The sequence below is a fragment of the Primulina eburnea genome, chromosome 11, assembly GCF_022965805.1.
Source record: "Primulina eburnea isolate SZY01 chromosome 11, ASM2296580v1, whole genome shotgun sequence".
NCBI classification, from domain to species: Eukaryota; Viridiplantae; Streptophyta; class Magnoliopsida; order Lamiales; family Gesneriaceae; genus Primulina; species Primulina eburnea.
In genome coordinates this window covers 14968878-15257235 of record NC_133111.1, presented here as the reverse complement: position 1 = coordinate 15257235, position 288358 = coordinate 14968878, and the positions used below count along the sequence as shown (strand labels likewise).

The window sequence follows — 288358 nt, the reverse complement described above, 5'->3', positions numbered from 1 at the left end:
CAGTTCAGTTCAGGGGCCACTTGCGTAGACCATAATCTCAACAGAAAATTTATGACATGCTATTTTATTACATGGCTCCAAGGAGCAAACATTTTCACTATGATTTTCAGTTCAGTTATGCAGGTATTATAATTGCTCATGACAAGTGATTTTCACATTATGCCTCATGACATGATATTTTTACCCCATGAAAATTTTACTATACTATTTACTCGTTATTTACGATATATGCATGCTGAGTCTTTAGGCTCACTAGACTTGATTGTTGTAGGTACTGATGATATCGGGGACGAGGGCGGGGACCAGTGAGCTAGCTTGGGTCGGCAGTAGTGGAACCCGAGGACCTCATTTACAGCACTTGCCATTTTTATGCTCAAACATTTTTATCAGTTGTTGGATACTTTAACTTGTTATTTTGGGGAGTAATAATTTCTTCCGCTGTTATTTTTAAACATTAAACTAGATTTATCAGTTTATTTTGTAAATGAGGCACTTTATTTATTTTAAAAAGAAAATTTTTAATTTTTCCGCAAATTTTCAAACACGAATTTTCGGGACGTTATAGCTGGTATCAGAGCAATGATTCTGTAAAGGGTTGTACTACTACTGACCACGAGAAACTCATGAAGTCACGTCTTCGGTCTGTAAGTTTTACATTTATGCATTTTATTTAAAGCATGAATTATTTTACCAGCATGTTTTCATGAAATGTTTTTTCATTCAGATTTTAATTTTTCAGTGTTTATTTTAAAAAATTAAATAATAATAAATAAATAAATAAATTATGGAATTATGGATGTTGGGTACGTTTGGAATTGAACATGTCTAAGAATTCGAATATTGGGCTTTAAGAGAGATTGAAAATGATTTGACTATATTAATTTTTAGATCAGTAGTGTTGATGTCCTCCTTTTGGGTTATAAGTTAATCTTGAAAATTATGAATGCTTTTGAGACTTGTAGAATTTCTAAGAAATCATTGATGGTTCTTGGTTGCTAGTCGAGTAAATTTTTGTGGATTTCATATAAGTAATAGCGATTCGAAAACTACGACAATCTTTAGGATTATAAATGTACAATTTGAGGATTTTAAGTATATATGGAAATGTAAGATTAATTATGAGAATTTATTTAGGATGCATGCTCTACATAGTTTGATTTAAGAATTGAATTGCAGGAATTGAGAATTTTAAGAACCTAATTGTAATAACCAATGATTTGAGGACCTAGGTTCAAAAATAAAATTCTAAGGGACTATTTTCAAATTTACCAAATTTTGGGATTTAAAATTTTGAGTTCAAGAATTTAAAAGTTTAATGAGGTAAAGATGAAAATTTTATGGGGACAATGATGAAAATTTCGAAGAGTTGTAGGGCCAAAATGTAAATTGGGAAAACTGTAAGGGTCAGATTGCAATTTTCAAAATTTTAAGGATTAAATGCGAACTTTTGAGGAATTAAAATTTTAAGTATTTATAGAAATGTAAGACGTGTTATGGGAATTAATTTTGGGTTTAATAAACTTAAGGCTATTGAACCTTATGATGCGGGAAATCTATAAAATGAAATTGGGAATACTGAGGACTAATGGGTAATTGTGGAATTTCGAGATATAGGGAAAATTTGGATGATATTCGAGGATTTAATTTTACAATTTTAAGAAATTTGAGAACCTATTTAGTAGTAAGTGAGAATTGAACGGTTCAAATGATAGGAATTTTCGGTTATTTAATTTAAGCTCGAAGGAGATATAGAATATTTAGATATTTGGGTTATAATATTATAATGAAGGGTAACCAAGGACATTGTAGGATGAATCAATCTTAGGCGTGAAAATTTAAGTGTTAGTGAAATAATGTTGTGACAAATTAAGAATTTGAAGTGATGACAATTTAAGGTAAAGTTGATCAGTTAGTTAAGTTATAAGAGTAGACATTGAGCTAACAAAATTTTTGGAACTTAATTTTGGTGTATCATAAGTTTTAATCATGATCTTAAGAGTTAAACTTATACCTTTGTTGGAATTTGATTTTCTAGAAAGTTGGGTATGATTGATGGCTATGTTATTTGATAGACGCATGTAAGAATTGAGGTAGACATCTTGTCTTGAGGATTTTTGTAAGTCATGAAGAAACTTGAGAATAAGTGAATATGTGTGTTGGAATTATGTTATCCAACACTATTTGGGTTGCGTAAGTTTGAATTTCAAATTTAGGGGATATGCGTTCATACAAAAATTTTGGGTGAAATAAAAACAAAAGGGAATTATTAGTTGTGTTCAACATAAGTTACCAATGGTCGAATGTTAAGATTTTTATCGAGTAAGAAATCTAAAACCTTGATATGGGGATTCTAGAACTCTACGGGTTATAACTGAAGTTGATTTATTAAAATTATTCTAAGGCTACCATGGGTTGACTTAATAAGTTTTATACGCTAGCATGTATTAAGCATTGAGGATACGTAAGAATGTGACTTTCGTTTCAATGAGGAAAGTCCAAGGGCCTTAGGCCTCAACTAGATTGTAATTGGGAAGAGGATAGTTTGAGCAGGTAATTGATGCTAGAAGTGTTATTATTAAGGTAGAAGGTCGATGTTGTATAATTGAGTTTTATGGATTAACTTTATTCGAGGTTTAAGATTTACAACAATTTCACATCCGGGATGCACTTGTAAATAATAAGTTACGTAAGTTTGGTGCCGTAAGATAAAGATTCGATTCAAGGATCTTAGGCTAATACTACTATGAGGGTGAAATAAGGTCTAACCTTTAAGCGTTCTACTGAGAATAGAAGTCGATCAGTAAATTTTGGTACAAAGGTTTCTTAAGTCGAACTGCCTAAATGCTAATATAATAGGTCGATAAATATTACGAGTATAGTATAAGAAAAGTAAGGTGCGATAAGTTTGTACATCCATTTTTAGAAGGCGGAATTGTGAGATAAGTCAAAATTCGAGGTTATAGAAAAATAGAACTAAGTCACCACGGATCGTTTTAAGTTGCGATCCGCAAACGAGAATTTTGGTAGGCAAATTTAATTAGGATTGGGGAGACGTAAGGACGAGTTAACACTTATTTTATCAGAGTAGCGCAACAGAAGCGTGGATTATTGGGATACTAGAATTAAGAGTCTGAACTTTTGTTTATCAAGGATGAGCGAATTTCGGGGACGAAATTCAATTTAAGGGGGAGAGTTGTAGGACCCGTTAAATCATACTACACATAAGCCATGTATAATTTCTAGGATTTTAAATTAAAATGATTTTTATTGCATGAGTATTTAAATTCTTTTCTTTAAATTTATTTATTTTACGCAGTAGTTTAATTGTTATCTTTTCTGTTAAATAAGTGAGGCCGGACTGGAGATAGAGTATTGAGATAAGTTAATAAAGACTTATTTAAGAAGTGATAATTTAGCATGTTAGTAAATATAATTTAAAAAGTTGGCATGCATGCAAGTTATTAAACTTCTTTGGTATTTTATTTTAATATTTTAAAGCATTAAATGCATGTTTATTTCATTAATTTATGTTTAGTTACTTTTATGCATTTTAGGCATAATTCATGCTTGAAAGGATTTTATTCATGAAATTTTAAAAGTTCACGCATTAGAGTTTCTAGGTGTATTTCACGTTCAAACGAGGACCGGAGACCGGAGAATTTTCAGGAAAATTATTTTTATTTCTTGAATTATTTTTATAAATTAAGTTAAAGCATTTTTAACGGTATTTTTTAAAAATGGGAATTTTTGGATATTTCTACCCGCAGATTTTATTTTTATCGGTACGCAAATTTTATCGAATCGATGGACTTTTAAGGGTTCGGCTATTATTTTCAAAACCTTTTTAACACGAAATATTTTTTCGAGAATGTGATTGCGTTTAATGGGCCTGCTTTTAAGCCCGTTGGGCTTAATATCATTTTTACTTTAATTATCAAATTTAGACCCATTAATTGATTATTAACCATTTAAATATTATATACTAAGCCCCTAACCTAACCCTAATCATTTCACAACCAGCCGACACTCCCATTAGAATTTCAAAGCCATCGGTTTCATAACCCAACAGCTGAAAGCTTCGGCGTTGGCTTGGGTTGGCAAGAAAAGTTCATCCGGGTTCCATTGTCTTGATCTTGCTCTTCAAATCACAAAGGCACGCATTGTACCATTGTTTTCGCATCATACATGTCATATATAATGTTGTATGTGTTTTTGCAAGCTATAACCCTCGATCCAAACGAGTGTGGGTAAGAATTTTCGGTTACATGTGATTATTGCATTCGTTGCTCACGTTCTTCTAATTTGTTGCAAGGGGCTACTGTAGTTTCGTTGCTAGGGGACCTAGACTTGTCATAAGATAAGGTTTCTGGTGCTGGAGCGGAGACTTAAGGGGTTTGCGTTGTAGATCGGGAGTTGTGGCGAGGAAGGGCTCGGTTGGTGCAGATCGAGAGACAAGGGTGGAGCCGATGGCTTGAGGGACAATCCGAGGCCTGAACCAAACCGTATTGAGTCTGAGTCGTGGCTGAGGAAAGGCTCGAGAGCTGCTGGTACCACCCTTGGTACAGATCGGCCGCGTGAGAGAGAGTTTAAACCGTGAGTGGCTCATCTTGGGGTTTAGCATTCGGGAAAGAAGGGAGTAATGCATGGAAGTGTAGGCGTGGGTTCATTGGGACCAGGGGAGCCTAGAGTAGCCGAAGTGTGATTGGTTGAGGGCTGATTTCAGTGGAGGAAGGCTAGCACAAATTTAGAGGGGGTGAGGAAGGGTGGACGTGTCTTGTTAAGGAGGGCCGAGAATTGGGTGCTTGCTGGAAAATTCAGCCATGAGCTTAAGGGGCTGGAATTTTTGGGTTCAGGAATATTATAGTGTTTTTACGTTATGGTAAAAAGTTGGGAAAAATTTGGTTGAGTTTCGGTTTGATTTGGGTTAAAACCGGGACACCGGTCCAAGTTTTAAAACAAATGGGTTAAGTTTTGAATTTGGCTTGAGTTTAAGTCTAGTAATACTTTTAATAATGTTTTGGGACATTTTAAGAAGTGTGATAAGCTTCGGGTCAATTTTAGAGGTCCAAGGATGAAACGATAATTTTTGGGTTTCTAGGGGCAAAATGGTCATTTTGCGGTCGGGGTGAGATTTTGTTCCTGGCAGCGCCCTGAGCACAAGTCATGATATTTTTAAATGTTCCTGCATCACGTTTATGATTTTTACGCTATTATAACAATTATGGTGCATGCTTGGTTTAAAGGATTTAAGAGAGAAAAAGTGAGAAAGTGAAGAGCACTCCGTCTCCGCCGCGCCGCGTCGTTATTTCGATTGTTTTCTGTCAAAACAAACCAAGGCATGTTTAAATCTTCTTTCACTCTTCAATCAAGACATATAGGTATTTTAAATATCGCAAGTACATGATGCAAGAAGATCGAAATTGTTCATATTTAATGATATTATTTAATTATATGACGTGCAAAATATTCATTTTGAGATTTATGCGATATTGCTTGTGGCCACTTTACTATCATGGGATTATTACTTCACCCGGTCGCCAGTTACCGATCATGGGAGCATTACTAAATCCAGTCGCCAGTTAGCAGTCAGTTCAGTTCAGTTTCACCTAGTATACTGTGGCATTATTCTGATCAGACAAACATTACTAAACCCGGTCGCCAGTTACCGGTCAGTTCAGTTCAGTTCAGAGGCCACTTGCGTAGACCATAATCTCAACAAAAAATTTATGACATGTTATTTTATTACAGGGCTCCAAGGAGCAAACATTTTCACTATGATTTTCAGTTCAGTTATGCACGTATTATAATTGCTCATGACAAGTAATTTTCACATTATGCCTCAGGACATGATATTTTTACCCCATGCAAATTTTACTATACTATTTACTCGTTATTTACGATATATGCATGCCGAGTCTTTAGGCTCACTAGACTTGATTGTTGTAGGTACTGATGATATCGGGGCCGAAGGCGGGGACCAGTGAGCTAGCTTGGGTCGGTAGTAGTGGAACCCGAGGATCTCATTTACAGCACTTGTCATTTTTATGCTCAAACATTTTTATCAGTTGTTGGATACTTTAACTTGTTATTTTGGCGAGTAATAATTTCTTCCGCTGCTATTTTTAAATATTAAACTTGATTTATAAGTTTATTTTGTGAATGAGGCACCTTAATTATTTTAAAAAGAAAATTTTAAATTTTTCCGCAAATTTTCAAACACGAATTTTCAGGACGTTATATTCTTCAAAGGATTTACAAATTCTTTAAGAAAATAAAGCTTGAAGATGAGAACACTTTCAATGAGAGTGGAGAAAGTAGGAAAAGTAAGAAAGAGAAGAGAGAAGGAGAAAGAAAGAGAGAGAGAATAAAAACTATGTATCAAAAAACTTGCATTTCCTTGGGGAACTTGTCTCCTTTTTATAGGTATCTTCAAGGGCATTTTCGGAGTTTTTAATAGTATTTTTCGTTGTCATACTTGCATCATTTTGTCGTCATTTTTAATTTTTGTTGTTATTTTTAATACACGAATATTACAATCAATATACAAAAATTAAAATTTACAATCATGTGTCTAAATTTTGCATTCCTTCTTCATCTAGTATATCTTCAAGGATAACAGCTTCCTCTGAGGAGTAGAAGATTTCTTCTATCTTCTGGTCTTCTAATTCTTCAGAGAATCTAGTGTACATTCTAGTATAAAAATAAAAAAATTTGGGGGCATCTGTATAAAAATCTGGAAAATGATCAACACATGAAGATGAGCTCATTATGTAGATTTTGTAAATCTGGTTCATAAAATATAATTTGTAGTCTTCATTTCTCTTTTCGATGAATTTATGCTTGAAGGCTAATGTCTGTAATCTCTGATGTTTTATTTGTTTTCGGATTGTAGCTCTACAATTACAATGGTTGGATGATGGACTTCAGGTTCTGCTTTTTGTTTTTGCCATTTATAAAAAGGCTTGACCCAAATTCTGTGAACTGATGGTTCTAAATCTGTTCTAATCCATTCAGGGCATGTTGATCTTATTTCTAATTTTACTTCATTATTGCCGGTATCAAAAAGATATTGGATTGCACTTTTAAGGGCAACACTATTGAGACTGTCTATGTCATCTTTATCTGTAATGATGATTTCTGAAACTAATCCTAAATCTAAAAAGGAATTTATATTTATTTGTAAGGATCGGTTTATTGGATGCAAAGTGTTTAGAAAGGGGGTTGAATAAACACTTCAAGATTATGAAATCTTTTCATAATAAAGTATCAGTTTAGTGACAAACTGATATAGGATTCTTGTCGATCAATAACAATCAATTTAACTGATAACAGTTGCGAAAAAATAAACTGATTGAAAGACAGAATAACTAACTGAAATGATAACACACAAAGAATTATGGATGTTCGGAGAATTAAATACTCCTACGTCACCCCTTCTATCACAAGGATATGATATGTACTAAAAGACTTTGATCGATACTAAAATAGTACAAATCCACTTCAGTTTGGACTTATCACTGTCAAAACTGAAACTCTTAGTTAACAACAATTTTCACAGTTCTACGACTGATCTTAGCACAACTGATCTAATTAAAGATCGAATGTAATACAAAATAGCTTGTGCTAGTTAGCTCGAAAGGTAGCCTCAATTGTTACAAATAAATCTTATAAGCGTGAGCTATTTATGCTTTGAGTATGAATAAATCTCAGCAGAGTAACAGCAAGGTTTTGAGAGTAGCTCGCGTCGTATCTTTCTCGACTTATCTTATCTCCTATTTATAGGCTTCTCTTTCAACGGTAACATTAAATAATATTTAATCTTTATATCCGTTGATTGCCACATCACTATTCTTCTAAAATTCGTACAATGTAGGCTCTGATATGAGGCGTTCTACTCCGAGTTGCAGTCTGGTTTTGTACTACTGTCAGTTGAACGGTTGAATGTCCATTTCAACAACTGAAGACGTGTACAGCTTTGCTGTGAGCTCGTAACCGATTGATTTCCAACTGATCAGTTATTTCTCTACGTTAGTTCAGTTCAGCTGGATTCAGTTTCCTTTGATGATGCATGTGATACTTTTCAGTTTAGGCAAACTGTGCAGTTCGATTTCTTGATCAGTTAAACCAATAAATATATAGTTTGTCAAATAGCCGAAATTATGTTTCCAACAATTTCCCCTTTTTTGGTTTTTGACAAAACTTGTAAGGTTTGAACTGATCAACTGAATTAAAAAGTTCCTCAAATTCATTTGTAGATAAAATAACTTTCTAATGTATAGATTCGTACAATGAAATAAAAATAAACGATCTTCAACCAGCAATCTGAATATAGTTGATCTTCAGTTTATCTTCTTCCCTTGTCTTTTTTTTTACTATTCTTTCATTAATCTATCTGCTTCCTTTTTTTGTGAATCAACTCAATTTTTCGAGATAAGATGCGAACATCAGCTGCAATATCTTTGATTGAATTGAGCATAAATTCTTGCAGTAATTCAATTTTTTGGTGACAGTACTTTGTAGAGAGTCAAAGTGTTTGCCGACTAACGTTTGATTCTGGAAATGAGATTCAGTCGACAGTCTGTCTTTCTTGATTTTGTTCATCTGAGCATAGGGAGCATCGACATGCCGAGCGAGCTGATCTAATCTATGTGTTGTGACTTCATGATTGGAATTTAGCTTTAAGGAATGTGCCAGTTGAATTGATTGAATTGCAGAGATGACATTCATCATATCGTTGAGATTGTGCTGAACAGTGTGAATTTTGTCAAACAAAGCTTCTGTATCAGAAATTTGAGGAGACATAACTTTGGAGGAATCTGGACTATGTACCCTTGGTTGTTGAGTAAACACGACCATGGTGCCTTCAGTTATGTTCATCTGTAATTCCGAAATAGTTTCAGTTGCTTGCGCTTGTCGAAGCTGGGGAGGAGAAGAGACAAGATGAGGATCCAAGGTAGATGATGATTCTTTAGTTTGATGGGCAACTGGTTCTTCAGTTGGTTGAATACTTATTTCTTCAGTTGTTTGATAAACTAGCTGTGTCATCGGCACTTTTTAAACTATTATTGACTGCAGTTGAGCTTCTCTAGTTGATTCAAAAACGACATGCTCAGTCACTAGTTCGACATAATCTCCAAAAGTAGCTATTTCAGCTGGTTCTTCAGTAATTTCAGCTTGAGCAGCTGATTCTTCAGCAATTTCAGCTTCTGTTGATACTTCAGTAACAAATGTATCGGCAAGTTTCTCAGTCAACACTGCATCCTCAACTGACTTGATGGAATCTAACTGAATGTCAGATGTAACTGAATCGATGACCTCATAAAGATTGACCAATGACAATTCAGCTTCAGAATAAAGTTTTGGATCATCAGTAAGAGGTGCTGTCATGAATAAAGTTTGAACAACTGAAGATGAGGGGATAGTTTCTTTTAGAGAAGAAGTAGCAGCAATGTCCTTAGAAGATTCTTCAGTTGGCTGTTCAACTGGATCTTCAGCTGAGAAATTTTGAGATGCTACTGAGATGATCAGTTCTTGATCTATTTCCCAATGTTTGATTTCTGCTTGTAATCCAATAAGATCTATTTCCAATTGAGCATATACTGCTTTATCATTGAATGCAGTTGGACTGGTAGGATTAAAGTTTCACCGCAGCTCGGCAACTATTTTTTGTAACTTCTTCTCTCTGATAAGATCGAAGAAATATTTCTTCCTTTCCAGAGCTTGAGTAATTGTTGAAGCCTTGACCGTCTTCAACACCACTTTTTCCAACTCAATAAATTTTTTCAGTTTAGATTTTTTCTGTAGCTCCTTGGCAAAAACATTTTGACCCATTCCTGATAACCTTTTAGCTTCTCTGCTGAAAATGCATTGACTTCTTGCCAGATGAGATCAATGTGAGTTTGAATGGCATTTGTTGATCTGGGCTCTTCTTGTATTTTTCCTTTGCCCTTTGGATCAGTCAGAGTATGAGGAATGTTCAATCCGGAGGTAGTTGCATCAATGCCCTCTCTGAGTACTACACCTTTGGGTCTGGCAATGGTAGAGGAGTGAAGTGATAGATAGTGAACAATGGAGCTTTTACTCCAGCAAGTTTCGTCTTGTCACTGGATTCAGTGATTGTCTTCTTTGTTAGAATAAGAGATAGAGGCAACTGATCCTCATTTGAGGATTCAGCTCTAACTGCCTTCAGAGAAACAGCCTGGATTGTCTTCTGAGCTGCTGATTCCATCAATCTTTTAGTTTGTATTGCTTCAACTATAGCAGCAGGCTTGGTCTTCAACGTCCTTGGTTTCTTGAAGACTTTTGGAGATGGGGTCCTCTCATAATCAGATTCACTAGCAATCAGTTTCCGCTTGGTAGTTTAATGGCCTTCTTTTTCTAAACTAATTTAGGAACCTCTTGCGTCCCAATCTCTTCTTGATTTTCAGAAATTTTTCAGGAGAATTGTCCAATTTTTCTTTGGGAGGCTGGACATTTTTGGCATTGAATATCTTCAGTTTGATGATCTCTTAGAATAATCAGCCACTGGCCCCTTGACTTTCATCAAATAGCTTAACTGCACTGCGAAACCCTTGGACTGCTTGGTAGACTCAAACATATTTCTCAAGATGTTGAAGATGATGTTTGTCCAGTTCACCTTCCGACCAACCATAATAGCTGTCATTGCTTGAAATTTTTCCAAAGTTAGTGCAGCAAAGGATCCGGCCTTTGCCAAAAGCCACTTTGCTACTATATTGGCCAACAGTTGTACTTCTGGCTTGATTTCCTTCTTCGTATTGGAAACCTTGATTTTTTCGACCATCAGCAGATAGTAAGGTCTGCATTTCTTCAATATCAGATGGTTTGACTTCCGTGAGTTTAGTTAGCCCATCAGTAGGCAGCTGAAAAGGATTGCAAAAGAATTCTTCCTCGATGACCAGTAGCTGACCATTCACAGTAGTCTTGACGTTTCCATTCTGATCGACGAACCCATTTGCATAGATATCTTGAATCTCTTTGGGATAGATTTCTTGGGAAGATAATCCCAAGAATGATTTTAATCTAGCTGCTTCCAACTTCAGAAAGATATTCTTGACTCCTTCGTATTTCATAGTGAATATAGAGTCAAAGTCAATAGACATCGCGTTCATTATGTGAGCACGAATCTGGTTTGCTATTTGATTGCTTGAAATCTGCGAGAAAGAAGATCTGCTTTGGATAGATTTTTGCTCGGGAAATGCTGAAAGTGCATTGTAAGGAAGAACTGAATTGAAGCGAGGAAGATGATATATGTTGGTGACTGTTAAATTTTTTGGACACGTGTCAGTCCAGAAAAAAATTATTTGAAAAGGTGTGTTCGTGTGGTAAAATCATGTGTAACAAATTGAAGGTTTACGTGAGTCCACGTTTCAATGTACTAGTCATTGAAATACATCTTTAAATGTTAATATAAGCAGTCACAATATTTGATTTGGAATAAAATATGATTAATTAGTTAACTTACATGAGAAGATTAGATAAATTATCAACTGAACGATCAGTTGTGAAACTGAATCATTTCAAATGAAAATTTACTAAATATTGTCTTCTCAGTTAACTTCTTAAAATCGATATTCCCCCTAAATAAGTGCAGGTAACAAGACGAAGATTTAAATGATAGAAACAACGCAATAAATCTTGTGCTTCAGAAGACGAAGCGCTGAGGGTAATGATTACGTCTCTTCATATGCTTTGAACCTGGGCTTATAAATTAAAGCAGCAAAGTTAGTTTAAACACATTAGCAAACAAATATATCACGACATATAATGGCATGTCCAAGTAGTTCAAAGGTTCTCGACTTGGTTGAAGAGTTCAATGAATCAGCTTTCGAAACACAAAAGGTTGCTATGGAAGATGAAGTCTTCCACAAAGTTATCCAATTTTGGCAAAAACTCCAAGATCTCCAGCTCAGTCTGCAGGGAGTAGCAGGTGCCACCTGTTCGGAATATCGGCGGCGCCTGTGCGTTGCTGATGAGGTGGATATCTTCACTGATGAAGGTATCTACCTATTAATGCTGAAGAAGGAGAAATGGACTCTGAAATGCATAGTGATTTCAGAGGGTTTTTTGAAGACTTCCACGGCGGCCATATCTGGTTGGTTGACCTCGTGGAGGCCTGATGTTAAAAAGGAAGTTAAACTTGTACGCTCAGTTTATAATCAATGAAATGTTTATCTGTTTTATCGTTGTCTCTTTACATTATGCAAACAAACTAATATTAGTTGATAAATATATATAACAAACTGAATACGACAAAAGGTAAAATACTATCTGACACTGGTTTAAAAACAGTTAATGAGCTGAGTATTTTAACTGATAAATTTTCAACTGACATCAGTAATAAGCTTAAAGTGATTGAATAGCAGTTGACAAAGAAATAACAAAACTGATTAAGATAAATCAATTAAACCAAGTATATTGCGAAAGTGAGAAAACTTCGTATCTGGCAATGATTGGTGAAGATGTCAGATGTTTGTTGTTCAGTTGACACATACTCTAGTCTGATGGCTTTCTTCAAGGCATGATCTCTGATGAAGTGATGCCTGACATCTATATACTTGGTCCTTGAGTGAAGAACTGGGTTGTATGTTATTGCAATTTCACTTGTATTGTCACAAAATAAAGGAGATTCTTTAGCATCAACTCCATAATCTTTTAGTTGTTGTTGAATCAAGAGCAGTTGGGCACAACAGCTTCCAACAGCAAGATATTCTGCTTCAGTTGTGGAAGTAGCTATGGATGTTTGCTTCTTGCTGAACCATTAGATCAGTCGGTCTCCTAGAAACTGACAAGATCCACTGGTGCTTTTTCGATCTAGCTTACATCCTGCATAACCTACATCTGAATATCCAACTAAATTGAAAGTAGAATCTTTAGTATACCATAATCCCACATTTTGTGTGCCTTTGAGATTTTTTAAAAACCTTTTGGCAGCTGAGAAATGCGATTGCTTAGGATTTGCTTGAAATCGAGCACACATTCAAACCGCAAATACAATATCAGGACAACTAGCAGTTAGGTACAATAATGAACCTATTAAACCTCAGTATAGTGTCGCCTCAACTGATATTCCCCCTTGATCATTGTCCAATTTGACTGATGAACTCATAGGAGTGCTTGCAGCTAAGCATGTTTCCATGCCAAATTTCTTTAGCAATTCCTTCGTGTATTTAGTCTGACTGATGAAAATACCAGTTTCCAATTGCTTCACTTGCAGTCCAAGGAAAAATGTCAGTTCACCCATCATGCTCATCTCAAATTTGTCCTGCATCAACTTAGAAAATTTCTCGCATAATTTGGGGTTTATTGACCCAAATATAATGTCATCAGCATAAATTTGAACAAGTAAAATATGATCATTCTTAGAGAAATTGAGCAAGGTCTTTTCAACTGATCCAACTGAAAAGTCATGATCAATTAGAAATTTTTAAAGAGTTTCATACCAAGCTCTTGGAGCTTGTTTTAGACCATATAAGGCTTTGTTCAAATGGTAGACATGATCAGGAAAAAGATGATTGATAAAACCTTGAGGTTGTTCAGCATAGACTTCTTCCTGCAACTGACCGTTCAGAAATGCAATTTTTGCATCCATTTGATATACTTAAGGTTTTTGTATGATGCATAGGCCAGGAACATTCTGATGGCTTCCAGTCTTGCAACTGGTGCATATGTTTCATCATAGTCAATTCCTTATTCCTGCCTACGAGTCTGGCTTTGTTGCGAGCAACTGAACCATCTTCATTGAGTTTATTTCTGAATACCCACTTTGTACCTATAATTGTTTTACAAGCTGGTCTTGGAACTAAGTTCCAGACATGGTTATGGGTAAACTGATTAAGCTCCTCTTGATTGCATTTATCCAGTTAGGATTAGCAAGAGCTTCATCAGTTTTCTTTGGTTAGAGTTGAGAAACAAAAGCAGAATGAATGAACAAATTTAGCATTTGATTTCTTGTTCTTACCAGGTCAGATGGATTAACTATTACCAATTCTAGAGGATGTGATTTTTTCCATCTGAGCTCAGTATTTGCTGTCTCCATATCAGCTACTACTTGTGCTGGCAACTGAACGTTTTCAGTTTCAGTTGGAGTTGTGTCAGTTTTTAATTGAATATCATCTGTTTTCTCTATCAATTGATTGTTAAGAACAAGTTCCTGTTGTACTGATTGATCTAGCATTTTAGGTTCATGTATTTGAAGATTATCTCTTCTGATATGATTACTTTCTTCAGTGTATTCTTCCAAACTGATCTCTGTGAAATGATCAACTAGCTCAACTGGATCAGTTGGCTTGACAATTAGCACAGTTTCATCGAAAACAATATGAATAGATTTTCAACATTTAAGGAGTTCTTATTAAAAATTTTATATGCTTTGCTAACTGAAGAATATCCAAGAAATATTCCCTCTGTAGATTTAGCATCAAAGGTTTTCACCTGGTTTTTACCAATATCAAGGATAAAGCATCTGTAGCTGAATATCTTGAAATAAGAAACCACACTTTTTCTACCATGCCAGATCTCATAAGGTGTTTTCATATGATTCTTATTAATCATCGATCTGTTCTGAGTGTAACACGCAGTGTTTACTGCTTTAGGCCAAATTTTTTGAGAAATACCAGAATCAGCAAGCATTGTTCTAGCAGCTTCTTTTAGTGTCCGATTTTTTCTCTCAGCTTCAACATTTTGCTGAGGTGTTCTAGTTGCAAAGAGCTCATGCTTGACTTCAGTATCTTCTAAAAAATTTGAAAGATTTTGATTGATGAATTCAGTCCCTCTGTCAGACCTTATTCGATCAATCCCAACTGATTTTTCATTGAATATTCTTTTGAAAAGCTTAATCAGTTGTGCAGCAATTTGTTCTTTGGATTTGAGAAAAATAACCCAAGTAAATATTGAAAAATCATCTACAACCACTAAGATGTATTTCATTCCCCCTAAACTTGTAATGCCTGAAGTAAATATCACAAATTGTTGATTTAGTAATATTAGATTACTAAATAATTAACGATTTTTAAAGAATGAAATATGACATATTATGGTCATATGAAGCCCAAATGAGTTGAAATTTGGATATAACGTAGAAAACGCAAAGATATAGAAGTTTCATATTTTGAGTTTTGGAAAATTTGGTCGTTTAACTGGTCCAAAAGGATATACCGGTGTTAAAATGTTAAATATTATATATTATATTCTAATATAATATAATATAATATTTTAAAAAAAAGAAATTTAAAAGTTGAGGTGGTGGAATTGAATTGAATCAATTCCACCACAGCAGCACATTTCGACAGAGTGGGATAGGAGAGGGAAACAAAAAAAAAAAAGAAATAGCATTTTGATTTTCTTTTCGATCGTGTGACTTAACGGTTTATCCAATCGACGAACCGACTTCAGTTCTGGAATCGTTGACATGAGGTCTTCGATTGAGATATAAATTTTATAGTTTTGGTGATGTTTGAAATTCGTCGATTTCTGGAATAAATCTGATAAATTGTTAAATCATACTGAAATTGAAGATTGTTGAATAATGCATGATTTTAACGAAGTAGAGAAGATTATAGTGGTGTTATTTTGAATTATTCCCAATTTATTATAATAGAGATTTTTAATCGTTGTATTCAGATTGGAGAATTGTTTGTCATTTGTTATTAATTCTGATTATATATTCAGAGTCTACGAAGTATAGGCTACACACTGATATAAAGTTTTCGTAATTTGACAGATGTTGTAAAATAGCCTATTATTTGAAGGTAATTAATTAGGGTGTATTTGATGGTAGTATTGTGAATTAATTACACCAGAATATTAAATTGTTGAACGATAAGAATTTTTAATAGAGTTTTATATTTCGTTGAATTAATTGTTGTTGGGCTATTTGATGTTATATATTGAGGCTGTTATGATTGTGTTGATACGGTGACAACGGTCTGATAATTGTTATTGAATTATTTACATACATCACAAGCCTCGGGATCAAAGAAATAACCAGATTTTATATATAATCGATTATCAGGTACGTGTTGACGTACGAGCATATGTTGGTATTGTTTAATATTGATGAATACTATTGTGTTGAACGATGGTAAATCACTGGTATTGGGTGATTTGATATTATATATGTTGCTGTTTATTATGGTTGATGTTGTTGGCTGTCGTTGTTCGGAGACGTCACGTTGATGTTGTTCGTTCAACGATATTGTTGTAGCCGGAGTTGGGGTGGGACGTATCGTTTATGTTATTCGTTCGACGATAATGTTGTCGCCGGTGTTGGGGTGCGACATATCGTCGATGTTGTTCATTCGACGATACTGCTGTCGCCAGAGTTGGGGTGTGAGGTATCGTCGATGTTGTCGTTGCAGTAGTATGAGAGTGATGTTATTTATGTCGTGGATGGTTGGTGACTTGGTTGTCCAGAGACAGCAAAGGGAGTATTTCTGTTATCATTCCTGTTATATTTTTTGTTGTTAATATAACTGTTATGTACTACGGTGATGATTGTTGTGTATGCTCACCCTTTGGGGATGTTTCTGTTTGACATGTTACAGGATTATGCCGTGAGACGCCATAGTGGTGAAAGACTAGGTGTGTCTAGTCAAACAGTCTTGTAGTTGATCGTAGATAGAGACAGTATAGTTTATTGTCTTATTTGAGTTGTGTGTATGTATTTATTATACTATTTCTGGCACTGATGTAGATAGTGTGATGATTGCACTATTTTGTCGTATATGCATTTTATTATTACGTTGTTGAAAAGAAATTTTTTTTTATGCATATGACGTCACATGTTGTATGAATACGTGACGAGGTTTGGAGTGCCACATTGGTGGTATCAGAGCATATGTTAGATGTGTGGGATGGTTAGGAGTTGGGTTTGTGATGAGAGAGTTGGATGACGATATTATCTGCGGGTGTCTATGCATTTGACTTGTTATTGATGATTTCCCGATATTATAGATTGTTCTTTAGTTGCGTGTGCTTTCGTGCGAAAGGTGTGATGATGATTACTAGATGTAATTGTTAAATGTTATTTTTAACAATTTGATTTCCAGTGATGGCAGCTAGAGAACAGGTACATCCACATGAGGAAACGGAAGAGGTTGACAGTGGGTTTGGGTAGATGTATCCATTGCCACCTCATCCTATGGGACAGGCACCTGCAGATCAGCTTTTATTGCCTGGTGAGTTGACTTTGGCATATTTTAGCAGTTATCTTACGCAGAGATTTGATAGTTCTGAGACTGGTGAGCTAGCAGAGGAGTTGATTGAGAGGATAGACCAGATATTTTTGACCGCTCCGTGTGCTAGGTCTGCTTGGTTATGATTGGCTACATTTCAGCTTTCGAGGAATGTACTATTGTGGTGGCAGACTACTGAGGCCGAATTGAGAGCTCAGGGCCGTACTGTTGATTGGTATGTGTTTCACTCTCATTTTCTTGATAAGTATTTTTCTATAGCAGCAAGACAAAAGAAAGAGAGAGAATTCGAGGATTTGAGACAGGGCAGTATGTCTGTTGCTGAGTATGAGTCTCGGTATTCTGCATTAATGAAATATATGCCACATGTTGCTACGAATGTTCATGCTAAGATGAGGCATTTCTTGAGAGGGTTGAAGTTAGAGTTATTTGATCGTGTGCAATCAAATAACCCGGTATCATTTGAGGATGCAGTGACGAGGGCTGAGATGGCTGAGTTGGTTATGCAGGAGTATGGGGCTCAAGGACGATTATCAGAGCTGACTAGGGAGTTATTACGACCACGAGGACAATCTTTTAAATATCAGAAGGGTTCATCTTCTTTTTCAGTATCATCTGGGAAGCATCTATTTGATTCACGACGTGTTCAGATTCGTGGGAGCAGTTCTCAGTCTGTTCAGGAGCAGAGAAAGGATCAAGAGCAGTGAGATGTTTTCATTGTGGGGGGGCCTCATCTGATCAGAGAGTATACACAGACCGCGATCACCTGTTTTGAGTGTGGCGGTGTTGGTCATCTGGCGAAACAGTGTCCTAGTCGTGAGGGACATCGAGAGCCTAGGAGTGCTAGAGGTAGATCCTCAGAGAGAGGAGGACGACAGCCTCAGCAGTTTACACCACGACCTTCTGGAGGACAGCTACGTATGCAGGGATCTGGTCCGCCTCAGGCACAGGTGTATGCTTTGACACGAGAGCAGGCAGAGGAGGCACGAGAGGAGATGATAGCGGGTAAGTGTTATTTATGTTCTTATCCTGCTTATATTCTTATTGATACTGGTGCCTAGCATACTTTTATATCGAAGAGGTTTGTGGTTGAGCATCATATACGCCCGTCTCCATTGTCTATGCCTCGTTCTGTTTCAACACCTTCTGGAGTTGATATACCAGTTGTATCTATGATATCAGATGGTATTATTCCTTATGAGGGCTATGAGCTAAGATATGATATGATTATTTTAGAGATGACTGATTTTGATTGTATTGTGGGAATTAATGTGCTGAGGAGATATTGTGCGACAATTGATTGTTATCAGCGGGTGGTATTTTATACATGAGGGTTACTCATCCCCGTGTTCCGTTGGTATCTGCTATCCGAATGTCTCGGTATTGGAGAATGGACATGAGGATTATCTTATTTATGTTGTAGATGTGACAGAAATGAAGAAGGAGGTGGGAATAGAGGAGATACCTGTAGTTACTGAGTTTTCCGATGTATTTCCTGATGAGATTCTAGACTTCCCACCAGTCCGTGAGGTAGAGTTTGGGATTGAGTTGATGCCAGATACTTCCTCTATTTCTCGTACTCCTTACAGAATGGCACCAGCAGATTTGAGAGAGTTGAAAGCCCAGTTGCAGGACTTGCTGGACAAGGGATACATTCGTCCTATTGCATGTATAACCTTGGGCTGCACCAATATTATTTGTGAGAAAGAAAGATGGAATGATGCGGCTTTGTATTGACTATCGACAGCTGAATAAGGTAACGATTAAGAATAAATATCCCTCCCTCGTATTGATGATTTGTTTGATCAGTTGTAGGGAACCTCAATGTATTCGAAGATTGATTTGAGGTCAGGATATCATCAGATACAAGTTAGAGAGGAGGATATCCGGAAAATTGCATTTAGGACTAGATATGGACATTACGAGTTTTTAGTTATGCCGTTTGGGTTGACGAATGCTCCAGCTGTGTTCATGAGTTTGATGAATAGGGTATTTCAGCCTTATCTCGATCGGTTTGTTATTGTGTTAATTGATGATATATTGATATTTTCCAGGAGTGAGGCTGAGCATGCAAGGCACTAGCTTTCAGTATTACAGGTGCTGCGAGATAGACAGTTGAATGCCAAACTCAGTAAATGCGAGTTTTGGTTGGATCGGGTGGTTATCTTGGGTCATGTTATATCGAGAGATGGGATTTCTGATGATCCAACGAAGGTTGAAGCCGTATTGCAGTGGTCTGCACCTACATCTGCACCAGAGATCCGTAGTTTCTTGGGTTTAGCAGGTTATTATCGTCGATTTATCGAGGGATTTTCAATGATTTCTAGACCTTTGACACAGTTGAATCATAAAAGTGTGATGTTTCAGTGGTCTGAAGCATGTGAGAGGTGTTTTCAGGAGTTGAGGCACCGACTGACGACCGCACCGATGTTATCAATCCCTAAAGAATACGAGAGGCTTGTTGTTTATATTGATGCATCATTACATGGTTTGGATGTGTATTGATGCAGGATCGACATGTTGTGCCATATGCCTCGAGACAGCTGAAACCACACGAAACAAGGTACCATGTACATGACTTGGAGTTAGCAGTCATTATCTTTTGCTTGAAGATATGGCGAGACTATTTATATGATACCTCGTTTACAATTAATACTTATCATAAGAGCTTGGGATTTCTGTTTACATAGACAGAGTTGAATATGAGACAGAGACGATGGTTAGATTTGTTGAAAGATTATGACTGTGAAATTGTCATCCTGGTCGAGCTAATCTTACAGCTGATGCATTGAGTCGTAAAGTGAGCTGTATTGCAGATGATGTGAGTCGTTTATCAGCAATGATGATGTCTTGTTGTTCCTTGGGATATGATTTTGATATCTCGACGACTCCTATCCAGGTATCTACCTTACTAGCTGAACCGGATATATATGGTTGTATTCGTGATGCATAGATGACAGACGAGAAAGTCCAGCAATGGAAGGAGTTAGTTTCTCAGAAACAAGAGACTCATTTTAGAGTGGCTGATGATGGCAGTTTGAGGATGAATGATAGATGGGTAGTTCCTGATATATCTGAGTTGCGCCAGGGCCTATTGCGACGTGCACATTGTAGTCGATATTTTATCCACCCTGGTGGCAAGAAGATGTATAAGTATCTACGCTCTCAGTTTTGGTGGAAGGGAATGAAACGTGATGTGATTGATTTTGTACGTCTAGATCAAAGCTGAGAGGAGAAGGCCAGGAGGTGAGTTGAGGAGTTTAGAAGTACCGACTTGGAAATGGGAGCACATATCGATGGATTTTGTGACTCATTTGCCAAGAAGCACTGGAACTATTGATGCTATTTGGGTGATTGTTGATCGATTGACGAAAGTTGCACATTTTATACCCTATAGCATGAGTAGTACGTACTTGACGATGGAACAGTTGTATATACGAAAGATTGTACGATTGCATGGGGTTCCAGTGTCTATTATATCTGATAGAGATCCTCGATTCACTTCTCATTTTCGGGAAGGATTGCAGACTGCGATGGGGACAGAGTTGAGATTGAGTACGGCTTATCATCCCCAGACAGATGGTCAGACTGAGCGTACTATTCAGATGCTGGAGGATATGTTGCGTGCTTATGTTATGGATTTTAAATCTGTTCGGCAATCATCTATTCCATTGGTAGAGTTTGCGTATAACAATAGGTATCAGAGTAGTATTCAAATGGAATATATGACTGCCCAAACTGGAATATCTGTTTGGAATAGATCTCCGTTATACCGAGATGATGTTGATCGAGCTGCAGTTACCGGTCCTGATATGATTCATGAGATGGAACATAAAGTAAAATTGATACAACAGGGATTGAAAGCAGATCAATATAGACAGGCCGCCTATGCAAATAAAAGACGAAGACCCTTCGAGTTTCAGCAGGGAGATCGAGTATTTTTGAAAATTTTCTCCTTTTCGTGGAACAATGCGATTCGGTATGCAAAGAAAGTTATCACCGAGGTATGTTGGCCCGTATGATATTGCATCGGATAGGTACTTTGACTTATCGATTGGCTCTACCTCCATCTTTATCTGGTATTCATGATGTGTTTCATGTGTCAATGTTGCGGAAGTATGATCCAGACCATTCAAATGTGTTGGATATTTCTGAAGTTCAGTTAGATCCTGATGTGTCTTATGTTGAGAGTCCAGTTTTTATTTTGGATCGATCTGAACGGAAGCTTCATATTAAGCTTATACTGATGGTGAAGGTTCAGTAGGAGCATAGAGGTGTCGAAGAGGCCACTTGGGAGACAGAGCGGCATATGAGGGAGCTCTACCCCTACTAATTCTGATGGTATGACGTATCTTTATTATTGCATGTTATTACTGTTGTTGACTGATTTCGGGGTCGAAATTCATTTAAGGGGGGGTAGGAATGTAATGCCTGAAGTAAATATCACAAATTGTTGATTTACTAATATGAGAGTACTAAATGATTAACGATTTTTAAAGAATGAAATATGACATATTCTGGTCATATAAAACCCAAATTTGGATATAACGCAGAAAACTCAAAGATATAGAAGTTTCATGTTTTGAGTTTTGGAAAATTTGATCGTTTAACTGGTCCAAAAGGATATGCCGGTGTTAAAATGTTAAATATTATATATTATATTATATTATTAATATAATATAATATAATATTAAAAAAAAGGAAATTTAAAAATTGAGGCGGTGGGATTGACAATGCCACCGCATCAGCACATTTCCACAGAGTGAGATAGGAGAGCGACACAAAAAAAAAAAGAAATAGCATTTTGATTTTCTTTTCGATCGTGCGACTTATCGGTTTATCCAATCGACGAACCGAATTCAGTTTTGGAATTGTTGACATGAGGTCTTCAATTTGAGATATAAATTTTATAGTTTTGGTGATGTTTGAAATTCGTCGATTTCTGGAATAAATCTGATAAATTGTTAAATAATACTGAAATTGAAGATTGTTGAATAATGCATTATTTTAACGAAGTAGAGAAGATTATAGTGATGTTATTTTGAATTATTTTCAATTTATTATAATTAGGGATTTTAATCGTTGGATTGAGATTGTAGAGTTGTTTGTCATTTGTTTTTAATTCTGATTATATATTCGGAGTCTACGAAGTATAGGCTACACATTGATTAAAGATTTCGTAATTTGATGAATGTTGTAAAATAGCCTATTATTTGAAGTTAATTAATTAGGGTGTATTTGATGGTAGTATTGTGAATTAAATACACCAGAATATTAAATTGTTGAACGATAAGAATTTATAATGGAGTTTTATATTTTGTTGAATTAATTTTTGTTGGGCTATTTGATGTTATATATTGAGGCTGTTATGATTGTGTTAATACGGTGACAATGGTCTGATAATTGTTGTTGAATTATTTAAATACATCACAAGCCTCGAGATCAAAGAAATAGCCAGATTTTATATATACTCGATTATCAGGTATGTGTTGACGTACGAGCATATGTTGTTATTGTTTAATATTGATGAATACTATTGCGTTTAACGATGATAAATCACCGGTATTGGGTGATTTGATATTATATCTGTTCATGTTCATCATTGTTGATGTTGTTGGTTGTCGTTGTTGGGAGACGTCACGTTGATGTTGTTCGTTCAACGATATTGTCGTCGCCGGAGTTGGGTTGCGACGTATCGTTGATGTTATTCGTTCGACGATATTGTTGTCGCCGGTGGTGGGGTGTGACGTATCGTCGATGTTGTTGTTCGTTCGACGATATTGCTCTCGCTAGGGTTGGGGTGCGACGTATCGTCGATGTTGTCGTTGCAGTAGTATGAGAGTGATGTTATTGATGTCATGGATGGTTGGTGACTTGTTTATGTCCAGAGACAGCAAAGGGAGTATTTCTGTTATTATTCCTATTATATTTTATGTTGTTAATATAACTATTATGTATTACGATATTGATTGTTGTGTATGCTCATCCTTTGGGGGCTGTTTCTGTTGGACAGGTTACAAGATTATGCCGTGAGACAGGATAGTGGTGAAACACTAGGTGTGTCTAGTCAAACAGTCTTGTAGATGATAGTAGATAGAGACAATATAGTTTATTGTCTTATTTGAGTTGTGTGTATGTATTTATTATGCTGTTTCTGCTGCACTGATATAGATATTGTGATGATTGCACTATTTTGTCGTATATGCATTATAATATTACGTTGTTGAAAAGAAAATTTTTTTATGCATATGTAGTCACATGTTGTATGATTATGTGGCGATGTTTGGGGTGCCACAAAACTCATGACTGGTATTAGACCAAAAAGATCCATATGTAACAGCTCTAAGCATCGGGAAGATGATTTACAACCTCTGTTTTTAAATGTAGATCTTACTTGTTTTCCAAACTGACATACTGAACAAACTTTTTCTTTTGAAAAGTCTTTTTTGGGCAGACCAGTTACAAGATCTTGTTTGCTCAGATAGGCAATAAATTAAAACTTAAGTGGTTTAACCTCTTATACCATAACCAGTTTTTAGAAGATTTTGGAGCAATGAAACAGACTGGTGTATAAGATTGTTCAGTCCAACTTACTTTGTAAGTGTTTCCACAACGATTTCCAGTTAGAATGACTTCATCAGTTGAGTCTATAACTGAACAAGTGTGTTTGTCAAACTGAACTCAGAAGTTGTTGTCGCATAACTGACTGATACTTATCAAGTTATACTTCAAATTCTCAACTAGAAAAACATCTTTAATTGTAAACTGACTATGGATAAGCTTACCCTTACCCATAGTTTTACCTTTGGAGTTGTCTCCAAAACTAATGTTTGGTCCAGTATATTTGATCAGTTGAGATAGTAGACATGCATCTCCTGTCATATGCTGTGAACAACCACTATCTAGGTACCTAGTTGGTTCTTTAATTGTACCTGTTACCTGCAATCACACACAGTATATGATTTTGGTACCCATATTTACTTGGGGTCCTAAACTGATTAGTCTTTTAGGAACCCAGACTTGAATCAGTTTAACTGACTTCCCAGTTGTTGTGTTCCAAATAGTTTTTCTCGAATTTTCGGCAATTTGTGTGTGATCCAAGGATGAAACAATATGCTTAGTATCCTTTTAAAACTTGCAATTCTTTTGATATTTTTTCTGAACTAGCTTACAGTTGTTGTAGTTGTAATAGCCATTCCTAAAGTACTGATTACTCCGACTGAACACTTTAGGTGACCAGTTTGTTTTATCAGTAGTACTCTCAGAGCTATATCCGATACCATACCATTGGCCCTTGTTTTTTCTTTCATTCAATTGAACAACATGGTTTACTAGGTTGTGAGAATTCATTTACCACGGTTTATTTAACAAAGGTAATATATTTTCCTTTGTTATTATTCAACTTTGGCATAGTTTCATTTGCAGAATTCTAAACATAATCGTTTAAACCTAAATCAGTTTTGTCAGCAACTGATTTTTGAGCATTCTGCATATCAGTTAACTTAACTGATGACTTGTCCCAAGCTTGAATCGGTTATGTATTTTGTCAAATTTCAGTTTTTAACTGACCTATCAAGACTTGGTTCTCACTCAGTTTGGCTTTTTGCTGTGCAATTTCCTCTTTAGAATAAACAGTTCAACTGAGTTATCATCTTCTGTTTTGTTGTCATTGGGATCATTTTTCATGGTTTTATCCTTCTGAAGTGGTCTAGCAAGTTTATGATACTCATCTACCATGTCATGCAAAGTTGCGATGAGTTCCTCACGTGTAAAATTAGTAGAACTGAAATCAAATACCTGTTCGCTTGTTGATTCCAGGTCCTTCATTTTCAGCCATTAAGCATTTGACTTCCTCTTCATCACTTGAACTGTTTGGGCTTTCTAGTTATGACTCATCACTGTCAGTTTCAGTCCACTTGCATTTGCTCTCTTCAGCCAAAAGTACTTCATGCTTATTTTTGGATGATTTCTTTTCATCCCTGGTTCTTCTTCTGGGCTCATAGGTATTTTCTTTTTTCAGTTGATCCTCGACTGTCCTTCTTTGGCTTAGGACAGTCTGCTATGAAATTACCAAATTTGCCACAGTTGTAGCAAACATAGGACTCATCTTTGGGTTGTATTTTTTGATACTGTTTTGAAAGTTTCCTTGATTATTTCTCATAAATTTTTAAAATTTCTTGACAAACAGTGCCATAGCATCATTGCTCAGTTGATCAGTAGATTTATCAACTGAACATGTTGGTTCCAGTCTGACCGTAGTTAAGGCAGTTGTGGTAGTTGGTGTTGAAGGTTCACCGTCTCTAGTTCGTAGTTCAAACTCGTAAGCTTCAAGTCAGTAAACAAGTCATGAAGTTCGATCTTGTTAAGATCCTTTGACTCTCTCATATCCATGGTCTTTACATCCCATTTTTTGGGAAGACCTCTAATTACCTTCAGCAACACTTCTTTGTTTGAGTACACTTTTCCAAGTGCATTCAGTTCATTTATAATACTACTGATTCTCTCATCATATTCAAGCATAGATTCTCCAGCCTTCATTTTGATGTTGTCATATTTTGAAGAGCAACAGATAACTTGTTCGCTTTTGTTTGTTCATTTCCTTCACACAGCTGGATCACCTTTTCCCATATTTCCTTAGCTGTTCTGCACATCTTGATTTTGCTGAATGTGACTTTATCCAACATCTAACATAAGATATTTTTTTCCACGTTGTCTAGGTTGGCTTTCTTTATATACTCAATTGTCCATTCCTCTCTGGGCTTTTCTATGCGTTGAGGTGCCCCATCAGTCATGGCAACTGCTGTATTTTCTTTTAGGATCTTCATGGGACCATCAGTGATGACGTACCACATGTCGTCATCTTGTGCAGCTAAGTGAGCATGCATTCTTATTTTCCATTCATCAAAATCTTCCCTAGAAAACATCGGTATCTTGTTGAATGAAGACATTTTTGTGAATAAGATTATTCTGAGACAAGATTAAACAAGCTCTGATACCACTTGTAAGGATCGGTTTATTGGATGTAAAGTGTTTAGAAGGAGAGGTTGAATAAACACTTGAAGATTATGAAATCTTTTCGTAATAACTACAAAAAAAGTGTTTTTAGAAGCGATTTTTGAGGAGCACTTCTAAAAACGCTCGTGCAAACTGAACAACAAAATCGGTTTTACTTAAACCGTTTCTATTTCCTTACTTTTAGGAGTGGTCGCATAACCGCTTTAGTTGCGCAATTTTTAGTGCCGATTTGTATCAACTGCTGCTATAAATTGCTCCTATTAATTTAACTATTAGAACAATTCTGGAAACTACTCTAATTGAATATTTTTGACCTTGGTTATGTGGCGCCCGGTTTAGGAATTCATAATTATTCCCTTACTAGGTGCCACATTTACCTTCAATCTTTCTTTATTGAACTTCTATTTTTATTTTTAGCATTATTATTATTAGAAAGATATTGTAGATAAAAATTTGAATATTTTTTATAATAATTTAATGATTATCTACAAATATTTACATTTTTATTTCAAATATAGTACAATTATTTTACAGCGGAAGTCTAACATTCATATGTACAATTATGTTACAGCGGTAGTTTGGCATTCATTTATAAACAGATCATCTCAACATTCAAATGCTCTTATTTTAGCTTCAGTTATTTTCCTCTTGTTCCAATTCGGGGGTTCCTGTGTCTGGAAATTACAATAGACGAAAAGAAACAGAGGGTTAAGTCTTTGAGGACTTAGTGAGTTTAAATCAATATATGGTTTTTAAATAACACTTCATCATAATTATACATGAAATAATAGGCATAAAAATTTAGATATTATGAATGATATGCAATGAAATAATAGATAAATGAAAATTCCATAATTAACATTGGTGGCTCTAATTGAGCACTTTTTACGAGCCGGGTGAACCATTCTCCGGACCGAAATATTCGGTGCGCGTTGTTCAGATGAACCATATACCCGGGACTTTTGACCCGTTGTTCATTGGACTCATTTTCCGGGCCGAAGCCACGTTGTTCAGTGGACTCAATTTCCGGACCGAAATCCGTTGTCCATGACTCCATTCATTCATTCATTCATGATATATCAATCCATTCATAAATATGCAAGAAAATATATCAGTAATTGAAATGAATAGTGGATGATATTTGAACATTAAATAAATGCTATTGAAATTTCCAGGCCAAATGCCAAGGGCTTTAATAGAAGAATGAATAGTAATTTCCTCACCTGGTAGCTTACAGTTTAGGCTTGATTAATACTCCGAGTTCCTGGAGCAAGTCCTAAAAATATATTATGAATGATATTTACATGTTAGAGTTTTTAAGTAACTAACTGATCATTTCCAGATTATTTTTTGTTCAAAATTTAATCCGATTGATTTTAATTAAGTTTCAAAACTTCATATTAATTAGAAGGTATATTCAAACATTACGAAAGTTGGCCAAAAAGTCGGAAATAATACCAGAACAGTTCGGCCGCCGGAAATTCGCCGTTCCGGCGGCGCGTGTGATACACGCGCCTACTGTGTCGGCGCGTGGCTGGCCGTCCGGCGGCCACGCGCGGCCGGCTTTTTTCCAGGATATGTAACTTTTCATGATCTTTAATTCTTTAGTTGAAAGTTTTGTCAAATTCCTAACCGATCGATACCAGATTTAAATATCGTCATATGGTTAACTGAGGTACTCCGGCATTCCGGAAATCTCAATTCCTGCAATATTTTGGGACGACGGACGATATGTACTTCATCTATGCAACAAGAGGTACAACTTTGTTATTAAAGTCGACCTCTAGTTTGGTGTGTAACTATAAGAAAAATAAGCGAAAATTACCTAGCTTGAATACGGTATACCGTTGCCGATTTGCGGAATATCTTTGTTTGATTTTCTGGATTTTGAGCGATCCTTTTGCGTCACCTCCATCGTTATATTGTTTTATGATATGTGGTGAATAGTTGGTGCTTTATCGGGATTTTTCGGGAAAGATATAGCTTTTCCTTCTATTTTTTTCTTCCTTTTTCTCTCCCTTTTCTTTCCTCCTCTCTCTTTCTTCCTTCCTTTCCTTTCTTTTCTCTCGGCTGGTCTTGTGGAAAGGGAGGAAATGGTTCAGCTATTTATAGCTGAATTTCAAGATTATTTTATTATTATTTTACTATTTTAATTATTTATTTATTTATTAAATAGAAAAAATCTCATGTTTATCCAAACTTAATATTATTATATTCGTGTATCTAATTATTGAACCTAATTATCTTATATTGAACTTAATAATTATTATAATTAATTACTTAACATATATGTTGAGTTTAGTTCTAATATTTTATTATATTTTATTATATTTTGGTTATTGGATTCTGGAATAAGCACCTCATAGTGCTTGATGAATTTTTGAGTGTATTGTGATGTATTTTAATGTATTTCTAGACACTTTGGACAAATAAAATTTGTACCGAAAAATAATGTGATAAAATTTTAAAAGTGAAAATAATAAAATTTATACTAATAAAAATGCATTTATGCACCTTTGTTTTTAGGGTGTCACAATATCTCCTCCTTTTATAAATCTGGTCCCCAGATTTAAGAGTTATTGGAATAAATGAGGATATTGACATCTCATATCTTTCTCTGTTTCCCACGTTGCTTCTTCAATGTTGTAGTTTTTCCACAAGACTTTTATCAACCGAATTGGTCGACCACGAAGTTCCTTTATTCTTTGGTCCAAAATCTTCACAGGTTGTTCTTCATATGTTAGATTTTCTTCCAGATCTATCTGTTGGTGGTCAACTAATTGGGCTGAGTCTACTTTGCATTTCCTTAATTGTGATACGTGGAATACGTTATGTATACCAGAGATATTTTCTGGTAAAGATAGACGATAAGCCACAGTGCCTATTCGTTCTATCACTTCAAAGGGTCCTACAAATCGAGGATGCAACTTTCTCTTCTTTCCAGTACGCTTGATTCCTTTTCTTGGTGATACTTTTAGTAATACGTAATCTCCGACTTCAAATTTCAAATCTTTCCGCCACTTATCTGCATAACTCTTCTGTCGACTTTGAGCTGTTTGTATTCGTTGCCTGATAAGTTCTATTTTGTCGATAGCTTCTTGTATAATGTCAGGCCTGATTGCTCGTTCTTGTCCATTCTTTGTGCCTCTCCATTCATCCATATCCCAGTTAAGAGGAGAGCGACATTTTCTTCCATATAATGCTTCATATGGCGCCATTTTTATTGAGGATTGATAACTATTGTTGTATGAAAATTCAAGTAGAGGCAAATGTTTTTCCCAATTTGCCCCAAAATCCAGCACACATGCGCGAAGCATGTCTTCCAATATTTGAATGGTTCGTTCAGACTGACCATCAGTTTGTGGATGTGCTGCTGTGCTAAAATTTAATTTGGTACCAAGGCATTTCTGAAGTTGTTTGTAAACTTCGGATCTATATCATATACTATGGTAGTGGGAATACCATGTAACCGTATAATTTCCTTCTGATAGAGTTCAGCCAGTTTTTCTACCCCATATTTGTGACTTATGGGTATGAAATGTGCTGACTTGGTCAAGCGATCAACGATTACCCATATGCTATTAAAACCTCCTTGGAGCTGGGGTAATCCGATCATAAAGTCCAAAGTTATTTGATCCCATTTCTATTCTGGTATAGGAAGTGGTTGCAAAAGACCTGCTGGTCTTTGATGTTCAGCCTTTATCATTTGGCAAGATAGGCATTGTGAAATGAAATCTGCAATATCTCGTTTCATTCCTTTCCACCAGAAGTGTTTTTTAATCTCTTGGTACATCTTAGATCCTCCTGGATGAATGCTGATCCGAGACTGATGTGATTTTTCCATTATTTCTTTTTCATTGAGCTAGGCACACAAATACGGTCATGATAGCATAGTATTCCTTGTGAATTGGTGACGAAATTGGTATCAGTACGGAGTTTAGAAACTTCTTGGTCTAATTCTTGATTTTGCTTAATTCTGGTATGAAATTCAGGTTCGATTCTCAATCCGGCCAAGTGCCCACAAGAATGGATGTGTACGCATTCTCTTTCTTCTTTCATTCCCAAACAAGCCATGCTAATCTTTCTACTTAAAGCATCAGCCACTACATTAGCTTTACCTGATTGATAAAGAATGGAACAATCGTAGTCTTCCAAAAATTCAATCCATCTTCTTTGCCTCATAAATACTTTAGGCTTTTGTGGTCTGTATAAATATCAAATTTGGAACCGTACAAATAGTGTCTCCATTTTGCTAATGCAAACACTATTGCTCCTAATTCCAGATCATGAGTGGGATAATTTAACTCGTGATTCTTTAATTTTCTAGACGCATATGCAATAACTTTATCGTTTTGCATCAGTACATATCCAAAGCCTTCTTTTGAGGCATCTGTGTAAACCACAAATCCTTCTGTTCCTTCTGGTAAAGCTAATACAGGTGCACTGGTAAGCATTTCTTTTAATTTGCAAACACTTTTCTCACACTCATCATTCCACAAGAAAGGGTTGTCTTTGCGAGTTAGCTGTGTCAGGGGAACAGCAATTTTCGCAAAATCTTTAATAAATCTTCGGTAATATCCTGCTAAGCCGAGAAAACTTCTAATTTCTGTGATGTTGATTGGTTGTTTCCAACGAGATATGGCTTCTATTTTTGCAGGATCTACTTCCAGTCCTTTCTTAGAGATAAAGTGGCCAAGAAATGACACTTTTTCTAGCCAAAATTCACACTTACTGAATTTGGCATACAATTGATGCTCTTTCAAAGTTTTGAGAATCAATCGTAGATGTTGTGCATGTTCCTCATGACTTCTTGAAAATATCAAAATGTCATCTATGAATATGACAACGAATTTGTCCAAGAATGGTTGAAATATTCGATGCATCATATCCATGAAAGCTGCAGGGGCGTTGGTTAATCCGAATGGCATTACCACAAACTCGTAGTGTCCATAACGAGTATTAAAAGCCGTTTTGGATATGTCATCCTCCTTAATCCTCAATTGGTAATATCCTTGCCGCAAATCAAGTTTTGAATATACTTGAGATCCTTGTAAAACATCAAACAATTCTTCGATATGGGGGAAAGGATATTTGTTTTTGATGGTAACGTTGTTAAGTTCTCGATAATCAATGCACATCCTTAGAGTTCCATCTTTCTTTTTGACAAATAATACAGGAGCACCCCATGGTGATGTACTAGGCCGGACGTACTTCTTGTCCATGAGCTTTTGTAATTGAAGTTTTAATTCTTTTAACTCTGAAGGTGCCATTCTGTATGGAGTTTTAGATCTGGGTTGTGCTCCAGGTATTAGATCAATGGAAAACTCTACGTCTCTCTGAGGAGGTAAAGTATTGATCTCTTCAGGAAAAACCTCTGGGAATTCTTGTACAACTGAGATTTCTGAGATCTTGAGTTGATCTTTTGGCTTATTTATCAAATAAGCTAGAAATCCTTGTCCATTGTCTTTTAGTATAGCCCTAGCTTCTGCTGTTGATACTATTCCCATGGTATGGTTAGGTTTCGAAATGATTGGATGAGAAGTTTGAAGATAAACTTCTTTTGTGTAGCAATTGAGCTGGGCTTGGTGTCTAAATAACCAGTCCATTCCAAGAATAATATCATAGTTCTTGATTGGTAATTCAATCAAATCTGCTAGATATTCTTTTTTCTTGGAAGTTTAAGGGACAGTTTTTGTAAATGATGTCAGTAATCATTGTTGTCCCTAAAGGTGAGTTAATTTCGAAGCTATATGGTAGCTGCTCTGGTAACAGTGGTAATTTATGCACAAAAACTTTTGAGATAAAAGAATGAGTAGCTCCTGGATCAAATAAAGTTTTTGCAGAACTGGATAATATGGTAACAGTACCTTCTACGACTGCAGTTGGGTCAACTTCCTCCTCTTGGTTTCCTAGGAGGGCATAGGCTCGAGCAGGTATCTTTGGCTTTGTTGTGGGTTGAGTCTTTTGCGTTCTTTTTGGACAATCTTGAATACGGTGTTGCTCACTTCCACAAATAAGACATTTCCCACCTTTTCTCCAGCATTTTTCTTCTTCATGATTTGGTAATCCACAATATCCACATTTTTTATTGTTGTTTCTTGGAACTTTTCTTTTGACAGCTTCTCCTTGCCTGACTGATTGTGTTCTCTTTTCCAATTTTCTTTTCCGGTTATCCTCAAAAAGGTTGGGCTTCCCGATTTTCTTTTCTTCTTCCTCTTTTTTAAGAAGTGTCTTGATGTCTTCTTCCACTCGTAGGGCTTGATTAACAGCAGAAACATAACTGGTAACTTCTGTGGACAGTGTTGCCCAACGAATATCGAGCTTTAACCCTTGAACAATTTTTTTCATTTTTCTTACCTTATCTTCCATGTAGTGTGGTGTATAATGTATAAGACGGTGGAATTCCGCCTCATATTGAGCTACAGTCATGTCACCTTGGACTAAATCCATAAATTCACGTTCTCGGGTATTTAATATAACTTGAGTTATATATTTACCTTTGAACTCTTGCAGAAAATTTTCCCACGTCTTTGGGGTGTGATTCTTTGTCCACCTATGTTCCACTGTACGCCACCAGTTATGAGCTGCTTCTTCAAATAAGTAAGTGGAAAAATTCACCTTTTGTTCTTTAGGATATTTGAGAATAGAGAATATTTTGTTGATTTTGCTTAGCCAAGATTCTGCTTGACAAGAATCTGGTTTTCCTTCAAACTTTGGCGGTTTGAATCTCAAAAATCTCTCAAGAGCTCTATCATTCGCCTCAAGATGATGTTCTTGAGCTTGATCATGAGGTCGTTGTTGATTTTGTTGACAAAACTGCACAAATTGATGCATTATTTCAAACATATTTTGTATGTTTTGTTCTTGGGGGGGCTCGTGTTGAGCGTTTCTGGAATTTCCACCAGTTGCCGAGTTGTAGTCATCTTGAGGGGGGATGTCTTGTCCGATTCTGGCTTGAGTACTATTTTGTGAAGACGTCACTCTAAAAATATAAAATATGAACATATCTTGTAATGAATGTACATAGTTCTGTCAGAGGGTAAACAGTCAGTTTTATTGATAAACAAGACATGTTTCAAATATTTACAATATCCAAGCCAACTGAGTCATAATGCCTACAAAAAATGATGACTATGATAATCATCATGCCTACAAAAGATGATGATTATTAACATTTCAATTATGAAGACAACATAAAGTATGACAATATAATAAACCTTAAGGCTCCTGTCTCTAGACTTTAGGCTCTAAGAAACCTAGGCTCTGATACCACCTCTGTGGCGCCCGGTTTAGGAATTCATAATTATTCCCTTACTAGGTGCCACATTTACCTTCAATATTTCTTTATTGAACTTCTATTTTTATTTTTACCATTATTATTATTAGAAAGATATTGTAGATAAAAATTTGAATATTTTTTATAATAATTTAAGGATTATCTACAAATATTTACATTTTTATTTCAAATATGTACAATTATTTTACAGCGGAAGTCTAACATTCATATGTACAATTATGTTACAGCGGTAGTTTGACATTCATTTATAAACAGATCATCTCAACATTCAAATGCTCTTATTTCAGCTTCAGTTATTTTCCTCTTGTTCCAATTCGGGGGTTCCTGTGTCTGGAAATTACAATAGACGAAAAGAAACAGAGGGTTAAGTCTTTGAGGACTTAGTGAGTTTAAATCAATATACGGTTTTTAAATAACACTTCATCATAATTATACATGAAATAATAGGCATAAAAATTTAGATATTATGAATGATATGCAATGAAATAATAGATAAATGAAAATTCCATAAATTAACATTGGTGGCTCTAATTGAGTACTTTTTACGAGCCGGGTGAACCATTCTCCGGACCGAAATATTCGGTGCGCGTTGTTCAGATGAACCATATACCCGAGACTTTTGACCCGTTGTTCATTGGACTCATTTTCCGGGCCGAAGCCACGTTGTCCAGTGGACTCAATTTCCGGACCGAAATCCGTTGTCCATGACTCCATTCATTCATTCATGATATATCAATCCATTCATAAATATGCAAGAAAATATATCAGTAATTGAAATGAACAGTGGATGATATTTGAACATTAAATAAATGCTATTGAAATTTCCAGGCCAAATGCCAAGGGCTTTAATAGAAGAATGAATAGTAATTTCCTCACCTGGTAACTTACAGTTTAGGCTTGATTAATACTCCGAGTTCCTGGAGCAAGTCCTAAAAATATATTATGAATGATATTTACATGTTAGAGTTTTTAAGTAACTAACTGATCATTTCCAGATTATTTTTTGTTCAAAATTTAATCCGGTTGATTTTAATTAAGTTTCAAAAATTCATATTAATTAGAAGGTATATCCAAACATTACGAAAGTTGGCCAAAAAGTCGGAAATAATACCAGAACAGTTCGGCCGCCGGAAATTCGCCGTTCCGGCGGCGCGTGTGATACACGCGCCTACTGTGCCGGCGCGTGGCTGGCCGTCCGGCGGCCACGTGCGGCCGGATTTTTTCCAGGATATGTAACTTTTCATGATCTTTAATTCTTTAGTTGAAAGTTTTGTCAAATTCCTAACCGATCGATACCAGATTTAAATATCGTCGTATGGTTAACTGAGGTACTCCGGCATTCCGGAAATGTCAGTTCCGGCAATATTTTGGGACGACGGACGATATGTACTGCATCTATGCAACAAGAGGTACAACTCTGTTATTAAAGTCGACCTCTAGTTTGGTGTGTAACTATAAGAAAAATAAGCGAAAAGTACCTAGCTTGAATACGGTATACCGTTGCCGATTTGCGGAATATCTTTGTTTGATTTTCTGGATTTTGAGCGATCCTTTTGCGTCACCTCCAGCGTTATATTGTTTTATGATATGAGGTGAATAGTTGGTGCTTTATCGGGATTTTTCTGGAAGGGTATAGCTTTTCCTTCTATTTTTTTCTTCCTTTTTCTCTCCCTTTTCTTTCCTCCTCTCTCTTTCTTCCTTCCTTTCCTTTCTTTTCTCTCGGCTGGTCTTGTGGAAAGGGAGGAAATGGTTCAGCTATTTATAGCTGAATTTCAAGATTATTTTATTATTATTTTACTATTTTTAATTATTTATTTATTTATTAAATAGAAAAAATCTCATGTTTATCCAAACTTAATATTATTATATTCGTGTATCTAATTATTGAACCTAATTATCTTATATTGAACTTAATAATTATTATAATTAATTACTTAACATATATGTTGAGTTTAGTTATAATATTTTATTATATTTTATTATATTTTGGTTATTGGATTCTGGAATAAGCACCTCATAGTGCTTGATGAATTTTTAAGTGTATTGTGATGTATTTTAATGTATTTCTAGACACTTTCGACAAATAAAATTTGTACCGAAAAATAATGTGATAAAATTTTAAAAGTGAAAATAATAAAATTTATACTAATAAAAATGCATTTATGCACCTTTGTTTTTAGGGTGTCACAGGTTACACAAAACCGGTGTTTTGGACCGCCCTTATAACTCTGTTTTTTTAGGATTGATTTTAAAATTGCACCTATTAAATACATTTATAAACCGTTTTCATACATTGTTCTTATTGATATAACTATTAAGAGCATTCCGGAAATTGCTTGGGTAGTTGGTGTCATATTTAGCGATTTTTTTTGCAAAAACCGTCGCTAATATTGGCGGCGGTTTAATGCAAACCATCACTTTTTCAAAATTGCGACGGTTTTAACTGACATCCGTCGCTATGTTTAGCGATAGTGTTATCAAACTTTTGCTACATTTAGCGACAGTGTTACCAAACCGTGGCTACATTTAGCGACGGGTAAAGTCAAACCGTCAGCGACTGTTTTAATAGACTCGTCGCTAATATTAGCGACGGTTATACCTTTACCGTTGCTAAATATAGCGACGGTCACGAGAAAAACCGTCGCCTAATTTAAATTTTTAAAAAACCTCCATAAATAGCGACGGTTTATTCGGTAACCGTCGTTAATAGCGACTGTTGTTTCATTAACCGTCGTCGAATTTTCTATAAATACCTCCACTTCGGATCCATTTTCGTACACCACTTCACAACACTTGAAATTTTTCTCTCTTACACAATTTTACCACTTCACAACAATAAAATTTTTTTACATGCTTTTAGTTTTGATTTAATGTAAATTTTTTCCCTTTAATTTTTAATAAATTTTTAAGTGTTAATTAAGATCAGGAATTATGTTATCATAGTAATATTGTAATTTTTTTTGGATGCAAAGTGTTTAGAAGGGGGGTTGAATAAAGGCTTGAAGATTATGAAATATTTTCGTAATAAAGTTTCAGTTTAGTGACAAACTGATATAGGATTCTTGCCGATCAATAACAATCAATTTAACTGATAACAGTTGCGAAAAAATAAACTGATTGAAAGATAGAATAACTAACTGAAATGATAACACACAAAGATTTATGAATGTTCGGAGAATTAAATACTTCTACGTCACCCCTTCTACCACAAGGATAGGATATGTACAAAAAACTTTGATCGATACTAAAATAGTAAAGACTCGCTTCAGTTTGGACTTATCACTGTCAAAACTGAAACTCTTAGTTAACAACAATTTTCACAGTTCTACGACTGATCTTAGCACAATTGATCTAATTAAAGATCGAATGTAATACAAAATAGCTTGTGCTAGTTAGCTTGAAAGATAGCCTCAATTGCTACAAATAAATCTTATAAGCGTGAGCTATTTATGCTTTGAGTATGAATAAATCTCAGCAGAGTAACAACAAGTTTTTGAGAGTAGTTCGCGTCATATCTTTCTCGACTATTCTTATCGCCTATTTATAGGCTACTCTTTCCACGGTAACATTAAATAATATTTGAATCTTTATCCGTCGATTGCCACGTCACTATTCTTCTGACATTCGTACACTATAGACTCTGATAAGAGGCGTTCCACTCCGAGTTGCAGTCTGCTTTTGTACTTCTGTCAGTTGAACGGTTGAATGAACTTTTCAACAACTGAAGACGTGTGCAGCTTCGCTGTGAGCTCGTAACCAATTGATTTCCAACTGATCAGTTATTTCTGTACGTTAGTTCAGTTCAGCTGGATTCTGTTTCCTTTGATGATTCATGCGATACTTTTCAGTTTAGGAAAACTGTGCAGTTCGATTTCTTGATCAGTTAATCCAATAAATATATAGTTTGTCAAACAGCCGAAATTATGTTTCCAACATTATTCTTTCTTCCTTATTATTAAACTAAAAGAAAAAATCTCTGACGGACGAAAAATATATTTGGGTAGAAAGGATGTAGAATTGAAGTTGACAAGAACAATTGTCTATATCTAAAATTTCTTTTTGGCAATCAATTTTATTTTTGGCATATTCATTTATTCCTATTAAAGAAATAATTTTTATGCCATCGGGTTTTAAGAAAAGAATTTCTTGTATCATTTGGAATTTTTGGTAGAAATTTTTTTTGGCTTTTGAGAAAATAATTTCATTTATTTGGGTAGGTAATATGCTTAATTTTGTAAGTGGTCTAAAGAAAAATCTTGTTGGGCTCAGTTTTTTGCTAGAATTAAATAGACTAGGTCTGTCTAATAAACTGGGTTTGCCTATTTCAAAATCTTGAATTTTTTTTAACAAGGTCCAAGTTTATAAGATTTGCCTTAGAGGCTGCTTCTGTTTCTTGAAATTTTTCCGTCAATTCCTTTATCTTATCACACATTAATGATTTCGAATCATTTAGTATTTTAAAAATTTTTACCATCGTCTCGCGATGGTTACAAAAATTAAAAATCTGTTTTTAAATCTTTTTTAGGAATTTCATAAAAACTCTTTTTTGGAAAACTATTTTCATTGGCTATTTTTTTTTTACCATAACTCTTTTGGGTATTTATATCTTTTCTGATTGGATAATGAATAAAGTAATTTAGACCAATAAAACGATTGGCTGATTCTAGAGTTTCAGGAAGGGTTTTAAAACTTTTATAAAAAAAAATTGTTCATTTTTAATAACTTCAACCACTCGGGTCCACTGGTTGTAGATTCATGTCACCTTTCCTTGGTAAACAACATAATATAATACGGTTTTTGAATCGGCTTCATGTGCTGATTGGGAAGAAAGATTTATTGATTGAAATAATAGGCCAAGACATTTAAGACTATGAATTTTTTATTGGAATCGTTTGGTTGGACGTTCCATATTGAATTTAATAAAGTTTTTTGGGATTTTTCTAGATGAAAAAGTCTTGAAGTCCTGAAACATTTTTGTCAGTTATGAGGATAAACATGGATTTTAATATCTCCAAAAGGAATTAATTCTCTAGGGGATTTCTGTGAGAATAATTAACTTTGCTTGATGATGCCATTTTCCTACATGAATCAAATAAATTTGTTAGAATTCTTTCATAATCCCCATAATTTTCTATTCTTTTTAGAGAAATATCAATTTGAAAATTTTTTCCTTGAATTAGTGCATTAATACTATTTTCATATATAGAACATGTTTTTATTAAATTGAGATTTTTTGTACGAGGTTTTTTTAAGAATTCAAAATCTAATTTTTTATAATTAAATTTAAAAGAGATAGAATTATTATTTACTTTATATGGAGTAATTAATCCTATAAAAGAAGTTTCTAGAATTGCAATATGATGTATATCATTAACTAGAGTAAATGTAGTTTTAATAAAAACTTCGTTGTTTAATATTGATACTTCTGTTTTTGAATTAACATTTAATTTAGAATTGTGAGCGGCCGAAATTTTTTCATTAGTTTTTTCTTGAAATTTTTTAGGTACTATCCCTGATTTTATACAATTTAAATCAGCAGCAGTATCAAAAAGGACAATTGTATTGATTTTAAAATTTTCTGAAAATATTAGATTTATTTTTAGTATGTATTTCTAGAGGTTATTTCTCTTAATACAAAAAGAAAGTCTTCTGAAATTTTCTCAAGGTTTTGAATGTTTTTAATATTCCTTTGATTATTTTAGAATCTTGTTTTTGTTTTTTTTTATTCTTTTAGTTTTAGTTTTATTTCTTTTATATCTTTTTGTAAATCTTGGATTGGTATCTCTTTATTTTTTGTTTTCTTTTTTTTTTCTAAAATATTGGTTAGGTCGTAAGTATTTTTAGAATTATTTGTTAAAGTAGTATATTTTATTTATGTTTTTTCTTCTCTATTTTCTTTGAGAGATTTCAAAATTTTATCAAGATATTCTGTTTGAATATTGGGATACTTTAAGTTTTTTAGAATATCAAGAAGGAATTGTTGATCTTTAGAAAGCATGTTAATTTGTTTTCCAGATTCGGTACGAGATGTAATTAATTAATCTATTTGTAAAGATTCATTTTCATCTTTAGAAGAAACATTTTCTAATTCTGACTCAGAAGAATCAATTAAAAGATTAGAAATTTCATTTAATATTTTTTCATTTAATTCTAATTCATTTAAATATTTATTTAATCTACAATAATTAGCGGCATGTCCTTTTTTATGACATTTATAACATTCAATATCTTTAAAGGAATTTTTAGGATATTGATTGAATTTTTAAATTTCTTATAAGGTTTCTTATAAAATTCTTCTTTTGATTTAGAATTTTTCTTATTGTATTTAAAAAAATTTCGATATGGTTTTTCATAGGATTCACTTCAATTTTCTTCGCATTTGGAAGGAGAATGTTTATTAGGATTTATAACGAATTGTTGACAGAAAGTTCATAATTCTTGTTTTGTTCTTTTCCTTTCCTATTTTAAATGTTTTTGTAATTTTAGTTCTTAACATATTTTTAAACCTTCTTGTTGAGTTAGACTAATTAATTGACCATAAGTAAATTCATTATAAGGAATTATTTGTTCTCCACATAGTTCCCTAATTTTATTTCTAACATTTTCTCCTAAAAGAGTTGGTAATCCTGCTAGGAATTTTTCTTTCCAAAGTGGTTTATTAGAGTCTTCCCTAAGCATGACTCTGGTTAGAAAAGTATTTTTATACCATTGAAAATCACTTAATTTTTTACTTTAAGATTTGATAATAATTCAGCATTTTTGTCTTTTAAATGTGAAGGATCACCTATAAAGTGTAAAGAGATTGTTAGGAATTACAAGAAGGGTTATATCCGCCTCAAATCAGAATATTATGGAGTCCAGAGTAATAAATGCAAAGGTATGACTCTAAACACCCTATCAATGTTATAAACACACGATTCTCAAGAAAAAAAAAATTAAATTTCCGCTGCATCTTGGGTGCGGGAATACTATGTCCCAACAGTGGTATCAGAGCCAGTTATTCTCAATCGTGTGTTTTAGATTAAATTGTGTTGAGTTTATTATTTCTAACCGCGTAAGTATTTTTAATAAAAACGCCACTCAAAATTATTTTTCAAAAACCAGATTTTTTTAAAAAAAAATTAGTTTGTGGTTTCGGGCAGACGCACGCAGTTCTGCGAGGGCGGACGACACAGGCAGGTGCTCGGGAATGTCTCGGTACACCGCGCTGGGTCGTGAGCTTGAATTTTCGGGCCAAGGGGCGATTTTATGATTTTTCAAAATTTTGGGTTAAATTGATATGTTGTGAAAATACGAACGATTTTACCTCTACAATAATTTTGATAAAATAAATTTATTACAAAATAAATAATTGAAATATGATTTTAATTATTTATGATAAAAGGTGTTTTACAAGAAATTTAATTATTTGAAAACTTTTAATTTGATAATTACGTCGGTTAGTGATAATTTACGAGATACAAGATTTATCGATAATATGTGATATTATCGAATTTATATAATATATGATATTATATGTTAAAAGGATGATCGAGAGTCATGACCAATGTGCTACATGTATGTTAGGATATTTTACATATTTTAATTTTTATTATTCGATAATTAAAAGTGGACCTGGTTTATGGTCCGTTCCCACCCGCTAAATTTGTATCTCAATGTGCCATGGATATTTAATTTAAATATTATAATTAGTGGGAAAATAAGATTTCAAGACGGTGGGCCCGATCCTCGGAAGGAGTTTGAATATCGAAGAGGTAAAATATTGGAAACTTATGTACTATTGCATTTGCATCCCTGTATTTACCTAGGTTATGGACATGGATCCATATGTGACTCGTACGGATCAATTAGCTCTCGGTTATCGATCATCCTTTATTATTTATGATGTATGTGATATATTATAAATAATCAGTATGTGAATTATTATTAATATAATAACAAGAGTTGCATGAATTCGGTAATCATACAAACAATCATGGCACGAGTTTTTAAATTAATGATGAAACAAATTTTTAAAATTAAAATCCCTCATTTTGGATGAGATACAAAATTTAAATCAAGCCCATTAAAAGGATAATTAAAAGAAAGTTTAATAATTCATTTCCTTCCATCAACGGTGCTTGCATGATGAACGCTACCCGCGTTCAGTGTCTGGCTCATATTATTGGGGAGGCCTGGATGTCGGAAAGCTGTGACTTCCACTGACTTATTTGATGTGATTTACGTGGAACTTCCATGACTTCGGCTCATATTATTAGGGGATCTCATGATGACCATCCGTTAAGGTTCAACATTAATGGGCTGGGCTCGACGCGTGAAGAGAAAGGAGATCATATTATTGGAACCTCCTCAAACGTGAGGCAAAATTACGTAAGGGTTGCAAGGAGTTGCGATTGGGCTCTACCTTTTGGAAGTTATGATTGGATGATATTAATCGGGATCATAATTTCGCAATTGGGTCTTGCGTACTCATTAGAAAATTGGATTTTCTGTTTTTCATGAGAGGGTGGTGAGAACGTCAAAATAGTGGGTGGCAATTTAAAAAAAAAACACAAAAGTCCATATTTTACATCTTACAAAATATTTTAAAATAGTCAGTAACTTTTATTTTGTTTCCATATCAATATATTTATGATTCGTCACGTAATCCATTTTAATTATTTAAACAAGCTAACCGAACAATAATTTTCAAGATTGGCTGGGAAAATTGTTCTAAATTCGAATAAAATAGCATACACACTAATGTCAGTCTTTCTGAACTAACAAGCATGCAAGATGGTGGGACCATTGTATGCAAGCTAAAGTTTAATATACTCGTTTCTATGTCAAATGAACTGTAGAGACAGTTTCAGGAAATGTTGAATGATGTTGACACTATAATACACATGCAAAAGTTGCATAATCCATGAAACTCGCATATTGATGCACGCCACTTTCAAGGAACGCATGACTACCCACATGAAAGATGGGTCTCTTGCCTATGAGCATGGTGTAAGTATGATTGGGCCTAATGAGAAGGTGATGGGCCTGGAATTTGACAAGACCCGAGAATTTAGAACATGTATGTTTCACTCATAGTCTGGACATAAGAAATTATCTAGGCAGAAATGTTTTGGCAATGATAAGTGAATGTCCAAGTAAACACGATTTTGACAACAATAAAAAGAAAACAAGATAGTCTAAACCAAGCACATTTGTGACACGTTAGGCTAGGACATATTTTCCAAAGAATGATCCACAAGCTAGTGGGAGAGGGCATGTTTGACTTGTCAGACATAAACTCTCTAAGAAACATATGAGTCATGTCTGAAAGGAAAATTTACCAGGGCCCCTTTCTTAGGGAAAGTGGAACGTGCACATGATCTGTTGGATTTGATCCATACTAATGTGCATGGCGCCCGCTAAGTGTTAGCACGAGATTTGGCCATTCCTACTTCATTACTTTTACCGATGACCATTCGAGGTCTGGGTATGTGTATTTAATGAAATACAAGTATGAAGCCTTTGAAAAATTCAAATATTCAGAACAGAAGCAGAGAAACAGTTAGGAAAGGGTATTAAAACACTACGATCAGATCCAGGTGGAAAATATTTGAGTACTGAGTTTCAAACTATCTTAAAGAGAATGAGATTCTCTCATAGTGGACTCCACCTACCACACCCCAGTTTAATGATGTTTCTGAATGTCGTAATCAGACCTTGTTGGACATGGTCTGATTTATGATGGGATTCTTTGAGTTGCCGCCATCACTTTGGGAATATGCGCTTGAAACAGCGGCGAGGTTGTTGAATCAAGTCCATACAAAGGCAATGGATAAAACTCCATATGAGACATGTATGGGAAAACAATCCAAATTTTCTTATCTAAGAATATGAGGATGTCTTGCTTACGTGAAGTAGGCAGTGGAAGACAAATTGGATTGTAGAGCTAATTTGTGCTACTTTGTGTGATATCCAAAGAGCTCTGTTGGATATTATTATCCTAGTGAAACAAATGTGTTTGTTTCAAGAAATGCCACATTCTTAGAGAATGGGTTTCTATTAGATAGAAAAGGCCGGATGATAGAACTCGATGAGATTCGAGAACCACCCAATACACAAGAAGTAGAATTCACACCCCAACAACCAATCAAAGAAACACAAGCTCCTAGGAGATCCGAATGGATACCAGACCACCTAATAGGTTAAGCCTGCTTCTTGAAGAGGGACAAGATGAGCCCATTCCTGGATGTGATCCAAGAAATTTCAAGGAAGCATTGTTTGATGCTGATTCATCTAAATGACTTGAAGTCATGTAGTCCGATATGGACTCCATGTATTCGAACCAAGTATGGTCCTTAGTCGATCCATCTAAGGGAATTGTTCTCATAGGATGCAAATGGATTTACAAAAGGAAACTTGGAGCGGATGGGAAGGCGGTGAACTTCAAAGCTAGATTGGTAGCAAAAGAATATACTCAAATACAAGGTGTTGACTATGAGGAAATCTTTTCTCCAGTCTCTATGTTCAAGTCCATTAGGATACTGCTAGCCATAGCAACATGATATTACTATGAAATATGGCAGATGGATGTGAAAACAACTTTTCTTAATGAGGATATTAAGGAAGAGATTTACATTTCTCAACCTAAAGGATTCACATCAGTAAGAAGTGAGCATAAAGTATGCAGACTTCAGAAATCCATTTATGGACTCAAAAAGGCATCAAGGAGCTGGAATCTCAGATTTGACAACACTATCAAAAAATTTGATTTTGTCAAAAATCCAGAGAAACCTTGTGTATACAAAAAGCTTAGTGGGAGAGTAGTGACATTCATAGTACTTTATTTTGATGACATACTATTCATTGAAAATGATGTAGGAGTGCTGCAATCAACTAATGTATAGTTAGCTGGCATCGATAATATACTGAGGATAGATATCTATAGGGATAGATCAACGAGGATGTTAGGGCTCACCCAATTCATATATATCGATAGTATACTGAGGAGATTCTCTATAGAGGAATCCAAGAGAGGATATCTCTCAATGTCCATGGTTGTGAATCTATCCAAGTCTATATGCCCTAAGACTGATGAAGAGACGGAAACCATGAGCCGCATTCCATATGTGTCGGCCACAGGCAGTATTATGTATAGTTTGATATCTACTCGACCTGATATTGCATATGCACTGAGTGTTTCAAGCCGATATCAGTTGAATCCCGGTCCACTGCATTGGAAAGCAGTGAAGGACGTTCGTAAGTACTTGAGAAGAACTAAGAATTTGTTCTTGGTATACGGGAGTGGAGAACTAAAGTTGGAAGGCTACACTGATTCTAGCTTCCAATCATATATGGATGATTCAAAATCGACCTCTGGATTTGTATTCAAGCTCAATGGCAGTGTTGTCTCTTGTAAGAGTTCCATGCTGGACACCACAACGGATTCATATAGTGAGGCTGAATACATAGCTACATCGGCTACAGCAAAGGATGGTGTTTGGATGAGGAATTTCATCCAAAAGTTGGGTGTCATTCCTCAAACATTTGATCCAGTCCTGGTCTACTGTGACAACACTGGTGCCGTTGCGCAAGCAAAGGAACCAATGTCTCATCAGCGATCCAAACATATACTGAGGAATTTCCACATAATCTGGGATATTGTGGGAAGAGGAGACATATCGATAGAGAGAGTCTCCTCCGTAGATAACGCTGCTGATCCATTGACAAATCCCCTGCCAGGACCATTGTTTGAGAAGCATCGCGAAGAAATGGATCTAAGATATGTGGGTAGTTGGCTATAGGGCAAGTGGGAGAATTGTATAGTAGGTGCCCGGCAAGCCAACTTGTGGCTATGACTTTTATTGACTCTAATGTAAAACAATCTTTATTTTACTAGTATTTTACGATTTTATTCTATTATGACATTATATTTTATATGCATACCCATGCAAGCTGCATAGATAAAGTCTTGAATATACAATAGGTATCATGAGATCTGCGTCGCAACGTAAGATCATGGAACTCATTAAGAAGTGTACCATATACTCTAAACAGGTTCTTAGTCGAATCATCCCCCTAAAACAAGGATAAAGGTCCCTCGAGCTTGAGACTATCATCTGTGATGTAAACGACATGTTTGATTGGCAAGGGCATGGAGATGTCCATTCACACATATGGATGATCATATGATGATGCACTGAACAACCCTCTCTCGGACTATCTAAGTGGTTCTCACTTATCGAGTGGAATATACTATGGTTATGGTTTACACCATTAGTCCTTTGATCTGGGACAATGTAGGGGCTATACGTATTAGCATGCACTTTGATCCGTTTACCGACTCCATTGAGGGTCATCAGGTGGGGAGATTGGGTGTAGTTTCAAAATACTTATGAGCAAATGCACTGTTGTCTGGAATTCACCGTTCGCCTACGGGTGAAGATATCCTATGTGATCTGATGATTTAATAGTACAAGGAGTCTCTGGCAAGAGCAAGAAGTGTGCTTTAGGGAATGTGTTTTCCTAGTTGCACATACCATGCCACTTTAGTATTCAAAGATAAACTGCATCATTTTCGAATTCATTTGCAACTCTCGATATACCAATAGTTTCAGATTCGATCCGGATATATGTGTTGAAGGAACCATACTGTAAGCTAACCATTACTAAAGGTTCTTGCAGGCACTATCCGTGATACCTAGGGGATCATGGGGCAATGCTAGTTGCTCTTACCATGATCCGATTGGTGCAATCAGAAATGAGTTCTGACATTCTTGATCAAGGTGTTGATGAAAGTAATGGGGCTAACTAGGGTAAGACCGAATAAAAATAAATGTTATTCTGAATCACATGGAGATGTGAACCCACGGCTAGCTGTATCCCATAAACATGGTGGGTCACGCAAGTATCGGTATTTTTTGTTCCCGTTGAGATAGTCAAATTTTAAATAGTTGGAATTTGGCGACTATAGCTTGATGGAGATCAACAAGAAGCTTATAAAGGAGTTTATGAGCTGATTCCATAGGATGGAAGGAATGAAAGTTAGCAGGATTGCTAAATAAGGAAGAAGAGTGGAACTGTCTGTTTTGTGAAGGAGTTCACTAAAACTAGCAGCTGCCCAATATGGTAAATAAAAATTTTGATTTTCGAAATTTTCAATTTTCATTCTATGAAAAAGATTTGTATCCTTGTTAAACCGATGCTTTCGGATCGTAGATCGGGGTTATAATGACTTCAGAATCATTTTTTTGTAAATTTGGAATTTTCTGATTAAATGATTATGCTAGTAGTGGTTACTACTAACATGCACAAATTTCTATAAATATTCTAAAATAGCAGAATTAAATTAACCATGGAGTTGGTTTATAAATTAAATAATGGTTATTTAATTTAATATACATATTCATATTTATATATTTTATACGCTGATATAAAATATGTGTATATGATATTATTATATCATGTATTATTAAATTTTAATAAATACATTATATATTAATTATATGAAATTTAAATATAATGAAATTATAAGGTATTCATTCTATTTAGAAATGGTGTAGCATGATTGCTTGCAGCAAGTATATGGTGTCAAATTTTAGTACGTGATTAGGTACGGATATCATTTACACAGAATTTTTATTTAAAAATAATTAAAGTACCATAATTAAAATAATCGAACTTTATCTATAAATTCAAAACTTGTGTTGAGCAATTTAATTTAACACAAATAATAATCAAGCACATGTAAATAATAAAAATTCGATGAGAGAAAGATTTGGATGTTCAATTTCTCTTGGTTTTCCACTATGTCTAATTATTGTTGATGTTATATTCATGAATTCAACTCGTTTATTAGCGGAGAACACTTAATTATTACTATTCTCCTTTCCCAAGCAATAAAAATAATTTACCATCTAATATAATTTTGATATTCCTATTTAAACTAACTTTAAACGATACATGCCGATGATCTTCTTACTTAGACTTCAATGAGGTCATATGTCTTCAAAACCATATAAATACCCAACGATTTTACTACGATCATAATCTAAATCCCCTATCTCGAGTGATAAATTATGATAATTAAATCAATCAATTTATGACCATTAAATTGAAAACATTAAAAAACAGAAATACATGAATAAACAACTAAGAATTCAATAATATAAATAAAAAAACTGATAAACATAATTTCTAACCATGTTACATTGTTCCTCCAGAATGGAAAATTAGTTCATAATGTAATCGAAAAAAACAAGACATTTTTCAATCTAGACATCAAACTAAGAATCAAGGAAGGGAGAAAGAATGAATTGAAGCCGGATATGCGTCTCTATCCCCAGAATATGTATTCTTCATCTTTGTACCAATGATTGTGTGCCTTCCGTATTATCTCTCAAACCTCAACTCTCTGTAATTTTTTGTGTTTTTACCATCTGGTATCTGATTCCCCATGGAGACTAGGATTGTGGCCTTTTTATAGTCTCGAAATCACTCAAAGTTCATGTTCTGCACGTCGTTGCGCGTAGATGCACCTGGTTTGTTGTTCCTTGTAGAGCGGCCTCTCGTCAGTCTTTGGGACAGCTGCTCTCTGTGGCTATCTCTGTGGTTTCTGTTGTGCTGGCCACCTCGGTGGTCCCGAAAACGGCTTCTTGCTCCACTGCTGTTGTTTTGGTGGAGGGGGGCTATTTCTTTGGAAAATCCTTCGGATCCATCCTCCGAAACTGCATGTAAATAAAATCAGATCATCCCCTAGCAACATTCCCAGCATGTTGCTCCAATAAAGGAGCCATTTCCTCGAGACTCGTGCAGCAGCATCTGGGGGTGGTCGAGGTACCTCTTCATGCCTCTCTTCGTACCTCTCCCCCTCAGTACTCATGGAAATAACATGTCTGGGAGGCATTACTGTTCACGTCGTCCAACCACGTAACCAACATGCATTTAAATTTAAAATTACGTCTATCCTCTTAATTCATATATCATAAATGATTTTAAAACTCAACATATAGATCTTAAAGCAGTAAAACTCACAGACTTGAGGCGTGACTTCTTGAGCTTCTCGGAGTGACAATAACACAAACTTTTCGGAATCCTTCACTTTGATACTAACAAAAACATCCCTTACTTTTAAGCTTAAAATTTAAATAAATACTACGGAATTTTTTTTTTATAAACGTTTTCTTCTAACGTCAAAACCAACCAACATAAAAACTAATTTTTAAAAATCTTAATGCATAAAATCCATAAATCATCAACTACAAAATTGTATGTCAGTTTTAAAATAATCAAACGATTAAACTTCAAAATATGACATAAAATATTTAAGTAAAAAATCCTCAAAATCTTTACTTTAAAATCTTAATCTAATGCAGAAAATAAAAGTCCATCGGGAGTGCTGTCGGACCCGATCCAATCAAGCGTCAGCAGCTTCCTCAAAATCATCATCGCCTTAAACCATTCAAACCTATGAGTCTAATGACTCGGTACGTTATAACCATACGTAACAAATAATACCTATACAGGCACATGCAATTTAAATTAAATTTTTTAGTAAAATAAGCTTGCGTAAAAACTCGTAATCATATGTAAATCATAAAGCCTTTCATTTGGGTGAAGTTTGATCCTTAAAAGTGACTATCATATATCATATCATCATGGTCGATTGATCATTCTAGCTATACCAAGTACCTGGGGGCGGGGTGTCAGCAACTCTCGTCATTAGGCCGTAGCGAAATATGGAAATACGATCGTCGGCCTCTCTCTGAGGCCTTCTCCCATAAACAAGCTCTCTCTGGGCCCTCATCCGTCAAGATATCCCCAATCATATCTTTTGTGTCACAATCAGTTCACATCTTTCAAAATATTTTTTATTTCTTTTTATTTATAAAATATCGTGTCCTTCAAAAGTAGAATTTTTCGAGAAAAATATAGTACAACCTTTGCATATATCATAAAAATATCTTACTTTCATCGTAAAAATTTAAAATATCATTTAGCATGTATTATGATTCTTCGGGACACTGTCAGACCTCTTGAACTACTTGGGACATAAAATGACCATATTACCTCTCGACCTCGAACTTACCAATTTTGACTTTTTATTACTTTTTTCGAACCTATCCCACATCATTATATAAGCTTAAATTTTACTTCTAATATTTTTATTAGACGTAAACCCGAGCTTTTCCATTTATTGACTTAATAACTAAATCGTGAAGTGTTTTAAACCCGAATAAATTCAAAACTTAATATTTTCTTCTCAAATTTTAAACATAATGTTTCCATCCCTAAACTACCTCTGTGAACACCGAACGATCCTCCGTTAACTACGGTTCGAGCCTATTCCCTTTCCCTAGCCAAAACTAAACCCTAACCTCACTAGAACCATTCGCCTCCCCCAAACCACGAGCCACCACCGAGCTACCCTTGACCATACCATTCCTAGAGCCTACCTGACCCAAACCTGACCAGCGCACCAGCCCCAGCCGTCCGCAGCCATGTCCTGTGTACAGTGCACGAGAAAAACTAGTCACGGCTCACTCCCCCATCGAGCCACCCTCGTCTGGGCAATAGCCCATGTGAGGCCCGGGGCCGTAGAGGTCAGGGGGTGATCGCCGGTGCAATCAGTTGCACGGACAATGAGCGGCTCCTGGCAGGCTTCTAGGTGGAAGGAACATGAATGAACCAACCCACACGAGAATGAGAGGGATTCCGAGACTGTTCAATGTAATGGAATGTACAGTTGAAGAGGGCTTAAAAGATTTGATTAATACTACTCATATCACGAAGGTGCATCTTCTTTTCGGTAGCTCATCACATAAGAACTCTAAAGTTAAGTGTGCTTGACTTGGGGCAATTTTGGGATGGTTGACCTCCTGGGAAGTTTCCTAGGATGCGTGTGAGTGAGGACATAAGCACACTGAAAGACTAGTCTTGGTACAGTAAGGACAGTCGTCGAATCTAGGGCGTTACAGTTGGTATCAGAGCTGACCTCTCTTAGTACGGTATGGTTCGGGGACGAACCAAGCGGAAGCTGGTGGGCATGTGATGCCCAGGGCCGAAGAGGGCGGGGTGTGATCGCCGGTGCCATCAGTTGCACGGACAATGAGCGGCTCCTGGCAGGCTTCTAGGTGGAGGGAACATGAATGAACCGACCCACACGGGAATGAGAGGAATTCCGAAACTGTTCAATGTAATGGACTGTACAATTGAATAGGGCTTAAAAGATTTGATTTGTACTACTCATATCACGAAGGTGTATCTTCTTTTCGGTAGCTCATCACATAAGAACTCCAAAATTAAGCGTGCTTGACTTGGGGCAATTTTGGGATGGGTGGCCTCCTGGGAAGTTTCCTAGGGTACGTGTGAGTAAGGACATAAGCACGCTGGAAAGACTCGTCTTGGTACAGTGAGGACATTCGTCGAATCTGAGGCGTTACAGCCCAGCCTTCACAAGACCCCTATCCACCCTCGTAAGACCCTGCCAGACAGCCCTGGCTAGCCCTAGCAACACCGCACACCTTTCCTCTTGACGTCGAGCCGCACGAGAGCCCTAGGTTTTCCTGGGGTTTGAGCGTTGCCTCTCCTTACCAAGCCACAAGTCCAGCCTTCGTTTCTCCCTTAAAAGATCCTTTTTACGACCCCTAATAATCTCCTATTGGCATTATGTCTATCGAATTCATAACATCATTAATATATGCATAGAAACGTCAAAACTTTGAGAAATATACTTCTAAATGTAAATAATTTGAACTTAAACTTTTTTCATGCTAGAAGACATAAATCATTCATATTAGGATTTGAATGGTGAAAAAAAAGTTTAGAAGCATGCCTTTACGTTTAGAATGCTCGAATATTCAATCGTTGGCACGGGTTGCGAAAAATAACGAATGAGCGACGAACAACCTTGGAATTTTGCTTGCAGTTTTCGAAAATCTAGTATGTGTGTGTTGTGTGCGATTTTTGGCCAATACAACTCTTAAAAGCCTAAGATTTTGATAGTATTTTATTTGATTTAGGAGTCTAGAGTATAGATTGTTTAAGACACTTGGTTTAAAAGTAATTAGGCCAATTAATCCTAGGTATGTTAGGCCCATTAAGGCTCAATTAAATATAAAATAGAGTTTACAAAAATTGTTTTAAAAAATAATAACCTTCATATCTTTAAAAGTCCTTCGTATTACTAAAACAAGCTTCCTAGATAAAATAAGATTCGACTCGTCAAATAATTTGGATTCCAGCATATTTACAAAATTTTCATCATATTTAATCATTTTATCGAGCCTTAAAAATATTCATCAAATACAATTTTCATATTCGTCGTCCCTGGTCTCCTTTCCTCGTCCTAATATCGAATATCCGGACAAATTATTTAATTTTCATGAAATCATGCAATTTAAACATTTAATCATGTAAAATATATCATTAATGCCTTTAAAATCAATTAAATAAAATAAATAAGCAACTTAAATAATTTTGCATGAATGCGGTTTACATGGACTGATTTTTGGGCATTACAAAAAGAGAGCGAGAAGAGAATGAAAAAGTAGGAGGAAGTTGAAACGCCAACAGGTAAGCCTCCTCACTCTTCACTTGCCACTGCACAGTCAAAAATTTTTATTCCTTCAACTTTTCCTGCAGCACTAAAAAAGGCAATGATTGATGCACAATTTGGTAATTTCCTTAAAGGTTTTAAAAAATTGGATATTAATATTCTTATTGCTGATGTTTTAATGCAATACCTAGCTATGCGAAATTTTTAAAGGATGTCTTAGCAAATAATAGAAAATTTGTAAGGCCCAAAATTAAGACGACGTAATTCAACTACATGCAAATCTAGGAAATATGAAAAAAAAGAGTAATTAAATGATTTTAATTGCTAAATTATTTATGACACGCATGATTATATGTTAAATAGGATTTTATTGTCATAATGCATTAAAAATGTATTTTTAAGGATTATTTGCGTTGCGATTGAAGAAACGGTGACCGAGGGCCGAAAAACGTAAAATGTTTTTATTAAATAATTTTTTTAATTATTTAAAAAATGGTTGATGGTTTTTAATATTTTGGAATATAAGGGGTTTTGACGTGATTCTATACGCCGGAGCGTAAATTTTATCGGTTTTGATTTTTCAACAAAAATTCGAACTTTTTGACAACCCGTCTAATAAATTCACAAACTTATTTTACTAAAATTATTTTAATATTTTAATTAAATTCTAACCAAGCACTAATGGGCCTAATTTGTGGGCTTAATGGGCCTAAGATTAATTAAGGAAATAAATAACTATTTAATATGTTAATCTCACCTAGGGCTGCAAACGAACCGAACATGTTCGCGAGTTTTTCGAGCCGGCTCGATAAATATTCGATTCGTATTCGAACTTATCGAATTTGAGCCGAACTCGAACACGTTCGAACTTTTTTTCGAGCCGAACTCGAGCCCAAATTATTTTGTTCGATAGCTCGTGAATAGTTCGCGAGCCTTAATATTTTATTAATATAATATAATTATATATATATATATATATATACATTTCGAATATTTCGAGCATTTCGAGCTTTCAAACCTTAATATCCGAGCAATAATTAGAATAGTTCACTAATATATTCGAATATTTCGAGCCGAACTCGAACTCGAACTTCATTTCGAGCCGAGCTCGAGCCCAAATATTTGAAATTATCGAACTTCGAATCGAGCTCGAACTCGAATATACCTATTTCGAGCCGAATTCGAGCCTGACTTTTTTACTATTATTCGGCTCGATTCGGTTCGTTTGCACCCCTAGTTTGGGGTGAGAATCTCACCCCAAACCCTCACAATTTCCTACGCCACTTTTCAGATTTTGCTCACCCCAATTCTCCAATATACACGACTCAGACACACCTAAATATTTTAAGAGAAAATCGTGAGCTTTAAGGAGATTTCAGCCTAGGAGTCCACGCCACCGTTATTCGCAATCGTCAACGAATAATCGTGCCTTAAATACGCAAAGACACACATATTTCTTTCCTTCAAAACATCATCACTTCATAATATTTTTGTATGCATTAAAAGAATGGAAAACAAGTACCACTTTGAATTATTTTCTGATTTATGGCATATGTCAAACCTTTTGCTTGTATTTTCCTTAAAAAATAATGTGTTTGTATTGTTATGATTAAGCATGGTTTTGCACAATTTTTAGAGTCTTAATATCACACAAAAAAGTTGCAAAACAAGTAAAACAACAGCTGGAACCAAATCTAGCAGAAGTGATCATGTGGTTCGATTTTGGGTCTTAGGGGCTCGGCTGGGTCTTGGCTTGGGTCAGAGCTTAGCCAGGGTCCGTGAAGGGTCAAGTGTGGAGTCCTATCCATGCTTGGACTCGGGTCATGGGCTAGGGAAGGGGTCCTAGCTTGCTAGAACTCCCACCCGAGAGACAAGGAAAATTTCGTTGAGGGTTCAGTGCTTGCACAGGGACGAGGGCTCGGTCTGGGGAGCAACATGCTGGGCTAGGGTGACTCCTTGGGGGGTCCTAGTGGGTGCTTGAGAGGCTGGCTGAGGGGCTGAGTCAATGGCTAGGGTCCTAGGCACAAAAACTTAGAGTCCTAGTGCATGTGGGTTCTCGGCCATGGTAAGATTCAGGGTTTGTGTTTTGTTCTAGAGCTGAGGTCGAGTCCTATGGGTTGGCTAGGGTTTCTTTCTTTGACAAATTAATCGAAACAAGGCTCGCGAGGGGTCGAGTTGTGGTTCACGAGGGCTAAAATAATATAAAAAGACTATGTTTTGAATTTATTAATTTTATATTATATTTTGAAATTTTTCGGGATTAAAATGCCTTCAAAACAACTAATTACAAATTAATTAAAAAGTCTGGTATTTAAGCTAAAAAAATTATGGAAATTTTTTAAATTAGGCTGAAATAATTATTTTGGATATGTTAGAGCCAATGAAATTAAGAAAAAATGAAAAACATGAAATTTTACATCTAAGGGTAAAACAGGTCATTTTACACCTAGAAATTAGAAACGTCGTGGCAGTGTCCTAAATGCTGTTTTATATGCTAATATGATTATTTTCAATGGTTATGTATGTTTATGAAATTTTAAATGTTAAAGTACGATTTTTAAATGTCTATGATTTTAATGATTTAAATATGGGCATTTAAAAGACATGTTGCATGCTTGGTTTCATTATAAAATGATATTATTATGCATGTTTTTATTAAGTGATGGAAATACAAAATGTTGAAGGACATGAAGAGATTGTGACTAAATACGATGATATGTTGGAAATATCGTGAGGGTTATGGTCCCGGTGGGAGCCCGACGATCGTGTTTCCTTGGATACGGATACAAATACGAATACAAATACGAATACGAATACAAGTATGTTAACAACTTGTCCAAGGCCCAGTTGACCGGTGACAGTATTGCTGGTGTCCCCGTTTCTCAGTACTGTGGTTTTCTCTAGATGGATCTATCGCCCAATACGATTAAAAATACGAGTCACAATCACGATCTGAATTCAACAAACGCGAACAATAATATGAATATGTTAATGTGAATATGAATATGTTGATATGATTTATGAATTATTATGAAAATGTTATTTTAAATACAAATATTTTTCACTGTTATATGTGATCTGTATATTATTTGTTATCAAGAATATCATGTGTTGAGTCTTCAGACTCACTAGATGTGATTGCTGCATGTGATATTAATAATTATGATATGGGAGGTCTTGATGGATGACCTGACTGGACTGAAGGTGCACATAACCCGAGGACCAGCACTTCTACTTTTCGCCTTTAAGTTTATGATTTACATTAAAGATTTTATGACTATTTCTTTATACTTTTGAGAGATTTTTGAGAGTTTTAGTATGGGCTATACTTTTCATATTTATTGCTTTTTAGGTTGGTAAAACTTTTGACGATTTTACAATTTAAAATATTTTCCTTTGATTTTTATTGTTTATTTTTAAAATTGCTACAAGGTATTTTCAAAGTATATATATATACATATATATATATATATATATATATATATATATATATATATGTAAGAGGGAAAATAATTTCTGGCACATTTTAAGCAAAACGAATAAGCAGACGTTTCAAAATTAGAGGATCATATGACTGTGAACTTAACTGAGAGTTGCTCCACAGTAGTACAGAACAAGATCCCACCTAAGCTAAAAGATCCATATAATTTTTCTATTCTTTTCATGATTGGTGACATTGTGTTTCAAAAAGCTCTATGTAACCTTGGTGCAAGTTTATAATCTGATACCCTTTTCTTTGTTTAGGAAACTTAGGTCTGGGAGAGCCAAAGTCTACAAGAATGTCATTGCAGCTGGCAGACAGATCCATCAAGTATCCACGTGGAGTGATCGAAGATGCCCTAGTCAAAGTATAAGTATATTTTCCGTGCAGACTTTGTGGTTTTTAAAATGGAAGATGACTTGGAGATGCCTCTAATTTTAGGAAGGCCATTTCTGCAACGGAAAATGATCTCGTTGACGTCCAAGAAAAGAAGTTGAGATTAAGAATGAGAGAAGAAGATAATTTCTGTAACGACCCATACTTTTCTTTTTTTTTTTTTCATTTTTGCGGAAGAAATAAAAATTTTCTTATTAATACAAACTCGACGTTACTAAAATTAAAATACACTCATGCAACATAAATAAGTATTTTTGTAATACACAACCCAATTTAATAATATTAGAGTACTGCAAATTCAAGTTTATAAAATACATAAATAAATACAACACTGGTGGCCCTCGGGTTTTCAACTGCCACAGTCCGAGACCACTCACTGATCACCGCCGCTAACTATTAGAGTAGGTGCACGTCGAGCCAAGTGTTGGACGAGTGTTCACAATGAAACTCTATGTACAAACAATCTTTATTTGAATGATATTTGAAATTATTATTTTGGCACATCTTTATCTGTATACCCAAGCTAGTTGCATAGATAAAGTCCTTGAATATATAAATAGTAGAAAGAATATGAGATGCTCATATGATGAGTATCATGAAACTCATATTTGCAATACTGTATATTCTAAACAGTTCCTAGTCGATTCAGCCGCCGCTAAGAAGGATATAGGCTGCTCGAGTTCGAGACTAGTATCTGCGATGTGAGTACCATGTTTAATTGGTAGGGGACATTGTGATGTCCGAACATGCAGATAGTTGCACCTTGTAGAGTGCTCTGAACAACCCTCCACAAAGGACATTCCAAGTGGTTCTCACTTATCGAGTGGAAATGTCCTAGTTTATGGTTGTACACCATTAGTCCTTATGACCCGGGACAACATTGAGACTCTATATTCTAGCATTGCACTTTGACTTCTTTACTGACTCCCATGGGGTCATCAGGTGGCAAGGTTGGGTGTTTTGTCGAAACATATAGGAGTCGATGCATTGTAGTTGGGGATTCACCGCTTACCTTCGGGTATGGATATCCTATGTGATCTCATGTGTATGTAGTTTGAAATCTCTGATCAGAGTATGGTAGTTATGAAAGGGGTTTCATAGATTATACCATCGATGCAACTACGACATGACACATAGTATCGATTCATTGACAACTCTCGATATACCAATGGTTGTCGAATCGGTCGGGATATATGAGTTGAAGGGACCGTACTGTATGCTAACCATAATTGAATGGTTCTTGCAGGAAATATCATTTGATGCCTAGGGAATCATGTAAGCGATGCTGCTAGGCGTTTAACATGATTGGTTGGGTACTATCAGACTTGAGTTCTGACGTTCTTGTTATCAAGGAGTTGATAATTAAGAATGGAGCAATTGGGGTATGCTCGAATAAGGACATGTTTAGTCCGAATCACATGGAGATGTGAACCAACGGCTAGTTGTATCAATGAACCATTGAGGGTCACACAAGTGCTAGCTTTCTAGATCCCGTTGAGAAGTAAAATAGTTCAATGTGTTGAACGGCTTATAAAGGAGTTTATAAGCGTAAATAAAATAGAAGTATGACTTCTATAAGGAGAATGTAACTTTTAATTTGAGGAAGTGTTCCTAAATTAAAAGTTGGCCAAAAAAATAATGTATTTGAAAATTGTGATTTTCATAAACATTATTATGGACTAAATTAAATTAATTCAAGTGTTGAATTAATTAAACACTAGTGGGCCTAGTAGAGTCCAAATAATTAAATTAATTCAAGTTTTGAATTAATTAAATAACATTGGGCCTTGTAGAGCCCAATTAGAAATAATTATTAAACTAGTGGGCTTGAGTCAAATCAAGTAAACTTTAAATGGACTCAAATATTTTTGGGACATTTAAATAAAAGTCCATGGGTCTTGTAATTGTTACAAGCCCAAATAGAATGCGCATGGGGAGGTGAAGAGTTGGGAGACAACTTTTTTTATATCCAAGGCATGGCATGCTTTTGGGATACCACAACAACTTTTTCACATACCAAGAAAAGTCTCCCTTCCCTCCAAAACATGCTTTGGGCGAAATTTGCATGATTTTTCTTCAATTTTTCTCTCATTTTTCTTCTTGAATTGTTGAGGAAAGAAAGAAAACTTCTCAAATAAAATGCCTTAAATTTTATAGTGCAAGTTTGAGCTGGATCTAGCTTGCAAGTGGTGGGCCTAATTTTGAAGGAAAGAAGGAAGCTTGTAGATCAACTCATCCCTTTAAGAGCTTGTTGTTTGACGAATAAGTTGGAGCCAACATCAATCTTTTAAGATTGAAAGGTAATATTTTTCTTAACACCCTATGTACGACATTTTGGTGTTTTTGTATTTGCTACACACTATAGGCTTAGGGTACTCGGTTTTCCTGTTGAAAAACTATTTTGAAACTTCCGTTGCACATTCGAACACCTTAATCGATCCCTTTTCAGTAACCTCCTCATCAACAAAATCTGCATCAATCAAGTATAGTGAGTCTAAAGACTCAACATGCATATACGTGGATAACAAATAATATGTAATAAAAATAATGTGATTTTAACATATCTGATACATGCTAACTTGAACATGAATAAATAAATATGCATAACTTGGCTTCTATACATGAAAATAATTTCATGAGAACAAACTGTAGTCTCAACATAAATCTATACTATTTATTAAGGCTGAGCACCTTATAAAAACTACCAAGGAGGACACCATCTTTTTTTCCAGTTTTACCCTTACAGTTATATTAATATTACAATTTTGTTTTTTTTTATTTATTTCAACACACACTTTTATTTTTATTTCAATCATTCAAATATCAATTTAGTCCCCCCATAATTTGTCAATTTTCACTTTAGTCCATCGATAATGATAAAAAAGATTGTACACACATACAACGCGTGTGCAGAGTAACTAGTATGTCATAATATGAAGAGAACATAAATGGCAAGAAACTGTATGAGGCAGGAATATACTGTTCATAATTTTGAGATCTACTTTTCGAATCGTGGAACACATGAATCGTTTGATCAGACTATACAATAGTACAAGGCCTGCAAGCATCTTTCAAGTTCTGGGTCTGGATGTCCAATCATAACATATATAACTGAACCTGTTGGATAGTTCGCCATATACATGTACTCTGGGTTCCCAACCCGTATTTTGGAGTGTTCACTAGTCACGATACCCGGATTCCAAACCCGTTAAATAAGTGGCCACAAGACAGTTCAATATCTCAAAAATATACTTTTAAGACACGTCATACCTGATACCATACTTACTAACTTCTTAGACTTTGTTGGATTGTTCCCGGGTTCGCTGCAATTGAACTTGACATACAATTCAAAACTAGTCCCAAATCGTATACGTGTAAATCCCAAAATTCATTCGACGACTTGGGATCTACTGAATGACTCGATACTCGAATCAACCTTAAAAAACATGTTAACTTACTTTCTGAAAACCCAAACCATGACCAAAACACTTTCGAACAACCCAAAATAAAATACGAAAGCTTACGACTCTAACCAATCACAAGAAATAACACATTACAGTTACGGAAACAATAAAATTTCTAAGCACAAACCGACTCGAATCAACCTCGAACAAAAACTTAAACTCGACCCTAAGACACTTATTAAGACCATGACATTGCTCAAAACCACTCAGGAAATGATCTCAAACCCGAACACACACAAAAAACATGAACAAAGATATTCTCGCACAATTAAGACAGCTTGAGCGGTTTTACGAGAAAAATCATAACTCTTTCGTTTCTTGTCAAAAATATTACTAATTTGGTATCGAATCGAAGATAACATAATCAACTACAGTTTTTGTGTTGAAAGTATTCTCAGAAAATGGACGGATAGATACCAGAATTTAAAATACAAAAGATCATATTTCAAGAGTTTGTTGTCAAAATATTCTTCGGACAGATTGTGCGGTTTTTCAAGATAAATCATATCTCCCTCATTTCTTATTCAAAAATTACGAATTTTGTATTGAATCGAAGATAACATGACGAACTACAACTTTTATGTTTAAAAGTTTTTCATAAAATAAATTGATTGATACCAGTTTTCGAAATAATGAAAGTAAAATACACACCCAAAAACTTACTGCACAACTAACTCATGCTATCAACTCTTACCACCCAATTGCTATAAATCCTCAACCAACATACCAATATGGGTCTAAAACATATATGAACATGATCATAAGCGGCCATGTTAGCCCGGAACTATCCAACGTTGCCTACAACATGAAAACATGAGAAACAAGTGTATAATCTTGACATGAACATAAATCTTGAACATACTTGCATGAAAATGTTTCTCACAAACATGAATGCTTGAAAATCCATACTATTACTTGATTAATGAGAAAAGAAATGTAATATACATGCCTTTGGTCTTGAAACGTAGAGAATCTCGCAAATCTCGACGATCCAGACACGAGGAAGAAATTTGGAGCTTCTTGCTATTCTCAAATTGTAGAACCGATGGAAATGGAGCTCAAGAACACTTGAGGAGAGAAGGGTATTAATGAGGGGAAATGGAGGAGAATTGATGGGCATGTGAAGTTTCTTCCGGAGAAGACTTGGCCAAAGTCTTGAAATTTGAGGAAAGTGGGGTGGATTTAGGGTATTTTGGGGATAATTTAAATATATTGATTAGGTTTAAACTCATTAATCAATATATAGTGTAGTCCAAATAAAATTTTAGACTACTCGAGGCTTGAAAACTGATGCATAAAATATTCCTAAATTTAAAAAATTGTATAACAATTAAGGGAAAATAAAATACTAATTGTCATGAAATAAAATACTCCATAACTTAAAATAATTTTTTGGGCAGTGAATTTTGCTCAAAAATAAATATCTCAAATATCCTATCCCTGGTCCGATCTCATGTATTTGCCTGAAAAACTGGAACTCAAATAATACAATTAAATATATACATGAATAAAATAATATGTAATTGCATAAATATATCTATAACAATTAAAATATGGTGCATGCATAATTTAAAATAATATAAATTCATCATGTTTGATTTACGTGTACTATTAAATTTTCCGGGCGTTACAATCTATACACCTTAAATTGAATTTCTGCCCCGAAATTATAACTTACCAAATAACTCGGGGGTAACAAGCTATCATCTCGGCTTTTGACTCCCAGGTTGCTTCTTCATCTGAATGATGCAGCCACTTGAATTTGATCAGACTGATAAATTTGTTCCATAATTTCCTTTCCTCTCTGCCTAAGATCTGAATAGGTCTTTCCACATAAGACAGGTTAGGAGTAAGCTTCAATGGTTCAAAGTTCAAAACATGCGAAGGATTCGCCATGTATATCCTTAAAATAGAAACGTGAAACATATTGTGCACTCCAGCCAGATTCGGTAGGTAAAGCTACACGATAAGCTAGTGACCCGACCCGGTTGAGTATCTCAAATGACCATATCAATCTCGGGCTCAACTTGCCTTTCTTTCCAAATCTCAGAACACCTTTCATAGGTGCTATCTTTACAAACAGATGATCTCCTACAGCAAATTCAAGATCTCTCCGTCTTCTATCAGCATAACTCTTCTGTCTACTCTGAGACTTCTTCATCCAATCTCGGATTTGTACTACCATGTCTGCAGTCTGCTAAAAAATATCTGGCCAAATCTCCGACCTCTTGCAAACTTCATCCCAATGAATTGGCGATCTGCATTTTCTTCCATACAAAGCTTCATACGGAGCCATACCTATCGACGAATGGAAACTGTTGTTGTAGATGAACTCCACTAGAGCAACTTCGATTTCCAACTCTCATGGAAATCGATCACACAAGCACGAAGTAAGTCCACCAAATTTGAATCACTCTCTCCGATTTTCCATCTGTCTAAGGGTGGAAAGTTGTACTGAAGAGCAGCTTGGATCCCATGAAGTCTGACTATCTCCCGGATTTATAACTCTGCATATTGTGTCATGGTAAAATTCATCTTAATCAGTATAAAATGAGCAGACTTAGTAAGCCGATCGACTATCACACAAATGGCATCAGATCCCCTCCTTGATCTAGGCAATCCCACTACAAAATCCATGGTAATGTTCTTCCACTTCCACTCGGGAATGGGAAGTGGCTTGAGAGGTCCTGCTGGTCTTTGATGATGTGCTTTAACATGTTGACAAGTTAGACATTCAGATACAAATTGTCAAATGTCTCTTTTCATACATGGCCACCAATAGAGCAATTGCAGATCCATATACATCTTTGTACTACCTGGATGAATAGAGCACGAAGACATGTGTGCCATTAGAAAAAATATCACTCCTGATCGAATCAACACTAGGCACTCACATTCTACCTCTGTATCTAATAATCCCATCAACCATTGTATAGATCATTTTGCCTTTGATTCATCTCTCAGTCTCCATTTTTGCAACTGATCATCAGAAGACTGTCCATTAGGAATTCGATCAGTCAAGGAAAACTGAATTATCAGTGTGGATAATCTAGGAATTGTGTCACTAGAACAAACCTCCAGGTTCAACCTCTGCATCTCCAAATAAAGAGGTCTCTGTACTGTCAACTGTTCTACAACTACTATTTTTCGGCTTAAAGAATCTGCAACTACATTAGCTTTCCCCGGATGGTAGCTAATGTCACAATCGTAGTCTTTTACCAACTCTAGCCACCGTATCTGACACATATTCAATTCCTTTTGAGTGAAGAAAAACTTGAGGCTCTAGTGATCTGTAAATATCTGACATTTCCCACCATACATGTAATGCCTCCAAATTTTTAAAGTAAAGACAACAACGACTAACTCAAGATCATGAGTAGGGTAGTTCTTCACATGTACTTTCAATTGTCGAGAAGCATATGCAATAACCATGTCATGATGCATCAGAACTGCACCCAACCCGAGCTTGGAAGCATCGGTATACAACACAAAATTTCCTTGCCCTGATGGCATGACTAACATTGGTGTTGTAACAAGAGCTTGCTTCAAAGTATCGAAACTCTTCTGGCATTCGGTGCTCCACAATAAACTTGACATTTTTCTTAGTCAAGGAAGTAAGAGGCACTGCAATCGAAGAAAACCCTGAATGAACTTTCTGTAATAACCCGCCAAGCCAAGAAAACTGCGAATCTCTGACGCGTTTTTGGGAACAACCCATTGTTCACTGCTTCAACTTTAGACGGGTCAACTTCAATGCCACTACTTGAGATGATATGACCCAAAAATGCCACCCTTTCCAACCAGAATTCACACTTGCTAAACTTTGTGTACAATTTATGGCTTTGCAAAGTTTGCAACACTGTACGGAAATGCTGACTATGTTCCTCACGACTCTTTGAAAAGATAAGAATGTCATCAATGAACTACTATCACAAAATGATCTAAATACGGATTAAACACGCGATTCATGAAATACATGAAAATCGCTGGAGCATTAGTTACTCCAAATGGCATCACTAAGAACTTGTAATGCCCCTACCGAGTCCTGAAAGCTGTCTTGAAGATATCAGAATCCTTTACCCTCAACTTATGATATCCAGAACAAATATCTATCTTTGAGAACACTGACGCTCCCTGAAGCTGATCAAAAAGATCTTAAATCCTTGGTAATGGATACTTGTTCTTCACGTCACTTTTTTCAACTCTCGGTAATCAATACACAGCCTTAAACTCCCATCTTTCTTCTTTACAAAGAGAACTGGTGCTCCCCATGGTGAGAAAGTAGGGCGAATGAAATCTTTGCTCAACAACTCTTGTATTTGTGGCTTGAGTTCGGACATTTCCTTGGGAGCTAATCGATACGGTGCCTTGGAAATTGACACAATACCTGGAAACAGATCAATAGAAAATCCCACTTCTCTCTCCAGTGGAATACCAGCAACGTCATCTAGAAACACGTGAGTAAAATCCCTGACCACTGGAACATCTGATAAAGACTGGCTGGGTACTTCAAGAGATGAAATAATACTGGCCAAGAAAAATTGACACCCCTTGAGAATTAGTTTCCTCGCTTTAATACATGAAATATTTCGAGGTAAATTCTTGAACCTATCAGGCTCAAACACAAATGGTTCCTTGTCTATAGGTCTTACCAAGACTGTCCTATGTCGAAAATCAATTGAAACTCTATTCTTTGTCAACCAGTCCATCCCTAAAATGACATCGAATTTTGGCATTGGTAGCAAAATCAAATCAGCATAAACTACATGGCCTTGCATTTCAAGATCTATGTCTTTGACCATACTATTAGCCGATATTTCTTCTCCGGATGGAATTAATGCAGAGTAATTCACTTCAATTCTAGTGGACTTAACATTCAGCTGACTTGCAAACACATCTGATATAAAAGAGTGAGTAGCTCTAGAATCTATCAGAATCGTCGAGGCTACCCCAGATATAAATATCTTTCCTGTAATATTAGTAGCATTGCACTAGATATATTTAATATCCTAAAATTCCCATAAATTTAATTTTATATCCAGATAATTACCCAATAAATCAGCATACTAATATCACCAAAAATTCAATCAAGCAAGAAAATCACAATAATGATAAAGTACTTAAATAAACTATTACATGTGAGAAGGGTAGTGTTTGGGTTTGGCTCCTCGGCAACCATAGTAAACACCCTGCCCTGAGTCGGCTGACCTCTCCGTGGGCATTTCTTGAACATGTGGTCGGTAGAACCACATCTGTAACAATTTCCTGATCCCCATCGGCACTCTCCAGTATGCATGTGCTTTCAATTTGGACATTGAGTAATATCATAGGGTTGCTGGTTATTTGTCCTCTGCTGCTGTGGTCTTGGACCCTTAGATGGCCCAAAAATTTGCCTTTTGTTTTGTGGTTGACCCCGAGGCACCTGAAATATCTTCTTGAGTTTATGCTGGGACTGCGTCGCCTGGAACGGTCGCTTCCCATGTCGATCATTCTCAATGTCCCTCAAATCCTTCTCTGTAGATAGAGCTCGGGACACAGCAAATTCATAGGTAGTGGGGCCAGCAACCCTAACATCTCTACGCAAGATAGGTCACAGACCATCCATGTAAGGCCCAAGAATTATGGAATTGATAAACCAAGATTATCAATCTTCATTAACGAGAGACTCGGAAGAAAAGACATGAGAAAATAGGGTTGGCAAGACCGCACCCGCGCCCAGAACAGGAGTGCACCCGCGGTCATTAAAAATGGAATTTTGAAAGGTGAGGCCGAAGCATCACCGCAACCGCGGTACAGAACAGAGCGCACCCGCGGTCGTGCATTTTAGAAAATGATAGGCATGCCGAAGCATGAGCGCACCCGCGGTGCATGACACGACCGCACCCGCGGTCATGCGTGTTGAATGAAAAATGATGCCACGTTTCGGAATTTGCATGCAGTATATATAGAGGTGGATGGCACGTAATACTTCTGAAAATTGACGAAAAAGGGACGAGGAATTGGAGAGAAGTTCTTACATCTTTGGAATCTCGATTGTGAAAGACCCGTCCATCAGAATTCGAATCCGAACGCAGTATCGTATTCCTCGTGACGCGAGCTACACAAGGACGTAAGTTTTATTATGTTTTGAGATGTTTTGAGAAATATGATGTTGCTAGAATTGAATATGATTCAGATATGATGTTTCTACTACCGTAGATATTATAGAATTGAAGTCAGATTAAAGAACAGATTGTTTCTGTAATTGTTATGATTTTCGAAAGATATTAACTGAGATTTTGATATCAGAATTGTATATTATTGATTTTGAATATACCGATATTGAGATTATGAGTTCTGGTATTATATCTGGGATGTTCAGATTGACGGGGTTATTCAGATTGTATTGTTATGCCGTCGAAACATCAGTATTGATTTAGATTGATCAGATATGATATTGATTGAGATTCATTGTTATATTGTTGACTTGGATCAGATTGTATACCGAGTTGAGTATTGATCAGAACAGATTCTGAACTGAGATATATACTGATATCGTATTTATGTGATTTGTCATTATCAGATTGATATGGAAAGATTTGACTTCGATACTTCGTCTTCGTCAGACCGGGACAACAAAGGTATAATTCATGTGATATTTGGGAAGATATAACTCAAATCATATCTCATTTGAGTTTCCCAATAAAATCACATACTTGATTATTGTTTATCTTTTGATATGATTATGATTTGTTTATAGACTTATATTCAAATCTTTTGAAATGAACATGCTTTGTTTATAGATTTTATTCATTGCATTTGAGATAGGAAAGTTTGACAGATATTCAGACTTCTAGACGTTCGGTGTATCGTTACATAGGAGCAGACACCCTCCTATTGTAGATTATTCAATACAGATATGACCGAAGTCTAGGAATAAGACGTACGTCACCCCGATTGGGAGGGTAGGTGACAGACAGTGACGTCTTATTCACCCCGGGATCCCTAGAGTTATAGTTGAGTCGAGTCTAGACATGATTTGACTAGAACTGCATGCGTTTATGGATGTGGTTTCATAGACTATGAAACCCATTGTTATTGCTTTCAGTCATGATAGCATGTTTCATGGTGTAGATTGTTTATACGCATGTTTATTTGATTTGAGTTGCATGTTTAGTCCAGATAGGATTTGATTGAGGGCATGCTTAGAATGATGTAGTTTCATAGATTATGGAACCTATCACTTTTGATTGTGTTCATGACAGCATGTTTCATAAGTTATATGTATACCTACATGCTTACCATGTTTTATACTGGGATTTATTCTCACCGGAGTTATCCGGCTGTTGTCTTGTTTTGTATGTGTGCATGACAACAGGTGGGACAAGATCGGGGTCAGAAGATGATGAGAGAAGATGAGTTTAGCGTGGTGATTCCGGACTTGGATATAGATAGGTTTTATTACTAGAACTTTAGTAGTTGAACCTTAGATTAATTGAAAGACTGTTGTACATTATTGTACTTTTATACAGATATGTATATTATTTAGATGCCATTACCTTCCGCACTTATATTTTAAAAGAAAAATTTTTAGACCCTGTGTTATCTTAATTGATAATTAAATCCCAAAAGAAGATTAAGAAAAAGATTAGCGTCCGGGTCCCCACAACAGGTGGTATCAGAGCGATAGATCCTTTAGATTGAGATAGTCAGAATTGATAGATCCTTTAGAATGAGATAGTAGAGAATGAGCGGGGTAGATTGAATTGTCTTCCTTGCATGTGATTGCTAGCATGAGATTTATGTCAATGTTGACTTGCATGATGTGTGCTAGCATGATTTATTGCTTTCCCTATTACATGTTGTTTGTTATCTGAGTTGATTGCAGCATGTAATTGTTAAGCCTGAATCAGAACTGAGTCTCGATCAGAGGTATATGATCAGAGGAGGGCTGAGACAGATTGTATAGACTGTGTACTAACCTGTTTGATATTCAGATATACCGCCTCGGAGAATTCCAGAAAGGGATAGTACTTCGTCTGAACAGATAGATGCATCAGAAACTCAGCTAGAAGGAAAGATGAAAGAATTTCAGTTATTACAGCCGTCGATTTTGAGTGGTTCCGAGACATCCGAAGATTGTCAGAACTGGTTTGATGATATAGAAATACTGTTCGATTTACTTGATTGTACAGATGAACAGAGAGTTAAGATGGTGCCTTATCAGTTACGAGAAGCCGCCAGGAGTTGGTGGATTACCAGTAGAAGAATGTGGGAACAGAGAGGTACAGTGATTTCGTGGGAAATATTCAGAACTGAATTTTATCGACGATTTTTCTCAGTCTCGTACCGAGAGGACAAGAAAGCAGAGTTTGAGAATTTGAGCCAAGGTCAGTTGAATATTGATGAATATACCGCCAAATTCTCTACTCTACTGCATTTTGCTCCTCAGATAACTGGAAATGATGAAGCTATAATAAATCAGTTCATCAGAGGGTTGAATTCGGAAGTAGTTGCATTTATGAATCTGCAGCGACCTTACCATTTCGCTGACATCCTGAGTAGAGCGAAGAGAGCTGAGGCGAGTCTGATTAGACAGCTAGGGAGGTTGTGTGTGAAGCAACCCCAGATACAGCAATCCCCTCTCAGAATTGATCGCGGCAGTACGAGTGGGAAGCAAGATTTGCTGAAAGCTCGAAAGAAGCCATTCAAGAAGTTAGGGAGTGGTTCCTCGAGTTCAAGTGGTTCTAGTCCGAGCCATACTGGAGTGTATTGCAGGACTTGCGGAGGGAGACATCCCACCAAGCAATGCCAGGGAGTGACTGGTAGATGCAATATTTGTGGACAGCCGGGACACTTTGCTAAAGTTTGTCCCCAGAAGCGTTCCCGAAGATTGTAGGAAACAGAGTTTAATTGCAAAACAGACCCAGAATTCACAACAGGTACTATTCTTTATGATTATATTGCATATGTATTGATATGTACTAATGCATTCTTTACGAGTATCTGTGACTGAGTGCATGGAGATATGCTGTATCTGTTGGGTTTGTTTGTACTGTAGTATTGATGTCCTTGCTTGTGGAGGAAATATTGATATCAGAGATTTCTGCATATATTGTATACTACAGTAAGATGAGAATGAAATAGAGATAGATTGTGAGGTACTTGTGTATTTTAATTTGAACGCATTGTGATATATATATATATGATGAACAAGTATAGACAGATTGTAGAAATTGTTCCAGAAATAGTAAGATTCAGACCAGAGATGATTGATCAGTGGAGATACCACGACAAGGATTCTAGATTTAGAATTCCTTTGATATATGTATTGTATATGACTCGATTAGTACAGAAAGGAGCAGATTGCATCCTTATGTATTCAGTAGATCCACTAAAATCGAGCCTAGCATTGGCAGATTTGCCAGTGATATATGAGTTGGCTGATGTTTGCCTAGATAAGATTTCAAATTTGTGTGATCTCAAAAGATAGATTTCAGAAATTGAATGGAGATTAGGTATGGTTTGTATGTTAGATCCAGTACATAATGATATTGAATATACAGAATAATACATACTGAATTGAAAAAAATTGAATATTTGAAGATTGTAGTGAATATTCTGAGAATTAGGATTATTGTATACAGAAATTATTCAGATAAGAATTCCACTTGAAACAGATTGTATTCAGAGTAAATGATATCTGAAATTAGTATATAGATTGACCTTGACACAGATGAGATTGGGATCAGTGATTGAGAATGATACCGATGTCAGAAGATCAGAAATTTCAGAAATATCAGAAATGTCAGAAATTATTGTGTCTGATTTGACAGATTATCTCATTCAACTGTTGTTTTGTATCTGCTTGTGTATTGTTATTGTTCTAAATCAGTATTTGAGATATCTTATATTGTTTTGGGAAGTATATTTTATTTGCAGATAAGATATAGCAGTTGATCAGAATGACATGAAGATATTTACCAGAAATCATTGTTTTATGAGTTCACCGAACTCACTAGATCTGTATAGGTTACTGATATTTTGTATCTGATTTGATATTATTGTTGTTTTGAATCCATATATGATACAGATTGTTGTGAACCGTTGAGAATATATACAGTTAAATTGTATCAGAGTTGTTTTCGAGAGGTACAGTTATTCAGAAATGCGATCAGAATGTTCAGAGCTTGATTGATAATCAGAATGGAGCATCGATCAGAGTAACAGATATATGATTTTGTGTTTTGTATGAAATTGACTAGCTTGTGATATCAGAATGTTTCAGTATTGTATAACAGAATTGATATTGATAGTCAGAACCGAATACCAGGTAGGTATTTCTTCTTTAATTTTTATTATTAACTAATTGTTACGCCGAATAGTTCGAAGTTGAAATCACAGATAGTGTCAGAAATGCGCTGTAGTGACTTCAGTTGTCATGTTTGTGACTAAGAATGTATGATATTCGAACAGACAGTTTTGATATAGACAGATTAAGTCATTTGTGACAGAATTTATACTGAAATACAAACAGAATTGGTACCCATATGTCTAAACTGCCAAGAGATGAAGACAGAAATCAGAAGATTATTACAGATGTGTATGTTTCTGAATAGAAATGGGAGTGCATTTCTATGGCTTTCGTAATGAAATTGCCGCCAGTTTGTCCAGATTGAAATATGATATGATTGTGATTGACAGATTGTTCAATCTATATCTATCAATTTGTACAAGATGATGTACAAACATGAGCAAATGACACAGATTGATGTCAAAGAAATAGTCAGATTGCACAGAATGTTGCAATAAAATGTATCAGATTGTGACTGTGATTTATTTTGCACATATGGCAGAGTATACCATACGTTATTTCGCAGATTTTTCACCGATTGACGGATAGCCAGAGTGTACTATCCAGATATGGAAGATATCCAGAGAGCGGTAGTGCTGGATGCTAGCACTAGTTGACATGAGGTATTGTTACTTTATGGGTGATTGTGTGGTGATAGCTATCAAAAGAGTACTGAGATAGTTACAGACGACACATTGTACAGTGAGTACTACAGAGTCCTTATAAAGAAGATTCAGAAAGGAATAAAGATAGCTCAGAAATGATAGATTTGAGAAACCAACATCGGATGATGATGCTTGGTATTTGGAGTGGAAGATTGAATATATCCTTGATCGGGATAAACAGAATTAGTAATCGTCAATAGTATTGATTTAATATGAACTGTAGATTGACATATATGGATGTTGTATAGCTAGTACTGCGAGATTGATTCTGTCAAAAGAATTTGGAGAAGTATTATGATGTTATACTTAGTGAATTCTTATTCCAGATTGGAATCAGAGATTTGAGTTTTGATTTAAACTTTATGATACATTCCTTCTAGTATATATGAACTGATTACTTATGAGTTCGAGGACGAACTCAGATCTAAGAGGGGGAGAAATGTAAGGCCCAAGAATTATAGAATTGATAAACCAAGATTATCAATCTTCATTAACGAGAGACTCGGAAGATATGAGAATGCATGACATGCAATGAGGGAAGAAAAGACATGAGAAAATAGGGTTGGCAAGACCGCACCCGCGCCCAGAACAGAAGTGCACCCGCGGTCATTAAAAATGGAATTTTGAAAGGTGAGGCCGAAGAATCACCGCACCCGCGGTACAGAACAGAGCGCACCCGCGGTCGTGCATTTTAGAAAATGATAAGCATGCCGAAGCATGAGCGCACCCACGGTTCATGACACGACCGCACCCGCGGTCATGCGTGTTGCGTGAAAAATGATGCCACGTTTCAGAATTTGCATGCAGTATATATAGAGGTGGATGGCACGTAATCCTTCAGAAAATTTACGAAAAAAGGACGAGGAATTGGAGAGAAGTTCTTACATCTTTGGAATCTCGATTGTGAAAGACCCGTCCATCAAAATTCGAATCCGAACGCAGTATCGTATTCCTCGTGACGCGAGCTACACAAGGACGTAAGTTTTATTACGTTTTGAGATGTTTTGATAAATATGATGTTGCTAGAATTGGATATGATTCAGATATGATGTTTCTGCTACCGTAGATATTATAGAATTGAAGTCAGATTAAAGAACAGATTGTTTCTGTAATTGTTATGATTTTCGAAAGATATTGACTGAGATTTTGATATCAGAATTGTATATTATTGATTTTGAATATACCGATATTGAGATTATGAGTTCTGGTATTATATCTGGGATGTTCAGATTGACGGGGTTATTCAGATTGTATTGTTATGCCGTCGAAATATCAGTATTGATTTAGATTGATCAGATATGATATTGATTGAGATTCATTGTTATATTGTTGACTTGGATCAGATTGTATACCGAGTTGAGTATTGATCAGAACAGATTCTGAACTGAGATATATACTGATATCGTATTTATGTGATTTGTCATTATCAGATTGATATGGAAAGATTTGACTTCGATACTTTGTCTTCGTCAGACCGGGACGACAAAGGTATAATTCATGTGATATTTGGGAAGATATAACTCAAATCATATCTCATTTGAGTTTCCCAATAAAATCACATACTTGATTATTGTTTATCTTTTGATATGATTATGATTTGTTTATAGACTTATATTCACATCTTTTGAAATGAACATGCTTTGTTTATAGATTTTATTCATTGAATTTGAGATAGGAAAGTTTGACAGATATTCAGACTTCTAGACGTTCGGTGTATCGTTACATAGGAGCAGACACCCTCCTATTGTAGATTATTCGATACAGATATGACCGAAGTCTAGGAATAAGACGTACGTCACCCCGATTGGGAGGGTAGGTGACAGACAGTGACGTCTTATTCACCCCGGGATCCCTAGAGTTATAGTTGAGTCGAGTCTAGACATGATTTGACTAGAACTGCATGCGTTTATGGATGTGGTTTCATAGACTATGAAACCCATTGTTATTGCTTTCAGTCATGATAGCATGTTTCATGGTGTAGATTGTTTATACGCATGTTTATTTGATTTGAGTTGCATGTTTAGTCCAGATAGGATTTGATTGAGGGCATGCTTAGAATGATGTAGTTTCATAGATTATGGAACCTATCACTTTTGATTGTGTTCATGACAGCATGTTTCATAAGTTATATGTATACCTACATGCTTACCATGTTTTATACTGGGATTTATTCTCACCGGAGTTATCCGGCTGTTGTCTTGTTTTGTATGTGTGCATGACAACAGGTGGGACAAGATCGGGGTCAGAAGATGATGAGAGAAGATGAGTTTAGCGTGGTGATTCCGGACTTGGATATAGATAGGTTTTATTACTAGAACTTTAGTAGTTGAACCTTAGATTAATTGAACGACTGTTGTACATTATTGTACTTTTATACAGATATGTATATTATTTAGATGCCATTACCTTCCGCACTTATATTTTAAAAGAAAAATTTTTAGACCATGTGTTATCTTAATTGATAATTAAATCCCAAAAGAAGATTAAGAAAAAGATCAGCGTCCGGGTCCCCAACATCCATGAAATGCCTCATATTGGCATTTTCATCGTTAGCAATTAGGGGCACAAAATTACACCCCCGCTCAAATCTTCAAACAAATTCAGCAACTGTAAGGTCTCCCTGCTTCAGAACCATGATGTAGTATCCCGATGCCTAATTTGAGTTAATTATTGGATTAATTATATTTCGGTGGGATCGGAAGGACCGAACCGGGTTCGGATCGTCCGAATAGGGTTCGGATCGTCCGAAGAGGGTTCGGATCGTCCGAAGACAGGTGGCTGGACACGTGGAAGACATGCAGAGTTCGGATCGTCCGATCAGGGTTCGGATCGTCCGAAGACAGGTGTCTGGACACGTGGAAGACATGCAGGGTTCGGATCGTCCGATAAGGGTTCGGAAGGTCCGAAGGGTACAGGGTTCGGATCGTCCGAAGTGGATCGGATCGTCCGAAGGGGATCGGATCGTCCGATCGTTGTCTATAAATAGAGGCGCGAGGCTTCACTTTTTACTCGCCAATTCCGAGTGTTCCAGAGCGTTTTAGTCGTTTCTGATGGGTTTCTAGCCTTTTCCCGAGGTTTAGGCACTAGCGGGGAGCTACTGATTTTGTAGCGGAGCTGTGCTCTAGTTGGGAGCTAGCGGCATCAGTGGGCTGACTACGGACGCAGGCTTGATTCTAGGGCTGATTTCTAGGATCTACTGGTTTGAGGTACGGAAGTACTATCCGAGATAGCAGGATTGAGTATGCTTTACTATGTGTTGCATGTTTATATGTTGCATTATTATCTGTCATATGATGCATGGTTTATTATGCGGCATTTGCATAATCATGTTGAGCCTGATTATCTTTGAGATAGCCTGTTGAGAGGGTGCTCAGCCCTCGTTTGTTGTGGATGGTTGGACCCCGTTGGCCGACGGTGGTCAGGTCACCGGTATATCCACAGGTTTATTTTGGTATGGGAGCCACCTCCTGGTGCGACGGCGCAGAGTGCTACATACCTTGACGTCATTTACCTGAGCAGTATTTCGATATACCCAGATCCTGGTATCCAGTACATTTTGCATACATGCATGTCATAGTCTTTTATACTCATGCTTTCGGTACTGAGCGTTTTATGCTCACGTCCTACGTTTATCTCTGTTTTGGACACCCTATTCGATGGGGCAGGTCTCAGGTTGGACGGTCCAGGAGGGAGTGGACAGGGAGCTGGCAGAGGTTGACTTGTAGTTATTGGTATTTGTTCTTAGAATTTAGTTCGATCTGGTTGTTTAAGTATTTTGTACTTACAGATTCGATTGGGTTGTATTACTGTTTTTCCGCTGTTTTACCTGATTCAGTTTTAATGTTAATTTTGCATGCTTAAGTTCTGATTAGTAGGTGATTCTGGAACGGGTCACTAAATTTATGGTATCAGAGCATGCATTAAGATTTTGGGATTTAGAACTGTTCTTTTGGGTTTAATCTCTGGTAACTTTTGTAGCTAAGAGATGTCTGGTTTTGACGACGATGCTAGTAGTCATGGCAGCGTTGGACGCTGGGGAGACCGCGACGATCGGGAGCGTCGTCGAGAGCATCGAGAACTTCGTCAACACCGTCGTGATGAGCCTCGGAGTTTTAGTATGCATCGGTTCTTGCAGATGGGGCCGAAACCTCTTTCGGGCGGTGAGACTCCGGATGTTGCGGAGAACTGGCTTGAGAGGATGGAGAGCTGCTTCAAGACTTTTCAGTGCTCGGCGGAGCAGCAGATTGATACCCTTGATTTCTTGCTGGAGGGTGGTGCGCGCAAGTGGTGGAGGTCTACCTCTACACCGATAGTTCAGCGACAGGGTCGAGTTCTTTGGGCCGATTTCCGAGCCGCTTTCATGTTGCTTTACTTTCCGCCAGCTCTTCTGCAGACCAAGGCGATTGAGTTGATCAATCTGAAGCAGGGAAGTTTGTCTGTTGATGAGTATCAGCAGAAGTTCTTTGAGTTGCTTCCGTATGTTCCGCATGTCAGTGACAATGCTAGTGCCAAGTATAACCATTTTCTTCAGGGCCTCAATCAGGAGATTTATGATCGGGTTGTTGTCTGCGATGATCCGACATCGTATGAGGGCCTTGTGAATCGTTGTCGCCAGGCTGAGGGCAGTTTGCTGAGAGGTCGAGCCATGCAGTCTGCTCGTCCTACTAGTTCTTTGGGTCCCCACGCCCAAGCATTCAAGAAAGCTGGATCTACTTCTTCTTCCTCTGGATCTGGAGGAGTTCACCATTTTGGGAAGAAGAAGGGCCCGTGTCAGCATTGCGGGAAGGATCATCCGACGGAACGTTGTCGCAAGGTTGCGGGTGCTTGTTACAAGTGCGGTGAGTTGGGCCACATGAAGAGAGATTGTCCACAGACGGGCGGAGGATCAGGATCTGGTTCTCAGGCTTCAGTTCATCAGAGGCCACAGCAGGGACAGTCTACTCAGGGTTCTAACCTCCGACCGCGTACTCAAGGGCAGGTCTTTGCTCTTAACCAGGATCAGGCGGCTGAGGAGAACGAGAGAGTTATCGCAGGTGTGTTTTTATTATGTGGATTACCTGCTTACGTTCTCATTGATACTGGTGCATCGCATTCATTCATATCTGCGAGATTTGCTAAGCGTCATAAGTTACCTTTCACTTCTTTGGACGTTGTGGTATCTGTTTCCACGCCGATGGGTCATTCGGTGCTAGCTAAACGTCTAGTTTTGGGTTGTCCTCTAGAGTTTGAGGGTAATGTTTTAACTGCTAATTTGATGATTCTTGCGATGGAGGAATTTGATTGCATTCTGGGAATAGATGTGCTGACTGTGTTTAGAGCTACTGTGGACTGTTATCAGAAGTTTGTGCAGTTTCGTCCAGTTGAGGGCGACAGTTGGTTTTTCTATGGAAAGGGAGCGCGACCCCCGATGCCCGTGGTTTCTGCTCTGAAAGCCTGTCGTGCTTTAGAGTCGGGCGGGGAAGGCTACCTTATCTATGCTATTGATTCGTCCGCAGTTAGTGTCGGTATCAGTGACATTCCAGTGGTTTGCGATTTTCCGGATGTTTTTCCCGAGGAGATTCCTGGTTTTCCTCCCGTTCGGGATGTGGATTTCGGCATTGATTTAGTGCCAGGCACGGCACCAATCTCTAGAGCTCCTTATCGTTTAGCTCCATCGGAAATGCAAGAATTGAAACAGCAGTTGCAGGATCTTCTTGACAAGGGGTATATTCGACCCAGTGTGTCCCCGTGGGGAGCACCAGTTCTTTTTGTCAAAAAGAAGGATGGTTCTATGCGGCTCTGCATAGATTATCGGCAGTTGAATCGTGCTACGATAAAGAATAAGTATCCGTTGCCACGGATTGATGATTTATTTGATCAACTGCAAGGTACCTCTATGTATTCCAAAATTGATTTAAGGTCTGGTTATCATCAGCTTCGAGTTCATCAGGGAGATATATCGAAGACTGCATTCAGGACCCGGTATGGGCATTATGAGTTTCTGGTTATGCCTTTTGGGGTGACGAATGCACCAGCAGTTTTTATGGACCTGATGAATCGGGTATTTCGGGATTTCTTGGATAAGTTTGTTGTGGTGTTTATAGATGATATCTTAATCTATTCGCATGATCAGCAAGAACACGTACAACACTTAAGGATTATTTTACAGACACTTCGCGAGAATCAGCTTTATGCGAAGTTGAGTAAATGTGAGTTTTGGATTGACAGGGTTGTATTCCTTGGTCATGTCATTTATAGCAAGGGAGTTTCAGTTGACCCAAGCAAGGTGGAAGCGGTATTGAACTGGTCGCGTCCGACGACAGTAGCCGAGATCCGCAGTTTTCTGGGATTGGCTGGGTATTATCGCCGTTTCATTGTCAACTTCTCTCAGATTGCTAAGCCACTCACTCAGCTCACTCGGAAAGATGTTTCATTTGAATGGACATCAGAGTGCGAAGAGAGTTTCTTGGAACTTCGCAGACGTTTGACATCTGCGCCTGTTTTGGCTTTACCGTCTGGATCTGGTGGTTTCAGTGTTTACACCGATGCCTCTTTACAGGGACTAGGGTGTGTTCTGATGCAGAATGAGCATGTGATTGCTTATGCGTCGAGACAGTTAAAGCCTCATGAGGAAAACTATCCTGTTCATGATCTGGAATTAGCAGCGATCGTTTTTGCTTAGAAAATCTGGCGCCATTATCTGTATGGTGAGCGATTTGAGATCTTCACTGATCATAAGAGTTTGAAGTATCTGTTCACTCAGGCTGAGTTGAACATGCGTCAGCGTCGTTGGATGGATCTACTCAAAGATTACGATTGTGAGATCAAGTATCATCCAGGATCTGCGAATCTCACGGCCGATGCTCTTAGTCGCAAGGTGAGGTTATCTGCTCTTCAGACTTGTGCTGTATCTGGAATTATTCAGGATTTCTGTTCGATGGGATTCAATTGTAAGCATCGGAAGGGAACAGAGAGTATCCGTATAGCTACTATTTTGTCCGAGCCAGTTTTGTATTCTCAGATTAGAGATGCTCAGATGTCTGATTCTAAAGTTCAGAAATTAGCTCAGTTGGCTGATGGAGATAATACTTCTGGTTTCCACTATCAGTCCGAGGGTCTTTTGTGCTTATCTGGTCGTGTTGTTGTACCGGAAGATGACACTTTGAGGGAGGAGATTTTGTCCCAGGCTCATCGTAGCAAGTTGAGTGTTCATCCAGGGAGCAACAAGATGTATAAGGATTTGAGGACTCGATTTTGGTGGAAAGGTATGAAACGTAATGTTTATCAGTATGTCTCCAAGTGCCTAGTCTGTCAGCAGGTGAAGGCTGAGTATCGACGACCTGGAGGTTTGTTGCAGAATCTTCCTATTCCGGAGTGGAAGTGGGAGCATATCACGATGGACTTCGTGACTCACTTGCCTATGTCTGTGGGGAATAGAGATGCTATCTGGGTGGTAGTGGATCGACTTACTAAGTCTGCCCATTTTCTTCCGTATAACAGAGATTTCACTTTCGATCGGATGGCACGGTTGTACATTCAGGAGATTGTACGGTTTCATGGTGTGCCCGTGAGTATCGTTAGTGACAGAGATCCTCGATTTACGTCTAGATTTTGGGGCAGCTTTCAGCAAGCTTTGGGCACTACCTTGAGTTTGAGTACTGCATATCACCCAGAGACTGACGGTTAGTCAGAGAGGACTATTCGTACTCTTGAGGATATGTTGAGATCTTGTGTGATGGATTTCGGGCCAGCTTGGCAGGATCATCTGCCACTGATAGAGTTTGCATACAACAACAGTTTTCATAGGAGTATTGGTATGTCTCCGTTTGAAGCATTGTATGGTCGACGTTGTCGTACTCCTCTGTTCTGGGAGGAAGTCGGAGAACGACAGGTCGAGGGTCCAGAATTGATTCAGCAGGCCATGGACAAAGTTCTTGTGATCAAACAGCGGATTAAGACTGCTCAGGATCGACAAGCGAGTTATGCGAACACCAAGCGCAGACCTCTTCATTTTGATGCAGGCGAGAAAGTGTTTCTCAAGGTATCACCTTTTCGGAGGATTCTGAGATTTGGACTCAAGGGTAAGCTATCTCCGAGATTCATTGGTCCTTTTGAGATCTTAGAATGTGTGGGAGACTTGGCCTACAGATTAGCTTTGCCACCGTATCTGTCTAGTGTTAACAATGTGTTTCATGTGTCCTTGTTGAGACGATACGTAGCGGATGAGTCTCATGTTTTGCATCCAACAAAAGTTCGGCTGAATCCGGATTTGTCTTTTGTAGAAAGACCGGTTTCGATCTTAGACCGAAAGGATAAGGTACTGCGGAATAAGACTATTCCTCTTGTCTTAGTGCAGTGGCAGCGCCGAGGTACTGAAGAAGCTACTTGGGAACTAGAGAGTCGCATGCGGTCAGAGCATCCAGAGATGTTCTAGTTGTAGTATTTTCAGTTATGATTGTAATTTCAGTTGTGCTTTCAGTTGTAATTCATTCTTAAGTTGAATGTATTGTTGTTCAGAATTGTCATTCTTCAGACTCGATTTCGCGGACGAAATCCTTTTTAGAGGGGGAGAATGTAGTATCCCGATGCCTAATTTGAGTTAATTATTGGATTAATTATATTTCGGTGGGATCGGAAGGACCGAACCGGGTTCGGATCGTCCGAATAGGGTTCGGATCGTCCGAAGAGGGTTCGGATCGTCCGAAGACAGGTGGCTGGACACGTGGAAGACATGCAGAGTTCGGATCGTCCGATCAGGGTTCGGATCGTCCGAAGACAGGTGTCTGGACACGTGGAAGACATGCAGGGTTCGGATCGTCCGATAAGGGTTCGGAAGGTCCGAAGGGTACAGGGTTCGGATCGTCCGAAGTGGATCGGATCGTCCGAAGGGGATCGGATCGTCCGATCGTTGTCTATAAATAGAGGCGCGAGGCTTCACTTTTTACTCGCCAATTCCGAGTGTTCCAGAGCGTTTTAGTCGTTTCTGATGGGTTTCTAGCCTTTTCCCGAGGTTTAGGCACTAGCGGGGAGCTACTGATTTTGTAGCGGAGCTGTGCTCTAGTTGGGAGCTAGCGGCATCAGTGGGCTGACTACGGACGCAGGCTTGATTCTAGGGCTGATTTCTAGGATCTACTGGTTTGAGGTACAGAAGTACTATCCGAGATAGCAGGATTGAGTATGCTTTACTATGTGTTGCATGTTTATATGTTGCATTATTATCTGTCATATGATGCATTGTTTATTATGCGGCATTTGCATAATCATGTTGAGCCTGATTATCTTTGAGATAGCCTGTTGAGAGGGTGCTCAGCCCTCGTTTGTTGTGGATGGTTGGACCCCGTTGGCCGACGGTGGTCAGGTCACCGGTATATCCACAGGTTTATTTTGGTATGGGAGCCACCTCCTGGTGCGACGGCGCAGAGTGCTACATACCTTGACGTCATTTACCTGAGCAGTATTTCGATATACCCAGATCCTGGTATCCAGTACATTTTGCATACATGCATGTCATAGTCTTGTATACTCATGCTTTCGGTACTGAGCGTTTTATGCTCACGTCCTCGGTTTATCTCTGTTTTGGACACCCTATTCGATGGGGCAGGTCTCAGGTTGGACGGTCCAGGAGGGAGTGGACAGGGAGCTGGCAGAGGTTGACTTGTAGTTATTGGTATTTGTTCTTAGAATTTAGTTCGATCTGGTTGTTTAAGTATTTTGTACTTACAGATTCGATTGGGTTGTATTACTGTTTTTCCGCTGTTTTACCTGATTCAGTTTTAATGTTAATTTTGCATGCTTAAGTTCTGATTAGTAGGTGATTCTGGAACGGGTCACTACACATGAACTCCCTTCTTAACCTGTAATGTACATCCTCCGTGAAGTATTTGGAGAAAAATACTTCCTTGAATCCTTCCCAAGTCAGAGTAGCCAAAACCAAGGCTACAGATGCGCTCTCCTACCAGATAAGGGCATCACCAAAAAATAAGAAAGTTGCACATCGGACTTTATCATCATCCTCCATCATCATAAAAGCAAATATCACCTCGATGGATTTAATCCATCCCTCAGCAATCATGGGATCGGTCATCCCAGAAAATTCTTTTGGTATCATCCTCGTGAACCTCGCATAGACAGCCTCGGGCCTAGCTTGCCTGGTTGTAGCATCATTCCCCACAAAATGTGCGAAGAACCTATTCATCCCAGCTAACATCTCAGTATTCATATCTGGAGGTTGAGGTGGTGGTGGATTTCTTCTCTCAGTAATTTCACGCTCACCATTGCGTCTAGAAGGCATACTGTTCCACAATTATACCACACGTAAATATCATGCATGAAAGAAAATTTAAATAGCATGCTAGTACTAGTTAAAACATGAGCGTGCATGAAATAAATGTCGTAAACTTACAGACTTGAGGCGTGATTTCCCGAGTTTCTCATGACTGGCAGTAGACAAAACCCTAAGAACGACTGCTCTGATACCAACTGTAACGACCCATACTTTTCTTTTTTTCTTTGTTTTTGAAGAAGAAATAAAAAATTTCTTTTTAATACAAACTCGAGTCGTTACTAAAAATAAAATACACTCATGCAACATAAATAAGTATATTTACAATACACAACCCTATTTAATAATATCATAGTACTGGAAATTCAAGTTTATAAAATACATAAATAAATACAACACTGGTGGCCCTCCGGTTTTAAACTGCCACAGTCCGAGACCACTCATTGATCACTGCCCCTAGCCTCCTCATAAACAACATCTGCATCAATCAAGTTTAGTGAGTCTAAAGACTCAACATGCATATACGTAGATAACAGATAATATGGAATAAAAATAATGTGATTTTAAAATATATGATACATGGTAACTTGAACATGAATAAATAAATATGTATGACTTGGCTTCTATACACGAAAATAATTTCCTGAGAACAAACTGTAGTCTCAACATAAATATGTCATAATATGACGAGAACATAACTGGCATAAAACTGCGTGAGGCTGGAATATAATGTTCATAATATTGAGATCTACATTTCGAATTGTGGCACACATGAATCGTTTGATTAAACTATGCCATAGTACTAGGCCTGCAAGGATAATTCAAATTATGGGTCTGGATGTCCAATCATAACATATATAAGAATCTGTTGGATAGTTCGCCAGATACGTGTACTCTGGGTTCCTAACCCGTATTTTGGAGTGTTCACCGGTCACGATACCCAATTCCAAACCCGTAAAATAAGTGGCCACAAAACAACTCAATATCTCAAAAATATATTTTTAATACACGTCATACCTGATATCATACTTACAAACATTGTAGACTTCGTTGGATTGTTCCCGGGTTCACTACAATTGAACTTGACATACAACTCAAAACTAGTCCCAAATCGTATACGTGTAATTCCCAAAATTCATTCGACGACTTAGGATCTACCGATTGACTCGATACTCGAATCAACCTTAAACAACATGTTAACTTACTGTCCAAAACCCAAACCATGACCAAAACACTTTTGAAAAACCCAAAATAAAATAAGAAAGCTTACGACTCTAGCCAATCCCAAGAAATGACACTTTATAGCTTATGGAAACAATAAAATTTATAAACACAAATCGACTCGAATAAACCTCGAAAAAAAGCTTAGGCTCGACCCTAAGACACTTATTAAGAACATGACAATGCTCAAAACCACTCAGGAAATGATCTCAAACCCGAACACACTCCAAAAACGTGAACAGAAATATTCTCGCACAATTAAGACAGCTTGAGCGGTTTCACGAGAAAAATCACAACTCTTTTGTTTCTTGTCGAAAAATTATGAATTTGGTATCGAATCGAAGATAACACAATAAACTACAATTTTGTGTGGAAAGAATTTTCAGAAAATGGATGGATAGATACCAGAATTTAAAATACAAAAGATTAGATTTCAAGAGTTTGCTGTCAAAAATATTCTTCGGACAGATTGTGCGGTTTTGCAAGAAAAATCATATCTCCCTCATTTTTATTCAAAAATTCTGAATCTGGTATTGAATCGAAGATAACATGATGAAATGCAACTTTTATGTTGAAAAGGTCTTCGGGAAATAAACTGATTGATACCAGTTTTCGAAACAATGAAAGTAAAGTACACACCCAGAAACTTACTGAACAATGAACTCATGCGATCAACTCTTACCACCCAAGTGCTATAAATCCTCAACCAACATACAAAACATATATGAACATGATCATAAGCAGTCATGTTAGCCCGGAACCATCCAAACATATATGAACATGATCATAAGCAGTCATGTTAGCCCGGAATCATGTAGAACCGATGGAAATGGAGCTCAAGAACACTTGAGGAGAGAAGGGTATTAATGAGGGGAAATGAAGGAGAATTGATGGGCATGTGAAGTTTCTTCCGGAGAAGACTTGGCCAAAGTCTTGAAATTTGAGGCAAGTAGACTGGATTTAGGGTATTTTAGGGATAATTTAAATATATTGATTAGGTTTAAACTAATTAATCAATATATGGTGTAGTCCAAATAAAATTTTAGACTACTCGAGGCTTTAAAACTGATGCAAAAAATATTCCTAAATTTACAAAATTTGCATAAGAATTAAGGGAAAATAAAATATTAATTGTCATAAAATAAAATACTCCATAACTTAAAATATTTTTTTGGGCAGTGACTTTTGCCCAAAAATAAATATCTCAAATATCCTATCCCCGGTCCGATCTCGTATATTTGCCTGAAAAACTGGAACACAAATAATACAATTAAATATATACATGAATAAAATAATATGTAATTGCACAAATATATTTATAACAATTAAAATATGGTGCATGCATAATATAAAATAATATAAATACATAATGTTTGATTTTACGTGTAGTATTAAATTTTCGGGGCGTTACATTATCTTTATTTTTTTAATGCTTCTAAACACACCCTGCACATTGATGATTGCTTTAGAATTAATGTTTTTGATTTAGTAATTTGCAACTTTTTGCAGGACACTGTGAAGGATCCACTTGAAGCCACACTCACGAGTAAGTTGCATGGAAAGAGCTAGATGAGGCACACTTAAATTCCAACAATCCAGGCTGAGACTAGAAGATTCGGGAGATCGACGAGACTTGGCTCCTTAGAAGTCAAGTTTAGAGGAGCCACCCAGCTTTGAGCTCAAACCCCTACCTCCACATCTGAAGAACATATATGTAGGCGAGAATAATAATTTTCTTGTTATTATTTCTTCTTCATTGACAGATGCAATGGAGGGCATATTGTTCGATGTTCTCAAGGAGCACGAGAGTGCATTTGCTTGAAAGGAGACTTGTGACATTTACTAATTTAAAATGCTGTTATATTATTTTTTTTTTAAAGCTCACATTTTGAAAATAAACACTTAAATATTTTACAAGCATTCAACCCTAATAAATAAAGTACCATTTAAAAATAATCGTAAACATTTGACGATTAAAAGTACTTCAGTTTAAAATGATCGGACTCATCCAAGTGTGTAATCGAAATAATGAACCAATAAAAACACTTGTAATCATCAGTACATCAAAACCAATGTAAAAATTATCTATGTCCTCTCATCTCTTCTAAAATCATGATGTGCGGAAAAGTGTGGGCCTCGTGTCGGCACCTCCAGTCCCCTCAATAATATGCTCACCTGCATAATTCACACCTAGTGAGTTTAAATACTCAACACGCCGTACCGTGATAGAAAATATATATATGTATCAAGCGTGAAAAATATCATAATCAACATATATTTCATGTCTGTAGAAAAACCGTATGCATAATCGTGACCTGGCAAAACATGATAATAACCATAGCACATATCATCGTAAAAACATATATGTGTTTATTTTCTTAATTTGAATTACATTCATCAGCTGTGACTTTCATATTATAATGTCATACGATGGATCCATCTACGTGCAATCGAGGTACCTGACGGCGGAGCCATCAGCGACAGCATTACCCGTCCACTGAGCCCCAATCTTTCGTGTCATCATCTTATCGTGTCATTGTGTCATCGTATTAGTCACAACCAACTCTCATCCTTCAAAAATGTGTCATCATATTCACCACTTAAATAAAAACATGCATATACATGATTTTTCTTTCAAACCAAGCATGAAATGTATTTATCATATTTACGTAAAAATCATAAACATGATGCATAAACAGTTAAAAATTGATAATATTGTGCTCAGGGTACTACCAGGAGTAAAACTCACCCTCGAAACCCAAAATGACAATTTTATCCCTGGAAACCCAAAATGAAAATTTTACCCCCAGACATCAAAATTTTGACCCGAAGCTTACCAAACTCCTTAAAACATCCCAAAACATATTTAAAATTATTTCCTAGATGTAAACTCGAGCCCGTTTCAAAACTTAATCGATTCGTTTTAAAACATGGACCAGATCCCCGGTTTTAACACGAATTGAACCGAAACTTAACCAACTTTTTCCCACGCCTTTACCACACCTTAACCACAATCTAACAGCCCCTAAAACTCACACATCAACCCACTAAGCCACACAAACGGCCCATCGAAGTTGCTGGAAAAGAATTCTGCACTTGTACCCTCAAACCCTAGTCGCCTTAATTCGTAGTTTTCCGAACCTAGACCTAATGCTCGCTTACCAGCCTAAGATCAGACTCACCTAGACCACCCTAGAACCCCTTTAGACCTGCTAGACCCATGGCCCCATCCCCATGCTCACCGAGAAGCGCCCATACTTACTAGCCACCCAACAAAACACACCCGCGGACAACCTCGTTTACCCCGACCCCCAAGCGGTTCCAAGGGCAAGACAAACATGTGGTTGACCTCCCCTATCTCGGTTTGACCCTCTTAGATCGAGCCTTGGCGTGGTTCAGCCCCTGCCCGACCGAACTCACCCCAACCATACACCAAAGTCACCCAAAACCCTAGCCACAAGCATGACCCCATCGGCTTTCACCAAGAGCTGAGTGTTACCTAGACTCCCTTCATCATATCGCCTTAAACACAGCATGTTCGCCCTTAGGCAACAAAAAATCGGCAGGCCCCCTTGCAATCTTTCAACAAAAACGTGAGTTGTACACCAAATATATGAAAGTTCATGTCAAAACTTTTGTAATATGTTCCTATATACAAGACCAACGAAATTTGCATGCAAAAACCAAAAATGACAGCATATAGCATGGTTTAAATGATTAGAAAAGGTGTACATAGCGTGCCTTGATGATAAGATACTTGAATACTAGAAGAACCACGCAAAGGGAAGGCACCGGAGGAGCGTAGGATGACCTAGCTTGAACGAAAATGAAAGGGAGTGTTGGCTGCTGGTTTTTGCTTGTAAATGTGCTGCTGAAGTAGAGGTGAGCGGCTGCTGAACGGTAGGTGTAACGTCCCGAAAATTTAAATGTCCACGTGAACTACATGCATGCAAGTTATTAAATTCCTTGTGTATTTTGAGTGTGGATGTTGACATGTTTAAAATATACTTTTCTGCATGGTTGCATTAAAATGTATTTTTAAAGGTTATTAAAGTTACGATCGAGGAACAGAGACCGATGACTGAAAAATAGAATATGTTTTTTTATTAAATAATCATTTTAAATTTTTAAAAATATGATTGATGCTTTTTCTTATTTTTTAAAATAAGGTGGTTTTGAGATGATTTTATACGTCGGGACGTAATTTTTATCGGTGTTGGATTTTCAACAAAAATACGAACATATTGGCAACCCGGCTAATAAATTCATAAATTTTATTAAAAAAATATTTTAATGAAACACTAATGAGCTAAATAGGCCTAATTAACATTGTTAATGGGCCTAAGCTAGCAATTAGAGTTTGATTAGGATTTTAATATTTAAAGTACAATAAACCTACCCCAACCTATTATGGTACACGCCCCACACCCCTTAAGCATTCAAAACTCCTTTCTCTCCCAAACATACACACTCACAAGGAAAAGCAAGAGAAAAGCATCGAAAATTTGCAAGGTATTCAAGCCAACGTTCCCTCGTCGTCGTTCTTCAAATCGTCAATGATATTCATGCGTTTTAAACGCAAAGGCACGCCATTTTCTTCCTTCACTCATCATCACACCATATTATGTATTTAATTATGTTTTGCTTGCAAACAAGTGAAGCTTTCAAATAATTTCGTTTATGCATCAAAGGTGAATTTTTAAAGCATGTAATTGATCCAAAAATCAATATTTTTATGTGCATAAGGGGCTGTCATCATTAGGAATTGTTATGGGATGTACGTATTTTTAAAGGGTCATAGAACACATGAAAATGCTGCACAACATGAAAATTAAAAGCTGAAACCGAAGGGAAAATTTAGGAAGAAAGAGTCGTGAGTGTGTTGGTTGTCAAAAATTCATGAGGTTTGGTTTTTATGCATGGGGCCATGGGGCTCGACCAAGGCTGGTTCAGGTGAAATTGTAATCATGTTCTATGGCTAGGTTGGGTCCTGGGGTGGCTAGGGTTCGAGCCATGGGCTGGGGAAGAGTCCACGTGAAGTGGGACTCTCCTCCACGTGCGTGTGTGTGCAGGAGAGGCTAGGGTGCTCGCTGTTGGGGCTTGGGTGAGCTAGGTAGGTCCATCAGGCTCCTAGAGTGTTTGGAAAGGGGGCAGGGCTGGAGTGGCTGGGCTGGCCGCTGGTTCTAGAGGGCGTGAAGAAGCACAAGACACGCAGCTTGTTTCTTTTGAATTCAGTGCTTCTCGTGGGATCCAGGGGCTGGGCTAGTCTGGCTCGAGTCTGGGGCTGGTCTAGGGTCCGTAAGGGTCGTGGGTAATCAGGGGTTTGAGGGCTGGAGGTGTCCTTGGGCGAGGAAGCAGCATGTGCTTAGGTTGTGCTTCTGAATTCAGGTGGCTCGCTACTTGGGTTCAGGGTCTTGGGATAGTCTGGTTTGGGTCTGGTCGTGGTCCAGGGTCGGTTAGGGTCATGGTGGTTCGGTGGTGGCTTTGCTGGAAGAGCCCTAGGCTAGCTAGGAGTCTTAGTCCAACTAGAATACCTCACACGCACACATGCTTGCAATTGGGTCGGATTCCAGCAGGGTTTGAGCGAGCTAGGGCTAGGTTCTATGGGTAAGGTTTGTTCAAGAGGTTCCGAGGTGGGTTGGTTTGGGTTTGGCTAGAGGTGGCTCGACCATGGCTCGAGTAAATTGGGAGATGGCTAAGGTGGTTCAATAATGTGTCAATTTCGGGATTTTAAGAAGAAAAATTGGAACCATGTGTCCACGGGTGTGGTTCATGGCTCACAAGGGAAGAATAAATAATAAAAATGTTATGTTTGAATTTTGAGAAGAAAATAATGAGTTTTGGATTTATCTGGGATTTAATCACCGCACGAAATATTAATTAAAGAATTAATTGAAACGTCTATATCTAAACTTAATAAAATAATGGAAAATTACATTTAAGCTCAAATAATTATTAAAAGTTTAAGTTTTAAATTTGGTAATTTTATATTAAGGTTTGGTTTATTTCGGGATTAAAACGCGTTAATATGTTATATTTAAAGATTAATTTAAAAGTCCTCGATTTAAGCTAAATAAAAATTTGAGAAAATTCATGTAAGCTTAAATAATTATCTGAGATATATTATATTCAACAAAATTAATAAAATGTCAAAACTTGGAAATTTTAGGTCTAGGGGTAAAACAGTAATTTTACACCCCAAAAATTAGTAAACGTTATGGCAATGTCCTGAATGTTGTTTTACATACTAATATGATTATGTTAAATTTTTATGATATTAAAATGTTGATTTGAAATGTTTTTGATTTAATATGTCAAAATGTTTATTTTAAATGTTTATGACTTAATATGTCAAAATGTTATTTTAAATGTTTATAATGTTAAAATATTATTCTAAAATGTTTATGGATTTTTAATATGTTAAAATGTTTATTTTAAACGATTATGGATTTTATGATCTATATGTTATGATTTATTATTTTAAATGTTTATGGGTTTATGATTAAACGATAACGTTAAAAGATATGTTGCATGCTTGGTTTAAAAGAAACAAACGTTATATGCATGTTTAAATTTTATAAAGTGATGAGAATATGTCACGTTGAAGGAAGTGAAGTAATTGTGATTAATACGATGATATGTTGGAGATATCGTGAGGACGAATGTCCCAATGGGAGCCCGACGATCGTATTTCTATTTATACGAATACGATGATATGAATGGGGATATCGTGAGGGAAAAAGCTCCAGAGGGAGACCATTTAGGGGAGAAGGCCCCTGAGGGATTCCATTCGTGGGACAAGGCCCTAGAGGGAGCTCGTCTATGGGAAAAATACCAGAGGGAGCCCGTCTATGGGAGAAGGTCCTAGAAGGAGCCCGACGATCGTATTTCCATATGATGATATGATAGTCCAAGGCTCAGTTGACGGGTGAGAGTGTCGCTGATGTCTCTGCCGCCCAGTACTGTGGTTACATGTAGATGGATCCATCACTCAATACGTAGACGAACATGAAAGTCACAATTAACGATCTTAATTCAACGAAAGGAAAAAAAAAGAATACGTATATGTTGATGATAATATGTATATTAATATGTTGAGGATGATATGAAAATGTTTATGAAAATTTTTTTGTTGAAAGTTTATGCATTATGAAAATGTTTGCGAAAATGTTTTTGTTTAAAGTTTATTCATCTCCATGAAAACGATATTTTAAGTAAAAGTATTTTTACGATGCATGTGTTCTGTATATGTATTACTTGTTATCAAGGTTATTGTGTGTTGAGTCTTTAAACTCACTAGGTGTGATTGATGCATGTGATTATGATGATTATGATTATGGAGGTCTTGATGTTTGATCTAACTGGGCTGAAGGTACACATAACCTGATGACTGACGCTAGTTTTCTGCACTAGTTATCATTTATGATTTTAAGTGAGGTTAAAGATATTTTTACGACGATTTATTTATGAGTGGTTTTTTAGAGGTTATATTATGGGCTATACTTTTCAAATAATGTTTTTAGATTTGGTAAAATGTTTGATGATTTTAACAATTTGAACTATTTTCCTTTGGTTTGCAAATGTTAGTTGATTGTTTACTTTTAAAAATGGTGTCAATGTTTTTTTATAGTATATATATGTATATTTTGAATTATGGAGATTAAGAAGAGAAAAAAAATTCTAGCACGTTTTGAGAAAACGAGTATTGGACGTTTCAGTTGGTATCAGAGCAAAGGTCATGTTGTGGAGACCCGGACGCTAATCAGGTTCTTAATCGTCATTGGGACTAAATCAATTATAATAAACAGGGTCTATCATTTTTTTTTAAATGCGGAAGGTAATGGAATCAAGCTCCTATACATATCAGTATAAAAGTATAAATCTGATATCATATACAATCATACACATCTCAGGTTCAACAACTAACTGTCAAGTGTTTAAACCCTATCTCTAGTCCGAGTCCATAGTCTCCACTCTACTCGATCTTTCTTCACCTCTGTGACCCTGAACCAGTCCCACCTGTTGCCATGCAGACATACAAACAAGACAACAGCCAGATAATGGAATCAAGCTCGTCGATATACCACAAGTCTAAAGTCTTAGCAGTTATGTCCAAGACTTGGCGTTTCTGCCCTAACTAGGCTGTTCTGCCCTGGACTCAAACTCTGACTCTGCTCTAAGTCAATAGATTAACATATCAATCTGATAATCTGCAAATATCAATGCAATAAAATAAAGTATGTGATTTAGGGAAACTCAAGTCAAACCTAACTCGAGTTGAGCAATCCCGAATCAACATTTATTTATACATTTCTTGCTTGTCGATCTGATACAATCAAAGTCTTGATTCAAGGTCTGTCACTGTTCAATCTGGCAAGACAATATCAATATTCTGTATCAATATTCTAATCAAATCACGACATCTCTGTTTTATCAAATTCTGACAGTACAACAGTACAATCTTGCGATATCTGTGATACCAAACCAGTATCTACTAATTCTAATAATTTACAATCAACCACCGTACAACTCTGATATCAATTCTAGTCAATTTCATTCTGAAATTCATAACAATTCCATATTCAGTCCGTTTCTTAATCTGACTTCGATTCTACGCTGTATAACATGGCAAGAACATCATATATGAATTACATTCAATTCTGACAATATCATACTTTCAAGACTTGTCAAAACGTAGTAAAACTTACGTCCAGTTGTAGCCTGCGTTGATGGGGACACAGTACCGAAGTAGGATTTCAAATCGAACGGACGGATCAAAATATAAAGGCGTAAGGATTTTACAAGCCTTTCTCGTTCCTTTTTCTTTCTTTCCTTCTGAATTCGAAGGAATGATACATACATACATATATATATATATATATCAATGCATGCATACAGAGAGGTGGCACAATTTTTGCAAAACACGTTGCACCGCGGGTGCGGTAGCTTCGGGACCGCGGGTGTGGTGCCTGACCGCGGGTGCGCTCTCTCCTGGACCGCGGGTGCGGTGATCATTCTGTAAAAATAGCATACCCTACTGCCTCCTCACCGCGGGTGCGGTCTAATCATGAGCGCGGGTGCGGTGTTGCTTCGGCAACCCATTCTGAAATTCAAAATAAATGGTCGCACCTTATCTTAAATCATGTCTCCGTTGGCCCTTTCGTAATCACGTTAAATTATAAGTCAATAATTTTTGATTGACAGTGATTAATTCTCGGGCATTACATTTCTCCCCCCCCCTAAGATACGATTTCGTCCTCGAAATCACAGGCAATTCATTAATATCAATAAGGAGTATATACAAAACTGTATAAGAAATTTACATTATCGAAACAACTCTGGGAATTTTTGTCTGATATCTGATTTAGTCTCCCAAGTTGCTTCTTCAGTACCATGACGAGTCCATTGAACTTTTACAAGTGGAATAGTCTTTGTTCTGAGCTGTTTTTCTTTACGATCAATAATCTGAATCGGTTTTTCCATATAGCTCAACGTCTCATCCAGTTCGGCCTCGTCTGGTTGAATAGCATGTGAAGCATCAGGAAGATATTTCCTTAATAACGATACATGAAAGACATCATGTATCCCAGATAATGAAGGCGGTAAAGCAAGTCGATAGGCGCGATCTCCTATCTTCTCAAGAATCTCATAAGGCCCAATGTATCGTGGAGACAGTTTCCCTTTCTTGCCAAATCTGACAACTCCTCTGAAAGGTGAAATCTTTGGAAATACTCGGTCTCCTGCTTCAAATACCAATGGTCTACGTCGAACATTGGCATATTTGGCATGTCTGTCTTGTGCTGCCTTCATTTTCTTTCGAATTAGCTTGACTTTTTTTGTCATATCTCTGATCATATCAGGTCCAATCTCAGGCACTTTCAGAGATATCATCCCAATAAAGAGGGGATCGACACTTCTTTCCGTACAACGCTTCAAATGTTGCCATCTCAATACTCGTCTGATAGCTGCTGTTGTACGAAAACTCACAAAGCGGCAATGCATCTTGCCAATTAGTGCTAAAATCAAGCACTACTGCTCTCAGCATATCCTCCAGTGTCTAGATAGTCCGCTCTGACTGTCCGTCGGTCTGTGGATGATATGCGGTACTCAGATGTAATTTCGTACCGATAGCCTGCTGCAAACTCTGCCAGAAGTGCGAAGTAAATCGAGGATCACAATCTGATACAATCAACTTCGGCACTCCATGCAATCTGACAACTTCTCTGACATAGATCTCTGCCATCTGGTCAAATCTGTACGTCATCTTGTACGGAATAAAACATGCGGATTTGGTCAATCTGTCTATTACGACCCAAATCGCATCACAACCTTTGGAGGAACGCGGTAGCTACGTCACAAAGTCCATGAAAATATGATCCTATTTCCATTCATGAATGGACAAACTCTATAATAAACCTCCTGGTTTCTTTCTTTCTGCTTTCACTTGCTGGCAATTCAGGCATTTGGAGACAAATTCGGCAATGTCAGTCTTCATTTGTTTCCACTAGAACTGTCTTTTCAAATCGTTATACATCTTTCTGCCACCAGGCTGAATACTGAATCGACTGTTGTGCGCTTCTGACAATATCTGTCGTCTCAAATCTAAAATATTCGGCACAACTAGACGATTGTTCACATACAAGACGTTATCACGTACCTGATATTCTGATCGATGTCCTGTTCTAACCATCGATACTGATTTCTGTACATTCTGATCAATTTTCTGAGCTGCTTTGATTCTCATAATCAGCTCTGGTTCTACTTGCACCGTATAAAGTCTCAACGGTCTATAATCTGTTTCAAATGATAATCCAGACAAACAGCAGTCTTCTACCAAATTTGAAACACCAATCGTCGACAAAGATAAAGAACATACCTTTCGACTTAGTGCGTCTGCTGCTGCATTAGACTTTCCTGGATAATATTTGATTTCACAATCAAAATCTTTAAGCAAATCAAAACATCTTCGCTGTCTCATATTCAATTCAGATTGTGAAAACAGATATTTTAAACTCTTATGATCAGAATATGTCTCAAACTTCTCCCCATAAAGATAGTGTCGCCATATCTTTAATGCAAAGACAATGGCTGCCAATTCTAGATCATGAATTGGATAACGGGTCTCATGTGGTTTAGGCTGTCTTGAGGCATAAGCAATAATATGCCCTCGCTGCATCAGAACACATCCCAACCCTCTGTGAGAAGCGTCGCAATAAACCACAAAATCACCAGTATCGGACGGAATAGTCAACACCGGGGCACTGGTCAACCTATTCTTTAACTCCAGAAAACTGGTCTCGCATTCTTCAGACCAAACAAATGGAGCATTCTTCTGAGTCAGCTGAGTAATTGGTTTAGCTATACTCGAGAAATCTTTAATGAAACGACGGTAATATCCCGCTAAACCCATAAAACTGCGAATTTCGGGCACGGACGTCGGTCTTGGCCAAGAAATCACGGCTTCCACTTTACTGGGATCCACTGATATCCCATCTCCGGATATAATATGACCCAGAAATACTACCTGTCTTAGCCAAAACTCACATTTCGACAGTTTAGCATATAATTTCTCAGCCCTTAAAATTCGTAACACAGTTCTTAAATGCTCAGCATGCTCACTCATATTCTTTGAATAAATCAAAATATCATCGATGAAAATAATCACAAAATCATCGAGATATTTCTGGAATATACGGTTCATCAATCCCATAAACACAGCTGGAGCATTCGTCAAACCAAATGGCATGACAATAAATTCATAATGGCCATACCTGGTTCTGAATGCTGTCTTTGAAATATCAAAATCTCTGACTCTTAGCTGATGATATCTCGATCTTAAATCAATTTTGAATATACTGAAGAACCCTGCAATTGATCGAATAAATCATCAATACGAGACAAAGGATATTTATTCTTTACCGTTGCCTTGTTCAGTTGCCTATAGTCGATGCAGAGTCTCATCGAACCGTCTTTCTTTCTTACAAACAGTACTGGAGCACCCCAAGGAGAAACACTTGGTCTGATGTACCCCTTGGCCAGTAAGTCTTCCAGCTGATCCTTCAATTCTTTCAATTCAACTGGTGCCATTCTGTACGGAGCTCTAGAGATCGGCACTGTACCTGGCATCACTTCAATGCTGAAGTCTATCTCTCTGACTGGAGGTAATCCCGGAATCTCATCTGGGAAGACGTCAGCAAACTCACGTACCATTGACAGATCTGCCAATGCTGGACTCGACTTCAGTAAATCTACTGAATATACAAGGAACCCTTCTGCTCATTTCTGTAACAATCGAGTCATAGATAGTACGGATACTAAAGGAATTCTCGATCTCGAACCCTTACCGTAAAATTTCCACTCTTCAGCCATATCTGGTCTGAATCTCACTATCTTGTAGAAACAATCAACTGTAGCTCTGTACTTGGTCAGCATATCAATACCGATAATACAGTCAAAGTCAGACAACCCAAGTACGATGCAATCTAACTCAATCTCATGCCCGTCATACTGTAGCATACAATGTTTTACCGAGTTTACAGATATCAAACCTGTTCCCAAAGGAGAAGAGACAGACACTACAGTAGCTAAAGACTCTACAGGTAATGCATGACTTAGTGCAAATCGTTCAGAAATAAATGTATGTGAAGCACCGGTATCAATCAGTACATAAGCAGAGTAACCACATAAAGAATAGTTACCTGCCACAACGGCATCTGGTGCTTCTTGGTCCTGCTCTTCTGTCAAAGCGAAGACTCTGGCCTGCTGTCTAGGAGGCTGACCAACTGTCTGGCTTCCTCCTGGCCTCTGCTGTGACTGAGCTGGCGCTGGCTGGAATGTATGAACAGCAGCTGATCGTTTCTCAGTCTGTGCTGCTGATCCCGATGACTCGGCCCCCTGAGATCTTTGGGAACCTCTCTGGGGACACACTTTAGAAAAGTGTCCCGGATTTTTACAGATGTTGCAACTACCAGTCACTCCCTGGAATTGCTCGGTTGCATGTCTTCCTCCGCAAGTCTTGCAGTAAACTCCAGTGTAACTCTGGCTCTGTCTGGAACCACCGGAGCTGGAAGAACTACTGCCAGATTTCTTGAATTGCTTTCCCCAGGCTTTCAAAAATTCTTTCTTTCCTCCACCGCTGCTGCCACTCTCAAATCTGGGAGGTGGTTGCTGTGGTCTCGGTGCTGGAGGCACAAATGAAGCCCTTTTCTGTCTCATCAGACCGGCTTCTGCTCCCTTAGCTCTGTTCAGGGCGTCAGTAAAATTATTCGGTCGCCCTGTGTTCACCAATGTGAAAATGTCGGGGTTCAGGCCATTGATGAACTGGTCAGCAGTAGCCTCTTCGCTGTCAGCTACATGTGGAGCAAATTTCAACAAGGAGGAGAACTTGGACACGTATTCTTCTATGTTCATCTGTCCCTGCCTTAGATTGGAAAACTCCGCCCCCTTGTCCTTTCGATACGACACTGGAAAGAATCGTTGATAAAATTCAGTTCTAAATATATTCTAGGTAATAATCGTACCTCTATGCTCCATGGCTCTCTTCCTCGTAATCCACCAGTCTTTTGCAACATCATGTAACTGGTGTCCAATTAATTTCACTCTCCTCTCGTCTGTATACTCCAAGGATTCGAACAACATTTCTATATCATCAAGCCAACTCTCGCATTCCACAGCGTTCTCTGTTCCTTTCAAAGTCGGCGGATGAAATGACTGAAATCGTTTCAGTAACGTTTCCATTGGAGTCGGGGTGACATCCATTGGAGGATTTGATGTACTTCCCTGTTCTGGGACTCGTCTCGGAGGCATATCTGAGAATCAAATAGATTAGAAACAAATACCACAATTCTGTTGCAATCCTTCTCTGATCATCTTACTGCTGATCTAGAATCAGTACTGATCCAATTTCCATAAAACATATTACTATATCAAATCAGATAAACAAGTAACATGTATTAAAGCAGTAAGACATGCGAGTATTCAAAAGCAGGAAAGAAAACCTCAATCTACCCCGCTCACTAGCCTCTTCTATCTTAATCTAAAGGATCTATCGCTCTGATACCACCTGTTGTGGCGACCCGGACGCTAATCATGTTCTTAATCGTCATTGGGACTAAATCAATTATAATAAACATGGTCTATCATTTTTTTTAAAAATGCGGAAGGTAAAGGAATCAAACTCCTATACATATCAGTATAAAAGTATAAATCTGATACCATATACAATCATACACATCTCAGGTTCAACAACTAACTGTCAAGTGTTTAAACCCTATCTCTAGTCCAAGTCCGTAGTCTCCACTCTACTCAATCTTTCTTCACCTCTGTGACCCTGAACCAGTCCCACCTGTTGCCATGCACACATACAAACAAGACAACAGCCGTATAACTTCGATGAGATACAAATATCCCAGTATAAACAATGTATTAATGCAATCATATAAAACATATATAAAAGCATAAACAGTCAATAAACATGTATCCAATCTGACTACATGAACAAATACAAATCTGTATTTAAATCAAGTATGATGTATCGAGTGTCTACAATAGACGTCGATCTACATCTAAGCTCATCGATACACCGTAAGTCTAGGGTCTGAGCAGTTCTGACAAAGACTTAGACTCGGGCATGCTATATCGAGTGTCTACAATAGAAGTCGATCTACATCTAAGCTCGTCGATATACCACAAGTCTAAAGTCTTAGCAGTTCTGTCCAAGACTTGGCGTTTTTGCCCTAGCTAGGCTGTTCTGCCCTAGACTCAAACTCTGACTCTGCTCTAAGTCAATAGATTAACATATCAATCTGATAATCTGCAAATATCAATGCAATAAAATAAAGTATGTGATTTATGGAAACTCAAGTCAAACCTAACTCGAGTTGTGCAATCCCGAATCAACATTTATTTATACCTTTCTTGCTGTCGATCAGATACAATCAAAGTCTTGATTCAAGGTCTGTCACTGTTCAATCTGGCAAGACAATATCAATATTCTGTATCAATATTCTAATCAAATCACGACATCTCTGTTTTATCAAATTCTGACAGTACAACAGTACAATCTTGCGATATCTGTGATACCAAACCAGTATCTACTAATTCCAATAATTTACAATCAACCACCGTACAACTCTGATATCAATTCTAGTCAATTTCATTCTGAAATTCATAACAATTCCATATTCAGTCCGTTTCTTAATCTGACTTCGATTCTACGCTGTCTAACATGGCAAGAACATCATATATGAATTCCATTCAATTCTGACAATATCATACTTTCAAGACATGACAAAACGTAGTAAAACTTACGTCCAGTTGTAGCCTGCGTTGATGGGGACAGAGTACCGAAGTCGGATTTCAAATCGAACGGACGGATCAAAATATAAAGGCGTAAGGATTTTACAAGCCTTTCTCGTTCCTTTTTCTTTCTTTCCTTCTGAATTCGAAGGAATGATACATATATATATATATATATATATATATATATATATATATCAATGCATGCATACAGCGAGGTGGCACAATTTTTGCAAAACACGTTGCACCGCGGGTGCGGTAGCTTCGGGACCGCGGGTGCGGTGCCTGACCGCGGGTGCACTCTCTCCTGGACCGCGGGTGTGGTGATCATTCTGTAAAAATAGCATACCCTACTGCCTCCTCACCGCGGGTGCGGTCTAATCATGAGCGCTGGTGCGGTGTTGCTTCGGCAACCCATTCTGAAATTCAAAATAAATGGTCGCACCTTATCTTAAATCATGTCTCCGTTGGCCCTTTCGTAATCACGTTAAATTATAAGTCAATAATCTTTGATTGACAGTGATTAATTCTCGGGCATTACACATGTAAAGGGTTGTGCCACCATCAGCGCCGGAAAAATCAGTCGTCAAGCCTCAATCTGTAAGTTTACATGCTTTATATGATTTATATGTTGTTACCTGCATGACTACATGAATTATATGTTTACGCCACATGTTTAATAGCTTTGATAATATATGATTTATATGCTTTAGAATTTTATACGTGATACGATATGAAATAAGAAATTATTTGATTTCAATGCATGTTGGCTTAGTGTTGGAATTGGACTATGTGGATTTTTGGGTTTTAGTATTACATTCCACTGTTTGGGCCATAAGTTAATCGTGGATATTATGAATGCTTTTGTGACACGTAGATTTATCTAAGAAAATACTGATGACTCGTGGGTATTAGTTGATTTAATTTTGGGAATTAGACAGAAGGAATAATGATTCGAAAACTGCGATGATCTTTGAAAGTAAAAAATATATAGATTGGGATTTTAAGTTTTTGATGAAAGGTAAGACTGATTATGTGAATTTATTTGTGGGTAAATAAGTTTAAAACTATCAAAATTTTGTCATGGGAAACCTACATAGGGAAAAAAGAATGCCAAGAACTTATGGGTTAATTGTAAGATTTTCGAAATTAATGACCAATTAGGATAATTTTCGAGCAAATTAAGAATTAATTTTGCAATTGTTATGGAAATTGGGGACTAATTTAACAATAAACGATAATCAAATGGTTTAAACGATGAGAATTTTGACGATTCGGGTTCGAAAGGATATTTAGAACATTGGGATATGTTAGGTTATAACGTTATAATGGATTTTAATCAAGAGAATTATAGGATGAATCAATATTAAACTTGAGAATCTAAGCGTCAGTATGTGAATTTGGGATTTTAAGATTGAAATTTGATAGATTGATGAACATTTTGGATATAAAAATAAGGAAAAGTAACATACAATAAGTGTGATCATCCATTTTGAATATTGGGAATTGTAAGAAAAGTTGAAAGTCAATGTTATAGGAAAATTGAACTAAGTCATCATGGGTCGTTTTAATTTTCAATTCGCAAACGAGGATTTAGAAGGTAAATTTAATTGGGATCAAGGAGACCTAAGGACATTCTAGAACTTAATTTTTATTAGAGTAGCGCAGCGAAAGCGTTGATTATTGGGATACTAGAACTGAATCTAGACTTTGGGTTATCAAGGATAAGCGAATTTTGGGGATGAAATTCAATTTAAGGAGGGAAGATTGTAACACCCCGAAAATTTAAAGGTCCACGCGAACCATATGCATGAAAGTTATGAAATTCCTTGTGTATTTCAATTAATTGTTTTAATTACATAAATTAATTATGTTGTGCATGTTGACATGTTTAAAATATAATTTTCTGCATGGTTGCATTAAAATGTATTTTTAAAGTTTATTCAAGTTGCGATCGAGGAATGGAGACCGGTGACTGAAAAATAGAAAATGTTTTTTTATTAAACAATCGTTTTTAATTTTTAAAAATATGATTGATTTTTTTTCTTATTTTTGAAAATAAGTAGGTTTTTGAGGTGATTTTATCTGCCGGGACGTAATTTTTATCGATGTTGGATTTTCAACGAAAATATGAACGTATTGGCAACCCGGCTAATAAATTCACAAATTTTATTAAACAAAATATTTTAATTAAACACTAATGGGCTAAATGGACCTAAGCTAGTAATTATAGTTTGATTAGGAGTTTAATAGTAAAAGTACAATAAACCTACCCCATCCCATTATGGTACACGCCCCACACCCCTTAAGCATTCAAAAATCCTTTCTCTCACAAACACACGCACCCACAAGGAAAAGCAAGAGAAAAGCATAGAAAATTTTCAAGGTATTCAAGCCAACGTCCCCTCGTCGTCGTTCTTCAAATCGTCAACGATAATTCGTGCGTTTTAAACGCAAAGTTACGCCATATTCTTCTTTCAGAAATCATCAGACCATATTATGTATTTATTTATGTTTTGAATGAAAGCAAGTGAAGCTTTTAAATAATTTCGTTTATGCATCAAAGGTGAATTTTTAAAACCATGTTGTTGATCCGAAAATCATGATTTTATGTGCATAAGGGGCTGCCATGATTAGGAATTATTATGGGATGTACGCATTTTTAAAGGGTCATAGAACACATGAAAATGCTGCACAACATGAAAATTAAAAGCTGGAACCGAAGGGAAAATTCAGAAAGAAAGAGCCGTTAGTGTGTTGGTTGTCCAAAATTCATGAGGTTTGGTTCTTATGCATGGGGCCATGGGGCTCGACCAAGGCTGGTTTAGGGGTAGTGGTGGTCATGGTCTGGGGCTAGGTTAGTGTAAAGGCCTAAAAATCCTTACTTGGAAATTTGCGGAATTTTTTTTTTTTAAATAAATAACAAGCCTCATTCATAAAAATAACTGATAAAAGTATTCCATGTTTAAAAATAGCACAACGGAAATAGTAATGTTTGCAAAATAACAATTTAAAATAATTCAACTATAGATAAAAATCTGAGTTTGAAATAAAATAGTAAATGCTGCAAATGAGGTCCTCGGGTTCCTACTACTGCTGACCCAAGCCAGCTCACTGGTCCCCGCCCTCGGTCCCGACCTCATGAGTACCTACAACAATCAAGTCTAGTGAGTCTAAAGACTCAGTATGCATATATAGTAGATAACAAGTAATAATAATAAAATCGCATGCGAAGTGGAAATATCATGTCATGAGGCATAAAGTGAAAATAACTGATCATGAGTAATTATAATACGTGCATAACTGAACTGAAAATCGTAAGTGAAAATGTTTGCTCCTTGGAGCCCATAATGAAATAGCATGTAATAATTTTCTGTTGAGATTATGGTCTACGCAAGTGGCCCCTGAACTGACCGGTAACTGGCGACCGGATTTAGTAATGTTTGTCTGATCAGACTAATGCCACAGTATACTGGATGAAACAACTGAACTGAGTGGTAACTGGCGACCAGATTTAATAATGCTCCCATAACCGGTAACTGGCGACCGAGTTTAATCATGATAGTAAAGTGATCACAAGCAATATCGCATAAATCTCAAAATGAATATTTTGCACGTAATATAATTAACTAACATAATTAAATATGAACAATTTCGATCTTCTTGCATTAAAATCATGTACTTGCGATATTTAAAAATACCTATATGGCTTGATTGAAGAGTGAAAGAAGATATAAACATGCCTTGGTTTGTAAGAAAACAAACAAAACGACGACGCAAGCGCGACGGAGACGGAGTGCTGTTCACTTTCTCACTTTTTCTCTCTTAATTCCTTTAAACCAAGCATGCACCATAATTATTGTAATAACGTAAAAATCGTAAACGTGATGCATGAACATTTAAAATAACATGAATTTGTGGTCAGGACGCTGCCAGAACCCAAAATCTCACCTCGTGTGGAAAATGACATTTTGCCCCTGGAAATCCAAAAATTACCGTTTTGCCCATGTACCTCTAATTCCATGTTTTTGGCATTTTCTTAATTACATTGACACTAACATGTCCCAAATAATTATTTAAGCCTACATGAATTTTTCCATATTTTTATTTGGCCTAAAGCGATGACTTTTAAATTAATCTTTAGATATAACATATTAATGCGTTTTAATCCCGAATTAAACCAAAACATAGCATAAAATTCCCAAATTAAAAACTTAAACTTCTAATAATTATTTGAGCTTAAATATAATTTGTACTAAATTTATTAAACTTAAATCTATACGTTTCCATTAATCTTTTAATTAATGTTTCGTGTGACGATTAAATCCCGTATAAATCCAAAACTCATTATTTTGATCCAAAGCTTACTAAACTCCTAAAAATGTCCCAAAACATATTTAAAACCATCCCTAGATGTAAACTCGAGCTCATTTCATAACTTAATTAAATTGTTTTAAAACCTGAACCGGGGTCCCGGTTTTAATCTGAATCAAACCGAAACTTAACCAAAACTTTCCAAACTTTTTGTCATATCTTAAAAACACTATAATGGTCCTATAATCTTAATTTCAGACCCTTATATCCACAGCTGATGGTCCAACATTTGAATGAATCTCTCGGTCTTACCCAATTAAATCACCCTTGTGCACTAACCTCCAAGATCACGTTCTAGCTCATCACCGACGGTTAAAGCCTCGACACCACCTTACCTAGACCACCCTAGGACCTTACTGAACACACTAGACTCACGGCCCTAGCTACATGCAGGCTGCAACCTGCTGAAAGCCAAGAAACAACACAACCCATCATCCGAGTCCTAGCCCCTCGCACTTGCACTCGATCAAACGGCCTTGAGGACGGTTCCAGCAGCGGTCAAGCCTCTCTAAACCGTGTTTAAGACCCAGAAGGGCCTGGTCCAAGTCTTGGTTTAGCCCTCGCACGGTCGACAAACAAAATCTCTCGATCTTGACCTCACACACCCTCACATGCACTTGACCGAACGAATTTCCCTCGAGCTTGGCAACCCGAATCTCCAGCACCTATACATCATTAAACACAGTCTGCACAACCCTCTAACATCACTAACTTGACAGCCCTTTGCACAAAAATGGGAAATACGTGAGTAGTTGATCAAAAGATGCAAGAACATATGTAAAAACCAAAGATTCTTCATGAATAATGCTGAACCGAGAATTCCACCTATAAATAAACACATAACAGCATATATATAGCGTATATGATGCAGAAATACAAGTACGTGGCGTGCCTGAATGATGCAGAATGCGGGAGGGAATCGAGCCGAAAGCCGAAGAAATTCTTTATTGCAAGACAAGCAAGATCCGAGACCTTAGCTGATGGTTTAAATAATGAAATGAGAGAGGAAAGGTGGTGGGGAAATGGTTGGAACTAAGAGAATAAAGAGGAATGAAGAGGGTGTCGGCTTGGTTTAAAGAATAATAGATATAGGGTCACCACTTGTACAATAATTAAATGGTTAAAAATTCAACTAATGAACCTTTATTTGTTAATTAAAGTTTAAAAATATATTTAAGCCTAACAAGTTTAAAAGTATACCCATTAAATTCAAACACAATCCCGAAAAATATTTCGAGTCGGAAAGATTTTGAAAATATTAGCCGAAGCCTAAAAAATTCTCCCGATTCAATAAAGTTTGCGTATCGTTAAAATTAAAATCCTGCGAGTAAAAATACCCAATAAAATCCCGTTTTTGAAAAATATGCTTAAAACACCTTATACACATGGGTTGTTCCCGATTGGGCTTGAGTCCCCTCAAGGTTATCACATTATCCATTACTCATAGAACTTCTCCAGCTCAGGCACTGGAGCTTTTGCCTTCCCAGGATTAGAACCCAAGACCTCCTGGACTTATATAGATCTTGGCATCAATCCTGGTACCAGTTGAGATACTATATCAACTGGTACCAGGATTGATGCCAAGATCTATATAAGTCCATGAGGTCTTGGGTTCTAATCCTGGGAAGGCAAAAGCTCCAGTGTCTAGGCTGGAGAAGTTCTATGAGTAATGGGTAATGGGATAACCGTGAGGGGACTCAAGCCCAATCGGGAACAGCCATGTGCATTACAGTTAGGTTCGAGCCATGGGCTGGGGAAGAGTCCACGTGAAGTGGGACTATCCCCCACGCTCGTGTGTATGCAGCAGCGGCTAAGGGGTGCGCTGCTATGGCTTGGGGGATCTAGGTGGTCCATCAGGCTCCTAGAGTGTTGGGCAAGGGCTGGGCTGGCCGCTGGTTCGAGAGGGCGTGAAGAAGCACAAGACACGTAGCTTGTGTCTTGTGAAATCAGTGCTTCGTGCGTGGATTCCAGTGGCTGGGCTGGTCTGGCTTGGGTTTGGTCTAGGGTCCGTAAGGGTCGGGGTTGATCAGGGGTTTAGGGATGGAGGAGTCCTAAGCCAACTAGGAGTCCTTGGGAGAGGAGGCAGCATGTGCGTAGGTTGTGCTTCTGAATTCAGGTGGCTCATTACTTGGGTTCAGGGGCTTGGGCTGGTCTGGTTTTGGTCTGATCGTGGTCCAGGGTCGATTAGGGTCATGGTGGTTTGGTGGTGGATTGGCTGTAAGAGCCCTAGGCTAGTTATAAGACCATCTTCAATCCTTGCTCCACAATGGAGTTGCTCCATTGTGGAGCAAGGATTTTCACTCCAATCCAGCACCAAAAATGGTGCTGGACTAGAGTTGCTCTAAAAGCAACTCTACATGTGGCGCAGCACTTTGTGCTGCGCCACATCTATTTTATTTTTTTTTTAATTTTTTTTTTGTTTTTTAATAATTATAAATATTTAATATTCTATTATATATTAATTATATAATTAATATTTTTATTTTTAAATTTTTAAAATAATTTATTCTTGAAACATAAATAATAATTTAAATTTTTTTAAAATTTTTTAAAAATTAAATAGATTGTATAATTCTATTTTTTTAATCGATTTTCTAATAAATAATAAAATAATATAATTACATTTATTATGTATAATTGTGTAATGAAATTATAAATAGTTATTATTGAATTAAAATTAATATTATAAGAATATTCTCAGAATATTCTTTTTTAGTGTAGAATGTAGTGTAGATAGGTTGGAGATGAATTTAGTGTTACACTATTATAGTGCAGAATATAGTGCAGAATGTAGTGCAGTGGGTTGGAGATGGTCGGAGTCCTAGTGCAACTAGAATACCTCACACACACATTCTTGCAATTGGGTCGGTTTCCAGCAGGGTTTGAGCGAGCTAGGGCTAGGTTCTATGAGTCAGGGTTGGTCAAGAGGGTGCCTAGATGGGTTGGCTCATGTTTGGCTCGAGATGGCTTGACCATGGCTCGAGTAAATTGGGAGATGGCTCGGGTGGTTCGATAATGTGTCAATTTCGGGATTTTAAAAAGAAAGATTGGAACCATGGGTCCAAGGGTGTGGTTCATGACTCACAAGGGTAGAATAAATAATAAAAATGTTATGTTTAAAATTTGGGAAGAAAATAATGAGTTTGGATTTATCCGGGATTTAATCGACGCACGAAATGTTAATTAAATAATTAACTGGAACGCATAGATTTAAGCTTACTAAAATTATGAAAATTTATATTTATGCTCAAATAATTATTAAAAGTCTAAGTTTTTAATTTGAGAATTTTATATTAAGTTTTGGTTTAATTCAAGATTAAAATGCATTAATATGTTATATTTAAATATTAATTTAAAATTTCTCGATTTAAGCCAAATAAAAATATGAGAAAATTCATGTAAGCTTAAATAATTGTTTGAGACATGTTAGAGTCAACGGAATTAAGAAACCGTCAAAAATGAGAAATTTTACGTCTAGGGGTAAAATGGTAATTTTACACCTGAAAATTAGTAAACGTCAAGAAATGTCCTGAATGTTGTTTTACATGTTAATATGATTATTTAAATTTTTATCATTTTTTATGATTTTAAATGTGTATGATTTAATATGTCAAAATGTTTATTTTAATTGTTTATGATTTAATATGTCAAAGTATTATTTTAAATGTTTATGATGTTAAATTGTTATTCTAAATGTTTATGTATTTTTAATATGTTAAAATGTTTATTTTAAACGATTATGGATTTTATGATCTAATATGTTATGATTTATTATTTTAAATGTTTATGGGTTTATGATTAAACGATAACGTTAAAAGATATGTTGCATTCTTGGTTTAAAAGAAAAAAAACGTTACATGCATGTTTAAGTTTTATAAAGTGATGAGAATATGAAACGTTGGAGGAAGTGAAGTAATTGTGACTAATACGATGATATGTTAGAGATATCGTGAGGGCAAATACGATGACGTTAAAAGATATGTTGCATTCTTGGGAGCCTGACGATCGTATTTCCATTGATACAAATACGATGATATGATGATATGAATGAGGATATTGTATGGGAGAGTGCCTAAGAGAGAGCTCATTCATGGGAGAAGGCCCTAGAGGGAGCCCGTCAATGGGAGAAGGCCCTAGAGGGAGCCTGACGATTGTATTTTCATATGAGGATATGACAGGCCAAGGCACAGTTGACTGGTGAGAGTGTCGCAGATGGAACCGCCGCCCAGTCCTGTGGATACATGTAGATGGATCCATTGCCCAATATATATACGAACACAAAAGTCACAATTAACGATCTGAATTCAACGAAAGAGAAAAAAAGAATAAGTATGTGTTGATGATATTATGTATATGAATATGTTGAGGATGATATGAAAATGTTTTTATTGAAAGTTTATGTATTATGAAAATGTTCACGAAAATGTTTTTGTTTAAAGTTTATGCATCTCCATTAAAACGATATTTAAAGTACAAGTATTTTTACGGTGCATGTGTTGTGTATATGTATTACTTGTTATAAAGGTTAATGTGTGTTGAGTCTTTAGACTCACTAGGTGCGATTGATGCGTGTGATTATGATGATTATGATTATGGAGGTCTTCATGGTTGATTTGACTGGACTGAAGGTGCACATAACCCGAAGACCGACACTAGTTTTCCGCACTAGTTATGATTTATTATTTTAAGTGATGTTAAAGATATTTTTACAACGATTTATTTATGAGTGGTTTCTGAGAGGTTATATTTTGGGCTATATTTTTCAATAATGTTTTTAGGTTTGGCAAAATGTTTGACGATTTTTACGATTTAAACTATTTTCCTTTGGTTTGCAAATGTTAGTTGATTGTTTACTTTAAAAAATGGTGTCAATGTATTTATAGTGTGTGTATATATATATATATATATATATATATATATATATATATATATATATATATATATATATATATATATATATGTATGTATATTTTGAATTATGGAAATTAAGGGAAAAAAAAATCTCTAGCACGTTTTGAGAAAAGAAGTAGTGGACATTTCAGTAGGAGTGTTTAGGGTTAATAAAAGTAAGTTTAGGTTAATATAATAACACCCTAATGGGCCCTAAAAAAATTAAAAGGGTTAAAATGGATTTTGAACCCATTAAGCATTAAAATAAACTCATAGTGCCCAATAACTGTAACGTACCGTACTTTTTACTACTTAAAATTTGCGGAAGATTAAAATTTTCTTAAATAAGAAGTGAACCTTCAAAATTTGATAAAAAATCAATTGTTCATCTCAACAACCATTGCAACGAAAGATCTTCTAGTAAGTTTGCCAAAAGTATTTGCTAAAAATCTCCAAAACCAGTAATATAAATCAGAGTACTCTTAAACATTACATAAAGCTTAAAACTTGGCGGTCCTCGGGTTAACCTCCCGCTCAGTCCAAGCCAGCTCCTTGGTCCCCACCCCTCATCTCCTCAAAATCATCATCACCTGCATCGGTCAAGTCTAGTGAGTCTAAAGACTCAACACGTATAAACTGGAAGTAGCGATATATACGTAATAAAACCACATACAACATCAAAATAGCGTATACATACTTGAAACTTGAACTTGCAATAAACTTGAACATACATACATAACATAGACGTGCCATAACGTGAAAACTTTTCATAAACATGCTTGCATACTTGTACATACTTAACTTCATCATTTTGCGTAGAGGCATGTTTCAAAGCAAGTGACTTATAACATAATTCGCCTGATCAGACTAAACCACAGTACTGGTCTGACAAGAAAAAATCCACTGCCACATACATGAGATCCCCATTCATAATTTAACGGGCGGATTGGTCCCCGTTCATAATTTAATGCTTTCCAATCCTAATCTAAACCGTTCATAATTTAACGGACGGATTGGTCCTCATTCATAATTTAACGCTTTCCAATCCTAAACATAAATTTGGTCACAAGACATTTAGCATACCTCAAAAACTTAAAAGTATTTTTTTTACACGTCGAACATACTTACTTGGCGCTGAGGGATTCGTTGGATTTCATTTGGGGCCGCTGCTGCTACATACTAACATGAAATTAATACTTATCTTGCATAACTTAGACGTAGGTAATTGTGCTCACCACCAAAGTAAATAAATAGCTTATGACATTCTAAATCACTCGGGACTCGACCTCATTTAATCATCATACCAACCATTATCTTGCACCCCGGATCAATCCTAGGAGTGAAACCTAAAATGTTCCCAACAAAACACAGTACACGGACCCCGTGCCTAGGTCCGGGTAAGGGTCCGTGTACATACTATATGGAGATACTCGAAAGGAAAGAAGGGCACGGACCCCGTGCCTAGGTGCGTGTGGGGATCCGTGTAGCCTCGGGAATTTGGCACTGCAAAGGAAACAAAGGCACGGACCCCGTGCCAGGGTCCGTGTACCCGCAGGAGGAGTGAACTCACAAAAATTTCTGTGCTTGCGGCTTATTATCCCTAATCATCCCAACCATGAATCGACACCTCGAGACCCCTCCTAGGATACTATAACCTTGAATCCAAATCCTCACAACCACCCCAAAATAACGACATCCACCCTACGACACAATACAACTCAAAAACACGGAAATTGACACCAAATTGTTTTCCTACGACTTCTAATGAACTCAAATGCTTATCGACACTAACCGACAACCCGAATAACAACTCAACATCATACTAAGCATACTGAGATGCAGCAACGATCACCCGTCGATCCCCAACGAAGCCTGCAACAATAAAACTTGAAAGCGCATTAATAAACATATTTTTCGGAAAACGCAGTTTGAGCAGTCCCACGAAAAATGCCATACTCACTCAATTTTTATCCAAATGTTTCTATTTTACTGTCAAATCGAAGGTATCGAAAATTTATAAAATTTTCATGTTGAAAGTTTTCTCATAATCATGAACGAAACAATCGCAGTATTTAAAAAGACAGTAAAAACGTGATTTTAGATCTATAAATGTTTTCAAAAGCGATCCGAACATAATTGCTCAAACTTCTTCACATCACACATGTATTTATACGCATAAATAACAACACAATGCATAATATGACGAGATCGATGCAGAAATAACAGAATATACGTGTCTTTTGATATTTAAAATACCGTAACGACGATACCGAAGCGGAGATGGCGCGAGGATTGATCCGGAACGATGGTGGCTCGATTTTCTTGCAACAAAAATGACGAAACATGCTGGGAATAATCAGAGGAGGGGCGGCTGCTGAATGGTAGGAGAACCCTAGGTTTTTCTCTTTCAAAATATCAAAAATCTGAATGTATGTGTGTGTTAATCGGTTTTTAGTGTGTGTAAAAACATGTAAGTGTATGTGAGCGTATAAAACGTGTGTGTGTGTGTGTTTTTTTAATTAGAAGAAATTATAGCTAAATTAAATAATAAAAATACTAATTAAAGGTTAACACACATTAATTTAATCAAGCTCCTCAATCAAAATAACTGCACACTAATTTTATAAAATTTTCCTCTTTAACAAAATAAAATACACAATGCTAACTTTAAATTTCTAAAATCACTAAATAAATAAATAAGACATTTAAAATACTAAAAACATAATAAATTATTTAAAATTCCCCTTCCTAGCTTTTAAAATAAAATACCGAATTTTAAATTGCCAAGAATAGTCACCAGTCTTTTCCTCGATCCCGCCTCGAATAATCCATGAACATGAAACTCGAAAAACATTTTAACGTGCATCACATAAACATGAATAATTTAAAATAATGCATTTAAATAAATCATGCATGGATAAAACTCATTTTATACATTAAATAAATAATTTAACAGTTAAATAAGTGTATGGGTTATACGTGTACTGATTTTGGGTTCTACAGTTCCTCACCCACTTATATAAATTTCGTTCTCGAAATTAAATCTTACCGATCTACTCTGGGTAGCGGTTCCTCATATCTGCCTCGATCTCCCAAGTGGCTTCCCCTACTGATTGATTCAACCACCGGACTTTGACCAACTTGGTCACTTTGTTCCGAAGTCTACGTTCCTGTCTGTCTAGGATTTGTACAGGTCTTTCCTCGTAAGATAGGTCTGGAGCCAACTGCAACTGCTCGTAGCTTAACACATGTGAAGGGTTAGCTAGGTACTTCCTTAACATTGAGACGTAGAACACATTGTGTACACCGGCCAAATTCGGCGGCAATGCTACACGATAAGCTAGTGTCCCAACTCTGTCAAGAATCTCAAACGGTCCAACGAATCTCGGACTGAGCTTGCCTCTTTTCCCAAATCGCACAACACCCTTCATAGGTGCTATCTTTACGAAAACGTGATCGCCTACGGAAAACTAAAGGTCTCTTCTTCTCTTATCAGCATAGCTCTTTTGACGACTCTGGGTGGTCTTCATTCTGTCTCGAATCTTGACCACCACATCTACAGTCTGCTGAACTATCTCTGGACCAAGTTCCGCTCTTTCACCTGACTTCATCCCAATGAATCGGCAATCTGCACTGCCTCCCATGCAATGCCTTGTAGGGACCATACCTATAGATATTTGGAAACTGTTGTTGTATGTAAAATCCACTAGAGGTAGATTAGATTCCCAAGTCCCCTTGAAATCGATCATACAGGCTCGCAATAGATCCTCTAAAATCTGAATCACTCGCTCAGATTGGCCATCTGTCTGCGGGTGATAAGTTGTACTAAATAGCAACTTCGTCCCCATGGTTGCATGAAAACTCTTCCAAAAGGACGATGTAAACCTCGGGTCCCTGTCGGACACAATGGAAACTGGGATCTCATGCAACCAAACTATCTCCCTGATATCAAGCTCCGCATACTGCATCATGGAGAAAGTCGTCTTCACCTGGCAAGAAGTGTGCCGACTTGTTGAGTCGATCCAATATAGCCCAAATGGCGTTGAACCCTCAGACTGACTTTGGCAAACCAACCACAAAGTCCATTGTAATATTCTCCCATTTCCACTATGGGATGGGGAGTGGCTTAAGCATTCCTATTGGCCTCTGATGCTCTGTCTTCACCTGCTGACAAGTGAGGCATTCAGACACAAATCTGCGGATGTCTCGCTTCATCCCTGGCCACCAATACAAAACCTGCAAGTCTTTGTACATCTTAGTACCTCCTGGGTGGATTGAATACGAAGATGCATGTGCCTCTGTCAGAATATCCTCTCTGATTGAATCAACGCTAGGCACCCACATTCTACCTCTGTATCTCACCATACCATCTGAAATTGTGTAGAGTACACTGCCTTTGCCTTCGTCTTTCAGCCTCCATTTCTGCAACTGCTTGTCTGAAGGCTGGCCTGCACGAATACGGTCTAGCAAGGAAGATTGGACTGTCAGATTAGACAGTCTCGGAGCTCTGCCCTTGCGATAAACTTCTAAATAAAATCTCTGAATCTCGGACCGAAGAGGTCTCTGCACTGATAATTGTGTTACAACGGCGACTTTTCTGCTCAAAGCATCTACCACTACATTAGCTTTCCCCGGATGGTAGCTAATCTTGCAGTCGTAGTCTTTCACTAACTCCAACCACCGTCTCTATCTCATATTCAGTTCTTTCTGCGTGAAGAAGTACTTGAGACTCTTGTGATCAGTAAATATCTGGCATTTCTCGCCGTACAAGTAGTGTCTCCAAATCTTCAACGCAAAGACAACGGCAGCTAATTCTAAATCATGGGTCGGGTAGTTCTTCTCATGCACCTTCAACTGCCTGGAAGCATAAGCTATAACCCGACCATGCTGCATCAACACTGCGCCTAAATCGAGCTTAGATGCATCAGTGTTTAACACGAAATCTCCTTGCCCTGATGGCATGGCTAGCATTGACGCTGAAATAAGAGCTTGCTTCAAAGTATCAAAGCTCTTCTGACATTCCTCACTCCACACAAATTTTGCATTCTTCTTGGTCAGTGAAGTTAGTGGCACTGCAATCGAAGAAAACCCTGGATAAACTTACGGTAGTAACCGGCTAAACCTAGAAAGTTGCGGATCTCTGGTGAAATCTTTGGCTCAACCCATTCCTTGAAGGCTACTACCTTCGCTGGATCCACCTCAATGCCGCTGCTAGATATTATATGACCCAAAAATGCTACCTTGTTCAACCAAAATTCACACTTACTGAACTTCGCAAATAGCTTGCGACTCTGCAAGACCTGTAAAACTGTCCTCAAGTGCTGGTTGTGCTCCTCATGGCTCTTCGAGTAAATGACAATATTGTCAATGAACACTATGAGGAATTGGTCTAAGTAGGGCTGGAATACTCAGTTCATGATGTCCATGAAAATTGCTGGAACATTCGTCTATCTGAATGGCTGATAAGTGCAAGATTTGCACTTAATTTACATTTAAATCCATTTTGAATTATGCTTGTTTCGAACAGAATTATGCGTTTTTGGTTTGTTTATGTTGTCATTTCAGGAATGGAGAAAATAGCGAACACGAGGCCAAGTGGACCAAGAAGCGCACGACCACGAGCACATCACCGGACAGATGTGTGCGCGCGGCAGCGCCACTTCACGCGCAGGCGCGCGCACACCCATACAAGTGAAAGACCAGTGAGTCGCGCGCCATCGCGCCACATCACGCGCACCCTGCGCGCGCACAGAAGGGGCGAATGCACAGAAGCTGGCGCGCGGGCGCGCGAGATTACGCGCAACCGCGCGTACACATGCACGACCAGACACAGCAGCTCGCGCGCGATCGCGCCATTTCACGCGCTACCGCGCGCACAAACCCGAGAGGAGCACGCCATCGCGCGACTTCATGCGCAACCGCGCGCGAGCCAACACACAGCAGATGGTAGATGCTTGCGCGCCTCTGCGCCACATTTCGCGCAGCCGCGCGCAGAAAAGAGCCAGCGACCAGAAGCGTGAGCACAGCCGCGCGACATCACGCGCCACCGCGCGCGCACGGCGGCGTTCACAAAATCTATAAATACACGCGAGCTAGGTCAGAAAGGGGGCAGCCGTTTTGGGAGAGAAAACACCTCGGAGGGCTGGAGAAATCAAGAGACGAAGATCCGGAACGCGAAGATCGATCACAGATACGAAGAACGACGGATCTGGACACAGAGACGACACTTCGGATTTGTCTTTTATCTTTCGTTTTTATATTTTCGTGTAACTCAATGTCTGAATCAACAAACATGCATTGTGTTTATCTAGATTTCGTGATGAACTAAATTCCCATTCTAGAGAATGACGTAACTCTGTTGATACGATGACTTGACACCGTTGTTTATGTGATTGAATTCCGCTTTCGTTTAATTGTGTTCTCTGCGTTTACTGCACTGCAATTTACTGGCCATAAATTGTTTGTTGTTTGATTAATCTTATAACTCGGGAGAGGGACTAGGATTATAGATCATTAGAGACACATCGTTGAATGTTTATAGCGTTCGGAAGGCGTATAACTTTAGCGAGGCCTAGTAAGAACATTGTATGCGCTTATCTATGAAACGTAGATTCTAATTAGGAATAATTGAATCGAAGTTGATAGATACACTTTATTCGTCACTTGGGAAAGGGGGAATAAAACAATCTAAGTGTTCTTGGCCATTAATCGATTGGAATTCAGGAATATAAATTAAACTGTGAATAATTATCGTGGAAACTTTGTGAAATCATTTCTCTAGATACTTTCTCTCATTATTATCTCTCAATCCGGTGATTTAATTTATTCATTGCTTTCAATTAATTCGTTTAAACAAACAAAACTGATTATTGATTTTTCTAGATAAAGTCTAGGCTATTTTAATTACAAGAATTGATATACATTTTTATACACACTCCTCGTGGGATCGATACCTGTACTCTAACCAGTACTAAAACTTGACACCGTATACTTGCGGTAGTGAAAACACGCAACAAGTTTTTGGCGCCGTTGCCGGGGAGTGTCAAATTTGAATTTATATCAGTATTGTTACCAAGTAGACTTGACTTTAATTTAGAGTTTATTTTTATTGTTTTACTTTGTTATTTTATAATCTTCTCTGTTTTTACAGTGCATGCGAAAATATACAAATCCCGACTTGCTGGTTTTTGATCCTGAAATCGAAAGAACTGCCAGGAGATTAAGGAAAGCAAGACGAGAGGAGATTAAAGAAATGGCCGAAAACAGAGATCATCAGAACGAGCTCCCACGAGAGGTGCCAATCTGAGAACATTTCCGCCCAGTCATTAACGCTCACTATTCTGGAATAGCTCGTGGAACCATTGCTGCTAATAACTTCGAGCTAAAGCCCGCACTGATCAACATGGTTCAACAGAACCAGTTTGGAGGTGCAGCCACAGCAGATCCCCATCTTCATCTCAGGACTTTTCTAGAGATCACGGACACGGTAAAATTAATGGTGTTTCTGACGAAATTATTCGATTGCGTTTGTTTCCGTTTTCTCTCAGGGATCAGGCAAGGAGCTGGCTCCAATCTCTGCCGCTAGGGAGTATTACTACATGGGCAGATTTGGTCACAAAATTTCTGTCAAAGTATTTTCCTCCTGCCAAGTCTGCTCAGCTGAAAATAGACATCACTAACTTCAGGCAGAGGGAATTTGAAGTGTTATATGAGGCTTGGGAGAGATACAAAGAACTGCTCAGAAAGTGTCCGAATCATGGATATGCAGAATGGGTTCAGATTGAGCTCTTTTACAATGGTCTGGATGGGCCAACTAGAGGCAATGTGGATGCAGCCGCCGGAGGTACTATTTTTTCTAAAACACCTGATGAAGCTTATGAATTACTTGAACAGATGACCATCAACAGTTATCAGTGGCCAAGTGAGAGATCAGGAGTACAGAGAACAGCTGGAGTGTATGCCGTAGACCCGATCACATCACTGACTGAACAGGTTTCGGCATTGACAGCACAAATTGCAGCGATGAACAAGCCAGGCCAATCTACGTCTGATGTAGCTTTGGTAACTGCTGCGGAAGAGCCAGTTGTGGAAGAAGCTCAGTACATTAACAATCGTGGCTATGGAGGCTACAGAGGTAACCCTCCCCCTAACACTTATCATCCTGATTTGAGGAACCATGAGAATTTTTCATATGCAAACAATAAGAATGTGTTGAATCCTCCACCGGGGTTCAATACATCAAATGGGGAAGGGAAGCCGTCATTTGAGGATTTAGTTGGGACATTCGTTTCTGAATCTGGCAAGAGGATGGCTAGGACTGAGTCTAGACTTGACAACCTCGAGACACACATGACAAATATTGGAGCTTCGTTGAAAATCCTAGAGTCGCAAGTTGGGCAGATAACGAAGCAACTCACGTCTCAACCGTCGGGCGCAGCACAAAAGACTGCAGATCCAAATCTGAGAGAGGTGAATGCCATTTTTATGCAGCATGAGGAGATTGGTGTGGTAGGCAGCGAAGAGAAAGAGGTTGAACTCACACATGTTCAGAATGAGAAGCCAACTCCAAGCAAAAGAACCCGAGGTAAGAAATCTGAGAGGTATGATTTAAATCAATGCATTGATATTTCCTTACTTCCCTACCCTCAGAGATTTTTACAATTACAAGCTGAATTTAAAAAGAAAAAAAGTCTTGAAGATCTCAAGACCCTACATTCTAATATTCAGTCTGCAGAGCAGGAAGATGTGGCATTTAATGGAGTAGATTGTAAGGAGAAGCAAGGAAATCTCCCTCAGAAGCTACAAGACCCCGGAGAATTTGTAGTACCATGTGAAATAGGGGGTAAATTGGTGGAAAATGCTATATGTGATTCAGGAGCGAGCGTGAATATAATGCCAAGTTCTCTTTACGAGAAACTTGGATTGAGCAGGATAAAGCCCACAGGACTAAGCTTGCAAATGGCAGATAAATCGGTCAGGACACCGCTGGGTGTTGTGGAAGATGTTGAACTTAAGATTGATAAAATAAGGCTTCTAGCAGATTTTGTGGTACTTGATATTCAGAACAGTCAAAACGTTCAAGTCATTCTAGGACGACCATTATTGGCTGCTGTTGGAGCTATTATTGACGTGAAACGAGGAAAGATGACCATGGAAGTTGAAGGTCAGCTGGTGGAAATAAATGCATCCAAGATATCATACGATCCACCATGAACAGGATTGGTATAGTCGGGCTGATGACGTTAAACCAAGCGCTGTGTGGGAGGCAACCCACAATTTATTTTCTTTAGCATTCATTTTTTTTATTATTTTATTTTATTTTACGTCATTAGTTGTTAATTTTACCCACCACCAGATCTATCACCTCCGCAGCCCATGGAAATGGATGACTCAGATGCTGCGGACAACAACTCGAGCGCCCGAGTTTTGACACTCGTGCGCGAGGTATGTGTTGTGTTCTTTATTTCTATACATCGAGGACAATGCATACTTTAAGTTTAGGGGAGGGTAAAATTGCGTTGCTCATTGCTTGTTAGAATTTTTCTGCAAATTTTTTTAATTTTTTGTTTTATCGATCAGTAGTTAGTTTGATTTTTTTATTGCATGCTAGATTTGATAGGAAAAGTCATGGATAAGTAAACCGTGTGGCCGATGATGAAAATTGAATTGTGGTCATGAGATTTATATGTGTTCATGAGAACCTAGGAGTCACAAATATTTTGCACTGTCGTGTTTATTGATACTATTGTTGCTTAGAGACAAGTTGTATGCCTGTGATGCTAAATAGACGACATATATCTGATTCTTGGTAATTCTTGCATGACATTGATTGACACTTTCACAAACATAGAAATGATCTAGGCAGTCTTTCACAATATCTTTGGGCCTGTGTTCTTTGTTTACTGTCAGTTGTAGCCCTTTGTGCTTCAAGTTAATTGAGATGCTTAAATTTTCTTCGTGCACCTATTTCATCTACCATTTTTATTGAAATTTGCATGTGACTGGTTTGTATGAGTTGACTAATGGATTGACGGTAAGCTAGAACTTGTTTGAACACTTTTCGAGGCGAAATACGGATAATATGTGACATAGGAATGATTTAGGCGATCTTTGAAACCGTTGAGCCTTCGAGCCTACCAAATGAACATGAAATATCCCTAGTGTCCCATTTTGAGCCTACTAAAAAATCAAGTGGTGTGTGTCAATGACATACAATTAGCCCCCACTTGTATCTATTCTATATCCCACAGCAACTACCAAATGAAGCTTATACACTTAATTTCCTGCCTGCTTTTGAGAGAAATAAATTCATTGGTGTTGTAATGATTCAGATGCTCTTTGAAAAGAAAAAGAAAAAGTAAAGTGTGCGAAAAGGAGTTGGCAAAGAAAAGAGGAATAAAAAAAAAACAATGAAAAGGATCACACAAAAGTGGTGAAAAAAAAAAAAAAGTGGAAAATAGAGGATATGATTGGGAAGAAAACAATAAAGAGATGGTGAATGAAATGCTAGCGAACCTGACAAAGATTCGATTATTTCTCTCAAATTTTGAATTCCATACCTTTTATTGTAGCCATGAGCCGTGGCCTAACGTTACAAGCCTACAAGACCTATTAACCTTGTCACATTTATCCAATATACTAGTGGAGAAAAGTTGTTCAAGTCAAGCCTATGGATACCTGAAAAACATTGTCAACGAGTATAGACTTTAATCACTTGCATGCAAGCATCTCATGGTGTGATTTCATCTTTGGTATACTTCTGTTGAATATTTATTGAGCCAATTGAACACCGATAAAGACCTTTGTGATCTATGAATGTGAATTTGTATTTTAATGAAATGTGAGCTGCACTGAGCTGATGATTTCTTGAGTTTGTAAGGCGAATGGGTATGACAACTTTATTTGAGCATTCGATTGGGTAAATAAACATTGACATATCACACACACACGTGACTCTTGGGAAATCGTGAATTACATTAAATGGATAAAATCTGAGGCCAATATCACTTCTTGCGAATCCATGACTTTTAAGAGTTTCTTTTCTTGTTAATTAACTTCCTGTTTTTATCTCATTTTGCTCGGGACTAGCAAAAGTTCAAGTTTGGGGGGTTTGATAAGTGCAAGATTTGCACTTAATTTACATTTAAATCCATTTTGAATTATGCTTGTTTCGAACAGAATTATGCGTTTTTGGTTTGTTTATGTTGTCATTTCAGGAATGGAGAAAATAGCGAACACGAGGCCAAGTGGACCAAGAAGCGCACGACCACGAGCACATCACCGGACAGATGTGTGCGCGCGGCAGCGCCACTTCACGCGCAGGCGCTGCGCACACCCATACAAATGAAAGACCAGTGAGTCGCGCGCCATCGCGCCACATCACTGCGCACCCGCGCGCGCACAGAAGGGGCGAATGCACAGAAGCTGGCGCGCGGGCGCGCGAGATTACGCGCAACCGCGCGTACACATGCACGACCAGACACAGCAGCTCGCGCGCGATCGCGCCATTTCACGCGCTACCGCGCGCACAAACCCGAGAGGAGCACGCCATCGCGCGACTTCATGCGCAACCGCGCGCGAGCCAACACACAGCAGATGGTAGATGCTTGCGCGCCTCCGCGTCCACATTTCGCGCAGCCGCGCGCAGAAAAGAGCCAGCGACCAGAAGCGTGCGCGCAGCCTGCGCGACATCACGCGCCACCGCGCGCGCGTGCGGCGTTCACAAAATCTATAAATACACGCGAGCTAGGTCAGAAAGGGGGCAGCCGTTTTGGGAGAGAAAACACCTCGGAGGGCTGGAGAAATCAAGAGACGAAGATCCGGAACGCGAAGATCGATCACAGATACGAAGAACGACGGATCTGGACACAGAGACGACACTTCGGATTTGTCTTTTATCTTTCGTTTTTATATTTTCGTGTAACTCAATGTCTGAATCAACAAACATGCATTGTGTTTATCTAGATTTCGTGATGAACTAAATTCCCATTCTAGAGAATGACGTAACTCTGTTGATACGATGACTTGACACCGTTGTTTATGTGATTGAATTCCGCTTTCGTTTAATTGTGTTCTCTGCGTTTACTGCACTGCAATTTACTGGCCATAAATTGTTTGTTGTTTGATTAATCTTATAACTCGGGAGAGGGACTAGGATTATAGATCATTAGAGACACATCGTTGAATGTTTATAGCGTTCGGAAGGCGTATAACTTTAGCGAGGCCTAGTAAGAACATTGTATGCGCTTATCTATGAAACGTAGATTCTAATTAGGAATAATTGAATCGAAGTTGATAGATACACTTTATTCGTCACTTGGGAAAGGGGGAATAAAACAATTTAAGTGTTCTTGGCCATTAATCGATTGGAATTCAGGAATATAAATTAAACTGTGAATAATTATCGTGGAAACTTTGTGAAATCATTTCTCTAGATACTTTCTCTCATTATTATCTCTCAATCCGGTGATTTAATTTATTCATTGCTTTCAATTAATTCGTTTAAACAAACAAAACTGATTATTGATTTTTCTAGATAAAGTCTAGGCTATTTAATTACAAGAATTGATATACATTTTTATACACACTCCTCGTGGGATCGATACCTGTACTCTAACCAGTACTAAAACTTGACACCGTATACTTGCGGTAGTGAAAACACGCAACAATGGCATCACTAGGAACTCGTAATGCCCATACCTGGTCCTGAAGGCTTTCTTGTGCACATCCGCGTCTTTCACTTTCAGCTGATGATACTCTTTTCGAAGATCGATCTTTGAGAACGCTGTAGCTCCCTGTAACTGATCGAACAATTCCTCGATCCTAGGAAGTGGGTATTTGTTCTTGATCGTTACATTGTTCAATTCTCGGTAATCGATACACAGCCTCATGGTCTCATCCTTATTTTTCCCAAAAAGCACTGGTGCGCCCCACGGTGAGAAACTAGGACGAATGAAGTCCTTGTCTAGGAGCTCCTGAATCTGTTGTTTGAGCTCTAACATTAAAGGTGGAGCTAACATGTACGGTGCCTTAGAGATTGGCACAATGCCTAGCATGAGATCAATAGAAAACTCCACCTCTGTCTCTGGTGGAAGGCCCGTGACGTCATCTGGAAGGTCGTCAGGAAAAACTCTTACCACTGGTACATCAGTTATAGACTGGAGTGGGCATGTCAGGTGAGGAAATAACGCTGGCCAAGAAAGCCTGACAACCCTTGTGCATAAGTCTCCGCGCTTGCAAGCAAGAGATCACGCGAGGGAAACTCCTCCATCTAGCTGGCTCGAAAAGAAACTGCTCCATGACCAAAGGCCTTACTAACACTGACCTTTTCTGGAAATCAATAAGAACTCTGTTCTTTGTCATCCAGTCCATTCCCAGAATGATATCAAACTCTGGCATCGGCAACACAATCAAATCGGCATACACTAGGTGGCCCTGCAGCTCGAGATTGATGTCTCTGACCACGCTAGTAGCTGACAATTCTTCCCCTGATGGGATTGTAACTAAATAGTTCACATCTAGGCCGATAGACTTGAGGTTTAAGTGATTAGTGAATGTCTCCGAGATAAAGGAGTGAGTGGACCCTGAATCTATCAGGGCCTTCGTGGCTAATCTCTTGATGAAAATGTTCCCTAAGAGACGTTAGCACAACATACTAACTTATATCCCAAAATTATAACATCAACCTTAGGCAAACAAGGACACCAAAAATGTCAACTAACATCCTAATAATCCCAAATCACTGCAAACAAGCAAGGCAAAGTTTTAATACTGTACTGAATTAAATAAGTTACCAGTCAACAGTGTCTGTCTAGGTTCGCCTCCTGTGCATGCATGGTGAATACTCTGCCCTGAGTCGGCTGCCTCCATTGTGGGCACTCCTTCAGCATGTGGTCACCGGCTCCACATTTAAAGCATTTGCCTGATCCGTATAAGCATGGTCTTGGGTGCTGGCGGTTGCACTATGGGCACAATGGGAAAACAACTGGCTTCTGAGGCGCCCCTTGCTGCTGAATTGGACCATTGCGCTTTGGCGGTCCCTGATAACGTTTTTCCCTGGCTGCCCCTGAAACGGCCTCTTAAACGGAGGTCGTTGTTGCTGTGGCTACGGTGGAGCCTGATAGGGCCTCTTGCCAGTAGGACTAGCAACTCGAACACCACGGCGCAAGATCGGCCGTTACATATCCATAAAATACCTCAGCTTACTCTGGGCATCATTAGCTATCAGGGGTACAAAGTTACACCCCCTCTCAAACTTCCTCACACAGTTTTCCACGCTGCTTTCCCCCTGACGCAACGTCATAAACTCCCTTGTCAATCTGGATCGTACTTCCTCAGTGAAGTACTTGGAGTATAAGACCTCCTTGAAACCATCCAAGGCAACACCTGCAAGTTGACTGACACTGACGCACTCTCCCACCATAATCTGGCGTCCCATGTCAGAAGGAACGTGGCACACCTGACCCTATCTGCATCGGTCAGTTCCCTAAAATCAAAGATTACCTCGATGGACTTAATCCATCATTCAGCTATCATCGGGTCAGTGGTACCCAGAAACTCCTTCGGATTTATCCTCCTAAATCTTTCATGCACAGCCTTAGGTCGGGTCCTCGCCCCTGCATCTACTGTGGCTTGGTTTCTCGCAAACTGTGCGAAGAACTGAGTCATCCCAGAAAGCATCTGAGCTTGCATATCTGGTGGTGGAGGTGGGGGGATTGGCCCTCTCCTCAACTCGAGGGTCTTGGCCCTCTTCCCTTGCTTCCCGATCAATCACACGTCTATGAGACATACTGTTCCAACAATTTACCCAACATGTAAACCCAACATGCATGTACATGATATCGATGACGTAAGATGCACGTACTTGAACTTAAAAATATCCACATGCTGAAATCGGAATTTCATGCTTACTACATAACATAATTTTAAAACCGTAAAACTTATAGACTTGAAGTGTGACTTCGTGAGCTTCTTGCGACTGGCAGTAGGCATAACCCTTTACAAGAACACCACTCTGATACCAACTGTAACGTAACGTACTTTTTACTACTAAAAATTTGCGGAAAATTAAAAATTTTCTTAAATAAGAAGTAAACATTCAAAATTTGATAAAATCTATTGTTCATCTCAACAACCATTGTAACGAAAGATCTCCTAGTAAAGTATGCCAAAAGTATTTGCTAAAAATCTCCAAAACCAGTAAAATAAAACAGAGTACTCTTAAACATTGCATAAAGCTTAAAACTTGGCGGTCCTCGGGTTTAGCCTCCCGCTCAGTCCAAGCCAGCTCCTTGGTCCCCCATTCTCTCCTCGAAATCATCCTCACCTGCATCGGTCAAGTCTAGTGAGTTTAAAGACTAAACACGTATAAACTGGAAATAGCAAATAATACGCAATAAAACCACATACAACTTCAAAATAACGTATACATACTTGAAACTTGAACTTTCAATAAACTTGAACATACATATATAACATAGACGTACCATAACGTGAAAACTTTTCATAAAAGTTCTTGCATACTTATACATACTTAACTTCATCATTTTGCGTAGAGGCATGTTTCAAAGCAAGTGACCCATAACATAATTCGCCTGATAAGGCTAAACCACAGTACTGGGCTGACAGGGAAAAATCCACTGCCACATACATGAGATCCCCGTTCATAATTTAAAGGGCGGATTGGTCCCCGTTTATAATTTAATGCTTTCCAATCCTGATCTAAACCCGTTCATAATTTAACGGGCGGATTGGTCCCCGTTCATAATTTAACGCTTTCCAATCCTTGATGCGAATCTTGATACGAATAAATAGCAAACACGATTAAAAGTGAATCGCACCCTCTATTCAATTACAATAACAAGACTCGTGTGTTTTCCCGATCTTTTGATTCAAGCATTGTGTGATATTCACCTCTAAACTATCAAGAGTTTAGCAACAAATAATCAACGAGAGAAACAATCGCGTTTCAAGAGAACCTCCAAAGAACCCGCCCTTGGCAACCCCCGTGAAAATCGATCGACAAACGCCACAAAAGATAAATCTTTTGATAAGTTTGATTTGATACAACGCAAAAGTTATAACGAAACTTAAGCTTGTGTTGAGAGAATTCTCAATATCATAAAAGATGAATAATAATCAATGTTGTTTACAATGATGAAATTTTCGAGTATATATTGTCCCAAAATCAAAAGATATCAAATCTACTTGCCAAAATAAATAAAACTCTAAAATAGGAAAATAAATCTCGTCCAAACGTAAAGGACACGGACCCCGTGTAGAGGTCCGGAAGGGGGTCCGTGTAGGCACTGTAATTTTCATGTCTCGAAAGTAGTAGACACGGACCCCGTGTACAGGTCCGTGCTCGGGTCCGTGTAGGCTCGGGATTTCTCTTCCTCAAGTGTAATGGACACGGACCCCGTGTACTGGTCCGTGCTTGGGTCCGTGCAGCCTCGGTTCTTCAAAATAATGCTTGATTAATGTTCCTTCGGCTTTCCAACGTGCTCCCATGCATCACGAGCCCTTCTCCCTTGCTTATCAATAATTTGAACACCATGCCCGGCCAGATTCACATCATACTCCCCTTCTTCAAAAAGATTTGTCCTCAAATCTTGCCCCTCTGCACAAAAACGAAGCAAGTTAGTAATAACAAGGACGATATTATCAACATGCTTACCTCTAAGCTCAAGTTTGTAGACGCTATCGTTTGCCCGCTCCCTTAGCACTGGAATTCCCAACATCACCATTGTTTTTCCTACAAACTCATCAACTTTACCAAACATTAAATAACAAATGACACCAAATAACAACAACAAGATATTATTAAGTATCACGAAAATCAGATTCCTCCCCTTCTTAGACCTAGTCAACACACAAATGATATCCATACACGTGTACGACCATAGCTCACTAGGAATAAGACATAGTTCATGCACGATATAAGAATCTAGGCAAAATGTCAATCTCTTATATGCAATGCATGCCTCACAATCCCACTCAACATACCTCTTCATATGCAACCAACACATATAATCATGCATTTTATCAAAGATAAAAACACCACTATATGCATCACTAGTACATAACTCATGCAATGAATATAGAATGAAGAATTTATTCTCCTTAAAATTGTACTCATTATGCACATAAAAATTCTTACATTCATTCATGCTATTTCCAAAGCCATCATCAAACAAGTAAGAATCATGCAAATAGAACACATTAAATGTACTATCCATGTAATCATTCAACTCATCACATGAATTGAATTCAATTGCACACAAGTCATTGCCATGACAAAGCCTTATCAACTTGACACCATCAGATCCTGACGGTAACGCCAAAACAGGTGCAGAAGTCAGAAGTCGACGAAGCTCTCTGAAACTATCTTCGCACTCAGATGACCACTCAAATGGAACATCCTTCCGAGTAAGCTGCGTCAATGGTCTAGCTATCTGAGAGAAATTCATGATGAAGCGACGATAATACCCTGCCAGACCTAGAAAACTACGGATCTCGGCCACTGTCGTAGGACGTGACCAATTCAGCACTGCTTCGATCTTGCTGGGATCCACAGAAATTCCTTCCTTGGAAATCACATGACCAAGGAATACTACACGATCAATCCAGAACTCGCACTTACTCAGCTTAGCATACAATTGCTTCTCACGAAGAATCTGCAACACAATCCTCAAGTGCTGGATATGCTCTTCCGCACTGTGAGAATAAATCAAGATATCATCGATGAATACCACAACAAACTGATCCAGAAAAATCCCGAAAGACTCGGTTCATTAGATCCATGAACACCGCTGGCGCATTCGTCAATCCGAATGGCATAACTAGAAACTCGTAATGCCCATATCGCGTACGAAATGCAGTCTTGGAAATATCATCATCTCTGACTCTCATCTGATGATAACCCGATCGCAAGTCAATCTTGGAGTAAACAGAGGTACCCTGAAGTTGATCAAACAAGTCATCGATACGGGGTAATGGATACTTGTTTTTAATCGTCACACGATTCAGCTGGCGATAATCAATACACAACCGCATCGACCCATCCTTTTTCTTGACAAACAAGACTGGAGCTCCCCAAGGTGAAACACTTGGGCGAATATAACCTTTATCAAGAAGATCCTGCAATTGCTGCTTCAATTCTCTCATCTCTGACGGAGCAAGACGATAGGGGGCACGAGAAATCGGTGCAGTCCCTGGCATTAACTCAATGCCAAATTCCACCTCTCTAACCGGAGGGAAACCAGGAATCTCATCTGGAAAAACATCAGGAAATTCACAAACCACTGGAATATCATCTATACCAACACTACCTTTGGAGGAATCAATCGCATAGATGAGGTAGCCTTCCCCGCCCGCCTCTAAAGCACGACAGGCTTTCAGAGCAGATACCACTGGCATCGGAGGTCGTGCTCCCTCACCATAGAAAAACCAACTAGAGCTCTCAGTCGTACGAAACTGAACAAGCTTCTGGTAACAATCCACGGTAGCTCGGTAGGTAGTCAATAGGTCTATACCTAGAATACAATCAAAATCCTCCATCTCCAGGATCATGAGATTCGCAATCAATTCGTTACCCTCAAAATCTAAGGGACAACCCATCACTAGACGCTTAGCTAACACCGAATGACCCATCGGAGTAGAAACAGAAAGAATGACGTCTAGAGAAACATACGGTAGCTTATGACGCTTAACAAATCGTGCAGAAATGAATGAATGCGATGCTCCGGTATCAATAAGAACAAAAGCAGGAATACCGCATAAACAAAAAGTACCTGCTATGACTCTCTCTGTCTCATCTGCAGCCTGATCCTGGTTCAACGCAAAAACCTGACCTTGGGCACGAGGTCGAAGATTCGAACTACCCACAGCCTGACCCTGCCTCCTCTGCTGCACAGTCGTCTGAGATCCGGAACCAGATCCTGCTCCACCCCGCAATTGAGGACAATTCTTCTTAATATGACCCATCTCTCCGCACTGAAAACAAGCTCCCGCGGCTGATCGGCATTGCTCCGATGGATGGTTCTTCCCACAATGCGCACAAGAAACCTTCTTCTTACCAAAGCGAAAAACACCGCTAGATCGAGATCCAGATCCGGAAGAAGAAGAACCAGATTTCTTGAAAGACTGAGATCGAGGGCTCAAAGTACTCGGAGGTCTAGAAGAAAGAATAGCCCTACCACGCTGGAGACTGATCTCTGCCTGGCGACACCGGTTCACTAACCCATCATACGAAGTAGGATTATCACAGACAGTGACTCGATCAAAAATCTCCTGGTTAAGACCCTGGAGGAAATGGTCATACTTGGCCTCAGAACTGCCACTGATATGAGGGGCAAAGGGTAACAACTCGAAGAACTTCTGCTGATATTCATCAACAGACATACTCCCCTGCTTAAGATTCAGAAGCTCAATCGTCTTTGCCTGGCGAAGGGCTGGAGGAAAATACAGCTGCATGAAGGCTGCACGGAAATCGGCCCAAGTCACCCTACCCTGAGACTGGACTATCGGCGCAGAAGTCGATCGCCACCACTTGCGCGCACGGCCCTCGAGAAGAAAACTAAGGGTCTCCATCTTCTGCTCCTCGGTGCACTGGAATGCTCGGAAACAGCTCTCCATGCGCTCTAACCAATCCTCAGCATCATCGGGAGTCTCACCGCCGACTAAAGGCTTAGGCCCCATCTGAATGAAACGGTGCAAATCAAAACGCCTAGGACCATCCCGACGATGACGATGTTCACGATGACGCCTACGATCGTCCTGGTCACCCCAACGACCTACACTTCCCTGACTACTCTCATCACCAAAGTGGTCAGCCATCGCTACAAGATAGAATGGGGAAAATGGTAAAATGGTCGACGAAAATCCCAAAACAGAAATCTATATCCCAAAATCGTAAGCATGCTCTGATACCATAAATGTAGTGACCCGTTCCAGAATCACCTACTAATCAAGAACTAAGCATGCGATTAACTTAATTAATAATAATCAGAGATAATTGCGGAAAAGGCCAACAAACGATAGTTATACAACCCAATCGAAATCCAGAACAACTCGAACTAAAATGAAAATATGCGGTACAACCAAATCGAAACAAAACAGTACTGAAGAACTAACTCAACCAGCTACTCACTGTCTTCCTCCTGCTCTTCCTGAGCTGTCCAACCTGAGGCCTGCCCCGTGGGAATGGGGTGTCCAAGATAAACAAAACCGAGGACGTGAGCGATAAGAACGCCCAGTACAAAAGCATGAGTATACAAGCCTATATGAAATGCACATGCTATGATATGATACCAGGGTAGTCAAGAAACAGGAGTAACAAAGGATCTCAAAATGCTCAGTCTAGAGGCGCCAAGTGGATAGTGCCGCGCGGTACTCCTCTGGGTCACTGCATCCACTACAAGAACAGACGTGGACCTAAAATGTCCCGGATCACCGAAGCCCTCCCGACCCGTCGGCCACTGTGTACTCTCGGTGTCCATGCGTCCACAAGATAAGACAGGGCTGAGCGGCCCCACAAGATATAGCTTATCTCGAAAGAGATACAGCTCAACAGTAAAGGCTATCTCGAAGGAGATACGGCTCAACATGAAATGCAACATGCAGTAATAAACGTGACATAATAGCATGCATCATATGACATATATCAATGCACCACATAATCATGCAACACATATAAGAATGTATACTCGACCAGGATATCTCGGATAGTACTTTCGTACCTCTATCACAGCAAGCCTAGCCTTACGCAACACCGCTAATCAGGTCTAGAACAAGCCTACGCATCAAAAGCATACCCAATGAACAATACTACCATGCTCGACTAGCAAAACCAGTACTACCAAAGGTTTAGGGTTTACCTTCGTCCGTCGACAGCCCTTTGATGTCGATTGCCTCGTAACTCAGGCGTCGCTACGCTACCAATCCTGGCAGCTCTTGGCTATCGCTCGACCAACAACTAACCCTAGAAACCTTCCAAACCTCTCAACTAGGAGACACAACTTCAAGAATTTGCAATCCAAAATGAGGAATTCCGAGCACTATTTATAGGCTATGTTCGGATCCACCGAACACACTTCGGAACGTCCGAACTCCTACGTGTCCATCGGCTCTTGACACCTCATGATCGGATCCACCGAACCTACACTTCGGATCATCCGAACTTGCATGCAAACTGACGTGTCGATCAACTCTTGACACCTCATGATCGGATCCACCGAACCCACTTCGGATCGTCCGAACTCTTCGGTGCTACCGAACCATCTTCGGTCCGTCCGATCATGACCATGGTCAAAATTACACATTAAACCTTCTTAATCACCATTAATCCGTTAATTACCCAATTTGGAATTCAGGCTACTACAATGCTTCTCCTCCATAAAAATTTTATGTATGCAAATCGATTGATTGATTCCTTTGATGTCAATCACCTTTTAAGCAAACGTATTCTCGTGCTTCTTGTGAAATTCCAACAATTTGCCCTCCATCGCATCTGTCAATGAAGAAGAAGTAACAACAAGAAAATTATTATTCTCGCCTACATATATGTACTTCAGATGTGGAGGTAGGGGTTTTAGCTCAAGGCTTGCTGGCTCTCCTCTAAACTTGAATTCTGAGAGGCCAAGTCTTGTCGATCTCCCAAATCTTCTAGTCTCTGCCTGGCTTGTTTCTTTCATGGAGTGTTGGCATTCAGGTGTGCCACAATCTCAGATTGTGCCTCGTCTAACTCTTTCTCATGCAACTTACTCGTGAGTGTGGCTTCAAGTGGATCTTTCACAACGTCCTGCACAAAGGTGCAAACTACTGAATCAACAACATCAATTGTAAAGAAATCATCAATGTGCAGGATATGTTTAAGAGCATTAAACACAATAAATATAACCTATTCTTTTCTCACTCTTAATATCAACTTCTTTTCTTGGACGTCAATGAAATCCTTGCCTGTTTCAGAAATGGCCTTCCTAAAATAAGGGGCATCACCAAGTCTGTCATGTCCCGATACCAGGGTGAGTTGACATCCGGCGTTGTTTTACAATTATTCAATCGTAAATCAACAAGCCTCGTAGTACAGTGTACAACCAAACCAGTATTTTTCATAAAACATACATTGTCTTTACAACATAATCAACTTAACAAACGAGTGCGGAAGCGAACAACGTAAAAATAAAAGATAGGCAAATTCCAAATTATGTCTTGATCAACTGAAACTTTGTTACCATCCCCAAAAATGCATTTGCTCTTCTTCTTCAACTTGTTTTTCATTCTTATCTGGGAGTGAGAGTTGTAAGGGTGAGTATTTTGTGAAATACTCAGCAAGTGGGGGCCGATCGATCACAATAACACAAGGATATACATATATAGATCTTTAACAGTTCGAAATTTTCCGTGTCTCAACAAACGTCGGAACAATAAATAGACAAAATGATAGATACGACATAACTTATATATATTTATGTAAATATTAAATGAATTTCATGTCACAATAATTATTCATAAAAAATCAAGACATGATATTAACAATGAGCAAACATAACTTAGCATATGCATATAGACATATCATCTATTATTCGTATTGCACTGTTATTTCATCTTATTATCCATGGTGTTACTGATCAGTCCCCTATATGTAATTCCTCTAAGGGGTGAGGCCATAACTTATATATATTTTTGTTTCTTGGGGATGATAGAAGTAGTATCCAACCGAATTCTTTGGATATCCCACAAAGTAACATAAAATGGATCGACTATCCAATTTATCTCCTACTACCTGCTTCACATAAGCAGGGCACCCCCATATTCTAAGATAAGAATATTTGGGTGGCTTACCCATCCATATCTCATATGGAGTCTTGTCAACTGCCTTTGAATGGACATTGTTCAACAACAGTTCCGCTGTCTCAAGCGCATATCCCCAAAAGGATGGCGGCAACTCCGTGAACCCCATCATAGACCGAACCATGTCCATCAAAGTCCGGTTACGACGCTCCAAAACACCATTCAACTGCGGTGTAGCGGGCGGAGTCCACTGCAAGAGAATCCCATTCTCCCGAAGATACTCTTGGAACTCGGCACTCAAGTACTCACCACCTCGATCCGATCAAAGTGTCTTGATGCTGCGTCCCAATTGTTTCTCTACTTCACTTCTGAATTCTTTGAACCTTTCAAAGGCTTCAGACTTGTATTTCATCAAATACACATACCCATACCTCGAAAAGTCATCGGTAAAGGTGATGAAGTAGGCATGTCCATGCTTAGTGGTGATGCTAAGCGGACCGCACACATCGGTATGGATCAAATCCAATAACCCTTTGGCTAGCTCCACATGGCCCTTAAAGGGAATTTTGGTCATCTTTTCTTTTAGACAGGATTCACAATCGTGAGAGCATTAATATCAGACATATTAAACATGCCCACTCCCACTAGTTTGTTCATCCTTCTTAGGGAAATATGTTCTAATCGAGCATGCCATAATTGTGCCGAATTTAGAGTATCTTGTTTGCGCTTGTTTGTTGTTGTTACATCTTGGACATTGTTAAGTGGAATATCTTTCAATTTTAAGGTGTAGAGATCGTTTTCAAGTTCTCCGGTACCAATTAAACATTCGTTCTTGTAAATGTTGCAAACATCTTTGCTAAATAAACAAGAAAATCCATCTTTATCAAGCATAGAAATGGAAATAATGTTTTTCACTAAGTCTGGTACAAACAAAACATCTCTTAAAACAAGCTTAAAATCATTGTTCAAATGCAAGTAAACATCTCCTACAGCCTTGGCAGAAACTCTTGCTCCATTGCCCATCCTCAAGAAGGTCTCACCTTCCCTGAGCCTCCTACTTCTTCCCATCACCTGCAAATCATTACAGAGATGTGAGCCACAGCCGGTATCCAATACCCAAGAAGTAGAGTTAATTGAAATGTTTACTTCAATATAGAACATACCCTTTCCAGAACCCTTCTGGGCAAGATATTCCTTGCAATTACGCCTCCAATGTCCAGGCTTCTTGCAGTGATGACAAGTATCAACAGTCTTGTTAGATTTATCAGGTGTAGCTACCACAACGGGACTCGGAGCTTGCCTCTTCAAGGGCACTTTCTTCTTGGGACGTTGGAAAGAACGCTTCTTCCTCTTTCCACGTGGATCGGTCTTCGTACCAGATGAAGAACCCACATAAAAAACGGACTTCTCTTTCTTGATGGTAGACTCAAAGGTCACAAGCATGTTCACCAACTCCTCAAGAGTCGGCTCCATCTTGTTCATGTTGAAATTCACCACAAAAGGATCAAACGAGCTAGGCAGTGACAACAGCAACACGTCGGTGGTCAACTCTGAAGGCAAGATCAAATCCATGCCAACGAGCTTGTCCACGAGCCCAATCAACTTTAGGCCATGCTCATGGACCGAGGCCCCATCTCGCATGCGTAAAGTGATGAGCTCCTTGACGGTAGCATGCCTAAGAGGCTGAGTCTGCTCACCAAAGAGCTCCGTGAGGTGCAAATGAATGTCAGCAGCACTCTTTGCACCCTCAAAACGCCTCTGCAGCTCATCATTCATAGAAGCCTACATATAACACTTGGTCTTCAAGTCATGGTCACACCAATCCTTGTAGGTCTGCAATTCCTCAGGAGTGCAGTCAATCGGAGCCTTATCAGGGGGCGACTCATTTAGTGTATATGCAATCTTTTCCGAGTTCAAGACGATTTTCAGATTCTTAGCCAAGTGAGGTAGTTAGGTCCGGTTAACACATGTTTTTCGAGTATGGCAGAAAGCGGATTGCGAATTGAAGACATTGTCAAATAGTACTGAAAAGTAAACAGATAAATGTTAATGACTATTTTAAAATATTTAGTAAGATATAAAGTATGGACTTTAACTTTATAAATGTTTACTCCCACTGTTTTGACATCTTTCACTACTCTCTAGTGAAAACGGGAAACTCCTTTCCTCAGTAGGTACGTAAAGTCCAATTAGCGAATTATGATCCCGAATCATATCAGCCAATCATAATTCCTAAAAGGTAGTTTCCAATTGCATCGCCATGCAACCCTCTACGTAAACTTTTGTCTCACGTTTAATTAGGACCCAATAATATGACGTCGTTCATCTTTACGTGTCAAGCCTAACCCATCGATATTGAACCTTAATGGACGGTCGCCATGAGTTCCCTCAATAATATGAGCCGAAATCATGGGAGTTCCACGTAGTTCACATCACCATGTCAATGGATGTCACAGCTTTCCGGCACCCAAAGCTCCCCCAATAATGTGAGCCGAGCCCCGAGTACGGGTAGCGTTCATCATGCACCCATTGTCGATGGAAGACAAGGAAATTATAAACAAATTTATAATTCCCCTTTTCGGACTTGATATTAATTTTGAATCTTATTCAAAATGTGGGTTTTTTAATTTTGAAAGGTCTCATCATTAATTTTATTTTAAAAAAACTCGCCATGTTTGATCGTATGTTTGCCGGATTCATGCAACTTTGTTATTATCATAATAATAACGCACATACTCATTATTTATAACATATCATGCATATATTATAAACAGTAAACAAACAAAGATGATCAATCGCCCCAAAACTAATGGCCCGTGTGAGCTAAATACGGGCCTAGGTCCAATCCTAGGGTAAATGCACGGGATGCAATGCAACTATTACATTAGCTTCCAATATTTACATGTCTTCGATCTTCATAATCATCATGGCCACCATCTTCCAATCTTGATCATCCACTATACTAATATTTACAAATAAATATCCATGGCAATTAGGGATACATCTCATGGGGTGGGAACGGGCCATAAACCAAGCCCACTTTATAAATTGATAATTATTACAATCATTCAACACAAAATATCCTAGCATACACCTAGCAAATTGGGCTTGGGCTTTTGATCATCCTTCATGCATAATATCACATATCATACACCATCAATTAATTATCACAATAATTAATTGATCCAATATTATATATCTTGAACCAATCACTACCGCCACGATTATAAACTAAATTAACAAAGTATACAAACACCTTTGTCTACTTTCCAATTAATTTATTTATAACCGAATTTCTTATAAATCACAATTTACTATAAATAATTAAAGTCCAACTTCAATTATTTATTTAATGAGAAAAATTTGCAACTTTTGTAATTCTAAACTTAAGGGCCCAAAAACTTATTTTTCATCAAAAAACATTTTGGCCCATTTAAAATTCACAAATATGTTAGTCATCTCATGGCCCAACAACTCAAGGCCCATGACACTTTGATAATCCAAAACACTTTTGGAAACCCTAGTCGTCATCGCCGTCGCCGGATTCTGGCAACAAAATTTTTTTTTTTTATTTTAAAGGAGGGGGGGTTCGGGCAGCCCCTCGGGCAAGGGGGGCTGCCCCTTGCTGCCCGAAACGGGCAGCCCCTCGGGCAGCCCGAGCTGCCCGACACGGGCAGCAACATGCTGTCCAAAATATCCCCACAAAAGCCTTGATATTTGTTGTAAATTTTCATCTCAATTTGTTAGAAATCGCCCTCAATATAATATTATGTATATGCTACACAAAAACTAGTACCCTTAGCTCTTGATATCACTTGAAAGGGATCGATTTTAGGTGACCGAAAACGCAACGGAAGCAACAAAATTTTCGAAAAACACATGGAAAATTTCGGCCATTTCTAGTACTAGGTGTAGCATATAAAAAAACACAAAAATGCCATACGTAGTGTGTTGAGAAATCGTTACCTATCAACCTCTTGAGGTTGATGATGGCTCCAACCAAGATGTAAACAACTTGGCTCTTGAAAGGTTGACCTTCTACAAGCTTCCCTTTGAGCCCACCTTGCTCAAATATTAAGCCCACCACCAACAAGCTAGATCCACTCTAATTTTGCACTAGAAAAATTAGAGCATTTTTCTTTGAGAAGAAATTTTCTTTCCTTAACAATTGAAGAAGAAAATTGAGAGAAAACTTGGAGAATTATTCTCTCATGTTTCGGCCATATTGATGCTTGAATGGGGGGAGGGAGACTTGTCTTGGTCTTGCAAAAAGTAGAGACAAAAGTAGCATGCCAAGCCTTGATAGTTGCAAAAGTTGTCTCCAACTCTTCACCTCCCATGCATGCATAGATTATATGGTTTTAACAAATTAAAAAAAAAAAACCATGGACTAAATTTAATTATCTCAAACATATTTGAGACTATTAAACATTACTTTAATTTATCCAAGTCCCACTAGTTAAATAATTAATTTAAATTGAGCTCTACAAGACTCAATATAATTTAATTAATTCAACACTTGAATTAATTTAATTATTTGGACTCTACTAGGTCCACTAGTGTTTAATTAATTCAACACTTGAATTAAATTATTTAGTCCATAATAATGTTTATGAAAATCACAATTTTCATATACATTATTCATTTGGCCAACTTTTAATCTAGGAACACTTTCATAAATTAAAAGTCACATTTCTATCATAGAAGTCATACTTCTATTTTATTTATTCTTATAAACTCATTTACAAGCCGTTCAACACATTGAACAGTTTTACTTCTCAACGGGATCTAGAAAGCCAGTACTTGTGTGGCCCTCAATGGTTCATTGATACAACTAGCCGTGGGTTCACATCTCCATGTGATTCGGACTAAACATGTCCTTATATGAGCATACCCCAATTGCTCCATTCTTACTTATCAACCCCTTGATAACAAGAACGTCAGAACTCAAGTCTGATAGTGCCCAACCAATCATGTTAAACGCCTAGCAACATCGCTTACATGATTCCCTAGGTATCAAATGATAGTGCTTGCAAGAACCATTCAATTATGGTTAGCGTACAGTACGGTCCCATCAACTCATATATCCCGACCGATTCGACAACCATTGGTTTATCGAGAGTTGTCAATGAATCGATACTATGTGTCATGTCGTAGTTGCATCGATGGTGTAATCTATGAAACCCTTTTTCATAATTACCACCATACTCTGATCAGAGATTTCAATCTACATACACATGAGAACACATAGGATATCCATACCCGAAGGTAAGCGGTGAATCCCCGACTACAATGCATCGACTCCTATATGTTTCGACAGAACACCCAACTTGCCACCTGATGACCCCATGAGAGTCCGTAAACAAGCCAAAGTGTAATTCTAGCACATAGAGTCTCAATGTTGTCCCGGGTCATAAGGACTAATGGTGTACAACCATAAACTAGGACTTTTCCACTCGATAAGTGAGAACCACTTGGAAAGTCCTTTATGGAGGGTTGTTCAGTGCATTTTACAAAGAGCACCTATCTGCATGTTCGGACATCACAATGTCCCTTACCAATGAAACATGGTACTCACATCGCAGATACTAGTCTCTAACTCGAGCGGCCTATATCCTTCTTAGCGGCGGCTGAATCGACTAGGAACTGTTTAGAATATACAGTATTCCAAATATGAGTTTCATGATACTCATCATATGAGCATCTCATATTCTTTCTACTATTTGTATATTCAAGGACTTTATCTATGCAACTAGCATGGGTATACAGATAAAGAAGTGCCAAAATAATGATTTCAAATATTATTAAAATAAAGATCGTTTATACATAGAGTTTCATTGTGAACACTCGGCCAACACTTGGCTCGACGGGCACCTACTCTAACACGTAGCATATCTTCAAGGGTTTGTATTGTTCTCTCTGTTTGGCCATCCGTTTGAGGGTGATAAGCTGTACTGAGAGTAACCTTAGTCCCCATAGCTTGTTGAAAACTTTTCCAGAACCGAGATACAAATCTTGGATCTCTATCAGACAGAATGCTTGCCGGAACTCCATGTAATCGCACAATATTGTCCATGTATATGGTAGCCAATTTTTCCAGATTATAATTCATGCAGACAGGTAGAAAATGTGCAGATTTTGTGAGTCTATCTACGATTACCCATATTCCATTATGACTTTGCCTAGACTTGGGTAAACCTACTACAAAATCCATGGAAATATGTTCTCATTTCCATTCTGGAATTTCCAAGGGTTGAAGAAGTCCTCCAGGCCATTGATGTTCAGCTTTAACTTGTTGACAGACCTGGCATCTAGAGATGTATTCTGCTACATCCTTCTTCATTCCGCTCCACTAGAAATTTTTCTTTAAATCTCTGTACATTTTTGTACTGCCGGGGTGGACCGAAAATTTTGATTTATGTGCTTCAGACATTACTTCCTGTCGAAGATTCTCGATGTTTGGTACACACAATCGTCCTTTCATCCACAGAACTCCCTTCTCGTCTATATGAAGATCTTGTGACTTCTTTTCTTTGACTTGTTCTTTAAGTTTTGTCAAAGTAGGATCTTGATTTTGTCTTAACTTGATTGTTTCTTGAAGGCATGGTTGTGCAGAAAGTGAAGCTAGGATCACTTTACCCATGTTTTTCCTACTTAAAGCATCAGGTACCTTATTTTCCTTGCCCGGATGATAGCTTATTGTTAAATCATAATCTTTTAACAATTCAATCCATCTTCTCTGCCTCATGTTCAATTCTTTCTGTGTGAACAAATACTTGAGACTTTGATGATCTGTGAAGATCTCACATTTGGCGCCATAAAGATAATGCCTCCAAATTTTTAAGGCAAAAACTACCGCAGCTAGTTCGAGGTCGTGAGTAGGATAATTTTTCTCGTACGGCTTCAATTGTCTTGATGCATATGCGATTACTCTTCCTTCTTGCATGAGTACGCATCCTAAACCCTCTTTTGATGCGTCACTGTAAATGGTAAAGCTTTTGTCCTCCGTGGGTAGAACCAGTACTAGTGTAGATGCAAGCTTTTCCTTGAGCGTTTGGAAGCTCTTTTCATACTCCTCACTCCAGTTAAATTTTGAGTTCTTTTGTGTGAGTTTTGTAAGAGGCGTAGCTATTGAAGAGAAACCTTCAACTAATTTTCGATAGTAACCTGCCAATCCTAGAAAGCTTCGAATTTCAGTTACTGTCTTAGGTCTCGGCCAGCCAGTGATTGCTTCCACCTTTTTAGGGTCCACAGATACTCCTTCTTTTGAAATGATATGGCCTAAGAAAGTCACACTTTTTAGCCAGAATTCGCATTTCTTGAATTTCGCGTATAACTCTTTTTCTCTTAACATCTGAAGAGTCAGGTGAAGATGTTCTTTGTGATCCTCTTCACTTGGGGAATATACGAGAATGTCATCGATAAATACCACCACAAATTTGTCGAGAAATGGCTTGAATACTCTGTTCATGAGATCCATGAAAGCTGCTGGGGCATTTGTCAATCCAAATGGTATTACCGTAAACTCATAATGACCATATCTTGTTCTGAAAGCTGTCTTTGCAACGTCTTCTAGTTTGACCTTCAGTTGATGATATCATGTCCTCAAATCAAGCTTGGAAAATACTGTGGCTCCTTTGAGTTGATCGAAAAGATCATCTATCCTTGGAAGAGGATATCTGTTTTTGATTGTGATCTTGTTGAGTTCTCTATAATCGATACACAATCTCATACTTCAATCTTTTTTCTTTACAAATAAGACTGGAGCTCCCCAAGGAGAGACACTTGGTCTGATTTGTTTCTTGTCTAACAACTCTTGGAGTTTTTCTTTTAGCTCATTGAGTTCTGCTGGAGCCATTCGATAGGGTGCCTTTGATATTGGTGTAGCACCTGGTACCAAGTTAATCTCGAATTCTATCTCACGGTCCGGAACCATTCCAGGTAACTCTTCGGGAAAGACATCCGAAAATTCTTGTACCACTGGAATATCTTCTATCTTGAGCTCGACACCTTCTTTTACTTCATTTACCATTGCTAGGTACTATTTCTCCAGACTTCATGGCTTTCCAGGTTTGAGATGCAGAAAGGAGGGATTTACGTTTCGTAGCCTTGCCATGGTATGTGATTTCTTTTTGGCTTGGAGTTCGGAGTTTGATAATCTTACGCCGACAATCTACTATTGCATGACTCTTGGATAACCAATCCATTCCCAGAATAACGTCGAACTCCACCATGTTGACTTGAATCAATTCAGCGTTGAATGTGTGTTCATTGATATATACTATGCAGTTCCGATGTATCTTATGTGTTTCAATTGTTTTACTGGTGGGAGTAGCAATTCTAAAAGGTTCAACAAGTATCTCTAGTATAAGCCCTAACTTCTTAGTGAATCTCTTAGAAATAAATGAATGAGTGGCACCACAGTCAAACAACACATAAGCTGAAATTTTATTGATTATAATGGTACCTGCCACGACATCGTTTGCATCATCTGCCTCTTCTTGAGTTATGGCAAACATACGAGCATTGGTTTTATTCTCTTTTGGTTTGTTGGGGGTAGCATTAGTGTTTGACCATGTCATTTTCTTTAATGGTTCAGGACAATTAGCAATTCGGTCCCATCTTCCCACAATTGAAACAAGCACCAGTGTTCCTTCGACATTCTCCAATGTGTCGGTAGTTGCATAATGGACATGGTTTTATGCTTGAAAATGTCGTGGTTGAATTGGAAGGAGTTCCCTTGAATGGTCCACTCGATTGGTTTGACCTTTTAACTGGTTGTTTACCTTGAAAAGATTGTCCCGTGAGAGGTCGTTTATTTTTATTTTCATCTTCTCGACGCTTGATATCAGTCTCACCTCTAATGGCTGCTCCCATTAAATCATCAAAACTTGTGGGTTGGTAAACTGCCAGAGCTGATTGGATACGGCTGTTCAGACCACGTTTGAAACGATGCATCTTCAGGATATCATCTGCCATGATGGCAGGAGCATAGGTTCCAAGGGAGTTGAATTTAGAAGTGTACTCCACAACAGACATATCCGGGGTTTGAGTAAAATTCTCAAATTCACTCAACAATTTTAATCTCAACTCTGCTGGATAGTATTGTTTCAAGAATGCTTCTCGAAATCTTTGTCATGTGATTGGTCCGACTTCTGTCATATTTGCTGAGATTGTCTCCCACCATTTGGCCGCCTTTTCTTCTAGGAATGGTGTCACCACAGTCACTTTTAGTTCATTTGGCACTTCAAGCAATTGGAATTGTGTCTCAATATTCTTGAGCCAGCCTTGACCAACTTCTGGGTCAGGGTTGCCGTCAAAAGTTGAGACTCGATTCCTTCGAAGAGATTCATAATGGTGTTTGATTCCATTCGGTGGTGGAGGTGGTGGTGGCTGATTAGTGTTGGTATTTAAATGGCTCATTCCTTGGAGGGTTGTTGCCACAATGGTTGCTATGGCCATTAAATCTTCTCTGCTAAGGCCAACTCTTGCTGGTGGTGGTGTATCTTCGCTGTTATTGTTGTTGCAATCATTGTTGCGATTGGCATATCGCGGGTTACGGTTGCTACGACTGGGGTCTCTCTGCCATTTCCTACATGCATGAGAATTTCTAAGAGGTTTGAATAATTATGTACAAAAATATTGAAGATTATTTCAAATATGAAATCAATCAAGGAATAGATCAAATAAACTTTTTATTGATTCCAATGAAAAGGAAAAGCAATACAAATCAAAGTTTTCAGAAGTGCAATGATAAGAAATAAAAGAAAGGAAATGGATTATCAATCCTTATTACAAATAGTCACGACACTAAATACTCAATCATCTAAAATCTCACCATCTCCTAGTACTTCATTTTCTATATTTTCTTCTACCGGTTCTACTTCCGGATCCAATGCCATAATGATGGCATCCTCAAGATGATGAACATGATTCTGCAATTGTTCATTTTGCATAGTCAAATTCTGCACCGAATTCTGCAGTTCTTGAATGGTTGCCTCATCTTGCTGACGACGTTCTTTTTCCATTAGCAACATTTGTTGAATCTGAGACTGTAGTGCTTGGGATTCCTCTAACATTCGTTGGCGTAATCCATCCATTTCAAGGGCGGTTGTTTGGGAAGCCTCTAGTTTGTTCTTGGTCATTTCGTGTTGTTTTTCTTCTGAGTTAAGATAATAAGCAAACCTTTGCACGTCAGCCTGAAGATGATCTTTGATATCTTCTAGTTCTTGTTTTTCCTTCTTCAAGTTTTCATATTCCAACTCTTTGGCTAACAATTGATCATGATATTTTTGTTGTTCCTCGTAAAGTTGCGCTCTAAGATGCGCCGTTGCAATTTCGTGGTCGCTAAGGGCGAGTTCACGCATACGTTTGGGTATTTCAGCGCGAGTACGAGGAGCCATTTCCTGAAATAAAACAAATGGAAAGGCTTAGAACAAGGAGTTATGATATTCAAGATTATTACCAAAAAGGGCAAAACGTGATTTTTGGATGCTTCAACAATAGAATTTTGCGATTTTCAGATGTCACGATAAGAATAATGAATATTGTTCATTGGTAGGAAGTCGCTAGGGTCTTGCCAAAAACTGACTTTGTCAAATTTCCTATGGCAATTTCCCAGCCGGATTATGAACCTGGATGGCTCTGATACCACTTAAATGTCACGTCCTGATACCAGGGTGAGTTGACATCCGACGTTGTTTTACAATTATTCAATCGTAAATCAACAAGCCTCATAGTACAGTGTACAACCAAACCAGTCTTTTTCATAAAACATACATTGTCTTTACAACATAATCAACTTAACAAACGAGTGCAGAAGCGAACAACGTAAAAATAAAAGATAGCCAAATTCCAAATTATGTCTTGATCAACTGAAACTTTGTTACCATCCCCAGAAATGCATTTGCTCTTCTTCTTCAACTTGTTTTTCATTCTTATCTGGGAGTGAGAGGTGTAAGGGTGAGTATTTTGTGAAATACTCAGCAAGTGGGGGCCGATCGATCACAATAACACAAGGATATACATATATATATCTTTAACAATTCGAAATTTTCCGTGTCTCAACAAACGTCGGAACAATAAATAGACAAAATGATAGATACGATATAACTTATATATATTTATGTAAATATTAAATGAATTTCATGTCACAATAATTATTCATAACAAAATCAAGACGATATTAACAATGAGCAAACATAACTTAGCATATACATATAGACATATCATATATTATTCGTATTGCACTGTTATTCATCTTATTATCCATGGTGTTACTGATCAGTCCCCTATATGTAATTCCTCTAAGGGGTGAGGCCATATATCGGTTATTATTACCCACCGCATCAGGGCCATAAACTTGTCATATCTTATCATGTTTTAGGAAAATTTTCCTTTTTACCATTTCTAACTTGAATCATAACAGTGCTTTTAGACATAATTCTTAGAATACACCAAATTGGTGTTTAAGAACATATACTAGAATATAACATGAAACGAAGACAACATAATTTTGAAACGAAAAGAACATGCACTTGAAATTGATTTAAACATGCTTAACAATTTATCGAAACAAAATATTCATATATCAAATCGAAGGAATATATCATGTCGATCGAATTTTCGAAAACATACTTAAATACTTTAAAACATAAGCCCATTTACCGAAAGGTGCTCCTAAATTATGAAAGAAACAAGCTGGAAGTTAACGTCCGAAAATCCGTAAGATTGCTAAATTCGCTTGAATTCCGAGCAGTATTCTTGCAGATATGTTTTCCAGAAATTGAACCGTTGGATGAGGCTGAAATTTGGATATGATGTTTAGAAAATCTGAAAGTGTATTATGAACAGTTAAGATCGGATTCTGAGGTCGGGAGTGATGGAACGAATTTCCAGAAGTATAACAGAATTATTGCTCCTAAATTTCACTTCAAGAAAGGTTGATGGTTTCAAACTTCAAGCTTGCTCTAGATGGAGAGGTTTTTGGTGTGATTTCCCTCAAACTCAATACATCTATTTATAGGCAAGATTTGAAATAATTTCCACAAAATTTGATGCATATTTTAATATATTTTATTTATTTTAGTCAATTTTGGCACATTTGATTTTCAATGTTTTGCACTTCATAATACCTAATAAATATAATACTAATACTAATAATTAATAATAATAAATCATATTCTTACAAAGTCGTCTTCCATGTTAAGCACCACAAAGTCTACATGGAAAATATACTTCTATACTTTCACTAGGAAATCTTCGATCACTCCACATGGGTACTTGATGGATCTGTCTGCCAGCTGCAATGACATCCTTGTATGCTTTGTGATGCGAACACGGATGGTCAAGCCCCAAGGAAAGCGTGGGACCTTTAGAGTTTCCGAAGGGACCAATCACGAGGGGACGACTGCAAAGATTCAAGGAAGCGTTGCAGGATCTTATGAGCAAGGAAGAAGGAATTAAAAGCGAGGTGCAAAGCGCTGGAAGGTTCGTGATGCATGGGAGTAAGTTTGGAAGCCAAAGAAACATTATTCAAGTGATAAATGAAGAGGAATCCAGAAGCATTGGCGCCCGAGCGGCCAAAGATTACCGCTCGAGCGCCACAATTCGTTGTCCGAGGCAAAAAATTCCAGAAAGCCTCGCGCCCGAGCGGTCATAATCTACCGCCTGAGCGCGCATAGTACAGAACCTCGGCGCTGGAGCGACAATATCCTACCGCCCGAGCGCGAGTCAGTTGCGGGAAAAACCTAGTTTCCTAGTTAGAGTTTTGATTATTTTTGTAACTAGATTTGTAATCTTTTTTTATTATGTAGACATATTTGCACGAAAATTGGATTTCAGATTCATTATTGATATTTTATCATTGTTCTTGAGTTTTTCTCTCAAACAATTAAAGCTCTTGCTTTGTTAACAAAATCAAACTTATCAAAGTTTTTAACTTTGTGGTGTTTGTCGATCGTGCTTGTGCGGATTATTTTCGACTTGTTCTTTGAAGGTTCGTCATAATATCGATTGTTATTCCGTGATTATTTATTGCTAAGTTTTTATAATTTAGAGGTGAATATCATAAATTCAAACTTGGTTCAAAAGATCAGGACAACAACGATTCTTTGTTCGTTATTGAATTGAGGGCACAATTCGATTTTAATCGTGTTTGCTATTCATTCGTACAAAGATTCACATCATATGGTATCAGAGCTTAGGTCCATTGAATTCAAGTAAGTTATCTTGTTCTTAAATTTTCAGATCTGTGTTAGTTCTTCGTTCGTTTTCAGATCTGCTTTCTGTTCTATCGTTCTTCGAATTTTTTTTTCGAGAGTCTGTGATTCTCGAAATTTTGGTGATTTTTTTTTTTTTGGAATTTTCGAGTAGTACTCAGCCAAAATAAAAAGGAGTACAAAAATTCCAAAAATTCACCATTATTTCTTTTTGGTATCTTGTTCAATTTTCTTTGGAGAGTCATATGCAATTGCCTCTCACAGTCAAAAAAAAAATTTATATACCTTCGAATTTCTTGTCTACGCAGTCCAAGTGAGTCGCACAATCGTTCACAAATTGAAATCTGATTGTTTGATATACAAATACAAAACTTGAGCACCTTGAGAGAACTCTCGAATTTGAGTGACATTACTTGAGTGCGAGTGAATTTATTTGGAGTGAACGGTGAGTATTTGTTGTGAGCAAAAAAATTTGAGAGAAAAGACGAGTGAATTTCTTTGGAGTGACCGTGAGCATTTGGGTGAGGATTATTTTATTTCTACTGACGTTTTCTTGCAGGTACAAGTTTGAAATTAGATGAAGAGGGAGGTAGGAGATAGTTCAAACCCGAGGTTGTCTAAGGTTCAAATAGAGGCGTCGTTTGGGCACTTTAGTAGGATGATGAGGAGTGAATTAGAGCCCTTACATGAGAGGTTGGATAAGCTTGAAGTTAGTACTAGTGGGAGTAAATCCAAACCTAAGGATTTGGGTAGAGAGGATGAGGAATATGATTTGGGAGGAGATGAGGAGAGTCAAAATGAAAATTGGGGTAGGAATGGAACATGTACAGGAATTGGGAGAGGAAGAAGAGAAGCCGTATGGGTAGATATGATGGGAATAGCGAAGATGGTAACATGGGTAGCATTAATATGAAAATTCCATCGTTCCATGGGAAGTCTGACCCGGAGGCATACTTAGAGTGGGAAAAGAGGGTAGAGTTCGTATTTTAATGTCACCCTCCGAACAAAAGAAGGTGAGGTTGGCGGTGGTGGAATTCTTAGACTATGCTCTCATTTGGTGGGATCAATTAGTTACCACTAGGATGAGGTATAATGAGAGACCCATTGAATCTTGGGATGAGATGAAGAGAGTAATGAGGAAGAGGTTTGTGCCCAACCATTCTTTATAGAAGTCGTTAGGTTGCATGGCATGCCTAGGACTATTGTTTCTGGCCGTGATACTAAACTCTTGAGTTACTTTTGGAAAACGTTATGGGCTAAACTTGGCACCAAATTGTTGTTTTCTACTCCATGTCATCTTCAAACGGATGGACAAACTGAAGTTGTCAATAGAACTTTAGGAACACTTTTGCGTGCTATTCTTAAAAAGAACTTAAAGAATTGAGAAGATTGTTTACCATTTGTTGAGTTTGCGTATAATCATTGCATGCATTCAACTACAAATTATTCGCCATTTGAGATTGTTTATGGTTTTAATCCTTTGACTCCATTGGATTTGATGTCTTTACCTGTGAGTGAAAGGTTAAACATGGATGGCAAAAAGAAAGCTGAATTTGTTAGAAGTGTGCATGAAAAAGTCAAGGCTAATATTGAAAAGAAGAATGAGCAATATGCCAAGCAAGCCAACAAGGGAAAGAAGAAGGTGATATTTGAGAAGGGATATTGGGTGTGGTTACACTTGAGGCAGGAAAGATTCCCCGAGAAGAGACGTTCAAAACTATTACCTAGGGGCGATGGACCATTTCAAGTACTTGAAAGGATCAATGACAATGCCTACAAACTCGATTTACCAGGTGAGTATAACGTGAGTTCTACTTTTAATGTTAGTGATTTGTTGTTGTTTGATGTAGGTGACGAGCTAGATTTGAGGACAAATCCTTTTCAAGAAGGGTAGGATGATGCGAACACGGATGGTCAAGCCCCAAGGAGAGCGTGGGACCCTTTAGAGTTTCCGAAGGGACCAATCACGAGGGGACGACTGAAGAGATTCAAGGAAGCGTTGCAGGGGCTTATGAGCAAGGAAGAAGGACTTTCAAGCAAGGTGCAAAGTGCTTGAGGGTTCGTGATGCATGGGAGTAAGTTTGGAAGCCAAAGGAACATTATTAAAGTGATAAATGAAGAGGAGTCCAGAAGCATCGGCGCCCGAGTGGCCAAAGATTACTGCCCGAGCGCAACACTTACTGTCCGAGGCGAAAAATTCCAGAAAGCCTCGCGCCCGAGCGGTCATAATCTACCACCCGAGCGCGAATAGTACAGAACCTCGGCACTCGAGCGGCAATATCCTACCGCCCGAGCACGAGTCAGTTGCGGGAAAATCCTAGTTTCCTAGTTAGAGTTTTGATTATTTGGTAACTAGATTTGTAATCTTTTTTTAATATGTAGACATATTTGCACAAAAATTGGAACACTTTTCAGATTCATTATTGATATTTTATCATTGTTCCTCTCAAACAATTAAAGCTCTTGCTTTGTTAACAAAATCAAACTTATCAAAATTTTTAACTTTGTGGCGTTTGTCGATCGTGCTTGTGCGGATTGTCTTCGACTTGTTCTTTGAAGGTTCGTCATAATATCGATTGTTATTCCGTGATTATTTATGGCTATGTTTTTATAATTTAGAGGTGAATATCACAAATTCAAACTTGGTTCAAAAGATCTGGACAACAATGATTCTTTGTTCGTTATTGAATTGAGGGCATGATTCGATTTTAATCGTGTTTGCTATTCGTTCGTACAAAGATTCATATCACTTTGGCTCTCCCAAACCAAGTTCCTAAACACAGAAAAAGATATCAGATTAATACTTGCACCAGGTTACATAGAGCTTTTGAAGTACAATATCACCAATCATGAAAGAAGTAGAAAAAGTCTATGGATCTTTTAGTTTTGGTGGGATCTTGTTCTATAATAGTGTGGAGCAATTTTTAGTTAAGTTCACAGTCATATGATCCTCTAATTTCCTCTTATTTGCTAAGATATCCTTAAAAAATTTCATATATCTAGGTATTTGCATAAAAGCATTAGCAAAAAGAATAATAATATCCAATTTTTTAAAACCTTTAAGGAACTTACCAAATTGCGCATCAATTATTGTCTTTTTTAGTGATGATGGAAAAGTTGAAGGAATAACTGTTTTTTTGAGTGTGTATTGGCAAGTGAAGAGTGAGGAGGCTTACCTGTTGGAATTTCAACTTCTTCCTCATTTTTCATTCTTCTCGTTCTCTTCTTGTAATGTTCAAAAATCAGTCCATGTAAACCCCATGCATCCAAATTATTTAAATTGAATATTTCTTTTATTTAATTTATTTTAAAGGCTTAAATGATATATTTTAGATGCATAAATGTTTAAATTCAATGATTTCATGAAATTAAAGATTTTTTTCCAGATATTCGATATTTGGACGGGGAAAGGAGATCAGGGACGACTGAAGATGAAAATAATTTTAAGGCTCGATAAAATGAATGAATATGATAAAATTTTCTAAAAATTTTGTAGTCCAAATTATTTGACGAGTCAAACCTTATTTTATCTGGAAGCCGATTTTAGTAAAACGAAGGACTTTTAAATACGAAAGTTATTATTTTTGAAAGCGATTTTTGTTAATTTTAATTTTATATTTAATTGGGCCTTAATAGGCCTATGTACCTATGATTAATGGACCTAATTACTTTCAAAGCAAGAGTCCTAAAAACTCTATACTCTAGACTCCTAAATCACCTAAAATAAAAAATTATAAAATCAAAATCTTAGGCTTCTAAGAGTTGTATTGGCCGAAAATCACACGCAACACACACACACAAAATAGATTTTCAAAAACTTCAAGCAAAATTCCAAGGTTGTTCGTCGCCAGTTCGGTCTTTTTCGCAACCCGCACCAAAGATTGACTATTCAAGCATTCTAAACGCAAATGCATGATTCTAAACTTTTTTTTCACCATTCAAATCATAATATGAATGATTTATGTCTTCTAGCATGAAAAACGTTTAAGTTCAAATTATTTACGTTTAGACTTATATTTCTCAAAGTTTTGACGTTTCTATGCATATGAATGTTGTTATGAATCTGATGGATCATTTAAGGGAGAAACGAAGGCTGGACTCATGGCTTGGTAAGGTGAGACAACGCGCAAACCCTAGGAAAACTTAGGGCTCGCTCTCGGCTCGACGTCAAGGGAAAAGGTGTGCGGCGTTTCTAGGGCTAGCCAGAGCTTTCTGGCAGGGTCCTACGAGGAAGGTTAGGGGTTTGGTGTTGGCTGGGCTAATGCCTAGACGAGGGATGCTCGATGGGGAGTGAGCCGCGAGTAGGGTTTCTCGCGCACGGTGCGTGCAGCTGGGATGCGGACGGCTGGGGCTGGTGCGCTGGTCAGAGCTGGGTCAGTTAGGGTCCAGGAGGGTCTAGGAATGGTCTGGTCCAGGGTAGCTCGGTGGTGGCTCGTTGTTTGGGGGAGGCGAATGATTCTAGGGAGGTTAGGGTTCGGTTTTGGCTAGGGAAAGAGAATAGGCTCGAACCTTGGTTCACGGGGGATGGTTCGTTGTTCACGGAGGTTGTTTAGGGATGAAAAGATTATGTTTAAATAGGGAAGAAAATATTAAGTTTTGAATTTATTCGAGTTTAAAACACTTCACGGTTTAGTTATTAAGTCATTAAATGGAAAAGCTCGGGTTTACTTCTAAGAAAAATATTAGAAGTCAAATTTAAGCATATATGATGCTATGGGAGAACAAGTCAAAATTGTTAATTTCGAGGTCCATGGGTAAAATGATCATTTTACGTCTCAAGTAATTCAAGGGGTCTAGAAATGTCCCGAAGAATCATAATACATGCTAAATGATATTTTAAATGTTTACGATAAAAATAAGATATTTTTATGATATATGCAAAGACTGTACGTTTTTTCTCGGAAAATGCTATTTTCGAAGTACACGATATTTTATAAATAAAAAGAAAAGAAAAATATTTTGAAGGATCTGAATAGACTGTGACTCAAAAGATGATTGAGGATATCGTGAGGGAAGAGGCCCCAGAGAAAGCCTGTTTACGGGAGAAGCCCCGAGTTGCTGCACCCTGCCCCCACATACTTGGTATAGCTAGAATGATAATTCGACCATGATGATATGATATATGAGTCACTTTTAAGGATCAAACTTCACTCAAAATGACATACGATGATAAAAGGCGTTATGATTTAATAATTATTTTTTGCATATGATTACGAGTTTTTACGCCAGCTTATTTAATTAAAAGATTAATTTAAAGCTGCATGTGCCTGTATATGTATTATTTGTTACGTATGGTTACAATGTACTGAGTTATTAGACTCATTATGTAACGACCGAAAATCAGTCAACATAGACCGCATGCATGAAAATTATTAAATCTATAAAATATTTTAATTAAATGATTTTGGATCGTGAATGATATATTTAGAGTGACTAAATGATGAATTGTGTAATATTAATTTGTTTCATAATTAAAAAGTTTCAGATGAAATCAGTGGTTGGCCGGGGACGGAAGACCCAAGACGATTAAGTTGTTATAGATTTTAAAGTTTAATTTGTATTTTTAGTTGAGAAAATATTTATTTAAAATAATTTAAGAATTATGGAATTTTTAAGGTCAAATTTAAATTAAATAGTGAGAGCAAGGGAATTATATATTTTATAAGATTTTTTTTTTAAAATATATTTTTTTAAATCTTTTAATTTGAGGCCTAATAATTTTATAAAACTTAATGATCCTAATTTATCATTTAAAAAGCTAGTCTTTAATTAAGCTCATTAATTAAGTGATTAAAGAAACTTTTTATTATTTATATTACAAAAAATAAAAGAAAGACTCCTAGACCTACACACGCACACACCTACACGCACACACATTCACGAAACTTTTGAAGTGCAGCGGCCAACATCCAACTCTTGGGCAAGGAAAGTTTTGATTTTTTTATTCACTCATTCTTCGAATTTAGTCATTGTTTTTCCTTCCAACAACGATCACCCGACTCCTGTGCATCCCAAGGTGGGTTTTTGGAGGGGTTTTGACAAGAGAAAAGGGTAGAAAAAAATTGAAATCTTCCTCCATTTGTTACCGACTTTCACCGCTTCTGTATCCGTATTTCGAGCGTTTTAAATGCAAAGACACGTTTCTAAACTTTTTTTTTGCACCATTCATATCATATTATGTGTGTTTAATCATGGTTTCTTGAAAAATATGAAACCCCTCCTTTTACTTTTGTTTGATCATCTAATTAGATAAATTTTAATTTAGTATAATTATTTTGATTCCCTTGACGTCAGTCTTGTAACGTCTCGAAAATTTGAAGGTACACGTAAACCACATGCATGCAAGCTATTAAATTTCTTTGGCATTAAATTCATGTTTATTTCATTAATTTGTGTTTTAATTCATGGTTTATTTAAAGTTCATGCATAATGGATTTTAAGATGCATTTCGAACTCGAACGAGAAACGAATACCAGTGAATTATCAGAAAAAATGTTTTTATGGAATAATTATTTTATTTATTTAATAAGAGTTGTTTTAATTATGATTTTTGAAAATGGGCCTTGGTTGGGTATTTTTCCCGCCGGGATATATTTTTATTCGGTACGTATATTTTAACGATTCAGAGGACTTTTGGCGGGCTCGGGCAATATTTTGAAAAACGTACCTGAAACGAAATATTTTTTGGGAGTGTTATTGTAGAACCCAAAATCAGTACACGTATAAACCATACACTTATTTAATTGTTAAATTATTTATTTAAAGTTTAAAATGAGTGTTAGCCATGCATGATTTATTTAAATACATTATTTTAAATTATTCATATTTATGTGATGCACGTTAAAATATTTTTCGAGTTTCATGTTCAGGCGAGAGGCGGGATCGAGGAAAAGACCAGTGACAATTCTTGGCAATTTAAAATTTGGTATTTTATTTTAAAAGCTAGGAAGGGGCATTTTAAATAATTTATTAACTTTTTAGTATTTTAAATGTCTTATTTATTTATTTAGTGATTTTAGAATTTTAAAGTTAGCATTGTGTATTTTATTTTGTTAAAGAGGAATTTTTTTTATAAAATTAGTGTGTAGTTATTTTAATGAGAAGCTTGATTAAATTAGTGTGTGTTAACCTTTAATTAGTATTTTATTTAGTTAATTTAGCTATAATTTCTCTTAATTAAAAACACACACACACGTTTTATACACTCACACACACTTACACATTTTTACACACACTAAAAACCGATTAACGCACGCACACATTCAGATTTTTGATATTTTGAAAGATAAAAACCTAGGGTTCTCCTACCATTCAGCAGCCGCCATTCCCTCTGATTATTCCCAGCGTGTTTCGTCATTTTTGTTGCAAGAAAATCGAGCCACCATCGTCCCGGATCAATCCTCGCGCCATATCCGCTTCGGTATCGTCGTTATGGTATTTTAATTATCAAAAAGCACGTATATTCTGTTATTTCTACATAGATCTCGTCATATTATGTGTTGTGTTGTTATTTATGCATATAAATACATGTGTGATGTGTAGAAGTTTGAGCAATTATGTTTGGGTCGCTTTTGAAACCATTTTTAGAGCTAAAATCACGTTTTTTTTGTCTTTTTAAATACTGCGATTTTTCGGTCGTGATTCTGAGAAAACTTTCAACATGAAAATTGTAGAACTTGTTGATACATTTTATTTGACAATAAAATAGAAATATTTGGATAACAATCGAGTGAGTTATGGCGTTTTTCGTGGGACTGCTCAAACTGCGTTTTCTGAAAAATATGTTTATCGCGTTCTTAAAGTTTTATTGTTGCAGGCTTTGTTGGGGATCGACGGGTGATCATTGCTACATCTCAGTATTCTTAGTATGATGTTGAGTTGTTATTTGGGTTGCCGGTTAGTGTCGATAAGCACTTGAGTTCATTAGAAGTTATAGGAAAACAATTTGGTGTCAATTTCCGTGTTTTTGAGTTGTATTGTGTCATAGGGTGGATGTCATTATTTTGGGATGGTTGTGCGGATTTGGATTCAAGGTTATAGTATCCTAGGAGGGGTCCCGAGATGTCGATTCATGGTCGGGATGATCGAGTTAAGGGGAATAAGCCGCAAGCAAAGAAATTTTCGTGAGTTCACGCCTCCCGCGGGTACACGGACCCTGGCACGGGGTCCGTGCCTTTGTTTCCTTCGCAGTGCCAAATTCCCGAGGCTACACGGACCCCCACAAGGACCTAGGCACGGAGTCCGTGCCCTTCCTTCCTTTCGTGTATGTCTGTACAGTATGTACACGGACCCTTACCCGGACCTAGGCACGAGGTCCGTGTACTGTGTTTTATTGGGAACATTTTAGTTTTCACTCCTAGGATTGGTTTGGGGTGCAAGATAATGGTTGGTGTGATGATTAAATGAGGTCGAGTCCCGAGTGATTTAGAATGTCATAAGCTATTTATTTGCTTTTGTGGTGGGCACGATTACCTACGTCTAAGTACTTATGCTAGATAAGTGTTAATTTCATGTTAGTATGTAGCAGCAGCGGCCCCAAATGAAATCCAACAAAACCGTCAACGCCAAGTAAGTATGTTCGACGTGTAAAAAAAATGCTTTTAAGTTTTTGAGGTATGCTAAATGTCTTGTGACCAAATTTATGTTTAAGATTGATGTGAATCTGTCCGGGCATGGAGTTCAAATTATTGATAAGCAAGGGAGAAGGGCTCGTGATGCATGGGAGCACGTTGGAAAGCCGAAGGAACATTAATCAAGCATTATTTTGAAGAACCGAGGCTGTACGGACCCAAGCACGGACCAGTACACGGGGTCCGTGTCCATTACACTTGAGGAAGAGAATTCCCGAGCCTACACGGACCCGAGCACGGACCTGTACACGGGGTCCGTGTCTACTACTTTCGAGACATGAAAATTACAGTGCCTACACGGACCCCCTTCCGGACCTCTACACGGGGTCCGTGTCCTTTACGTTTGGACGAGATTTATTTTCCTATTTTAGAGTTTTATTTATTTTGGCAAGTAGATTTGATATCTTTTGATTTTGAGACAATATATACTCGAAAATTTCATCATTGTAAACAACATTGATTATTATTCATCTTTTATGATATTGAGAATTCTCTCAACACAAGCTTAAGTTTCGTTATAACTTTTGCGTTGTATCAAATCAAACTTATCAAAAGATTTATCTTTTGTGGCGTTTGTCGATCGATTTTCACGGGGGTTGCCAATGGCAGGTTCTTTGGAGGTTCTCTTGAAACGCGATTGTTTCTCTCGTTGATTATTTGTTGCTAAACTCTTGCTAGTTTAGAGGTGAATATCACACAATACTTGAATCAAAAGATCGGGAAAACACACGCGTCTTGTTATTGTAATTGAATAGAGGGTGCGATTTACTTTTAATCGTGTTTGCTATTTATTCGTATCAAGATTCGCATCATTTGGTATCAGAGCTCCAGGTTTTTGACTCAAGTAAGCGTATCCGTTCAATTCTTCGTAGGATTTTCAATACCGATTTTCGTGTAGCGATTTCTACGTTGTTGTTGAATCAAAAAAAAAAAAAAAATCGCGATTACTGTTCATCGCCGGAGTTACTATTCATAGTAGCCGAAGTTACTGTTCATGTCGGGTACTGTTCACGACAAAAGTTACTGTTCACGATCGGGTACTGTTCATATGCCGTCCTTACTGTTCATAGCCAGCACTATTCATCCGACATGTTACTAGTCATTCCGGATTTACTATTCTTGCCGGAGTTACTATTCACCCCGGAATCACTATTCACACCGGAATTACTGTTCACGGTACTGTTCACCCGAAAAAAAAAAGAGAGAGAAAAAAAAAATTAATTTTGGAATCGGGTGTTTTTTGGAATTTTAGCGCTTATATTTCAGCGTTAAGTTTGTCCTTATCGTTTAGTCGCATTCTAGCCAATTTTTCAAAGTTGCATGTTCTTGTGTGGTCTAAGTGTGTCGAATTTCAAGCGTCACAGGATTGATCTCATAAGTTTGATACGTGGAAGCCACGATACTTAAGCGCCCCTCGAGAATTCTCACTGGAGTGAAAATATTTGAGTGGAGTGAATTTTCATTGGAGTGATTTGTAAGGTTTTGTGGTGAGGGAAAAAGACGAGTGCGAGTGAATTTTCATTGGAGTGACTAGTGAAAATTTGTGGTGAGGAAACTTTATTCTTTATTGTTTTATACTAACCTTTTTCTTGCAGGTATAATGATTTACGGACGTCAATTTAAAACGATGTTAGGAGGATTGGATAGAAGTTAGGAGAAGGAGTTTAAGCCTCAACGAAAAAAATATCGGAGGTGTGAAGAAGAGGAGATGTATGATATGCATATTGATGAAAATAGGCGAGGTAGTAGAGTTGGAGGAGATACATTGTTGAACATGGATCGTTATAGGAGATTTGATGAGGATAAGGGGTATAGAAGCCGAGAAGGGTATAGACTGAGTGGTACGAAGATGACAATTCCATTTTTCAGTGGGGAAGTTGATCCAAAGGTGTACCTTGAGTGGGAAGAGAGAATGAAGTGTGTATTTGAGAGACGGGAGGATTATACCGAAGCAATGAAGGTAAGACGAGCTTGCAGTGAGTTTACTGACTATGCTAGTACTTGGTGGGATAAGTTAGTACTAGATAGGAGACGATGTTGGCATGACCCTATAGTTACATGGGATGAGATGAAAATGGTGATTAGGAAGCAGTTTGTTCCAAATCACAATGCTAGGAGGTGCAACTCGAGTGGTAGGCAGGGAATTGACTCGTGGGAGGAGTTCTTGACATCCGCACGAAGGTCGAGTGGAGAGAAGAAGGTCATAACTAGACCGAAGTTGGTTTCGAAGCTTGAATATCAAGGTACATTTAAAAACTCAAATTCTCGTACTTGTGATATTATATGTTGTTGGTGTCTAGAGGTAGGACATGATATTTATCATTGTCCGAATGAGGATATGAAGGTAGTGGATTCCACTTCCAACCTTGAAGCCAAACCTGTGGATGATTTGAATGTTGAGGTTGATACTTCAATTGTGTCTCATGCGAGTATTGAGTGTTGTGCTGTGGAGGGTTAGTTATTAGATGATGTGCAAGTTGTTTCTTTTGCTCCGCTGTCTACGAATGTCATTTGTATTGACGAATCAATTTGTTATGAGTTGAGAGAAAAAGAAAATGAGATGGTCGAAAAAAAGAGTGATAAAAAAAGTGAGATGGCCCTCGATGAAAAAAAAGAGTTGTGTGAAAAAGAGGCCAAAGAAAAAGAAAAAGAAAAAGAAAAGAAATATAATTTGAAGGCCCAAAAGAGTGAAAAGAGTGAGGATGAGAGTTGTTTAATTTTGTATAAATCTCTCCAAGTACCTAGGTACAAAGATGAGATTTACATATCTAGTGATAATATAGCCGGTTCAATCCCGAGCATCGTAATTTCTCATTTGCAGGGTTATGATGAAGTTGTGATGAGGGGACGAGCAAATGTGGAAGGTATAAAAATGCAATGGGGTGATCCATTTGGTGTTGAGAGCAATCATCGTGAGGTAAGCATAGTTGCCCACGCAACAAGCATGAGGTATGATTTTAGTCCTTATCTTAATTCATTGTTGTGTTGTGCTCAAGAATTTGGGGTGAGTGTTGAAAGTGTGATGTCCAAATGGCCTAACTATGAGTTAACGATTTTGTCGAGGCGTCACAAAATTGAGAGTGGTGATATATTGAATGGACTAGATTCAAATGTGATTGATTTTGAGTGTTTCAGTGTTTACTCCGATGCCTCTTTTCAAGGCTTAGGGTGTGTGTTGACGCAGAATGGTCATGTGATCGCTTACGCTTCTAGGCAGCTGAAACCTCACGAGGAGAAGTACCCTATTCATGATCTAGAATTAGCTGCTATTGTGTTTGCGCTAAAGATCTGGCGTCATTACTTGTACGGGGTTAAGTTTGAAATTTTTACTGATCATAAGAGTCTGAAGTATCTGTTCACTCAGGCTGAGTTGAACATGAGACAACGTCGTTGGATGGATCTACTTAAAGATTATGACTGCGAGATCAAATACCATCCAGGTTCTGCGAATCTCACAGCCGATGCTCTTAGTCGCAAGGTGAGAGCCTCTGCACTCCAGACCAGTGCTATGATTAGTACTATCCAGGATTGTTGTTCATTGGGATTTAATTTCAAACATCGGAAAGGTATGGAGAGCATTCGTGTTGCTACCATTTTATCTGAGCCAGCTTTGTTCGCTCGGATTCGAGATGCTCAGATGTCTGATCTCAAGACTCAGAGATTAGCTCGGTTGGTTGGTGGAGATAGCAATTTTCATTATCAGTCTAATGGTCTTCTGTGTTTGTCTAATCGGGTTGTAGTACCAGAGGATGATACTTTGAGGGAAGAGATCTTATCTCAGGCCCATCGAAACAAGTTGAGTGTTCATCCGGGAAGCAATAAGATGTATAAAGATTTGAGGACACGATTTTGGTGGAAAGGGATGAAGCGCAGCGTTTATCAGTTTGTTTCCAAGTGTCTTGTTTGTCAGCAGGTTAAGGCAGAGCACCGTCGACCGGGAGGATTATTGTTGAACTTACCTATTCCCGAATGGAAGTGGGAGCATATCGCGATGGATTTCATTACTCACTTACCATTGTCTTCGAGGAATAGTGATGCTATTTGGGTAGTGGTGGATCGACTCACCAAGTCTGCTCATTTTCTGCCATATAACCGTGATTTCACTTTCGATCGTATGGCTCGATTGTACATTCAAGAGATTTTACGTCTACATGGAGTGCCAGTCAGTATTGTTAGTGATAGAGATCCTCGTTTTACCTCACGATTTTGGGGTAGTTTCCAGTCGGCATTGGGTACTTCATTAAGTTTAAGTACGGCTTATCATCCAGAGACCGACGGTCAGACAGAGAGGACTATCCGTACACTTGAGGATATGATACGAGCTTGTGTTATGGATTTCGGAACCGCTTGGCAGGATCATTTGCCTTTAATTGAGTTCGCGTACAACAACAGCTATCATCGTAGTATTGGTATGGCACCATTTGAGGCGTTGTATGGGCGACGTTGTCGTACTCCATTATTTTGGGATGAAGTTGGGGAACGACATGTTGAGGGACCGGAGTTAGTCCAGCAGGCTATTGATAAGGTTGCAATAATCAAGAAACGGATTAAGATCGCACAGGATCGACAGGCTAGTTATGCGAACACCAAGCGGCGACCTCTTTATTTTCAGTCAGGTGAGAAAGTGTTTCTCCGAGTTTCGCCTTTTCGCAGGATTTTGAGATTTGGTCTCAAGGGTAAGCTGTCTCCGAGATTTATTGGTCCATTTGAAATATTGGAAAGCGTGGGAGATTTGGCTTACAGACTTGCATTGCCGCCGTACCTATCAAGTATTCACGATGTGTTCCACGTATCTTTGTTGAGACGATACATAGCAGATGAGTCTCACATTTTGCATCCCTCTGAAGTTCAACTAAATTCAGATTTGTCTTACGTGGAACGACCAGTGCGGATTCTCGATCGCAAAGACAAGGTATTGCGGAATAAGATCATTCCTCTTGTCTTAGTTCAGTGGCAGCGCAGAGGCACTGAAGAAGCCACTTGGGAGCTAGAGAGTCGTATGCGTTCGGAGCATCCAGAGCTCTTTTGAGTTGTACTATGGTTGTAATATGGATGTGTGTGTGTTTTCCGTTGTAATCTAAATATCAGTTGTATTCAACAACAATTGAGATGTAATAACAATGTTGTTATTTCAGTTTTTGTTCATCCTATAAACTTGATTTCGAGGACGAAATCTTTTTAAGGGGGGGAGAATGTAGTAGCCTGAATTCCAAATTGGGTAATTAACGGATTAATGGTGATTAAGAAGGTTTAATGTGTAATTTTGACCATGGTCATGATCGGACGGACCGAAGATGGTTCGGTAGCACCGAAGAGTTCGGACGATCCGAAGTGGGTTCGGTGGATCCGATCATGAGGTGTCAAGAGTTGATCGACACGTCAGTTTGCATGCAAGTTCGGATGATCCGAAGTGTAGGTTCGGTGGATCCGATCATGAGGTGTCAAGAGCCGATGGACACGTAGGAGTTCGGACGTTCCGAAGTGTGTTCGGTGGATCCGAACATAGCCTATAAATAGTGCTCGGAATTCCTCATTTTGGATTGCAAATTCTTGAAGTTGTGTCTCCTAGTTGAGAGGTTTGGAAGGTTTCTAGGGTTAGTTGTTGGTCGAGCGATAGCCAAGAGCTGCCAGGATTGGTAGCGTAGCGACGCCTGAGTTACGAGGCAATCGACATCAAAGGGCTGTCGACGGACGAAGGTAAACCCTAAACCTTTGGTAGTACTGGTTTTGCTAGTCGAGCATGGTAGTATTGTTCATTGGGTATGCTTTTGATGCGTAGGCTTGTTCTAGACCTGATTAGCGGTGTTGCGTAAGGCTAGGCTTGCTGTGATAGAGGTACGAAAGTACTATCCGAGATATCCTGGTCGAGTATACATTCTTATATGTGTTGCATGATTATGTGGTGCATTGATATATGTCATATGATGCATGCTATTATGTCACGTTTATTACTGCATGTTGCATTTCATGTTGAGCCGTATCTCCTTCGAGATAGCCTTTACTGTTGAGCTGTATCTCTTTCGAGATAAGCTATATCTTGTGGGGCCGCTCAGCCCTGTCTTATCTTGTGGACGCATGGACACCGAGAGTACACAGTGGCCGACGGGTCGGGAGGGCTTCGGTGATCCGAGACATTTTAGGTCCACGTCTGTTCTTGTAGTGGATGCAGTGACCCAGAGGAGTACCGCGCGGCACTATCCACTTGGCGCCTCTAGACTGAGCATTTTGAGATCCTTTGTTACTCCTGTTTCTTGACTACCCTGGTATCATATCATAGCATGTGCATTTCATATAGGCTTGTATACTCATGCTTTTGTACTGGGCGTTCTTATCGCTCACGTCCTCGGTTTTGTTTATCTTGGACACCCCATTCCCACGGGGCAGGCCTCAGGTTGGACAGCTCAGGAAGAGCAGGAGGAGGACAGTGAGTAGCTGGTTGAGTTAGTTCTTCAGTATTGTTTTGTTTCGATTTGGTTGTACCGCATATTTTCATTTTAGTTCGAGTTATTCTGGATTTCGATTGGGTTGTATAACTATCGTTTGTTGGCCTTTTCCGCAATTATCTCTGATTATTATTAATTAAGTTAATCGCATGCTTAGTTCTTGATTAGTAGGTGATTCTGGAACGGGTCACTACAAGCATACACCCTTGGTGCAACTTCAACAGAGGCTCAATCCTAAGATGCAAGAAATAGATAAAATTGAGACCATTAAACTTGTGGATACATGTGTTATCTATCATATCTCTGACAGTATATGGGTGCGTCCAATTCAATGTGTAACCAAGAAAGGTGGGATAATTGTGGTAAAAAAAAACGAGAAAAATGAATTGATTCTCACTAGGTTTGTTACGGGTTGGAAAGTGTGCATTGACTACAGAAAATTGAATGATGGCCCCCGTAAGGACCACTTCCCCCTCCCTTTCGTCGATCAAATGATTGAAAGATTAGCGATCAAGAATTTTATTGCCTTTTGGATAGGTATTTGTGATATAATCATATCATGATTGCACATGAGGACCAAGAGAAAACCACTTTCACTTGTCTTTATGATACTTTTGCTTATATACGGATGCTATTCATGTTATGTAATGCACCCAATACATTTCAAAGGTGCATGACCGCAATCTTTCAAGACATGATTGAAAATTATCTGAAAATATTTATGGATGACTTTTTCATCTTCGGGTCTCTTTTGACGATTTCCTTCATAATTTAAGTTTGGTATCGACAAGATGTAAGGAGACGAACTTGATGCTCACTTGGGAGAAGTTTCATTTCATGGTGTTGGAAGAGATTGTCTTGGGGCACAAAATCGTAGAACAAAGGATAGAGGTTGATGACTCGTGCCAACAAACCTAGTCATCTAAAAGCTCCATTTATAGTTTTAAATGGCATGCTCCTTTCCATAGCATCTCAATGTGAGACTAAGCCACACAAGTGACTACATCTTCCATATGTTTTCTTGTTGGACCTTTTAACTGTCTGTTTTTTAAAATTATTTTTTTATTCATCGAAGTCGGTTTTGGACAATGAATTAGATTACAATTTTCCGATCAATTTTCATATTTTTTGAAAGAAGCCCACTCAGATTATTTTCATATATTAATAGGCATTCCTACAAATCATTATAAATAATGCAATTGATCCATAAATTGGACAAAGTCCTCCACTGTTCACAAGCGATTTCGCACAGATTTCAATAAAAAAGAAAACGTGAAACTTATATGACAGGTTGATTAAAAAAAAAAAAAAAAACTTATTCAAGAGCCACAAGTTAATAAAAACTCAATTCTTTTTCCATTTCATTCACCAAATGAATATTTATTCAAGCAAAATAATAATAAAAATAAAAACATTTTTCACTTCTTTTATTAAGCATCAAGTTGATATGAGGCAGTGGATAATAATATTAATCATAAGTCGAACTTATAATTATTTTCAAATCTTTTCTTCCTTTCTCGACATTTTACCCCGGGACAACTTCTCGAACAAGCTCCCATCGCACGCTGCTCTGACCGTGTCTTTGGGAAGAAAACCGTCTTTGTCCTTCCCAAGCATGTATAGTATCTTCCATTCCATATATCCGGCGAGCCTAGGTTTAACATAGCATACAAACAATCAATAATTTCTTAAATCTATACTTTCATTAATTATATTTATAATAAATAAATACAAATATCTTATCGTTAACGAATTCATTCTATCAGCTATGAAATCGTAGGGCAATAGTTACTTTGTCGGAGATGAAAATATTATTAATTTTTACCATGTCGGAACTGTATGGAAAAGTAAACCGTAGAAAAGATGTTGGATCTCGGTTTTCTACACGCCCAAACGCATCGGAAGATTTGAAATTTTTTATTTATTTTAACAATCAAAATATGATTTGATTTGGGCGCTCGTATGATTTTAACATAAACATACATAAGATGTTAGAATCGTTATACCTTTGGTGAATAAATCACTGGACACCAACTGATCCGGTATTACAGATCTAGCTCTTGATGAATCCCTACGAACTTTCTTCAAGATACTCCTTTCTTTTCTTCTAATCAGGTCCACGACTGAATTGTTTGATCCTCTTCCAAATTTCACTAGGAATATTGGAAGATATTTAACGTAGGAGAAAATTATTTAAGAGATGGCTCAAAAACCTTTCTCAAAAGAGGTGGCCGATTTTTTCCTTTCTTTGGGGTTGGTGTTCTCGAAAATTTGGTGGTGGTAGGCTAGGGTTTTGACTTCTCAATCCCTATATATAATTAACCCATGACCTAATACATAATTAACATTAATGGACTTGATTTAATTAATTGGGTTAGTCCAACTAATTTAAATAATTTAATCAAGGTCCATTAAAACTTTAGTTATTTAGTATGTTGGACTTGTAATCTTACAAGCCCATTAAACATATTCCCCACAAATTTTAATTTAATATTTAATTAACTCAAATTTTGAGCTTAATTAATTAAATTATTTATAAATTCAACATTTGAATTTATTATTTAAATTATAAATTCAACTCCTTGAATTTATATCACCTCCAAAATTTAATATCTAATAAACCTAATATTTGAGTTTAATAAATTAAATTCTCAAATTTTATAAATTCAACTCCTTGAATTTATTCTCTCAAAATTTAATTATCATAAATTCAACTCCTTGAATTTACTATATAATATAAATTCAACTTCTTGAATTTATTCTCTCAACGGGAACAAACGATACAGTGCTTGTGTGACCCTCAATAGTTCAGGGATACAGCTAGCTATGGGTTCACAACTCTTTGTGATTCAGGACATAATCCTTTATTCGGGCTTACACTAGTTAGCCCCATTTTTTTCATCAACGCCTTGATAAAAAATGTCAGAACTCATTTCTGATTGTACCCATCGGATCATGGTAAGAACGTCTAGTAGCATCGCCCCATGATCCCCTATGTATCACTGATAGTGTCTGCAAGAATCAGTCGATTATGATTAACGTACAGTATGGTCTCTTCATCTCATATATCCCGATCGAATCTGCAACCATTGGTTCATCGAGGGTTGCATATTAATTCGGAAACTATGTGAACTATAATAATGGCATCGCGTGTACTATTGGAGAACTCCTTCTCCAACGTACATCTCGTACTCTGGCCAGAGATTCCATGCACTATTATTTCATCATATCACATAGGATATCCACACCCGCAGGTAAGCGGTGAATCCCCGACTACAATGCACTGGCTCTTATATGTGTCGCAACTATACCCAACCTCGGCACTTGATGACTCTCTTGGAGCCGGTAAACGAGTCAAAGCACATCCCTAGCATATAGAGCCTCAGTGTTGTCCCGGGTCGTAAGAACTAATAGTGTACAATCATAACCACGGACTTAACATCTCGATAAATGATAACCACTTGGAAAGTCCGTGGGAGGGTTGTTCGGTATAATCATCATATAACTACTCATCTGTATGTTTGGACATCTCTATGCCCTTACCAAGAAACACAGTACACAACATCACAGATGATAGTCTCGAGCTCAAGCGACCTTTATCCATGTTTTAGGTGGCTGAATCGACTAGGAACGAATTTAGATCATATAGTATTTACAAACGAGTTTAAACATCGAATTACGATTCATTTTTATTAAAGTATAATCAAGAACTTTATCTATGTTGTTCACATGGGTATACAGATAAAAAATAACAAATAATGAAATAATGAATTATATTAAAATAAATATTGTTCTCTACAACTGAGTCAATAAAATACCTAGTCAACAATTGACCCTCAGGACATCTACTCTAACAATCTCCCACTTGCCCTAGAGCCAACTACCCATAAACTTTAATCTCATTGCTTTGCGATGCTTCTCAAACAATGGTCCTGGCAAGGGTTTCGTAAGTGGATCAACAATGTTATCTGCAGAGGGGACTCTTTCGACTGATATGTCTCTCCTTCCCACAATCTCCCAGATGATGTAGAATTTGCTCAGTACATGTTTGGATCGCTGATGAGACCTTGGTTCCTTTGCTTGCGCAACGGCACCAGTGTTGTCACAGTACACCGGGACTGTATCAACTCCATTCGGAATAACACCAAACTCTTGGACAAAATTCCTCATCCAAACTGCCTCTTTGGCTGCAGCAGAGGCAGCAATGTACTCAGCTTCAGTGGTGGAATCCGCAACGGTGTCTTGCTTGGAACTTTTCCAAGAGACAACCTGCACCATTAAGCATGAATACAAAACCAGAGGTCGATTTTGAATCATCTACATAACATTGGAAGCTAGAATCAGTGTAGCCTTCCAATTTTAAATCTCCACCCCCATAGACCATGAACAAGTTCTTAGTCCTTCTCAAGTACTTAATAATGTCTTTCACGGCCTTCCAATGCATTGGACCAGGGTTTGCCTGATGTCTGCTTGTAACACTCAAAGTATAAGCAACATCAGGACGTGTCGATATCATACCATACATAATACTACCAATGGCTGACACATATGGAATTCGTGTTATCATCTCTATCTCTTAATCAGTTTTGGGGCAACTCGGAATTGCCTCCGGGTCTCAATGAAGCTTGCCTGCTGGAATGTTAGAGGTTTCCATAAACCTCTAAAACAAAAGAGTACTCAATCTATTATGGGTGCTCGCAAGCTTGACGTTTTTGGTATTCTGGAATCAAAATTTGATGATAAGGCTTTAAAAAGCATGCTGCGTGTTCGTTTTCTAGGTATGAATGCTATTAACAACTTTCATCTTAGCTCAAAGGGAAGGATTTTCGTGCTTTGGAATCCTTCCTCGGTTGATCTCGATGTTATTTGTATGAGTGATCAATTTATTCATGTCAGATTAAAGTGCCTTAAGACAAATATTAGCTTCTTTGCTACCTTTGTTTATGGGTTCAATACTATCTGTCAAAGAAGATTGTTATGGAAAGATTTAATTGATGTTGGTATTAACTGTCAATCTCCTTGGACAGTTTTGGGGGATTTTAATAATGTGTTGTCCCAAGATGAGAAGATTGGTGGTCTGAAGGTTAAGAATTATGAGATCAAAGACTTCGCTGAATGTGTTAATTCGCTGGACCTTACTGATTTGCCGTATATTGGTTGTTTGTATACTTGGATGAGCCCTCAGGTACGAAGTAAGTTGGACCGAGTGTTGGTCAATAATTTCTGGCTAACATCAAATTTTTGTGCTATGACCGAGTTTGTGGCTCCTGATTGTGTCTCAGACCATACCCTGTCTATTGTTGATTTTCTTGATACAACAGCGCCTAAGAAAAAGCCTTTCAAGTTCTACAACATGTGGGCTTTGAGTGAGAGCTTCGAACCACTTGTGTCTAGTAAGTGGATGTGTAGAAGCGATGGAACAGCTCAATTCCGTCTGAAGCAGATGTTCAAGTGTTTAAAGAAGCCTCTATTATTGCTTAACCGTAATCAGTTTAGCCACATCTCAAGTCGTGCTTCTAAAGCAAAGCGTGAGCTTGTGGCTATGCAGGAATCTATTCTTACTGATGGGGTTTCTTTTGTCGGCTACAAAGATGTCAAAAGGAAAGCAAAAATTTTATTGGAAGCTGAAAGATTATTCTTGGCTCAAAAGGTTAAAATCAAGTACACATTAGAAGGAGATCGGTGTACGAAGTTCTTTCATAATCTTGTTAAGAGAAATACAAAGAGGCATTCGATTACTGGCTCTTAAAAATTCTGATGGGTGTACTCTCACGGCTGTGGATGATATTGCAAATGAGTTCATTGTTTTTTACAAAAATCTGTTGGGTACGCATGTTAATACGGAGCATGTTGACAGTAACTTAATTGGCGATGGGCCGTGTGTCACTCCGAATTTGTGGAATGATCTCACGGCTCCTCCTACTCGAGCTGAAGTTGATGATGCTTTGTTTGACATTGATAATGACAAAGCTCCAGGTTCTGATGGGTTTGGTGCCTACTTCTTCAAAGCGTCTTGGCATATTATTGGCACAGATGTCACTAATGCAGTGTTTGAGTTTTTCAGAAATGGACGTTTGTTGAAACAATGGAATCACTCCATTATCTCACTTATTCCAAAGAAAGCGGCTGCTTCGAATGTCAATGATTATAGGCCAATTTCTTGTTGCACAGTTTTCTATAAGATCATCTCCAAAATGCTAGTAAAAAGATTGCGAAGTGTTGTGGGGCTTCTGATTGATGGCGCCCAAGTGGGGTTTATTGAGGGCCGATCAATTGTTGACAATATTCACTTGGCTCAAGAGCTACTCAGGAAATATGCTAGAAAGCGTGGGTCTCCTAGATGCATGCTGAAAATTGACTTACAGAAGGCGTATGACTCAGTTGCTTGGAGTTTTCCTTCGCAAAGTACTTATTGGTTTCAAGTTTCCTCGTGTATTTGTGAAGTGGATCATGGAATGCGTTTCTACGACATCGTACTCGATTGTTATCAACTGGGCAGTTTCATGGCCACTTCGACGGCCGTAGAGGTCTTCGTCAAGGTGATCCGCTTTCTCCTTATTTATTCACCTTATGTATTGAAGTATTATCTCGTGCGTTAAAGAATATGTCTCGTGATTCTAGATTCGGGTTTCATCCCAAGTGTGGACATTTGGGTATTACTCATTTAGCGTATGCCGATGACTTATTGCTATTATCAAAAGGTGATGCTTGTAGTGTTTCTATGCTCATGAATTGTTTGAATACATTTGGGGATATGGCGGGCCTTAGAGTTAACTTGTTGAAATCTAATGCATACATTGCAAGTGTCTCTGATTCAGTTAGACAGGATATTCTGGACATCACGGGGTTCACTCTTGGGGATCTACCCTTTTGATACTTGGGAGTACCACTTGCGGCAAAGCAGCTTTATGCTGCCGATTTTAGCATTTTGGTTGATGCAATCTCAAGTAAGATAAATTCATGGCCTCGTCAGTCACTTTCTCATGCGGGGAAACTGGAACTTATCAGGTCGGTTATTCAGGGGGTTGAGTGTTATTGGCTTTCTATTCTACCTATTCCGAATTATGTGATTGACAGTATCTATGCAATGTGTCGGAGCTTTGTCTGGCCTACAAAACACCCGCCTATCGCTTGGAGCTCTCTTTGTAAACCAATTGAGGCAGGTGGGTTTGGGTTGAAGAATCTCAAGGCTTGGAACAAAGCTTTGCTTGCAAAAACTTTATGGAATATTCACATCAAGAAAGATTGTCTTTGGATCAAGTGGGTCGCTCATGTGTATGGACACGCTACAGATGTTTGGAGTTGGATGTGGTCTAAAGACCATTCACCACTCATCAAACATATTTTAGCTATTCGTGATGAGATTATTGCTGCACACGGCTCCGAGGGTGCTGCGGTTGTCATTTTGAGCAAGTGGTTCGGCCAGTCTTCGGGTTTGAATCCAGCTTACTAATTTCTTCGTTGGTCGATGGGCACGTTGGCCGTGGAAACCTCTATTGTCAAAACAGTGCATTCTACCCAAGCACAGATTTATTTTATGGTTGTTTGCGCATAGGAAACTGCTGACTAGGGACAGGTTGGGTTACCTAATTGATAAATCTTGTGTTCTATGCAAAGCTACTGATGAATCTGTCAATCATCTGTTTTTTGGATGTGCATTTTCGTCGAAGATCTGGATTCCTATTAGAGAATGGCTTGGCATGCGAAAGTTGATGGGTTCTCCGAATGCAATTCTCTCGGCTTTCAGAGGAGTGTAATGGGGAAGCTCAAGCTTGAATAAATTAAGGTGTGTGGCGTTGGCGGCGACAGTTTATCACATATGGAACATCAAAACAGAATCATCTTCGAGAATGATGTGCCGAATGTCGATGGGATAATTGCGCAGATTAAGATTCATGTTCTAAGAAGTTTACCAAACTACATGCATTTATTGGCGCTACCTGATTGATTTGGTTGTATTTTCATTTAGCTGTTGAGATAATTAGATACTTGCAGGTTGATTAGAATCTGCCTCTTTTGTGATTATTCTGATTCCCCTGGGCATACCCAGTGTATTTGTACTAAACTACCTTTTACCTAATTTTTAATGAATTTCATTAAAAAAAAAGTATCCTCTCTTGGGCTCTTCCATAGAGAATCATTTTATAATGGTATCGATATAGGTGGCTTGGGTGAGCCCCAACATCCTTTTTTATCTATCCTATAGATTTGTATTCTCAATACATAGGATGCTTCACCCATGTCCTTCATGGAGAATTTACTTGCTAACCATACTTTAGTTGATTGCAATAATCCTATATCATTCCCAATGAGCAGGATATCATCAACATAAAGTACCAGGAATGTCACTGTACTCCCACTAACTTTCTTGTACACGCACGGTTCCTCGGGATTCTTAGCAAAACCAAACTCTTTGATAGTGCTATCAAATCTGAGGTTCCAAATCCTTGATGCCTGCTTGAGATCATATATTGATCCTTGAAGTTTGCATACCTTATGCTCACATCCTACTGATGTGTAACCCTCAGGTTGAGACATATAAATTTCTTCTTTGATGTCTCCACTGATTAATGCAGTCTTTACATCCATTTTCCGTATCTCATAGTCATACCATGCTGCTATGGCTAGTAGTATTCTAATGGACTTAAACATAGCAACTAGTGAAAAAGTTTCCTCATAGTCAATTTCTTGCCTTTGAGTATAACCTTTTGCAACTAGTCTTGCTATGAAGGTCACTACCTTCCCATCCCCCCCAAGCTTTCTTTTATAGATCCATTTGCATCCTATGGGAACGATTCCCTCAGGTGGATCCACTAATGTCCAGACTTGGTTTGAATACATAGAGTTCATTTCTGACTGCATGGCTTCAAGCCATTGGTTGAATCAGTATCAGATATTGCTTCTTTGAAATTCATTGGATCACATCCAACACAAGACTCATCATGGCCTTGTTCATGAAGAAGTGTATATCTTGCAGGTTGTCTAATAATCCTATCAGACCTACTAAAGCTTGTACTTCAACTACTGGTTCTTGGGAAATGGGTTCAACTTCTATAGTTGAGGGAGTATCTTGAATTTCTTCAAGTTCTATCATCTTGCCTTTTCTATCTAATAGAAATTCTTTTTCCAAAAAGGTGACATTTCTTGAAACAAACACTTTTGTTTCATTTGGATGATAGAAATAATATCCAACAGAATTCTTTGGATATCCTACAAAGTAGCACTGTTGCGTGTTTTTTTTATTTCTCGCAAGCGCACGACGTCAAGTTATAGTAAAATGTAATTTTGAACACAAATGTCGATCCCACGAGGAGTGTGCATAAAAAATGTATATCAGTTCTTATAATTAAAATAGTCTCAATTTTATTTATAATAATCAATTAGAAGGTTGGTTTGCTTGATCGAATTAATTGAAAACAAATAATTAATCTAATCACCGAATTGAGAAATAACAATGAGAAAATATCTAGAGAAATTATTTCACCACGTTTCCACGACAATTATTCCAAGTTAAATTTATATTCCTGAATTCCAATTATTTAATGGCTAAGAACACTTAACTATTGTATTTCCCCTTTCCCAAGTGACGAATAAACTGTACCAATCAACCTTCGATTCTAATATTCCTAGTTAAAATCTAAGTTTCATTGATATATACAAACAATGTTCTTACCTAAGCCTCGCTAAAGTTATACGCCTTCCGAACGCTATAAACATTCAACGATGAGTTTCTAATGATCTATAATCCTAGTCCGTCTCCCGAGTTATAGAATTAATCAAACAACATACAGTTTATGGCCAGTAAATTGCAGTGAAATAAACACAGATAACACAATTAAACAAGAGCGGAATTCAATCAAATAAACTACTGAGTCAAATCATCGTCTCAACAAAGCTACATCATTCTCTAGACTAGAAAATTAGTTCATCACGAAATCCAAGCGAAAACAAGACATATTCAATGTTTTAGACATCGCAACACAGTAAAATAAAGAAGCGAAAGAAGAGATCACAAATCAGAAGTGGCGTCTCCGTCCTCGGATTCGTTGTTCTTCGTCTTCGTGATCTCTCTTCGTCCGTCTTTCCCGGTTGTGCGTGTGTTCTGTGGCTCTCGTGTGTCAATTTCTCTCCCAGCGGCTGATCCTGTTTCTGACCTAAGATTCGTGCATTTATAATTTTCTGGACGCACGGCGCGCGTTTGCACGTGAAGTCACACACGAGCTTCTGCTTTGGTTGCGTGTCTGCGTGCGCCCAGCTTCACGTTATGTGGCGTGGCCGCGAGCGCCTCTGCAGTCGTGCTTCATCTGGGTGCACGCGGCTGCTCGTGAAGTGGCGCGGCCAGCGCACGCCTCTAGGGTCGATGACTTTTTTCTTAGTCAGCTTGGTTTCGGGCCCACTATTTTCTCCATTCCTGAAATGACAACAAAAACAAACCAAAAATGCATAATTCTGTTCGAAACAAGCATAATTCACTTTGGATTCTAATATAAATTAAGTGCAAATCTTACACTTATCAAACCCCCCAAACTTGAACTTTTGCTAGTCCCGAGCAAAATAAAGTAAAAAGCTAATAAATAAGAAAAAATTACGCACACTACTCTAGTCATGGATATGCGAAATGTGATATTGACCTCCGACTTATCTAGTTTCATGTACTTCACGATTTTTCAAGAGTCACGTGTGTGTGTGATATGTCAATGTTCGTTTACCCAACGAATGCTCAAATAGAGTTGTCATACACATTTGCCTGACAAACTCAAGAAATCATCAGCTCAGTGCTGCTCACACTTCATTAAAAAACAAATTCACATTCATAGATCACATAGGACTTTATCGATGATTAATTGACTCCATAAATATTCAACAAAAATATATCAAGGATGACATCACACCATGAGATGCTTGCATGCAAATGATTAAAGACTATACGGGTTGACAATGTTTTTCAGGTATCCATAGGCTTGAATTGAACAACTTTTCTCCACTAGTATATTGGATAAATGTGACAAGGTTAATAGGTTTTGTAGGCTTGTAACGCTAGGCCACGACTCATGGCTACAATAAAGGGTATGGAAATCAAAATTTGAGAGAAATAATCAAATCTTCATCATTTTCACTATCATTTCATTCACCATCACTTTATTGTTTTCTTCCCAATCATATCCTCCAATTTCCAATTTTTCCTTTTTCACCACTTTTGTTTGATTCATTCCTTTGATTGTTTCTCTTTTTTTTCTTTTTTTTTTTTTTGTCTATTTTCAACTCCTTTTTGCACACTTCAAATTTTCTTTTTCTTTTCAAGGATTGTTTGAATCATTAAAACTCCCATGAACTTATTTCTCTCAAAATTAGGTAGGACAATAAGTGTATAAGCTTCATTAGGTAGTTGTTGTGGGATTGCAGAATAGATACAAGTGGGGGCTATTATGTGTCATTGACACACACCACTTGATTCTTTAGTAGGCTCAAAATGGGAGACTAGGGATATTTCATTTTCGATTTGTAACGTACCGTACTTTTACCATTCAAAATTTGCGGAAAAATTAAAATTTTCTTAAATATAAAATAACCTTCAAAGTTTGCCATAAAATATCTCAACCAAGTCCTAAGACAGGGTTGTACCAAATAACTACAATAAAATTTGATCACAAAAGGTTTGCTCAAAGTATTTCCATTAAAATATGAAATCAGAGTAATTTAACTTTTGCATAAAACTTAAACATGGCGGTACTCGGGTTTAGCCTCCCGCTCAGTCCAAGCTTGCCCCTTGGTCGCCACCTCCTGTCTCCTCAACAACATACTCACCTGCATCGATCAAGTCTAGTGAGTCTAAAGACTCAACACGTATAAACCGGAATAACGAGTATTACATAATAAAACCACATGCAACTTTAAAATAGAGCGTACATACTAAAACTTGAACTTGCATAACGTAACTTGAACATACATACATACATAAACGTGCCATAACTTGAAAGATTTCATAAACATGCTTGCATAACTGAACGTACTTAAACATACATAACTTTATTTTGCGTAGAGGCATGTTTCAAAGCAAGTGACCCATAACATAATAAATGCCTGATCAGACAAACCACAGTACTGGGCTGACAGAGACGTATCCACTGCCACATACATGAGATCCCCGTTCATAATTTTACGGGCTGGTTGGTCCCCGTTCATAATTTAACGCTTTCCAACCTCGATCTAACCCGTTCATAATTTAACGGGCGGATTGGTTTCCGTTCATAATTTAACGCTTTCCAATCCTAAACATAATTTGGTCACAAGACATTTAGCATACCTCAAAACTTAAAATATTTTCTTTTGCACGTCATCATACTTACTTGGCGTTGAGGGATTCGTTGGATCTCACTTGGGGCCGCTACTGCACATACTAACATGAATTTTAAATACTTAACTTGCATGTTTTAGACGTAGGTACTCGAGCTCACCACCAAAGTTAATAAGCAGCTTATGACATTTTAGTTCGCTCAGGACTTGACCTCGCATAATCATCGTACTAAACCACGGCATAAAACCACAAAACAAATCATATATTTTTACATAAATAAATTTTAACCAAGGTGCTAAACCATGATATAGAACCCCAAGCAATTCCTAAAAAAAAAATTTTTTAATTTTTTTTTTAAAAAGAGGGTGTACACGGACCCCTACAGTCCGGGTAGGCTCTGGAAATTCATATTTTTGAAGGAAAAAGGACACGGACTCTGTGCCGGGGTCCGGGTACCCTCTGTATTTGCAAATACACGAAAACTCACTAACTTAATCTCTCACCCTTTCAATACCTGCCTAAGGACCATGAACCAACACCTTGAGACTCATCCTTGGATGTTATTACATTGATTAAACCCGTAAAAACGCTCCAAACGTCCCAAAGCATCAACAATTAATTCCAACACAACAATAACTCGTAATTAGGCATCGTTTCGCTTCCTACGACTTCTATTACATCCCAAGCCAATCCCGACCCAAACGAACCACCAAATAACACCTAAATACATCTCGTAACATATCTAAATGCAGTAGCACAAGCCCGGCGATGTCCAACGAAGCCTGCAACAAATAACTTCAAGAACACAATTTACATAAAAGTCGCAGCTTGAGCAGTCCCACGAAAAACTCCATAACTCACTCGATTTTCGTCCAAAAATTTCAATTTTATATCAAATCGAAGGTATTGAAATGTTCTACATTTTTCACGTTGAAAGTTTTCTCAAAATCTTGACCGAATATTCGCAGTAACTCAAAATACAGTGAAAAACGGGATTTCAGATTTAAAAACTCTTTCAAAACGCATCGATAAATTTCCTGCTCAAACTACTACACATCATACGTTGATTTTACGCATAAAAACAATGCAACACATACTATGACATGATCGACGCAGAAAAGAGAGATTATACGTGCCTTTTGATATTTAAAAATACCGATACGACGATACCGAAGCGGAGACGGTGCGAGGCTCGATCCGGGACGATTGTGACACTAAAATCTTGCAATAAAACCAACGAGAACTTGCTGGAAAATCGAATGAAAGGGGGCGGCTGCTTTCACCTCTTAGAACCCTAGTTTTCTCCTCTCAAAATAATAAAAAATCTGATTTGTGAAAGTATGTGTGTGTTAAGCGATTTTTATTGTGTGTAAAAGTGTGTGTGTGTGTGTGTGTTAAGGTAGTAATTAGTGAATAACTTGCTTAACAAAAATTTAACAACTAATTAAAATCCTAACCTTCCTCTAACTTTTAATAATATCTCTAGATTTGAAATAGAATGTACAAGTGGCAAATATTTAAAATTTACCATCATAAAAATCACCTAATCAAGATATTAGGCTTTTAAAATACTAAAACTCTATAATTTATTTAAAATGGCCCAACTTCAACTTAAAATAATATACCACATTTAAAATTTGCCAACTCGTCACCGGTCTCTTTTCCTCGGTCCCGCCTCGAATAATCGCCTGAAACGTTAAACTCGAAAAACATTTTAACATGCATCACATAAACATAAATAATTTAAAATAATGCATTCAAATAAATTGTGCATGGCTTAAAATTCATTTTAAAATTAATTAAATGATTGAATAATTAAATAAATGCATGGGTTATGCGTGTTCCAAGTTTGGGCTCTACAGTTCCTCCCCCACTTATAAAAATTTCGACCTCGAAATTAAATCTTACCGAACAACTCCGGGTAGCGAAGTCTCATATCTGCTTCTGATTCCCAAGTGGCCTCTTCCCTTGATTGGTTTAGCCACCGGACTTTGACTAGCTTAGTCACTTTGTTCCGAAGCCTACGCTCTTGCCTGTCTAGGATTTGAACTGGTTTTTCCTCATAAGACAAGTCTTGAGTAAGCTGCAACGGCTCATAACTCAGAATATGCGAAGGAGTAGCCAGATATTTCCTCAGCATCGAGACATAGAACAAATTGTGTACGCCGGCCAGATTTGGCGGAAGGGCAACACGATAGGCTAGTGTCCCAACTCTGTCCAAAATTTCAAACGGTCCAATGAACCTCGGACTCAACTTGCCTCTCTTCCCAAATCTCATAACACCCTTCATAGGTGCTATCTTTACGAATACGTGATCACCAACGGCAAATTCGAGATCTCTCCTCTTCTTATCAGCATAACTCTTCTGACGACTCTAGGTTGTCTTCATTCTATCACGAATCTGGACCACCACGTCTGCAGTCTGCTGAACTATTTCTGGTCCAAGTTCTGCTCTTTCTCCGACCTCGTCCCAATGAACTGGTGATCTGCACTTTCTTCCATATAAGGCCTCGTAAGGAGCCATACCTATTGATGATTGGAAGCTGTTGTTGTAAGTAAATTCCACTAGAGGTATCTTAGACTCCCAAGTTCCCTGAAAATCAATCATACAGGCTCTCGGCAAATCCTCCAAAATCTGTATCACACGCTCAGACTGGCCATCTGTCTGCAGGTGAAACACTGTACTAAATAGCAACTTCGTCCCCATAGCTGCATGTAAGCTCTTCCAGAAGGACGATGTGAACCTCGGGTCCCTGTCGAACACTATGGAAACTGAGATTCCATGCAATCGAACGATCTCCCTGATATAAAGCTCCGCATACTGGGTCATGGAGAAAGTCGTCTTCACTGGCAAGAAGTGCGCTGACTTAGTGAGTCGGTCCACTATAACCCAAATGGCATTAAAACCCCTGACTAATCTTGGCAACCCAATCACAAAATCCATAGTAATATTCTCCCATTTCCACTCGGGAATAGGGAGTGGCTTGAGCATCCCTGCTGGCCTCTGATGTTCAGCTTTTACTTGCTGGCAAGTGAGACATTCTGATACGAATCTACGGATGTCTCATCCCTGGCCACCAATACTATATCTGTAGGTCTTTGTACATCTTGATGCCTCCTGGGTGAATGGAATACGGAGATGCGTGTGCCTCTGTCAAAATATCTTGTCTGATCGAACCAACACTAGGCACCCACATTCTACCTCTGTATCTCACAATGCCGTATGAAACTGTGTACAAAACACTGCCCTTGGCTTCATCTTTCAGTCTCCATTTCTGTAACTGCTCATCTGAAGACTGACCTGCTCGGATACGATCTAGCAAATCAGATTTGACTGTCAGATTAGACAGCCTAGGGGCTCTGCCCTCACTATAAATCTCTAGACCAAACTTCTGAATCTCAGACTGGAGAGGTCTCTATACTAACAACTGAGCTACAACTACCACTTTCCTGCTCAATGCGTCTGTGACAACATTAGCCTTTCCCGGATGGTAGCTAATTTCGCAGTCGTAATCTTTCACAAGTTCCAACCACCGTCTCTGTCTCATATTCAACTCTTTCTGCGTGAAGAAATATTTGAGACTTTTATGATCGGTGAAAATCTGGCATTTCTCGCCATATAGGTAGTGTCTCCAAATTTTCAGTGCGAAGACAACGACGGCTAACTCCAGGTCGTGAGTCGGGTAGTTTTTCTCATGCACCTTCAACTGCCTAGAAGCGTAAGCTATAACCCGACCCTGCTACATCAACACTCCGCCTAATCCGAGCTTAGATGCATCGGTGTAAAGCACAAATTCACCTTGCCCTGTCGGCATGGCTAGCACTAACGCCGAAATGAGAGCTTGCTTCAGAGTATCGAAGCTCATCTGGCATTCTTCACTCCACACAAACTTAGCATTTTTCTTGGTTAGTGAAGTGAGTGGCACTGCTATTGATGAAAATCCCCGAATGAACTTACGGTAGTAACCAGCTAAACCCAGAAAACTGCGGATTTCTGATGCATTCTTTGGCTCAACCCATTCCTTAACGGCTGCTACCTTTGCTGGATCCACTTCAATACCACTGCTAGACACTATATGCCCAAAAAACGCAACTTTCTGCAACCAAAACTCGCATTTACTGAACTTCGCAAATAACTTGCGACTCTGCAAAATCTGTAAAACTGTCCTCAAGTGCTGGCTGTGCTCCTCATGGCTCTTCGAGTATATAAGGATGTCGTCAATGAATACTATGATGAATTGATCGAGGAACGGCTGAAATACCCGGTTCATTAGGTCCATGAAAATAGCTGGAGCATTCGTCAGTCCAAATGGCATCATTAAGAAATCGTAATTTCCTTATCTAGTTCTGAAGGTTGTCTTAGTTTTACTTTACTATGACCTCGAGTTCTGACTTTTCTCACAATTCCCAATATTAGAAATGGAGGTTCAAACTTATCGTATCTTACCTTCCTTTTACTATACCCGTAATGTTAATCGATCTATTTCATTAGCATTTATGCAGTTCAATCTAAGAAATCTTAGCACCAAAAGTTACTGATCAACTTCTATCCTTGGTACTACACTCAAAAGTTAAACCTTATTTTAACCCCGTAATAATATTGACCTACGATCCTTGAATCGAGTCTTTACCATACGACACTAACTTACATAACTTAGCTGTTTACAAGTACATCCCAAATAAAGATTGCTGCTAATCTTAAATTTCGATTAAAACTAATCCATAAAATCCCAAAATATACAATATCGATATTCTGCTTAGATAATAAAAACTTCCTAGCATCAAACACATGCTTAAACTATTTTCTTCCCAAATACATTATAGTTAAGGCCTAAGACACTTAAATCTTCCTCATTCGAACGAATGTCACACTTTGACGTATCCTCAATACTTAATTCATTTTAACGTATAAAGCTTAATAAGTTTCCCCCTGGTAATGATGGACTAAATCAAATAAATCAACTTCACTTATAACCCACAGAATTCTATAACCCTCATATAAAGATTTTGGATTTCTTACTCGATAAAAATCTTAATATTCGACATTGGTAATCTATGATGAATACAACTAATTCCTTTTTTATTTCACCCAATATCCCCATCTGATCACCTATTCCATAAACTTGAAATCAAAACTTACACGACCCAAGTAGTCTTAGATAACCTAATTCCAGTACTCATATCCACTTAATCCTAAGTTTCTCAATGACTTACAAAGATTCCTCAAAACAAGGTGCCTGATAGGGCCTCTTGCCAAGCCTATCGACCTCAATGTCCCTTTGGTTCTGCCCTGCCGCCAAAGCTCTCGACACGGAAACTATATAAGTCATAGGACCAACAACTCGAACATCACAGCGCAAGATCGGCCGAAAGCCATCCATAAAATGCATCATCTTCCCCCGGGCATCAATTGCCATCAGGGGCAAAAAGTGACACCCCATTTTAAACTTCTGACGAATTCTGCCACGCTGCTGTCTCCCTGTCGCAGCGACATGAACTCCCTGGTCAGGCGAGAGCGTACTTCTTCAGTGAAATACTCGAAGTAGAAAACCTCCTTGAACCCATTCCACGTCAGTGTCTGTAAGTTCACTGACACTGACGCGATTTCCCACCAAAGCCTTGCGTCTCCAGTCAACAAGAAGGTGTCACATCTAACTCTGTCAGCATCCTGTAGCTCCATAAACGCAAAGATTACCTCGATGGACTTAATCCATCCTTCCGCTATCATCGGGTCAGTGGTCCCCGAAAAATCCTTCGGATTCATCCTCCTAAATCTTTCATAGTCCGCCTCCAGTTTGGGCCTCGCCCCTGTGTCTACTGCAGTCTAGTTCCCCGCAAACTGTGCGAAGAACTGGGCCATCCCAGCAAACATCTGAGCTTGCATATCTGGGGTGGACGAGGAGGAGTGACCCTCTCCCCATCCTGGGCTTTCCTATTCTCATCGCCTGCTTCACGCACAATCCTACGTCTGGGAAGCATACTGTTCTAACATTTACCCAACACGTAAACCCAATATGCATGTACATAATACCAATATCATAAGATGCACTTGTTTGAACTTAAAACAGGCACATGCAGAAATCATGACTTAATGCTTACTACATAACATAATTCAAAACTTTAAAGCTTACTGACTTGAGGTGTGACTTCGTGAGCTTCTTGCGACTGGCAGTAGGCATAACCCTTTACAAGAACACCGCTCTGATACCAACTGTAACGTACCGTACTTTTACCATTCAAATTTTGCGAAAAAATTAAAATTTTCTTAAATATAAAATAACCTTCAAAGTTTGCCATAAAATATCTCAACCAAGTCTTAAGACAGGGTCGTTCAAAATAACTACAATAAAATTTGATCACAAAAGGTTTGCTCAAAGTATTTCCATCAAAATATAAAATCAGAGTAATTTAACTTTTGCATAAAACTTAAACATGGCGGTCCTCGGGTTTAGTCTCCCGCTCAGTCCAAGCCTGCCTCTTGGTCGCCACCTCCTGTCTCCTCAACAACATACTCACCTGCATCGATCAAGTCTAGTGAGTCTAAAGACTCAACACATATAAACCGGAATAACGAGTATTATGTAATAAAACCACATGCAACTTTAAAATAGAGCGTACATACTAAAACTTGAACTTGCATAACGTAACTTGAACATACATACATACATAGACGTGCCATAACTTGAAGGCTTTCATAAACATGCTTGCATAACTGAACGTACTTAAACATACATGACTTTATTTTGCGTAGAGGCATGTTTCAAAGCAAGTGACCCATAACATAATAAGTGCCTGATCTGACAAACCACAGTACTGGGCTGACAGGGACGTATCCACTGCCACATACATGAGATCCCCGTTCATAATTTTACGGGCTGGTTGGTCCCCGTTCATAATTTAACGCTTTCCAACCTCGATCTAACCCGTTCATAATTTAACGGACGGATTGGTCCCCGTTCATAATTTAACGCTTTCCAATCCTAAACATAATTTGGTCACAAGACATTTAGCATACCTCAAAACTTAAAATATTTTCTTTTGCACGTCATCATACTTACTTGGCGTTGAGGGATTCGTTGGATCTCACTTGGGGCCGCTACTGCACATACTAACATGAATTTTAAACACTTAACTTGCATGTCTTAGACGTAGGTACTCGAGCTCACCACCAAAGTTAATAAGCAGCTTATGACATTTTAGTTCGCTCAGGACTTGACCTCGCATAATCATCGTACTAAACCACGGCATAAAACCACAAAACAAATCCTATATTTTTACAATAATAAATTTTAACCAAGGTGCTAAACCATGATATAGAACCCAGAAGCAAATCCTAAAAAAAAAAATTTTTTTGAACATTTTTTTTAAAAAAAAAGAGGGGGTACACGGACCCCGTGTAGGGGTCCGTGTACGGGTCCGGGTAGGCTCTGGAAATTCATATTTTTGAAGGAAAAAGGACACGGACTCCGTGCCGGGATCCGGGAAGGGGTCCGGGTACCCTCTGTATTTGCAAATTCACGAAAACTCACTAACTTAATCTCTCACCCTTTCAATCCAAGCCTAAGGAACATGAACCAACACCTCGAGACTCATCTTAGGATGTTATTACATTGATTAAACCCGTAAAAATGCTCCAAACGTCCCTAAGCATCAACAATTAATTCCAACACAACAATAACCCGTAATTAGGCATCGTTTCGCTTCCTACGACTTCTATTACATCCCAAGCCAATCCCGACCCAAACGAACCACCAAATAACACCTAAATACATCTCGTAACATATCTAAATGCAGTAGAACAAGCCCGGCGATGTTCAACGAAGCCTGCAACAAATAACTTCAAGAACACAATTTACATAAAAGTCGCAGCTTGAGCAGTCCCACAAAAAACTCCATAACTCACTCGATTGTCGTCCAAAAATTTTGAACTTTATATCATATCGAAGGTATCAAAATGTTCTACGTTTTTCACGTTGAAAGTTTTCTCAAAATCTTGACCGAAAATTCGCAGTAACTCAAAATACAGTGAAAAACAGGATTTCAGATCTAAAAACTCTTTCAAAACGCATCGATAAATTTCCTGCTCAAACTACTACACATCATACGTGGATTTTACGCATAAAAACAACGCAAAACATACTATGACATGATCGACGCAAAAAAGAGAGATTATACGTGCCTTTTGATATTTAAAAATACCGATACGACGATACCGAAGCGGAGACGGTGCGAGGCTCGATCCGGGACGATTGTGGCACTAAAATCTTGCAATAAAACCAACGAGAACTTGCTGGAAAATCGAATGGAAGAGGGCAACTGCTTTTACCTCTTAGAACCCTAGTTTTCTCCTCTCAAAATAATAAAAAATCTGATTTGTGAAAGTGTGTGTGTGTTAAGCGATTTTTAGTGTGTGTAAAAGTGTGTGTGTGTGTGTGTTAAGGTAGTAATTAGGGAATAAACTTGCTTAACAAAAATTTAACAACTAATTAAAATCCTAACCTTCCTCTAACTTTTAATAATATCTCTAGATTTGAAATTGAATGTACAAGTGGCAAATATTTAAAAGTTACCATCATAAAAATCACCTAATCAAGATATTAGGCTTTTAAAATACTAAAACTCTATAATTTATTTAAAATGCCCCAACTTCAACTTAAAATAAAATACAACATTTAAAATTTGCCAACTCGTCACCGGTCTATTTTCCTCGGTCCCGCCTTGAATAATCTCCTGAAACGTTAAACTCGAAAAACATTTTAACGTGCATCACATAAACATAAATAATTTAAAATAATGCATTCAAATAAATCGTGCATGGCTTGAAACTCATTTTAAAATTAATTAAATGATTTAATAATTAAATAAATTCATGGGTTATGCGTGTGCTATGTTTGGGCTCTACACGTTTGGTAGGCTCGAAGGCTCAAAACGCCTAAATCATTCCTATGTCACATATTATCCGTATTTCGCCTCGAAAATTGTTCAAACAAGTTCTAGACTTCCATCAATTCATTAGTCAACTCATACAAACCAGTCACATGCAATTTTCAAGAAAAATGATATATGAAATAGGTGCACGAAGAAAATTTAAGCATCTCAATTAACTCGAAGCTCAAAGGGCTATAATTGACAGTAAACAAAGAACACAGACCCAAAGATATTGTGAAAAATTGCCTAGATCATTTATATGATTGCAAAAGTGTCAATCAATGTTATGCGAGAATTACCAAGAATCAGATCTCCATCGTCTATTTAGCATCACAGGCATGCAACTTGTCTCTAAGCAACGATAGTATCAACAAACACGACAGTGCAAAATAATTGTGACTCCTAAGTTGTCATGAAGACATATATACTTCAGGACCGCAATTCAGTTTTCCTCATTGGCCACACATTTTACTTATCCATGACTCTTCCTAATAAATATATCATGCAATAAATAACAAAAAATAAAGAAAGAAAAAAATCAATTTAACTACTGAGCAACAAAAATAAAAAATTCTAACAAGCAAGAAATTCCACCCCTCCAAACTTAAAGTATTCATTGTCCTCAATGTATAGAAATAAAGAACACCACAACACATACCTCGCGCACGAGTGTCAGAACTCGGGGCTTAAGTCATCATTCGCAGCATCTTCAGTTTCATCGTCCATGGGCTGTGGCGGTGATAGATCTGGTGGTGGGTACTGTGGTGGCCAAGCTGAATGTGGTGAAAAGGGAGCATCCTCGGGTCTCATGGGTGGAAAACAATGGGCGAGACCGATGTGAAGTCCATCATATAAGACATGAAAGTATTAGTAGTGTGTCGGTGTTCGGACAACTCTTGGTGCTGAGCCCGCGTATCATGTTCCATTGGAACATCCTGTCTCGCAAACTGGCTCGAGGGATCGGTGGTGGTGGCGGCGGTTGGCGTTCTCTGGCCCTCTGATTGTATTCTGCCCTAGCCTCTTGTTGTTTTACTTCTCGTCCTCCTCGCAAGTGGTATGCTTCATATACCGTGATTGAGGCCTTGGCTTTCAAAACTTGTTCATCCGAGCCCCATTGCACACCGGCATGAAGACATAGTGCAGTGATAGTATGAGGACAAGGGAGGCTGACGGTCATGAGTCCCGTACCAGCACGCAAGATAAAACTGTTAATGAGCTTCCCAAGATACACGGTCTTTCCAGTCATTATGGTGTAAATCAACACAACTTTATCCTTTGTAATTTCTATTTGATGTGATGAGGCATGATTTGTGATAGAATTAAAGATTCCCAACTACGTGGGTCACGGCGTAAGTAAGATTTCTTCAGAGTGACTGGGGAGCCTTGATTCAAGCGCCACTCTGCACCCTCGATGCATAAGTTCCTGATAATCGCATCGTAATCCATAGTGCCGGTAATCAAAGCATATACTCGTCATTTTCAAAACTCAGCAGATTATAGATAGCATTAATGGTTGCCGAATCGAAATAGACCAGTTGCCCTCGTACCGAAACTCCGTAGTCCACGTGTTTGATTCTCAGATTAGCATAAAATTCCCGGACTATAGATATAACTGCATCTGGCGGTGACTGGGCTATATCTACCCACCCCCTTCATTCAACCTCTTCTATTATCGCACAGTCAGGGTAAGTCAAATCTAACCCTCGTTCTTTAATAATTGACCTAGACAGGTGCTCTCGTAAACTCTGAAGGCTTCCTCATTTCAAAATCTATTAGTATCGTAGGAACGAGAAGAGGAAGCCACATCTTTCGATCTTTTTCTAGGTGGCATAATTTTCCAAAAATATCCACACTTATAGTCAATAAAGATAGAGCAAATGCCACCAACAATTGCTTGAATTCTGAAAATTATCCCCAAACAATAACAATGTAGAAGAAATGGTAACCTTGAGTGAAGAAAATAACTTGAAGGAGACACTCGGCGGCAGTAGGTAGTAGCGGCGGCGGCGGTGGCGGCTGTTGTTGGTTGGAGCGGCGGCGCAGTGGTTGTTGGTGGTGTGAATGTTTGACGAGGGAGGAGTGTTTGTTGGAGTTGAGGATTTAGATTGAAGGAGTTATGGAGTGGAGGAGTTTATGAGGTTTTGTGAGGGGTAGAGGAAGGATTTGTGGAGGAGAGGAGAATGGAGGCGGTGGATTTGTGAGAAGGAGAGGAGTTTTTTTTTTTTTGTGTGAAAATTGTGAGATAGGGTTTTTAAATAGGAGCTATACGCGGCATGCGCGGTCGCGCGAGAAATGGCGAGGCCGCGCGCGAGGTTCTGTTGGTCTTCAATAATTTAGGGTGCGCGGTTGCGTGTGAAGTGGCGCGGCCGCGCACGATGCTCTGTCCCCTGCTCTATGATTGAGCGCACGAATGTTCGTGATGAGGCGCTATCGCGCGCGCTCCTCTGGTCTTGCCTCTGGATCTGTGCGCGCTGCTGCGCGTGATCTCGCGCAGTGGCGCGCATGCGTTTGTTCCCTTTTTTTTCATGTAAAAACCACACCTGCAAAAATTAAAGCAATTCAAATCAATACGCGAAATGAACAATTAAAATCAACAAATAAAATAAAAATAAACAAATAAACAAAATGAATGCAAAAAATAATCGTGGGTTGCCTCCCACGCAACGCTAGGTTTAATGTCATCAGCCCGACTCAGTTCTGCCTCAAGTAGATTTGGCCAGTGAGATGTTGTCCAAGCTCCGCACTTCATCTCCAAAATAGTGTTTCGCTTGCTGACCATTCACCTTAAACGTTCTACCATCATTGCATTTGAGTTCGATTGCTCCATATGATTGCACTACCTCCACTATAAACGGTCCTGACCACCTAGATTTTAGCTTTCCTGGAAATAGTCTGAAAGGAAAATTATAAAGCAGCACCTGTAGTCCCGGTTCGAATGTTCTTCGCACAATGATCTTGTCATGCCACTTCTTGATTTGCTCTTTGTAGATGTTGGAATTCTCATATGCTTCATTTCGAAATTTATCCATCTCATTTAACTGCAGTTTTCGAACATTGCTAGAAGCTTTTAAATCAAAGTTTAACTTCTTTACTGCCCAAAATGCTCGGTGCTCCAATTCTAGCGGCAAGTGGCATGCTTTCCCAAATACTAGCCAATAGGGAGACATCCAATGAAACGTCCTGCCCTTTTTATTTGGTTTAAAATTACTAGGAATTTTTTTTTAAAACCTCACATAGCATTCGCCGAACCATAAAATTTCATAAAATATTTTTGACATCATTTTAAAATAAACAACCAACTAAAATTTTTCTAAATCTAAAAATAACATTTGAAAAGTATAGCCCATACTATAACCTCTCAAAAACCACTCATAATCATGATAAAAGTCATAAAATCTTTTAACATAAATCATAACATATATGCGGAAACTAGCGTCGGTCCCCGGCTCATGTGCACCTTCAGTCCAGTCGGATCAACCATCAAGACCTCCATTAGCATTGATAACTTGTATCCATCACACCTAATGAGTCTAAAGACTCAACACACCATAATCTTTATAACGAGTAATACGTAATACAATCAACATATAACGGTGAAAAATACTTGTACTTAAAATATCGTTTTCATGAACATGAATAAACATAAACATTTTCGTAAACATTTTCATGATGCATTTCATAAACCTTAACCTTTTTCCTTTTTCCTCAACATTACATGACATAAACGTTCTTCATGATCATAAACATTTTTCCTTTTTCCTTTGTTGAATTCAGATCGTTAATTGTGACTTTCCTCAAACCTGAAAAGTCGATGGATCCATCTACATGTTACCACAGTACTGGGCGGCGGGGGACACCAGCAACACTCTCACTGGTCAACTGGGCTCTGGCCAAGTATTATCGAATTGAAATACGATCGTCGGGGCTCCCTCTGGGGCCTTCTCCCATAAATGGGCTCCCTCTGGGGCTTTCTCCCCTCACGATATTCCTATTCTTACCTCAAACCTCATATCCTCTTAACCTCATGTTCGTAATAATGAAAACACGATCGTCGGGCTCCCACTGGGACCATCACCCTCACGACATCGCCATTATAAACGAACTAGTCACAATCACTTCACTTCCTTCAACGTATTTCATTCACATCACTTTATAAAAATCATGAATAACATAACATTTTTCATTTTTGAAACCAAACATGCAACATGTATTTTAAATGTCTTCCCTCAATCATAAATAAACATTTAAAAATCATAATTTAATCATGAACATTTCATAAACATTTAAAAATAATCATAATATCATAAAAACAGTATTTCAGGCTCTGCCATGACCTTTACTAATTTCCCGGTGTAAAAAGACCGTTTTACCCCTGGATTTGACATTTTACGTTTTCGACTTTTTTTCTTGATTTAATGCCTCTAACATGTCCCAAATAATTATTTAAGCTTACATGAATTTTTCCACAATTTTATTTAGCTTAATTCGATGACTTTTAATTTAATCTTTAAATGTAACTTATTAATGCGTTTTAATCCCGAATTAAACCAAAACTTAAAACAAAATTCCCAAATTAAAAACTTAGATTTTTAATAATTATTTAAGCTTAAACTTAATTTTTCATAATTTATAAAGCCTTAAACTAGGCTTTTCAATTAACTCGTTAATTAGCGTTTCGTGCGGCGATTAAATTCCGAATAAATCCAAAACTCGATATTTTGATCCCAAATATTTAGCATAACCTTTTTAATATTTATTCTAGCCTTCCAAGTCTTTAGCCACCCCCGTGGACCCTTGTATCAATTTTTTCATTCTTTAATTTTCGTTTTTGACACTTAATCAAACACAGAGCCATCTCCTAATTTACTCGGGCCACGCCCGAGCCACCTTGATCCAACCCATCTAGGGACCCTACTGTGCAAGCCCAACCCGAAACACCAGCCTTGGCCTGCCCAAAACACCTCTGGAAAGTGAACCAATTTCTGCATGTTTTGAGCGTGTCTTCCTAGCATCTCTAGAACTCCTAATCGGACTAGGACTCAACTAGACGTGAACCACTCGACCCCTCACGAACCTAACCCTCCCTGGACCACACCCAGATCCAGCCCAGGCTAGCCCCAATCCTTGAATTCGCGCCCGAGGCACTGTCCATGAAAGCAACCTCACGCGATCACAAGCTGCAATGCTCCCCTTGCGCTCCCTCTCAACCAGCAACCGACCAGGCCGTCCCAGTCCCTGCCCAGACCATTGTGCACCCTCTTAGGAACCTAAGGACCTAGCCTAGACCAGCCCCAAGCCCCCTGGCCGTGCCCCTCTCTTCCCTGCACCAGCACTCCTACGTTGTTCTTAATTGTTCTCGGGTGTCCTAGCGTGGCTAGGACTCTTCCATGACTCAAACCATGACCCTGCCCTGACCCCAGACGAACCATGCAAGGCCTAGCCTCTTATTCACCAAGAGCCGAACACCTAGACACAAAGAAGTGAAACTGGGTCCAGCTTGTTTCTATTTCCATGTGCAGCGTTTTCGTGGTGTCTTAGGACTCTAAAACCGTGTAAAAACTATCCCCTTATAATTCCTAATCATGGCAGCCCCTAAGGATCATGTTAAACATAGATTTTGGATCAACATGCAAGATAAAAAAAACCTTCTTGATGCAAAAACGAAAATCTTACCAAGGTTCCCTTAATTTTCATGCAAAACACGATTAAATAAATACTATGGTGTGATAGATGAGTAAAAGGAGAATATGGCGTGCCTTTGCGTTTTAAACGCATGAAAATCCGTTGACGGTTGCGAAGAACGACGGCGAGGAGACGACAGCTAGAAAACCTTTGCAAAAACTTGAAGCTTCTCCCTTGAAAATTATTATGTGGGTGTCGTGTAATTTGTGTAAAAGAACAGTTTGATTTGTTGGGGGAAGTGAGACGTGTAGGTTTTAGGGATTAATGGGGAGCAATTGCACTTTAAATAGATTAATAAAACACTAACCAAGCTTAGGCCCATTAGGTAATTAATTTGGCCCAATTAAGATCATTAGTGATTAATAAAAATAATTTTGCTTAAATAAGTTTGTGAATTTATTAGCCGGATTGCGAAAACATTCGCATTTTTGTTGAAAAATCAACACCGATAAAATTTATGTCGCGGCGTATAAAATCACCTCAAAACCCCTTATTTTAAAAAATAAGAAAAAGCATCACCCAACTTTTAAATAATTAAAAACAACTATTTAATAAAAATCGTTTTCTATTTTTCAGCCTTCGGTCTCCGTTCCTCAATCGCAACTCGAATATCCTTAAAAATTACATTTTAATGCAACAATGTAGAAAAATATATTTTAAACATGCGATATGCACAACATAATTAATTTATGTAATTAAAACATTTAATTAAAATACACAAAGAATTTAATAATTTGCGCATGTGGTTTACGTGAACCTTAAAATTTTCGGGACGTTACAATATTCCCCCCTTAAATTGAATTTCGTCCTCGAAATTCGCTTATCCTTAATAACCCAAAGTTTAGACTTAGTTCTAATATCCCAAAAATCCGCGCTTCCGCTACGCTACTCTGATAAAACTTAAGTTCTAGAATGTTTTTACGTCTCCTTGATCCCAATTAAATATTCCCTCTAAATCCTTATTTTCAAATCGCAACTTAAAAAGACCTAAACAACTTAGTGTTATTACTATTATAACCTCGAATTTAAATTTTTCTTACGATTCCCAATATTAAAAGATGGAGTGTCATACTTATCGTATATTATTTTCCTTATTTTATACCCAAAATATTCATCAACTTATCAAATTTCAATCTTAAAATCCCAAGCTCACCTTCAAATTCTTAGATTTTTCAAGCTTAGTATTGATTCATCCTTAAAAACCCATGATCAACATTTCTTATAACACTATAACCAAGATATCCCAAGGTTTTAAATATTCTTAAAAGTCTAAATCATCAAAAACTCTTATCATTTAAACCATCCAATTATCACTTATTGCTAAACTAGTTCCCAAATTCCTTAAAGATATCAAAGGTAATTCTTAATTTTCCCAAAAATTATCTTAATTGGTCCTTAATTTCGAAAAAAACCTTAATTATCCCATGAATTATTGGCATTCTTAATTTCCTTCTACGGGTTTCCCAAAACATAATTTCGATAATTTTAAACTTATTTACCCAAAAATCAATTCTCATAATCAATCTTATCTTTCATCAAAACTTAAAATCCCAATTTATACATTTTCTTACTCCCAAAGTCGTTGCAAATCCTTAAATCATTATTCCTTACGTCTAATTCCAAAAAATTAATTCGACTAGTAACCGTGAATCATAAAAATTGTCTTAGAAAATCTGTCCCAAATCATTCATAAAATTTGGGATTATCTTATAGCCCAAAAATAGAACGTCAACACTAAAACCCAAATATCAAGATAGTCCAATTCCACCACAAAACCAGCATACGTTGAAAAATAATTTTTCATTTCATATCGTATCACGTATAAAAATTCAAAGCATATAAAACAAATAGGTGACGTAAACATATAAGTCATGTACTCATGCAGGTAACATCATAAAATCATATAGAGCATGTAAAACTTACAACTTTGAGGCTTGACGTCTGATCTTTCCGGCGCTGATGGTGGTACAACCCTTTACAGGAACCATTGCTTTGATACCAACTGAAACATCCTGCTAGAAATTTTTTTTTTAAACCTCAAATAGCATTCGGCCGAACCATAAAATTTCATATAATATTTTTGACATCATTTTAAAATAAACAACCAACTAACATTATTCTAAATCTAAAAATAACATTTGAAAAGTATAGCTCATACTATAACCTCTCAAAAACCACTCATAATCATGATAAAAGTCATAAAATCTTTTAACATAAATCATAACATATATGCGGAAACTAGCGTCGGTCCTCGGGTCATGTTCACCTTCAGTCCAGTCGGATCAACCATCAAGACCTTCATTAGCATTATCATGATAACCTGCATCCATCACACCTAGTGAGTCTAAAGACTCAACACACCATAATCTTTATAACGAGTAATACGTACAGTCAACATATAACGATGAAAAATACTTGTACTTAAAATATCGTTTTCATGAACATGCATAAACATAAAAATTTTCGTAAACATTTTCATGATGCATTTCATAAACCTTAACATTTTTCCTTTTTCCTCAACATGACATGACATAAACATTTTTCATGATCATAAACATTTTTCCTTTTTCCTTTGTTGAATTCAGATCGTTAATTGTGACTTTCCTCAAACCTTTAAAGTCGATGGATCCATCTACATATAACCACAGTACTGGGTGGCGGGGGGGACACCAGCAACACTCTCACTGGTCAACTGGGCCCTGGCCAAGCATTATCGAATAGAAATACGATCGTCGGGGCTCCCTCTGGGGCCTTCTCCCATAAATGGGATCCCTCTGGGGCCTTCTCCCCTCACGATATTCTCATTCTTACCTCAAACCTCATATCCTCATAACCTCATGTTCGTAATAATGGAAACACGATCGTGGGGCTCCCACTGGGACCATCACCCTCACGACATCGCCATTATTAACGAACTAATCACAATCACTTCACTTCCTTCAACGTATTTCATTCACATCACTTTATAAAACTCATGAATAACATAACATTTTTCATTTTTGAAACCAAGCATGCAACATGTATTTTAAATGTCTTCCCTCAATCATAAATAGACATTTAAAAATCATAATTTAATCATAAACATTTCATAAACATTTAAAAAATAATCATAATATCATACAAACATCATTTCGGGCTCTGCTACTAATTTCCCGGTGTAAAAAGACCGTTTTACCCCTGGACTCGACATTTTACGTTTTCGACTTTTTTCTTGATTTCATGACTCTAGCATGTCCCAAATAATTATTTAAGCTTACATGAATTTTTCCATAATTTTATTTAGCTTAATTTGATGACTTTAGTTTAATCTTTAAATGTAACGTATTAATGCGTTTTAATCTCGAATTAAACCAAAACTTAAAATAAAATTCCCAAATTAAAAACTTAGATTTTTAATAATTATTTAAGCTTAAATTTAATTTTTCATAATTTTATAAAGCCTTAAACTAGGCTTTTCAATTAACTCGTTAATTAGCGTTTCGTGCGGCTATTAAATTCCGAATAAATCCAAAACTCGATATTTTGATCCCAAATTTTTAACATAACCTTTTTAATATTTATTCTACCCTTCCAAGTCATTAGCCACCCTCGTGGACCCTTGGATAAATTTTTTCCTTCTTTAATTTTCGTTTTTGACACTTAATCAAACGCACAGAGCCATCTCCTAATTTACTCGAGCCACGCCCGAGCCACCTTGAGCCAACCCCTAGCCAACCCATCTAGGGACCATACTGTGCAAGCCCAGCCCGAAACACCAGCCCTGGCCCGCCCAAAAAACCTCTGGAAAGTGAACCAATTTCTGCATGTTTTGAGCGTGTCTTCCTAGCATCTCTAGAACTCCTAATTGGACTAGGACTCAACTAGACGTTAACCACTCGACCCCTCACGAACCTAACCCTCCCTGGACCACACCCAGACCCAGCCCAGGCCAACCCCAATCCTTGAATTCGCGCCCGAGGCACTGCCCATGACAGCAACCTCACGCGAGCACAAGCTGCAATGCTCCCCTTGCGCTCCCTCTCAACCAACAATCGACCAGGCCGTCCCAGCCCCTGCCCAGACCATTGTGCACCCTCTTAGGAACCTAAGGACCTATTCTAGACCAGCTCCAAGCCCCCTGGCCGTGCCCCTCTCTTCCCTGCACCAGCACTCCTACGTTGTTCTTAATTGTTCTCGGGTGGAGTCCTCGTTGATAGGGACTCCTCCCAGCCCATGATTTTCGAGTCCTAGCATGGCTAGGACTCTTCCATGACTCAAATCATGACCCTGCCCGACCCCAGACGAACCATGCAAGGCCTAGCCTCTTATTCACCAAGAGCCGAACACCTATACACAAAGAAGTGAAACTGGGTCCAGCTTGTTTCTATTTCCATGTACAGCGTTTTTGTGGTGTCTTAGGACTCTAAAACCGTGTAAAAACTATCCCCTTATAATTCCTAATCATGGCAGCCCCTTAGGATCATGTTAAACATAGATTTTGGATCAACATGCAAGATAAAAAAAACCTTCTTGATGCAAAAACGAAAATCTTACCAAGGTTCCCTTAATTTTCATGCAAAACACGATTAAATAAATACTATGGTGTGATAGATGAGTAATGTAGTATCCCGATGCCTAATTTGAGTTAATTATTGGATTAATTATATTTCGGTGGGATCGGAAGGACCGAACAGAGTTCGGATCGTCCGAAGCGGGTTCGGATCGTCCGAAGAGGGTTCAGATCGTCCGAAGACAGGTGGCTGGACACGTGGAAGACATGCAAGGTTCGGATCGTCCGATCAGGGTTCGGATCGTCCGAAGACAGGTGTCTGGACACGTGGAAGACATGCAGGATTCGGATCGTCCGATCAGGGTTCGGATCGTCCGAAGTGTGCCGGATCGGATCGTCCGAAGTGGATCGGATCTACCGATCGTTGTCTATAAATAGAGGCGCGAGGCTTCATTTGTTACTCGCCAATTCCGAGTGTTCCAGAGCGTTTTAGTCGTTTCTGATGGGTTTCTAGTCTTTTCCCGAGGTTTAGGCACTAGCGGGGAGCTACTGGTTTTGCAGCGGAGTTGTGCTCTAGTTGGGAGCTAGCGGCATCAGTGGGCTGACTACGGACGCAGGCTTGATTCTAGGACTGATTGCTAGGATCTACTGATTTGAGGTACGAAAGTACTATCCGAGATAGCAGGATTGAGTATGCTTTACTATGTGTTGCATGTTTATATGTTGCATTATTATCTGTCATATGATGCATGGTTTATTATGCGGCATTTGCATAATCATGTTGAGCCTGACTATTTTTGAGATAGCCTGTTGAGAGGGTGCTCAGCCCTCGTTTGTTGTGGATGGTTGGACCCCGTTGGCCGACGGTGGTCAGGTCACCGGTATATCCACAGGTTTATTTTGGTATGGGAGCCACCTCCTGGTGCGACGGCGCAGAGTGCTACATACCTTGACGTCATTTACCTGAGCAGTATTTCGTTATACCCAGATCCTGGTATCCAGTACATTTTGCATACATGCATGTCATAGTCTTGTATACTCATGCTTTCGGTGCTGAGCGTTTTATGCTCACGTCCTCGGTTTATCTCTGTTTTGGACACCCTATTCGATGGGGCAGGTCTCAGGTTGGACGGTCCAGGAGGGAGTGGACAGGGAGCTGGCAGAGGTTGACTTGTAGTTGTCGGTATTTGTTCTTGAATTTAGTTCGATCTGGTTGTTTAAGTATTTTTGTACTTACAGATTCGATTGGGTTGTATTACTGTTTTTCCGCTGTTTACCGATTCAGTTTAAATGTTAAATTTTGCATGCTTAAGTTCTGATTAGTAGGTGATTCTGGAACGGGTCACTACAGGTAAAATGAGAATATGGCGTGCCTTTGCATTTTAAACGCACGAAAATCCGTTGACGATTGCGAAGAACGACGGCGAGGAGACGACGGCTAGAAAACCTTTGCAAAAAATTGAAGCTTCTCCCTTGAAAATTATTATGTGGGTGCCGTGTAATTTGTGTAAAAGAAGAGTTTGATTTGTTGGGGGAACTGAAACGTGTAGGTTTTAGGGATTAATGGGGAGCAATTGCACTTTAAATAGATTAATAAAACACTAACCAAGCTTAGGCCCATTAGGTAATTAATTAGGCCCAATTAAGCTCATTAGTGATTAATAAAAATAATAAAAATAATTTTGCTTAAATAAGCTTGTGAATTTATTAGCCGGATTGAGAAAACGTTCGCATTTTTGTTGAAAAACCAACACCGATAAAATTTACGTCCCGGCGTATAAAATTACCTCAAAACCCCTTATTTTCAAAACTAAGAAAAAGCATCACCCAACTTTTAAATAATTAAAAACAACTATTTAATAAAAATCATTTTCTATTTTTCAGCCTTCGGTCTCGGTTCCTCAATCGCAACTCGAATATCCTTAAAAATTACGTTTTAATGCAACAATGTAGAAAAATATATTTTAAACATGCGATATGCACAACATAATTAATTTATGTAATTAAAACATTTAATTAAAATACACAAAGAATTTAATAATTTGCGCATTTGGTTTACGTGGACCTTAAAATTTTCGGAGCGTTACATCCCAATAGGCGTCTTGAATGCAGTCCGATAAGCCCATAACGCATCATCCAACTTAATGGCCCAATCCCTCCGGTTGGTGTTGACAGTTTTTTCCAGAATTTGTTTAATTTCCCGGTTGGATATTTCAGCTTGTCCATTCTACTGAGGATGATATGCTAGTGCCACTTTGTGTTTCACACTGTATTTAGCCAAAAGTGAGTTGAAAATCCGATTGCAAAAGTGCGTACCTTCGTCACTTATGATGGCTCTCGGTGTTCCAAACCTGGTGAAGATGCTCTTATGCATGAATTTAGCTACAACACGAGCGTCATTAGTTTTGGTGGCGATTGCTTCCACACATTTCGAAACATAATCCACAGCTAATAAAATATAAGAATCAGCTAAAGAAAAGGGAAAGGGTCCCATGAAATCAATGCCCCAAACGTCAAGAAGTTCCACTTCCAAGACATTTGTTAGTGGTAATTCGTGACGCCTGGAGATGTTTCCTAACCTCTGGCATCTATTGCATGATATTACTAAGGTATAACTATCTTTAAACAAACTAGGCCAATAAAGACCAGATTGCAATACCTTAGTTGCTGTTCGTGATGTTCCAAAATGTCCACCATACGATGAAGAATGACATTTCTCCAGAATTTGATGTGCTTCGATACCCTCCACGCACCTCCTAATCACTTGGTCAGCATACCTCTTATACACAAATGGATCATCCCAATAAAAGAACTTGATGCCATGGACGAACTTCTTCTGATGATGATAGCTCAAATCTGGGGGGAGGGTGCCGCAAGACAGAAAATTAGCGATATCAGCAAACCAAGGAAGTACAGAGTTTACCTCGAAGAGCTGCTCATCCGAAAATGTTTCATGTATAACTCCCTCTTCTTTTTTATCCTCCAGCTCCAGTCTTGAAAAATGGTTAGCCACTAGATTTTCAGTTCCTTTCTTATCTTTGATCTCGAAGTTAAATTCTTGTAGTAGCAAAATCCACCTTATCAAGCGTGGTTTTACATCCTTCTTGGCGAATAGGTAGCGAATAGCTGCATGGTCAGTGAAAACTACTACCTTTGTCCCGATCAAATAGGGCCTGAATTTGTCGAAAGCAAAAACTACTGCAAGCATCTCCTTCTCAGTCGTAGTGTAATTTTGTTGTGCTGCATCCATTGTGCGGCTTGCGTAGTAAATTGACCTAAACATCTTTTCCCGTCTTTGGCCTAAAACCGCGCCCACTGCATAGTCTCTGGCATCACACATTAGCTCAAAGGGCTCCTTCCAGTCCGGTACTATCATAATTGGTGCAGTCACTAATGCCTTCTTGATTTTTTCAAACGCCTGCAAACAATCATCATCAAATATAAAATCAGAATCTTTTTCTATCAAATTACAGAGGGGTTTAGTGATCTTAGAGAAATCCTTAATAAATCTACGATAAAACCCCGCATGTCCTAGAAAGCTCTTTATTCCCTTGATTTTCCTTGGTGGAGGAAGTTTTTCGATTGCCACGACTTTAGCTCGGTCCACCTCTAATCACTTAGAAGACACTTTATGTCCAAGAACAATACCTTCTTGGACCATAAAGTGACACTTCTCCCAATTAACAACTAAGTTCTTATCCTGGAATCTCTGCAAAACGAGGGATAGGTTATGTAAACAATGATCAACCAAAGAACGAAATACCGAAAAGTCATCCGTGAAGACTTCCATTATTTCCTCCACCATATCTACAAATATAGACATCATGCACCTCTGGAAAGTGGTAGGTGCATTGCATAGCCCAAACGGCATTCTCCTAAAAGCAAACGTGCCATAGGGACACATGAAAGTAGTCTTCTCCTGATCTTCTGGCGCTATAGCAATTTATTTATAACCTGAATAGCCATCTAAAAAGCAATAATGACAATAGCCAGCAAGTCTATCAAGTTCTTATCATGTAGCATTGTTCAACTTTCTATAATCAATACATACTCGCCAACCAGTTACAGTACGAATAGATATCAGTTAATCATTTTCGTTTCTAACCACAGTTATTCCACCCTTTTTAGGCACAACTTGTACAGGAGATACCCAACTACTATCAGAAATGGCATAAATTACACCAGCATTTAACAATTTTAGCACCTCACTTTTTACAACTTCCTTCATTGCTATATTCAATCTCCTCTGATGATCCACATAAGGAGTATAAGATTCCTCCATTAAAATTTTATGCATGCGTATAGTAGGGCTAATTCCCCTAATATCAGAAATCGACAATCCTAGAGCAGTTTTAAATTTTCTCAATACTCTCAATAATTTATCTTTTTCAGTACAAGTAAGAGAGGAAGAGATGATTACCGGATATGTAGACTTCTCACCTAAAAATGCATAGCAAAAGTGGCTTGGTAGTTCTTTCAAGTCAGGGGAAGGTTGTTTTACCTCAACTTTCTCATTTACATTCAACTATTTAAGCAGTGCATCTTTTCTCTTTTCTTTCTAGAGTGCCAAAAGAGCCACCAGTTGCTCTTTCACCTCCCAATTGTCTTCATAAACAGTTCCCGCAGTACTTATCAAACAGCTCTCCAATGGATCCCTAGTTTCTGCACATTCAAGAGACATACATGAGTCTATAACATCAATACTTTTACAAGTGCTTACCTCATTCGATCCCTTCATGGCGTGACAGATGTTAAAAATGACTACTTCTCCATAACTCTCAAGGTGAGTTCACCCATATGCACATCTATCAATGCCCTTCCAGTTGCCAGAAACACTCTTCCAAAGATTAATGGAGCATCATGATCTTCCTCCATATCTAAAATCACAAAATCAGCAGGAAAAATAAATTTATCTACTTTTACCTGTACATCCTCGACTATCCCACGTGGATACGTGAGACTTCTGTCTGCAAGTTGTAGGGTGATAGTAGTTGGTTTAACCTCTCCAAGCTCAAATTTCCTGTAAATAGACAATGGCATCAAATTAATACTTGCTCCTAAATCACATAAAGCTTTACTACATTTAGAACCACCAATAAAACAAGGAATAGTGAAACTCCCCGGGTCTTTTAATTTTTGTGGTAGCTTCTTTTGCAGAATGTCGCTACATTCTTCAGTCAGTTTCACCGTCTCAAACTCCTGCAGCTTCCTCTTTTTAGACATCACATCTTTATTAAACTTTGCATAATTCGGCATTTGCTCTAAAGCATCAGCAAATGGTATATTGATGTATATCTTCTTAAAAATCTCTAAGAATTTTGCAAACTGATCATCCAAATTCTTCTTTTTGAATCTTTGAGGGTATAGGATAGTCGGCTTGAATATTGGAGGTTGTTCAACTTCAACTTCAGCTTTGGATCCCTCACTTTCACCTTCTTCAACTGTCTTCTCACTTTCCACTCTCTCTTTGGAACTTTCTACCTCCAATTCCTTTCCACTCCTTAAAGTGACTGCCTTGCACTACTCTTTAGGGTTAACCTCCGTGATACTTGAAAATTGACCCCTGTTCTGATCCCTCAAAGCATTGGCCAACTTCCCGATTTGCGTCTCCAAAGATTTCATTCTGGCACCCATATTTCTTATGTGAGTCTCCATGTTATCAAGACGAGACTCAGTCCTTGCCATTCTTTTTCTAGACTCCGCAACAAACGTTCCTACCAAGTCCTCAAATGAAGGCTTTCCTTACCCCTTTGATGTATTGAACCCCGGTGGAGGATTCAACACATTTTTATTACTAGCATAAGAAAAAATTTCATGATTTCTCAATCCTGGATGATAAGTATTAGTGGGAGGGTTACCTCGATATCCTCCGAATCCTCCAAAATTCATGTTGTTGATGTACTGAGCTTCTTCAGGAATAGATTGTTCTTCAGCAACAGTCGATGGACTCTCAGTCTCTGATGTGCTCACCTTATTTATCACTGCTATTTGAGTGGTCCATGCATATACCTGAGCAGTGAGTGACGTAATAGGATCCACAGCATAAATTCCAGCTGTCCTTTTTACTCCTGCCCTTTCATACGACCACTGTTAGCTATTTATCGTCATCTGTTCAAGCAAGTCATAAGCTTGCTCTGGAGATTTAGCAAAGATCGTGGCACCAGCTGCAGCATCCACTGTTCCTCTTGTTTGCCCATTTAGACCGTTGTAGAATAATTCAATTTGCACCCAGTCCTCAAAACCATGGTTCGGGTATTTCCTCAACAGCTCTTTGTATCTCTCCCATTCCTCATACAATTGCTCAAAATCAGTCTGCCTGAATGTGCTAATCTCAATCTTCAACTGTGCAGACTTTGCAAGGGGAAATTACTTTGCCAAAAATTTCATCGCTAGCTCCTGCCATGTCGTGATACTTCCCAAGGGAAGCAATTGGAGTCATCCTCTTGCTTGATCCCTGAGAGAATACGGAAACAAACGCAGTCTAATAATATCATCAGGAAGGTCCTCAAATGAACATGAGGATCAGAAGTGGCTGTTCCAGCAAACTGATTTTGCTGAACCATATTGATTAATGCAGGCTTCAACTCGAAATTATTGGCGTTGATGGTCCTTCTTGCAATACCAGAGTAATGATTGTTGATCACGGGTCGGAAGTGATCTCTAATAGGAATAGTGATGGATCGTGTGTGCTAGCGCCTTCGAAGGAATTTCGCACACAACAGTCTTCAATGAGCTTCAAAAGCTTGTGTTCTTAGAATATTAACACCGATAAATTAAATCGAGTTTGGTTTTAAACCAAGCGGAAGAAACTCGAAGTAATCCTTCGTAAAGAAAACTGAAATGTTAGAAAATATTTTAACTTATGTAAACTGACTAACTGAAAGAACACATATTAGTTTTTGCATTCTTGTATTTCAGTTATAGTAACAACTGAACCCACGAACACTCTAACTAATCAAAACAATTTTAAAACGATAGTTAATCAGTTAAATACACAAGATATGTTTATGGATGTTCGGAGACTTCAACTGCTCCTACGTCACCCTTTCTATCTCCATGGATTGGATCCACTAGAAGACTTTGATTTATACAACTACGTGTACAAGCCCACTCAGCCAGGACTTATCCACTGCCTAAACTCAACTCCTAGCTATGACTGAAAACAGCAACTTCCAGTCAACACTTGTTTAATGTCTATGTGAGAAAGACTATATACACAAGTTTAACGTCTTTGTGGAGGACTGTTTTGGGTGGTTTTGAGAGTAAGTATGTGTGTGAGAACTGAACAAGAATGTTCTCACACACTGAGGGAAAGTGGCCTTTAAACTAAGCTGATACAATGATGTAGAGTTCCCTCTGGCCTTAAGTGCTTCTGAAAGCTGATAATCAACTGGACGTGCCCTTTTCTCTCTAGTATTCTATATGTGCTCTCTACTTCTTCGAGTCTTCACCGATCTTCTCTTTATATAGACGGAAGAAGCTGATCGTACAGTGAGACTCATTTATTGTATCTGTTACATTTGAATTGACTTCTTGGACTTAGTGTCTCGTCTTTTTGACTGTCCTTCTGAAGCGTTTATGTTTTTAATGCTCTGATGCAACGTCCATTATTTGCCTTTGACTGGATAATGGCTTTGTACCTTCTCGCACAGCTGGAATCCACATGAGAGAGTTTATCTTCATCTATAACTGAAAGATTCTAACTAATGCTTCGAATTGGTCAGTTTGAACTGATCTTTCAGTTGGGCTGGTGAAATCAGTTGACTCGTCAGTTGAACTGATTTCACACTCGTTCAGTTGGACTGATCTGCTGGGTTTCTTCATCAGTTGAACACTCCTTCGGATTGCCAAGCTTCTGAGGTTTTCCTGCTGAATCACCTATCAACTGGTCAATCAGCTGTACTGCTCAAATGACGTAGCCAGTTAGACTGATTCATTTTGTGCTATCAGTTGGGTCTTCAGTTTTGCGAAATAAACATCTCGTGAGTGATCCTAGATGCTTCATAACTAAGGTAGATCATTAGTAACACAATTAACAAATTTTGTTATCATCAAAATCAAGATTGCGAACTTGAAAAGTTCCAACAATCTCCTCCTTTTTGATGGTTTCAAAACTTGAGCAATTAAGCTCAATATATTCAGTTTAATAGTTAGTGTTAGAGTAGGTGCCCGTCGAGCCAAGTGTTGGCCGAGTGTTCACAATGAAACTCTATGTATAAGCAATCTTTATTTTAATAATATTTGAAATTATTGTTTTGGCACTTCTTTATCTGTATACCCATGCTAGTTGCATAGATAAAGCCCTTGAATATACAAATAGTAGAAAGAATATAAGATGCTCATATGATGAGTATCATGAAACTCATATTTGGAATTCTATATATTTTAAACAGTTCCTAGTCGATTCAACCGCCGCTAAGAAGGATATAGGCTGCTAGAGTTAGAGACTAGTATCTGCGATGTGAGTACCATGTTTCATTGGTAGGGGACATTGTGATGTCCGAGCATGCAGATAGGTGCTCCTGGTAGAGTGCACTGAACAACCCTCCATAAAAGGACTTTCCAAGTGGTTCTCACTTATCGAGTGGAAACGTCCTAGTTTATGGTTGTACACCATTAGCCCTTATGACTCGGGACAACATTGAGACTCTATGTGCTAGAATTACACTTTGACTTGTTTACCGACTCTCATGGGGTCATCAGGTGGCAAGGTTGGGTGTTTAGTCGAAACATATAGGAGTCGACGCACTGTAGTCGGGGATTCACCGCTTACCTTCGGGTATGGATTTCCTATGTGTTATCATGTGTATGTAGGTTGAAATCTCTGATCAGAGTATGTGGTAATTATGAAAGGGGTTTCATAGATTACACCATCGATGCACCTACGACATGACACATAGTATCGATTCATTGACAACTCTCGATAAACCAATGGTTGTCGAATCGATCGGGATATATGAGTTGAAGGGACCATACTGTACGCTAACCATAATTGAATGGTTCTTGCAGGCACTATCATTTGATACCTAGGGAATCATGTAAGCGATGCTGCTAGGCGTTTAACAAAATTGGTTGGGTACTATCAGACTTGAGTTCTGACATTCTTGTTATCAAGGAGTTGATGAGTAAGAATGGAGCAGTTGGGGTATGCTCATATAAGGACATGTTTAGTCCGAATCGCATGGAGATGTGAACCCACGGCTAGTTGTATCAATGAACCATTGAGGGCCACTCAAGTACTAGCTTTCTAGATCCCGTTGAGAAGAAAAATAGTTCAATGTGTTGAACGGCTTATAAAGGAGTTTATAAGCGTAAGGAAAATTAGAAGTATGACTTCTATAAAGGAGAAATTAGTTCAATGTGTTGAACGGCTTATAAATGAGTTTATAAGAAAAATAGAAGTATGACTTTTATGAGATATATGTAAATTTTAATTTATGAATGTGTTCCTAAATTAAAAGTTGGCCAAGTGAATAATGTATTTGAAAATTGTGATTTTCATAAACATTATTACGGACTAAATTAAATTAATTCAAGTGTTGAATTAATTAAACACTAGTGGACCTAGTAGAGTCCAAATAATTAAATTAATTCAAGTGTTGAATTAATTAAATTATATTGAGTCTTGCAGAGCTCAATTTAAATAAATTATTTAACTAGTGGACTTGAGTAAATTCAAGTAATGTTTAATTAGTCTCAAAATTTTTGAGATAATTAAATTTAGTCCATGGTTTTTAATTGTTAAAAACACCATATAATATTGCATGCATGGGAGGTGAAGAGTTGGAGACAACTTTTTCAAATATCAAGGCTTGGCATGCTACTTTTGCTTTAGCTTTTTGCAAGTCCAAGACAAGTCTCCCTTCCGCCATTTTCAACTTACCTTGGCCGAAATTATGATGGAATTCTCTCCAAGTTTTTCTCTCAATTTCTTCTTCAAGTGTTGAGCAAGAATTATTATTCTCTTTGAAAAATCCTCTTAATTTTTCTAGTGCAAATTAAGAGGAGATCTACCTAGTTGGTGGTGGGCTTAATAGTTGAGCAAGGAGTGCTCAAAGGAAGCTTGAAGATAGTTTCTACCATTGAAGAGCTAAGGTGTTTACACCTTAGTTGGAGCCATACATCAATCCTTGTGATTGATAGGTACATATCTCTCAAACACCCTATGTATGACATTATTTGGTGTTTTTGTATTTGCTACACTTTAATCATATGGTGGCCGAAATTTTCTACAAGAAAATCAAAATTTTTAACTTCCGTTGCGCTTCCGGTCACCGTAACCGATCCCCTTTCAAGTGGTATCCGAGCTATGGTTGCGATTTTGTGTAGCAACTACAAGATATTAAATTGAGATCGATTTCTAACCGCATGAGTGTAATTTTTTGCAACCAAAACCGAGGCATTTTGCGGGGTGTTTCGGGCAGCATGTTGCTGCCCGTTTCGGGCAGCTCGGGCTGCCCCATTTAAAAATAAAAAAATATATATTTTTGTTGCTGGAATCCGGCGACGGAGCTCCGGCGACGGCGATGACGACTAGGGTTTCCAAAAGTGTTTTGGATTATCAAAGTGTCATGGGCCCTGAGTTTTTGGGCCATTGGATGACTAACATATTTGTGAATTTTAAATGGGCCAAAATGTTTTTGGTGAAAAAATGAGTTTTTGGGCCCTTAAGTTTAAAATTACAAAAGGTTGCAAATATTTTCTCATGAAATAAATATTTTAAGTTGAACTTTAAATATTTATAGTAAATGATGATCTATAAGAAATTCGGTTATAAATAAATTAATTTGAAAGTAGACAAAGGTGTTTGTATACTTTGTTAATTTAGTTTATAATCGTGGCGGTTAGTGATTGGATCAAGATATAAATATTGGATCAATTAATTATTGTGATAATTAATTGATGGTGTATGATATGTGATATTATGCATGAAGGATGATCAAAAGCCCAAGCCCAATTTGCTAGGTGTATGCTAGGATATTTTGTGTTGAATGTTTGTAATAATTATCAATTTATAAAGTGGGCTTGGTTTATGGCCCGTTCCCACCCCCATGAGATGTATCCCTATTTGCCATGGATATTTATTTGTAAATATAGTATAGTGGATGATCAAGATTGGAAGATGGTGGCCATGATGATTATGAAGATCGAAGACATGTAAATATTGGAAGCTTATGTAATAGTTGCATTTGCATCCCGTGCATTTCCCTAGGATTGGACCTAGGCCCGTGTTTAGCTCACACGGTCCGTTAGTATTGGGGCGTTTGATCATCCTTGTTTGTTTACTGTTTATAATATATGCATGATATGTTATAAATAATGAGTATGTGCGTTATAATTATAATAATAACAAAGTTGCATGAATCCGGCAAACATACGATCAAACATGCGAGCTTTTAAAATAAAATTAACGATGAGACCTTTCGAAATTAAAAACCCTCATTTTGAATAAGATTCAAAATTAATATCAAACCCGAAAAGGGGAATTATAAATTTGTTTATAATTTCCTTGTCTTCCATCGACAATGAGTGCATGATGAACGATACCCGTACTCGGGGCTCATTATTGGGGGAGCTCTGGGTGCCGGAAAGTTGTGACATCCATTGACATGGTGATGTGAACTACGTGGAACTCCCATGATTTCGGCTCATATTATTGGGGGAACTCATGGGGACCGTCCATTAAGATTCAACATCGATGGGTAAGGCTTGACGCGTGAAGATGAACGACGTCATATTATTGGGTCCTAATCAAACGTGAGACAAAAGTTTACGTAGAGGGTTGCATTGTGATGCAATTGGAAACTACCTTTTAGGAATTGTGATTGGCTGATATTATTCGGGATCATAATTCGCTAATTGGACCTTACGTACCTACTGAGGAAAGGAGTTTCCCGTTTTCACTAGAGAGTAGTGAAAGATGTCAAAACAGTGGGAGCAAATATTTATGAAGTAAAAGTCCAAACTTCATATCTTACTAAATATTTTAAAATAGTCATCAACATTTATCTGTTTTTACTTTTCAGTAAAAATTGACAATGTCTTCGATTCGCAATCCGATATCCGTAATACTCGACAAACACATATTAACCGGACCTAATTACCTCACTTGGCTAAGAAACCTAAAAATCGTCTTGAATTCGGAAAGGGTAGCATATACACTGACTGAGTAGCCCCCTGTTGAGGCTCCGACTGACTGCACTCCTGAGGAATTGCAGGCTTATAAGGAATGGTGTGACCCTGACTTGATAGCCAGGTGTTATATCCTGACTTCTATGAATGATGAGCTGCAGAGGCGTTTTAAGGATGCAAAGAGTGCTGCTGACATTCATTTGCATCTCAAGGAGCTTTTTGGTGAGCAAACACGGCCTCTTAGGCATGCTACTGTCAAGGAACTAATCACTTTGCGCATGCGAGATGGGGCCTCGGTCCATGAGCATGGCCTGAAGTTGATTGGGCTCGTGGACAAGCTCGTTGGCATGGAACATTTACAAGAATGAATGTTTGAATGGTACTAGAGAGAACTTGAAAACGATCTCTATAACTTAAAATTGAAAGATATTCAACTAAATGTCCATTTAAAGGCAGACACCATATGAGATATGGATGGGTAAGCCTCCCAAATATTCTTATCTTAGAATATGGGGAGCCCTGCTTATGTGAAGCAGGTAGTGGGAGATAAATTGGATAGTCGATCCATTTTATGTTTCTTTGTGGGATATCCAAGGAATTCGGTTGGATACTACTTCTATCATCCCCAAGAAACAAAGGTGTTTGTTTCTAGGAATGCAACCTTTTTGGAAATATATAACATTTCTATTGGCAATAGGAGATAAAGCTCCTAGAGATAATAGAACTCGAAGAGATTCGAGAGACACCCACAATTATATAACCCACACCCGAAGAGCCAAATAAGGAGATACAAGCTCCTAGAAGATCCGAGAGAGTCTCGAGACCACCTATGAGGTATGGTCTGCTTCTTGAAGAGGGCCATGATGAGCCTAACCATGGAAATGATCCAAGGACCTTCAAGGATGCATTATCTGATGTCGATTTATCCAAGTGGCTTGAAGCGATGGAATCTGAGATGAATTCCATGCATTCGAACCAAGTGTGGAATCTCGTGGATCCACCTGAGGGAATTGTTCCCATAGGGTGTAAATGGATTTACAAGAGGAAACTTGAGGGCGGATGGGACGGTATTGACCTTCAAGGCGCGATTGGTGGCAAAAGGATATAATCAAAGACAGGGAGTTGACCTTGAGGAAACCTTTTCACCAGTTGCAATGTTCAAGTCTATAAGGATATTGCTAGCCATAACTGCATGGTATGACTATGAGATATGGCAGATGGATGTCAAGACAGCCTTTCTTAATGGGGATATTAAGGAAGAGATTTACATGTCTCAAACCTGGAGGGTTTACATCTATCGGAAGTGAGCGTATGGTATGCAAACTTCAAAGATCTATTATGGTCTAAAGTAGGCATCTAGGAGTTGGAACCTCAGATTCGACAGTACAATCAAAGAGTTTGGTTTTGATAAGAATCCTGAGGAACCCTGTGTGTATAAGAAGGTCAGTGGGAGTGTTGTGACATTCCTGGTGTTTATGTTGATGACATTCTAATCATTGGGAATGATGTAGGAATGTTGCAATCAACTAAAATATGGTTATCAAGTAAGTTCTCGATACAGGACTTGGGCGAAGCATCTTTTGTATTGGGAATATAGATCTATAGAGATAGATCAAGAAGATTGCTTGGTCTCACACAGCCCACATACATTGATACCATCGTGAAGCGGTTCTCGATGGATGAGTCCAAGAGAGGACATCTACCAATGTGTCATGGCGTGTCCCTATCCAAGTCTATGTCTCCCAAGACTGATGCAGAGATAGCGGCGATGACAAGCATTCCTTATGCATCTGCGATTGGTAGCATCATGTATGAGATGATATCTACACGTCCTGACGTGGCTTTTGCACTAAGTGTAGTGATTAGATATCAATCGAACCCTGGTCTTCCACACTTGAAAGCTGTGAAAGACATCCTCAAGTAGTTGAGAAGGACCAATAAATTGTTCTTGGTCTATGGGGTGGAGAACTGAAATTGGAAGGCTATACCGACTCTGGCTTCCAAAGCGATATCGATGACTCGAAGTCAACCTCTGGGTTTGTATTCATGCTCAATGGTGCTGCTGTCTCTTAGAAGAGTTCCAAGCAAGATAATACTACGGATTCCAGCATAGAGGCCGAATACATTGTTGCATCAGATGCAGCAAGGGAGGCTGTTTGGATAAGTAATTTCATCCAAAAGTTGGACGTCATTCCTAATGGAGTTGCTCCTCTCTCGGTGTTGTGTGACAACACGAGAGCTTTAGCTCAAGCAAAGGAGCCAAGGTCTCATCAGAAGTCCAAACATATATTGAGAAAGTACCACAACCTTGGAGAGATTGTGGAAAGAGGAAGAAGTGTTTTTTGACATAATCGGCTCCGCAGATAATGTTGCTGATCCACTAGCTAAGCCTATACCTGGACCATTATTCGAGATGCATCGCGAATCAATGGGTTTGAAGCATATGGGTAGTTGGATCTAGTGCAAGTGGGAGATTGTTAGAGTAGGTGCCCGTCGAGCAAAGTGTTGGCCGAGTGTTCACAATGAAACTCTATGTATAAGCAATCTTTATTTTAATAATATTTGAAATTATTGTTTTGGCACTTCTTTATCTATATACTCATGCTAGTTGCATAGATAAAGCCCTTGAATATACAAATAGTAGAAAGAATATGAGATGCTCATATGATGAGTATCATGAAACTCATATTTGGAATACTGTATATTTTAAACGGTTCCTAGTCGATTCAGCCGCCGCTAAGAAGGATATAGGCCGCTAGAGTTAGAGACTAGTATCTGCGATGTGAAAATCATGTTTCATTGGTAGGGGACATTGTGATGTCCGAGCATGCAGATAGGTGCTCCTGGTAGAGTGCACTGAACAACCCTCCATAAAAGGACTTTCCAAGTGGTTCTCACTTATCGAGTGGAAACGTCCTAGTTTATGCTTGTAAACCATGACTCCTTATGACCCGGGACAACATTGAGACTCTATGTGCTAGAATTACACTTTGACTTGTTTACCGACTCTCATGGGGTCATCAGGTGGCAAGGTTGGGTATTTTGTCGAAACATATAGGAGTCGATGCATTGTAGTCGGAGATTCACCGCTTACCTTCGGGTATGGATATCCTATGTGTTATCATGTGTATGTAGGTTGAAATCTCTGATCAGAGTATGTGGTAATTATGAAAGGGGTTTCATAGATTACACTATCGATGCAACTACGACATGACACATAGTATCGATTCATTGACAACTCTCGATAAACCAATGGTTGTCGAATCGATCGGGATATATGATTTGAAGGGACCATACTGTACGCTAACCATAATTGAATGGTTCTTGCAGGCACTATCATTTGATACCTAGGGAATCATGTAAGCGATGCTGCTAGGCGTTTAACATGATTGGTTGGGTACTATCAGACTTGAGTTCTGACGTTCTTGTTATCAAGGAGTTGATGAGTAAGAATGGAGCAGTTGGGGTATGCTCATATAAGGACATGTTTAGTCCGAATCACATGGAGATGTGAACCCACGGCTAGTTGTATCAATGAACCATTGAGGGCCACTCAAGTACTAGCTTTCTAGATCCCGTTGAGAAGAAAAATAGTTCAATGTGTTGAACGGCTTATAAAGGAGTTTATAAGCGTAAGGAAAATTAGAAGTATGACTTCTATAAAGGAGAAATTAGTTCAATGTGTTGAACGGCTTATAAATGAGTTTATAAGAAAAAATAGAAGTATGACTTCTATGAGAGAAATGTAAATTTTAATTTATGAATGTGTTCCTAAATTAAAAGTTGGCTAAGTGAATAATGTATTTGAAAATTGTGATTTTCATAAACATTATTACAGACTAAATTAAATTAATTCAAGTGTTGAATTAATTAAACACTAGTGGACCTAGTAGAGTTCAAATAATTAAATTAATTCAAGTGTTGAATTAATTAAATTATATTGAGTCTTGTAGAGCTCAATTTAAATAAATTATTTAACTAGTGGACTTGAGTAAATTCAAGTAATGTTTAATTAGTCTCAAAATATTTGAGATAATTAAATTTAGTCCATGGTTTTTAATTGTTAAAAACACCATATAATATTGCATGCATGGGAGGTGAAGAGTTGGAGACAAATTTTTCAAATATCAAGGCTTGGCATGCTAGTTTTGCTTTAGCTTTTTGCAAGTCCAAGACAAGTCTCCCTTCCCCCATTTTCAACTTACCTTGGCCGAAATTATGATGGGAATTCTCTCCAAGTTTTTCTCTCAATTTCTTCTTCAAGTGTTGAGCAAGAAATATTCTTCTCTTTGAAAAATCCTCTGAAATTTCTAGTGCAAATTAAGAGGGGATCTACCTAGTTGGTGGTGGGCTTAATAGTTGAGCAAGGAGTGCTCAAAGGAAGCTTGAAGATAGTTTCTACCATTGAAGAGCTAAGGTGTTTACACCGTAGTTGGAGCCATACACCAATCCTTGTGATTGATAGGTACATTTCTTAACACACTGTGAATGTCATTTTGTGTTTATTGTATTTGCTACACAAAAATCATGGTGGCCGAAAATTCCTTGATGAAAAACCAAAATTTTAAACTTCCGTTGCGCTTCCGGTCACCGTAACCGATCCCCTTTCAGTTAGTACATTCAAATTGTCGAAATCTCCCCCTTAAAAACTGAATCAAAAATATTTTGAATGCAAAAGAAAAAACCCTCTTTTAAAACTGAGTAGAAAGAAAGGGAGAATTTAAAACCGTATTTATCCGTTGACTGAGAGAGTAACTGTTTTTTTTAATACATACTTTCAGTTAAAAAGAACGCTCCCCCTCAGGAACTGAATAAAAGCCCGTATTTGAGAATTATTTAATTTTTCATTCAATCATTCAAGCATCATAGGCAAGATAACTGAAAATATATATTCAATCACAAAGACACATATCTGAATAATCATGATGTTTTATTTGAATAAACTTCCATGTATTTACATATGAGTACATACATCAGTTGGAAAAGGAAAAACTGCTACAACAATAGCATATTCTAAATAACATCATATATCAGTTGGTTTTTGTGACAGAACTGGATATACCATCAGCTGGTTTTCTTGACTGTTGCATCAGTTGTGAGTTCAATTTGCTAGAGAAACGAGTAAAACTGCTTTGAACTTGTCCTCTGTGCTTACCCAACTGGTCGAGCAGACTCTGACTAGGCTCACGTGAAGTTCAGCTGGTGATTAAATCAGCCAACATCCTAACATAGATGTGTTTCGTCTGAAGAACAACTGACTTGGTAGGTTTACAACTGATTTTTTGTTCAGTGAGCAATTCAGCTGTTCCTCTTTGCAGATGTTCCTTAGTCCCCTGCCAGCTGATTAAAAGCTCCGAAGTTAGGAAATTGGAGAAGTGGCTATAACGAAAATTACAGGACCAATCCTCTCAGCTCCTTACCAAAGAGCGACATATAAATATTTTTAAATAGATTTGAAAATCGTATAAAATATTTTCAAATAGCCTTTGACACTATTTTAGAGTAATACTTTTTAAAATGCAGTTTTCTTCAAATGTTCTTCTTAGAACAACCCGCTCTGATACCAATTGATGGATCGTGTGTGCTAGCGCCTTCGAAGGCATTTCGCACACAACAGTCTTCAATGAGCTTCAAAAGCTCATGTTCTAAGAATATTAACACCGATGAATTAAATCGAGTTTGTTTTTAAATCAAGCGGAAGAAACTCGAAGTAATCCTTCGTAAAGAAAACTGAAATGTTAGAAAATATTTTAATTTATATAAACTGACTAACTGAAAGAACACATATTAGTTTTTGCATTCTTGTATTTCATTTATAGTAACAACTGAACACACGAACACTCTAACTAATCAAAACAATTTTAAAAATGATAGTTAATCAGTTAAATACACAAGATATATTTATGGATGTTCGGAAACTTCAACTGCTCCTACGTCACCCCATCTATCTCCACGGATAGGATCCACTAGAAGACTTTGATTTATACAACTACGTGTACAAGCCCACTCAGCCAGGACTATCCACTGCCTAAACTCAACTCCTAGCTACGACTGAAAACAGCAACTTCCAGTCAACACTTGTTTAATGTCTATGTGAGAAAGACTATAAACACAAGTTCAAAGTCTTTGTGCAAGACTGTTTTGGGTTGTTTTGAGAGTAAGTATGTGTGTGAGAACTGAACAAAAATGTTCTCACACACTGAGGAAAAGTGGCTTTTAAACTAAGCTGATACAACGATGAAGAGTTCCCTCTGGGCTTAACTGCTTCTGAAAGCTGATAATCAACTGACGTGCCCTTTTCTCTCTAGTATTCTATATGTGCTCTCTACTTCTTCGAGTCTTTACCGATCTTCTCTTTATATAGATGGAAGAAGCTGATCGTACAGTGATACTCATTTATTGTATTCGTTGCATTTGAATCGACTTCTTGGACTTAGTGTCTCGTCTTTTTGACTGTCTTTCTGAAACGTTTTGTCTTTAATTCTCTGATGCAACGTCCATTATTGTCCTTTGACTGGATAATGGCTTTGTACCTTCTCGAACAGCTAGAATCCACTTGAAAGATTTTATCTTCATCTATAACTGAAAGATTCTAACTGATGCTTCGAATTGGTCAGTTTGAACTGATCTTTCAGTTGGGCTGGTGAAATCAGTTGACTCGTCAGTTGAACTAATTTCACACTCGTTCAGTTGGACTGATCAGTTGGATTTCTTCATCAGTTGAACACTCCTTTGGCTGGCCAGGCTTCTGAGGTTTTCCTGCTGAATCACCTATCAACTGGTCAATCAGCTGTACTGCTCAAATGATGTAGCCAGTTAGACTGATTCATTTTTTGCGATCAGTTGGGTATTCAGTTTCGCTAAGTAAACATCTCGTGAGTGATCCTAGATGTTGCATAACTAAAGTAGATCATTAGTAACACAATTAACAAATTTTTTTATCATCAAAATCGAGATTGTGAACTTGAAAAGTTCCAACAAATAGCCTCTGGCGGGATTTGTCTGTCATTTTCTCTGTGTTCAGCCATTGCTTGTATCTGTTCTCTTCTTGCTTTTCTTAATCTTCTTGCAGTTTTTTCGATCTCCGGATCAAAGATAAGCGAGTCATAGTTTTGCGATCTTAGCATGCACTGTCAAGCAGAAAAAAAATGAAAAACTCAATCAATATAAAATAAAACAAAACATAAAAGCTCTATTAAAATCTAGACTAATTGGTAACAATACTGATATCAATTCAAATTTGACACTCCCCGGCAACGGCGTCAAATACTTGTTGCGTGTTTTCTTGATTGCTCGCAAGCGCACGACATCAAGTTATAGTAAAATGCAATTTTGAGCACAAGTGTCGATCCCACAAGGAGTGTGTATAAAAAATATATATCAGTTCTTGTAATTAAAATAGTCTCAATTTTATTTAGAATAATCAATTAGAAGGTTGGTTTGCTGGATCGAATTAATTGAGAACAAAGAATTAATCTCATCACCGAATTGAGAAATAACAATAAGAGAAAGTATCTAGAGAAATGATTTCACCAAGTTTCCACGACAATTATTGCCAGTTAAATTTATATTCCTGAATTCCATTATTTAATGGCTAAGAACACTTAATTATTTTATTCTCCCTTTCCCAAGTGACGAATAAACTGTACCAATCAACCTTCGATTCTAATAATCATAGTTAAAATCTAGGTTTCATTACCTAAGCCTCGCTTAAGTTATACGCCTTCCAAACGCTATAAACATTCAACGATGTGTTTCTACTGATCTATAATCCTAGTCCGTCTCTCGAGTTATAGAATTAATCAAACAACATACAGTTTATGGCCAGTAAATTGCAGTGAAATAAACACAGATAACACAATTAAACAAGAGCTGAATTCAATCAAATAAACTACTGAATAAAATCATCGTATCAACAAAGCTACATAATTCTCTAGACTAGAAAATTAGTTATCACGAAATCCAAGCGAAAACAATACATATTCAACGTTTTAGACATCGCAAAACAGTAAAATAAAGAAGCGGAAGAAGAGATGACAAATCAAAAGTGGCATCTCCGTCCCCTGATTCGTTGTTCTTCGTCTTCGTGATCTCTCTTCGTCCGTCTTTCCCGGTTGTGCGTGTGTTCTGCAGCTCCCGTGTGTCAATTTCTCTCCCGGCAGCTGATCCCTTTTCTGACCTAAGATTCGCACATTTATAATTTCATGTACGCAAGGCACGTGCGGTTGCACGTGAAGTCGCGCGGTCGCGCACGAGCTTCTGCCTTGGCTGCGTGTCTGCGCACACGCAACTGCACGTGAAATGGCGGGGCCGAGCGCGTGCCTCTGGGTCGTGCTTCATCTGTACGCGTGCGGCTGCGCGTGAAGTCGCGCGGCCACGCGTGCCTCTCGGGTCGATGACTTGCGTGTATGTGCGTGCGGCTGCACGTGAAATAGCACGGCCGCGCGCACACCTCTGTCCGTGGGAGTGCTCTCGGCTGCGCACTAATCTGTTTTCTTAGTCCGCTTGGTTTCGTGCCCACTATTTTCTCCATTCCTGAAATGACAACAAAAACAAACCCAAAACGCATAATTCTGTTCGAAACAAGCATAATTCACATTGGATTCTAATATAAATTAAGTGAAAATCTTGCACTTATCAAGCACAAAGTGGATCTACTATCCAATTTGTCTCCCACTGTCTGCTTCACGTAAGCAGGACATCCCCATATTCTCATGTAAGAATATTTGGGAGTTTTTCCCATCCATATCTCATATGGTGTTTTATCCATTGCTTCAGTATGAACATTATTCAACAACATTGCCGCAGTTTCAAGCGCAAAGCCCCAAAACGATATAGGCAATTCAGTGAATCCCATCATAGATCAAACCATGTCCATCAAGGTTCAATTTCGACGTTCAGAAACACCATTCAATTGTGGTGTTGCTGGTGGAGTCCACTTTGAGAGAATCTCATTCTCTTTTAGATAACCCAAAAAATCAGCACTTAAGTATTCTCCACGTTGATCAGATCGAAGTGCCTTAATACTTCTTTCCAGCTGATTTTCTACTTCAGATCTGAAATCTTTGAACTTTTCAAATGCTTCATATTTTTGTTTCATCAAATAAACGTACTCGTACCTCTAATGGTCATTAGTAAAGGTAATGAAGTAGGAATGCCCAAATTTTGTGCTAACACTTAGCGGGCCACAAACGTCCATGTGGATCAAATCCAGTAGACCATGCGCACGTTTCACGTTTCCATTGAATGGAGTTTTATTCATTTTTTCTTTTAGACAGGACTCACAAGTTGGTAGAGAATTTATGTCTGACAAGTCAAACATTCCTTCTCCCACTAGCTTGTGCATCCTTCTTTGGGAAATATGACCTAGTCTAGGGAAATATGACCTAGTCTAGCGTGTCATATTTGTGCAGGATTTGGATCTTCTATTTTTCTTTTGTTTGTTGTTGTTTTTGTATGCGCTTGGATATTGTTTAACGGAATATCTTTTAATTTTAAGTTATAGAGATCGTTTGTTAATTCTGCAGTTCTAATCAAACATTCATTCTTGTATAAATTGCAAACACCTTTAGCAAAAACACAAGAATAACCATCCCTATCAAGCATAGAAATAGAAATAATGTTTTTAATCAATTCAGGAACAAATAAAATGTCTCTCAAAAATAACTTAAAATTATTATCCAAAATTAAAGTAACGTCTCCAATGGCAGTGGCAGCAACTCTTGCTCCATTTATTAGTCTTAGAAAGGTCTCGCCATCTCTAAGCCTCCTGCTTCTTCCCATCACCTGCAAATCATTGCATAGATGAGAACCACATCCGGTATCCAATACCCAAGAAAAAGAATTAGTAGAAACTTTAAATTCAGTATAAAGCATACCATGGCCAGAACGATTCTGGGCAAGATACTCCTCGCAATAACGCCTCCAATTTCCAGGCTTGTTGCAATGGAAACAGACTTGTTAGGCTTTGTAGGCCCCAGATTTGCTTTCTTGGATGGCTTTTTGTTGGGCTTGTTCTTTTTCAGAGGGGCAGAACGCTTCCTGCCTTTATTTGGGGCTCTCTTTTTCGTACCATACGAAGAACCCACTAGAAGAACATGCTTTTCCTTTTTAATTGTGGCATCATAATTAGTAAGCATATTGACCAACTCTTCAAGGGTGGCCTCAAGCTTGTTCATATTAAAATTAACCACAAATCCATCGAACGAGGCAGGCATAGACAACAAGAGAATATCAGTCGAGAGCTCACTAGACATAACCAAATCGAGTCCCACCAACTTCTCGATGAGCCCAATCATCCTAACACCATGCTCATGGACCGAAGTCCCCTATCGCAAGCGTGTAGTCATGAGTTCTTTAACAGTAGCATGTCTTTCTGAACGAGTTTGTACAACATACAATTCTTTCAGATGAAGGTGAATGTCAGCAACATTCACCGCCTCCTCGAACCTCCTCTGAAGTTCATTCGACATAGAAGCCAACATGTAGCTCTTAGCTTGAAGATCATGGTCCCACCATTTCTCAAGCTTAGCTAATTCAGTCCTACTGATATCAGGAGCCGCCTCCTTTGGTGGCTTATTATCAAGCACATACGCAATCCTTTCGGGGTTCAGAACAATCTTTAAATTTCGAAACCAGTCATGATAGTTAGGGCCAGTCAATTTGTTTTGATCGAGAATGATTGAAAGCGGGTTACGAGTAGTCATCGTAAATATACTGAAAATGAAAACGGATAATGGTTACTGATAATTTTAAAATAATTCTAAGATATAAAATATGAATTTCATTTTATAAATTTCCCTCCCACTATTTTGACATTTCCACCACCCTCTGATGAAAATGGGAAATCGTATTTCCTTAGTAGGCACGTAGAGTCCAATTAGCCAATTATAATCCCGAATAATATCAGCCAATTATAATTTCTAAAAGGTAGAATCCAATTGCATCCCTATGCAACCTCCGCGTGTTTTGCCTCACGTTTAATAAGGACCCAATAATATGACGTCGTTTATTTTCACGTGTCAAACCAACCCATCAATATTGAATTGTAGTGGACGGTCGTCATGAGTTCCCCCAATAATATGAGCCGAAGTCATGGGAGTTCCACTCAATTAACATCATATGTCCGGTGGAAGTCACATCTTTCCGGCGTACAGGCCTCCCCAATAATATGAGCCAGACATTATCCGTGGGTAGCGATCAACATGCAACCACGGTTGATGAAGGCAAGGAAAAATTAAACTCTTTTAATTTTTACTTTTTCGGTTTGATATAAATTTTGAATCATATTCAAAATGAGGGATTTTAATTTTAAAATTGTCTAAGCATTTTAATTTAAAATCGCGTGCCACGAGTTTGTATGTTTGCCGGATTCATGCAACTATATTATTTAATAATATACATACATGCATACTACTATATATCGCATATATCATAATATCACATTCAACAATAAATAAGGATGATCGATCGCCAACACTATTAGATCCATGTGATCCAAACATGGATCCAGGTCCAAAACCTAGGTGAATGCAGGGATGCAAATGCAACTATTACAAGAGCTTCCAATATTTTACATGTCTTCATCTTTGATCATCGAGCCCACCATCTTCCAGTCTTGATGTCCCACTATTTCTAATAATTACATTTAAATAGCCACAGCACATAAGGGATACATCTCATGGGGTGGGAAGGAGCCATAAATCAGACCCACTTTAATGATATCAAATATTAAAAAAAAAAACGAATAAAACAGTAAAATATCCTAACATACACCTAACACATTAGTCAAGGCTCTCGATCAACTTTCATGCATTTAATATCAAATATTAACATCAATTTAATTAAACAATTTAATTAATTGATAAATCATATATCTAATAATTATATCACTAATCACTACAATTATTAAAGAATTTAATAAATTATATAAACTCCTTTATTTAATTTCCAATTAAATCAATAATAATTGATTTCTAATTTTTAAGGTCCACGTAAACCACATGCATGCAATTATTAAATTTTCTTGTATTTTGATTAAATGTTTTAATTGCATTAATCAATTATGTTGTGCATAATTGCATGTTTAAAATATATTTTTCTACATGGTTGCATTAAAATGTAATTTTTAAAAGTTATTCGAGTTGCGATCGAGGAACAGGAGACCGATGGCTGAAAAATAGAAAATGGTTTTTATTAAATAGTTGTTTTTATTATTTAAAAATATGGGTGATGCTTTTTATTATTTTTGAAAATAAAGAGTTTTGAGGTGATTTTATACGCCGGGACGTAAATTTTATCGGTGTTGGATTTTCAACAAAAAATACGAACTTGTTGGCAACCCGGCTATTAAATTCACAAATTTATTTAAACAAAATTATTATCATATTTTAATTAAATCCTAATTAAACACTAATGGGCCTAATTATATGCTTAATGAGCTTACGCCTAATTAGTGATTAATTAGCTATTATTTAAAGTTAAACTCCACCCCATAATCCCTAGAAACACACGCCCACCTCCCCCAATATTACAATCAAAACTCTCCCCTTCCCCACAAACCACACCACACGTAAGTTTGCTAGGGAAGGCACTAAAAGATTGAGGAAAATTCAGCAAGCTTCTCCGCCGTCGTCCCTCGAATCGCCGCAACGTTTTCGTGCGTATTATACGCAAAGGCACGCCATAATTCTTTCTTTTCTCATCAATCACACCCGTATTATGTATTTAATTATGATTGGCATGAAAATCAAGTATCTCTTTTGTTATTTTCGTTTTTATGCATATACATGGGTTTAAAGCATGTTTGTGTGATCCAAAACTTGTGATAACTTTGCACAAAGGGGCTGCCATGATAGGGGCATCACAAGGGACGTTTTCCAGAAGATTTAGAGACCCATAGATGAAGGTTTAAGGGCTGGACAGTAGGGTGAAGGAGTTTGAACGAAAACTGCATATTATGCGGGGTTGCGCATGGTTATGGTGACGGGTTGCAAGGCTGGGCTCTTTTGGGACGTGGGGCCTGGTCCAGATGCTTGCTGAGGAGTCGGTCTAAGTCCTAGGAGGGTCGACCAGGTCCTGGACCAAGCGGTTAGGGGCTGGAACCGAAATAGGAGGAGTTAGAGTCCTATTAGGACTAGAACATCCATGCAGAAAAACCAGCAGCTGTAGGGGTGGGTTCCAGGGATTTTGTGGGCTTGAATTGAGTTCAATAAGGCTTAGTTATGTGTTAGGAAGCTTTGGTTAAAGTTTGGTAAGGTTTGGAGAAGTTTCGAGTCCATACGAGTCAAGATCGGGAAGTACGTCTAAGTTAAAAACGAATCAGGAAACGCCTAGTTTTAAGTTTTATAAAATTATGAAAAATTAGGTTTAAGCTTAAATAATTATTATAAGCCTAAGTTTTTAATTTGGGAATTTTATATTAAGGTTTGGTTTAATTCGGGATTAAAACACATTAATACGTTATATTTAAAGATTAATTTAAAAGTTCTCGATTTAAGTTAAATAAAAATATGAGAAAACTCATGTAGGCTTAAATAATTATTTGAGACATGTTAGTGTCAATGAAATTAATAAAATATCAAAAACGGGAAATTTTACGTCTAGGGGTAAAACGGTATTTTTACACCTAGAAATTAGTAAACGTCATGGCAGTGCCTTATATGCTGTTTTATATGCTAATATGATTATTTCAAATGTTTATGAATTTTTATGATGTTAAATGTTTACGGCATTTTATGATTTTTATATGTTAAAACGTTTATTTTAAATGTTTACGGATTTTTAATATGCTAAAATGTTTATGGATGTTTATGATTTTTAATATGTTAAGTTATAATTTTTAAATATCTATGATTTTTATGATATAAATATGTACATTTAAAAGACATGTTGCATGCTTGGTTTTAAAAAAAAAATGATATTATATGCATGTTTTATTAAGTGATGATAACATGTTGAAGGACGTGAAGAGATTGTGACTACTGCAATATGTTGGAAATATCGTGAGGGTTATGGTCCCAGTGGGAGCCTGACGATCGTGTTTCCGTTGATACGAATACGAATACGATGAATATGATTGGAGATGTCGTGAGGGGAGAAGGCCCCAGGGGGATCCCATTCATGGGAAAAGGCCCCAGAGGGAGCCCCGACGATCGTATTTCCAATGCCATGATATGTTAATACGTAGGCCAGGGCCCAGTTGACCGGTGAGAGTGTTGCTGGTGTCCCCCGTCGCCCAGTACTGTGGTTTTCTTTAGATGGATCCATCGCCAATACGTTTAAGAATACGAGTCACAATCACGATCTGAATTCAACAAACACGAACATGAACATGAATACGAATATGAATATGGATACGAATATGGACATGAATATGAATATGTTTAAGTGATATGTTTATGTCTTTTGAAAATGTTTTTATGCATCATGAAAATGTTGACGAAAACGTTTATGTTTAAAGTTTATGCATCTTCATGAAAACGCTATTTTAAGTACAAATATTTTTCACTGTTATATGTTAACTGTATTACGTATTACTCGTTATCAAGAATATGACGTGTTGAGTCTTTAGACTCACTAGGTGTGATTGATGCAGGTTATATTGGTTATGAATATGATAATGGAGATCTTGATGGTTGAGCTGACTGGACTGAAGGTGCACATAACCCGAGGACCGACGCTAGTTTTCCGCACTAGTTATGATTTATGATTTTTAAGTTATGTTAAAGATATTTTATGATTTTTATTTATGCTTTTGAGAGGTTTTTGAGATATTATAGTATGGGCTGTATTTCTCAATTATAAAGTTGGTTGTTTTATTCTAAAATGATGACAAAAATATTTTATAGTTCGGCCGATGCTAAGTGAGGTTTAAAAAAAAAAGAATTTCTAGCACGTTTTTAGAAAACGAATAGCAGACGTTTCATAATTAATTAGGCTATTCCAACTAATTTAATTAATTTAATCAAGGTCCATTAAAACTTTAATTATTTAGTATGCTGGACTTGTAGTCCTACAAGCACATTAAACATACGCCCCACCAATTTTAATTTAATATTTAATTAACTCAACTTTTGAACTTAATTAATTAAATTCATTATAAATTAAACGTTTGAATTTATTATTTAAATTATAAATTCAACTCCATGAATTTATATCACCTCCAAAATTTAATATCTAATAAACCCAACATTTGAGTTTAATAAATTAAATTCTCAAATTTTATAAATTCAACTCCTTGAATTTATTCTCTCAAAATTTAATTATCATAAATTCAACTCCTTGAATTTACTATATAATATAAATTCAACTTCTTGAATTTATTCTCTCAACGAGAACAAACGATCCAGTGCTTGTGTGACCCTCAATGGTTCAGGGATACAGCTAGCCATGGGTTCACAACTCTTTGTGTTTCAGGACATAATCTTTTATTCGGGTTTACCCTAGTTAGCCTCATTCTTTTCATCAACACCTTGATCAAGAATGTCAAAACTCATTTCTGATTGCACCCATCGGATCATGGTAAGAGCGTCTAGTAGCATCGCCCCATGATCCCCTAGGTATCACTGATAGTGCCTCCAAGAACCAGTCGATTATGATTAACGTACAGTACGGTCCCTTCAGCTCATATATCCCGATCGAATCTGCAACCATTGGTTCATCGAGGGTTGCATATTAATTCGGCAACTATGTGACAACTATAATAATGGCATCGCGTGTACTATTGGAGAACTCCTTCTCCAACGTACATCTCGTACTCTGCCCAGAGATTCCATGCACTATTATTTCATCATATCACATAGGATATCCACACCCGCAGGTGAGCGGTGAATCCCCGACTACAATGCACTGGCTCCTATATGTGTCGCAACTATACCCAACCTCGCCACTTGATGACTCTCCTCGAGCCGGTAAACGAGTCAAAGCACAGCCCTAGCATATAGAGCCTCAGTGTTGTCCCGGGTTGTAAGGAGTAATAGTGTACAATCATAACCACGGACTTATCCTCTCGATGAATGATAACCACTTGGAAAGTCCGAGGGATGGTTGTTCGGTATAATCATCATATGACTACCCATCTGTATGTTGGGACATCTCTATGCCCTTACCAAGAAACGCAGTACACAACATCACAGATGCTAGTCTCGAGCTCAAGCGACCTTTATCCATGTTTTAGGCGACTGAATCGACTATGAACGAATTTAGATCATACAGTGTTTACAAATGAGTTTCAACATCGAATTACGATTCATTTGTATTAAAGTATAATCAAGGTCTTTATCTATGTTGTTCACATGGGTATACAGATAAAGAAATAACAAACCAAGAAATAATGAATTATATTAAAATAAAGATTGTTCTCTACAACTGAGTCAATAAAATCCTTATTCAACAGTTGACTTGTAAGGCATCTACTCATACAGATACCATCCACCATAGTCCTTTGGCTGCCTGTTAGATTGGAGGAATCCTTCCAATTCAAATGAAGTTAAGGCCACAGGACGGGTATGTGTATTGTTTGTGAATATCTCCTCAAACTTTGATTCAATAAACCTTCAAAAATTAAATTAAAATATATTCCGATAATGAAATATATTCATTCGTATTATATAAAAATAGATATATTTTTTTTTATACCTTCCACCTTATCAATGTAATGCCCAAAAATTTATATCATGCTAATCTGCGATTATCGAGTTCGAGTTGATATAATTATAAAGGATCGTTTCGAGGCTTGAAATGTCATTGCATGTGTTATCGAATGTGCGAGAACAATATCTCTCGCGCACATGCGCGACGTGATGTGCGCACATGCACGAGGCGGGCAGAAAAACCTCGCACATATGCGCGGAGTGAGGGCGCGCATATGCGCGAGATGTGCGAGGAGCCAAGTCCATGTCTAGAGAACCTCGCGCATATGCGCGGAAGTGGTGCGCGCATATGCGCGAGTCATGAGAGAGTTCAAAATCATTTCCAGAGAACCTCGCGCATATGCGCGATGACGATGCGCGCATATGCGCGAGCTACCATGATGGTTATTGTCGAGACCAGTAGGTCTCGCGCATATGCGCCGATGTAGGTCGCGCATATGCGCGAGACATGTTGGATCAAAAATGAAGCCACGTTCATTTCTCATGCAATGTATATATATATATATATATATATATAAACAAGCCTTTCTTCTCAGATGCGATGGCAGAAAGAAAAGAATTCCAGAGTAAAGTTTAGCTTCTTTGCACTTCAAGTTTCAATCGTGCAAAATCCGTCCGTCCGAATTGTAATCTAACTTCAGTACTGTGATCCTATCGTTGACAGCTACTACAGGCCATAAGTTTTATTGATTTCTGATATCATTTGAAATTATGCTATTGTCAGAATTGAATATGATTCATATATGGTGATCTTGACATGTTAGACATCGTAGAATCGAAGTCAGGTTGAAAAACAGATTGATTATGGAATTGTTATAGTTTTTCAGATTTTATTGATTGCTATTGGACATATTTGAATTATGAATTGATTACAGATTGTATTGGATATGGGTTATAGATTGTAATTGATATATGTTGATGTGGTATTGACAGGGATATCGAGATTGTTCCGTTATGCCGTTGATTTTGAGTTAGATTCAGATTGATCAGATTCAATGTTGAATTGGGAATGGAATATTGATATTATTATTCTCGATATGTCATTTCAGATTGATAGAGACAGTCTTGAATTCAGAACTTCCAATTCGTCAAACCGAGATTACGAAAGAAAGGTATAAGTCAATGTGGTACCGGGAGAACGACTCGAGTAGGATATACTTGAGTTTCTCTAAATCACTTACTTATTGTTATTATATGCATTGATTTGAATTGATATGCTTGTTCTATTGATTTATAGAAAGCAGGTATTAGACGAGTATTAGATGAGTAATCTTGTGACATAAGTGCCGATAGTGATGGAATCGTCACTGGCACATTGCACATTGTCACAAGATAGTGAATTTGCGATAGGGCCAAAGTCTGTGACGGATAGGTAAAGACACCGGATGTTTGGTTATATAGAAGTGGATAGAATTGGAGTTTCTTCTATTACTGATATTCGATATAGGAATGCCAACGTCTGGAAACCGGGATCCCTAGACTACGATTGAGTCTATTCTGAGACGTGGAGTCACGTGTCTGATTGACAATTTTATATTGATTATGTTTTCAGATTTTGATACATATTACCGATATCTGTTTCATGCTTTATACTGATTATATGATTGCATATTCGTTGATTTATACTGGGATGTATTTCTCACCGGAGTTATCCGGCTGTTGTGGTGTTTGTATGTGTGCATGGCAACAGGTGGGACAGTTTCAGGGTTGAGGAGATAAAGGGAGATCGTGATTAGAGTGGAAACTACGGACTTGGATTTAGATAGGGTTTGAACACTTGAATTATAGTTGTTAAACTTTAGTTTTAAAAAGATTGTATATTGTACAGGATCTGTACTTTGTTTTCGATGTATATAATCGAATGAATTCCCTTATGTTCGACACTTGATATTTGTATAAAAAAATTTAGACCCTGTTTATTGTAATTGATTAAATTGTCTCATTATGATTAAAAATATGATTAGCGTCCGGGTCCCCACAATCAAAGACACCGGAATCACTTGTATGTTTGGCAAAGTTGATATTTTGAATCTCTATTGGGAAATCTTTGGAAAAAGGTTCCCTACATTCACATATTTAAATCTAAATATTAGTAATTATTTTAAATAATATAATATTTATATTATTAAATGTGAGGTCTTAGAATAACTATTTTTGGTTTCAAAATCATATAATCTTTTCCAAAAAAGTATGAAGTGAACAATAGTAAAATTAAAACTAAATGTAAAATTTAGTGGGAAATTTTATTTTAATATTATTATATGTGTATTCTTAAATTCATAAATTATATGAAAATTCGTGTATATTTATATTATATTATTAAATATGAGGCCCTGAAATAACTATTTTTGGTTTCAAAATCATATAATGTTTTCCAAAAAATATGACAATATTCAGATTAAATGTAAACTTTAGTGGGAAATTTTATTTTGATATTATTATATGCGTATTCTTCAATTTATAAATTATATGAAAATTCGTATATACGAGATCTTGTAAGTATCAATTAAATTAGGATTTTTATTGTATAAAATTATTTCAATAATATACGTAATAATGTTATATAAAATGAATTGACATAAAGTGATAAACGTTGAATTAAACTAAAAGATCAAGGGATAAAACTATACAGTTCTTGTTTTCCCACTCAGTCCAACGTTAATGAATATGGTGGCAATATATGATAACAAAATCCCACTTCCAATTGCTGGAAAACCTGAAAAAATATGAACATTGATTTTTTTTTTTAATGTAAAAAAGAAAAAATATTTAATCTTTAAACAAAATTAACCCTCAATTTGGAAACAATATAAAATTGTATTTAGATATGAAATTACAACTTCATTTCGTATGTTTGATCAAAAATTTTAAAAAAAATAATCATTCATTAAAATCATTTACAAATACCTTCTACATTGCTACTTCTGACAAATCCAACCAATTTCGAAAGAATTTAAATTAGTTTATGAAAATCCCTCCAAATAGTAATTACATTTTTTTAATAAACCTAAGCTCTGTAAATAAAAAAAAAATTGACTAGAAATTCACCTTGAAAAGTATCTGCGGGATAAATAATCCCATCATGATTTTGATCAAAGAAAGAAACATGCCTCTGCAGAACATTCAAATTGGTGGCCGCCATTGCTGCACCCATGCAAAAAAGAAATAAAATAAAAAAAATGCAAATAATAATAATTACAAATACAAATACTAATTCAAGAAGTTGTTTACTTTTTCTTGTTTGTGTCGGTTTACCAACACTTCCAAAATTAACTGGGATTTATATAAAAATCGTGGAGTGGACGCGGCAGATTTTAGGAATTAATCATGGGATCGTATGGAGATATTTTAGGAATATTATTTATGTTAATTGAAAATTTTCGCCATTAAATACAATTTCGCCAAAATGTATTCTCTTCAAAATTACGAGCAGCCTTGATCTCGTCAAGTAATCTGCTCCTTCAAATCTTTTATTATTTTACAATTTTATTAAGTGCAAGCCTCTCTTACAAATTAATCGGCGTCATGTAGTTTGATTGAATCTTTTAAAATAGATTTAAGAAAATTAGTCGTATAATTAGTCAAATTAAAAATTATTATAAAAAAACCAGATAAAAGATGATCAAATATGTTTTAATTGTGGCAAGAGATGCCATTTTATTGCAAATTGTTATAGGCTCAAGATATTTGAAAAGAAACCGTTTGAGAGTCGACAGTCAAAAAATGAGAAAATATCTTTCAAGAAGAAGAAAGATCATATATAAAGTACTTGTTGTTGAAGAGAACAAGAGCTAGTGGGCAGATACAGAGAGTAAATCATCTGAAACAGAAACCAGCTCAAGTGAAAGTGATGATGAACCGGTCCAATATCTGATGCCAGATTTAGAAGCAGAAGAAGATGGAGACTAGTTATTTGATTTCAGATTTAATAAATTTACACATGAAGACCATGTTACTGCAATTCATGATATGTCTAAAGAGTTCAAGAAATTGTCTCAGTCATTTGAGGAAGTGAAGGCATATAAAGTAAGCCTAAGAGATAAGTCGAGTGAATCTTACTGCTTGTAGGGAAAGGAACTCGATTGTCTCAAGGTTAAACTAAGCCTGTTGGCCACTGAAAATGATAAACTATTCCAACAAACTATGAATTCATAGATGCTAACACTTGGAACCAATCTTTAGCTTCTTTGAAATAAGATGCATGAAAAGCAAAAGCAAACTGATGATAAAACCGGCCTAGGCTTTGGAAATGATAATTGTAGTTCAACTGAAATAAACACTCAATTTTACCTAAACAAATAAAAGTCTAAAATAATAAACATTTTCTGATCCAGTATGATATATAAACATTATAAGCCTGACATTCAAGAAGACTAGAAAGTATTATATGAGAAAAAGGCTAAGCATAGAGGACTGAGATATGTTGAACCTCATGACTCTAAGTCAGGGAAGACGTAGCTAAAGCCGAGATCAAATGGACCGAACAGGGTAATCGACAGAGTCCAATTGGTCTTGGAATTGTCATCTCAGTCTAGACAAAGTATTCTAAAGGGAAAACCAAGACAGTACTTTAATTGCAGGCCAGTTCAAAAGAGGTACAGATCGGACAACAATTGCAAATAGTCTAAACAACATTTACTTAAATCTAGAACACAACATAGCACACACACAATTTTACTCGACCGCTTTTGTTTCTAGACTCACACACGAGTAGGATTATAAGGGTATTTCACGTGCGGATCCCTAAAGTGTTCATTCAACCGGGACCCAACTAGATGTAGGTACCAAAAGTGTTGTGTTGTTGACTGTGCAGAAAGAAAAACAGTCGAAGAGCCAACCTGGTACCTTGAAACTGGATGATTAAGCATATGATTGGAAACGAAAAGCTTATGTGATAAGTGATCGAATGCAGGGGATCAAGAATCATATTTGGTGAAAACTCAAAAGATAAAACTATGGGTAAGAGTAAGATTATCCATGATAAAGTCATTAAAGATGTAGTTTTAGTTGAAAACTTATGCTACACTTGATTAGTATTTGCCAGTTGTGTGATAATGGTTAGTTAGTTGAATTTCACTAACACATTTTCATTGTGAACTGTAACAATGATATTATGTTAACCGGACTAAGAGAACAAAACCCTATAGAATAAGTTGGAAAGATGAAACTTTCCTCCACTACATGTTTTGTTGACCAGAATAATGATGAACGTTAGTTGAGCACAAAAAGCTGAATCATTTAAATTTCAAATCAATTTTTTCAAATCTGAGTAAACAAGATTTGGTGACCGATTTGCCCAAAATTGATTTTATAAAAAATAATATCTGCACTGCATGTTAGTTAGGCAAGCAAGTGAGATCAAATTTCAAAAGAAAAAGAAGTACCTTTTCTACCAAGTGCTTGGATTTACTGCATATGCACCTATTTGGTCCTATACCAGTAAATAACATATCTGATGATACCATATGATTGCTCCCAATACACTTGAGTAATCTTTCTAATGTTCAAAGATCAAAACGATTTAATTTGATCAAAATGTTAAAATATTTGCAAAATGAAAAGTTTGCTATGATAAGTAAGATAAGAAGTGACAGGAGTACCGACTTTACAAAAAAAAAACACACCCATGGATCCTATCTAGATGATCAGAGAATCAAACATGAGTTCTCAGATGCTCGGTCTTCACAACAAAATGGTATTGCTTAGAGAAGGAACTTGACTGTAAAAGACGCAGCTAGAGCAAAGATTGTCGATTCAAATGTTTCTCATAAGCTTTGGGCAGAAGTAGTCAATAGAGCTTGTTATACTCAAAACAGATCTATGATTAACAATGTTAGAGTAGGTTCCCAGCAAGCCAACTTGTGGCTCAGGATTTTTATTGACTCTAATGTAAAATAATTTTTATTTTAAAAATATATTAAGATTCTATTTGTTATGACATTATACTTTATTTATATACCTATGCAAGCTACATAGATAAAGTCCTTGAATATACAATGGATACCATGAGGTCTGTCTCTCAACGTAAGGTCATGAAACTTATTAGGAAGTGTACTGTATATTCTAAACAGGTTCCTAGCATCCGCCTAAAACAATGATAAAGTTTGCTTCCGCTCGATCGAGACTAACATATGTGATGTAAACGACATGTTTCATTGGCAAGGTCATGAGAATGTCCATTCATACGGATGAGTGATCTTATGATGATGTACTGAACAACCCTTCCTCAGACTGTCCAAGTGGTTCTCACTTATCGAGTGGAATAGTCAGCGGTTATGGTTGTACACCATTAGTCCTATGACCCGGGAAAATGTAGAGGCTATACATACTAGCATGTACTTTGTTCCGTTACCGACTCCATTGAGCGTCATCAGTTGGCAATGTTGGGTGTAGATGTGAACCTACTGGTAGTTGCTTCCTTCAACATTGAGGGCCATAAAAGTATTGTATTTTGTGTTCCCGTTGAGAATGTCAAAGTTCAAAGAGTTTAAATTTGGCGACTATATTTTGCTGAAGATCAAACATGATACTTATAGAAGAGTTTATAAGTCGATTCAATATGATTGAAGAATCGGAAGTTATCTTAATTGCTAATTTAGGAAGGAGAGTTGAATTGTCTATTTTGGTGAAGGAGTTCACTAAACTGGCAGTTTCCCAATATAGTAAATAAAAATTTTGATTTTCGAACTTTTCATTTTTCTTTATATGAAAAAGACTTGTATCTTTGATACATTGACACTCTCAGATCGTCGATCGTGATTATAATGAGTTCAAAATATTTTATTTAGTAAATTGAGAATTTACTGATTAAATGATTGTACTAGTAGTAGTAACTACCAACATGTACGAAATCCCATAAATATTGTAGAGGAGTATATAATTAAATCAACTCATGAGTTAATATATAAATTAAATAATGGTTATTTGTTTTAATTAATATACATATATATACATTTTATATTGTGATATAAACTATGTGTATATATAGTATTAATATATCATGTATTATAAAAATTTGATAAATATATTATATATTAATAATATGATAATTTTAATTTAATAAAATATAGAGTCTTAGTGGGACAAGAACTAGGAGTCCTTGTGGGAGAGGGGCTCCTGATGAGATCAGGAGTCGCACTCTGTATATAAACTATGACAGGTCATAATAACAGAGCGAGAATTTTTGTCCACAAAAACAACCAAAAATCCCAGCCACCTCAAAGAAAATTTCGGCCATCACCTCAAAGTTGTTGGAAGAAATTTTTGGCCACAAAAAGCAAATTAGATTTGCTTAATTACTGATTAAGAATCAAGAAGCACAAAATTCACAAAAACCTTCACACTTTTTAAAATAATGTCTCGGCCATCACAAGTCTAGTTGAACAAATTCTCAGCCACTTTCTTTCTCCCACCATCACGCTGCCGTCACTGCACCGTGTCCGGATTTTTTGAAATTCAGAGGCTATAGTGTAACGACTACTCATTTAAAAGTGCGAAAATATTTTTTTAAAAAAAAAACTTACATGTTCGAGAAATACTCAAATGTTTTGCATGCACGCGTCCTACTGAAAAATATAACATTTTAAAAATAATCTTCAATATTTGACGATAAAACTAGTGCAATTTTAAAATAACCAAATCCATCCAAATTATACGTAAACATAATCGAATAAAAATCCTAAAATCATCAATAGATAAAAATGTTCATATCCTCTCAAATCTCATAAATCATAACGCGGAAAACATGCGGTCCTCGGGTCGTGTCACCGTACCAGGTCTCCTACTCAGAGTTCGGCACCTCCAGCCCCCTCATCATCAAGCTCACCTGCATCATACACGCCTAGTGAGTCTAAAGAATCAATATACATGTACCAAGAATAAAAAGTACATATACATGACATACAACAGTGAAAAATATCATAATCAACATATACTTCGTGAAATTAAAAGCATGAACATAAACATGTCGTATAAGCTCAAACGTGTCAAAGCATAACTCATCATGTCATCAGATACGTATACATTTTCTTTTTAATTGAATTCAGTTCATTAGTTATGACTTTCGCATCAGCTCTATTCAATGGATCCATCTGCGTATAACGACGGTACCAGGCGGTGGGGACATCAACGACAGCTTTAACCGTCGACTGAGCTTTGGCCTCAGCTCATCATATCTCATGTCATCGTATACCTATACATCGTCAGTCATAACCAATTCACATCCTTCAAAAACATCATCATATTCACCACTTAAAAAAAACATGCATATACGAACTTTTTCCTTAAAATCAAGTATGCATCGTATTTATCATAATTTCATAAAAATCATAATCCTGAAGCGGGTAAAGACAACTCAATAAATGAAATTAACCAAATTGGTTATTGGGCGGTGAAAATTGTAATTTTCATAAACATTTAAAACATGATAAAATGTGCTCAGGGCTCTGCCAGGGCAAAAATTTCGACTCGGGTGCAAAATGATCATTTTGCTCCTGGAAAATGACCATTTTACCCCTGGACCTCTAAAATTTCGACCCGAAGCTTAAAAAACTCCTTAAATCATCCCAAAACATTTTAAAGTATTTCTTAGACATAAACTCGACCACGTTTCAAAACTAAATCGATTTGTTTTAAAACTTATACTGGGGTCCCGGTTTTAGCCCGAATTGACCCGAAATTTAACCGAATTTTTCCCAAATTTTTGCCACACTTAAAAACATATATAAGGCGCTAAAATCACCAAGACTAGACCAACAAGCCCCTCGAAACAGCCCCAAAAACCTGCTAGAGTTTCGGTCATCCTAAATCGCACCCTAATTTGCCCACTTTCAAATATCATGGTGCTAGCCTACTCCCGATGGTACCAGTCACAAACCATCCTTCCCTAGACCTAGAACAGACAATACTAGACCTACTTGAGCCGTGATCATAGCCCCATGCAGCCTACATGACATGCAAGATCGCTAATCTACCAAAACACATCAATCGAGCCAAACTCACTCAACTCTCCCTTGCGGCTTCTAGGACAAGACTAGTAGCGTTCGGGCCTTCCCCAGCCATGAATCAGACCCACATGGTCCGGTCTAAGCCTTGGATCGACCCTTGCACCGCCGATGTACCTCAAACCCACGGCTTAGCCACATTGAGTCCAAACAAGCATCAACCCCGATCCGACCTCAAACATTCTCGACTAACTCGATCAAGCTTCGACTCCAGCATCTAAACCTCATCACTCTCGACATTAACAGCTCCCTGTCAACACAATACAGCAGCCACTTACACAACAAAACCATAAAATTGTGAGCAATGATCAAGGTAATGCAAGAAATACATGAACACCAAAAATCTCTCATGCACAAGGCTAGATCAAAAGTTGTTCATGCATATACACATTCATCAGCATATAAAACATGAGTGATGAGTAAAGAAGTTATACAAAGTGTGCTTTGATGGATTCTACGCAAGAACGTCGAAGAACGAGGGTCGGGGAAGCGCCGGAGAATTTTCTTGACAGATGGATATGGCCCAAGCCTTCTGCTGAGGGAGGTGCTGAAAACCGAGAGAAAGCTGATAGGGGAAGGGGAGTGTCAGCTGTTACATTTAGGTTTAGGTTTAGGGGGGTTTAGGGGAATGATAAAATGGTATAATAAACTCTAATGGGCCATTAGTTATCATCTAAAAAGTTTGAAAAGAGTTTTGAGTCCACTAAGCTCAAAAATAGGCCCATCAAGCCCAATCAAACTCTCGAAAAATATTTCGTTTTGGTAAGTTTTTAGAAATATTAATCGAACCCTCAAAAAGTCCTCCGTTTCTATAAAATTTCCGTACCGCTGAAAATTGTGCTCTGGCGGGTAAAAATACTCAACAAAGCCCATTTTTTGAAAAAAATACATTTAAAACATCTTATATTTTATTAATAAAAATTAATCATGTAATAAAAATAAATTTCCTGATAATTTCCCGATCTCTGTTCCTCAATCGAGCGCGAAATGCAAGTTAAAAATCAAATTGCATGAAATTTTAAAATTTCGTGAAATAAATCCTATCATGCAATAATTGTGCCTAAAATGCATGAAAAAATTAAACACATAATTAAATAAAATCCTAGATTGCATGCATTCAGGTTCCGTGAATCAAATTTATGAACCTTACATATAATATCAACGCACAGATCGCTTGTGATTTCTAGTGCAATCCAAGAGAAGAAGACAATATTCGATCGTGGACCTGATTAGAGGATCAAAATTGGGGTTCCGTTCATAGGGAATTAGAAGAAGAGCTATCTCCGCTTAAAAACCGAAATAGTTTGGAGTCTAGCTTTTATACACGCAAGTATAAAATTTTAAACACCCTATGAATGATTTCAAACACACGACGCCCAAGCACTGTTTCGATTGTCGAGACGCAAGCGCTTTGGGTTCGAGAATTTGATGTCCCAACAAACAAAATACACATTAAAACTCATTATGAGATATGGAATGACATGAAACTAGATATTCCTTGTTTCAAAATTTTTGGCTACTTGTGGTTCATTCACAATATTGGCAAAACTGATTTATCTACCATCGATGCTAAAGTCGACGAAGGACTCTTTATTGGTTATTCATCGGTCAATAGAGCTTACAGAATCTTAAACAATAAGTATATGACCATTGAAGAAACCGTTCATGTTATCTTTGATTAATATAGTGTATGTAGAGCTCAAGAACATGTGAATGTTAATGAGTTAAGTGAAAGATTTGAGAACACAAATCTCATCTATGAAAGTCACAGTGAGATTTAGCTAAGGAGACAAAATGAAGAAACTCCTGAAATCGGTCCAGTAATCAGAGAAAACTATCATACTAGACCAGATCAAGTGCTCGTGGAATCGGTCGAAGAGAATGATCAAAGAAGAGAAGATTAGGGGTGGGCGTCAGTCAGTTCGGTCCGATTTTTCTCTGTAATGGTTCGGTTTTTCGGTTTTTGGTTTTGAACATATCTTGTCCAAAATCAAACCATTTTATTACGATTCGGTCCGTTTTTTTGTAATACAGTTCGGTTTAAGAAATAAAATTATACATCACTTGATGCTTGATGGATGCAGCACATATAAAAGAAACAATGACAGTAGATGAGGAGAACATATATGATTACAATGCACTTATGACTTAACAATCTAAGCTTCAATAACAATTTGAAATACAATTTCAAACAATAGCTCTCTCAATAAAAGGATATATCGTCATTAAATTCCAATATTGGACTTGTCAAATAACTAATGCCCATTTATTAGCTCATTATACAAAAAGCCATATAGTTAAATATAATATGGTCGGTTCGGTTATTTCGATTTTCTAGGGATCAAAATCGTAAACCGAACCGAAAACCGAATTTATTTAATTTTGAAACAGTAACCGGCCGAATAACCGAACCATTTAAACCGAATTTTTCGGCTCGGTCGGTTATTTCGATTTTAACCAAACTATGCCCACCCTTAGAGAAGAAGAAGATAGATAAGCAAATGATAGGATTCATGTGTAATGAAACTTTTGAAAATAAAAACTCAAATGAAGCTATGGAGTAATTGGATTCATTAGCAGAAAATGCTCAAAATTGGGATAATATAGGTACAATAGAACCACCGACAACTAAAATCAATAATTGAACAAATGGAGGTGATATCTATAATCTTAAAGATGATATAGATATTCAAGCTAAACTTGTATCTTAGCAAGAAAAATTGAGTAATTAGAAATGAAAAAGAGTGGTCAATTAAAAACTATTCAAGAAATTGTTTGTCATATATGCGATACACATAATCATTCTATAAAAGATTGTCCAATATTATCTTCATTTAAAGAATGTTTCCATGAACAAGCAAATTATGTTAACAATTGTAACCAACATTAGATCCTTTTTCACAATCATATAATCCTTGATGGAAAATCATCCTAATTTTAGTTGGAGGAATGATAATAATGCACAACCTTTACAACAATATTTTCAAAATAACCAAAATCATCAAGGTTATATTTCCTATGTTACACCTCCAAGAAAAAACTTTGAAGACGTAATTCATGCATTTATCCAAAAGCAAAAGTCTATCAATATTCAAAACACAAGAATAATAATCCCTATCAAAAATAGAAATAATGTTTTTAATCAATTCAGGAACATATAAAACGTCTCTAAAAAGTAACTAAAGGTATTTTAAGAATCAAAGCAAAATCTCCCTAATATCATAAATGTTTCGCCATCTCTAATTATTTTGCTTCTTGTCATCACCTAAAAATCATTGCATAGATGAGAACTAAATCTAGGTATCCAATACCTAAGAAGAAGAATTAAGTGAGACATTTACTTCAATGTAAAACATACCATGGCCAGAACGTTTCTGGGCAAGATACTCCATTCAGTTACGCCTCCAATGTTCAGGCTTGTTTCAGTGGAAATAAATATGATCTGATGTGTTAGGCTTTTTGGGCCCCAGAATGTGTTTCTTTAATGGCTTTTTATTAGGCTTGTTCTTCTTGGATGAGGCAGAACGCTTTTTCCCTCTATTTTGGGCCCCTTTTTCATATCGGACGACAAACCCACTAGAAGAACATGTTTTTCCTTCTTGATTGTGGCCCTATAAGTAGTAAGCATGTTGACCAATTTTTCAAGGGTGACCTCAATCTTATTCATATTAATATTGACCATGAATCCATCGAACAACGGAGGCAGTGACAACAAGAGAATATCAGTCGAGAGCTCACTAGGAATAACATTGTCGAGTCCCACTAACTTCTCAATGAGCACAATCATCTTAACATTATGCTCATGGACCGAAGTCCCATCTCGCAGGCTTGTAGTCATGAGTTCTTTAACAGTAGCATGTCTTTCTGAGCAAGTTTGTACACCATACAGCTCTTTCAGATAAAGGTGAATGTCAGCAGCATTCACTGCCTCCTCGAACATCCTCTGCAGTTCATTCGACATAGAAGCTAACATGTAGCTTTTAGTTTGAATATTCCAACTCAGTCTCGCTGATGTCCAAAGGTGTTTTTGTAGTGTCCAAAAATCAGTATACGTAAACCGCATGCATAATTTAATAGGTTAATTAATTTAATTGATTTAGAAGAATTAAATGATGAATTCAGCATGTTTAATTTATTTTAAATATTTGTATCTTTATTTTTATGAAATTTAAATGCATTTCTAGATTTTGAGTTTTTAACGCGAATATTCGATGCTCGGCCAGGGATAGGAGACCGGAGACGATTATGGCGACAAAATTAAATGTTATATTTTTATTTTAAGCCAAGAAAATTAGTTATTTTAAATGATGTATGAATTTTAGCATTTTTAAGTTGAATTTAAATTATTAGAAGATTTATAAAATTTTAAGCGCTTTAAATATAAATTTGGAATTTGAGGATGTAATCCTTAAATTAGGTATAAAATATTTTTCTAATGAATTTTATGTCTTAATTAAATTATTTAATTAGTATTTAAGTTAAATTAGGATTTTAAGTACTCTAGCTATTTCAAAATTTGGAGATTTTAATCTAAAAATTTGGTACTTGAATATTTTATTAAATTTTTGAGTGGGTCTAAATAATTAAAATTGTTTGAATTCAGCCTATTAATTTATTTTATTAGACTTTTCCTAACCCTAATTGTTTATACTAATCACACACACCTAACCTAAACACACACACCAACGCGCACACACATACATGTTACTTTTGGAGGAAAAAGCTAGGGTTGTGCCTCCCTTGAGCAGCAGCCCCTCGAATACTCATCCTAGCAATATTCTGGAGATTTTGGTGAGTTTTTGTCAAGAAAATTGTCAAGTAATCGTCCTCCGTTCATCCTCCACGTACGCTCACGCCAATATTCGTTTATTCGAGCGTTTAGACGCAAAGGCATGTATAAACTTTTTTTTTACGCATCGATCTCGTCATATTATGTATTTTGATGTATATTGTGCATGAAAATTTGTTCTTTATGTGCAAAGTTTGATGGCTTATGATTTAAACAATTTTTGAAAATTTTTAGTCACAAAACCCGTCGTTTGCTGTCATTTTGTTTTTTGCGGTTTATGGTTCGTTTTCTGGAAAGGTTATAAACATTTGATTTGTAGTACTCTGTCATACTTCGATTTGATAGCAAATTCGTAATTTTCTTATAAGAAACAAGGGAGATATGATTTTTATCGTAAAATCGCACAAGCTGTAAAATTTCTGTGTCACAAAACATGTCATCCTCTGTTATTTCGAACTCTGCAACTTATAGGTTGTTTTTCTGGAAATGTTTTCAACTTATGCTTTGTAGTAATATGTGTTATCTTCGATTCGATAGAAAATTCGAAATTTTCTTATAAGAAACGGGGGAGATATGATTTTTATCGTGAAACCGCACAAGCTCTGAAATTTCTATGTTATAAAACCCGTCACCTTCTGTTTTTTTTTTTTGAATACTACGACTTATAGGTTGGTTTTCTGGAAATTTTTTCGACATATGATTTGTAGTACTCTGTGTATCTTCGATTTGATAGCAAATTTGTAACTATCGGATAAGAAACGAGGGAGATATTATTTGTGTCGTAAAACTGCACAAGCTGTGAAAATTCTGTGTCACAAAACCCGTCACCCTCTGTTATTACGAATTCTGCGACTTATAGGTTGGTTTTCTGGAAATGTTTTCCCATATGATATGTAGCACTATGTGTTATCTTCCATCCTATAGCAAATTCGTAAATTTTGGATAAGAAATGAGGGAGATATGATTTTTATCGAAAAAGCGCACAAGCTGTGAAATTTCTATGTAAAAAAAAACCGTTACCATCTGTTATATTGAATTCTGCGACTTATAGGTTGGATTTATGGGAATTTCTTCAACATAAAATTTGTAGTACTCTGTGTTATCTTCAATTCTATAGAAAATTCATTATTTTTTGATAAAAAATGAGGGAGATGTGATTTTTATCACAAAACCGCTCAAGCTGTGAAAATTTGCGTATATTTTTCATGTTTTTTCAAGTTTTGGTTGCAGGCTTCGTTGGAATCTCCCGGATCTTTGCTTCTGTGGTTGGAGCAGCATGTCGAGAGCGTTCCAACAAAGCCCTCAACGTTTTTAAGTATGATCGACGTGCAAAATTATTTTATTTTGGAGGTATGTGATTTGTCTTGTGGCCACCCGGTAAAGCATGACTGTGGATTTATGATAATGTGATTGGAAAGTGGTAAAGCATGACCGTGGACCTCTCCACGTATGACTGGGGATTTATGTATGTGGGAATGGACATCCGATCGAAAGGATGTGGTGATCCCTGCCAGCCCAGTACTGTGGTTTAGTATGATCAGGCGATTTATGTTATGGGCCACTTGCTTTGAACATATTTCTACGCGAAATTAAGTATGCTTATGAATATATTGATGAAAGCACTTTTATGAAAATGTTTATGTAGTTATGGCAAATCTATGTTTATGTATGTTCAGCTGTTATTTCGTACTCATTACTTTCAAATGCATGTGATTTTATTAAGTACTATTTACTATTCATGGTTTATGCTTATCGAGTCTTTAGGCTCACTAGACTTGATCGATGAAGATGTTGATGCTTTTGAGGAGACAAGAGGTGCTGACCAGTGAGCTTGCTCGGACTTTGTGCAGTGCAAACCCGAGGAATGCTATTATGATGAAAGGATTTTATGCTTTATTCAAAATTTTGTTGGCAAATAAGTATTTTCAAATGCTCGTTTTGGATAACGCTTTTACAGTAGTGATGAATGATATTTTTTTATGCCATCAAATATTTTGTACTTGGATTATTTTCAAGAATTTAGTCGATCATTTATTTAAATTCAAAAAGTTATGATTTACTATTTTATTAACAAAAATTTTTATTTTCCGCAAATTTTAAAATAGTATTAATTATTTTATTACGGGATGTTACAGTTTCCCTCAATGGCTTCTTATCAAGCACATACTCAATCCTTTCCGAGTTCAGAATAATCTTTAAATTTCGAAATCAGTCATTATAGTTAGGGCCAGTCAACTTGTTTTGATTGAGAATGATTGAAAGATGGTTACGAAACGTCATTGTAAATATGCTGTAAACGAAAACAGATAATGATTTCTGATTATTTTAAAATAATTTTAAGCTATAAAATATGGATTTTTATTTTATAAATATCTCTCACATTATTTTGACATTTTAACCACCCTTTGATGAAAAATGGAAATCATATTTCCATATACGAGCCCAATTTAGACAATATGATCCCGAATAATATCAGCCAATTATAATTTCTAAAAGGTATAATCAAATTGCATCCCTATACAATTTCTCTGTGTTTCACCTCACGTTTAATAAGGACCCAATAATATGACGCTGTTTATTTTCAAATGTCAAACCGACCCATCAATAATGAATTCTAGTGTACGGTAGCCATGAGTTCCCTCAATAATATGAGCTGAAGTCATGAAAGTTCCATTCAATTCACATCATATGTCCGGTGGAAGTCACAGCTTTCTGGCATCCAGACCTCTCCAATAATATGAGACAGACACTAGTTGCGCGTAGCTTTCATCATGTAACCACGTTTGATGGAATGCAAGAATAAATTAAACTATTTTAATTTTTAATTTTGCGGTTTGACATAAATTTTGAATATTATTCAAAATGAGAGATTTTAATTTTAAAATTGTCTCATAATTTTAATTTAAAATCATGTGTCAAGAGTTTGTATGTTTGCCGGATTCATACAACTATATTATTTAATAATATACATACATGGATACTAGTATATATTGTATATAGATCATCTCATGGGATGAGAATGTAACGTCCCAGATTCGACGAATGTCCTCACTGTACCAAGACGAGTCTTTCCAGCGTGCTTATGTCCTTACTCAAACGCACCCTGGGAAACTTCCCAGGAGGTCACCCATCACAAAATTGCCCCAAGTCAAGCACGCTTAACTTTGGAGTTCTTATGTGATGAGCTACCGAAAAGAAGATGCACCTTCGTGATATGAGTAGTACCATGTTAGAGTAGGTGCCCGTCGAGCCAAGTGTTGGCCGAGTGTTCACAGTGAAACTCTATGTATAAGCAATCTTTATTTTAGTAATATTTGATATTATTATTTTGGCACATCTTTATCTGTATACCCATGCTAGTTGCATAGATAAAGCCTTTGAATATACAAATGGTAGAAAGAATATGAGATGCTCATATGATGGGTATCATGAAACTCATATTTGTAATACTGTATATTCTAAACGGTTCCTAGTCGATTCAGCCGCCACTAAGAAGGATATAGGCCGCTGGAGTTAGAGACTAGTATCTGCGATGTGAGTACCATGTTTCATTGGTAGGGGACATTGTGATGTCCGAACATCCAGATAGGTGCTCTTTGTAGAGTGCACTGAACAACCCTCCATAAAAGGACTTTCCAAGTGGTTCTCACTTATCGAGTGGAAATGTCCTAGTTTATGGTTGTACAGAATTAGTCCTCATGACCCGGGACAACATTGAGACTCTATGTGCTAGAATTACACTTCGACTTGTTTACCGACTCTTATGGGGTCATCAGGTGGCAAGGTTGGGTGTCATGTCGAAACATATAGGAGTCGATGCATTGTAATCGGGGATTCACCGCTTACCTTCGGGTATGGATATCCTATGTGTTATCATGTGTATATAGGTTGAAATATCTGGCCAGAGTATGGTTGTAATTATGAAAGGGGTTTCATAGATTACACCATCGATGCAACTACGACATGACACATAGTATCGATTCATTGACAACTCTCGATATACCAATGGTTGTCGAATCAGTCGGGATAAATGAGTTGAAGGGACCGTACTGTACGCTAACCATAATTGAATGGTTCTTGCAGGCACTATCATTTGAGACCTAGGGAATCATGTAAGCGATGCTGCTAGGCGTTTAACATGATGGTTGGGTACTATCAGACTTGAGTTCTGACGTTCTTGTTATCAATGTGTTGATAAATAAGAATGGAGCAATTGGGGTATGCTCATATAAGGACATGTTTAGTCCGAATCACATAGAGATGTGAACCCACGGCTAGTTGTATCAGTGAACCATTGAGGGCCACACAAGTACTAGCTTTCTAGATCCCGTTGAGAAGTAAAAATAATTCAATGTGTTGAACGGCTTATAAAGGAGTTTATAAGCGTAAGGAAAATTAGAAGTTTGACTTCTATAAAGGAGAAAATAGTTCAATATGTTGAACGACTTATAAATGAGTTTATAAGTGTAAAGAAAAATAGAAGTATGACTTCTATGAGAGAAATGTAAATTTTGACTTATGGAAGTGTTCCTAAATTAAAATTTGGCCAAGTGAATAATGTATTTGAAAATTGTGATTTTCATAGACATTATTATGGACTAAATTAAATTAATTCAAGTGTTGAATTAATTAAACACTAGTGGACCTAGTAGAGTCCAAATAATTAAATTAATTCAAGTGTTGAATTAATTAAATTATATTGAGTCTTGTAGAGCTCAATTTAAATTAATTATTTAAATAGTGGGACTTGGGTAAATTCAAGTAATGTTTAATTAGTCTCAAATATGTTTGAGATAATTAAATTTAGTCCATGGTTTTTATTTTGATAAAAACCATATAATATGCATGCATGGGAGGTGAAAGGTTGGGAGACTACTTTTTGAGTTTTCAAGGCATAGCATGCACCTTTTTGACTCTACTTTTCCCACAACCAAAAAAAAAATGTCTCTCCTTCTCTCCAAGGATGAATAGTGCCGAAAATACTATTCACTTTCTCTCCAATTTTTCTTTCTTCAATGGTTGAAGAAACACTCTCTTCTCAAATGAAAAATCCTCATATTTTTCTAGTGCAAAATATGAGGGGATCTACCTAGTTGGTGGTGGGCTTAATTTGAAGGAAAGATTCAAGGTAGGAGGAAGCTTGTAGATTTATTCATGCCATTCAAGAGCTTTGTTGTTTAACAACAAAGTTGGAGCCATACATCAATCCTTGTGATTGATAGGTAAAACTTCTAAACACCCTATGTATGACATTATTTGGTGTTTGTTGTATTTGCTACACAATATAGTAGAGGTGGCCGAAATTTCTGTGTAAAAATTTGATTTTTAAACTTCCGTTGCGCTTCCGGTCACCGTAACCGATCCCCTTTCAAGTGGTATCCGAGCTATGGTTACGTTTTTGTGTAGCATTTACAAGATATTATATTGAGGTCGATTTCTAACCGCATGAGAATGAAATTTTTGCAACAAAATTCAAGGTTTGATGGGGATTTTTTCGGGCAGAATGTTGCTGCCCGTGTCAGGCAGCTCGGGCTGCCCGAGGGGCTGCCCGTTTCGGGCAGCAAGGGCAGCCCGAAGAGCTGCCCGAACACCCCTATGTTTTAATAAAAAAAATATATATTTTTGGTCGCCGGAATCCGGCGACGGAGCTCCGGCGACGGCGATGACGGCTAGGGTTTCCAAAAGTGTTTTGGAATATCAAAGTGTCATGGGCCTTGAGTTGTTGGGCCATTGGATGGCTAACATGTTTGTGATTTTAAATGGGCCAAAATGTTTTTGGTGAAAAATAAGTTTTTGGGCCCTTAAGTTTAAAATTACAAAAGTTGCAAATTTTTCTCATGAAATAAATAATTTAAGTTGGACTTTAATTATTTATAGTAAATGGTGATTTACAAGAAATTCGGTTATAAATAAATTAATTTGAAAGTAGACAAAGGTGTTTGTATACTTTGTTAATTTAGTTTATAATCGTGGCGGTTAGTGATTGGATCAAGATATATAATATTGGATCAATTAATTATTGTGATAATTAATTGATGGTGTATGATATGTGATATTATGCATGAAGGATGATCAAAAGCCCAAGCCCAATTTGCTAGGTGTATGCTAGGATATTTTGTGTTGAATCCCCTTTTCGGGCTTGATATTAATTTTGAATCTTATTCAAAATGAGGGTTTTTAATTTTGAAAGGTCTCATCATTAATTTTATTTTAAAAGCTCGCCATGTTTGATCGTATGTTTGCCGGATTCATGCAACTTTGTTATTATCATAATTTCCATGTCTTCCATCGACAATGGGTGCATGATGAACGCTACCCGTACTCGGGGCTCGGCTCATATTATTGGGGGAGCTTTGGGTGCCGGAAAGCTGTGACATCCATTGACATGGTGATGTGAACTACGTGGAACTCCCATGATTTCGGCTCATATTATTGGAGGAACTCATGGCGACCGTCCATTAAGGTTCAACATCGATGGGTAAGGCTTGACACGTAAAGATGAACGACGTCATATTATTGGGTCCTAATCAAACGTGAGACAAAAGTTTACGTAGAGGGTTGTATTATGATGCAATTGGAAACTACCTTTTAGGAATTGTGATTGGCTGATATTATTCGGGATCATAATTCGCTAATTGGACCTTACGTACCTACTGAGGAAATGAGTTTCCCGTTTTCACTAGAGGGTAGTGAAAGATGTCAAAACAGTGGGAGCGAATATTTATGAAATAAAAGTCCAAACTTCATATCTTACTAAATATTTTAAAATAGTCACCAACATTTATCTGTTTTCACTTTTCAGTACAAATTGACAATGTCTTCGATTCGCAATCCGATATCCATAATACTCGACAAACACATATTAACTGGACCTAATTACCTCACTTGGCTAAGAAACCTAAAAATCGTCTTGAATTCGGAAAGGGTAGCATATACACTGACTGAGTCACCCCCTGTTGAGGCTTCGACTGACTGCACTCCTGAGGAATTGCAGGCTTACAAGGAATGGTGTGACCATGACTTGATAGCCAGGTGTTATATGCTGACTTCTATGAATGATGAGCTGCAGAGGCGTTTTGAGGGTGCAAAGAGTGCTGCTGACATTCATAAGCACCTCAAAGAGCTCTTTGGTGAGCAGACTCGGCCTCTTAAGCATGCTACCGTCAAGGAGATGATCACTATGCGCATGCGAGATGGGGCCTCGGTCCATGAGCATGGCCTGAAGTTGATTGGGCTCGTGGACAAGCTCGTTGGCATGGATCTGATCTTGCCTTCGGGGTTGACCACCGACGTGTTGCTGTTATCGCTGCCTAGCTCATTTGATCCTTTTGTGGTGAACTTCAACATGAACAAGCTAGAGCCGACCCTTGAGGAATTGGTGAATATGCTTGTCACGTTTGAATCTACCATCAAGAAATAGAAGTTGGTTCTTTATGTGGGTTCTTCATCTGGTACGAAGATTGATCCACATGGGAATTGAAAGAAGCGTTCTTTCCAACGTCCCAAGAAGAACGTGCCCTTGTTGAGGCAATCTCCGGATCCCGTTGTGGCAGCCACACCAGTTAGGGCTGACAAGACTAGTGATGTTTGTCATCACTGCAAGAAGCCTGGACATTGGAGGCGAAATTGCAAGGAATATCTGGCCCAGAAGTGTTCTGGAAGCGGTATGTTCTAAATTTAAGTAAACATTTCAATTAACTCTACTTCTTGGGTATTAGATACCGGTTGTGACTCACATCTCTGTAATGGGTTACAGGTGATGGGAAGAAGTAGGAAGCTTAAGGAAGGTGTGACCTTCTTGAGGATGGACAATGGAGCAAGAGTTGCTGCCAAGACCTTAAGAAATGTTTACTTATTGTTGAACAATGATTTTAAGTTAATTTTAAGAGATGTTTTGTTTGTACCACTTTGGTGAAAAACATTGTTTCCATTTCTATTGTGATAAAAATGGATATTCTTGTTTATTTAGCAAAGGTGTTTGCAACATTTACAAGAATGAATGTTTAATTGGTACTTGAGAACTTGAAAACGATCTCTATAACTTAAAATTGAAAGATATTCCATTAAATGTCCATTCAAAAGGCAAACACAATATGAGATATGGATGGGTAAGCCTCCCAAATATTCTTATCTTAGAATATGGGGGTGCCCTGCTTATGAAGCAGGTAGTGGGAGATAAATTGGATAGTCGATCCATTTTATGCTACTTTGTGGGATATCCAATGAATTCGGTTGGATACTACTTCTATCATCCTCAAGAAACAAAGGTGTTTGTTTCTACGAATGCAACCTTTTTGGAAAATGAATTTCTATTGGATAGAAAATGGGAGATGATAGAACTCGAAGAGGTTCGAGAGACACCCACAATTATAGAACCCACACCCGAAGAGCCGAGTAAGGAGATACAAGCTCCTAAAAGATTCGAGAAAGTCTCGAGACCACCTATGAGGTATGGTCAGCTTCTTGAAGAGGGCCATGATGAGCCTAACCATGGATGTGATCCAAGGACCTTCAAGGAAGCGTTATCTGATGCCGATTCATCCAAATGGCTTGAAGCTATGGAATCTGAGATGAATTCCATGCATTCGAACCAAGTGTGGGATCTTATAGATCCACCTGAGGGAACGGTTCCCATAGGGACTTGGGGTGGATGGGAAGGTATTGACCTTCAAGGCGCGCTTGGTGGCAAAAGGATATACTCAAATACAAGGAGTTGACTTTGAGGAAACCTTTTGACCAGTTGCAATGTTCAAGTCTATAAGGATATTTCCAGCCATAGCTGCATGGTATGACTATGAGATATGGCAGATGGATGTCAAGACAGCCTTTCTTAATGGGGATATTAAGAAAGAGATTTAAATGTCTCAAACCTGGAGGGTTTACATCTATCGGAAGTGAGCATATGGTATGCAAACTTCAGAGATCTATTTATGGTCTAAAGCAGGCATCTAGGAGTTGGAACCTTAGATTTGATAGTACAATCAAAGAGTTGATTTACTAAGAATCCTGAGGAACCCTATGTGTATAAGAAGGTCAGTGGGAGTGTTGTGACATTCTGGTGCTTTATGTTGATGACATTCTACTCATTGGGAATGATGTAGGAATGTTGCAATCAACTAAGATATGGTTAGCGAGTAAGTTCTCGATGCAGGACTTGGGTGAAGCATCTTTTGTATTGGGATATGAAAATATTGCTTGGTCTCACCCAGTCCACATACATTGATACCATTGTGAAGAGGTTCTCGATGGATAAGTCCAAGAGAGGATATCTACCAATGTGTCATGGCGTGTCCCTATCCAAGTCTGTCTTTCAAGACTGATGCAGAGATAGCGGCGATGACAAAGCATTCCTTATGCATCTGCGATTGGTAGCATCATGTATGAGATGATATCTACACGTCCTGACGTGGTTTTCGCACTAAGTGTAGTGAGTAGATATCAATCGAACCCTGGTCTTCCACACCTGAAAGCTGTGAAAGACATCCTCAAGTAGTTGAGAAGGACCAATAAATTGTTCTTGGTCTATGGGGTGGAGAACTAAAATTGGAAGGCTATACCGACTCTAGCTTCCAAAGCGATATCGATGACTCGAAGTCAACCTCTGGGTTTGTATTCATGCTCAATGGTGCTGCTGTCTCTTGGAAGAGTTCCAAGCAAGACAATACTGCGGATTCCAGCACAGAGGCCGAATACATTGTTGCATCAGATGCAACAAGGAAGGCTGTTTGGATAAGGAATTTCGTCTAAGAGTTGGACGTCATTCCTAAATGGAGTTGCTCCTGTCCCGGTGTTGTGTGACAACACGGGAGCTTTAGCTCAAGCAAAGGAGCCAAGGTCTCATCAGAAGTCCAAACATGTATTGAGTAAGTACCACATCCTCGGAGAGATTGTGGAAAGTAGAGAGGTGTCTTTTGACATAGTCGGCTCCGCAGATAATGTTGTTGATCCACTAGCTAAGCCTTTACCTGGACCATTATTCGACAAACATCGCGAATCAATGGGTTTAAAGCATATGGGTAGTTGGCTCTAGTGCAAGTGGGAGATTGTTAGAGTAGGTGCCCGTCGAGCCAAGTGTTGGCCGAGTGTTCACAGTGAAACTCTATGTATAAGCAATCTTTATTTTAGTAATATTTGATATTATTATTTTGGCACATCTTTATCTGTATACCCATGCTAGTTGCATAGATAAAGCCCTTGAATATACAAATGGTAGAAAGAATATGAGATGCTCATATGATGGGTATCATGAAACTCATATTTGTAATACTGTATATTCTAAACGGTTCTTAGTCGATTCAGCCGCCACTAAGAAGGATATAGGCCGCTGGAGTTAGAGACTAGTATCTGCGATGTGAGTACCATGTTTCATTGGTAGGGGACATTGTGATGTCCGAACATGCAGATAGATGCTCCTGGTAGAGTGCACTGAACAACCCTCCATAAAAGGACTTTCCAAGTGGTTCTCACTTATCGAGTGGAAATGTCCTAGTTTATGGTTGTACAAAATTAGTCCTTATGACCCGGGACAACATTGAGACTCTATGTGCTAGAATTACACTTTGACTTGTTTACCGACTCTTATGGGGTCATCAGGTGGCAAGGTTGGGTGTCATGTCGAAACATATAGGTGTCGATGCATTGTAGTCGGGGATTCATCGCTTACCTTCGGGTATGGATATCCTATGTGTTATCATGTGTATGTAGGTTGAAATCTCTGGCCAGAGTATGGTTGTAATTATGAAAGGGGTTTCATAGATTACACCATCGATGCAACTACGACATGACACATAGTATCGATTCATTGACAACTCTCGATATACCAATGGTTGTCGAATCGGTCGGGATATATGAGTTGAAGGGACCGTACTGTACGCTAACCATAATTGAATGGTTCTTGCAGGCACTATCATTTGATACCTAGGGAATCATGTAAGCGATGCTACTAGGCGTTTAACATGATTGGTTGGGTACTATCAGACTTGAGTTCTGACGTTCTTGTTATCAATGTGTTGATAAATAAGAATGGAGCAATTGGGGTATGCTCATATAAGGACATGTTTAGTCCGAATCACATAGAGATGTGAACCCACGGCTAGTTGTATCAGTGAACCATTGAGGGCCACACAAGTACTAGCTTTCTAGATCCCGTTGAGAAGTAAAAATAGTTCAATGTGTTGAACGGCTTATAAAGGAGTTTATAAGCGTAAGGAAAATTAGAAGTTTGACTTCTATAAAGGAGAAAATAGTTCAATGTGTTGAACGACTTATAAATGAGTTTATAAGTGTAAAGAAAAATAGAAGTATGACTTCTATGAGAGAAATGTAAATTTTGATTTATGGAAGTGTTCCTAAATTAAAATTTGGCCAAGTGAATAATGTATTTGAAAATTGTGATTTTCATAGACATTATTATGGACTAAATTAAATTAATTCAAGTGTTGAATTAATTAAACACTAGTGGACCTAGTAGAGTCCAAATAATTAAATTAATTCAAGTGTTGAATTAATTAAATTATATTGAGTCTTGTAGAGCTCAATTTAAATTAATTATTTAACTAGTGGGACTTGGGTAAATTCAAGTAATGTTTAATTAGTTTCAAATATGTTTGAGATAATTAAATTTAGTCCATGGTTTTTATTTTGATAAAAACCATATAATATGCATGCATGGGAGGTGAAAGGTTGGGAGACTACTTTTTGAGTTTTCAAGGCATAGCATGCACCTTTTTGACTCTACTTTTCCCACAACCAAAAAAAAAATGTCTCTCCTTCTCTCCAAGGATGAATAGTGCCGAAAATACTATTCACTTTCTCTCCAATTTTTCTTTCTTCAATGGTTGAAGAAACACTCTCTTCTCAAATGAAAAATCCTCATATTTTTCTAGTGCCCTTTCATACCAATCAAATCTTTTAAGCCCTCTTCAACTGTAAAGTCTATTACATTGAACAGTCTCGGAATCCCTCTCATTCATGTGTGGGTCGGTTCATTCATGTTCCCTCCACCTAGAAGCCTGCCAGGAGCCGCTCATTGTCCGTGCAACTGATGGTACCGGCGATCACCCCCCGCCCTCTTCGACCACGGGCCTCACATGCCCACCAGCTTCCGCTTGGTTCGTCCCCGAATCACACCGTACTAAGAGAGGTCGGCTCTGATACCACTTGTAACGTCCCAGATTCGACGACTGTCCTCACTGTACCAAGACGAGTCTTTTCAGCGTGCTTATATCCTCACTCACACGCACCCTGAGAAACTTCCCAGGAGGTCACCCATCCCAAAATTGCCCCAAGTCAAGCAAGCTTAACTTTGGAGTTCTTATGCGATGAGCTACCGAAAAGAAGATGCACCTTCGTGATATGAGTAGTACCAATCAAATCTTTTAAGCCTTCTTCAACTATACAGTCCATTATATTGAACAGTCTCGGAATCCCTCTCATTCCTGTGTGGGTCGGTTCATTCATGTTCCCTCCACCTAGAAGCCTGCCAGGAGCCGCTCATTGTCCGTGCAACTGATGGCACCGGCGATCACCCCCGCCCTCTTCGGCCCCAGGCCTCACATGGAACGAGTCATAAACCAAGTCCACTTTAAAATATCAAATATTAACAAAATTTGAATTAAACAATAAAATATCATAACACACACCTATCACATTGGTCAAGGCTTTCGACCATCTTTCATGCATTTAACATAATATATTAAAATCAATTAATTAAAAAAAATTAATTAACTGATTAAATCACGCATCTAGTAATTTTATTATTAATCACCACTATTATTAAATAAGTTAATAAATTCAATAAACACATTTTATTTTATTTCTAATTTACTCAATAATATTGATTTCTTGTAAAACTTATTTTTACCATAAATAATTATAAAATTATTAATTTACCAAAATTTATTTTTTTTAAGGGAAAAAAATGAATAAATTTTCTAAAATATCAATTTTATCAAAAATTTTGTAAACTCAGAAAATCACACATTTGGCTCGAAAAATTCCAGCCCATGACACATCATGGTGCTCGAGATGTTTGGCGGTACCCACCCAGTGCCCGATCAGATCGGGCATTAGTGGGCACGGTGACTGCCGAGAACTGTTTCGAGCAGTTCGGAAATTTTTTCTGATTAAAATCAAAATTTAATTGGTACATCAATTTTATGAAAAATTTTCTTGTGTGACTAGAAATAAAATACTCAACATGAAAATTAAATCATACAATATAGAGAACTCGGCTCTGATATCATTGTTGGGAATCGATTTTTTCGTGTCTAAAACACGGCAGAAGTTTTAAAATTTTAGTTTGACGTTCAAATAACACTTTGGGATACTCATATGGTTTAAAAAATAACTAACAATTCATAGGACATTTATGATTATATCTTTAGTGACTAAATCACTTGGAGCACCAACTATTCCGATATTAGCGGAGATAGCTATTATAATATTCTCTACGAACAATCTTCTTGAAACTTTTCTTCAATTCTCTAATCAATTCCACGACTAGAACATTTCCTCAACTTCTAAATTGCACTAGAAAATTTAAAAGAAATTTAACGTTGAGATCAAAACCAAAAGACGGCTCAAACCCTAAACTTCTATGAGGTGACCGAAATTATGAGAGCTTCTGGAGGAGCTTTTTCAAAAATTGTATGCTATGGAGGCACGGTTTGTTGCCTCCTTTCTTAATATTTAATCATTAACCTAATTTCCTTAATTATAGGTTTATGGTCCTTTAATTAACATTAATGTGCTTAGTTAATTAATTTGACTAGTTCAACTATTTTAATTAATTAATATATTGAACTCTATTAAGAACTTTAATTATTTAGTTTGTTGGAGTTGTTGTAACGTCCCAAAAATTTAAAGGTCCGCGTGAACCACGTGCATATAAATTTTTAAATTCCTTTGGTATTTTATTAAATTGTTTTAAAGCCTAAAATGCATGTTTCTTTCATTAATTTATGTTTAATTATTTTTATGCATTTTATGCGTAATTCATGCATGGTGGATTTAATTCATGAAAATTTAAAAGTTCACGCATTAGGGTTTCTAGGTGCATGTCACGTTCGAACGAGGATCGGAGACCGGAGAATTTTCAGGAAAATTATTTTATTTCCCGATTTATTTTTATAAATTAAGTTGAAGCGTTTTAATTATATTTTTCAAAAAATGAGATTTTATTGGGTATTTTTACCCGTAGGATTTTATTTTATCCGGTACGTAAATTTTATCGTATCGGGGGACTTTTTGAAGGTTCGGTTAATATTTTTAAAATCTTTCCAAAACGAAATAGTTTTCCGGAGTATGTTTGGATTTATTGGGCACTTAAATATCTTTTTAAAACCTTTAAATAACATATAGGGCCCATTTATTTAATATTAAACCATATATTTATCACCTAAATTAATATTTAACCTAACCCTTCCCCCACCAACAGCCGACACCTCCTCCCTCAGCTTTTTCCATCGGTTTCATCATTTCACAGCTGAAGGAACCATCGGCCAAGCTCTATTCTTGAAAGAAAATTGCTCTCCGGCACTCGTTCTTCGTTTCCCTCGCGACTACATCATCAAGGCACGCATTGTATCATTATTTCTGCATCATTCACGTTATTATATGCTGTCATGTGTGAATTATTTATGTTTGGCTCGGTATTTTCATGACAAACTCTCATGGCTTCGGTTTTCATGATTTAAGCTTGCATCTTCTTGGCATCTCACGTTTTTTTTGTCTTTTGATGTAAAGGGGACTGCCGAAGGGTGCTGAGTGCTGTTAAGGTCGGGATTAAGATGTCTAAGGGCTGGGGTTGAGGTGTGTTAAATTCTAGTAGAAGAATGATCAAGAGTAAGCGGGATCGAAAGTTTGAGGAGTAGATCGGTTGTGAGGTGTTAGGAGTTTCAATCCATGTTTTTCTGCTACACCAGCTGTGCGAGGGCTGAACCAAGCCTTGGATCAGGCCGTGCTGGGTCTGAGACCCGGTTTAGAGAGGCTTGACCGCTGCTGGAACCGCCCCCAAGGCCGGGCGATCGAGTGCAATTTCGAGGGACTAGGACTCGGGTGATGGGTGGTGTTGTTTCTCGGCTCTCAGCAGGTTGTAGCCTGCATGTAGCTGGGGCCTTGAGTCTAGTGGGTCCAGCAGGGTCCTAGGGTGGGCTAGGGGAGGATGGTTCATGGCTAGATCCGTGGGCTGAAGGCTAGGAACGCATTTATGGATAGTGCTAGAATTTAGGCTCGAAGGGAAGCTGCTGGAAAATTCCAGCAGCTGTTGAGGCTGTCTTCGTGAGTCTATGAGGGCTGGAACGTGGAGTTTTGGGGCTGATAGGGCGTGTTTTGGGCATGGTATAAGTTTGGTATAATTCGATTAAGTTTCGAGTCGATTCGGGTTAAAATCTGGACCCCGCTCCAAGTTTTAAAACAATTCGGTTAAGTTATGAATTGGGCTCGAGTTTACGTCTAGGAATGATTTTAAAAATGTTTTGGGATATTTTTAGGAGTTTGGTAAGCTTCAGATCAAAATAATGAGTTTTGGAATTATTCGGGATTTAATCGCCGCACGAAATGTTAATTAAAGGAATAATGGAAACGTCTAGATTTAAGCTTAATAAAATTATGAGAAATTATATTTAAGCTCACATCATTATTTGAAGTGTGTTTTTAATTTGGGAATTTTATGCTAAGGTTTGATTTAATTCGAGATTAAGCACATTATTATGTTATATTTAAGGATTAATTTAAAGGTCATCGATTTAAGCCAAATAAAAATATGGGAAAATTTTTGTAGGCTTAAATAATTATTTGGGAGGTGTTAGAGTCAATGGAATTAAGAAAATGTCAAAGAAGTGAAAATTTACGTCTATGGGCAAAATGGTAATTTTTGGGTTTCCAGGGGAAAAATAGTCATTTTTCACCCGAGGTGAGATTTTGGTCCTGGCAGCGCCCTGAGCACATATTATCATGTTTTAAATGTTTATGCATCATGTTTACGATTTTTACGTAATTATGATGAATACGTTGCGTGCTTGGTTTAAAGGAAAAATTATGTATATGCATGCTTTTATTAAGTGATGAATATGATGACACGTTTGAAGGAAGTGAATTAGTTGTGACTAACACGATGACACGATGATATGATTGGAGATATCGTGAGGGAAAAGGCCCCAGAGAGAGCCCGTTTACGGGAGAAGGCCCCAGAGGGAGCCCGACGATCGTATTTCCATTGACATGATATGATGACATGATAGGCTCGGGCTCAGTTGACGGGTGAGAGTGTCGCTGATGACCCCCGCCGCCGGGTACCGCGGTTACACGTAGATGGATCCATCGACTGACATGATGACATGATGATACGAAAGTCACAGCTAATGAACGGAATTCAAATTAAGATTTTAACACGTATATGCTGATACGATGATACATGCTATTACCACGTTTTAACAGGTCACAGTTACGCATACAATATGATAACATGATTAGACACGTTTTGACACGATATGATTTTACACGACACGTTTACGTTATGATTTTAAGTTCATGAAATATATGTTGAATATGATATTTTTCACTGCTGTGTGCTATGTATATGTACTTGTTATTCCTGATACAGGCGTGTTGAGTCTTTAGACTCACTAGGCGTGTGTGATGCAGGTGAGTTTCATGATGAGGAGACTTGAGGTGCCGAACTCTGAGTAGGCAGAACTGGTGGGGTGACACGACCCGAGGACCACATGTTTTCCGCATTACGATTTATGAGATTGAGAGGAGATGAATATTTTCAAACGTTGATGATTTTAAGTTTTTATTCGTTCACGTATACGTATGATTCTGGATAAGTTTATGATTATGAATTAAGTTTGGTTATTTTAAATTGCGCTATTTTTACGGGCAGATAATTACGATTATTTTAAATGTTATTTCGAAAATACGAACTTTTATAAATAAAAAAAAAATTATTCCGCACTTTTTAAAACGAGTGAGACGTTACAGTTGGTATCAGAGCCAGGTTCCTATATAGGGTTGTGCCACCGCCAGCTTCTGCCGCTCAGTTTTCAAGCCTCAAGTCTGTAAGCTTTTATGATTTAAATGATTTACTCATATCACCTGCATGTTAACATGATTTACGCTTTATGATGATCTACGGTATATGTTTAACTGCTTTTATGATTTAAGGATTTACTGTTTTCAAAACTAGATTAAATTGCATGTTGATTACGTTTGGAATTGGACGTGTCTAAGAATTTGAATATTGGGCTTTAGGAGAAGTTGATAATGATTTAATTACATTGATTTTAGGTTAGAAGTACTGATGTTCTACTTTTGGGGTAATAAGTTAATCTTGAAAATTATGAATGCTTTTGGAACTTGAATTGGTTCGTGGTTGCTAGTTGAATTAATTTTTTAGGATTCCATGTAAGGATTAATGATTTGAAAACTACGACAATCTTTGGAAGTATAAAAACGTATAATTTATTTAGGATGCATGCTCTACCTAGTGGGACCTAAGGATTAAATTGAATGGATTGAGAATTTTAAAGACATAACTGTATTAACCAATAATTTGAGGACCTAAGTGCAACAATAAACTTCTAAGGGACTATTTCGAATTTACCAAACTTTGGGATTAAATTTTTAGTTTTGAGAATTTTAAGGTTTAATGAGGCTAAATCGAAAATTTTAAAGGGACCAAGAATGCAAATTTCGAAGAGTTGTAGGGACAAAAATATAATTTTTGAGAACTTTTAGTGCCAAATTGCAAATTTCGAAAATTTCCTGGATTTAATTTGAACTTTGAGGACCACTTAGGTTGAATCAATAATTTTTCGAGGTTATGATAGTTGATTTTGGGTTTAATAAACTTAAAATTTCTGAAATTTATGTACGAGAAACCTATAAAGTAGGATTAGGAACGTCAAGAACTTATGGATAATTGTTGGATTCTTGAGATTTAGGACAAACAGATAATATTCGAGGAAAGTAAGAACTAATTTTGCAATTTTTAAGAAATTTGGGGGATTTGTTTGGCAGTAAGCGAAAAGCAAAGGGTTTAAATGACCGGAATTTTGGATGATTTAGATTTGAAGGGATATTTAGAAACTTGAGATATCTGGGTTATAATGTTATAAGAAACAAGGACATTGTAGGGTGAATCAATCTTGGGCTTGAAAATTTAAGTGTTAGTGAAATAATGTTGTGGTAAATTAAGAATTTAAAGTTATGACAATTTAAGGTGAAGTTGATCAGTTAGCTAAGTTATAAGAATAGACATGGAACTAACAAAATTTTGGGAACTTAAGTTTGATGTATCATAAATTTTTAATCGTGATCTTAAGAGTTAAAATTATTACTTTGTTGGAATTTATTTTTTTTCTAGAAAGTTGGGTGTGATTGATGGTTAGGATATTTGATAGACGCATGTAAGAATTGAGGTATTCACCTTGTCTTGAGAAATTTTTTTTTAGTTATTAAGAAACTTGAGAATAAGTGAATATGTGCATTAGAATTATGTTATCCAAAAATATTTGGGTTGCGTAAGTTTGAATTTCAAATGTATGGGATATGCGTTAATACGGAAATTTTGCGTGAAATTAAAACAAAGAGTAGTGGTGTTCAACTTAGGTTACCCATGAACAAATATTAAGATTTTTACCGAATAAGAAATCTAAAATCTTGATATGGGAGTTCTAGAATTCTATGGGTTATAAGCGAAGATGATTTATTAGAGATAGTCTAAGGCTACCATGGGATAATTTATTAAGTTTTATATGCTAGACTTAATTAGGTATTAAGGATGCGTAAGAAAGACATATTCGTTTAAATGAGGAAAATCCAAGGTTTTAGACCTCAAATTTATTGCAATTGGGAAGATAATAGTTTAAATATGTAATTGGTGCTAGAATGATTTTATTATTTAGGTAGAAGAAGATTGATATTGTATATTTTGGGTGTTATGGATTAACGTTACTCGAGAATTTAGATTTGCAACAATTTTATATTGGAGATGTACTTGTAATTAGTTAAGTTACGAAAGTTTGGTGCCGTAAGATAAAGATTCGATTCAAGGATCTTAGGCTGATATTATTATGGGGTTGAGATAAGGTTTAACTTTCAAGTGTATTATCGAGAATAGAAGTCGATCAGTAATTTTTGGTGCTTAAGTTTCTCAAGTTGAATTGCATAAATGCTAATATAATATGTCAATAAACATCCTGAGTATAGTGTAAGAAAGTAAGACGCAATAAAATTCAGACTGTCATTTCTAATATTGGGAAGTTTAAGAAAAGTTGAAATTTGAGGTTATAGAAAAATGAAACTAGGTTACCATGGGTAGTTATAAGTTGAGTTTCGCAAACAAAGATTTAGAAGGTAGAGTTTATTAGAATTGAGGAGATGTAAGAACAACTTAACACTTATTTTATCAGAGTAGTGCAGCGGAAACATGGACTATTGAGATTCTAAAATTAAGATTCTAAACTTTTTGTTTGTCGAGGGTTAGCGAATTTCGGGGACGAAATTCAATTTAAGGGGGGAAGATTGTAACGTCCCAAAAATTTAAAGGTCCGCGTGAACCACGTGCATATAAATTTTTAAATTCCTTTGGTATTTTATTAAATTGTTTTAAAGCCTAAAATGCATGTTTCTTTCATTAATTTATGTTTAATTATTTTTATGCATTTTATGCGTAATTCATGCATGGTGGATTTAATTCATGAAAATTTAAAAGTTCACGCATTAGGGTTTCTAGGTGCATGTCACGTTCGAACGAGGATCGGAGACCGGAGAATTTTCAGGAAAATTATTTTATTTCACGATTTATTTTTATAAATTAAGTTGAAGCGTTTTAATTATATTTTTCAAAAAATGAGATTTTATTGGGTATTTTTACCCGTAGGATTTTATTTTATCCGGTACGTAAATTTTATCGTATCGGGGGACTTTTTGAAGGTTCGGTTAATATTTTTAAAATCTTTCCAAAACGAAATAGTTTTCCGGAGTATGTTTGGATTTATTGGGCACTTAAATATCTTTTTAAAACCTTTAAATAACATATAGGGCCCATTTATTTAATATTAAACCATATATTTATCACCTAAATTAATATTTAACCTAACCCTTCCCCCACCAACAGCCGACACCTCCTCCCTCAGCTTTTTCCATCGGTTTCATCATTTCACAGCTGAAGGAACCATCGGCCAAGCTCTATTCTTGAAAGAAAATTGCTCTCCGGCACTCGTTCTTCGTTTCCCTCGCGACTACATCATCAAGGCACGCATTGTATCATTATTTCTGCATCATTCACGTTATTATATGCTGTCTTGTGTGAATTAATTATGTTTGGCTCGGTATTTTCATGACAAACTCTCATGGCTTCGGTTTTCATGATTTAAGCTTGCATCTTCTTGGCATCTCACGTTTTTTTTGTCTTTTGATGTAAAGGGGACTGCCGATGGGTGCTGAGTGCTGTTAAGGTCGGGATTAAGATGTCTAAGGGCTGGGGTTGAGGTGTGTTAAATTCTAGTAGAAGAATGATCAAGAGTAAGCGGGATCGAAAGTTTGAGGAGTAGATCGGTTGTGAGGTGTTAGGAGTTTCAATCCATGTTTTTCTGCTACACCAGCTGTGCGAGGGCTGAACCAAGCCTTGGATCAGGCCGTGCTGGGTCTGAGACCCGGTTTAGAGAGGCTTGACCGCTGCTGGAACCGCCCCCAAGGCCGGGCGATCGAGTGCAATTTCGAGGGACTAGGACTCGGGTGATGGGTGGTGTTGTTTCTCGGCTCTCAGCAGGTTGTAGCCTGCATGTAGCTGGGGCCTTGAGTCTAGTGGGTCCAGCAGGGTCCTAGGGTGGGCTAGGGGAGGATGGTTCATGGCTAGATCCGTGGGCTGAAGGCTAGGAACGCATTTATGGATAGTGCTAGAATTTAGGCTCGAAGGGAAGCTGCTGGAAAATTCCAGCAGCTGTTGAGGCTGTCTTCGTGAGTCTATGAGGGCTGGAACGTGGAGTTTTGGGGCTGATAGGGCGTGTTTTGGGCATGGTATAAGTTTGGTATAATTCGATTAAGTTTCGAGTCGATTCGGGTTAAAATCTGGACCCCGCTCCAAGTTTTAAAACAATTCGGTTAAGTTATGAATTGGGCTCGAGTTTACGTCTAGGAATGATTTTAAAAATGTTTTGGGATATTTTTAGGAGTTTGGTAAGCTTCAGATCAAAATAATGAGTTTTGGAATTATTCGGGATTTAATCGCCGCACGAAATGTTAATTAAAGGAATAATGGAAACGTCTAGATTTAAGCTTAATAAAATTATGAGAAATTATATTTAAGCTCACATCATTATTTGAAGTGTGTTTTTAATTTGGGAATTTTATGCTAAGGTTTGATTTAATTCGGGATTAAGCACATTATTATGTTATATTTAAGGATTAATTTAAAGGTCATCGATTTAAGCCAAATAAAAATATGGGAAAATTTTTGTAGGCTTAAATAATTATTTGGGAGGTGTTAGAGTCAATGGAATTAAGAAAATGTCAAAGAAGTGAAAATTTACGTCTATGGGCAAAATGGTAATTTTTGGGTTTCCAGGGGAAAAATAGTCATTTTTCACCCGAGGTGAGATTTTGGTCCTGGCAGCGCCCTGAGCACATATTATCATGTTTTAAATGTTTATGCATCATGTTTACGATTTTTACGTAATTATGATGAATACGTTGCGTGCTTGGTTTAAAGGAAAAATTATGTATATGCATGCTTTTATTAAGTGATGAATATGATGACACGTTTGAAGGAAGTGAATTAGTTGTGACTAACACGATGACACGATGATATGATTGGAGATATCGTGAGGGAAAAGGCCCCAGAGGGAGCCCGTTTACGGGAGAAGGCCCCAGAGGGAGCCCGACGATCGTATTTCCATTGACATGATATGATGACATGATAGGCTCGGGCTCAGTTGACGGGTGAGAGTGTCGCTGATGACCCCCGCCGCCGGGTACCGCGGTTACACGTAGATGGATCCATCGACTGACATGATGACATGATGATACGAAAGTCACAGCTAATGAACGAAATTCAAATTAAGATTTTAACACGTATATGCTGATACGATGATACATGCTATTACCACGTTTTAACAGGTCACAGTTACGCATACAATATGATAACATGATTAGACACGTTTTGACACGATATGATTTTACACGACACGTTTACGTTATGATTTTAAGTTCATGAAATATATGTTGAATATGATATTTTTCACTGCTGTGTGCTATGTATATGTACTTGTTATTCCTGATACAGGCGTGTTGTGTCTTTAGACTCACTAGGCGTGTGTGATGCAGGTGAGTTTCATGATGAGGAGACTTGAGGTGCCGAACTCTGAGTAGGCAGAACTGGTGGGGTGACACGACCCGAGGACCACATGTTTTCCGCATTACGATTTATGAGATTGAGAGGAGATGAATATTTTCAAACGTTGATGATTTTAAGTTTTTATTCGTTCACGTATACGTATGATTCTGGATAAGTTTATGATTATGAATTAAGTTTGGTTATTTTAAATTGCGCTATTTTTACGGGCAGATAATTACGATTATTTTAAATGTTATTTCGAAAATACGAACTTTTATAAATAAAAAAAAAATTATTCCGCACTTTTTAAAACGAGTGAGACGTTACAGTTGTACTTCTACGAGTCCATTATACATATTTCTCACTACATTTAATTTAATATTTTAAAATCTGAATTTTCATAAATTCAATTCCTTGAATTAATTCTCTCCAAATTTTAATTATCATAAATTCAACTCATTGAATTTACTATCTCATAATTTTATATATAAATTCAACTCTTTCAATTTAATGTCTCAAGGAAACAAATGATCTAATACTTGTGTGACCCTCAATGGTTCAGGGATACAACTAGCTCTAGGTTCACAACTCTTTGTGATTCAGGATATTGTTCTTTATTTGGGCTTACACTAATTTGTCTCATTCAATGCACCAACATTTGATAATGAGAATGTCATAAATCAATTTCTGATTAAACATATTGAATCATGATAAGAACATCCAGTAGTATAGCCTCATGATTCCCTATATATCATTGATAGTGTCCGCAAGAACCAATCGGTTATGTTCATCGAGGGTTGCATATTAGATTTATAGCTATGTGATACATTCATAACATATTCATAGTATCATCGCAATCATAACTAGAGAACTTTTGTCCCTGATATACATCTTATACTATGGCCATAGATTTCATGTACTATTATTCCGTTAGATTACATATGATATCCACACCTGCAGGTGAGCGATGAATTTCCGACTTCAATGCACTGGCTCTTACACATGTCACAATTGCACCCAACCTCGCCACCTTGTGACCCTTGCGGACGAGTTAAAGTACAATTCTAGTAGATAGAGCCTCAATGTTGTCCTGGACTGTATGGACTGATGATGTATAGTCATAATCGCGAACTTTTCCTCTCGATGAATAATAACCACTTGAAAAGTTCAAGAGAGGGTTGTTTGGTACAATTATCATATGATTGCTCATCAACATGATTGGACATCTTTATGCACTTACCATGAAACATGGTATACAACATTACAGATGCTAATATCAAGCTCAATAACATTTATCCTTGCTTGTATGCGGCTGAATCGATTATGAACGAATTTAAAATATACAGTGTTTACAAATAAGTTTCAAGATCAAATTACAATTCATTTGTAATAAAGTATAATAAAAGTCTTTATCTATGTCGATTGCATGAGTATGCAGATAAAGTAAAATGAAACCATGAAATGTAAATTATATTAAAATAAAGACTGTTAATTACAACTGATTCAATAAATTTCTAAAAAAACCGATGACTTACTTGATATCTACTTTAACAATACTTAGCTTGAATTTATCTTCTACCTTTATTCTATTAAAGTTACTCATTACGGACTAATTTACAATCAATTTTTGAAACCTTATTCAATTTTACAAAAACTTGAATCCTAAATTTATTTTCAACTATTCTCAAACTTATCTCTAATAATATCTGATAAATAGTTTATATAGCTCCATATATCAATCAATATCAATAGATTTTTTGAAATTTTAAATATTTTATTTCGATCCAAATTTTATAAACTAAAAATTTATTACACTTATAATATATATAAAATAATATTGTCATGCAATGCACATGCAAAGCTAATTAGAATACAAGTTTAGACGACTATATATAACAAAAAAATTTACTAGATATTATTTTTGTTACGTAAATTTCTTTCCGTAACTTGTATTTTTGATACATAGATTTCTTTCCGATTACTCCTAGTAAGATAATAAGTTTTACAGTACACACTGACAAAAATCACAATCCAAGTTATTCATAGCATTAAATTCCTCAAACAAACCAAAATCAAAGTCTACTACAAATAGCAGTTTTATGTGGAAATAGTTGCAAATTTTCCACCATGGATGAATTACTTATTGTAACGGACACAAAATGCAGAGTAATATTTATACCAGCTATACATGATATCATGGGTTCTGACATATTATTCTACACGCGTGTTCTGGAAACATTCCATGGCTCGAGTCTAACTGAAATAGTCATGGTCTGTTGCGTTTTTGCACAGATCACTGAAGGTTGTTGACCTTGCTTGCAGGAAGCTGCAGCCTGGATGTCGAGGAAACGAGGGAATTCGAACTGGGAGTGGTGGTGGTAGAGAATCCTGATGATGCTGCAGAAGATAAAAGGGGCACCGGAGCGGTCACACCGGCACTTTGCATTTTCCATGGCCAGTTTGGGTATGGAGGCGAAGCAACGGCTCCATTAATTGTTCCGGTGTATCTTTCCTGCAAATAAAATTTTAAAAATAACAGACTGCCGTAACCAACTATAAATTATTTTATCATAGTCTTTGTTAGTAATTGCATGCATGCAGACAGAATGTGCGAGTAGCTTCGATAAGATCAATGACAAGAACATGATTGGTAGACAAGAAATGAGCAACTTATTTAGGGAAGCTAGTAGCAAAAATGTATTGTGGTATGAGTCTCATATGACTTGGGACAATTGCATGAATATTTTGTTGCCTTCAAGACGGAACACAGAGAGCGTGCTTATGTATGCTTCTTTGACCGAACTAATGTGGGAAACTTTCTTCTGATCAAGAAAATTGTTGCTTGCTCTCTATTTACTATGTAACTAATTATTTCGTCTAGGAAAGTTCATATTCGTTCGAGTCCAGAGTTGAAATACAAGAGTATGAAGAGAAAAATCACCATTTTATTTGGAGGAAAACCAGAGTACGAGCCAGCCCACAAGGAGGAATACTGGGATGCAACTAACCCATGGTGGGAAACGAAGGGTGTGTCAACCTGTGAATTTATGGAAAGGGTATTAGTTGTTACAAGATATGTAATATCACCAAAATATAGGATTGAATGTCGATGTCTGTTAAAACTAAGAGGTGAAATAGTTCGGTGACTACACATAACAAGTTCATTAGGAAGGGAGAGAACGGATACACATACATATGAACAAGAGCACAATGGACAAGAAGGTTTCTGTTGGTTTAGGAACATGACTAGGCAATGAATCCAGGCACCGCAAGTGTAATGAAAGGAGTAATTGTTTCTTGCCCATTCTTACAATCCAATTTGTGTTACCCACATAAGACTTAAATGTACAATATTTGTTCATAAAGTGTACTAAGTTGAGTGCACGTCACAAAAATTTTAAAGCAAATAACATCACCCTGAAACAATATAAAAGGTTAAATATTTTTTACCCTTGTCCTATTGCAGGGAAAGTCCAACTCTCTCGTAATGTCATTCCCATGCGGACCATTTGAAGCTAAAGACATTCCAAGATTGAGATCAAGATTGTCATTAATACCTAAATACATCAGCAGTAACTCCTTTAACACTGAGTTTGTTCATGTTCACACGATATAAACAATGGCAAAGCAATTGGAGAACAACAATAGCAAAACAATGTTTTTACTCGTTAGTAATACCTGCGACGTCAGGGCCGATGTTTCTGTCTCTCTCATAGATACTCGGCTCAAAGTTGGTTACAGCTTCAGTGACATTACATTTGATGGTTGCTTTATCATAACCCCTGGAAGAGAAAACAAAATGAGGATCATTTGATGAGATCAATCTAATAAATTTGTCCTACTCAACACTAAGTCTCAAATGGTATGAATCATGATCACAAGAACCTTGCAGCTTTGACTTCACTGACGAATAACCCAAAATACATATGCAAACTTAGAGCTTCAGAACCTATCAGAGATCAATCACTGCCCAGAAGAACCATCACAACATATGCAAACTTAGAGCTTCAGAACCTATCAGAGATCAATCACTGCCCAGAAGAACCATCACAACACCGTGTACAATGTAAAAGCTTGAAAAATATTGATACCTTTTCCCGAGGAATTGTCCCATTTGTGCCTCCCAGCGACCACATTTGTGCAGAGTTACACCTCTGTACTTTGAGCTTCCTCGAGAGAACCCGGTGCTTCGGCGACGGAGAATGTGAACAAACTCTTCTTTTGTCAAGTCTTTCATCTGCAAAAAATAATCAACTAAATAAGATTCATTGATTGAAACTTAAAAATCATCAGTAAGAGTCAGAAGCGAACCTGTTTCATGTCGTCTTCATAATCACCAAGTTTAAAATTGATATCAGCGTCAACCCCACGAAACTTGATGGCAGCGCGATCATATGCTCTGCATGATGAAAATCGACAAGAGATTAACGCTACAAAACGTCCACAAATCTCTAATGCACGATAAAGGTTTCTACCTTGCTGCTGCATGAGCTGTGTCAAATCCTCCTGAAACAAGAAATCCAACAAAATTAAAAATCAAGTGCGATAGAGAAACTAAAACAATTTGCAAAAGCAAATTCAACTTCCCATGACCTTCAAATTAAATTATGTCTAAACCAGAAAAATCAGAAACGCAATATAGTGTGATGCAAGTAGTTTAATTTCTTACCCAAATAAACTTGTTTACCGCAGTCCCTGATCACGAATACAAAAAAAACAAAAATTAAGATCAAGATAGAAAAGGCACCACATGACATACATAAAGAATTACATAGCTAATGACATAAAATAATCAAATGCTAGCCATTCCTAAGGGTAACGTTACTATTTGAATCTTGTAAATCAAATTCATCACCCATTCTATTTTTGAGCTTATTCAGGTGCATCAAAATTTGTAGTTAATGTTACCAATCCAGCTCGAATTAAAATTATGAAGTACTTTTAAGCACCATCATCCAAAGTGTGGCATAAATTTGGTCGCATAGGCAGCTATCGAATAATTTGTAGCTGTGTCACATATTCAGTCACGACGATTCATTTACGGTGCCATATAGGTGATCAAGATTCGATATGATGTTGTACCACATAATCTTTCACACGCAAGGATTTACAACTCTTGCTCCTCCGAAAGAACCCAAGAATACCCATATTGCCAACGAATCATCATCCGCAAACAGCTACCAGTGCCGAATTAATATCACACAAGAACACTAAAGAAATATAACATAACATTCAGATTTGGATGATAATCAAACCCAAAATACAACCACGATTTCTTTACCGATGCAAATCAACCTAATATCCATAACCGCTTTCTCTCTCAACTATACACAAAAATAAACAAAACATGCATGCAAACACAATTATTGTTAGATATGATATAATTTTGAGGTACCAAATGTGTGATTCCCATCTCCCAGTTCTCCGGTAGAAAGTAACCCCTCGATACTGCGAGCTCCTAGACCGGGGACCACGCCTACTCTTCTTCACCTGCGGCTGCGGTTGCGGCTGCGGCGGGAACTGTGCGTTGTAAATTCCCATGTCCACTCCGCCTGAAACCTCCGACACCGGCAAATCCAGCCAATACTTAGCCCTAGAATCCACCGTCTCCAGCGCGGACGACGAGGCACACACGGGAAAAAGCTGCAGCTCGGTCTTGTAAACGTTGACGTCATCGTCCGCGTCATCCTCGATCTCGATCACGTTCTTGTCAAGAATCGAGAAATTGAGCGTGGGCAGCAGATTTCGGCGGGTGAAGCTGTTGGATTCTTGCTCTTCAGAAGCCCCATTGTCTGTAGAGGAGGTAGTGGTGGAAGTAACCGAATCGGCGGCGGTTGCCAGGGTCTTCCGGGGGTGGAATTCGGTGGAGGTCATAGAAATCGCCGACGGAGAATTTAGATCCAACATTGCACAACCCTCTACGAAAAAGAAGCTTCGAATCAAGTTTCTTGACGAAAGAGAAACTTCACATGACAGAGAGGAACAGTTCTTAGAGAATGGATCGGAGCTGTATATAAACAAAAAGTTGAAAAAAAACCTTCGAAAGCGAGAACCCACGAGCTATATATACAAGATTTATACGAATATATCACCGCTAGAGTGCCTCCATTTCAGGGTTTGGAGAAATTTGAAGAATCTCCATTTTTAAAAGGAGGAAAGCAAAAGTGAAGAAGAGGAGGAGGAGGAGGAATAAGGGGATATTGAATGATTGGGGTAAGTGAAAGTAACAGACTATATTATACATATTATATATTTTTATCTTTTAAATATAATTAATTAAATTATTTATAATTTTATAAGTATGAATTATTCTGTGTTAATAAATTAATGATTTAAAAATTTAGAACCTTAACAAGCTATCACTAATTAAAAAAGAAAATATTTTATTTTTTAAAAAAAGAAAGAAAATATTTATAGATAATAAAGAAACATACCAAATAATAACTTTTTATAACTCCTTATTTTTTTTTTGAAAAAATATTTCTCTACATGATATCTTGACTTTTATAAAAGGATAAATATTTATAGCATATTTCAAATATAAATATATTTAAAATAATTTATAATATATTATTTAAAATAAAATATAGACTCAATTATTGTTCAGATAGTTTACAACTGCAACTTGTCCGTTAACTTACCCGATTTGCTCATTTCATTTGTTTCCACTTATAATCTTTGCTATGAGTGAGTGGTACGCATGGTCGCAGCTTTTATGTTATGTTGTTATAAATTTATTTTTGAATTTATAACAAAAACTTCATTATTTTAAATCAAAATGAATAGGAAATACAGTAAAATTTGATTTTATAGTATGATTGATTCTTTTTTTTAAAAAAATGCTATTAGAAAGATTTCGATTAGTTGCGGGGAAAAAATACAAAAATTTAAAACTGAATTTCAAGAAATGGAAGAAATTACATACAACTCTATTTGATATATATTTTCTTCAAAAAACCTGAAACATCATATTCTTTCTAAGGAATATGACTAGGTATTTTGTGAAACGATTTCACGAATATTTATCTATGAGACAAGTCAGTCATACCGATATTCACAATAAAAAATAATACACTTAGCATAAAAAGTAATACTTTTTCATTGATGACCCAAATAAGATATCCGTCTCGATCCGTGAGATCGTCTGCCAAGAAAAATATTGTATAAATTATTTAAAATAACTCCATTTATTCGATAATAACACAGTATTTTTTAATTTTAATGAATGCATATTTTTCACTCCTTTATATATATAATTTTGAAACCATATAAGTAATTTATATAAAAAACAATGAAGTGAAGATGGCGAAAAAAATTTAGATAAAACATCTTTTAAGGGATAAAATAATTTTGTCCGCCCTCATATTTATCTTATTTTTTTCTAATACAATAAAAAAAAACAACGCACAAAAAATTGAAACAGAAACTGTTAAAAATGTGGGTCTCATGTGAGACCGTCTTATGGATCTGAATCTGTGAGACGGGTCAACCTACCCATATTCAAAATAAAAACTAATACTTTTAGCATAAAAAGTAATACATTTTCATGGATGACCCAAATAAGAGATCTATCTCACAAATACGATCTGTGAATCGTCTCACACAAGTTTTTGCCAGATGACTATTAGTATTATTTATTTTATTAATTCAATTATTAGCATTGATTTTATTGCTGGATATTTTGGCAGAGACGGGAAGCCACCGTGTATGCATGTATTCTGAATTAACCACATTAGTAATTGTTAAAAAAATTGTAATTTGGATTGTAAAAAATAATATTTATCTAACTAAAATTAAGATAAATTTATTTATTTAGGAATAATGGAGTTCCTTTTTCTTATTCATGATTTTGGAAATTTATGTTAATTATTTATAGGCGAAACAAACTACAAAAAAAAAAAAATGATTGTTTTGAAAAAGTAGTTTCTTAGCTTCAAAACAACTCGTACTCGCAATAGTTAGTTCGAATTACATATATTTAATATTTCAACGAAAACTTGTTGTATATTTTCTTTTTATTATTTTATTTATTGTTAATTTTCAATCTTAATCGTATTTTGTTTTTTTAAAAATTTATTTATTTTTTCTAGCTAGCATAACATTGATATAAAGTTGATGAGTCACATGCTAACACTCCCACGAGAAAATGATAAAAATTGCTAAAATTGAAAGATAAAAGATTAAAATTATAATTCAAAAACATAAAAAGCCAAAATATAAATAAATATATATTACAGAAATTATAATTTTCCAATATTTCAATCTAACTAAGTAAGAAAAGCTAATACAGAAGCCATTTTAAAACTTTTACAGCCAAAAAACTAATAATGTTCAACCTAATATCATTTTACTAAATAAAAATTAATTTTTGATCAAAATGTATCATAACTCATTTAGTGAATTAAGTAATTATTATAATATAAGTAATTGGATTTGGCAATAAAATAGTCGATGCACCTTTTCAAGTGGCCAAATCTATTATTAAGATCTCATTTGGTCTGTGGAATGAGATAAAGTGGAGAATGTATGGAATGAGTGTTGAAAAAAAGTTTAACGATATAAAATGAACTGTCTTTTAGATAATGTTGCTTTGAAGATTTATCACACGTAAACAAAGCAAACAATATATTATTTCAGGCTTATGATATTATTTTATTGTTTGAGTTAGGATGCTTTGTAAATGAACCAAACATGGAAGGTTGTTTGATTATCTATGTTGTACTACATTTATACTTATAATTATGGTAACTTTGTATAAAAATAAAGGAAAAAAATTGAGTTAATGCAGTGATATTTAATCAAATGAATTAGCAAAACTTATAAATCGATAAAAGGTGTGTCTAAACCGATAGTGTAAAGCAGATAAATAAAAACACAATTTTGTTTACGGAATTTCGAAGGCCAAATCTTTGATTTATACATTCTTGTTGTTCTCACACTCTCAGTTAGAACTCCTCACATACGTAATCAGCCAAGAAGACAAGTTCCAATTGGTCTACAACTGATCATGTGGACGACGAGCCTGGAGATCAACTTTAACTTCAACTTTCGCTTTACTTGTAATTATCCAGCATTGATTATGAAATAAATTGTTGACTAAACTTTATTGTCATTTATTCGAGTAATCAAATTAACAGTTCCGACCTTTAGATCAGAGATGGAACTACAAATACTTTTATCTATTTAAGCAAATAAAAAGATGACACATTCAAGAATATTCAGATCTTCGGACCCTCCGAACGTACATAAGACCTTCCAATCGCCCTCATCCAATAAGGTGTCATCTGGATCAGTGATAAATCAACGCGTAGCAATGAGCCGATTTGGAACTTCCGAACTCGAGTTCGGCTTTTTGGAACTACCCGAATTTTAGCATATAAATATTAGCTGAATTCATTGCATTTAGCACACCCTCACCAGTCACCACTCCTCTCTCTCTCTCTCTACACTAGTAAGTAGTATTGTAGGCATTTCTAGCCGGTTTTCCAAAGGCAAGGCGAGTTGCAAATTGCTTTTGGAATAGGAAACGACTCCAGGATCTATCGACGAAGCAAGCATTATCCCAAAGGGCTATGGACTGATGAAGGTATAATCTGAAAGCTTTTAGGAATACGCTGGTGATAATATGTGTGTTTAAATATATGAGGAGACTAACTATAAATGAGTATTTAAATATGGAAAGTTGGTAATACTATCCTTTCTGGTTGTAATATCTAGGATCGGAGTTTAGGCCTTTTAGGACTGTTTGAAGGTACATATAGTACTTAGTTATCCAAGATTATAAATTCATATTTTGAATATATCTATTTTTTATATGATTGCATGTCATATGTTCAAATTTGATGCACCTAAAATAATTAATTTGAAGGTCATGAAGAATTTAAAAAAAATACTAACAATACCTTTTTAAAATTATAAAATTACAACAATTTAATTTATTAACAAATATTATAAAAATCTAATTTAATATATTTATATATTCTCTGATCACAATCATGTCCACTTACAGAATTTTTAAAACTATTAAAATATTTTATGTTAGGATGAAAAATAAATTTAGAGAGGATGAATAAATTTATCTCAAAAGTTTTTTGTTGGGTTAACAACATTGAAATTTTGTTCTTGTCAGTTGAGTTCTCAGTAAGTTAATAAGTATGAACTGTATGTAAGTAGGTTTACTGAAACTAGTTGAACGAATAGCTTATCAAGAAAATCAGTTGGGGTTTGTTGAATAGTAGAAATGTAGGTAGATTGAAAAGTAAAAAAACATAAGCTTGTTTTTGGATGTCCGGATTTTTCAAAACTCATACGTCACTCCTTATTCTTTACGGAAGGTTTGTACTAAAAGACTTTGGTAATTACAAGTAATTTGAAATCACACACTTCAGTAATACTTAACACGGAATAACTGAAATTTTTAGTAAAACTTCAATCCAAACACTTTGACCAGTAAAGCTTCTTACTCTCAGTCACATAGATTTCATAGATAAATTCTAAGCACAAATTTGATCTTCAAAATGATTAGATAATGATTTATCAGCATGTGCTGGTTATTTAAGTTTGGCTTAGGAAAAGCTTCTTCACAGAAGATTAGTTTGTTTTTTGATAATCTAAAGATAGATCATGTAATTGTATAACCTTCAGAGCTTGTTCAACTGATATATTTATAATTTAGTCTGCAACGGTAATCTTTTTGTTGGTTCGGGAAAATCCTTTAAAAACGTGATGAGATGCAATAGCTCGTGTTCTAAGAATGTTTACACAGATGAATTAGATCGGGTTTGAAATTAAATCAAGCAGAAAATACTCGAAGTAATCCTTGTTAAGAAAACTAATCGGTCAAAGCTTTTAATCTTGTGTAACAAATTAACTGAAGATAAGGGAGATCAGTTCTCGCATGTATCAGTTCAGTTATGGTGATAACTAAACTGATAGATACTCGAACTGATCAAGTTAGTTTAAAGCTAGGGGTTAACAATTTTGTGTATGGATGTTCGGAGACTTCAACTGCTCCTACGTCACCCCTTCTACCTCCTCGAGTAGGATACACTAGAAGACTTTGATTAATTATAGCAAGTGTAATAACTCACCCAGCTTAGGACTTACCCACTGCCTAACTTAACTCCTAGTCTAGACTAAAAGCAGCACCTTCCAGCCAATACTTCTTTAACGTCTATGTGAGAAAGACTACATACACATGTTTTACGTTTGTGTGCAAGACAGGTTTTGAGTGGTGGTGAGTGTGTGTATGTGAGAACTGATCTCTGAAAACTATCTAAAAGGTGTTCTCACACACTGAGGAAAATAGGCTTATAATCTAAGCTGATAACACATTAAAGTATTCCTTCTGGGGTGATTGTTTCTATCTTGTAAGCTGATATGTAATATGCGTGCCCTTCTTCATTTCACTTGTCAATTCTCATCTTGCTCTTCACTGAGCCTCGGATTCTATTTATAGGCGTTTGGCTGAATGTACAGTGAGACTCAGTGAAAGAATCCTTTACAGTTTGAATTTTTTCCCCCAAATAGATATCTGGAAAAATTGGCTTTAAGCGCTGCTGCAACGTCTCTTATTGTACCTTGATCGTACAATAACTTTTGTACCTTTGTGCACATCTGGATTAAGCTTGTCGTATCTGCAAACTGGTTCGCTCCTAACTGATGTTATGAACTGGTCTTGAACTTGTGAGGTGAAATCAGTTGACTCGTCAGCAAAACTGATTTCACTGATTCAGTTGAACTGGTCAGTTTGGATCTTCATCAGTTGAACACTTTATCAGCTGGCCGGGCTTCTGAAGGTCTTCTGCTGAACCACCTATCAAATGAAAAATCAGTTGAACTGGTTCAGTTCGATCAATCAGTTGGCACTTTCATTTTGCGTCTTGATAGCTTCAGTTTATGCTTTGTAACTGATCAGTTCGAAGCCTGATCAGTTTCAGTTTCTGTGCACTTAGTTAAATACATTAGAAACAAGATGACAAGTTTTGTTAACATCAAAATCAAGATTGAAAACATGAAATGTTGCAAAATATGTATGTTTCAAAATAAAGAAGTCGTTGTTTTCATGTCATCGTTCTTTCTGACATGCTATAGTAGTGGATCAAAACCTGACTTTTTGTTAAGGTTCAATGACTATTAGTACAGAAATTTTTATCCGTTATTTTAATCATTGATTCTTCAGGGAATGTATGGATTTGGACTTACTGATCCACTCATTAGACCTTCAGTTGGGTTTCTTCAGTCAATCTTGAATCGACTTGGCTATCGGTAACTTTCTTATGTTTTATCAATCTTTCTTTGTAATCATTTAGACTTCTTAGAAAAAAATTTCTTGTGAAAATTTAGTTTTCATCTTTGAATTCAGTTCAGCTGGTTATGTAATTATCCATTGGATCAACAACTTTGTTTAATCACAAAACTTAAAATGTTCCAACAAATTTTTTTTTTGGTGTTTGAAAAAATTGTGCCCAAAAAAATATGGAATTGAATTATTTTAAATAGTATATACAACTGAACTATTTAACTGACTATATCAGCACTGTTCTTCATGTATCATCTTCTAAACTGACCAGTATTTGTTGGTAGACTTCTTCTATGGTGGTATCAGAGCTAGCTATTCTAACACGAACATTTGAAAAGTGACTAAAATTATTTTAGTTTTAAATACTTTTAAAAGCTATTTAAAAATACTTGATATTATTTTCAAAACTATTTGAAAATGTTTATCTAACGCTCATTGCGAAGAGTAGAGAGGATTGGCTGTGCAAATAACATTGTAGGCACTTCTCTCGACTCTGAGCTTTGGGGCTTTATTCAGTCTGCAGGGGTATGAGTTCTACCAGTTGTCTATTCAGCAAAACTGATCGGAAGACAAGGTTTAAACTGCCAACCTACAAGTTGAAGCTGATTAACAAACGGGCACCTACTCTAACAAAAAGCTTGAAGAACTACACACGGGACGTGAACCGGAGAGGCGGGGGGGGGGGGGGGGGGGGGGATGCGGGGGAATCTTTCTTGAAGAAAACCTAAAGTCGTGACTTTGCTACTGTTTGTTTTTTCTGAAGATGAGGCTGCTGATGGAGGGGAGGGGCGGCCACAAGGTGTGACTAGGTTTAGGTTTGGATAAGGTAGGGTTTAAATAAAATGCAAAGCAACAATGGACCTTTAATTAAATTTTAAAAGGATTAAAAAGATTTTTGAGCCCATTAAGCATTAAAACAAACCCGTCAAGTTCAATAACACTCTCGAAAAATATTTCGTTTAGATACGTTTTTTGAAAATATTGCCAGAGCCTTCAATAAGTCCCCCGATTCGCTAAATTTTGCGTACCGGTTAAAAATATGAACCGACGAGTAAAAATACCCACCAAAACACAATATTTGAAATATTCATTAAAAACACATCATATTAAAAAATTAAAATTAATTATTTAATAAAAATATTTTTCTGATTATCCATGATCTTCGATACTCATTCTAGTGCGCAGTGCAACTAAACACCCTAATGCGTGAAACTTTAAAATACCAATGCAATAACATCTAACCATGAAATAATCATGCATTAAAAAATTTAAAACATTTTAAATAAAACCCTAGATTGTATGAAGTCGGGTTACGTAGTTTGAATTTGTTAGACCTTACAGCAGAGGTTGTCGTTTCTCTGCTCAAAGCGTCTGCAACTACATTAACTTTTCCAAGATGATAGCTAATTTCGCAGTCATAGTCCTTTACAAGTTCTAGTCATCTTCACTGTCTCATGTTCATCTCCTTTTAGGTGAAGAAATATGTGAGATTTTTGCGATCCATATCGATCTTGCACTTCTCACTATGTAGGTAGTGTCTCCAAATTTTAAGCGCAAATACGACTTGCACGAGTTCAAGGTCACGTGGCGGATAATTATTCTCATGGAATTTCAACTGCCTAGACGAATATGCGATGACCCGATCGTATTGCATGAGAACTACGCCCAATCCTAGCTTCGAAGCGTCGGTATACAACACATACTCCCCTAGTTCTGTTGGCATAGCTAGAACTGGAGCGATAGTGAGTGCTTGCTTCAGCTGAACAAAACCGCCTTGACACTCTGGTTTCCATACAAATTTCGCATTCTTCTTCATCAGAGATGTCAAGGGTACTGCAATGGACGAAATGAAAGGGGATCGATTAAGGTGCCCTAATGCGCAAGGAAGTTTAAAAAATTGGTTTTTCAAAAAAAAAAAAAACCGAGCACCCTAATTCTATAATGTGTAGCAAATACGAAAAACACAATGGCATTCATAGGGTGTTTAGAAAATTACCTATCAATAACAAAGATTGATTTTGGCTCCAACTAAGTTGTAAACAACTTAGCTCTCGAAGGTAGACAATCTACAAGCTTCACCTTTCTTTTGGACTTCTTTCTTCAAATTAGGTCCACCACTAACAAGGTAGATCCACTCTAATTTTGCACGAGAAAAATTAGAGCATTTTTCTTTAAGAAGTGTGTGCTTTCATCAACAATTGAAGAAGAAAAAATGGAGGAAAAACCACTACAAATTTCGTCCATCACATGCTAGAGGAGGGAAGGGGAGACTTTTCTTGGTTGGACAAAAAGGTTGTGGTGTCCCAAAAGCATGCCAGCCTTGGACATTGAAAAAGTTGTCTCCCAAACTTTCATCTCCCTTGCATGCCTTTTGACTTGGGCTTATAACAATTACAAGGCCCATGGACTTTTATTTAAATGTCCCAAACATATTTGAGTCCATTTAAAATTTACTTGATTTTACTCAAACCCACTAGTTTAATAATTATTTCTAATTGGACTCTACAATGCCCAATATTATTTAATTAATCCAACACTTGAATTAATTTAATTGTTTGGACTCTACTAGGTCCACTAGTGATTAATTAATTCAATACTTGAATTAATTTAGTTTAATAATGTTTATGAAAACCACAAATTTCAATTACATTATTTTTTTGGCCAACTTTTAAATTAGGAACACTTCCTCAAATTAAAAGTTACACTCTCTTTATAGAAGTCATACTTCTATTTTATTTACGCTTATAAACTCCTTTATAAGCCGTTCAACACATTGAACTATTTTACTTCTCAACGGGATCTAAAAAGTTAGCACTTGTGTGACCCTCAATGGTTCAATGATACAACTAGCCGTGGGTTCACATCACAATGTGATTCGGGACTAAACATGTCCTTATATGAGCATACCCCAATTGCTCAATTCTTACTTATCAACTCATTGACAATAAGAACATCAGAACTCAAGTCTGATAGTACCCAACCTATCATGTTAAACGCCTAGCAGCATCGTTTACATGATTCCCTAGGTATCAAATGATAGTGCCTGCAAGAACCATTCAATTATGGTTAGCGTACAATACGGTCCCTTCAGCTCACATATCCCGACCGATTCGACAACCATTGGTATATCGAGAGTTGTCAATGAATCGATACTATGTGTCATGTCGTAGTTGCATCGATGGTGTAATCTATGAAACCCCTTTCATAATTACCACCATACTCTGATCGGAGATTTCATACTACATATACATGAGATCACATAGAATATCCATACCCGAAGGTAAGCGGTGAATTCCCGACTACAATGCATCGACTCCTATATGTTTCGACAAAACACCCAATCTTGCCACCTAATGACCCCATGAGAGTCGGTAAACAAGTCAAAGTGCAATGCTAGCATATAGAGTCTCAATGTTGTCCCGGGTCATAAGGACTAATGGTGTACAACCATAACTAGGACGTTTCCACTCGATAAGTGAGAACCACTTGGAAAGTCCTTTATGGTGGATTGTTCAGTGCACTCTACAAGGAGAACCTATCTGCATGCTTGGACATCACAATGTCCCCTACCAATGAAACATGGTACTCACATCGCAGATACTAGTATCAAACTCGAGCGGCCTATATCTTTCTTAGCGGCGGTTGAATCGACTAAGAACTGTTTAGAATATTTAGTATTCCAAAAATGAGTTTCATGATACTCATCATATGAGCATCTCATATTCTTTCTACTATTTGTATATTCAAGGATTTTATCTATGCAACTAGCATGGGTATATAGATAAAGAAGTGTCAAAATAATAATTTCAAATATTATTAAAATAAAGACTGTTTATACATAGAGTTTCATTGTGAACACTCGGCTAACACTTGGCTCGACGTGCACCTAATCTAACACGAAAAACCTCGATGAACTTGTGATAGTAGCCTGAAAAGCCCAAGAAAATGCAGATTCCCGTTACACTTTTAGGCATCGGCCACTCTTTAACTGCCTCGGTCGTAGATGGGTTGACTTCTATTCCTTCTCTTGAAATGATGTGGCCTAAGAATGCCACTTTCTCTAGACAAACACGCACTTGCTGAACTTTGCGTATAATTTTCGATCTCGCAATAATTGCAAAGTCGTCTTCAAGTGTTGATCATGCTCCTCTCATCTCTTGGAATAGATCAAAATATCATCGATGAGGAAAATGATAAACTGATCAAGGTACGGTTGAAACACGTTATTCATGAGATCCATGAATATCGATGGTGTATTAGTAAGTCCAAAAGGAATCACCAAAAATTCATAATACCCATAGCGCGTTCTGAAAGCCGTCTTATGCACATCTGTATCCTTTGTTCTCAGATGATGATATCCCGTCCCGATCGAATATCTATCTTTGAAAATACTGAATCTCCTTTCAGCTGATCAAACAAATCCTCGATTCGAGGCAATGGATACTTGTTCTTCACTGTCACCATATTCAGTTCTCAGTAATCGATGCAGAGTCTCATACTCCCATCCTTTTTCTTGACAAATAACACCAGCGCATCCCATGGAGAGAAACTAGGGCGAATAAATCCCTTGTCTAACAACTTTTGAAATTGACCTTTCAACTCTTTCATATCAACATGTGATAGACGATACTGTGTCTTGGAGATCGGCACAGTACCTCATATCAACTTAATATAAAACTCCTCCTCTCCCTCGGGTGGAACTTCAGAAACGTCATCAGGGAACACATCCGAAAAGTCCTTGAAAACTTCACGTCTGGCACAGATAAAACACTGGCAAGAAAACCTTGGCAGCCCTTCCAAGTAAGCTTCCTTGCACGCATGCAAGAAATGATACATGGCATTTGTCGATTCTGCACAGCCTCGAATATGAACGATTTCCCGTTGGGTGGTCTAATCCAGTTCAGTGTGAGCCAATCCATGCCCAAAATAATGTCGAACTCGGGCATCAACAACAAAATAAGGTTCGCTCGACATTCTTCTGTAATTGAGCTCCACATCCTTAACCATGCTTGTAGAGATCATATGCTCTCCCGAAAGTGTTGTGACTCTAATCTTGACTCCACGTCCTTCGGTAAGATTTCCAATCGTTTCACAAAAGATTAAGATATGAGAAAAAACGTAGCTCCTGAATCTAGCAAATTATAGGTAGCTACACCCGCTAACAATATTATTCCTGTGATAATAGTCACATTATACTCAAACAAGGCCATAAATTCAAAAAATTATTATCATCTAGGCCCTTCTAGTTTCCAATATTATCAAATTAGTCCCTAATGTCTCGAACATATTGCAAAACATTCCCTTTATATTTTTGAAAATTGACAATTGACACTCAAAATTTTTGAATTATTGCAATTTTGTCCCAAATAATTATAATTATGTCCAATCTACCCTCAATAATTTCGAAAATTGCTAATTAGTCCCTTAAATCTAAATTGACATAATTCAGTCCCTAAATTCTCAATCCTCCTCGAGCACCCGTGAAGCAGCATCCGGGGGTGGTCGAGGTATCTCCTCACGCCCCTCTTCTTGCCTCTCCCCCTCTGTACTCATGGAAATTACACGTCTGGGAGGTATCACCGTACATGCCGTCCAAACCACGTAACCCACATGCATTTAAATTTAAAATTACGTGTAGCCTCTTAATTCATGTATCATTAAAGCATTTAAAACTCAGAATATAAATCTAAAAGCAACAAAACTCACAGATTGAGGCGTGACTTCTCGAGCTTCTCATAGTGGCAGGAACACAACCCTTTCTGGATCCTTTGCTCTAATATCAACTGAAATGTCCCTTCTTTTTTATAAACATTTTCCTCCAACTTGAAATCCATCCACATAAAAACTAATATTTAAAAACTTTAAATGCATAAAGATCCATAAATCGTCAACAAAAAATCATTGGTCAAATTTAAAATAATCCCAAAACTAAAACTCAAAATACAACATAAAATCTTTAAATTATAATACTCAAAATCATTACTTTAAAACTTTACATACTAAGCTATGCGGATTAATAAAAGACCCTTGGGAGTGTACAGTCGGACCCGATCCACTCAACGTTAGCGCCTCCATCAAAATCATCATCGTCTGCGATCATTCAAACCTAGTGAGTCTAATGACTTAGCATGTTCTAACCATACGTAACGAATACTATATATATATATATATATATATATATATATATATATATATATATATATATATATATATATATATATATATATATATATATATATATATATATATATATTGGCATATGCAGCTTTAAAACGAATATTTTAATAAAATAAGCTGGCGTAAAAACTCGTAATCTTATATTATATAATACATCATTAGATCATAAAGCTTTTCATCATCGTATATCATTTTTAGGTGAAGTTTTATCCTTGAAAGTTACCATCATATATCATATCATCGTGTGGTTGACTGATCAGTCTAGCTACATCAAGTACTTGGGGGAGGGGCGTCAGAAACTCTCGTCACATCTTTCAAAATATTTTTCCTTTCATTTTATTTATAAAATATCGTATCCTTAAAAAATCGAAAAAAAGCATTTTTTGGGAATCGAGAAAAATCGTACAACCTTTGCATATATCGTAAAAATATCATATTTTCATCATAGATATTTTAAAATATCATTCATCATGTATTATGATTCTTCAGGACACTGTCAGACTTCTCGAACTATTCGGGATGTAAAATGACCATTTTACCCCTGGACCTCGGACTTCTCAATTTTGATTTTTTCTTACTTTTCTTGACTCAACATAAATCATGCATAATATGAGTTCAATGATCCAAAAGAAAGTTTAGAATCATGCCTTTGCGTTGATAACGCTTGAATATTCAGTTGTTGGTGTGGGTTGCGAAGAGGAGCGAACGAGCGACAAACGACCTTGGATTTTGCTCTGAAATTTTTGAAAGTTGTGTCTGTGTGTGGTGTGTGAAATTTTCGGCCAACTAGTAATCTTTATTAGCCTAGGATTTGATTTTATAATTTAGTGTTTTAGGTGATAAAGTAGTCTTGATTTTAGAGTTTTTAGGACTCTAGCTTTAAAAATAGTTAGGCCCATTAATCCTAGGTAAATTAGGTTCAATTAAATATAAAATAAAATTTTACAAAAATCGTTTTCAAAATAATAACTTTCGCGTCCACAAAAATCATTTGTTTGACTAAAACTAGCTTCCCGGATAAAATAAGGTTCGACTCGTCAAATAGTTTGGACTCCAACATATTCAGAAAATTTTCATTCTATTTAATCATTTTATCGAGACTTAAATATTTGTCGAAAAATATTTTCATCTTGGTCGTCTCCAGTCTACTTTCCTCAGCCTAATATGAAATCATGCAATTTAAACATTTAATCATATAACATATATCCTTTAAGTATTTAAAATAAATTAAATAAAATAAATAAGCAATTTTCATGCATGCGGTTTACGTGAACTAATTTTTGGACGTTACAGCTTTGCTATCCTCAGAAATAATCACCTCTTATTTCCTTTCTTTTTGAATGACCACATATCATTCTTCGTCTTTTTCTTCTTTTCATGAAGTGCCTTCTTTGTCAGTTGATCTCTTCTCATACTTCTTTGGCTTGACACTGTCGGCTATGAAATGCTCAACTTTTCTACAGTTGAAAAATGTGTTGTCCTCACTAATAAACTCTTTCTTGTGATGATTACGTTTGCTTGGGCTTTGAAAGTTACCATGATTATTTCTTAAGAACTTCCCAAAGTTCTTTACAAACATTGACATTGTATCACGGCTAAGCAATTCTGTAAGAATATGGTTTATTATTATTAATTATTAGTATTAGTATTATATTTATTAGGTATTATGAAGTGCAAAACATTGAAAAACATGAGTGCAAAACATTGAAAATCAAATGTGTCAAAATTGACTAAAATAAATAAAATATATTAAATTATGCATCAAATTTTGTGTAAATTATTTTCAAATCTTGCCTATAAATAGATGTATTGAGTTTGAGGGAAATCATACCAAAAACCTCTCCATCTAGAGCAAGCTTGAAGTTTGAAACCATCAACCTTTCTTGAAGTGAAATTTAGGAGCAATAATTCTGTTATACTTCTGGAAATTCGTTCCATAACTCCCAAACTCATAATCCGATCTTCACCGTTCATAATACACTTTCAGATATTCTAAACATCATATCCATACTTCAGCCTCATCCAACGGTTCAATTTCTGGGAAACGTATCTGAAAGAATACTGCTCGGAATTCAAGAGAATTTAGCAATCTTACGGATTTTCGGACGTTAACTTCCAGCTTGTTTCTTTCATAATTTAGGAGCACCTTTCTGTAATGGGCTTATGTTTTAAAGTATTTAAGTATGTTTTCGAAAATTCGATCGACATGATATATTCCTTCGATTTGATATATGAATATTTTGTTTCGATAAATTGTTAAGCATGTTTAAATCAATTTCAAGTGCATGTTCTTTTCATTTCAAAATTATGTTGTCTTCGTTTCATGTTATATTCTAGTATATGTTCTTAAACACCAATTTGGTATAATCTAAGAATTATGTTTAAAAGCACTGTTATGATTCAAGTTAGAAATGATAAAAAGGAAAATTTTCCTAAAACATGATAAGATATGACAAGTTTATGGCCCTGATGCGGTGGGTAATAATAACCGATATATGGCCTCACCCCTTAGAGAAATTACATATAGGGGACTGATCAGTAACACCATGGATAATAAGATGAAATAACAGTGCAATACGAATAATATATGATATGTCTATATGCATATTCTAAGTTATGTTTGCTCATTGTTAATATCATGTCTTGATTTTGTTATGAATAATTATTGTGACATGAAATTCATTTAATATTTACATAAATATATATAAGTTATGTCGTATCTATCATTTTGTCTATTTATTGTTCCGACGTTTGTTGAGACACGGAAAATTTCGAATTGTTAAAGATCTATATATGTATATCCTTGTGTTATTGTGATCGATCGGCCCCCACTTGCTGAGTATTTCACAAAATAATCACCCTTACACCTCTCACTCCCAGATAAGAATGAAAAACAAGTTGAAGAAGAAGAGCAAATGCATTTCTGGGGATGGTAACAAAGTTTCAGTTGATCAAGACATAATTTGAAATTTGGCTATCTTTTATTTTTACGTTGTTCACTTCCGCACTCGTTTGTTAAGTTGATTATGTTGTAAAGACAATGTATGTTTTATGAAAAAGACTGGTTTGGTTGTACACTGTACTACTTGGCTTGTTGATTTACGATTGAATAATTGTAAAACAACGCCGAATGTCAACTCACCCAAGTATCGGGACGTGACATTTGAGTGGTATCAGAGCCATCCAGGTTCATAATCCGGCTGGGAAATTGCCATAGGAAATTTGACAAAGTCAGTTTTTGGCAAGACCCTAGCGACTTCCTACCAATGAACAATATTCACTATTCTTATCGTGACATCTGAAAATCGCAAAATTCTATTGTTGAAGCATCCAAAAATCACGTTTTGCCCTTTTTGGTAATAATCGTGAATATCATAACTCCTTGTTCTAAGCCTTTCCATTTGTTTTATTTCAGGAAATGGCTCCCCGTACTCGCGCTGAAATACCCAAACGTATGCGTGAACTCGCCCTTAGCGACCACGAAATTGCAACGGCGCATCTTAGAGCGCAACTTTACGAGGAACAACAAAAATATCATGATCAATTGTTAGGCAAAGATTTGGAATATGAAAACTTGAAGAAGGAAAAACAAGAACTAGAAGATATCAAAGATCATCTTCAGGCTGACGTGCAAAGGTTTGCTTATTATCTTAACTCAGAAGAAAAACAACACGAAATGACCAAGAACAAACTAGAGGCTTCCCAAACAATCGCCCTTGAAATGGATGGATTACGCCAACGAATGTTAGAGGAATCCCAAGCACTACAGTCTCAGATTCAACAAATGTTGCTAATGGAAAAACAACGCCGTCAGCAAGATGAGGCAACCATTCAAGAACTGCAGAATTCGGTGCAGAATTTGACTATGCAAAATGAACAATTGCAGAATCATGTTCATCATCTTGAGGATGCCATCATTATGGCATTGGATCCGGAAGTAGAACCGGTAGAAGAAAATATAGAAGATGAAGTACTAGGAGATGGCGAGATTTTAGATGATTGAGTATTTAGTGTCGTGACTATTTGTAATAAGGATTGATAATCCATTTCCTTTCTTTTATTTCTTATCATTGCACTTCTGAAAACTTTGATTTGTATTGCTTTTCCTTTTCATTGGAATCAATAAAAAGTTTATTTGATCTATTCCTTGATTGATTTCATATTTGAAATAATCTTCAATATTTTTGTACATAATTATTCAAACCTCTTAGAAATTCTCATGCGTGTAGGAAATGGCAGAGAGACCCCATCGTAGCTACCGCAACCCGCGATATGCCAATCGCAACAATGATTGCAACAACAATAACAGCGAAGATACACCACCACCAGCAAGAGTTGGCCTTAGTAGAGAAGATTTAATGGCCATAGCAACCATTGTGGCAACAACCCTCCAAGGAATGAGCCATTTAAATACCAACACTAATCAGCCACCACCACCTCCACCACCGAATGGAATCAAACACCATTATGAATCTCTTCGAAGGAATCGAGTCCCAACTTTTGAAGGCAACCCTGACCCAGAAGTTGGTCAAGGCAGGCTCAAGAATATTGAGACACAACTCCAATTGCTTGAAGTGCCAAATGAACTAAAAGTCGACTGTGGTGACACCATTCCTAGAAGAAAAGGCGGCCAAATGGTGGGAGACAATCTCAGCAAATATGACAGAAGTCGGACCAATCACATGGCAAAGATTTCGAGAAGCATTCTTAAAACAATACTATCCAGCAGAGTTGAGATTAAAATTGTTGAGTGAATTTGAGAATTTTACTCAAACCCCGGATATGTCTGTTGTGGAGTACACTTCTAAATTCAACTCCCTTGGAACCTATGCTCCTGCCATCATGGCAGATGATATCCTGAAGATGCATCGTTTCAAACGTGGTCTGAACAGCCGTATCCAATCAGCTCTGGCAGTTTACCAACCCACAGGTTTTGATGATTTAATGGGAGCAGCCATTAGAGCTGAGACTGATATCAAGCGCCGAGAAGATGAAAATAAAAATAAACGAACTCTCACGGGACAATCTTTTCAAGGTAAACAACCAGTTAAAAGGTCAAACCAATCGAGTGGACCATTCAAGGGAACTCCTTCCAATTCAACCACGACATTCTCAAGCATAAAACCGTGTCCATTATGCAACTACCGACACATTGGAGAATGTCGAAGGAACACTTGTGCTTGTTTCAATTGTGGGAAGATGGGACACCGAATTGCTAATTGTCCTGAACCATTAAAGAAAATGACATGGTCAGACACTAATGCTACCCCAACAAACCAAAAGAGAATAAAACCAATGCTCGTATGTTTGCCATAACTCAAGAAGAGGCAGATGATGCAAACGATGTCGTGGAAGGTACCATTATAATCAATAAAATTTCAGCTTATGTGTTGTTTGACTGTGGTGCCACTCATTCATTTATTTCTAAGAGATTCACTAAGAAGTTAGGGCTTATGCCATAGATACTTGTTGAACCTTTTAGAATTGCTACTCCCACCAGTAAAACAATTGAAACACATAAGATACATCGGAACTGCATAGTATATATCAATGAACACACATTCAACGCTGAATTGATTCAAGTCAACATGGTGGAGTTCGACGTTATTCTGGGAATGGATTGGTTATCCAAGAGTCATGCAATAGTAGATTGTCGGCGTAAGATTATCAAACTCCGAACTCCAAGCCAAAAAGAAATCACATACCATGGCAAGGCTAAGAAACGTAAATCCCTCCTTTCTGCATCTCAAACTTGGAAAGCCATGAAGTCTGGAGAAATAGTCTACCTAGCAATGGTAAATGAAGTAAAAGAAGGAGTCGAGCTCAAGATAGAAGATATTCCAGTGGTACAAGAATTTTCGGATGTCTTTCTCGAAGAGTTACCTGGAATGGTTCCGGACCGTGAGATAGAATTCGAGATTAACTTGGTACCAGGTGCTACACCAATATCAAAGGCACCCTATTGAATGGCTCCAGCAGAACTCAATGAGCTAAAAGAACAACTCCAAGAGTTGTTAGACAAGAAACAAATCAGACCAAGTGTCTCTCCTTGGGGAGCTCCAGTCTTATTTGTAAAGAAAAAAGATGGAAGTATGAGATTGTGTATCGATTATAGAGAACTCAACAAGATCACAATCAAAAACAGATATCCTCTTCCAAGGATAGATGATCTTTTCGATCAACTCAAAGGAGCCACAGTATTTTCCAAGCTTGATTTGAGGACATGATATCATCAACTGAAGGTCAAACTAGAAGACGTTCCAAAGACAGCTTTCAGAACAAGATATGGTCATTATGAGTTTACGGTAATGCCATTTGGATTGACAAATGCTCCAGCAGCTTTCATGGATCTCATGAACAGAGTATTCAAGCCATTTCTCGAAAAATTTGTGGTGGTATTTATCGATGACATTCTCGTATATTCCCCAAGTGAAGAGGATCACAAAGAACATCTTCACCTGACTCTTCAGATGTTAAGAGAAAAAGAGTTATACGCGAAATTCAAGAAATGCGAATTCTGGCTAAAAAGTGTGACTTTCTTAGGCCATATCATTTCAAAAGAAGGAGTATCTGTGGACCCTAAAAAGGTGGAAGCAATCACTGGCTGGTCGAGACCTAAGAAAGTAACTGAAATTCGAAGATTTCTAGGATTGGCAGGTTACTATCGAAAATTAGTTGAAGGTTTCTCTTCAATAGCTACGCCTCTTACAAAACTCACACAAAAGAACTCAAAATTTAACTTGAGTGAGGAGTGTGAAAAGAGCTTCCAAACGCTCAAGGAAAAGCTTGCATCTACACCAGTACTGGTTCTACCCACGGAGGACAAAAGCTTTACCATTTACAGTGACGCATCAAAAGAGGGTTTAGGATGCGTACTCATGCAAGAAGGAAGAGTAATCGCATATGCATCAAGACAATTGAAGCCGTACGAGAAAAATTATCCTACTCACGACCTCGAACTAGCTGCGGTAGTTTTTGCCTTAAAAATTTGGAGGCATTATCTTTATGGCGCCAAATGTGAGATCTTCACAGATCATCAAAGTCTCAAGTATTTGTTCACACAGAAAGAATTGAACATGAGGCAGAGAAGATGGATTGAATTGTTAAAAGATTATGATTTAACAATAAGCTATCATCCGGGCAAGGCAAATAAGGTAGCTGATGCTTTAAGTAGGAAAAACATGGGTAAAGTGATCCTAGCTTCACTTTCTGCACAACCATGCCTTCAAGAAACAATCAAGTTAAGACAGAATCAAGATCCTACTTTGACAAAACTTAAAGAACAAGTCAAAGAAAAGAAGTCACAAGATCTTCATATAGACGAGAAGGGAGTTATGTGGATGAAAGGACGATTGTGTGTACCAAACATCGAGAATCTTCGACAGGAAGTAATGTCTGAAGCACATAAATCAAAATTTTCGGTCCACCCCGGCAGTACAAAAATGTACAGAGATTTAAAGAAAAATTTCTGGTGGAGCGGAATGAAGAAGGATGTAGCAGAATACATCTCTAGATGCCAGGTCTGTCAACAAGTTAAAGCTGAACATCAATGGCCTGGAGGACTTCTTCAACCCTTGGAAATTCCAGAATGGAAATGAGAACATATTTCCATGGATTTTGTAGTAGGTTTACCCAAGTCTAGGCAAAGTCATAATGGAATATGTGTAATCGTAGATAGACTCACAAAATCTGCACATTTTCTACCTGTCCGCATGAATTATAATCTGGAAAAATTGGCTACCATATACATGGACAATATTGTGCGATTACATGGAGTTCCGTCAAGCATTCTGTCTGATAGAGATCCAAGATTTGTATCTCGGTTCTGGAAAAGTTTTCAACAAGCTATGGGGACTAAGGGTACTCTCAGTACAGCTTATCACCCTCAAACTGATGGCCAAACAGAGAGAACAATACAAACCCTTGAAGATATGCTACGAGCATGTGCTTTAGAATTCAGTGGTAATTGGAGTGAACATCTTCCTTTAATTGAGTTCGCTTACAATAACAGTTATCATAGCAGTATTGGAATGGCTCCATACGAAGCTCTGTACGGCCGAAAATGTAGAACCCGTAAATCAGTCTACGTATAAGCCATATAATTCTAGATTTTTAAAAATTTAATTGACTTCATTGCATGATTATTTTAAATGCATTTCTTTGAAGTTAATTATTTTATTATTTCAGTTCAGTAGTTGATTTTTTAGCATTTCAGTTATTTCAGTGAGGTTGGACCGGAGTTGGAGTTTTGAGATAGAATTTAAGATTCGAGAAATATATCCAGGATTTTTTTTAGCTAGCAAGTAAGTTCATTTAAGTTAGAAAGAGAGGTTTGAGGATTTAATTTAATTATTTGAGGTGATTAAGAAATGAGCCCATTTAAGTTGCATAATTAAGGGGTTAGCTCACTAAATTAATTAAAGGATTAGTGAGGCTTGTAAGAGTTATTAATTATCAACTAGATAACAATATTTCCCCTCATTTTATTAGCATAATTTCGGCCCCCCCCTAAGTTGATAGCCTATCATTGCCAACTCACCTTTGACCATTTCTTTGCATGTAAATTGTAGGATAATTCAAGGATTTTTGGGAGCACAATTTAATTAATTAATGGGCATATCCTAGACTAGAAACCAAGCTAATAATCGGCCACCATCACCTAGCAAGCACCAACAAATCATTTGATATCAAACAACCATTCAAAATTCAACTAAGTCGCCCTTTTGGTGGCTTGGTCCATCGATCATCGGTTTTTATAAAAAACGTTAGAACAACCCCCTCTCCCCCTTCGGCTTTCTCATTGTACAACACATGCATTTCGAATTGTGTGGTTTGATGTGGATCTTGGTTGGCCTATGGCCCTTAGCCACGGTTCATAACATGTCCCTAGATGTCTGGATCGTGCCATGGTCAATCAAATGGCCACTGGAACGACACGAGACATCCAGTTAAATTATATTACGTGCATGAAAACAGAAAATGATTATTTTTGAGATTTATGCGATATGGCTTGTGGTTCATTCACTATGTGGGAGTGCTATTTTATACGGTCGCCAGTGACAGATCAGTTCAGTATGGTACCACCCGGTCGCCAGCGACCGGCTAGATCAGTTCAGTTTCAGCCTCCCCGGTAGCCAGTTACCGATCAGTTTCAGCTTAGTGTAGTGGCCACAGGCGTAAAACATAATCTCAACAGAAAATTTTACCAGTTATTTCAGTACAGGCTCCAAGGAGCAAACATTTTTACTGTGATTATCTGTTCAGTTATGCACGTATTATAATTGTTCAGTACCGACTATTTTCAGCATGAGTACAGATAATTTTCAGCATGCCTCATGTCATGATATTTTATCCCATGCATATTTTACTTCAGATTTTACTCGTTATCTGCGATATATGAATGCTGAGTCTTTAGGCTCACTAGACTTGATTGTTGTAGGTACTGATGAGGCCATGGCCGAGGGCGGGGACCAGTGAGCTAGCTTGGGTCGGCAGTAGTGGCACCCGAGGACCTCAGTGCAGCAGTTGTTATTTAATTCCGCAAACATTTTATCAGTCATTGGATATTTTTAAATTGTGATTTTTGGCAAACTTTATTTTCTTCCGCTGCTATATTTTGAACATTGAACTTGATTCATCAGTGATTTTATGAATGAGGCCATTTAAGTTATTTTAAAAAAAAAAAATTTAATTTTTCCGCAAATTTTCAAGCAAGAAGTATTAGGGCCTTTTACATTTGGTATCAGAGCGGTGGTTCTGTATAGGGTTACACTACTATTGACCGCGAGAAGCTCACGAAGCCACGTCTTCGGTCTGTAAGTTTTACAGTTCAGCATTTTGTTCAGCATTTTATTTAAAGCATGAATTATTTTGTCAGCATGCTTCCAGATTTTTCAGTATTTCAGTGTTCAGTTAAAATAAATTATGGAATTATGCATGTTAGTTACGTACGGGTTATGTATGGAACAGTATGCCCCCTAGACGCATTTTAGAGCGCAACAGAGAAGAGGAGCCACGCCGAGAGGACAGGGAGGAGCGTAGACCGGAGGGAGACCTACCACCTCCACCACCGCCCCCACCGGACATGAGTGCCCAGATGTTAGCTGGGATGGCACAGTTCTTCGCACAGTTTGCGGGGGGCAATGCCGCAGCCGCAGCCAGGCCGACAGGGCCCGAGGCTGTTTATGAGAGATTTATGAAAATGCGCCCGAGGGAATTCTCTGGGACGTCCGACCCCATGGTTGCCGAGGGATGGATCAAATCTCTCGAGGTCATTTTCGAGTTTATGGAGCTAGGAGACGCAGACCGAGTCCGGTGTGCCACCTATCTGTTCACTGGAGACGCCCGCTTATGGTGGGAAGGAGCGTCGGTAGCCCTAACTTTGGCTACACTTTCTTGGACCCGCTTTACGGAGGTTTTCTACTCCAAGTATTTTGCTGAGGAGGTTCGCACCAGACTAACCACAGAGTTCATGAGCCTGAGGCAGGGGGATATGACGGTTACGGAGTTTATCCGTAAGTTCGAGAGGGGCTGTCACTTTGTGCCCCTGATCGCGAATGATGCCAGAGCCAAGCTGATGCACTTCCTGGTGGGTTTACGACCGATCTTGCGCCAGGATGTTAGGGTATCTGACCCTGCCACTTATGAGATTGCCGTCTCTAAGGCCTTAGCCGCAGAGCAGGATCTGCGGGATATCGAGAGGGATCGCCAGGGCAAGCGCCCAGTCCAGGCACCGCACCGCCCTCCTCCTCATCAGCATCAGCAGCAGAACAAGAGGCCTTTTCATGGACCGCCCAAGAACCGAGGCCAGCAGCAGCAGCAGCGGGGACGCCCAGCCCCGAGGACTCAGGAGCACCCAGTCTGTCCCAGGTGCTCCCGTCGCCATCCTGGAGCATGTATGGCTGGCTCAGGAAAGTGTTTTAAGTGTGGCAGTACAGACCACATGTTGCTGCAGTGCCCTCAGAGAAATTTGCCTACTCAGGGCAGAGTTTTTGCTCTCCATGCCGCAGAAACCAACCCTGAGACCATGTTATTGACAGGTACCTTTAAGCTTTAAGTTATCATTGAATTTCCGTATTTTGGGAATCGGGATTTAGATTTGAACTTATAATTTCAATAGGGTTGCATGCTCTACTTAGTATTATTTTCGGGACTTAGTTAGAAGAACTTTGACCTTTTCATGTCTATAAGCTTAGCTCTCGTGATCTTTGGGTTCTGCTTAGTATTCCGAACTTTCAGGGAGAATTTTCGTAGCCGGCAAAGCTACCAAGGCCTTGATAGATTCAGGGGCCACACACTCGTTCATTTCGGAGGTCTTCGCAAACTTTCTGAAGATCAAGACCATTGGGCTAGACATAGCCTTTTCAGTAGTGTTGCCGTCAGGCGAGGAGATGGCAGCCACCAATGTTATCCGAGATATAGACCTTGAGCTGCACGGTAAGCTTGTATATGCGGATCTGATAGTGCTACCGATGCCGGAATTCAACATCATCCTAGGGATGGATTGGCTATTGAGGAACAGAGTGTGGATAGAATTCCAGCGGAGATCTGTTCTTGTCCAACCGCCTGGAATGGAGCAGTTCTTATTTGAGCCGGACAGGTACTTTTCGTTACCGCGCATTATTCCATATGTTCAGGCTAGGAAACTCATGCATAGAGTGTGTCGGGCATTTCTATCGACCTTTTTATCTGTCCCCGAGGAACCCAGCCAGTCAGCCTCAGATGTTCCGATTGTGAGAGATTTCCCAGACGTTTTTCCCGAGGACGTCTCTGGTATGCCACCTGAGAGAGAGGTGGAGTTTTCCATTGAGCTTATGCCAGGTACGGCTCCGATATCCAAAGCGCCGTACCGACTAGCACCGACAGAGATGGCAGAGTTTAAAAAGCAGATTCAGGAACTTCTCGACAAGGAGTTCATTCGCCCGAGCTTTTCACCATGGGGCGCGCCAGTCTTGTTTGTTAAGAAGAAGGATGGCTCTATGAGGCTTTGCATTGACTACCGGGAGTTGAACAGGGTTACAGTTAAGAACAAATACCCACTGCCGAGGATTGAGGATCTGTTTGACCAGTTGCAGGGAGCTTCGATTTTCTCTAAGATAGATCTGTGTTCTGGTTATCATCAGTTGAGGGTGAGAGATGCTGATGTCTCGAAGACAGCTTTCAGGACTCGTTATGGTCACTACGAGTTCCTTGTGATGCCGTTCGGTCTGACGAATACGCCAGCGATCTTCATGGATCTCATGAATCGCGTATTTCAGCCGTACCTCGACCAGTTTGTGATAGTGTTCATAGATGACATTCTCGTCTACTCCAAGAGTTGGGAGGAGCACATCAGGCATCTGACTACAGTGTTGCAGACATTGCAGAAGCACAAATTATTCGCAAAGTTTAGTAAGTGCGAATTCTGGTTAGAGAAGGTGGCGTTCTTGGGCCACATCGTCTCCAACAGTGGTATTGAGGTAGACCCCGCAAAAGTTGCAGCAGTCAGAGATTGGGTTGTGCCTCAGAATGCATCCGAGATCCGCAGTTTTCTTGGGCTGGCAAGATATTACACGAAGTTCATTCAGGGATTCTCATCCATTGCCGTTCCACTCACAGCACTGACCAAGAAGAATGTGAAATTTGTTTGGAGTGAGGAGTGTCAGAAGAGCTTCGATACTTTGAAGCAAGCTCTTATCTCAGCACCCGTTTTGGCCGTACCGTTAGGATCTGGTGAGTTTGTCCTTTATACCGATGCTTCGAAGCTTGGTTTAGGTGCAGTTTTGATGCAGCATGGGAGAGTGATAGCGTATGCTTCTCGACAGCTGAAAATCCACGAGAAGAACTACCCCACCCATGATCTAGAGTTAGCGGCCGTAGTTTTTGCCTTGAAGATTTGGAGGCATTATCTGTATGGAGAGAAGTGCCAGATCTTTACCGACCACAAGAGCCTCAAGTATTTCTTTACGCAGAAGGAGCTGAACATGCGTCAGAGGCGTTGGTTGGAGCTTGTGAAAGACTACGATTGTGACATTAGCTTCCACCCGGGTAAAGCTAATGTAGTTGCGGATGCTTTGAGCAGGAAAGTCGCAGTGATGGCTCATTTGACGATGCAGAAACCTCTTCAGATTGAGATGCAGAGGTTCGATCTTGAGACTTATCCTCGAGGTATAGTTCCTCGTCTATCTACCTTGACCATTCAGTCTTCTCTTTTGGGCCGTATTCGCAGTGGTCAGGCCGCAGATGAGCAATTGGCACAGTGGAAGAAGAGAGATGAATCCAAGGGCAGTGTTTTGTATTTAGTCAGTGACGGTATTGTGAGATACCGAGAAAGGATATGGGTTCCTAGCAGTGATTCTATCCGAGCAGACATCTTATCGGAGGCCCATATGTCCCCATACTCCATTCACCCTGGGAGTACGAAGATGTACAAGGATCTGCAGCTATTGTATTGGTGGCCGGGTATGAAGAAGGACATTCGACGGTTTGTGTCCGAGTGTCTGACCTGTCAGTTAGTGAAGGCCGAGCATCAGAGACCAGCATGTTTGCTCAAGCCTCTTCCTATTCCTGAGTGGAAGTGGGAGAACGTCACCATGGATTTTGTGACCGGTTTGCCGAGGTCAGCCAGAGGATCGAATGCCATATGGGTGATTGTAGATCGTCTTACCAAATCAGCGCACTTCTTGCCTATTAAGACGACATTCACCATGATTCAGTATGCAGAGCTGTATATCCGAGAGATAGTCCGACTACATGGCATTCCAGTTTCTATCGTATCCGACAGAGATCCCAGATTCACTTCCTCATTTTGGAAGAGTTTGCATTCGACTTTGGGTACGAAGTTGCTGTTTAGCACAGCCTTTCATCCGCAGACAGATGGGCAGTCGGAGCGAGTTATTCAGATTTTGGAGGATCTTCTCCGCGCTTGCGTCATTGATTTCTCAGGGAGTTGGTAGTCGAACTTGCCACTGGTTGAGTTCACTTATAACAACAGCTTCCAGTCTTCTATTGGTATGGCTCCGTATGAAGTGCTGTATGGCCGCAAGTGTAGATCTCCTGTTCATTGGGATGAAGTAGGAGAGAGAGCAGAGTTGGGTCCAGAGATTGTTCAGCAGGCAGCAGAGGTAGTAGTCAAGATCCGTGATAGGATGAGGACTGCTCAGATCCGACAGAAGAGTTATGCCGATCAGCGGAGGAGAGATTTAGAGTTTGCAGTGGGCGATCATGTCTTTGTGAAAGTGGCACCTATGAAGGGTGTCATGAGGTTTGGCAAGAAAGGGAAGCTCAGTCCGAGATTCATTGGACCGTTTGAGTTCCTCGACAGAGTTGGGACGCTAGCGTATCGTGTGGCTCTTCCACCGAATCTGGCTGGAGTACACAATGTGTTCCACGTCTCCATGCTGAGGAAGTATATGGCGAATCCTTCGCATGTGCTGAATTTCGAGCCGTTGCAGCTTACTCCGAACCTATCTTATGAGGAGAGACCAGTGCAGATCCTAGACAGACAGGAGAAGAAGCTTCGGAACAAGCTTGTTAAGCGAGTCAAAGTCAAATGGCTCAACCATTCTGAGGAGGAAGCTACGTGGGAGTCTGAGCCGGAGATGAGAGAGCGTTACCCCGAGTTATTCGGTGAGTTCTAATTTCGATGACGAAATTTCTTTTAAGGGGGGAAGGATTGTAGAACCCGTAAATCACTCTACGTATAAGCCATGCATAATTCTAGATTTTTAAAAATTTAATTGACTTCATTGCATGATTATTTTAAATGCATTTCTTTGAAGTTAATTATTTTATTATTTCAGTTCAGTAGTTGATTTTTTAGCATTTCAGTTATTTCATTGAGGCCGGACCGGAGTTGGAGTTTTAAGATAGAATTTAAGATTCGAGAAATATATCCAGGATTTTTTTAGCTAACAAGTAAGTTCATTTAAGTTAGAAAGGGAGTTTTGAGGATTTAATTTAATTATTTGAGGTGATTAAGAAATGAGCCCATTTAAGTTGCATAATTAAGGGGTTAGCTCACTAAATTAATTAAAGGATTAGTGAGGCTTGTAAGAGTTATTAATTATCAACTAGATAACAATATTTCCCCTCATTTTATTAGCATAATTTCGGCCCCCCCCTAAGTTGATAGCCTATCATTGCCAACTCACCTTTGACCATTTCTTTGCATGTAAATTGTAGGATAATTCGAGGATTTTTGGGAGCACAATTTAATTAATTAATGGGCATATCCTAGACTAGAAACCAAGCTAATAATCGGCCACCATCACCTAGCAAGCACCAACAAATCATTTGATATCAAACAACCATTCAAAATTCAAATTAGAGAAGACTTGATCTTGATATCCTTCCTTATATCTTGCACCTATCCTCCTCACTCCCATAACCATTTCTCCCCCCCTCTCCTTTTTTGAAATTCAGACTCATATTCAGTAGAAAATCATGAGTTATAGCTAGGGAGAAAGGCAAGAAAAAATCGAGAGCAAGAAACAAGAGAAACGTTCCACTCCTCCGCGCCGTCTCGTCTCTTCTTTTCGTTTCTATTTCAAACGAATCCAAGGCATGTATATACTTTTTCTAAACCTCAAACAAGTCATATTAGCAAGTATTTTTCAGTACATGATCAGATTTCATCATGCTAAAAACCGAAATTTTCAGTAGACACGAAACGAAAATTCTGCACAGATTTTTTATCGACTTCCATGCTTCACGATTGGTATGTTTTGTTTCGATTTCAGGGATGGATCGTTCCAGGGGCTCAAAGCTGATTATGGACATGTACTAGGACATGTTAGAGCCATGTTAGAACGTTTGTTTCAGTCCCATGCTTGCTGGAAAAACCGAATTGACAGCAAGTCCCATAGGTGCAGAAAATGGTGTTCGAAATTTCAATTTCCTGTCATGAAGGTTTGATTTGATCTTGGCTGCCTTAAGGGCTCTTAGCCATGGTTGGATCACTCCCCTAGCAGGTCTAAGACGTGACTAAGTCGCCCTTTTGGTGGCTTGGTCCATGGATCATCAGTTTTTATACAAAACGTTAGAACAACCCCCTCTCCCCCTTCGGCTTT

The 288358-nt window shown here is 37.5% G+C and overlaps 7 protein-coding genes across 9 annotated transcripts; 3 read left to right on the top strand and 4 right to left on the bottom strand.

Annotated features, from left to right (window-relative positions):
• Positions 1–28801: 28801 nt before the first annotated feature.
• Positions 28802–29443, bottom strand: LOC140805426 (uncharacterized). Its single transcript, XM_073161697.1, has one exon. It carries the CDS (start codon positions 29441–29443, stop codon positions 28802–28804), a length of 642 nt encoding a protein of 213 aa, XP_073017798.1.
• Positions 29444–31865: 2422 nt separating this feature from the next.
• LOC140805425 (uncharacterized) lies at positions 31866–33059 on the bottom strand. The gene has a single exon (XM_073161696.1). It carries the CDS (start codon positions 33057–33059, stop codon positions 31866–31868), a length of 1194 nt encoding a protein of 397 aa, XP_073017797.1.
• Positions 33060–44555: 11496 nt separating this feature from the next.
• Positions 44556–55911, top strand: LOC140805424 (secreted RxLR effector protein 161-like). The gene is made up of 2 exons (XM_073161695.1): positions 44556–45081; positions 55802–55911. The coding sequence occupies exons 1-2, from the start codon at positions 44556–44558 to the stop codon at positions 55909–55911; spliced, it is 636 nt and encodes a 211-aa protein (XP_073017796.1).
• Positions 55912–102411: 46500 nt separating this feature from the next.
• LOC140805423 (uncharacterized) lies at positions 102412–115652 on the top strand. The gene is made up of 6 exons (XM_073161694.1): positions 102412–102560; positions 112005–112080; positions 113590–113733; positions 113854–113925; positions 113994–114573; positions 114823–115652. The coding sequence occupies exons 1-6, from the start codon at positions 102412–102414 to the stop codon at positions 115650–115652; spliced, it is 1851 nt and encodes a 616-aa protein (XP_073017795.1).
• A 43368-nt stretch (positions 115653–159020) lies between these two features.
• Positions 159021–220843, bottom strand: LOC140805422 (probable peroxygenase 4). Its single transcript, XM_073161693.1, has 5 exons — positions 220750–220843; positions 220331–220417; positions 219675–219764; positions 217478–217607; positions 159021–159174 (listed from the first exon to the last, which is right to left on the bottom strand). Exons 1-5 carry the CDS (start codon positions 220841–220843, stop codon positions 159021–159023), a joined length of 555 nt encoding a protein of 184 aa, XP_073017794.1.
• A 35008-nt stretch (positions 220844–255851) lies between these two features.
• On the bottom strand, positions 255852–260031 carry LOC140804538 (ethylene-responsive transcription factor RAP2-7-like). 3 transcript variants are annotated; one of them, XM_073160580.1, is made up of 10 exons: positions 259869–260031; positions 259227–259749; positions 258501–258526; positions 258307–258337; positions 258143–258230; positions 257923–258068; positions 257510–257613; positions 257282–257388; positions 256773–256868; positions 255852–256343 (listed from the first exon to the last, which is right to left on the bottom strand). In XM_073160580.1, exons 2-10 carry the CDS (start codon positions 259736–259738, stop codon positions 256125–256127), a joined length of 1329 nt encoding a protein of 442 aa, XP_073016681.1. In that variant the 5' UTR covers positions 259739–259749; positions 259869–260031; the 3' UTR covers positions 255852–256124. The 3 variants fall into 3 exon arrangements, with proteins under 3 accessions (XP_073016681.1, XP_073016679.1, XP_073016682.1); XM_073160578.1 differs by having other exon boundaries at positions 259227–260031; XM_073160581.1 differs by lacking the exon at positions 256773–256868 and having other exon boundaries at positions 259227–260031.
• A 17060-nt stretch (positions 260032–277091) lies between these two features.
• LOC140805421 (uncharacterized) lies at positions 277092–278275 on the top strand. The gene is made up of 2 exons (XM_073161692.1): positions 277092–277610; positions 277772–278275. Exons 1-2 carry the CDS (start codon positions 277092–277094, stop codon positions 278273–278275), a joined length of 1023 nt encoding a protein of 340 aa, XP_073017793.1.
• The last annotated feature ends 10083 nt before the right edge of the window (positions 278276–288358 follow it).

Bases quoted from the DNA above. Each gene is read 5' to 3' on its own strand.
- LOC140805426 (XM_073161697.1), bottom strand. From the start codon at position 29,443: ATGGCGCCATATGAAGCATTATATGGAAGAAAATGTCGCTCTCCTCTT.
- LOC140805425 (XM_073161696.1), bottom strand. From the start codon at position 33,059: ATGCATCAATTTGTGCAGTTTTGTCAACAAAATCAACAACGACCTCAT.
- LOC140805424 (XM_073161695.1), top strand. From the start codon at position 44,556: ATGGTTGTGAATCTATCCAAGTCTATATGCCCTAAGACTGATGAAGAG. The intron at 45,082-55,801 runs GTGCCGTTGCGC...TTCTTTGTTTAG, and splicing joins GGTCTACTGTGACAACACTG to GAAACTTAGGTCTGGGAGAG.
- LOC140805423 (XM_073161694.1), top strand. From the start codon at position 102,412: ATGATGCAGAAATACAAGTACGTGGCGTGCCTGAATGATGCAGAATGC. The intron at 102,561-112,004 runs GTGGTGGGGAAA...TTGTCATTTCAG, and splicing joins AATGAAATGAGAGAGGAAAG to GAATGGAGAAAATAGCGAAC. The intron at 113,926-113,993 runs GTAAAATTAATG...CTCAGGGATCAG, and splicing joins TTCTAGAGATCACGGACACG to GCAAGGAGCTGGCTCCAATC.
- LOC140805422 (XM_073161693.1), bottom strand. From the start codon at position 220,843: ATGGCGGCCACCAATTTGAATGTTCTGCAGAGGCATGTTTCTTTCTTT. The intron at 217,608-219,674 runs ACCCGGACGCTA...AATTTAATTTTT, and splicing joins CGGTGTCTTTGATTGTGGGG to GAAGGTTTATTGAATCAAAG. The intron at 159,175-217,477 runs GTATCTGTATGA...TGTTAAACCTAG, and splicing joins CCAAAGGACTATGGTGGATG to GCTCGCCGGATATATGGAAT.
- LOC140804538 (XM_073160578.1), bottom strand. From the start codon at position 259,738: ATGTTGGATCTAAATTCTCCGTCGGCGATTTCTATGACCTCCACCGAA. The intron at 258,231-258,306 runs GTAGAAACCTTT...TTCATCATGCAG, and splicing joins ACAGCTCATGCAGCAGCAAG to AGCATATGATCGCGCTGCCA. The intron at 256,344-256,772 runs GTGATTTTTCTC...TTTTATTTGCAG, and splicing joins GTTTTCCTCCAAATAAAATG to GAAAGATACACCGGAACAAT.
- LOC140805421 (XM_073161692.1), top strand. From the start codon at position 277,092: ATGTCTGTTGTGGAGTACACTTCTAAATTCAACTCCCTTGGAACCTAT. The intron at 277,611-277,771 runs GTATGTTTGCCA...CTTATGCCATAG, and splicing joins AGAGAATAAAACCAATGCTC to ATACTTGTTGAACCTTTTAG.